Here is a 243,793-nt window from a genome sequence, read left to right as displayed (position 1 = left end):
ATTGAAAGTTGGAGGCCAGCCTGGGCAAGTTTGTGAGACCCAGCTCAACCTAAAATAAAAAGGGATGGATATGTAGATCAGTTTTAGTGTGCTCATGGGTTAATTCTCCACTAATAATGGGGGAAAAAGAATAAGGAGGAGGAAAAATGGAAGTGACTCCCATTGCATCAACTGTAACTGGGTAAAGTGTGGCAGATGTGTACATGCAAGGCCATTCCATAAAAAGAGAAGAAATTGCGAGTTCAAAGCCAGCCTCAGTAATTTAGCAAAGTGCTAAGCAACATAGTGAGACCTGTCTCTAATAAAATACAAAATAGGGCTAGGGGTGTGGCTCAGTGGTCAAGTGCCCCTGAGTTCAATACCCAATACCCCCACCCTCCCACCCCCGCCCCCAAAGCTCTTAAAAACAGCTACTGAAACTACAGAAAGTCTGAAAAATACTCTGAGGTCCCACTCTGGGAAGTATCCTGTGCATGCTCAGAACTGAAAACCATACAGGGGCATGTTTGCAGTAGGAGCACAATAAATGTTTTCAGCACAGAGTGGAAGGATTATGCACCAGTCCCTGTACTTTATATACAGAGTTATGAAAAATTGTGTTGTATATGGGTAATAATGAGTGTAATGCATTGCACTATTGTCATGTATGTAAAAAATAAATAAATAAATAAACAAATAAGGAACTAAAAGGTTGGGCTTAAGTGCACTGGGTGAAAGAGGGGAGTTTCTCTGTTGGGAAAACTGGTGCCCCACGGAGACAAGTTGGAGAGAGGGAGGGGATAGGGGGATCCCATGGACCATTGAGTGAGGGACACAGCCTTTCCATGACAGAGAAATGCTTTGGAGGAACAAAAGGGTATATGGAGCTTCATGTGGCGCTTTTGATTATTAGGTTAAAAGATGAGAGGGTTTCTATTGGAGAGGCCAGAAAAGTTTAGGGACAACAATGAGGTGAGAGGGAAAGTCAATCATGTGGATTCCATAGTGAGTGGGGGATGGTCAGGAGGCTGCAGATGAAATTCTGAAAGATTCTGGTTGGAGAGGTCCTCAGGGAGCCGGAGACAAGAATCTCTTCTGCTATGTGTCTGGACTTCCTGACATGTCAAGGCCTCTTCCAGGACACACTCCACAGAGAAACATCTTCACAGCTGTGTTGTGATTGTGTCAGTGTGGGGCTCACAGTGTCTGCAGAGGCACAGAGTATGAGAACTTCAGGAGACAGGACCCTGAGGACCCCACCTGGCTCTCCAGGATGCACCCAGCTGGCCTAGGCTCCAGAAGCCAATGGAAAAGCCCAGTCCTGCTTCTCATATGGGGCCAGTCACCTCCTTGGGACAGAAATAGATGTGTATGCGTGTAGATTGAAATGTTAATAATGGATGACATTTAATCTCCAGGTGGCTCAGGGATATGGAACTTTGGTTTTGTTTGTAGCCTGGGTGGGTTAGATGTAAGTGTTTGGCCTGAAAGTTTGTGTGCTGCAAATTCATACATTGAAAGCCAGTCTCCATGGGCTGGGGATAGAGCTCAGTTGGTAGAGTGCTTGCCTGGCACGCTCTAAACTCTATTGCATTCAGTTCTAATGCACTAGCTCTATCCCCAACACACACACACACACACACACACACACACACACACACACAACATGTATAACTAATAAAATCCGTCTACTAACTGAAATTTGCTTGAAAAAGCAAGCAAGCAAGCAAGCCAGTCTGAAAGTGATGAATCATTGGGAGTGGACTGGGTATAGGAACTGTGAAATAGGCCCAAGAGAACTTGTTCTCCCCTTCTGCCAAGTGAGGACATAGTGGGAAGGTGCCATTTAGAAACAAAGCAAGACCTCCCCAGACAACAAAACTGCTAGCACTTGATTCTGGACTTGTCACCTCCAACACAGAAGACAACACATTTGCATTGCTTATGAGCTACCCAGTTTATTGTGTTTATTTGTTTATATCTTGTTGGTAGCACTGTGATCAAACCCAGGACCTTGTATATGCTTGGCAAGTACTCTACCACTGAGTTATTCTCCCAGGACATATATTTTGAGCTCAGGTCTCCCCTAGTGGCCAGACTGGACAGAGTATGTAATTCTTTTCCTTCAGCCTCTTGAGTGGCTTGGATTATGGGCATGTGCCACCGTGCCTCACTATATTGTTATTGGAGTTGTTGTTGCTGTTGCTATTGTTGTTCAGGAGCCTGATGGAGTAAAACACTGGGGCTTCTGGTGTACAGGTTCTCTACAGAGGTCCCACTGGTATGAGAACATGGATACTTGCTGAGAGGTGGGCAAGGGGTTCAGAAAAGTACCAGCTCTGCTTCCTCAAACTTCTCTGTCAGCATGGGAGGGTGTGGCAACTGGGAGGAGGAGTTAGAAGGGATTGTAGGGAAGGAGAGGGGAAGAAGAGAGGGAGGGACTCAGGTATAGTGGGGGTGAGGAGGAAGGTGGGCATGCATTGGGAATTACTGAGTGTGTCTAACAACAGAGGACCCGTGGAGGAGTGTATGGATGAATAGCTATGTGAATGAGTGAGTCAACCCTGGTTCTTGGGTGGGTATGTGTGGGCACCACAGGAAGATCCCATCACACCTAGCACACCCCTCTCTTCCTGACAAGGAAGCTAGAGCTCTGTGTGCTTGTCCTCAGCCCCCTGTATCTCCTGGATCTTCTGAGGCAGGGTCTTGGTCCAGAACTGCAGCCTGTGTGCCTTCAGGGCCTGGCCCACAGCAGGCTGGATGTCCAGCTGCAGGTACTGCTGGTCCTGGTTGAACAGTGGCCAGTGGGGTAGGCCCTCTCCGTTGGGGTTTCTGTGCACATGCCCTCCCAGCAGGGAAGGGTAAGGGTCAGTCTGAGCTCTGTTGAACTAAAATCTGACCTTCTACCCTAATTATGAACAGGGCATCCAGCCAGGCAAACAGGGGTGTTGAGAATGGGGAGAGGTATCCTGATGTAGGAAAGCAATGACCTCTCACTTGTTTCATTCCACACAGGGCAGAGCAACCTGGCCTGTGTTGCCCTTCCCTGTGAGAGGCTGGCTTTCATGGTAGCCCAGCACTATGGCTCACCCTCTGGACCACTGTACCCACAGAGACCAGTGACCTGTATCCAAAAAGTACCCTCTTTTAGTGTGGATCTACCAGTTGAGGAGGGAGCTAGGATGTGATTAAGGACACACATTGGGGCTAGGATTTGATTAAGGACACACATTTGCTAATGGGGTCACCTCAGAGAAAGGGAGCAGTGGAGGGCCCGTGCCCCCTCGGAGGCTGAGATGTGCAGGTGTCCTCACCCATTTCGAGCAAAGTTGGCCCAGTATTTCATCATCCTCCTGTTCAGCAGCTCCTCCTCCTCAGTGAGCTCCACTGTGGGAGAAGGAAGGCAAGGGTCCAGGTCCTGGCCAATCCCATCCAGCTGTCCACTCCTGTGCCACACTCACCACCCCAGCCCCCCAGGCTTGTGTCCCTTCCCTATCACAACAGTCCCAGGGCCAGGCCCTCTGCTTGCCCAACCTGCCTTTACTCCTCCCAGCCTTTAACTGAATCAACACTGGGCTCCTCCTTGGCCTAGAAGTTTCCTTCTTTTAGACACTGTGAAGTCATTTAAGAAATGATTATGCCTTTAACCACCCCTTCTTCTCCTATGCTAGACACCATAGTTGGGTTGGGAACAGGTTGAAGGAGCATAGATTTGAGTGGGAAAGGTCTAACCCTGGAATAACCTGTTTTGTTGTAATATGGTAGACTCTGAATTCCATGCTCTCTCTTAGCCCCAGTTTCTCATTGTACCATGAGAGTGATTGCCACCATGTACGCAGGAGAATGCTCCTGTGGAACAAGGAGAATTCACCTCTGATGCCGTTGATGTAGGATCCAAACACAAAGATGATTTCATCACCATGGTCAGCCTTCACATGTGGTGGCTTGATGTTCTTGAAGACGCTGGGACGATGCTGGAACTCATAGAAGTAGACAGGAGCATGGGAACCTGGAGGGTGGACAGGATGTGTCACTCTTGGTAGCAAGATTGCTAGGTCCAAAGCTGGCTTGAATGTTCACAGTGGCTTGGAAGCCCAGAATGAATCAGGGGCAGTAGGAAGACTCTTTGTTAATTCATATCTTGGATTTTCTGTCTGTGTGGTCATGGGCAAGTCTTTGATTGCCACTACCTTAGTCCCCTCCTCTGTAAAATGAGTGTGATGTCTATGTCTTACTCTAGCCATAAGTATGTATGGAGATGAGGTCCTTCAGGTGCCTGGGACCAGGGTCTGGATAAAGACATGTGTTTGACACCAGACCTCACCTGGGACCCATAGCTCTGAGCTGTCTCTTAGGAAGCCAGAATTCAGCTATAGATACACTCACTCTGATCATGTGCTACTTGGAGTGCAGGCACCACAAAAAAGAAGTCTGCCATCATCTCCTGGAACTGGAGTCGGAGGGTGTGGGAGTCCTCGTTGTCTCCCATGTACTCCTCCATTAATAGGTCAGCACATTCGGCAGGCAACTTCATCTAGTCCAGGTGATGAGGGAGAGTCATGTTAAGCAGTCTCTGGGGCAGGGAGATAGCTACTTGATTTGTGGATGGGGTCTGAGATGTGTCAGGGAATAGGGCAAAGCTGTCAAGCTGTGGGGCGACCCCACTCACAAATGCACATAGATCAATCTTTGTTCCTAGGGATTATTGAAAAGGAAGAGTGTCTGGCTGCACTCTTGCTTGGCAGAACCCCAGGGGCCTCACCATTTGTGCTGATGTTCTCTGTAGAACAGCTCGCATGGTCTCTCTGTCTATGTCTTTGTGGATTTCAGGGGGGCTCACAACCTGTGTGGTGAAGGGATAGTCTACAGTTGGGGGTGGGATAACCAGGAGCTATGACGTCTAAAGCCACTCCCACCTGACACTATCGTGGGGTTTTGAGAGGGGACTCACCATGGTAATGACCCAACCATACTCATCATTGTTGACACCAATGATGCTTGGAACAGGGTGAAAATCAGCAGAGGCCAGAAGTTCCTGGGGGTGCCTTGGTAGGAAGGCCCCATCCACCACAGCAGGAATGACACTGAAAGTCTAAGTGGGCATTCAAGGTACATGATGACAGGAAGGAAAGTCTCTGTTCTAATGACACCTAAGTTACCTCCAACCCATCCCAACTCAACTAATGATGCTCCCACCAACATTCAGGGATTCTACACCTGGTGTAGCATATTTTCATCTCAATTTCCCATCCAGGGCTATGAGGATACAAGAAGACCAAGCCTTGGAAATGAGATCCTTGTTCCACAGTAGAAATCACTGTATTTTCCTTCCACCATAACCCCTGTCTCCTCACTAAAGTCCATTCATCCCTACCTTGGTAATAGCCAGCATTTCCTGTTCACTCTTGCCCCGCAGGCAGCTCACCAGGGCCTCTGACTCTACTTGCCCACAGGCAGACAGGTTGGCTACCATCTGTAAAGGCATGAAAAAAGAGTGGATCATTTCTCAAGGCAGGGAGGGAGGTGTTGCCTAAGGTCTCAGTGGTGTTTGGTTTACCCATAATTCTCAAAGTGTACCCTCTGTCTATTGCTGCAGGTGTGAAATTCTTCCACATTTCCTGAAGCTCATGTGTCAGCCAAAGGAGCCATCACACCTGCTTACATGGGTCTTCTGAAGATGAGGCCCCCAGGTTGCAGCTTTGCAGAACATAGAGCAAAATCAACCACTTGAGTCAGAGGTGTGTGGATTCTGACCTTTGAGTTCCTCAGAATCCCTGGGGTTTGGCCAGTTCCAGAGACACCTGCATGGTTTTTGTTCCCATAAAACAGACAGAGTGGCAGAGGCTCTAAACTTGAAGGGCGAGGCACCAGATTTGGCTGTGGGTAGTAAAGAATACTCACTTTGGAGACATCTTTAGATGAGCTGGTGATAAGGCCAGGCAGTAGGGCCACCCCACTCTCCATGATGGCACCATGGAAGAGTCCTTGGGACATTGGAGACACCACATGTGAGGACACACTAGTGCCACCTGCAGACTCGCCAAAAATGGTGACCTGATCAGGGTTGCCTCCAAAGTGTGCGATATTCTGCTGGACCCAGCGTAGGGCGGCCACTTGGTCCAGGTAGCCCCAGTTTCCAGTGGCATGCTTGTCTCCAGTGCTGAGAAATGCAAGGATGATGATCATGGATGGTCCTCTGTCTACTCAGCCCCCATTGACCATCCCTGTCTCAGGCTCACCTGAAAAAGCCCAGAACTCCCAGGCGGTACTGGACAGTGACCACCAGGACATTTTCAATGGCTGTCAGAATAGAACCATCATACATGGAAGCTGAGCCCACCACCAAGGCACCACCATGGATCCAGACCATCACCTGGGAAATCAGGAGATATACCATGTGGTAGCTACCTTCCCCAAACACCTCCTGGCTGACCCCTACTCTGAAACCACTTTGGCCTGTGTAACTACCCACACAGTACTCTAGTAGGACCTCATGAACTGGGACACTGGTAAGGGACACAAGTTTAATTTGGAAGATAAAGTCTCCCATACTTTGGGTCTACCCATGAATCAAAACCTGGATCTATTATTCTCAGAACTACTCTAAAGAGAAAAGTGATGTTTCTGTGATTATCCTACCCGAACATTAATTTAAATTGTCATCTAATCTCTGGTCCAAAAAATAATCCATGGTCATTGAATTCAATGATCTCAAAGTGCAGCTTTGAGCACCTGAATGGATCTCCTGGGTACAAGCTGTGAATGGATCAGTGAATCCCAACATTTGGCCTCTGAGAGCATCCAGGGCTCTTTTACTCCATGCCTAGGTCAGCTACCTGCTGGCATAAGAGGCCTTCTTGAGGCTGATAGTGAGAAACTTTTCATGTTGGTTTACACCACAGTGGTAGCCAGCTAACCTATGTCTTCCAGTATTGTTGTTGATATTATGTAGCACTTGGAGTCAATCCCAGGGCCTCACAACACTGTGCAAGCTATCATTGAATCATGTCACAAGCTTCCTTCTAATTATCTTTCAAAACAAATGTTCTCCCACCCTTCTACTGACCATGGCTTAACACTCACCGTGAGGTTAGAGCCCTCACGGGCATGTGCAGGCGCGTAGATGCTGAGGTACAGGCAGTCCTCTGACATGGGGATGAGAGACAAGTTTTTATTCCCTAGGTTCAGAGCCTCTGTATTCATTGCATCTGCATTTTGTAGACACCTGGTGACAATGGAATACAATTACTCCAGGGGCTGAGCAGTGGTCAGTTCAGACCTCAGGTCCTGACTCTATCTAGACAATCTCACTCCCTGCCTTAACTGATGCCTTGCCTCACATGATCCTTCTTTCAAGTCATTCCCCCTGACTGTTCCGAGCCACAGTCTCAGGGTAAGCTGGGATGGAGCCCAGACCTCCAGGGAGGCCTCAAGGTTGTTGAGCATTTGCGTCCTACTCCTCATGAGGCCGGGCAATCCTGACTCTAGGGCCCTGTCTGGGAAACACTGGCTGTCTGTGTTGTCACCACTTATCCCTGTCCGCATTCAGGCCTGGAAAAGCATAAGTGTCTCCACACAGCTGGTGCCTGAGTAGATGGAGGTTAGTTCTCATAGAAGGGTATTGGGGCATCCCATAACCCAACTTGAGACTCTCAGAAAACCTTCCCCTGCAGAGAGTCTCGAGCTGTAAGCACATGCACCTTCCCTTGGCCCTGTGGGTTGGGTCCCCAAGGAGCCATCACTGTTCCCTCCTCAGGAATCTTCAGCATCAACTGCTGGAGTCAAGGTCTTTTATAGGTTTAGAGAGCCAAGCCGACCTTCTCCCAGACTCATCTCCCCTGGTGGGAGAGAACACCTGGAGTAAGCCAAATCTAGGGACATGTGTTTCTTCTCTTGTGTTCAACAACTGGAGCTAATGACTTTGGATTTCTAAGCCCTGAGTCAGGGGCCTGGCAGTTACTCTTGCATTGGAAAAACAAATGTGAGAATTGCCCCAATGCCGAGGGATATATTTTTATATATTTGTTCATTTAGGGCCTGGGTTTCAAAGACGGTCCATTAGATGATTGCTAAAAACACATTAGTACTGGTCTACAGCCCCAGGCCTTGTAGTGCAGTTTAGATGAAGGAGCCACTGCAGCTTGGCCCAGGGCTCGGAGTACCCACCCCCACCCCAGCCCTGAGGTTTCCCAGACCCCAGGAGAACTTACATGGCCGGGTGGGAGGTCCCATCCCTCACACCACTCCAAGGTTCAGGGGGCTCAGGGGCTGCAAAGCGCAGTGGTCCTAGAGGTGGCTTGGCAAAGGGAATTCCCAAAAAGGTGTGGATCCCAGCATCCGTGCCCTTCACATGGACAAGGCTGCCCCGCACCTGCCCGGTGTGAGTCCTCCGGATGGGGCTGACTGACTCCTGGCCTGTGGGCAGAGAGATGCACTTCAGGCTCAGGTCTGCCCAATAAGCTGCTGACCTACAGCACTGTAGCCTGGTTGGCCCTCCTCAGCTCCACCTTGTGGAGGAACCCTGATCTGTCAACATTCGCTTCTGAAACTTCTGCCCAACCCTAGTCCCTATCCCCAACACCACTATCAATCGACCGGGTCACAGCCTATCCCTCCAGGCTCACCAGGCTCCTGTGACTTGCCACCATCCTTCAGCCCTATCAACTGCCAGCAGAATGTCTCTTGGGCTGATGGATCAAGAGTGTCCATTGCACTCACTGTGCCAGGTCATGTCACGCACTAGGAGGACTGTGGGAATGGAACTAAAGTTTCTCATCCTCAAGGATCTCATGCTTGAGAAGACAAGAAATGACATAAAGAAGCATCATTCATATAATGAGAGATGGACTTGGGAGGAGAGTTATGAGTTCAAACATAAAACTCCTGTCCTGCCTGGGGTTGGGGATCAGGGCAAGAAAGCAATGCAAAGTCAAGCTAGGTATACCTGGCTTGTCCAAGTCATGATATTTGTTAAATGTTGATGTTGTGCACTTTGGGTTTAACTCTTCTCTCTACCCCAGAATGGTTTTAATCTTGGGTGCTGTCCCAGTCCTCTCTGTGCTTCAGGGTGCAGAGAGTTGGGCAGTCAGGTCGACAGTTCTCCTGCTATTGTTGTCATCACCACAGCTCCCATGTCACTGGGTCCTTCTCTCCCCCAGGCTCAAGATCTCACTCTAGAATGTGGTAGATTTGAGCTGGTTTCCATAAGAAAAATTAAAAACTCCAAACCTCCTCCTCTCTCTCACCAGGTCCTCTAGGATCTGCCTGTTTGCTGTGACCTGGTACAGGTCAGGCCAGGGTAGCAGCCACTCACAGGACCAGAGAAGGAAATTGGCCAGCATCCCTCCAAGTCCAAAGACACACTCCTGTCCCTACCAACATGCTGTCTACACACAGTGCCTTGCCAGATGGGATCTTGGTCCAAGTAACTCACATGGCCACTGGACACTAATGCCTGATATTTGTCACTACAAAGGACAAAGCCTGCTAAATATTCCTGCTCGCAGTCTGGTGACATTACGTAGCTGCTTCCTTGAGGAGAAGCCCTGCATGAAATAGCAGGAGGAATCTCACCCATGTATATATGTAGGGGTGTGAAGTGTCCTCGTGTCCAGATGTGGAAAAGGTCACACCAGCAAAGATGGGTTTGTGACCATTTAGGTGAGAGACAAAGATGAGTAGTGTGTAAGACCTGGACCCTATTTAAGACCTAGATGGGCCTGTGGAGGAGCCAGGACTGGGTGGGTAGAAGACTGTGGGACACAAATATATACCCTTTCATGACTCAGTTTTTTTTTTTATCCTTTGGATGTGAGTTCAAGAAAAAAGACTGTTGAAAATAGAATCTTTCAGTGAATCAAGAAAAATCTTCCTGCTGAGAAAGTTCTGGTTCCCTAAGACCCCAGGTAAGGGAGGAAGCCTGTCAGTGTTGGTCTAAGGGGGACAGGTTAGCATGGATTTCTCTGTGCAGATTAGATTGGGAAAGCTGTGTCTATGTCCAACACCCACACTTGGAGCCTTTGGGGTGGGAGGGATCCAGGGCTGCTGACACTCCGTGGGCATGGTACTCTCCCACCAACACCTTCTGTTAAGGGCCTAGAGACTTCTAGAAAGTATAGAGCACTTCACCTTTGCTCTAGAACACAATCCAAGGCATGTCAGCTCAGGTTCGCCATTGACAGGAACCCAGCAGTCATTCAGATCAGCGTTGAGAAGTGGTACCACGGGCTACTGTAACCCCCCAAGGCCAGTAACCTTGTCTGTGGACCCGATGGAAGGTGCCAGCACTTCTCTGGCCAAGGGGTCAACACACTCAGAGTCAAATGTAACCAGCAAGCTCTTCTTATTGTTCTTGTTATTATCCAAGTGTGAGAAGTAGCTATAGCCCACAGACTCACATAGGAGGAAACAGTCCCCTATCCCTGTTCCTTTGCCAGGAGGCTTCTCACTTGCCCATACTGTGCTCCTCAGAATTCCCTCACACTAGCTCACTCCTCCATGAGGGTGTCCTTAGGCAGCTCTGACCCTCTCTGGCTCACCCTCCTGCCCCTCATCCCCTTCATCTATCTCCTCTACCAACTCCCCCGCCCTGGTGCCTTCCCTCCAGGCTCAGGCTCTGTCTCTGTGCACTTTGGCAGATCCAACCTGGTCTCTACCACCCTCCCCATTGCAGCCTCACCCTGGCCCTGGATGAGGAGCATCAGGAGCCCATAGGCCACAATGATGAGCCAGGCAGGAAGTCGATGCAGGCACATGGTCGGCTCCCAGGACTGCTTCTGTATTCCCTGGGCTTCACCTGGAAATGCAGAGCAGCATTCTACCAGGTGGAATTTGAACCTGACAGTGAGGAGGCGGAGAAATGGGTGGTGCCCTGCAAGATGCGTGCTGCAGGAGAGTCACTCTGAACTCTCAGAGGTCATGGAGCCAGTGTGCAGCGGGCAGGGCCCTACCCTTCTTCTTCCCTTGGGTACCTCCCAAGGTGTTGCACAGCCTCTGCAGCCCCTCTGAGATCCCAGGACCCCTCTCCTCACTCCTGGAGTCACTAATTCCCTGTCCTTGCTGTTACAGGCCCATGAGGGTGTTGGGGAGGAGAGCAGGGAGCAGAGAGCTGCATGTAACTGGAGGAACCTGGGGGGCTTCTCTGGGGGGTGCAGAATGAAGATTTCCAGAGATGGAGAAATACAGATGACCTTGCTGGAGTGAGGGGAACTGCTTGCACTGTGGCAGGGACATGTGACTCTGCTTGCTGTTCCAGGGAACTCCCAGAGCTTAGGTGCTTCTGGGAGATTCTGAAAGATCCTGAGCCCTGCATGGGCCAGGAATGGAAGCCAGTCTGGATTAAGAGTATCTGCTAAACCTGAATTTCCTGATGAAGGAGTGTGGGACTCAAGTTCCTGAGCCCTGCATTGGTGAATGGAAGCCAGTGTGGGTTAGGAGGACCTGCTCAACCTGACTTCCCTGATGAAGGGGTGTGGGGCTCAACTTCAGGCAGCCTACAGGTTCCCCTGCAAACTTTCCTACTCCCACCCCCCATAAGCTCTCACAGCCCAGTGTTATGTCCTTCTCAGTCCCTTTGGGGAGCAATCAGCTTTATCCAGATGTGAGTAGCCAGCATTCTGAGAGCACTGCTTCTCTTTGACCCCCACCCAATCAACAAGGCTGCTGTGGGTTCAATTCTTCTTGCAGTGCACTCTGCTTCAAGCCATCACCCCAGCCCCTCCTGGTCAGATGCTTACTCTGCCCTGAGTCTCCTGATCTAATTCATATTTGGGCTTGGGCCTCCTCCCAGCGCTCAGTCCTATTATAAGCTCCTTTGTGACGACTGGACAACAAGTGCTTCTTCCTAATCTGGAGTCTGCTAGGGTGAAGGTCCCCATGGGCTCTGCCATTTATGGCACCATCTTACACAGGCCTTGGCTTTGACAATGACCAAGATAATAGTAATAATGTGAAATGAAGAAGAGTTTCATGAGTGTATCTGTGTATGTGTTTGTATGTATCATAACTTATACATATATAGAGATGTGTGTGTGTGTGTGTGTGTGTGTGTGTGTGTGAGAGAGAGAGAGAGAGAGAGAGAGAGAGAGAGAGAGAGAGAGAGAGAGAATGGAAGACGGAAGCAGAGTTTAAAAGTCAAAACAAATATATGCAATGAGATTTCCCAACAAGTCCTTTAAATATAATTTAATCTAAGACCATCAGACCAAGAGTTGAAGAGGATATGGAGCAACTGATACCCTCATAAATGGCTGGTAGGGATGCAAAGTGACAGAGTCATTTTGGAGAATAGTTTTTTTATTTCCCTTAAATGTTCCACATACACTTGCCATATGACTCAGCAATTCTCCTCTCAGGTTTTTCCTCAAGAGAAATGACAGCATGGGTCCATATAAATAATTTCTGAAAATGTCTCTAAGAGCTTCATTAGAATTGGTCAAAAATGGAAGACACTCAGGTGTATATCAACTGGTCAATGGATAAAGTATTCTACAAGGAATGCCACTCCCCAGGAAAAGGAATCTGAGATCTGCTTGCATCTCAAAAATAGTATGAGAAGTGACAGAGCCATTCCTAAAAGTGTCCGTTTGCATCATATTTGGGGCAAGGCCAACTAGAGGAACAAGCAATTAGGTGACTGCCTTAGAGCAGGATTCAGGGCAAGAAAGGACTACAAGGGGGCATGAGGAAGTTTAGGAAGTGAAAGAAACTGGTAAAACTTGTGGTGGTGGTGTTTGCTTATCTTACATATTACCTCAGAGTGAGTAAATTGTATACTCAAGAGATTAATTTAATTGCATATAAGTTATTCCACACTGGGCTGTGAATTGTATGTAGCTCAGTGCTATAGTGCTTGCCTAGCAGGCCAAGGAGGTACGTGTGGTCCCTAGCACTGTACACACACACACACACACACACACGCACACACGCACACACACACACACACACACACTCCACACTAAAGCAATTTAAAAAGCTATTAAAAATATACAAAATATAATGGAGCCCCTTTGGATAATACAGTGTGCTTCTGCAGAACTGAAACATAGAGGCATGCTTGCTGGAACTCAGTAAATGCTATAAGGATGCACCCATCAGTCTTCACCAAAAGGAAAGTCTTTCGTGTGCTGGGTCCTTGCAGGCTTAATGTTAACCTTGTCTGTCCCCTGGTGGCTCAAATGGCAAAATAGAATTGTCATCTTTTGCCCAAAATTCATAAAGGTCTTTATTTGGGCTTAAATGTAGTCAATGGAAACAAGGGGGTCATCTCCCCTGGGAAAACTGGTGCCCCAGGAGGGCATGTCAGTCAGAGGTTGGGGAGTGAGGGACTCCCAAGGTCTTTGTGATGAGAAATCCAGCCTCTGAATGTCTGAGAGAAAAAGATTTGAGGGAACCCAGAGACACATTGAGCATTATTTGCTACCTTTGTACAATGAGAAAAGATGAGAGAGGTTTTATAGGAGGGGCCAGAGAAGCTTAGGGAGAGCAATGAGGGGAGAAGGAAAATCAATGATGTGGATGCCATAGTGAGTGGGGGATGGTCAGGAGGCTGCAGGGGGAATTCTGCAAGGCAGTGGGACACCTTACTAGATAGAGAGGTTCTCAGGGAACCAGGGACAAGAATCTCTTCTCTGGACCTTCTGAGTCTCCAAGGCCTCTTCCAGGACACACCATACAGAGAAACATCTTCTCAGATGTGGTATAATCTTGTCAGTGTGGGGCTCACAGTGTCTGCAGATTCACAGAGAATAAGAGCCAACTTCAGGAGACAGGACCTCGAGGACATACCTCAGGCTCTCCTGGACATACTCAGTTGGTCCAGGCTTTAGGGTCAATGGAAAAACCCAGTCATGCTTCCCACAAGTGTGGGGATGGAAATAGATGGGTGAGTGGGTTGTTTTAAATTGGCAGAGAAATTTTCTAGTAGTTTGCATTCTTGGTGGCCGAGATCTTGGGATATAGGTACTACAGTCTGAGAACTTGTGTCCACCCAATTCATACATTGAAACCTAATCTCCAATATGATGGTATTAAGATTTAGGGTCCTAGCTGGGCATGGTGGTGCATGCCTGTAATCCCAGTGGCTCTGGAGGCTCAGACAGGAGGATAGAGGAGGGGGAATTCAAAGCCAGCAATGTTGAGGTGCTAAGCAACTCAGAGAGACTCTATCTCTAAAAAATACAAAATAGGACTGGGGATGTAGCTCAGTGGTCGAGTGCCCCTGAGTTCAATCCCAGGTACCAGAAGAATTAGGGTCCTTAGGGAATGAATAGGAAACCACCGGTTATTGTGGTGGTTCTTCTTCCTCCAATGTTTAAGTCTGAACATTAGAGAAGTGCCAAGGCAAGCTTATAAAGGAGGTTTTATTCAAAAAGTAGTAATATAGATTTCTCCTGGGAGAAAGAAGGGGGCCATAGCTGGTGGTATCCTGGTATCCCAAGAAGTGAGAGCATCCTGCACCTTTTAGACATTTTAGACTTTCTTTGTTTTCCTGCTCTCTTCCCCCTTATATCTTCATTCCTGATGAGGTCCAGGAGATGCTGGTGGAATGGCCAAAAGGTGAGATGGGCTGGAAGGGCCAAGGTGGAGTGATGGGGCAGGAAGGGAGCTGCATCCCAGGGGACCTTAATTAGCAGCTCCCTGTCTGTTCAGGGGTGCTTCATGAACCACCTTCTAGGAGGGGCAGTAAAGGCAGGGAATCCTGGTAGACAAAGTGCTCAGGAGGCATTACCATTCCAGTCTCCCAGGGGTGGTCTCCAACTTCCTGGACTCCAACTGGCCTCCATATTCTCCATCAACCCTATTACCTATCTACATTGACTGCCTGTCCTTAATTCTTGCTTCAAAAGGGTCATGGGAGGCATTTTTTGTCCCTTATACCATGTAATGACTCAGTGAGAAGGTGCCGTCCATGAGTGAAAAAGCCAAAAGCAAGCTCTCCACAGACTCCCAATCTGCTGGCATCCTACTTTCTTTCTTTTTCTTTCCATACTGAGGATTGAACCCAGGGAAACTTTATTACTGAACTACATCCCTGGTCCTATTCATTTTTAATTTTGAGACAGGATCTTGCTAAGTTGGTGATGTTGGTATCCTACTTGTGATCCTCCTTCCTCAGTCTCCTGAGTTGCTGAGTTTACAGGTGTGTGCTACCATGCCAGGCTGGCATTTGACCTTGGAAAAAACCTCACAAACTCTGAATAATTTTCTGTTGTTTATAAGCTACCCACTTTGTGATGATATTTGTTACAGCAGTCTGAATGTACCAAGATTAGGGGTTTATGTAAACAGATTTTCTGGTCTAGTCTGTCTAGTGGTCAATGTCAGAGATGAGAATACATGAGACTTGCTGAGAAGTAGATGTGGGATTTTGACACTCAGGTGTGGGCAACATTTTGAAAGCATAGCCCTCCTTTGAAGAGTGTCTAGGTGCTTGGAGGAGAGGAGACAGAAAGTACTGAGAGGGGAGGGGAAAATGGAGGAATATACTTAGGCCCAGTGGGGAGTATATTCAGGCCCATTGGAGGAAGGTGGGCATCCATAGCTTCCTGGGGGGATTTACTGAGTGTATCTAACAAGAGAGAACCCACTGAACATCATGAGGTGAGTTCTTTATCAGTGTTAGCTGAATGGATAGATAAAAGTGTATGAATGGCTCTGTGAATGAGAGGGTCAACCCTGGATTCTGGAGGGCAAGAGAGGACAACACAGGCAGACCCCACTTGCACGTAGCCCATCTATCTCTTCCTGACAAGGGAGCGAGAGTTCTGTGTGCTTATCCTCAGCCCCTGTAGCTCCTGGATCTTCTTAGGCAGATTTTGGTCCAGAACTGCAGCCTTTGTGCCTTCAGGGCCTGGCCCACAGGAGGCTGGATGTCCAGATAGAGGTACTGCTGGTCCTGGTGGAACAATAGCCAGTGGGTTAGGCCCTCTCCTTTGGGGTTCTATCTAAGCTCCTGGTGAATGAGGAAGACTTACCTTCACTGTCCTTTAGGGATCAAAAGACAAAGATGATCTCATCATCACAGTCAGCCTTCATATGGGGCAGTTTGATGTCCTTGAAGATGTTGGGCCAATGCTAGAACTCGTAGATGTAGACAGGGGCATGGGAACCTGGGTGAGTAGACAGGCTGTGATGGGATAGCCCCCTCACCTGGAGCTCCTCTGCTTTACCCATGTTTCAAGATATCTAGGTCCAAAGTTGGATACAATCTGGACAGTGCAAAGGGGAGCCCCAAGCTGGCCCAGGGGCAGTAGAAAAGGTTCTTGGTAAATCATAAACTTGGACTTCCTTGCTGTGTTCTCATGGGGAAATCACTAAGTGCCATTAAATCGGCTTCTTCATTTGTCAAGTAGAGGTGATGTCTGTCTCTTACAGTAACCATGAGGATTTTCTATATGAGGGCTACCAAGTATATTGCTTCCAGAGTTTGATAAAGACATATGTGGAAACCAGGACACCAGAGACCTCACCTGGGACCCACACTTGTGAGCTGCATTCCTTTGCATCCAGAATTCAGCAAAGATATGGCCACGCTGATAATGTGCTGCTTGGAGTGTAGGAATCACAAACATTAAGTCCACCATCATTTTGTGGAGCTAGAGTCTGAAGGTGTGGGTGTCCTCGTTGTCTCCCATGTATTCCTCCATTAACAGGTCACCAAAGTTAGCAGGCAACATCTAGCACAGGGGATCATTGAAAGTCCTTTAAGCAAGCTCTGGGGAAGGAAGGCAAAGGTCTGTGAGTAGGTGGATGAACAAGGAATGGATGAAAGGACCCAGTTGTGGGGGGACCTCATATATTATTAAACACACAGGTCAGTCTTTTTTTGCCGGGGTTTGTTGCATGAGCAGGATATCTGGTATGCCCTCTATTTCTTTTTTCTTTTGTCAATACTGGGAATTGAACCCAGGGGCACTCTATTACTGAGCTATATCCCCAGCCCTTTTGAGACAGGGCCTTGCTAAATTGCAGAGGACAGTGTTGAATTTGTGATCCTCTTGCCTCAGTCTGCTGAGTCACTGGGATTATAGGTATATACCACTGAGCCTGGTGTCCTCTTGATTTTTTTCAGGACCCCAGGAACCTCACCAACTGTGCCGACATGCTTTGAAGAATAGACTGCACAATCGCTCTGTCCATTTCCTTCTGGGTGTCAGCAGTGTCTGAGCCCTGGGTGGCAGAAAGTCTTGATTTAGAGATGGAGGAACCTGGAGCAACAAATGTGTAAAAATCTCCCCAGGGCTTCCCAGACACAAGGGGTAGGAGGATGGACCTCACTGTGGCAAGAAGCCAACTCAATTCTTCATTGTTGACACCAATGATGCTGGGGACATGTTGAAAACCAGCCAAAGCCAGAAGTTCCTCAAGCCTGGGCAGGAAGGTCCCATCTACCACATGAGAGATGGTCTTGAGGGCCTGAGGCGACACTCGATGACAGGAAGCAAGGTCAAGGTTTGGAAGATTCCTGATATCCTCTGAGTGCTTTCCACCTTTGCTGGCTCACTCCTAAATGTCCACCCTAAAATGTACCATGAGTAGTTCCTCAAGGCCTGTTCCACCAATTCAAAGGCAGACATTAGTATGGAAATGAGGTAACTGTCCCAAGAGTTTAAAGGGCACTTGAGCATTCTGCTCCACTTAGTCTCCATTCCATTCCTCAATACCCATGACCATTCAGCCTGATCTTGGTAATAGCCAGCATTTCCTCTTTGCTCTTGCCCCACTAGGCAGCTCCCCACAGGCAGCTCACCAAGGCCCCTGACTCCACCTTCCTACAGGCAGATAGGTTGGCCACCATCTGTAAAGGGACCAGGCAGGGTCTGGATCATCCCTCCAGGCTGGAGGCGAGTGTTGTCTAAAGTCCCAGATGAGTGCAGGTGACACCTAATTCTCAAAGGGTGTTGTGTGTGGATTGCTGCAGGTATGAAATTGTTCTATCCTCCCTGAAGCTCAGGTGTCAGCCAGAGGAGCCATCAAACCTGTTTAGATAGTTCTTCTTAGGATGAAGCTCCCAGGGTGCAGCTTTGCAACCATAGAGCAAAATCAACCACTGTCAGGTATATTTGTGTGGAAGGTGACCCTTGAACCCCTGAGCAATCTTTGGAGCAACATTAATTTTGAAGATACCCCAACTGTTGTTGTCCCCACTGAACAGACAGAGTAGAAGTGGCTATGATGGTGAGGGGCGAGGCTGTGGATCTTGGCTTTGGTGGTTGAGGACACTCACCATGGAAACCACCTCAGATGAGATGTAAGTGATTTTGGGTAAGAGTGCCACCCCACTCTCCATGATGGCACTATGGAAGAGTCCTTGGGACATTGGAGACACCCATTGAGGACACACTAGTGCCACCTGCAGACTCTCCAAAAATGGTGACCCGATCAGGTTGCCTCCAAAGTGGGCCAGAGTAGGGCAGCCACTTGGTCCAGGTAGTCCCAGTGGCATGCTGGTCTTCAGTGCTGAAAAGTGGCAGGGACAGGGATCACTGGACCATCATCTGTCTCTTCTGTCCCCATTGACTATCCCTGTCCCAGGCTCACCTGAAGAAGCCCAAAACACCCAGGCACTACTGGATAGTGACCACCACCACATTTTCAATGGCTGTCAGAATAGAATCATCATCATATGGAAGCCATGCCCACCACCAAGACACCACCATGGATCCATACTATTATCTTGGAAATAAAGACAGACGTCACGTAGCCCCCACCCAGCTCAAATCCCCCCTGGGCTTCTCTCTAGACTATCCACTACTTTTTGATAGTCTTTGAGTAGTTACCCACATGGGCAGCACCCCAGCAGGTGACATGATATTTCTTATGGGCAAGTGACTCTGGTTCATTCAGAAATCCAAGACCACTTATGCCTTTGAGTCTTCCCATGTATCAAAGTCTGTCTGTATTATTACCAGAAGTCCTTTGAGATGGAAATAAAAGGGGTGTCTCCCTGAAAGTCTCACATAAACATTAACCAGTGTTCCCCATTTTTATTAGCTCAATAGATAATCAATGTTTAGGAATTTGGGTGACGTCAAAGTTCAGTCCTTGAGCTCCTGATTGTCTCTCCCTGGTATGAATGGGTTGTCTGTGTATTGGATCTACCCTAGGGCCACAGCCTAAGACCTCTGAGGACATCCAGGTCTCTATAATCCCATGCCCAGGACTCAGTTACTCACCCCAAGTAAGAAGGTTTTCTTGAACCTATTAGTAAGAGTCTTTTTATCAGGGTCCACACTGCAGTGGGGCTCAGGCTACTCTCATCTTTAAAAAATCTTCTTGCAAAACAGGTGTCCTCCCACTCAGCAGCTGACCAAGGTTTGACACTCACAGGCAGGTTAGAGCCCTCATGGGCATGGGCAGGTGAGTAGATGCTGAGGTACAGGCAGTCCTCTGACATGGGATGAGGGGGAGGGTCAGATTCAAGAGGTTCACAACCAGTGTATTCCTAGCCACATCCTGCAGACACCTGGTGATAATAGCACTTATTCCAGGAGCTGTGCCGTGGGCAAAACCAGACTGTGGGTCCAGAGTGAGTCTGGGTGCTGTCAGTCACCCTCAGTCCCCACTCCCCCTCAACCCTGCTCACACTTGATCCTTCTCCAGAGACTCTTCCCACCAAGTTCTAGGCCACAGGCTCCGGGGAAGCTGGAATGGAGCCCAGACCTCCAGGAGGTCTCAAGGTTGTTGAGCACTTGCGTCCCACTCCCCCTGAGGCTGGGCAATCATGACTCTAGGGGCCTGTCTGGGAAACACTGGCTGCATGTGTTGACCAAATAATCCCTGTCATAGGTGGTACATGAATGGGTAGAGGAGACTCTCAGGGAATCACATCCCTCCCACAGAGTCTCCAGCTATAAGCACCTGCACCTGTTCCTCTGAGGTTTCCCAGACCCCTGGAGAGCTTACATGGCCGGGTGGGAGGTCCCATCCCTCACACCACTCCAAGATTCAGGGGGCTCAGGGGCTGCAAAGCGCAGTGGTCCTAGAGGTGGCTTGGCAAAGGGAATTCCCAGGAAGTTGTGGACCCCCGCATCGAAACCCTTCACATGGACGAGGCTGCCCTGCACCTGCCCTGCCTGGTGTGGGTGGTCTGGATGGGGCTGACTGCCCGATGTGTGTGGTCTGGATGGGGCTGACTGAGTCCTGGCCTGTAGGCAAAGAGATGCGCTTTAGGCTCAGGTCTGCCCATCAGCTGTTGGCCTGCAGCACTGTGGCCTGGTGGGCCCTCCTCAGCTCAGCCCTATGGAGGGACCCTGATCTGTCAACATTCACTTGAAACTTTCTGCCCATCCCACTGTGACTCTCCTCAACTGCCTCCTGATTCTATTCTGATGACACAGGCCAGAATTAGTCCATACATAGACACAGAGAGCAGACTAGAGGGTATGTATGGTCGGGTTAGGTTTACATGGAGGAAAAGAGGTGAATTTTGTGTGTAAACTAAAAAAGAAATGGGTGGAATATAATTATTTTTCAAAGTTGGTATTATGATCTAGTAATTGCAAATTATGAACCTATTTGAATCTGGATTTTTAGTAAAGACTGTATCAGTATCATTGTATAACAAATTAGAACATTTAAGTAGATATTTCATTATAGTGAAAACACAGAGTATTGCAGAAATACCTTTATCGGTCTACTTATGTGTATATCCATATCAATATCTATATCAATCTTCCTCTTATTTTTTTTTCAGTAGGAACTCATGAAAAATTTACCCATGATGTGAAAGCTGGGGTTGCTTTCAAACAATGGTGCAAAGTACAAGGTGCATTTCAGATAATCTAGGTTGTGACAGTCCTGATACTTGTTGAAAGTGGCTGATGGGCACATTGGGTTCATTACCTTTCCTCTCTGGCTCATATGAGGCTCATCCTCTGTGCTGTGCAGCTCTTGGGCAACCACATCTTGCTCTGTGCCTTAGGGTGCAGGGAGGTGTTCAGTGAGGCACTGTCTCCCTGATATTGTTGCCACCTGCAGCGGCTCCCACTTCTTGCAACTTCCCATCACAGTCTCACGTTCTGCCTCTGCAGAAATTGGCAGATCTTAGCCAGGTTCCATTATAAAAAACAAAAGACAAGGACAACCTCAGGGATCTCCTGCTGCCCTGCCCAGGGTGGATCCTAATGTATCAATATGTGTCAACTGCTGTGGTTGAGGCTAGGCGTGGCAGCCAGGTAAAGGCTCCAGAGAGGACAATCTAGTATCATCTTTCTGCCATGGTTTGGATGTGGTTTGTTCACCAGTGATTCATGTGCTGGAAGTTTAGTTCCCAGTGTGGCAGCATTGAGGAGGTGGGAGTATAAAGGGGTGGGGTGTAATGGAAGGTGATTAGATCATGATTAGGGTTAGATCTCACAGGAGAGCATTAATTCTCTGGAAAGTGAGAATGGGTTGTTCTAACAGAGCAGCCTGGCCACTCTCGTCCCTTGCTTTGCTTCTGCCATATGATCTATCTCATAAACACTCCTGCTACATCATGTCTGTGCCATTTTATGACATAGCTACAAGGCCCTCTCCAGAGGTAGACCAGAGCCAGGCAAAGTGATGCACTCCAGTAATACCAGAGGCTTGGGAGGTTGAGGCAGGAGTTTTGCGTGTTTGAGACCAGGCTCAGTAACTTGGCATGAGCCTGTGTCAAAGTGAAAAGCAAAAGGGCTATGGATGTTGCTCAGTGGCAGATCATCCTTGGGTCCATCCCCAGTAGTGTCAACCACAACAACAGACCAAAAACAAAAACAGAGGCAGACCAGAGAGGGCCACCTGATCTTGATTTTTAGTATCTAAAACTGTGTGCAAAATAACTATATTTTATTTATAATTACCTTGTGTTGGCTATTTTGTTATAGCAACACAAAGCAGTCTGAGACAGAAAATTACTACCAAGAGTGGGGTTGTTACTAAAACAATACCTGAAACTATGGAAGTGGCTTTGGAACTAGTTAACAGCCAGAGGTTGGAGGAGTTTGGAGGAGCAGTCAAGAAAAGTTTTGTGTTGCTGGGTGCAATAGTGCACAGTTGTAATATCAGCAGTTCAGGAGGCTGTGGCAGGAGAATTGCAAGTTCAAAGCCAGCTTCAGAACCAGCAACTTAGTGAAGCCCTAAACAACTTAGTGAGATGCTATATCAAAATAAAAAATAAAAAGGGCTAGGGATATGGCTCAGTGGTTAAGTGCCCCTGGGGTTATACCCTTGACAAAAAAGAAGAAGGAGAAGAGGAAAAAGGAGGAAGAGGAGGAGGAGGAGAAAGAGAAGTCTTATACTGCTGTAAATGGAGAATTATCTGTAATCCTGGTGAAAGTTCAGATAACGAAGAGACTAGGAAGGAGCTAGAACCTCATAGAGATTGGTTAAGTGGTCATATTCAGAATGCTGATAGCAATGTGCTTAGTAAAGGCCATCCTAAGGAGGTTTCAGAAGGAAGTGGGAGCCATCTGTGGAAATTAGAAGAAAGGATCCCTTTGATCATTGTAAACACTTGGCTACATTGTATTCATGCATAAAGTTGTTACAGAAGGGCAAATATAACATTGATGACCTAGAAGATTCAGAGAACAACAATTATGAGCAAAATATAGAAGAAGCTGTGTGGTTATTTTTGGTCATTTTAAGTGAGATTTGCAATGATAGTTGGCAAATGAAAGCATACCTTAAATTATTGGAAATTTCATATCTGCCCACCTAAAGAGCAAAATGGGAGATTGGGTGAGAATACAGAGGATGCAAAAGAGATAACTATGGGTGGGAAGAAGCCAGACTCTCTGCTTCAAAACCATGGGAGAGAAGGCCTGAGGCCTACACATAATCTTCCAGGGTGTCCTTGCATCAAGAGCCCCGAAGACCATGGAAGAAGCCCTAGCATGGTCTCAGGATTCTGCTCCTTGTGTTCTAGCAAAATGCTCTGGGTCTGTCCAACCATGGTTCACGAAAGCCAAGGCATGACTCCTGATGCTGCTCCAAAGGGAGCAAGCAACAGACTTTGGTGATGCCCAAGTGGAGCTATTTTGCAGGTGCAGAGAATCCAAGGGCTCTGCTGTCACAACAGCTTCCCCTGGGGTTTCAAAGGAAAGTTCTGGAGGCCCTTCTGTTGGAGTGGAGTCACTGCAAAGATTCTTCACCAGAATGCCTAGTGAGGCCATGAGAGTGGGACCATTGCTTTTGAGACCCCAGATGTGTAGAGTCACTGGCAGTGTCAATGCCAGCCTAGGAAAGTCACAGGCCATGGCAAGCAGCCCAGGAGAGCAGCCATGTGGACTGCAACCAGCATTACCCCAGGGGTGAGGCTGCCAAGGCCCTGGGGACCAATACACTGCCCTGTGTCTAGGAGGCTGGGCTTGGAGTTTGGGGATCTAGTGTCTTCTTTGGTTGTTTTCAGACTTGCTGGGGGTCTGGGAGCCCTTTCTACTTGCTATTCTTCCTTTTTGGAACAGGACTATCTGCCCTGTGCCTGTTTCAAGGCTGTTTCCTGAAACCATGTAACCTGTTGGAAGACATTTGCCTTGAGTCCCAGATGGGAGTTGGGACTTTGCACTTTGGAGTCATGCTGGCAAGGCTTCAGCCTTTGAGGACTATAGGCATGGAATGACTGCATTTTTATATTAAAAGAAGAATGTGAACCTTGGGGGGTGGGGGCAGAATGGTATGGTTTGGATATGGTTTGACCCCCAAAGGTTCCTATCGTGGATGACTCTCCCCAGTGAGGAGATACCTTTCAGAAGTAGGACCTAGTGTTTGGCTCAGGACTGCCCTGTGAAGGGATTAATGTTAGTCTTTCAGAGTGGATTATTAGATCTCACAGGAGTGGATTAATTCCCTTGAGGTGAGTATAAGTTTTTATAACAGAGCAAGTCGGCCTCTTCCCTGTCTTAATACTTCCTCTCTCGCCATGTGATCTCTCTCCTACAAAGTCCTACTATGTCATGCCATTGACACACTATGACATAGCTGAAAGTCCCTCACGAAGATCTACTAGAGAAGGTCACCTGAGCAGAGATTTTCAGGCTTTAAAGCTGTGAGCTAAATAAATCTATTTCCTTTATACATCATCCAGTGTCAGGTCAGTTATACTATTTTAGCACCCCAAATCGAACTTAAGATATGTTCCAAGTCAAAAGGCACACTCCATACGCACTGCATGTCTATAATCCCAGCAACTCAGGAGGCTGAGGCCAACCACAGAAAATTAACAAAGCCCTAAGCAACTTAGTGAGATGCTGTATCAAAATATAATGAAAAGGGCTGGGGGACATGGCTCAGTGGTAAAGCAACCCTGGGTTTCACTCAGTACCCAAAAGGGGCATGGATGGTACGTACCTCTTCCCAATAACATGCTGCCTACACAGAATTCCTTACTGGGTGAAATTTCTTTTCATGTAATGTACACAGACAGCATCCCAGATTCCTCAGGTTTGTGTTGAGACAGCAATGGACAGAGTCTGCTAAAATATCCCTGATCAGAGACTTGTTAAGTCAACAGCACATCATCCTTTCCGCTCGATAGTGGAGGAAGCTGCACCATGTAAGAGTGTGAGGTGACTCCTGTGTTAGGCAGTGGGAAAGCATGGTGCCCCAGAGGGTGAGTTGTGGTCATGTAGATGGAAACCAGGTATGAGAAAAAAAATCTCTCTCTCTCTCTCTCTCTCTCTCACACACACACACACACACACACACACACACACTCACATAAAGTCCTGGGCATTGTATGTAAGACCCAGAGGCCTTGATGGCCCTGTGAAGGAATCATGATTGGTGGGGACAGAAGAGGGTGGAACCCAAATCTGTGCTCTCCTGTGATTTGTTAATGAATATTTCTGAATGGGTGAAGCCAAGACACTATTTATAATGGCAGCCATCAGTGAAATTGGGCAGCTCTCCTTGTCTAGAAAGTCCTAGTGACTTTTGAGAGGAGCCTGGTCAACAGCAGGGAAGTGGGAAAGACCCTCTGTGGGTGTGTCATGGGGGAGAGGAGAGTGTGGACTCCTCCTGGCAAAGTGGGGAGGAATAGCAGGAGATAAGGGTGGCTGCACATTAGAAGGCTTTTATGGAGAAGATCAAGCCAAGGACAGCCCAGGCATCCTGCCAACCTTACCTAACATCTGATGAGGGCCTGGATGCTACCTGTAGGCTCAGAGCCCCATCACCTTTGCCCTAGTGGCCAAACCATTCCCTTTTTCTAGGTCAGGTGTGTAAGGTGAGAGGAATCCAGTGACATCCCAGATCCCCTTTAGGACACAGTGCCTGGGACCTTCTGTATTTCCCCTAAGATAAGTAACCTGGCCTTGAACCCCTTTGAGATGGGCAGGTCACCCCTCTGGCCAAAGGCATGACCTATAGCCAAATGGCAGCAGGTAAGTGTTACTAAGTTGATGTTGTTTTTTCCCATTGGCAGCTGGAGATCCAGCACAGCCAGCACTCAGTGTCCTGAATGCCCGTCCAGAGACAGGGAAGTTGGCCCTGCTCTTGGGGTTCCTAGTCTCCCCTCATACCCTGCCTTATCCTTGGTGTTGGTGACAGAATTCTGACCCTGTCATCACTTCAGGGGAGTCACTCTGGGCATTAGGTGGAGCTCAGGGTGGCTGCACATTCCTTTCTGTCCTGTCCTCTATCATTTCCACCAGCCTACCTTCCTGCAGCCTCAGTCTCTTCTTCTACACCATTTGGCTGATGGGAACACAGAGTCTGACACCCCAATCCCGATGTGAGCCTTACCCTGGCCTTGGAGGAGGAGCAGCAGGAGCCCACAGGCCACGATGCCCAGCTTCCCTTGAACTCTGTGCAGCCACACGGTCATTTCCCAGGGATGTTTCTGTGCTGCTGTGGTTGCTGTGCTTCAGAGGTCAGCACAGAGAAGGTCCTGGGCCCAGGTGGAGTTTGGACCCTGCAGGGAGGAGGCAGAGCAATGAGTGGTATCCTGCAAGCTGGGCACTGTGGGAGAGCCACTCTGAACCTGCAGAGGTCACAGAGGAATTGGTTACCAGGAAGGACATGGCTGCACTCCTTTGTCAGCTCTCAAGGTGCTGCATGGCCACTATAACTGCTCTGAGATCCCAGGAACCCACTCCTCACCCCTGGAGTTACTAATTTATTGTCCTAGCAGCCACTGGCTCTTTTAGTCTACTTTATTTTTCTTCTGTGCCCAAAAGACCTGACAAGAATAACATAGAGAAGGAAAAATTCATTTGAGGCTCATGGTTTCAAAGTTCTCAGTCCATAGAGAGCTGGATCCATTGCTTAGGTCTTAAGGAGAAGCTGAATTTCATGGAGGAAGGGTGTAGTGGAGGAGAGTTGCTCAAGACATCATACCAGGAAGCAGAGAGAGAGCAAGCTTCATTCAAAAAAGACAAAATACATACCCCCCAGGCCTGCCCCAGTTACCCACCTCCTCCAGCTCCACCCTCCATGGCTACAGTTACCATCCAGTGAACCCTCATCAGGAGATTAATCAATGATTGGGTTAAGGCTCTCATAACCCAATCATGTCACCTCTAAACTTTCTGGTATTGTCTCACACATGAGCTTTGGGGGACACCCTCTCTCTAAACCATAACACTGGCCCATGAGGGTGTTGGGGTGGAGAAGAGGGAGCAATGGGCTGTAATTGGAGGAGCCAGGAGGGCTTCTCTGAGGGGACACAAAATGAAGATCCCCACAGGTGAGAATGATGACCTTGGGGGATGACGGGGACTGCCTGAGCAAACTGGGCAGTGTGACTGTGCCCGTGGTACTGGGAAGTCCTTCTTCCTCTCAGCATTCATAGTTTCCTGAGTTCCCTCCAAGGTCCTTGTAGTCCTGGTCTGAGGGTCTGTGTAAACCTGACCCTGTTTGTCCTGGTTGCTCTGTTGAAAATACACTGGTGACTGCAACTGTGACACTTCTTAAGAACCCACCCCCCTCCACTGTCCCTCCTCCTACCCTGTGGCTTCCCCTGAGGACAGCTCCCTCTGAGGTTGAGTTTACTGTTATTTATGCACCTGACAAACATTCTGCGGACTTTCTGGTTCTAGCACTGTGGACCTGTAGGGCTCTCTTGGGCATCTGGGGCCGCTGGGGAGACAGGCCCATAACCAGGAGTTGTCAAATCTTCTAGAATCCTGCAAGGACATAGGGAGTACAGCAGGAGACAGGAGTGCCTGCTCTGCCTGACTTCCTGGAGGAAGGGGTGTGGGCTCCACCTCAGATGACCTTCAGTACCTTCTCCTAACAGGCCTTGGCTTCTTCATTCTAGCTTGGGTTCATTCCTACATACCAGGATAGCAAGTGTCTTTACTGGTGTCTTTCTAGGAGTGATAATATGCCCAGATGGCTGTGTCCTGGGCTTCTCCTTGCCTTGATTCAAATTTTCCATCCAATACACTGTGGTACAAGCCACTGTCCCAGCTCCTGTCCAGGCAGATGCTGTCTCTGTCTGTATTCTCTTGACCTAATTTATAGCTGTGGCTGTGGAGGTTGAGATATTCTAGTTCCTCCTGGTTCATAGTCATGTTATAAGCTCCTTTATGTCAACTGGACAACACAGTGCTCCTTCCTAACCTGGACTTTGCTGTCTACCTCTTGGTGAAGGTCCCCAAGCTAACAGTAAAACCCTGGAATGAAGAGTCTTAGAGTATTAGGGCTTGTGGAGGATGGAGTGGGGTGGAAAACTTATATATATATATATATATATATATATATATATATATATATATATATCGAGAGAGAGAGAGAGAGAAAGAGAGAGAGAGAGAGAGAGAGAGAGAGAGAGAGAGAGAGATACAGAAAACAAGATCTAAGTAGAAGGTAAAAATCCAGGAAAATATCTGTAATGATAGATCGCTGCTACAGGCTTAAGGTTTAAGATCCCATAAAAGCAAGTTTTGGTGAGAATATGGAGCATCTGTCACCATCATATTTGTTTGATGGGATGAAATATGATATAGTCATTTTGGAAGATAGCTAGATATTTTCCTTAAATGTTCAACCCAGAGTTGGGAGCCGTGGCACATGCCTATAATCCCAGCAACTTGGTTTCTAAGGTGAGCCTTACTTAGAAACTTAGTAAGTCCTTCGGCATCTTAGGGAGACTCAGTCTCAAAATAAAAAATAAATACATTCAAAATGGATTGGATCTGTAGTCAGTAATGAAGCACCCAGGATAAATCCTCAGTTACCCCCTGCCCCCCTAAAAAAACAAAAACAAGTTGCACACAATCTCAGTGTTTTGGCCCAGAGGATCCTAATCTCAGGGCTTTACTGAAAAAAAAAAAAAAAAAAAAAAGAGAAGAGCACATAAGAGCACATGTCCACAAAGTGATTTCAGAAAATGTCCACACAAGGTTTATGTAAAGTAGCCTAAGCCAGGCTTGATGGTACACTTATTGCAATTCAGCTGCTCAGGAGGTCAAAGGATGAGGTTTGGAAGTTGGAGGCCAACCTGGGCAAGTTAGTGAGACCCAACTCAAAATAAAATAAAAAGAGATGGAGAAGTTCCTCAGTTTTAGAGTGCCCATGGGTTAAGTCTCCTCTAACAAGGAAGAAAAAAAAAAGGAGGAGGAGGAGGACAACTGGAAGTCACTCAGATGTGCATCAACTGGTAACTGAATAAAGTGTGGCAGATGTGTACATGCAATAAAAGGGAAGAAATGCCACTTGAATCTCAAAATCATTATGCAAGTGACACAGTAATCACAAACGACTCCTGTGCTATGATATTCTAGAAATGGCAATCTTTGGCAATGGAAAGAAATTAGGCACTTGTCAGGGAGCAGAGGTCAGGGTGATGACGGAGTGTAAATGGGCACATGAGAATGTTTTGAAACTATTCTAAACCTGACGTGATGTTGGTCACACGTCTCCTACATTTACTCAAATTTACCAAATTTGCAGCTCAAATGGGTGAATTGAAATCATGTAAATGATCCACAATAAAGCTCTTAAAGCTGGACATGGTGGTGCATGCCTATAATCCCAGTGGCTCCGGAGGTCAAGGCAGAAGGATCTTGAGTTCAAAACCAGCCTCAGTGATTTAGCAAGGAAAACATCTTAGTGAGACCTGTCTCTAATAAAATACAAAATAGGACTAGGGATGTGGCTCAGTGGTCAAGTGCTCCTGAGTTCAATCCCCAGTACCTCCCACCCCCCAAAAAAAAAGCTCTTAAAAAGAGCTACTGAAACTACTTAAAGTCTGAAAAACACTCTGAGGACCCACTCTGGGAAGCATCCTGTGCATGCTCAGAACTGAAAATCATACAGAGGCATGTTTGCAGCAGGAGCACAATGAATGTTTGCAGCGCAGAGTGGAAGGATTATGCATCAGTCCCTATACACTAAAAGGAACTAAAAGGTCTTTTCACCTCTGCAGAGATCCAGTCAGCCCAGGCTTACCGCTATCCTCGTCTGCCCCCTGGTGTCCAGGATGGGAAACACGGCAGTCTTGAGCCCTAAAGGGCATGGTGCCCTGTGGTTGGGCTTAAATGCACTGGGTGAAAGAGGGAACTTTCTTTCCTGGGAAAACTGGTGCCACAAAGAGGCAAGTTGGTGAGAGGGAGGGTATAGGGTCCATGGACTCCAGGGTCCATGGAGTGAGGGACACAGCCTTTCCACGACAGAGAGAAAATGCTTTGGAGGAACAAAAGGGCATATTGAGCTTCATTTGGCACTTTTGGTTACTGAGAAAAAAGATGAGACATTTTCTATAGGAGGGGGGTCAAAAAAGTTTAGGGACATCAATGAGGTGAGAGGGAAAGTTAATCACTTGGATACCATAATGAGTGGGGGATGATCAGGAGGCTACAGATGAAATTCTGAAAGATTCTGGTTGGGGAGGTCCTCAGGGAGCCTGAGACAAGAATCCCTTCTGCTAGGTGTCTGGACCTCCTGACATGTCAAGGCCTCTTCCAGGACACACCCCACAGAGAAACATCTTCACAGCTGTGTTGTGATTGTGTCAGTGTGGGGCTCACAGTGTCTGCAGAGGCACAGAGAATGAGAACTTCAGGAGACAGGACCCTGAGGACCCCACCTGGCTCTCCAGGATGCACCCAGCTGGCCCAGGCTCCAGAAGCCAATGGAAAAGCCCAGTCCTGCTTCTCATAAGTATGGGGCCTGTCACCTCCTTGGGACAGAAATAGATGAGTATGTCCATAGATTGAAATGTTAATAATGGATGACATTTAATCTCCAGGTGGGCTCAGGGATATGGAACTTTGGTTTTGTTTGTAGCCTGGGTGGGTTAGATGTGGGAACTGTAAGTATTTGGCCTGAAAGTTTGTGTGTTGCAAATTCATTCATTGAAAGCCAGTCTCCATGGGCTGGGGATAGAGCTCAGTTGGTAGAGTGCTTGCCTGGCCTGCTCTAAACTCTAGTGCATTCAGTTCTAATGCACTAGCTCAGTCCCCAACACACACACACATACACACACACACACACACAAAATGCATCACTAATAAAATCCGTCTACTATCTGAGATTTGATTGAAAAAGCAAGCAAGCAAACAAGCAAGCCAGTCTGAAAGTGATGAATCTTTGGGAGTGGACTGGGTGTGGGAATTGTGAAATAGGCCCAAGACAACTTGTTCTCCCCTTCTGCCAAGTGAGGACATAGTGGGAAGGTGCCGATAGAAATCAAAGCAAGACCTCCCCAAACAACAAAACTGCTAGCACTTGATTCTGGACTTGTCACCTCCAACACAGAAGACAACACATTTGCATTGTTTATAAGCTGCTACCCAGTTTATTGGGCTTATTTATTTATATCTTGTTGGTAGCACTGTGATCAAACCCAGGACCTTGTATATGCTTGGCAAGTACTCTACCACTGAGCTACCCTCCCAGGACTTATTATTTTATTTTGAGCTCAGGTTTCCCCGAGTGGCCAGACTGGACAGAGTATGTAATTCTTTTCCCTCAGCCTCCTGAGTGGCTTGGATTATGGGCATGTGCCACCGTGCCTCACTATATTATTATTGAAGTTGTTGTTGTTGCTGTTGCTGTTGTTGTTACAGGAGCCGGATGGAGTAAAACACTGGGGCTTCTGGTGTACAGGTTTTCTACAGAGGTCCCATCAATATGTGAACATGGGGTACTTGCTGATGGGTGGGCAAGGGGTTCAGAAAGTAGCAGCTCCACATCTTGAAACTTCTCTGTCAGCATGGGAGGGTGGCAACTGGGAGGAGGGGTTAGAAGGGGTTGTAGGGAAGGAGAGGGGAGGCAGGGAGGGAGGGACTCAGGTATAATGGGGTGAGGAGGAAGGTGGACATGCATTGGGAATTATGAGTGTGTCTAACAGGAGAGGACCCATGGTGGAGTGTATGGATGAATAGCTATGTGAATGAGTGGGTCAACCCATGTTCTTGGGTGGGCATGTGTGGGCACCACAGGAAGACCCCATCACCTAGCACACCCCTCTCTTCCTGATAAGGAAGCTAGAGCTCTGTGTGCTTGTCCTCATCTCCCTTTAGCTCCTGGATCTTCTGAGGCAGGGTCTTGGTCCAGAACTGCAGTCTGTGTGCCTTCAGGGCCTGGCCCACAGCAGGCTGGATGTCCAGCTGCAGGTACTGTTGGTCCTGGTTGAACAGTGGCCAGTGGGGTAGGCCCTCTCCGTTGGGGTTCCTGTGCACATGCCCTCCCAGCAGGGAAGGGTGAGGGTCAGTCTGAGCTCTGTTGAACTAAAATCTGACCTTCCACCCTATGGACAGGGCATCCAGCCAGGCGGGCAGGGGTGTTGAGAATGGGGAGAGGTGTCCTGATGTAGGAAAGCAATGACCTCTCACTTGTGTCATTCCACATAGGGCAGAGCAACCTGGCCTGTGTTGCCCTTCCCTGTGAGAGGCTGGCTTTCATGGTAGCCCAGCACTATGGCTCACCCTCTGGACCACTGTACCCAAAGAGACCAGTGACCTGTACCCAAAAAGCACCCTCTTTCAGTGTGGGTCATCCTGTTGGGTAGGGGGCTAGGATGTGATGAAGGACACACAATAGCTAATGGGGTCACCTCAGATAAAGGGAGCAGTGGAGGGCCTGTGTCCCCTGGGAGTTTGCAGTGTGCAGGTGTCCTCACCCATTTCGAGCAAAGTTGGCCCAGTACTTCATCATCCTCCTGTTCAGCAGCTTCTCCTCCTCAGTGAGCTCAACTGTGGGAGGAGGAAGGCAAGGGTCCAGGTCCTGGCCAACCCCATCCAGCTGACCACTCCTGTGCCACACTCACCACCCCAGCCCCAGGCTTGTGTCCCTTCCCTATCACAATAGTCCTGGGGCCAGGCCCCCTGCTTGCCCAACCTGCCTTTACTACTCCCAGCCTTTAACTGAATCAACACTGGGCTCATCCTTGGCCTAGCAGTTTCCTTCGTTGGACATTGTGAAGTCATTTAAGAAATAATTATTCCTTTAACCACCGCCCTCTTCTCCTATGGTAGACACCATGGTTGGGTTGGGAACAGTTTGAAGGAGTATAGATTTGAGTGGGAAAGGTCTAATCCTGGAATGACCTGTTGAGTTGTAATATGATAGACACTGAATCCCATGCTCTCTCTTAGCCCCAGTTGCTCATTGTACCATGAGAGTGATTGCCACCATGTACGCAGGAGAATGCTCCTGTGGAATAAGGAGAATTCACCTCTGATACCATTGATGTGGGATCCAAACACAAAGATGATTTCATCACCATGGTCAGCCTTCACATGTGGTGGCTTGATGTTCTTATAGATGCTGGGACGATGCTGGAACTCATAGAAGTAGACAGGAGCATGGGAACCTGGAGGGTGGACAGGATGTGTCACTCTTGGTGGCAAGATTGCTAGGTCCAATGCTGGCTTGAATCTTCACAGTGGCTTGGAAGCCCTGAATGCATCAGAGGCAGTTGGAAGACTCTTTGTTAATTCATATCTTGGACTTCCTGTCTGTGTGGTCATGGGCAAAGTCCTTGATTGCCACTGCCTTAGTCCTCTCCTCTGTAAAATGAGTGTGATATCTATGTCTTATTCTAGCCATAAGTATGTATGGAGATGAGGGCCTTCAGGTGCCTGGCACCAGGGGTTGGATAAAGACATGTGTCAGGACCTGACACCAGACCTCACCTGGGACCCATAGCTCTGAGCTGTCTCCTAGGAAGCCAGGATTCAGCTACAGATTCACTCACTCTGATCATGTGCTACTTGGAGTGCAGGCATCACAAAAAAGAAGTCTGCCATCATCTCCTGGAACTGGAGTTGGAGGGTGTGGGGGTCCTTGTTGTCTCTCATGTACTCCTCCATCAATAGGTCAGCACATTCGGCAGGCAACTTCATCTAGTCCAGGGGATCAGGGAGAGTCATGTTAAGCAGTCTCTGGGGCAGGGAGGTAGCCACTTGATGTTGTGGATGGGGTCTGGGATGTGTCAGGGAACAGGGCAAAGTTGTGAAGCTGTGGGTTGATCCCATTCACAAATGAACATAGATCAATCTTCATTCCTAGACATCATTGAAAAGGAAGATGTCTGGCTGTAGTCTTGCTTGGCACAGATCCCCAGGAGCCTCACCATCTCTGCTGATGTTCTCTGTAGAAAAGCTCGCTTGGTCTCTCTGTCTATTTCTTTGTGGATTTCAGGGGGGCTCACACCCTGTGTGGTGAAGGGATAGTCTAGAGTTGGGAGTGGGAAGACCAGGATCTATGACTTCTAAAGCCGCTCCCACCTGACACTATCGTGGGGTTTTGAGAGGGGACTCACCATGGTAATGACCCAACCATACTCATCATTGTTGACACCAATGATGCTTGGAACAGGTTCAAAATCAGCAGAGGCCAGAAGCTCCTGGGGGTGCCTGGGTAGGAAGGCCCCATCCACCACAGCAGGAATGACACTGAAAGTCTAAGTGGGCATTCAAGATACATGATGACAGGAAGGAAAGTCTCTGTTCTAATGACACTGAGTTACCTCCAACCCATCCCAACTCAACTAATGATGCTCACACCAACATTCAGGGATTCTACACCTGGTGTAGCATATTTTCATCTCAATTTCCCATCCAGGGCTATGAGGATACAAGAAGACCAAGCCTTGGAAATGAGATCCTTGTTCCACAGTAGAAATCACTGTATTTTCCTTCCACCATAACCCCTGTCTCCTCACTAAAGTCCATTCAGCCCTACCTTGGTAATAGCCAGCATTTCCTGTTCACTCTTGCCCCGCAGGCAGCTCACCAGAGCCTCTGACTCTACTTGCCCACAGGCAGACAGGTTGGCTACCAACTGTAAAGGCATGAAAAAAGAGTGGATCATTTCTCAAGGCAGGGAGGGAGGTGTTGCCTAAGGTCTCAGTGGTGTTTGGTTTACCCATAATTCTCAAAGTGTACCCTGTGTCTATTGCTGCAGGTGTGAAATTCTTCCACATTTCCTGAAGCTCATGTGTCAGCCAGAGGAGCCATCACACCTGCTTACATGGGTCTTCTGAGGACAAGGCCCCCAGGTTGCAGCTTTGCAGAACATAGAGTAAAATCAACCACTTGAGGCAGATGTGTGTGGATTCTGACCTTTGAGTTCTTCAGAAACCCTGGGGTGGTAGCCAGTTCTGGAGATACCTGCATGGTTTTTATTCCCATAAAATAGACAGAGTGGCAGAGGCTCTAAAGTTGAAGGGCGAGGCACCAGATTTGGCCTTGGGTAGTAAAGGATACTCACTGTGGAGACATCTTTAGATGAGCTGGTGATAAGGCCAGGCAGCAGGGCCACCCCACTCTGCATGATGGCACCATGGAAGAGTCCTTGGGACATTGGAGACACCACAAGTGAGGACACACTAGTGCCACCTGCAGACTGGCCAAAAATGGTGACCTGATCAGGGTTGCCTCCAAAGTGTGCGATATTCTGCTGGACCCAGCGTAGGGCGGCCACTTGGTCCAGGTAGCCCCAGTTTCCAGTGGCATGCTGGTCTCCAGTGCTGAGAAATGCAAGGATGATGATCGATGGATGGTCCTCTGTCTACTCAGTCCCCATTGACCATCCCTGTCCCAGGCTCACCTGAAGAATCCCAGAACTCCCAGGCGGTACTGGATAGTGACCACCAGTACATTTTCAATGGCTGCCAGAATAGAACCATCACACATGGAAGCTGAGCCCATCACCAAGGCACCACCATGGATCGAGACCATCACCTGCGAAATCAGGAGATATACCATGTGGTGGCCACCCTGCCCAACTGCATCCTGAACACCACTTTGACTTGTGTAGCTACCCACACAGAACGCTAGTAGGACCTCATGACCTAGGGTACTGGTGACAGAGTAAGTTCAATTTGGAAGATCAGGGCTCCCAAACTTTGGGGTCTAACCAGGAAATGGAACGTGGATCTATTCCTCTCAGAACTACTCTGAAAGGAAAAGAAAACTGATGTTTCTGTGATTATCCCACTTGAACATTAATTTAAAGTGTCATCTAATCTCTGGCCCAAAAAATAATCGATGGTCATGGAATTTAATGATCTCAAAGTGCACCCTTTGGGCACCTGAATGGATCTCCTGAGTACAAGCTGGTGAATTGATCAGTGGGTCAGAACATTTGGCCTCTGAGAGCATCCAGGGCTCTTTGACTCCATGCCTAGGTCAGCTTCCTGCCTGCATAAGAGGCCTTCTTGGAGCTAATAGTGAGAAACTTTTCATGGTAATTCACTCCACAGTGGTGGCCAGCTGAACCTGTGTCTTCCAGTGTTGTCAATATTGTTATGTAGTACTTGGGGTCAATCCCAGGCCTTTACAGCATTGAGCTAGCTCTCTACCTTCAACCATGTCCCAAGCCTGCTTCTAATGTTCTCCCTAAAATATTCTCCCACCCTTCACCTGACCATGACTTAACACTCACAGGCAGGTTAGAGCCCTCACGGGCATGTGCAGGCGCGTAGATGCTGAGGTACAGGCAGTCCTCTGACATGGGGATGGGAGGCAAGTTTATAATCCCTAGGTTCAGAGCCTCTATATTCATTGCATCTGCATTTTGCAGACACCTGGTGACAATGGAATACAGTTATTTCAGGGGCTGAGCAGTGGTCAATTGTTGAGGGCTGAAATCATGTCAAGATGGCGCCTGGCAGTTTGCCAGGAGGAGTGGTTTGTGAAGCAATGCCACAGAGCCATTAAGATGGTGGAGATTCCTTATTGGCTGATTGCTGTATCTGGATGATGCTAATTGAGTCAAGCTGTGTGTAATTGGTTAGGTATATATACCCCTGCTGCCCTGCAATAAAGCAGTTCCGGTTTGAACCTTCAAGTTGCTTGTCACCTCCCGGTTATTTGCCCAGCTGGACTGCAGCAGTCAATTCAGACCTCAGGTCCTGACTCGATCCCAGACAACCTCCCTCCTTGCTTAAACTGATGCCTTGCCTCACATGATCCTTCTTTCAAGACATTTCCTACTGGTTTCCAGGTCACAGGCTCTGGGTAAGCAGGGATGACCCCAGACCTCCAGGGAGACCTCAAAATGTTGAGTACTTGCGTCCAACTCTTTCTGCGGCTGGGCAATCCTAGCTCTAGGGCCCTGTCTGGGAAACACTGGCTGCCTGTGTTGACATTCACCACTTATCCCTGTCCCAATTCAGGCCTGGAACAGCATACATGTCCCCACACTGCTGGTGCCTGAGTGGATGGAGGTTAGTTTTTCACAGAAGGGTAATGGGGCATCCCACAGCCCAACTTGAGGCTCTCAGAAAACCTCACCCCTCCACTGAGTCTCGAGCTATAAGCACACGCCCCTTTCCCTTGGCCCTGTGGGTAGGGTCCGCAAGGAGCCACCACTGTTGCCCTCCTCAGGGATCTGCAGCATCAACTGCTGGAGTCAAGGTCTTTTATAGGTTCAGAGAGCCAAGCCGACCCTCTCCCAGACACATCTCCCTTGGTTGGAGAGAACACCTGGAGTAAGCCAAATCCAGGGACATGTGTTTCTGCCCTTGTGTTCAGCACCTTGAGCTAATGCCTGTTGGGTTCCAATCGCTGAGGCAGGGGCCTGGCAAAGTTACTCCTGCATTGGAAAAATGAATGTGGGAATTGCCCCAATGCAGAGATATATATTTCTATATATTTGTTTACTTAGGGCCTGGGTTTCAAAGATGGTGCATTAGGTTGCTAAAAACACATTACCACTGACTTACAGCCCCAGGCCTTGCAGTGCAGTTTAGATGAAGAAGCCACTGCAGCCTGGCTCAGGGATTGTAGTACCCATCCTCATCCCAGCCCTGAGGTTTCCCAGGAGAACTTACATGGCAGGGTGGGAGGTCCCATCCCTCACACCACTCCAAGGTTCAGGGGGCTCAGGGGCTGCAAAGCGCAGTGGTCCTAGAGGTGGCTTGGCAAAGGGAATTCCCAGAAAGGTGTGGACCCCAGCATCGGTGCCCTTCACATGGATGAGACTGCCCCGCACCTGCCCGGTGTGAGTCGTCCGGATGGGGCTGACTGAGTCCTGGCCTGTGGGCAGAGAGATGCACTTCAGGCTCAGGTCTCATCAATCAGCTGCTGACCTGCAGCACTGTGGCCTGGTTGGCCCTCCTCAGCTCAGCCTTGTGGAGGGACCCTGATCTGTCAACATTCACTTCAGAATCTATCTGCCCATCCCTGTCCCTATCCCCACCACCACTATCACTCGATCGGGTCACAGCCTATCCCTCCAGGCTCACCAGGCCCCTGTGACTTGCCACCATCCTTGAGTCATATTGGCAAGGTTTCAGCCTTTGAGGACTATAGGCATGGAATGACTGCATTGTGCATTGAAAGAAGGATGTGATCCTTGTAGGGCAGGGGCAGAATGGTATGGTTTGGGTATGGTTTGCCCCCCGCAAAGGATCCTATCATAGGTGACAGGTCCCCAGTGAGGTGGTACCTTTCATAAGTAGGCCCTAGTGATTAGCTCAGGACTGCCCTGTGAAGGGATTAATATTAGTCTTTCAGAGTGGATTAGCTCTCACAGGAGTGGGTTAATTCATTTCAGGTGAGTGAGTTTTTCTACAAGAGCAAGTCTGGGGCTGGGGTTGTGGCTCAGTGGTAGAGTGCTTGCCTAGTGTTTATGAGGCACTGGGTTTGATTCTCAGCACCACATATAAGCAAACAAACAAATAAAAGTCCATCAATAACTAATAAATTTTTTTTTAAAAGCAAGTCTTCCTCTACAATGTCTATTTAGGCTTCCTCTTTCACCATGTGATCTCTTTCCGACAAAGTCCTATGATTTCAAGCCATTACCATGTTGTTACATAGCTGAACATCATTAACCAAGACCGAACCAGAGAGGGTCACCTGAGAAGGGCTAAATAAATCTATTTCCTTTATACATCATCCAGTGTTGGGTCAGTTATTCTGTTTTAGCACCCCAAATTGAACTAAGATATGTTCCAAGTCAAAAGGCACACGCATGTCTGTTATCCCAGCGACTCAGGAGGCTGAGGCCAACCACAGAAAATTAGCAAAGTCCTAAGCAACTTAGTGAGATGCTGTATCAAAATACAATGAAAAGGGCTGGGGGACATGGCTCAGTAGTAAAGCAACCCTGGGTTTCATTCAGTACCAAAAAGGGGGCATGGGTGGTACGCACCTCTTCCCAGTAACAGGCTGCCTACACAGAATTCCTTACTGGGTGAAATTTCTTTTCATGTCATGTACACAGACAGCAGTCCCAGATTCCTCAGGTTGGTGTTGTGACAGCAATGGACAAAGTCTTCTAAAATGTCCCTGATCAGAGACTTGTTGAGTCAGCAGCACATCATCCTTTCCACTCGATGTTGGAGGAAGCTGCACCATGTAAGAGTGTGAGGTGACTCAAGTGTTAGGAAGGGGAAAGCATGGTGCCCCAGAGGGTGAGCTCTGGTCATGTAGATGGAAACCAGGCATGAGAAAAAAAATCTCTCTCTCTCTCTCTCTCTCTCTCTCACACACACACACACACACACACACACACCCAAAGTCCTGGGCATTGTGTGTAAGACCCTGAGGCCTTGATGGTTCCTGTGAAGGAGCCAGGACTGGTGGGGGACAGAAGAGGGTGGAACCCAAATCTGTGCTCTCCTGTGACTTGTTATTGAATATTTCTGATGGGTGAAGCCAAGACAATATTTATAATGGCAGCCAACAGTGAGATTGGGCAGTTCTCCTTGTCTAGAAAGTCCTAGTGACTTTTGAGAGGAACCTGGTCAACAGCAGGGAAGTGGGAAATACCCTCTGTGGGTGTGCCATGAGGGAGAGGTGAGTGTGGACTCCTCCTGGGCAGAGTGGGGAGGATTAGCAGGAGATAAGGGGGACCACACATTAGAAGCCTATTAGGGAGAGGATCAAGGGCCAAGGACAGCCCAGGCATCCTGCCAACCTTGCCTAACTTCTGATTAGGGCCTGGATGCTGCCAGTAGGCTCAGAGTCCTTTCACTTTTGCCCTAATGCCATGCCATACCCTTTTTTAGTTCAGGTGCATAAAGTGACAGGAATCCAGTGACTTCCTAGATCCCTTTGAGGACACAGTGCCTGGGGCTTTCTGTATTTCTCCCAAACACAAGTAACCTTGCCTGGAGCCCCTTTGAGAGGGCCAGGTCACCCCTCTGGCCATAGGCATGACCTAGAGCCAAATGGCAGCAGGAAGGTGTTCCTAAGTGGCTGTTTTTCCCATTGGCAGCTGGAGCTCCAGCACAGCCAGCACTCAGTGTCCTGAATGCCCGTCCAGAGACAGGGAAGTTGGCCCTGCTCTTTGGGGTTCCTCAGTCTCCCCTCATCCCCTGCCTTCTCCTTGGTGTTGGTGACATCAGGAATTCTGCTCCTGTGTGCATTTTAGGGGAATCAACCTGGGCATTTGGAGGAGCCTGGGGTGGCTGCACATTCCCGTCTGTCCTCTATCATTTCCACCAGCCTCCTCCTCCCTGGCACCTCCCTCCTGCAACCTCAGTCTCTTCCTCTGCACCCTTTGGCTGATGGGACTCCAGACTGGCTTCTGCCAAACCCAAACTGGAGCCTCATCTGGCTGTGGAGGAGGAGCAGCAGGACCCCACAGGACATGGTGCCCAGCTATGCATGAAGTCTGTGCAGCCACATGGTCAGTTCCCAGGGCTGTTTCTGTGCTGTTAGGGTTGCTGTGCTTCAGAGGTCAGCACAGAGAAGTACCTGGGCCCAGATGGAGTTTGGACCCTACAGGGAGGAGGCAGAGTAATGAGTGGTGTCCTGCAAAATGGGCACTGTGGGAGAGCCACTCTGAACCCACAGAGACTGTAGAGCCAGTAGGTACCTGGCAGGACAGGGCCCCTCTGATCTGCTCTGAGATCTCAGGAACCCACTCGTCACTCCTGGAGTTACTAATTTACTGTCCTAGCAGCCACGGACTATTTTATTCTACTTTTTTTTTTTTTTTGCTGCTGTGTTCAAAAGACTAGACAAGAACAACATAAAAGAGGAAAAGTTCATTTTGGGCTTATGGTTTTAGAGTTCTCAGTCCATAGAGAGCTGGGTCCATTGCTTAGGTCTCAAGGAAAAGCTGAATATCATGGTGGAAGGGTGTAGTGGAGGAGAGCTGCACAAGACATCATACCAGGAAGCAGAGAGAGAGCGAGCTCCACTCAACAAAGACAAAATACATACCCCAGAGTCACGCCCCATACTCCCAGGAGGTGGAGTGACCCACCTCCTCCAGCTCCACCCTCCATGGCTACAGTTACCATCCAGTGAACCCTCATCAGGGGATTAATCAATGATTGGGTTAAGGCTCTCATAACCCAATCATGTCACCTCTAAACTTTCTGGTATTGTCTCACACATGAGCTTTGGGGGACACCTCCTCTCTAAACCATAACACTGGCCCATGAGGGTGTTGGGGTGGAGAAGAGGGAGCAGTGGGCTGTAATGGAGGAGCCAGGAGGGCTTCTCTGAGGGGACACAAAATGAAGATCCCCACAGGTAAGAATGATGACCTTGGGGGATGACGGGGACTGCCTGAGCAAACTGGGCAGTGTGACTGTGCCCATGGTACTGGGAAGTCCTTCTTCCTCTCAGCATTCATAGTTTCCTGAGTTCCCTCCAAGGTCCTTGTAGTCCTGGTCTGAGGGTCTGTGTAAACCTGTCCCTATTCTGTCCTGGCTGCTCTGTTGAAAATACACTGGTGACTGCAAATGTGACACTTCTTAAGAACCCACCCCCCTCCACTGTCCCTCCTCCTACCCTGTGGCTTCCCCTGAGGACAGCTCCCTCTGAGGTTGAGTTTACTGTTATTTATGCACCTGACAAACATTCTGAGGTCTTTCTGGTTCTAGCACTGTGGACCTGGAAGGGCTCTCTTGGGTGTCTGGTGCTGCTGGGGAGACAGGCCCATAACCTATCTCCCAAAACTTCTAGAATCCTGCAAGTACATAGCGAATATAGCAGGAGACACGAGTGCCTGTTCTGCCTGTGGGGCTCCACCTCAGATGACCTTCAGTACCTTCTCCTAACAGGCCTTGGCTTCTTAATGCTAGCCTGGGTTCATTCCTATACACCAGGATAGCAAGTGTCCTTTATTGGTGTCTTTCTAGGAGTGCTAATGTTCCTAGGTGGCTGTGTCCTGGGCTTCTCCTTGACTTCTACCTAAAGAGCAAGGTCTGTTGTTAATTCAAACTTTTCCGTCCACTGCACTGTGGTCCAAGCCACTGTCCCAGCTCCTGTCCAGGCAGATGCTCTCTCTGTATTCTCCTGACCTAGTTCATAGCTGGGGTTGTGTAGGCTGAGATATTCTAGCTCCTCCCGGTTCATAGTCATAGTATAAGCTCCTTTATGTCAACTGAAAAACACAGTGCTCCTTCTTAACCTGGAAGTTGCTGTCTACCTCTTGGCGAAGGTCTCCAAACTAACAGTAAACTATGGAATGAAGAACAGTCTTCAGAGCATTAGGGCATGTGCGGGGTGAGGTGGGGTGAAAAACTTACGTATATGTAATGATCTAGAGAAAGTCTGAGAGAAGAGAAGAGGAGAGAGAGAGAGAGAGAGAGAGAGAGAGAGAGAGAGAGAGAGAGAGAGAGAGAGAGAGAGAGAGAGAAACAGAGAAGATTGAAGCAAAAGCTAAAAATCCAGGAAAATATCTGCAATGATAAATCGCTGCTACAGGCCCATCTCATCTCAACAGGTTTAAGACCCCCTAAAAGCAAGTGTTGGTGAGAATATGGAGCATTTGTCACACTAAGATTTGGTTGATGAGATAAAAAATGATATTGTGATTTTGGGAGATAGCTAGACATTGTCCTTAAAAGTTCAAACCAGAGCTGGGAGCAGTGGCACATGCTTATAATCTCAGCAACTTGCGGGGCAGACACAAGAGGATTCTGAGTTCAAGGTGAGCTTTAGAAACTTAGTTAGTCCCTCAGCATCTTAGGGAGACCCAGTCTCAAAATAAAAAATAAATAAATAGAAAATGGATTTGGGCTGTAATCAGTAGTGAAGCACCCCTGAGTTAAATCCCCAGTACCCTCTCCACCAAAAAATAAAAAGGAAGAAAGAAAGATAGAAAAAAACCCAAGTTTCACTCAATCTCAGTGTTTACCCAGAGGATTCTAATCTCAGGGCTTTTCCCAAAAACAAAACAAACAAGCAAACAAACAAACAAAAATGCAGAGCACATGTCCACAAAGTGATTTCTGAAAATGTCCACCACAAGTTTTATGTATAATAGCCTAAGCCAGGTGTGATGGTATACTAATTGCAATTCAGGTACTCAGGGGGTGAAAAGACGAGGATTGGAAGTTGGAGGACAGCCTGGCCAAGTTAATGACACCCAACTCAAACTAAAATAAACAGGGATGGATATGTAGATCAGTTTTAGAGTGCCCATGAGTTAAGTCTCCACTAATAAGTGGGGAAAAAAGGAGGAGGAGGAGGAGGAGGAGGAGGAGGAGGAGGAGGAGGAGGAGGAGGAGGAGGAGAAAGAGGAGGACAAATGGAAGTCATTCAGATGTGCATCAACTGGTAACTGGATAAAGTGTGGCAGATGTGTACATGCAAGGCCACTCCCCAAAAGAAAAAGAAATTGCAAGTTCAAAGCCAGCCTTAGCAATTTAGCAAAGCAAAAAGCAACTCAGAGCCAGTTACCTTTCCTGTGGAACCTAAAGAAGGTGCCAGCACTTCTCTGTCCAAGGAGTCAAAACACTCAGAGCCAAATGTAACCATCAAGCTCTTATATTGCTGTTGTTATTATCCAAGGGTGAGTAGTAGCTACAGCCACAGCCACACACAGGAGGAGAAGGTCCTCTATCCCTGTTCCTTTGCAAGGAGACTTCTGATTTGCCCATACTGTGCTCTTCAGAATCCCCTCACACTAGCTCACTCCTCCATGGGGGAGTCCTCAGGCAGCTCTGACCCTCTCTGGCTCACCCTCCTGCCCCTTATCCCCTTCATCTGTCTCCTCCACCAACTCCCCCGCCCTGGTGCCTTCTCCCTAGGCTCAGGCTCTGTCTCTGTGCACTTTGGCAGATCCAACCTGGTCTCTACCACCCTCCCTATGGCAGCCTCACCCTGGCCCTGGATGAGGAGCATCAGGAGCCCATAGGCCACGAGGATGAGCCAGGCAGGAAGTCCATGCAGGCACATGGTCGGCTCCCAGGGCTGCTTCTGTATTCTCTGGGCTTCACCTGGAAATGCAGAGCAGCATTCTGCCAGGTGGAGTTTGGACCTGACAGTGAGGAGGCGGGGAAATGGGTGGTGCCCTGCAAGGGGTGTGCTGCAGGAGAGTCACTCTGAACTCTCAGAGGTCATGGAGCCAGTGTGCAGCGGGCAGGGCCCTACCCCTCTTCTTCCCTTGGGCACCTCCCAAGGTGCCGCACAGCCTCTGCAGCCACTCTGAGATCCCAGGACCCCTCTCCTCACACCTGGAGTCACTAATTCCCTGTCCTTGCTGTTACAGGCCCATGAGGGTGTTGGGGAGGAGAGAAGGGAGCAGAGAACTGGATGTAACTGGAGGAACCTGGGGGGCTTCTCTGGGGGGGGGGGCAGAATGAAGATTTCCACAGATGGAGAAATACAGATGACCTTGCTGGAGTGAGGGGAACTGCTTGCACAGTGGCAGGGAGGTGTGACTGTGACCTTCCTAGCTGACTGGGTGCCCTTCAATAGTTCCTAATTTCTTATAGACCATGTTCTGAGAGCCTCTGAGGGCCCCTCCCTTATCAGTCTGATTCTTCTTTGTGAAGGCATTTCTGTAGATACCTCTTAAATATGACGTAGGTCCAGTTTACAGTCACTTATCCACTAGAAAGATGTGAAATGAGTGTCTGCCGGTCCAGGGAACTCCCAGGGATTAGGTGTCTCTAGAAGGTTCTGAAACATCCTGAGCCCTGCATGGGTGAATGGAAGCCAGTGTGGGTTAGGAGGACCTGCTCAACCTGACATCCCTGATGAAGGTGTGTGGAGCTCAACTTCAGGCAGCCTAGAGGTTCCCCTCAAACCGTCCTTTGCTAGCTTCCCCCTAGCCCCCATAGGCTCTCACAGCCCAGTGTTGTGTCCTTCTCAACCACTTTGGGGAGCAATCAGCTTTATCCATATATGAGTAGCTAGCATGCTGAGAGCACTACTTCTCCTTGACCTCCACCCAATCAGCAAGGCTGTTGTGGATTCAGTTCTCCTTCCAGGGCACTGTGCCATTGCCCTAGCTCCTGCCTGGGCAGCTGCTTACTCTGCCTTGAGTTTCCTGATCTAATTCATAGATGGGCTTGGACCTCCTCCCAGCTCAGTCCTATTATAAACTGCTTTTTGTCGACTGGACAACATAGTGCTTCTTCCTGATCTGGAGTCTGCTAGGGTGGAGGTCCCCATGGGCTCTGCCATTTATGGCACCATCTTACAGAGGCCTTGGCTTTGACAATGACCAAGATAATAGTAATAATGTGAAATGTAGAAGAGTCTCAGCAGCCTATCTGTGTATGTGTTTGTATGTATTATACCTTATACATATATAAAGATGAGAGAGAGAGAGAGAGAGAGAGAGAGAGAGAGAGAGAGAGAGAGATATTGAATGAAAGATGGAGGCAGAGTCTAAAAGTCAAAACAACATCTGCAATGAGATCCCCCAACATGTCCTTTAAATATAATTTAATCTAAGATCCATAAGACCAGTGTTGAAGAGGATATGGAGCAACTGATACCCTCATAAATAGCTAGTAGGGATGCAGATGAACAGAGTCATTTTGGAGAAGAGTTTGGTATTTCCCTTAAAAGTTCCACACACACTTGCTATGTGACTGAGCAATTCTACTCTCAGGTCTTTCCTCAACAGAAATAACAGCATGGGTCCATATAAATAATTTCTGAAAATGTCTCTAAGAGCTTCATTAGAATTGGTCAAATAATGGAAGACACTCAGATGTATATCAACTGGTCAATGAATAAAGTGTGGTGTGTGCCTACCAGGAATGCCACTCCCCAGGAAAAGGAATCTGAGATCTGCTTGCATCTCAAAAGTAGTATGTGAAGTGACAGAGCCATTCCTAAAAGTGTCCATTTGCATTATATTTGGAGCAAGGCAAGTAGAGGAACCCAAGCAATTAGGTGACTGCCTTAGAGCAGGATTCAGGGCAAGGAAGGACTACAAAGGGGCATGAGGAAGTTTAGGAAGTGAAAGAAACTGGTAAAACTTGTGGTGGTGGTGTTTGCTTATTTTACATGTTACCTCAGAGTGAGTAAATTGTACACTCAAGGGATTAATCCTTCAGGGTAGAGTAAGGAATTCCAATGCCTAACCGAATCATAAGATCTCACTGTCCATGATCCTATCTAACTGTCTCCTACCCTAGGAAGGCAGGGGAGTCTAGGAGCAGCATTAGGGAACAGCAGTTTTACCAGGCTCCTTCCAACCTAAGTCAGGCCTTACACTGAAATGTAAATGGAAGAAGCTGCAGTAGGAGAATGATCTGAGGCCCTAGGAAGAAAAAAAAGTAAGAAGTGTCTTTTACCTGAACTCATACTATACTATGGCACTTTATTAATACTATGGTACTTTATTAATTACAAGCCGGTCATTTTTTCTAGGACTCTGTTTTTTTTTCTCTTAAATTCCATATTTTTTGAGTTCATGTTTTGATCCTACACACACAGGTTAATGTTTCTCTGCTCAGTCCTATTTTTATTCAACTTTTCAAACATCTGTAACATTGCAATGAAGATTTGCCTACAAAAAGCTACAAGGCCTTTGTTATTGTGTTATGTGTGCACGTTTGTGTTATGTGTTGTATGTGTATATGTGTGTATATCTATATATCATGTACATGATATCCAAATTGGCATATATATAATGAGTGCTCATAAATTAATAGAAATGGATCCTTTAATTCACTTGAGTTAAGAAGGTTCAATCTACATTGATAAATAGATAAAAATAAAGATGTTTTTAGAATTATTTACCTCACACGTCTCTCCAGGTGGTCAAAGAACTCATAAAATATTGATGTCCATAAAATATCTAATATCCATTGTTTCTAGGACTTTTCTTCAACAAGGGAGAAATGGCTAATACTGTTCAATATGCTTGTCTGATATCTTGGTAAAATAAGTAAGTTAGATTTGACATGGGATTACTAATAAATGTGTTTATTAGACATCTGATTTATTTACAAGGTTAAAATGTTAACTATTAAATATAACATAAAGTACTCTTAAGTCCTTAAATTTCATTATGTCACCTTATTGTTGTTTTCATAAACTGATAAATTAAAAAAAGGGTTTAAAATTGCTTTGTTACCTCTGAAAACAAGGTTATTAAAAATTTAAAGTCCCAACAGATATAATTCTATATACTTGAACATTGTATTTTCATGAAATGGTAAACAAATGTGATTCTCTATTCAAAGAGGTCCAAAAATTTTAACTGTGTTTCAATTAAAGTACTTTAAATAACAAAGTATTTCTTCTCATTAAAATGGAATAATTTGTCTAAATTCAGAAATTTAGAAGGGTTGTTTCAAAAAGTGAATATAACAGGGGTTAACAGATGGGAAAGAGAAATTGGAAGGTTCTAGGCATGGAACCATATTTAATAGAAGGAAAAGAAAATGTTTCTGGATAAGAAAGTCTTTATGTGATGAAGTAAATAAGAGGGTTTAAATAAGAGAGAGAGAGAGAGAGAGAGAGAGAGAGAGAGAGAGGAGAGAGAGAGAGAATATCAGTCAAAGCTAATGAAGGTTTTTTTCCTAAGGCCAAATATTAATGTACTGATATAAACCAAAGTTTAATCTATGTGTTAAAATGACAAGGATTTCTTAAAACATTAATTTACCTATAACATTGTGTTTATCATGGTTTACTCTTTAGAACAAATAATCTTGAAGGAATTTAGGTTAATACAACTGTTAAACAACAACTGTTACAAAGTCGAAGTTTTCTTTAAAAGCTAAACTTGGTTCATATAAAAACATCAATGGAATTATGATGCTATTCCTTTTCTTTGTATATGAAATGTGTTCATATCTTCCAGGTATGCAAGTTTTTAAGGTAGAAGGTTTAAAAGAATATTATATCAAGCTGGTGTTCACCAAACTAAATTTTTATGGTAATTTTAGAATTATAAGGATAACAAATTTTATTGGGGATTTACTTATATCATTTAATGTTCTACAACTGATCCTGTTATCAATAAGATATATAAGTTTTATGTTACTTTTTACAGTGGGATACAATTTAAATATATTTTTAAATTAATGAGAGACTAATCTATTTAAAGGTTAATATTGTAAAACACAAAAGCATTTTGCTACTTTTCCATGAAAAAGTTAAAATCTCTTAGCCTTTTTTTAAATCCATGTTTTAATTGTAATGCTATACTGTGTTAGCTAACATTCATATGTGTTAGGTCTGATACCTCTCTCAGACTTACGATCTTACCTGGCATGACTTCTATGTCATTGTCTCCTCTACCTTTACGCCAGATGAGTGAGCCCGCATCCAGCAGGCTGCACAAGATCATGCTGATCAAATTCATCTAACAGATATGACTGTCTCCACAGGTAAAGCAGCTGCTGCCCTAACTGAAACCAACTGGTACTATCAAGATGGCCAACAAGGTCGCACTCACTGCACTCCCATGGTCCAATATCTTATAGCAGGCATGCAGGTGGTTTCTAATAAGGTGGATAACTTTGAAAAGTTGAGAGAAATCGCCCAGGATCCAGATGACAATCCAGCCTTATTTCTCAACCACCTTACAGAGGCCCTCACCAAATATACTAAGCTGGATCCTGAGTCTCCCTCCGGGGCTACAGTGTTAGCAACCCATTTCGTTACTCAATCAGCCCATGATACTAGAAAAGAGCTCAAAGGAGCTGAGGAGGGCCCTCAGACTTCTATCTGAGATCTGGTGAAAATGGCCTCTGAAATCTGTAATGCCCAGGAAGAGTTGGCTGAAGTAGCCAGGCAGGCTCAAATGCAGAAAAGGTAACAATCCAAACCCAGACCTTGGTGGTGGCCCTGAGGCCTATGGCTCCAGTGAGAGCTTCACAGGGGAACCAGGATTCCTCTCCACCAGAGCCTTGCTTCAAATGTGGATGCAATGATCCCTGGGCTTGCCAATGCCCAAACCCACGGCGCCCTACTCCAGACCTGCCCCCCCCCCCCCCAGTAAGCAGACAGGACACTGGAAAAGCAACTGCCCCATGGCTGGCACTTCTTTGGCGACTCCAGGCATGGGTATGACCAGCCAGGCTGCCCCTTTTCTTGAACTATTGGTGTTTGTAGAAGACTGAAGAAACCCAGACTCGAGGACCCCCATCACCCTCCCTGAGCCCAGGGTAACACTGCAGATAGTGGTTAAGTCCATAAACTTCATTGTGGACACAGGACTACCTATTCTGTCTTGCCTGCCCACACTGGGTCTCTGTTTCCTTCCCAGGTCTCGGTTATGGGGATTGACGACATACCCTAATTCCCAAATAGAACTGCTAAGCTGACCTGTGCCCTGGAGGGACACCCTTTCACACACTCTTCTCTGGTCACTCCAGCCTGTCCAGGTTCTCTCCTAGACAGAGATGTTCTCCAACTTCTAGGAGCCACCCTCCAACTACACTCCTAGAGTACTACCACCCATCTTCTTCTGCCTTTAATCCTTACTCTAATAACCCAACATTACCTACTGTGCCATTTCCCACTGACCTAGTGGATCCCCAGGTCTGGGTCACCTCCATGCCAGTCATAGCCTCCCACCACAAGCCAGTCCTTATCTAGCTGAAACCCCAAACTAAATTTCCTTTATGTCCCCAAATTCCCATCTCCAAAACCCACATGAAACCCATTATAGACTGGTGACTTGCCCAGGGACTCCTCATCCCTTTTGACTCCCCCTGCAACACTCCCATATTGCCAGTAAGCAGATCCTCAGGAGCCTATCACTTAGTCCAGGACCTCTGCCTGGACTAATTAATGAGGCATTTATTCCCATTCACCTGGTGGTTCCCAACCCTCACACTCTTCTTTCGCATATTCCCTCTTTGACCACTCACTATATTGTCCTGGATCTTAAAGATGCCTTCTTTACAGTGCCTCTCCATCTTTACTCTTATTACCTCTTTGACTTCATATGGGAAAACCCAACATCCTTTAGGTCTCAATAGCTGACATGGACAATCCTACCTCAAGGCTTCAGGGACAGTCCTCACTTCTTTGTGAAAGGCTTGGCACAGGATCTAACTGCTTGTGACTTGGGGAATAGCACTCTCTTATGGTTGGATAGAAGCCTTCCCTACCTCCAGGGAAACTGCTGACACCATCTCCTCCATCCTCATTGAGCAGATCAATCCCAGGTTCAGACTTCCCGCCTCCATCCAGTCAGACAACAGTCCAGCCTTCACTTCTCAGGTGGTTCAACTAGTCTCCAAAGGCCTCAACATCACTTGGAGGCTCCACATCTTTTATGGACCCCAATCCTTGGGTAAGGTTGAGAGGGCTAAAGGGATTCTCAAAGATCATCTCACTAAACTTGCTATTGAACTCAGGCTGTTTTGGCCCAATCTCCTGCCATTGGCCCTCACCCAAATTCGGGTAGCCCTAGAGCCCCCTCAGGTCTGAGCCCCTTTGAGCTACACTGTGGGTGCCCTTTCTTAATCAACCAAAGCTTTCCACTTATTCCTTCTCCCCTTGTGTCCTTCCTGCCCTGTTTCATACTTCTACACAAACTCCTAAGGGAACACACAGACTGTTGCCTTCCTGGGCCATCCATTGCCTCAATCCCAATACAGCCACAAACTGAATCAAACCCTCTTCTACAGGATGACACACAGTCTTACTTTGGTAACTGCATCCTCAATAGTTGGAACTTCGCTGGACGGAACCCCATACAGTCGTACTTACTACCCCAGTGGTTGCCAAGGTTTTTAGTCACTCCCCCTGGTACCACGTCTCCTGCCTTAAAAAAAGTGCCTGTTCCAATTGTTCACTCCTGGACTTCCAGCATGCTGGGGCCCACCAAACTCAAGATTTCTTGCCAACCCTCTTTTTCTTTTAGTAATCGTTACTCCTCTCAAGCTTCTATAACCCAACCCAAAGATGGTTCTTCTACATCCAAGAGACATGGCACCAGGATGGCACCACCTGATCTCAGTTTATGGGTCAAGGTGATTATCCTTCCATTGGCTGTAATAGGGCAGTCACCCTTAACATTACTGAATATAACTGAGCCCCCTTGTCCCACCTATGTGCAGCAATGCTATGCTTTATATCAGACCAAACTGAAGAATCTGGTAAGTGTTGACCTAACACATATGGCGGGTGTCTTTATAATTCATGCAAGAAACATTTCCTAGATCAGCCTTGCTATGAGAAACAAGCATACACCAAATTAACTCTTTGGGAACCATGGGACCCAAATTGGGCTTCTAGTGTTGATAGTAAATTTTATTCTTGGGGTTTTCCAAACACCCCTCAGCCTCTATCAGAATATGCAGAACTTATATACAAGTGTTTCTTCAAATTCACAAAAACATCCAGGAGCAAGGGAAGGAACTCCAGCACCAGCTGGATCAGTTGCCCATCCTAAAGCTGACCCTTTCTCAGGGATGGCCCTAATATGTCAGGGCCTTCAGCTTCTCAATTTATCCAAAGTTAATAACATTTCAGACTGTTTCCTCTGCACAGGTTTGCATCGTATTCCATTAATTGTGATCCCCATTCATCTTCCTCTCAATACCTCAACCATACCCCAAGGGCCCCCTCTTCAGCCTTTGAGGAAGTCCCTCTTTTTCATAACTCATCAGGGAATTTCCCCAACTGCTACACTGCCTCTGGTTCAGCACCCTGTGACCAGATCATTCGAATCTCTTTTTCAATATTTGCTCTGATGGGATTCTTTTTCTGGTGCAATGATACCCTAACAAAAAAATCTAATCTTCAACATGCCATTTGCTTTTTAATGTTCTTTCCATCTTGGTCCCTCAATTAACTCTGTACAGTGAGGCTGAATTAATAAGACTTGTTACTATCTCCCTTTCCAGGACAAGACGGGCTGTCTTTCTAACAGTAATTGTTGGACTCTCTCTGGCCTCCTCACTCACTGCCTCCAGACTGGGGGCAGGAGGACTTCATTATGCAGTAACCACTACTCAGAAGCTTGAACAACAACTTTGGGAGGTAGTAGAGGTATCGTTCGCCTCACTTGCTTCCCTACAAAGGCAAATCACATCTATTGCTCAAGTTTCATTACAGAATCTTTGAGCCCTAGATCTCCTGATGGCAGACAAAGGAGAAACCTGTCTATTCCTCAAAGCAGAATGCTTATATGATATTAGTGAAACTGGATTGATCAAAAAGAATGTCGACACCCTCCTTTCGTTTGGGTGAAAGGCTTAGCAGCAACAATCAAACGACCCTTGTCTAGGCTGGCTAAACTCAACCCTCATTATGTGGATGACTCCTATTCTCACTCCTATATTAGTAATAGGACTTCTATTAATGATTGCTCCCTTCCTCCTCAGGTTTGCCCCAAAGCACATGGGTGAAATTGCCAGAGTGACCTACAACCTGATGCCCCTATACCGCTATAGTAGCCTCTTTACTGAACCAACACCTGAACCACCCCCTTCCCCCCAGTGACCCTAATCAGCAGTAAGTAGCTAGTTGGACGTTGACGCCCTATATTATCAAAAAGGCTAGGATGTTAGGTCAGTTTGAGGTGATTAAGCAACCCTCATGCACCAAAGAACCACCAATCAGGCACTGACAGAACCACCTGTCAATAAGCAGGGTTTCCAGACCAATCCTGGATCTTTGCAAGCTCCCTCAGCCAACCCCAGCAGGACAAGAGATTCTAAAAAAACCCCTTTTCTGTCCCAAGTCCTCTCTTCCTGCCCTAAGCCCAATAAAAATTTCAGTCTGGTCCAGCCCCGCTCACTTCTCCTTGGACCTGTGCAGTTGATCTGAGGGTCTTGCCCAGGAGCAAAATCTCAAAAAAATCCTCCTTCAGCAGCCTTTTAAATTTACCTCCTATTGGTCGCTGCTGTCTGACCTTACAAAATGGACTTTAAAAAGAGACAATATATGCTGACTTTGTAAAATGATATTTAAGAAAGAGGCAGAGATCAGCTTAAGAGCTAGAACACTTCACCTAAGATATACACATCTGTTAGCCCCCAAGAACTTATAAGACTGCAGGCTGAAAAAGAGAGATGATTAGCAAGAATACCCAATAAAAATCTAGAGAAACTTCCAAAGCCCGAAGTTTTTAGTTTTAAGGCCTACAGATATTCCTAATCTAATCATGTAGGCTTGAAATTCACTAGTATGATTATCCAGCCCTAAGGAACAAAAATAGATATTTTACAGAATCAGATGACATTAAATAGCTTAACTACATCTTGAGAGGATGGACATCTGTAATATTAAAGTTAAATGTTGGGTTGGGGCTGGGGCTCAGTGGTAGAGAGCTTGCCTAGCATGTGCGATGATCTGAGTTCGATTCTCAGCATCACATAAAAAATATATATATGAATAAAATAAAGGTATTGTGCATAATTACAACTAAAAAAGTTTTTTTAAAAATTTAAATGTTGTGTTTACATTTCTGATAACTCTGGTTATGTTAAAGATTTATATTCCCAAATAAAAGCCTTTTCCTCTCCAACCTTGTTATGGGGACAACTTCTCAGCCCTCACACTTCCTGGAGAGAGATTTTTGGCTTCTCTCATTTAATATCAGGTCTTCTAGGCCCAAAGAGCTCCTTGGTAAGTCTATACTCATATGAGCCCTTGACACAAATGGGCTATTCCATTTGTTTCCCTACAAGCCAGCCTGGGGTTAGAGCAGGCCTAGCCACAGGAAGGGCAGGAATAACCACATCCATTTCCCACTTTCATCAGCTCTCCAATCAGCTGATATGGGATATTCAAAAGGTAGCTGAGTCTATAGTAACTCTTCAGAATCAACTGGACTCCTTAGCCTCTGTGGTTTTACAAAACCGCTGTGGACTAGACATATTAAGTGCAGAGAAAGGAGGCCTCTGCCTATACCTACAGGAGCAGTGCTGTTCTATGTCCACCAGTCAGGGGTAGGACGAACAAGCGAAAAACAACTACAAGAGCAGCTAGAAAAGAGGAAACAGCAAGTAGGCCAACAGTCCCCTTGGGGAATGTGCAGTCTAGTGTGGCCTTGGCTTCTCTACCCCGAAGAACCACTATTAGTCCCCTTTATGTTCCTTTCTGACCATGTCTGTTAAGTTGCCTACAGAAGTTCCTGCAAGATCAGATCCACAAATTCACCAACAGTTGGTCAATCAACATCTTCTCCTTCAAGACTATCAGCCCCTGACTCCCAAGACAGGGCCCTATGACTCATGGTCAATTGCTCCAACTACAGAGACTCTGGTCCCACCTAAAACCCTCCCTGACCCCCTTCATAGGAATGATATTCTGTGCCCTTAACCAGCAGGAAGAAACTACAGAAGAAACCCCATTGTGTCCCCCCACAACCCCACATCTATGAAAATAACAATGGAAGAATATTGGCATGATATATTGACACCAAATCTGCCATTTTAGATCAGGAGTCATTTTAAATAGTCATTTTATTTAAAATCCCAAGTTTTGATTTAGGAGCCATTTTATCTAAGTACTCCCAGGCTTTGATTCTGAGTGTGCCTGCTCAAAGCTAACCCCACCCCAGCCCAGACACAACCCCTAAACATGCTTGCTGCTGCTATCCCAGGAAGGACAGCCTTGTCAGTTTGCTCCATACTATGACAATAAATCTCTCATGTGGGATTCCGATGTGTGGTGTTGTCCTTAGATGTTGCAAGTGTCCTTTCAGAGAGGGTCTCACTTCGTTGCTGAAGCTGCCCTTGTACTCCTGATCCTTCTGCCTCAGACTCCTGAGTTGCTGGGATTGCAGATGTGTGCAACCATGCCAGGCTTGGCATCTTAAGTTGGAAATAACTTTGCAAACTCTGAATAATTTTCTGTGGTTTATAAGCTACCCACTTTGTGATGTTATTTGTTACAGCAATCTGAATGTACGAAGATACTAGGGCTTTAGGTAAACAGATTTTCCAGTCTAGTCTGTCTAGTGGTCAATGTCAGAGATGAGAATACCTGAGACTTGCTGAGAAGTAGATGTGGGATTTTGACACTCAGGTGTGGGCAACATTCTCACAGCATAGCCCTCCTTTGAAGAGTGTCTAGGTGATTGGAGGAGAGGAGACAGAAAGTACTGGGGAGGTGAGGTGAGGTGAGGAAGGGAGGATTATACTCAGGCCCAGTTGGGAGTATATTCAGGCCCAGTGGAGGAGGGGATTGACTGAGTGTTTCTAATGAGAGAGGACCCATGGCAGCCTGGGCAATGACCATCATGAGGTGAGTTCTTCATCATTGTTGGCGGAATGGACAAATGAAGTGTAGATTAATGGTTCTGGGAACGAGAGGGCCAACCCTGGCTCCTGGGTGAGAAACAGAGGACCACACAGGCAGACCCCACCTGCACGTAGCCCATCCCTTCCTACCTGAATAGGGAGCTAGAGCTCTGTGTGCTTGTCCTCATCCCCCTTTAGCTCCTGGATCTTCTGTGGCAGGGTCTTCGTCCAGAACTGCAATCTCTAGGCCTTCAGGGCCAGGCCCACAGCAGGCTGGATGGCCAGCTGCAGATACAGCTGGTCAGTGGCCAGTGGGGCAGGCCTTCACCATTGAGGTTCCTATGCACACACCTTTTCAGCAGTGTGCGACGAGGGTCACTCTGAACCCTGCTAAGCTTAGACTTACCATCACCCTTACCCTAACCTACCCATTTGGTTAGGCCAGGTGGCCAGGCTGGCAGGAGCATTGAGCATCAGTAAAATTTCCTGATTAGGAAAGCAATGTGTGACTCTACTTTGTATATAATCAGAGATAGGAAATATTGTGCTCTATATGTGTCATATGAATTGCAATGCATTCTGTGGTCAACATAACAAACATATTATTTTTAGAAAAAGTATAAATAAATAAAAAAATAAAATAAACATTAAAAGGATTGGGGATATGGCTCAGTGTTTCAGTTCCCTGGGGTTAAATCCTCTGTACAACAACAACAAAAGAATTTGGAGAATGAAAAAGAAGGAAAAGTCTTGTTCTGCTGTACATGGAGAATTGTCAGAAATCCTGGTGAGAGTTCAGACGACAAAGAGACTAGGAAGGAGCCAGAACCTCCTAGGGATTGGTTGAGTGGTCATATTCAGAATGCTCATAGCAATGTGCTTAGTAAAGGCTATCCTAAGGAGGCTTTAGAAGAAAGTGGGAGCCATCTGTGGAAATTAGAAGAAAGGCTCCCTTTGATCATTGTAAACTCTTGGCTACACTGTATTCATGCCTAAAGATGTCAGGGAAGGCCAAATGTAAGATTGACGACCTAGAGGATTCGGAGAACATTTCTAAGCAAAATATGAAAGGAGTTGTGTGGTTATTTTTAGTCATTTTCAGTGAGATTTACAATGATACTTGACAAAGGAAAGCATACCCTAAAACACTGGGAATGCACAGTCTGCCCACCTAAAGAGCAAAATGGGAGATTGGGTGAGAATATAGGGGATGGGAAAGAGATTACTATGGGTGGGAAGGAGCCAGGCCCTCTGCTTCAAAACCATGGGAGAGAAGGCCTGAGGCCTACACATAATCTTCCAGGGTGCCCTTCCATCAGGAGCCCCGAAGGCCATGGAAAGGGCCTCAGCATTGTCTCAGGATTCTGCTCCTTGTGTTCTAGAAAAATGCTCTGGGTCTGTCCAGGCATGGTTCACAAAAGCCCAGCCATGACTCCTGATGCTGCTCCAAAGGGAGCAAGCCACAGACCTTGGTGATGGCCAAGTGGAGCTATTTTGCAGGTGCAGAGAATCCAAGGGCTCTGCTGTCACAACAGCTTCTCCTGGAGTTTCAAAGGAAAGTTCTGGAGGCCCTGCTGTTGGAGTGGAGTATCTGCAAAGATTCTTCACCAGAATGCCTAGTGAGGCCATGAGAGTGGGACCACTGCTCCTGAGACCCCAGAAGTACAGAAGCACTGGTATTGTCAATGCCAGCCTAGGAAAGCCACAGGCCATGGCATGCAGCCTGAGAGAGAAGCCATGTGGGCTGCAACCAGCATCACCACAGGGGCAGGGCTGCCCAAGGCCGTGGGGAGTACTCTGCCCTGTGTCTAAGAGGCTGGACTTGGAGTTTGGAGATCTAGAGTCTTCTTTGGTTGTTTTCATACTTGCTGGGGGGGGTCTGGGAGCCCTTTCTACTTGCTATTCCTTCTTTTTGGAACAGGAATATTTGCCCTGTGCCTGTTTCAAGGCTGTATCCTGAAACCATATAACTTGTTGGAAGTCATTTGCCTTGAGTTTCAGATCGGACTTGGGACTTTGCACTTTGGAGTCATGCTTGCAAGGTTTCAGACTTTGAGGACTAAAGGCATGGAATGACTGTATTTTGCATTGAAAGAAGGTCCTGATCCTTCTGAGGTGGGCCAGAAAGGTACGTTTTGGGTATGGTTTGCCCTCCAACGGTTCCTATCATGAAATACTGGTCCCTAGTGAGGTGGTACCTTTCAGAAGTAGGATCTAGTGATTGGCTCAGGACTGCCCTATGAAGAGATAATGTTAATCTTTCGAGTGGATTAATTCCTTTGAGGTGAGTGTGTATTTTCTAAAAGAGCAATTCTGGGGCTGGGGTTGTGGCTCAGTGGTAGAGTGCTTGCCTAGTGTGTTTGAGGCATTGGGTTTGATTCTCAGCACCATATATAAACAAACAAACAAATAAGAGTCCATCAATAACTAATATATTTTTTTTTAAAAAACAAGTCTTCCTCTTCACTTTCTATTTATTCCTCTCTCATCATGAGAACTATCTTCCACAAAGTCCCATGATGTCATGCCATTACCAAGTTATGACAGAGCCAAAAGTCATTAACTAAGACCGAACCAGAGAGGGTCACCTGGGCAGAGGTAAATAAATCTATTTTCTTTATACATCAGCCAGTGTCAGGTCAGTTCTATTGTTTTAGCACCCCAAATTGAACTGATATGTTCCAAGTCAAAAGGCACACACACAGAAGGAAGATGGCGGCGAGGGGAGTGCATTGCCCCCGTGTGCTGCTTCACTGTGTGGGAGTATGACAAGTCAGGACGGCTAAAGGATATCTTGTTAGGAATTTCCAGCAATAGTGGGGTGCTCCGGAACCTGGAGGAAGGATTTCCATCGCACGAGGATCGGCTACGGGGACTCAAACGCGAGAGGTTTGTCGCACGGAGGGTAACACTGCTTATTCAGCAAATCGCCCTGCGGCTAGAGTCTGCAGCGCGCGCTGGGAAACGAGGAGATAGCGATGCAGGGATACAGCGCTGCAGTTTCTGCCAGCCGTGCAAGCACCGTACTCAGGGCTGAATTCTGGGTTCGAGATGGGGGAAGGAAGCGGTCCATCTCGGTTCTCCACACCGGTCAGACCACAGAGGAGGCCAGCAGCCACCATGTTGGAAAGCTGACGTCACCATCCCTGTTTTCGACTGACCGCAGCTCATTCAGCCATAGAACAGGTAATTTCAGGCTGCAATTCGCCTGCGGCTTGCAGACAGATTGCTAGGGTTCAGTGCCTGGGTGCTTCTTAGAACCTGATCTTATCTGAGCAAACACCGAGCTCTGGGCGGCCGAGTTCCGGCTCCCGGAACCGTCCGGGAACCGCCCTGGCCCAGGGCTGTGGAGCCTGCGGAGGCTGCTTCCTGGACCCTGCTCCTATCAGAGCATACACCAAGCACTAAGCGGCCGAATTCCGGCTCCCGGAACTGAGCCTGCGGGGACTGCTTCTTGGAGCCTACACTTAAAGGAGCTTACACCGAGCACAGAGCGGCCGAGTTCCGGCTCCCGGAACTTCCCTGGCCCGGGGCTAGGAGCCCGCGGAAACTGCTTCTCGGTCCGGGTCCTGCTGAGGGCCGGTCAGGACTCACCCGTTGCTTTGGTTGCCTGGCAAGGGGAACAAAATGCTGCCATTCGCATAGGATACCAACATGGCAGAGATCTGATGTCATCAGAAAGCGGCGGAGGAGAGAACTTCATCAATACCAGCGGCGACATAAACAGTTAGTCTTCTGGTAGGGGGGGTGAGGCACAGACACCCGAGTCTCCTCAATTTGTCGTGGAGCCAGAGGGGAGGAGCCGGGCCGCCACCAGCGCCCGGAGCAGGCCCAGCGGCTCGCCAGCATGGTGACCGCGTGACCCCAATTGGAGAGGGGGCGGAGCGGAGCCGCCACCCACACCCGCAAGGTGGGCAGACCCGTGACCCAGTGGTACATGGGCATGGTAGGGGGGGCAGGGCAGAGCCGCCGTTCGCGCTTGCAAGGTAAACAGACCTGTGACAGCCTGGCGGGTCAGGCCCAGTGGCCTGCCAGTGTGGTACACATGTCACCCCAACTGGAGTAGGGGCAGAGCAGACCCTTCTCCCACGCCCGGATCAGGCCCTGCCGGTGTGGTGGTCACGTGACCCCAATTGGAGTGGGGGCGGAGCGGAACCGCCACCCGTGCCCGCAGGGTGAGCAGACCTGTGACCAACCTGCAGATCAGGCCCAGGGGTCCGCAGGCGTGGTAGGAGGGGCAGGGCAGATCCGCCGCCTGCGCCTCCAAGGTAGGCAGACCTGCAACAGACCGGCGGATCAGGCCCAGGAGCCTGCCGGCGTGGTACACACACCACCCTAATTGGAGTAGGGGCAGAGCAGAGTCGCCACCCGTGCCAGGAACAGGCCCAGCGTCCTGCAGGCAGGGTAGTCACGACACCCCAATTGGAGTAGGGGCAGAGCAGAGCCTCCACCCATGCCCGAAAGGTGGGCAGATCTGCGACCGACCAGCGGGACAGGCCCAGTGGCCTGCCAGTACGACAGACACGTCACCCCATTTGGAGTAGGGGCAGAGTAGAGCCGCCGCCCGCGTCTGCAGGGTAGGAAAACCTGCAACCGACCGGCGGATCAGGCCCGGTGGCCTGCCGGCGTGGTACACTCGTCACCCCAATTGGAGTAGGGGCAGAACAGAGCCACTGCCAGTGCCCAGAACAGGCCCAGTGACCTGCCGGCGTGGTAGCCACGACACCCCAATTGGAATAAGGAGAGAGCAGAGCCGCCGACTGCGCCTTCAGGAAAGATACGCAAGCAGTATGAAAAGACAAGGAAAGAAAGGACCACAAGCAATGCAGGTCAACGCAACTTTAGAAGAGGTAACAGCTGCAGCAGATGGAATGTCAGATAAAGAATTCAGGATATACATGCTTCAGATGATCTGGAGTATCAAGGAAGACATTAGACAGCAAAATCAGACAATGAAAGATCACTTCGACAATGAATTACGCAAACAAATCCAGGAAGCAAAGGATCAACTATACAGGGAGATAGAGGTTATAAAAAACAAACAAACAGAAATCCTAGAAATGCAGGAAGCAATAAACCAACTTAAAAACTCAATGGAGATTACTACCAGCAGAGTAGAACACTTAGAAGATAGAACATCAGACAATGAAGACAAAGTATTTCAACTGGAAAAGAACATAGACAGCTCAGCAAGACTGTTAAGAAACCATGAGCAGAACATCCAAGAAATATGGGATAACATTAAGAGACCAAACTTAAGAGTCATTGGGATACAGGAAGGTACAGAGCTCCAAACCAAAGGAATGAGCAGTCTATTCAATGAAATAATAAGAGAAAACTTCCCAGACTTGAAGAATGAGACAGAATCCCAAATCCTAGAAGCCTACAGGACGCCGAATGTGCAAAATCATAAGAGATCCACACCTAGACACATTATAATGAAGATGCCCAACATACAGAATAAGGAGAGAATTTTAAAAGCTACAAGAGAAAGGAAGCAGATTACATTTAGGGGTAAGCCAATCAGGATAACAGCTGATCTTTCAACACAGACTCTGAAAGCTAGAAGATCCTGGAATAACATATTTCAAACACTGAAAGAAAATGGGTTCCAACCAAGAATTGTGTATCCAGCGAAATTAAGCTTCAGGATGGAAGATGAAATTAAAACCTTCCACGATAAACAAAAGTTTAAAGAATTTGCAGCTAGAAAACCATCTCTTCAAAACATCCTCGCCAAAGCATTACAGGAAGAGGAAATGGAAAATAACAATGAAAACCAACAGTGGGAGGTAGGACAGTAAAGGGAGGGGGAAATAATCAAAGAGGAAAACAAACCATGTTTAGTAACAGAAATAAACAAATATGGCTGGAAGAACAACCCATATCTCAATAATAACCCTAAATGTTAATGGCTTAAACTCACCAATTAAGAGACACAGGCCAGTAGAATGGATCACAAAACAAGACCCAACAATATGCTGCCTACAGGAGACGCATTTGATAGGAAAAGACATACATAGGCTGAAGGTGAAAGGTTGGGAAAAATCATATCACTCATATGGACTTCGGAAACAAGCAGGAGTGTCCATACTCATATCAAATAAAATAGATTTCAAGCCAAAGTTAATCAAAAGGGATAAAGAGGGACACTATATACTGCTTAAGGGAACCATACACCAACAAGTCATAACAATCATAAATATTTATGCCCCAAACAATGGTGCAGCTATGTTCATCAAACAAACTCTTCTCAAGTTCAAGAGTCTAATAGACCACCATACCATAATCATGGGAGACTTCAACACACCTCTCTCGCCACTGGACAGATCTTCCAAACAAAAGTTGAATGAGGAAACTATAGAACTCAATAACACTATTAATAACCTAGACCTAATTGACATATATAGAGTATACCACCCAACATCAAGCAGTTACACTTTTTTCTCAGCAGCACATGGATCCTTCTCAAAAATAGATCATATATTATGTCACAGGGCAACTCTTAGACAATATAAAGGAGTAGAAATAATACCATGCATCTTATCTGATCATAATGGAATGAAACTGAAAATCAACGATAAAAGAAGGAAGGAAAAAGCATACATCACTTGGAGAATGAACAATAGGTTACTGAATGATCAATGGGTTATAGAAGACATCAAGGAGGAAATTAAAAAATCCTTAGAGATAAATGAAAACACTGACACAACATATCGGAATCTATGGGACACATTGAAAGCAGTTCTAAGAGGAAAATTCATTGCTTGGAGTTCATTCCTTAAAAAAAGAAAAAACCAACAAATAAATGATCTCATACTTCATCTCAAAATCCTTGAAAAAGAAGAGCAAAACAACAGCAAAAGAAGTAGAAGGCAAGAAATAATTAAAATCAGAGCTGAAATTAATGAAATCGAAACAAAAGAAACAATTGAAAAAATTGACAAAACTAAAAGTTGGTTCTTTGAAAAAATAAACAAAATCGACAGACCCTTAGCGATGCTAGTGAAGAGAAGAAGAGAGAGAACTCAAATTACTAGCATACGGGATGAAAAAGGCAATATCACAACAGACACTTCAGAAATACAGAAGATAATCAAAAACTATTTTGAATCCTTATACTCCAATAAATTAGAAGATAGTGAAGGCATAGATAAATTTCTTAAGTCATATGATCTGCCCAGATTGAGTCAGGAGGATATAGAAAACCTAAACAGACCAATATCAATTGAGGAAATAGAAGAAACCATAAAAAGACTACCAACTAAGAAAAGCCCAGGACCGGATGGGTATACAACAGAATTTTACAAAACCTTTAAAGAAGAACTAATACCAATACTTTTCAAGCTACTTCAGGAAATAGAAAAAGAGGGAGAACTTCCAAATTCATTCTATGAGGCCAACATCACCCTGATACCTAAACCAGACAAAGACACTTCAAAGAAAGAAAACTACAGACCAATATCTCTAATGAACCTAGATGCAAAAATCCTCAATAAAATTCTGGCGAATCGGATACAAAAACATATCAAAAAAATTGTGCACCATGATCAAGTAGGATTCATCCCTGGGATGCAAGGCTGGTTCAATATACGGAAATCAATAAATGTTATTCACCACATCAATAGGCTTAAAAATAAGAACCATATGATCATCTCGATAGATGTGGAAAAAGCATTTGACAAAGTACAGCATCCCTTTATGTTCAAAACTCTAGAAAAACTAGGGATAACAGGAACATACCTCAATATTGTAAAAGCAATCTATGCTAAGCCTCAGGCTAGCATCATTCTGAATGGAGAAAAACTGAAGGCATTCCCTCTAAAATCTGGAACAAGACAGGGATGCCCTCTCTCTCCACTTCTGTTCAACATAGTTCTCGAAACACTGGCCAGAGCAATTAGACAGACGAAAGAAATTAAAGGCATAAAAATAGGAAAAGAAAAACTTAAATTATCATTATTTGCAGATGATATGATTCTATACCTAGCAGACCCAAAAGGGTCTACAAAGAAACTATTAGAGCTAATAAATGAATTCAGCAAAGTGGCAGGATATAAAATCAACACGCATAAATCAAAGGCATTCCTGTATATCAGCGACAAATCCTCTGAAATGGAAATGAGAACAACCACTCCATTCACAATATCTTCAAAAAAAATAAAATACTTGGGAATCAACCTAACAAAAGAGGTGAAAGACTTATACAATGAAAACTACAGAACCCTAAAGAGAGAAATAGAAGAAGATCTTAGAAGATGGAAAAATATACCCTGTTCATGGATAGGCAGAACTAACATCATCAAAATGGCGATATTACCAAAAGTTCTCTATAGGTTTAATGCAATGCCAATCAAAATCCCAACGGCATTTCTTGTAGAAATAGAGAAAGCAATCATGAAATTCATATGGAAAAATAAACGACCCAGAATAGCAAAAACAATGCTAAGCAGGAAGTGTGAATCAGGCGGTATAGCGATACCAGACTTCAAAGTATACTACAGAGCAATAGTAACAAAAACAGCATGGTACTGGTACCAAAACAGGCGGGTGGACCAATGGTACAGAATAGAGGACACAGAAACCAATCCACAAAACTACAACTATCTTATATTTGATAAAGGGGCTAAAAGCATGCAATGGAGGAAGGATAGCATCTTCAACAAATGGTGCTGGGAAAACTGGAAATCCATATGCAACAAAATGAAACTGAATCCCTTTCTCTCGCCATGCACAAAAGTGAATTCAAAATGGATCAACGAGCTTGATATCAAATCAGAGACGCGCCGTCTGATAGAAGAAAAAGTTGGCTACGATCTACAGTCAGTGGGGTCGGGCTCCAAATTCCTCAATAGGACACCCATAGCACAAAAGTTAATAACTAGAATCAACAAATGGGACTTACTCAAACTAAAAAGTTTTTTTCTCAGCAAAAGAAACAATAAGAGAGGTAAATAGGGAGCCTACACCCTGGGAACAAATCTTTACTCCTCACACTTCAGATAGAGCCCTAATATCCAGAGTATACAAAGAACTCAAAAAATTAGACAATAAGAGAACAAACAACCCAATCAACAAATGGGCCAAGGACCTGAACAGACACTTCTCAGAGGAGGACATACAGTCAATCAACAAGTACATGAAAAAATGCTCAACATCTCTAGCTGTCAGAGAAATGCAAATCAACACCACCCTAAGATACCATCTCACTCCAGTAAGATTGGCAGCCATTATGAAGTCAAACAACAACAAGTGCTGGCGAGGATGTGGGGAAAAGGGTACACTTGTACATTGCTGGTGGGACTGCAGATTGGTGCAGCCAATTTGGAAAGCAGTATGGAGATTTCTTGGAAAGCTGGGAATGGAGCCACCATTTGACCCAGCTATTCCCTTTCTTGGTCTAGTCCCTAAAGACCTAAAAAGAGCATGCTACAGGGACACTGCTACATCGATGTTCATAGCAGCACAGTTCACAATAGCAAGACTGTGGAACCAACCTAGATGCCCTTCAATAGACGAATGGATAAAAAAAATGTGGCATTTATACACAATGGAGTATTACTCTGCATTAAAAAATGACAAAATCATAGAATTTACAGGGAAATGGATGGCATTAGAGCAGATTATGCTAAGTGAAGCTAGCCAATCCCTAAAAAACAAATGCCAAATGTCTTCTTTGATATAAGGAGAGTAACTAAGATCAGAGTAGGGACGAAGAGCAGGAGAAGAAGATTAACATTTAGAAGGGATGAGAGGTGGGAGGGAAAGGGAGAGAGAAGGGAAATTGCATGGTAATGGAAGGAGACCCTCAGGGTTATACAGTGGAGGGGGTAGAGAGAGAGGAGGGAAGGGGAGGGGAGAGGTGGGGAGGGGGGAGGGTGGAGGATGGGAAAGGCAGCGGAGCACAACAGACAATAGTATGGCAATATGTAAATCAATGGATGTGTAACTGATGTGATTCTGCAATCTGTGTATGGGGTGAAGGTGGGAGTTAATAACCCACTTGAATCAAAGTGTGGAATATGATATGTCAAGAAATTTGTAATGTTTTGAACAACCCACAATAAAAAATTAAAAATAAAAAAAAGGCACACACACACACAGACAGACAGACACAGACACACACATACTCCACACTAAAGCAATTTTAAAAGCTATTAAAAATATACAACATATTGTGGGAGCCCCTTTGGATAATACAGTGTGCTTCTGCAGAAATGAAACATAGAGGCATGTTCGCTGGAACTCAGTAAATGCTATAAGGATACACCCATCAGTCTTCACCAAAAGGAAAGTCTTTCGTGTGCTGGGTCCTTGCAGGCTTAATGTTAACCTTGTCTGTGCCCTGGTGATCCAAATGTCAAAATGGAATTGTCATCTTTTGCCCAAAATTCATAAAGGTCTTTGTTTGGGGTTAAATGTAGTCAATGGAAACAAGGGGGTCATCTCCCCTGGGAAAACTGGTGCCCCAGGAGGGCATGTCAGTCAGAGGTTGGGGAGTGGGGGGCTCCCAAGGTCTTTGTGATGAGAAATCCAGCCTCTGAATGTCTGAGAGAAAAAGATTTGAGGGAACCCAGAGACACATTGAGTATTATTTGCTACCTTTGTACAATGAGAAAAGATGAGAGGGGTTTTATAGGAGGGGCCAGAGAAGCTTAGGAAGAGCAATGAGGGGAGAAGGAAAATCAATGCTATGGATGCCATAGTGAGTGGGGGATGGTCAGGAGGTTGCAGGGGAATTCTGCAAGGCAGAGGGACACCTTAATTGATGGAGAGGTTCTCAGGGAACCAGGGACTAGGATCTCTTCTCTGGACCTCCTGAGTCTCCAAGGCCTCTTCCAGGACACACCATACAGAGAAGCATCTTCTCAGATGTGTTATAATCTTGTCAGTGTGGGGCTCACAGTGTCTGCATATTCACAGAAAATAAGAGCCAACTTCAGGAGACAGAACCCTGAGGACATACCTCAAGCTCTCCTGGACATACTCAGTTGGTCAAGGCTTTAGGGTCAATGGAAAAACCCAGTCATGCTTCCCACAAGTGGGGGATGGAAATAGATGGGTGAGTGGGTTGTTTTAAATTGGCAGAGAAATTTTCTAGTAGTTTGCATTCTTGGTGGCCGAGATCTTGGGCTATAGGTACTACAGTCTGAGAACTTGTGTCCACCCAATTCACACATTGAAACCTAATCTCCAATATGATGGTATTAAGATTTAGGGTCTTAGCTGGGCATGGTGGTGCATGCCTGTAATCCCAGTGGCTCTGGAGGCTCAGACAGGAGGATAGAGGAGGGGGAATTCAAAGCCAGCAATGTTGAGGTGCTAAGCAACTCAGAGAGACTCTGTCTCTAAAAAATACAAAATAGGACTGGGGATGTAGCTCAGTGGTCGAGTGCCCCTGAGTTCAATCCCAGGTACCAGAAGAGTTAGGGTCCTTAGGGAATGAATAGGAAACCACCGGTTATTGTGATGCGTTCTTCTTCTACCAATGTTTAAGTCTGAACACTAGAGAAGTGCCAAGGCAAGCCTATAATGTTGGTTTTATTCAAAAAGTAGTAATACAGACTTCTCCTGGGAGGAAGAAGGGGGCCATAGCTGGTGGTATCCTGGTATCCCAAGAAGTGAGAGCATCCTGCACCTTTTAGACATTTTAGACTTTCTTTGTTTTCCTGCTCTCTTCCCCCTTATCTCTTCCTTCCTGACTAGGCACAGGAAATACTGGTGGAATGGTCAAAAGGTGAGAAGCAGGAGGGCTGGAAGGGCCAAGGTGGAGTGATGGGGAAAGAAGGGAGCTGCATCCCAGGAGACCTTAATTAGCAGCTCCCTGTCTGTTCAGGGGGTGCTTCATGAACCACCTTCTAGGAGGGGCAGTATAGGCAGGGAATCCTGGTATTCAAAGTGCTCAGGAGGCATTACCATTCCAGTCTCCTAGGGTGGTCTCCAACTTCATGAACTCCACCTGGCCTCCATTTTCTCCATGGACCATATTACTATCTACATTGACTGCCTGTCTTTAATTCTTGCTTCAAAAGGGTCATGGGAGGTATTATTTGTCCCTTATACCATGTAATGACTCAGTGAGAAGGTGCCGTCCATGAGTGAAAAAGCCGAAAGCAAGCTCTTGACAGACTCCCAATCTGCTGGCATCCTACTTTCTTTCTTTTTCTTTCAGTACTGAGTGAGGATTGAACCCTGGGAAACTTTGTGACTGAACTACCTCCCTGGTCCTATTCATTTTTAATTTTGAGACAGGATCTTGCTAAGTAGGTGATGTTGGTATCTTACTTGTGATCCTCCTTCCTCAGTCTCCTGAGTTGCTGAGATTACAGGTGTGTGCCACCATGCCAGGCTGGCATTTGACCTTGGAAAAAACCTCACAAACTCTGAATAATTTTCGGTTGATTATAAGCTACCCACTTTGTGATGATATTTGTTACAGCAGTCTGAATGTACCAAGATTAGGGGTTTAGGTAAACAGATTTTCTGGTCTAGTCTGTCTAGTGGTCAATGTCAGAGATGAGAATACATGAGACTTGCTGAGAAGTAGATGTGGGATTTTGACACTCAGGTGTGGGCAACATTTTGAAAGCATAGCCCTCCTTTGAAGAGTGTCTAGGTGCTTGGAGGAGAGGAGACAGAAAGTACTGAAGGGGGAGGGGAAAATGGAGGAATATACTTAGGCCTAGTGGGGAGTATATTCAGGCCCATTGGAGGAAGGTGGGCATCCACAGCTTCCTGGGGGGATTTCCTGAGTGTATCTAACAAGAGAGAACCCACTGAACATCATGAGGTGAGTTCTTTATCAGTGTTAGCTGAATGGATAGATAAAGAGTGTATGAATGGCTCTGTGAATGAGAGGGTCAACCCTGGCTTCTGGAGAGCAAGAGAGGACAACACAGGCAGACCCCACTTGCCCGCAGCCCATCCATCTCTTCCTGACAAGGGAGCGAGATTTCTGTGTGCTTATCCTCAGCCCCTGTAGCTCCTGGATCTTCTGAGGCAGGATCTTGGTCCAGAACTGCAGCCTGTGTGCCTTCAGGGCCTGGCCCACAGCAGGCTGGATGTCCAGATGCGGGTACTGCTGGTCCTGGTGGAACAATAGCCAGTAGGTTAGGCCCTCTCCTTTGGGGTTCCTGTGTATATGCCCTCCCAGGAGGGCAGGGTGAGCTTCAATCTGAACTCTGCTAAGCTCAGACTTACTCTTACCCTTACCAACCCATTTTGGCGGGCCAGGTGGTCAGGCTGGCAGGAGCATTGAGAATGGTAAAAGTTTCCTGATATAGGAGAGCAATGACCTCTCACTAGTGTCATTCCCCACAGGGCATGGAAGCCTGGCCTGTGTTGCCCTTCCTTGTGAGATGCTGGCTCTCATGGTAGCCCAGCACTATGGCTCAACCTCTAGACCACTGTGAGAAGAGACCAGTGACCTGCTCCCACAAAGCACCCTCTTGCAGTGTGTGTCTTCAAGTTGGGGAGGGTGCTAGGATGTGATTAAGGACACATATGTGCTGATGAGGTCACCTCAGAAAAGGGGAGCAATTAAAGGCCCATGCCCCCCGGAGGCTGAGTTGTCCAGGTGTCCTCACCCATTTCGAGCAAAGTTGGCCCAGTATTTTATCATCCTACAGCTCAGCACTCTCCTCCTCAGTGAGCCCAACTGTAGGGGAGGAGGACAAGGGTCCAGGTCCTGGCCAACCTCTTCCAGCTGTCCACTCCTGTGCCACACTCACCACCCCAGCTGTAGCCTGTCCCTGGGTCCCAAGGCTGAGTCCCTTTCCTACACTAACCATCCTGGGTCTGGGCCCTGTGCTTACCTAACCTTCCCTTACTCATCCCAGTCTCTAGTTGAAGCCACTCTTGGCTCACCCCTGGCCCAGTAGGTCCTTTCTACCTTTGGACCTTGGGGTGTCATTTTACAAATGATTATGCCTCTAACCAACCTTGTCTCCTCCTATGCTAGATACCATGATTAAGGTGGGGACAGGTAGATGGATCCCAGATTGGAGTGGAAAGGACTTACATTCTAATCCTAAAGCAGCTTTATGAACTGTAATATGGTGGATCCCTCATCCTATTCTCTCTCTGAGCTACAGTTTCCTCATCTTTACAGCGACATCCCTTGGGGACCCAGCTAGGGCTCTATCTAAGCTCCTGGTGAATGAGGAAGACTTACCTTCACTGTCCTTTAGGGATCAAAAGACAAAAGTGATCTCATCATCACGGTCAGCCTTCACATGGGGCATTTTGATGTCCTTGAAGATGTTGGGCCAATGCTGGAACTCGTAGATGTAGACAGGGGCATGGGAACCTGGGTGCATAAACAGGCTGTGATGTGATGGCCCCCTCACCTGGAGCTCTCCTGCTTTACCCATGTTTCAAAGTTGGATACAATCTGGACAGTGGAAAGGGGAGCCCCAAGCTGGCGCAGGGGTAGTAGAAAAGATTCTTGGTAAATCATAAACTTGGACTTCCTTGCTGTGTTCTCATGGGGAAATCACTAAAAGCCATTAAATTGGCCTCTTCATTTGTCAAATAGAGGTGATGTCTGTCTCTTACACTAACCATGAGGATTTTCTATATGAGGGCTACCAAGTATATTGCTTCCAGAGTTTGATAAAGACACATGTGGAAACCAGGACACCAGAGACCTCACCTGGGACCCACACTTGTGAGCTGCATTCCTATGCATCCAGAATTCAGCAAAGATATGGCCACGCTGATAAGGGCTGCTTGGAGTGCAGGAATCAGAAACATTAAGTCCAGCAACACTTTGTGAGGTAGAGTCTGAAGGTGTGGGGGTCCTCATTGTCTCCCATGTACTCCTCCATTAACAGGTCACCAAAGTTAGCAGGCAACATCTAGCACAGGGGATCATTGAAAGTCCTTTAAGCAAGCTCTGGGGAAGGAAGGCAAAGGCCTGTGGGTAGGCGGATGAACAGGGAATGGATGAAAGGACCAAGTTGTGGGGGGACCTCATATATTATCAAACACACAGGTCAGTCTTTTTTGCTGGGGTTTGTTGAGTGAACAGGATATCTAGTGTGCCCTGTATTTTTTTTCATTTTTTCAGTACTGGGTATTAAACCAAGGGGCACTCTCTATCTAGCATATCCCCAGCCCTTTTGAGATAGGGCCTTGCTAAATTGCAGAGGACAGCGTTGAACTTGTGATCCTCTTGCCTCAGTCTGCTGAGTCACTGGGATTACAGGTGTGTACCACTGAGCCTGGTGTCCTCTAGATTTTTTTCAGGACCCCAGGAACCTCACCGACTGTGCCAACATGCTTTGAAGAATAGACTGCACAATCGCTCTGTCCATTTCCTTTTGGGTGTCAGCAGTGTCTGAGCCCTGGGTGGCAGAAAGTCTTGATTTAGAGATGGAGGAACCTGGAGCAACAAATGTGTAAAAATCTCCCCAGGGCTTCCCAGACACAAGGGGTAGGAGGATGGACCTCACTGTGGCAAGAAGCCAACTCAATTCTTCATTGTTGACACCAATGATGCTGGGGACATGTTGAAAACCAGCCAAAGCCAGAAGTTCCTCAAGCCTGGGCAGGAAGGTCCCATCTACCACATGAGAGATGGTCTTGAGGGCCTGAGGCGACACTCGATGACAGGAAGCAAGGTCAAGGTTTGGAAGATTCCTGATATCCTCTGAGTGCTTTCCACCTTTGCTGGCTCACTCCTAAATGTCCACCCTAAAATGTACCATGAGTGGTTCCTCAAGGCCTGTTCCACCAATTCAAAGGCAGACATTAGTATGGAAATGAGGTAACTGTCCCAAGAGTTTAAAGGGCACTTGAGCATTCTGCTCCACTTAGTCTCCATTCCATTCCTCAGTACCCATGACCATTCAGCCTGATCTTGGTAATAGCCAGCATTTCCTCTTTGCTCTTGCCCCACTAGGCAGCTCCCCACAGGCAGCTCACCAAGGCCCCTGACTCCACCTTCCCACAGGCAGATAGGTTGGCCACCATCTGTAAAGGGACCAGGCAGGGTCTGGATCATCCCTCCAGGCTGGAGGCGAGTGTTGTCTAAAGTCCCAGATGAGTGCAGGTGACACCTAATTCTCAAAGGGTGTTGTGTGTGGATTGCTGCAGGTATGAAATTGTTCTACCCTCCCTGAAGCTCAGGTGTCAGCTAGAGGAGCCATCAAACCTGTTTAGATAGTTCTTCTTAGGATGAAGCTCCCAGGGTGCAGCTTTGCAACCATAGAGCAAAATCAACCACTGTCAGGTATATTTGTGTGGAAGGTGACCCTTGAACCCCTGAGCAATCTTTGGAGCAACATTAATTTCGAAGATACCCCAACTGTTGTTGTCCCCACTGAACAGACAGAGTAGAAGTGGCTATGATGGTGAGGGGCAAGGCTGTGGATCTTGGCTTTGGTGGTTGAGGACACTCACCATGGAAACCACCTCACATGAGATGAGGTGGCACCATGGAAGAGTTCTTGGGACATTGGAGACACCACATGTGAGGACACACTAGTGCCACCTGCAGACTCGCCAAAAATGGTGACCTGATCAGGGTTGCCTCCAAAGTGGGCGATATTCTGCTGGGCCCAGAGTAGGGCGGCCACTTGGTCCAGGTAGTCCCAGTGGCATGCTGGTCTTCAGTGCTGAAAAGTGGCAGGGACAATGATCATTGGACTATCATCTGTCTCTTCTGTCCCCATTGACTATCCCTGTCCCAGGCTCACCTGAAGAAGCCCAAAACACCCAGGCAGTACTGGATAGTGACCACCACCATATTTTCAATGGCTGCCAGAATAGAACCATCATATACGGAAGCCATGCTCACCACCAAGGCACCACCATGGATCCATACTATTACCTTGGACATCAAGACAGATGCCATGTAGCCCTCACCCAGCCCAAATCCCCCCTAGGCTTATCTCTATTCTATCCACCACTTTTTGATAGTCTTTGAGTAGTTACCCACATGGACAGCACCCCAGCAGGTGACAAGATATTTCTTATGGGCAAGTGACTCTGGTTCATTCAGAAATCCAAAATTGCTTATGCCTTTGAGTCTTCCCATATATCAAAGTCTGTCTGTATTATTACCAGAAGTCCTTTGAGATGGAAATAAAAGGGTGTCTCCCTGAAAGTCCCACATAAACATTAACCAGTGTTCCCCATTTTATTAGCTCAATAGATAATCAGTGTTTAGGAATTTGGGTGACGTCAAAGTTCAGTCCTTGAGCTCCTGATTGTCTCTCCCTGGTATGAATGGGTTGTCTGTGTATTGGATCTACCCTAGGGCCACAGCCTAAGACCTCTGACGACATCCAGGTCTCTATAATCCCATGCCCAGGACTCAGTTACTCACCCCAAGTAAGAAGGTTTTCTTGAACCTATTAGTAAGAGTCTTTTTATCAGGGTCCACACTGCAGCGGGACTCAGGCTACTCTCATCTTTAAAAAATCTTCTTGCAAAACAGGTGTCCTCCCACTCAGCAGCTGACCAAGGTTTGGCACTCACAGGCAGGTTAGAGCCCTCATGGGCATGGGCAGGTGAGTAGATGCTGAGGTACAGGCAGTCCTCTGACATGGGATGAGGGGGAGGGTCAGATTCAAGAGGTTCACAACCAGTGTATTCCTAGCCACATCCTGCAGACACCTGGTGAGAATAGCAGTTATTCCAGGAGCTGTGCCGTGGGCAAAACCAGACTTTGGGTCCAGAGTGAGTCTGGGTGCTGTCAGTCACCCCCGGTCCCCACTCCCCCTCAACCCTGCTCACACTTGATCCTTCTCCAGAGACTCTTCCCACCAAGTTCCAAGCCACAGGCTCGGGGGAAGCTGGGATGGAGCCCAGACCTCCAGGAGGTCTCAAGGTTGTTGAGCACTTGCGTCCCACTCCCCCTGAGGCTGGACAATCATGACTCTAGGGGCCTGTCTGGGAAACATTGGCTGCATGTGTTGACCAAATAATTCCTGTCATAGGTGTCCCCACACAGGTGGTACATGAATGGGTAGAGGAGACTCTCAGGGAATCACATCCCTCCCACAGAGTCTCCAGCTATAAGCACCTGCACCTGTTCCTTGGTCTCTGGCCCCTGGCCCTGTGGGCTTGCATAGTGAATGTAGAGGGGACATCCCAAAGGAGTCACTATTGCTCCCTCCTCAGGAATCTAGAGTATGTACTGCTGGGTCTTTTATAGGTTCTTTTCTTTTTAAAGGTTTATTTATTTTTTCTATCAAAGAACAGAATTATGACAGTGTAATTTAACAATCCTAATTGGCTTCATTTTTAATTTTAAAATCAGGTAACACTTCATTCCATAAAACAGAATCAGTTTTCCTATGAGCCAAGCACTCATCAAAAATAATTTGATGAGTTAACATCAGATTATTTATTTTGCTTACAGAAAATAAGGACAAGGGAACTTCAGTATTTTGCCAGTTGAGAATGGCTGTTTTCCCTCCAAACCAGATTTCTCTTGGAGGACCAGATGTGTCAGCTTGGTTTGATTGACTCCATGTTGTTGTTTTTTTTTTCCCCCTGGAATATTGTCTCTGTTAAAAAACTGGCTTCACAAAGAAGGTGGCAGCGGGAAAATTTCAGAATCCAAAGCTTAAAAATAAGTCTTGGGCAGTGTGGGGTTATTTTCTGTCTTTGGGAGGGATCATCCAGTGTCTGAGGCCAGGAGATAGAGGCTAAGTCCCCAGCCGCCCATCTAGGAGATGTCACTCTCAGTAGCATCTAGTGTCCTGACCTTTGCTCGCCCAGGATGACAGTGTGTAAGGAGCAGCAGGTCACAGGTGCCCCCTGACCCTCTGGGAGACAGAGCTCTCCCTGGGCAGACCCCGGGGCTGAGGGTCAATGGCCAGGGGAGAATCATATCAAGCACTCCCTGCCTGTGGTCCCTGAGGTCCTGGGTCAGGGATATAGGAGGCAGCTAGTGTCATAAGACGTCCCCATCCCCAGCCAGGCTGGGCGCCTGGCTAAGCGAGGAGAAAGACGGTGGCCTGGCCCCTGCGCCTGGTCTCACTTCCTCCCCGGCACCGCCTGGAAGGGGAGGAAGTGACACCCAGGGGAAGGCAACCGTCACATTCAAGTTCAGGGTGCGACAGCTCAGTCTGCCCCCCAACAGGCCCCATACTCAGCTCCCCTTCATGGGCCACGTCCCTTCTGAGAGTCACGCCCTGCCCTTTATAGGCACAAGGACCCAGAAGTTCCAGGACACGTCCATGTTTAGGCCCTCGGAATCGGAAGTGCCTCAAGCGTCCATGTTTAGGTCCCCGGTCCGGATCCAGAAGTTTCAAAGGTGCACGTCCATGTTTAGGTGCCCAGATCTGGAAGTTCCTTGAGCGCACATCCATGTTTAGGCCATAGCATCCAGAAGTGCCTCAGGTGCACATCCATATTTAGGCTCTAGGATCCTGAAGTTCCTCAGGTGTCCATGTTTAGGCCTCCGGATCCAGAAGTTCCTCAGGCGTTCATACTGAGGCCCACGGATCCAGAGGTTCCTCAGGTGCACGTCCATGTTTAAGCCCCTGGGTCTGGAAGTTCCTCAGCATCCATGTTTAGGCTCTAGGATCCGGAAGTGCCTCGGCGTCCATGTTTAGGCCTCAGGATCTGGAATGCCTCAGGCATCCATGTTTAGGCCCCCCGGATCCAGAAGTTCCTCAGCCCTTTTATAGGTTCTTAAAGCCAAACTCACACTCTCCCAGACACACATCCGCTGGCTGCAGAGAACTTCTGTCAAAACGTGAGCTGGGACAAATATGTCTTTGCAACTAATGCTCTCTGGGTGCCAAGGCCTGAGATGGGAGCCTGCGGAAGTTAGCAGCTGCTACACTCTGATCCTCTCTCATTGGAAACACGCATATGAGAATCTTCTCAATGCAGAGGAAAACTGCCTGAGCAGTTTAGATGAAGGAACCACAGAAGTACCTTTCCCTACCCTAGCCTTAAGGTTTCCTGGACCCCAGGAGAACTTACATGGCCAGGTGGGAGGTCCCATCCCTCACACCACTCCAAGATTCAGGGGGCTCAGGGGCTGCAAAGCACAGTGGTCCTACAGGTGGCTTGGCAAAGGGAATTCACAGGAAGGTGTGGACCCCCACATTGGTGCTCTTCACGTGGACAAGGCTGCCCCGTACCTGCCCGGTGTGAGTGGTCTGGATGGGGCTGACTGAGTCCTGGCCTGTGGGCAGAAAGATGCACTTCAGGCTCAGGCCTGCCCATCAGCTGCTGGCCTACAGCACTGTGGCCTGGTGGGCCCTCCTCAGCTCCGCCTGTGGAAAGACCCTGATCTGTCAACATTTGCTTCAGAAACTTTCTGCCTATCCCACTGTGACTCTCCACAACTGCCTCCTGATTGTATTCTGATGACACAGGCCAGAATTAGTCCATACATAGACACAGAGAGCAGACTGGAGGGTATGTATGGTGGGGTTAGGTTTACATGGAGGAAAAGAGGTGAATTTTGTGTGTAAACTAAAAAAGAAATGGGTGGAATATAATTATTTTTCAAAGTTGGTATTATGATCTACTATTTGCAAATTATGAACCTTATTTGAATCTGGGTTTTTTAGTAAAGACTATTATCAGTATCATTGTATAATAAATTAGAACATTTGAGTAGATATTTCATTATAATGAAAACACACAGTATTGCAGAAATACCTTTATTGATCTACTTATGTGTATATCCATAGTAATATCTATATCAATCTTCCTCTTCTTTTTTTTCAGTAGGAACTCATGAAAAATTTACCCATGATGTGATAGCTGGGGTTGCTTTCGAACAATGGTGCAAAGGACAGGGTGCATTTCAGATAATCTAGGTTGTGACAGTCCAGATACTTGTTGAAAGTGGCTGATAGGCACATTGGGTTCATTAACTTTCCTCTCTGGCTCATATGAGGCTCATCCCTCTGTGCTGTGCAGCTCTTAGGCAATTACATCTCGCTCTGTGCAGGGAGGTGTTCAGTAAGGCCACTGTCCTCCTGATGTTTTTGCCACCTGTAGTGGCTTCCACCTCTTGTACCTTCCCTTCACAGTCTCAAGTTCTGCCTCTGCAGAAATTGGCAGATCTTAGCCAGGTTCCATTAGAAAAAACAAAAGACAAGGACAACCTCAGGGATCTCCTTCTGCCCTGCCCAGGGTGGATCCTAATGTATCAATATGTGTCAACTGCTGTGGTTGAGGCTAGGCGTGGCAGCCAGGTAAAGGCTCCAGAGAAGACAATCTAGTATCATCTTTCTGCCATGGTTTGGATGTGGTTTGTTCACCAGTGATTCATGTGCGGGAAGTTTAGTTCCCAGTGTGGCAGCATTGAGGAGGTGGGACTATAAAGGGGTGGGGTGTAACGGAAGGTGATTGGACCATGACTAAGGTTTTTGGAGTGGATTAGATCTCATAGGAGTATATTAATATCCTGGAAAGCGAGAATGTTCTAACAGGGCAGCCTGGCCACTCTCCAGTCTCTTGCTTTGCTCCTGCCGTATGATCTATCTCATAAACTCCTGCTATATCATTTCTTTGCCACTTTATGACATAGCTACAAGGCCCTCTCCAGAGGTAGACCAGAGCCAGGCAAAGTGATGCACTCCAGTAATATCAGAGGCTTGGGAGGTTGAGGCAGGAGTTTTGTGCATTTGAGACCAGGCTCAGTAACTTGGCATGAGCCTATGTCAAAGTGAAAAACAAAAAGGTTTAGGGATGTTGCTCAGTGGCAGATCATCCTTGGGTCCATCCCTAGTAGTGTCAACCACAACAACAGACCAAAAACAAAAACAGAGGCAGATCAGAGAGGGCCATCTGATCTTGATTTTCAATATCTAAAACTGTGTGCAAAATAATTACTTTATTTATAGTTACCCTGTGTTGGCTATTTTGTTACAGAAACACAAAGCAAACTGAGACAGAAAATTGGTACTAAGTGTGGTGTTGTTTCTCAAACAATACCTGAAACTGTGGAAGTGGCTTTGGAACTAGTTAACAACCAGAGGTTGGAGGAGTTTGAGGGAGTAGTTAAGAAAAGTCTTGGGTTTTTGGGCTTGAAAGTGCATGTCTGTAATTCTAGTACTTCAGAATTCCAAGGCAGTAGGATTGCAAATTCAAAGCCAGCCTCAGTATCAGCAACTTAATGAAGCCCTACAAACTTTACAAGATGCTATCTCAAAAAAAAAAAAAAAAATTGGGGATATGGCTCAGTGGTTAAGTCCCCTGGGGTTAAATCCCCTGAACACAACAACAAAAGAAGTTGAAGAATGAAAAAGAAAGAAAAGTATTGTACTGCTGTAAATGGAGAATTATCAGTATTCCTGGTGAGAGTTCAGACGATAAAGAGAATAGAAGGAGCTAGAACATCATAGAGATTGGTTAAGTGGTATTATTCAGAATGCTGATAGCAATGTGCTTAGTAAAGGCCATCCTAAGGAGGCTTCAGAAGGAAGTGGGAGCCATCTGTGGAAATTAGAAGAAAGGCTGCCTTTGATCACTGCAAACAGTTGACTACACTTTATTCAAGCTTAAAGACGTCATGGAAGGCCATATATAAGATTGAAGACCTAGAGGATTCAGGGAACAACATTTCTAAGCAAAATGTAGAAGGAGTTGTGGGGTTATTTTTGGTCATTTTCAGTGAGATTTACAATGATACTTTGCAAAGGCAAGCACACCCTAAAACACTGGGAATGTCACAGTCTGCCCACCTAAAGAGCAAAATGGGAGATTGGGTGAGAATATAGAGGATGGGAAAGAGATTACTACGGTTGGGAAGAAGCCAGGCTCTCTGCTTCAAAACCATGGGAGAGAAGGCCTGAGGCCTACACATAATCTTCCAGGTGCCCTTCCATCAAGAGCCCCGAAGACCATGGAAGGGGCCTCAGCATTGTCTCAGGATTCTGCTCCTTGTGTTCTAGCAAAATGCTCTGGGTCTGTCCAACCATGGTTCACGAAAGCCCAGGCATGACTCCTGATGCTGCTCCAAAGGGAGCAAGCAACAGACCTTGGTGATGCCCAAGTGGAGCTATTTTGTAGGTCCAAGGGCTCTGCTGTCACAACAGCTTCCCCTGGGTTTCAAAGGAAAGTTCTGGAGGCCCTGCTGTTGGAGTGCAGTCACTGCAAAGATTCTTCACCAGAATGCCTAGTGAGGCCATGAGAGTGGGGCCACTGCTCTTGAGACCCCAGAATGTAGAGCCACTGGCAGTGTCAATGCCAGCCTAGGAAAGCCACAGGCCATGGCATGCAGCCCAAGAGAACAGCCATCTGGGCTATAAGCAGCATCACCCCAGGGGTGGGGCTGCCCAAGGCCCTGGGACCAGTACCCTGCCCTGTGTCTAGGAGGCTGGACTTGGAGTTTGGGGATCTAGTGTCTTCTTTGGTTATTTTCAGACTTGCTAGAGGTCTGGGAGTCCTTTCTACTGGTTATTCTTCCTTTTTGAAACAGGACTATCTGCCCTGTGCCTGTTTCAAGGCTGTATCCTGAAACCATGTAACTTGTTGGAAGTCATTTGCCTTGAGTTTCAGATGGTACTTGGGACTTTGCTCTTTGGAGCCATGCTGGCAAGGTTTCAGGCTTTGAGGACTATAGGCATGGAATGACTGCATTTTGTATTGAAAGAAGGACATGAACTTAGGGGCGCGGGGGGCAGAATGGTATGGTTTGGATGGGTTTGCCCCCCAAAGAATCCTATCATGGATGACAGGTCCCCAGTGAGGTGGTACCTTTCATAAGTAGGACCTAGTGATTGGCTCAGGACTGCCCCGTGTGAAAGGATTAATGCTAGTCTTTCAGAGTGGATTAGCTCTCATAGGAGTGGGTTAATTCCTTTGAGGTGAGTGTGAGTTTTTATAAATAGAGCAAGTCGGCCTCTTCCCTGTCTATTGCTTCCATTCTTACTAAGTGATCTCTCTCCCACAAAATCCTAGGATGTCATGCCATTATCATGTTATGACATAGTTGAAAGTCCCTCACCAAGACCGAACCAGAAACCGTCAGCTGATCAGAGATTTTCAGGCTCTAAAACTGTGAGCTAAATAAATCTATTTCCTTTACAAATCATCCAGTGTCAGGTCAGTCATACTGGTTTAGCACCCCAAATCGAACTAAGATATGTTCCAAGTCAAAAGGCACACTCCATACGCACTGCATGTCTATAATCCCAGCGACTCAGGAGGCTGAGGCTAGCCTCAGCAAATTAGCAAAGCCCTAAACAATTTAGTGATATTCTGCATCAAAATACAATGGAAAGGGCTGGGGGACATGGCTCAGTGGTAAAGCAACGCTGTTATCCAGGGTTGTACCAAAAAGTACACTCAGTACCAAAAAGGGGGCATGGGTGGTACGTACCTCTTCCCAGTAACATGTTGCCTACAGAATTCTTTACTGGGTGAAATTTCTTTTCATTTAATGTACACAGACAGCAGTCCCAGATGCCTCAGGTTTGTATTGTGACAGTCATGGACAAAGTTTGCTAAAATGTCCCTGAACTTGTTAAGTCAACAGTACATCATCCTTTCCACTCCATGGTGGAGGAAGCTGCAACATGTAAGAGTATGAGGTGACTCCAGAGGGTGAGTTGTGGTCATGTAGATGGAAACCAGGAAAGAAAGAAAGAAAGCCAGTCTGAAAGTGATGAATCATTGGGAGGGGACTGTGTTTAGGAACTGCCAAAGAGGCCCAAGAGAACTTGTTTGCCCCTTCTTCCAAGTGAGGACATAGTGGGAAGGTGCCATCTAGAAACCAAAGCAAGACCTCCCCAGACAACAAATCTGCTAACCCTTGATTCTGGACTTGTTACCTCCTCCACAGAAGTCAACACGTTCGCATATTTCATCAGCTACACAGTTTATTGTGTTTATTTGTTTATATTTTGTTGGTAACACTGTGATCAAACCCAGGACACTGTGTCTGCTTGGCAAGTACTCCACCACTGAGCTACTCTCCCAGGATTTGTTGTTTTATTTTGAGCTCAGGTCTCTACAAGTGGCCAGCCTGGGATGCATATGTAATTCTTCTCCCTCACCCTCTTGAGTTACTTGGATTATAGGCATGTGCCACTGTGCTTCACTAGATTATTGTAGTTGTTGTTGCTGTTGCTGTTGTTGTTACAGCAGCCTGATGGAGTAAAACCTTGGGGCTTCTGGTGTACAGCTTTTCTATAGAGGTCCCACTGGTATGAGAACATGGGGTACTTGCTGAGAGGTGGGCAAGGGGTTCAGAAAAGTACCAGCTCTGCTTCCTAAAACTTCTCTGCCAGCATGGAAGGGTGTGGCAACTAGGAGGAGGGGGAAGGGATTGTAGGGAAGGAGAGGGGAGGAAGGGAGGGAGGGACTCAGGCACAGTGGGGTGAGGAGGAAGGTGGCATGAACTGGCTTACCCATCCACAGCCTCCTTGGGAATTACTGAGTGTGTCTAACAAAAGAGGACCCATGGCAAAGTGTATGGACGAAGAGCTATGTGAATGAGTGGGTCAACCATGGTTCTTGGGTGGGCATGTGTGGGCACCACAGGAAGACCCTATCACACCTAGCACACCCCTGTCTTCCTGACAAGGAATCTAGAACTCTGTGTGCTTGTCCTCAGCCCTCTTTAGCTCCTGGATCTTCTGAGGCAGGGTCTTGGTCCAGAACTGCAGCCTGTGTGACTTCAGGGCCTGGCCCACAGCAGGCTGGATGTCCAGCTGCAGGTACTGCTGGTCCTGGTCGAACAGTGGCCAGTGGGGTAGGCCCTCTCCGTTGGGGTTCCTGTGCACATGCCCTCCCAGCAGGGCAGGGCGAGGGTCAGTCTGAGTTCTGTTGAAGTGAGATCTGACTACCCACCCCAATTTTGGACAGGGAAGCCAGTCAGGCAGATGGGGGTGTTGAGAATGGGGAGAGGTGTCCTGATATAGGAAAACAATAACCTCTCACTAGTGTCATTCCACAAATGGTAGAGCAACCTGGCCTGTGTTGTCCTTCCCTGTGAGAGGCTGGCTCTCATGGTAGCCCAGCACTATGGCTCACCCTCTGGACCACTGTGAGAAGAGACCAGTGATCTGCACCCACAAAGCACCCTTTTTTAGTGTGGGTCTTCCCATTGGGGAGGGGGCTAGGATGTGATTAAGGACACACATTTGCTAATGGGGTCACCTCAGACAAGGGGAGCACTGGAGGGCCCGTGTGCCATGGGAGGCTGAGAGGTGCAGGTGTCCTCACCCATTTCGAGCAAAGTTGGCCCAGTACTTCATCATCTTCCTTTTCAGCAGCTCCTCCTCCTCAGTGAGCTTCACTGTGGGGGAGGAAAGCAAGGGTCCAGGTCCTGGCCAACCCCATCCAGCTGTCCACTCCTGGGCCACATCACCACCCCAGCCCCAGGCTTATGACCCTTCCCTATCACAACAGTCTTGGGGCCAGGCCCTCAGCTTGCCCAACCTGCCTTTACTACTCCCAGCCTTTAACTGAATCAACACTGGGCTCCTCCTTGGCCTACCAGTCTCCTTCTTTTGGATACTGTGAAATCATTTAAGAAATGATTTGGCTTTAAACCAACCTCGTCTTCTCCCATGCTAGACACCATGTTTAGGGTGGGAACAGGGGTAAGGAGCATAGATTGGACTGGAAAGGTTTAACCCTGGAATGACCTGTTGAGTTGTAAGATGGTAGACACTGGATCCCATGTTCTCTCTTAGCCCCAGTTTCTCATTGTACAATGAGAGCAATTGTCACCCTGTAGTCATGAGAATTCTCCTGTGGAACAAGGAGTGCCCACCTCTTATGCCATTGATGAAGGATCCAAAGACAAAGAGGATCTCGTCAGCATGGTCAGCCTTCACATGTGGTGGCCTCATGTCCTTAAACATACTGGGTGGATGCTGGAACTCATAGAAGTAGACAGGAGCATGGGAACCTGGAGGGTGGACAGGATGTGTCACTCTTGGTGACACGATTGCTGGGTCCAAGCTGGCTTGAATCTTCACAGTGGCTTGGAAGCCCAGAATGGATCAGAGGCAGTTGCAAGGCTCTTTGTTAAGTCATGTCTTGGACTTCTTGGCTGTGTGGTCACGGGCAAGTCCTTTGAGTGCCACTACCTTAGTTCCCTCCTCTGTAAAATGTGTATGATGTCTATGTCTTACTCTACCTATAAAGATTTACTGAGATGAGGGCCTTCAGGTGCCTGGGACAAGGGTCTGGATAAAGACATGTGTCAGGACCTGACACCAGACCTCACCTGGGACCCACAGCTCTGAGCTATCTCCTAGGAAGCCAGGATTCAGGTTCAGACACACTCACTCTGATAATGTGCTACTTGGAGTGCAGGCATCACAAACATGAAGTCTGCCATCATCTCCTGGAACTGTAGCCGGAGGGTGTGGGGGTCCTCATTGTCTCCCATGTACTCCTTCATCAATAGGTCAGCACATTCGGCAGGTAACATCATCTAGTCCAGGTGACCAGGGAGAGTCATGTTAAGCAGTCTCTGGGGCAGGGAGGCAGGAGCTTGAGGGTAGGGATTGGGGTTTGGGATGTGTCAGGGAAGAGGGCAATGCTTTCAAGCTGTGTGGTGACCCCACTCACAAATGCACATAGATCAATCTTTGCTCCTGGGGATTACTGAAAAGGAAGAGTGTCTGGCTGCACTCTTGCCTGGTGCAGGACCCAAGGAGTCTCACCGTCTGTGCTGATATTCTCTGCAGAACAGCTCGCATGGTCTCTCTGTCTAGGTCTTTCTGGATTTCAGGGGGGCCCATGAGCTGTGTGGTGAAAAAATAATCTAGAGTTGGGGGTGAGATGACCAGGACCTTTGAAGTCTGAAGCTACTCCCACCTGACACTATCAAGGAGATTTGGAGATGGGATTTACCATGGGAATGATCCAGCCATACTCATCATTGTTGACACCAATGATGCTTGGAACAGGTTCAAAATCAGCAGAGGCCAGAAGCTCCTGGGGGTGCCTGGGTAGGAAGGCCCCATCCACCACAGCAGGAATGATCTTGAAGGCCTAAGGGGGCATTCAAAGTCCATGATTATGGGAAGCAAAGTCTCTTTTCTAATGATACCTGAGTTAACTCCAACCCATGATAACTAATCCCTTGAGTTTCAGACCAACATTCAGAGATTCTATACCTGGTTCAGCATATTGTTGTCTCAATTCCCATCCAAGGCTATGAGGATACAAGAAAATCAGGCCTTGGAAATGAGATCATTTTTCCACAGTGGAAAGCACTGTGTTTTTCTTATACCATAGCCCCTGTCTCCTCACTAATGTCCATTCATCCTTACCTTGGTAATAGCTAGCATTTCCTGTTCACTCTTGCCCCGCAGGCAGCTCACCAGGGCCTCTGACTCTACTTGCCCACAGGCAGACAGGTTGGCCACCATCTGTAAAGAAAGGGCAGTGTTGCCAAAATCTCACCTGTGTGCAGGTTGCCCTTAATTATCAAATTGTATCCTGTGTATAATGCTGCAAGTGTGAAATCCTTCCACATTTCCTGAAGCTCAGGTATCAGCCAGAGGAGCCATCACACCTTCTTCCATGGGTCTTCTGAGGATAAGGCCCCCAGGGTGCAACTTTGCAGATCATAGAGAAAAATCAACACTTGAGGCAGAGGTGTGTGGATTCAGACCTTTGAGCTCCTCTGAAACCCTGGGATGGTGGCCAGTTCTGGAGACACCTGGATGGTCTTTATTCCCATGGAACAGACAGAGTGGTAGAGACTCGGAAGTTGAAGTGTGAGGCAGCAGATTTGGCTGTGGGTAGTAAAGGATACTCACTGTGGAGACAACTTTAGATGAGCTGGTGATGAGGTCAGGCAGCAGGGCCACCCCACTCTCCATGATGGCACCATGGAAGAGTCCTTGGGACATTGGAGACACCACAAGTGAGGACACACTAGTGCCACCTGCAGACTCGCCAAATATGGTGACCTGATCAGGGTTGCCTCCAAAGTGGGCGATATTCTGCTGGACCCAGCGTAGGGCAGCCACTTGGTCTAGGTAGCCCCAGTTGCCAGTGGCATGTTGGTCTCCAGTGCTAAGAAATGCAAGGATGATGATCAATGGATGGTCCTCTGTCTACTCAGCCCTCATTGACCATCCCTGTCCCAGGCTTACCTGAAGAAGCCCAGAACTCCCAGGCGGTACTGGACAGTGACCACCAGTACATTTTCAATGGCTGCCAGAATAGAACCATCATACATGGAAGCTGAGCCCACCACCAAGCCACCACCATGGATCCAGACCATCACCTGGGAAATCAGGAGATATACCATGTGGTAGCCACAGTGCCCAACTCCATCCAGGCTGAACCTCTCATCTGAAAACCACTTTGGCTTGTGTAGCTACCCACACAGAATGCTAGTAGGACCCCATGACCTAGGATACTGGTGACAGAGTAAGTTCAATTTGGAAGATCAGGCCTCCCATACTTTGGAGTCAAACCCGGAAGCAGAACATGGATCTATTCCTCTCAGAACTACTCGGAAAGGAAAAGAAAACTGATGTTTCTGTGATTATCCCACTTGAACATTAATTTAAAGTGTCATCTAATCTCTGGCCCCCAAAATAATCGATGATCATGGAATTTAGTGATCTCAAAGTGCACCTTTGGGCACCTGAATGGATCTCGTACAAGCTGGTGAGTTGATCAGTGGGTCAGAACATTTGGCCTCTGAGAGCATCCAGGGCTCTTTGACTCCATGCCTAGGTCAGCTACCTGCCTGCATAAGAGGCCTTCTTGGAGCTGATAGTGAGAAATTTTTCATGGTAATTCATTCCACAGTGGTGGCCAGCTGAACCTGTGTCTTCCAGTGTCATTGGTATTGTTATGTAGTACTTGGGGTCAATCCCAGGCCTTCACAGCATTGTGCTAGCTCTCTACCTTGAACCATGTCCCAAGCCCACTTTAATGCTCTCCCCAAAAAAGTTCTCCCACCCTTCAACTGACCATGACTTAACACTCACAGGCAGGTTAGAGCCCTCACGGGCATGTGCAGGCGCGTAGATGCTGAGGTACAGGCAGTCCTCTGACATGGGGATGGGAGGCAAGTTTGTACTCCCTAGGTTCAGAGCCTCTAGATTCATTGCATCTGCATTTTGCAGACACCTGGTGACAATGCAATACAGTTACTCCAGGGGCTGAGCAGTGGTCAATCCAGACCTCAGGTCCTGACTCCATCCCAGACAACCTCACTCCCTGCCTTAACTAATGCCTGGCCTCTCATGATCCTTCTTTCAAGTCATTTCCTACTGGTTTCCAGGCCACAGGCTTGGGGAAGCAGAGATGGATTCCAGACCCCCAGGGAGGCCTCAAAATTGTTGAACACTTGATTCCAACTCCTTCTGCGGCTGGGCAATCCTGACTCTAGGGCACTGTCTGGGAAACACTGGCTGCCTCTGTTGACATTCACCACTTATCCCTGTCCCCATTCAGGCCTGGAACAGCATAGGTGTCCCCACACAGCTGGTGCCTGAGTGGATGGAGGTTAGTTTCTCACAGAAGGGTAATGGGGCATCCCACAGCCCAACTCGAGATTCTCAGAAAACCTCACCCCTGCACAGAGTTTCAAGGAGGGGCACATGCCCCTTTCCCTTGGCCCTGTGGGTGGGGTCCCCAAGGAGCCACCACTTGCTCTCCTCAGGGATCTGCAGCATTGATTTCTGGAGTCAAGGTCTTTTATAGATTCAGAGAGCCTAGCCGCCCTCTCCCAGACATATCTCCCCTGCTGGGAGAGAACCCCTGGAATAAGCCAAATCCAGGGACATTATTTTCTGCTCTGTGTTCAGTACTTGGAGCTAATAATGCCTCCACTCTCTGAGGCAGGGGCCTGGCAAAGTTACTCCTGCATTGGAAAAATGAATGTGGGAATTGTCCCAATGCAGAGAGATATATTTCTCTATATTTGTTCATTTAGGGCCTGGGTTTCAAAGCCGGTGCATCAGGTTGCTAAAAACACATTACCACTGACCTACAGCCCCAGGCCTTGCAGTGCAGTTTAGTTAGATGAAGGAGCCACTGCAGCCTGGCTCAGGGATTGTAGTACCCAACCCCACCCCAGCCCTGAGGTTTCCCGGGAGAACTTACATGGCCGGGTGGGAGGTCCCATCCCTCACACCACTCCAAGGTTCTGGGGGCTCAGGGGCTCCAAAGCGCAGTGGTCCTAGAGGTGGCTTGGCAAAGGGAATTCCCAGGAAGGTGTGGACCCCTGCATCGAAGCCCTTCACATGGAGAAGGCTGCCCCGCACCTGCCCGGTGTGAGTCGTCCGGATGGGGCTGACTGAGTCCTGGCCTGTGGGCAGAGAGATGCACTTCAGGCTCAGGTCTCATCAATCAGCTGCTGACCTACATCACTGTGGCCTGGTTGGCCCTCCTCAGCTCAGCCTTGTGGAGGGACCCTGATCTGTCAACATTCACTTCAGAATCTATCTGCCCATCCCTGTCCCTATCCCCACCAGCACTATCACTCGACTGGGTCACAGCCTATCCTTCCAAGCTCACCAGGCCCCTGTGACTTGCCACCATCCTTCAGCCCTAGCAACTTCTAGCAGAATGTCTCTTGGGCTGATGGGTAAAGAATGTCCGTTGCACTGACTGTGCCAGTTCATGTCAGACACTTAGAATTGTGGGAATAGAACTAAAATTTCCCATTCTCAAGGATCTCATGGTTGAGAAGACAAGAAATGACATAAAGAAGCATCATTCATGTATTCAGAAAGAGACATTAGGAGGGGAGCGATGAGTTCAGACCATACAAATCTTGTCCTGCCTGAGGTTGGGGATCACGGCAAGGAGGCAGTGGAAAGTCAAGCTAGATATACCTGGTTTGTCCAAGTCATGATATTTGCTAAAAGTTGATGTTGGGCATATTGGGTTTAACTCATCTCTCTACCCCTAGAATGGGCCTGATCAGGGTGTTATGCAGCTCTCTGGCTGTCTCAGTCCTCTCTGTGCTTCAGGGTGCAGAAAGTTGGTAGTCAGGTCCACAGTTCTCCTGCTATTGTTGACATCTCCACAGCTCCCACATCACTGGAGCCTTCCCTCCCCCAGGCTCAAGTTCTCACTCTAGAATGTGGTAGATCTGAACTGGTTTCCATAAGAAAAATTAAAAACTCCAAACTGCCTCCTCTCTCCCACAAAGTACACTAGCATCTGATGTTTGAAGCTACCTGGTACAGGACAGGCCAGGGCAGCATGCACTCACAGGATCAGAGAAGGAAATTGGCCAGCATCTCTCCAAATCTAAAGACACACTGTTGTCCCTACCAACATGCTGTCTCCACACAATGCCTTGCCAGATGGGTTCTTGGTTCATGTAATTCACGTGGCCACTCGCCACTAATGCCTGATATTCGTTACTACAAAGGACAAAGCCTGCTAAATATTCCTGCTTGGAGTCTGTTGACATTATGTAGCTGCTCCCTTTAAGAGAAGCCCTGCAAGAAACAGCAGGAGGAATCTCTACCATGTATGTAGTTGTGTGAAGTTTCCTCGTTTCAAGATGTGGAAAAGGTCACACCAGAAAATATGTGACCATTTAGATGAGAGACAAAGAAGAGTAGTGTGTAAGACCTGGACCCTATTTAAGACCTACATGGGCCTGTGGAGGAGCCAGGACTTGGTGGTCAGAAGACTGTGGGACTCAATTCTATACCCTCTCATACTCAGTTTTTTTTTTTTTTTTTGGACGTGATTTCAAGAAAAAAAAAGACTCTTCTAAATAGAATCTTTCAGTGAAGCTAGAAAAATCTTCCTGCTGAGATAATTCTGGTTCTCCAAGACCCCGGGTAAGGGAGGAAGCCTATCAGTGGTGGTCTAAGTGGGACAAGTGAGCATGGATTCCTCTGTGCAGATTAGAGTGGGAAAATTGGGTCTATGTCCAATGCTCACACTAGAAGCCTTTGCCTTGGGAGGGATCCAGAGCTGCTGACACTCCCTGGGCATGGTACTCTCCTGCCAACACTTTATGATAGGGGCCTCGAGAATTCTAGAAGGTACAGAGCACTTCACCTTTGTTCTAGAACACAATCCAAGCCATGCCAGCTTGGGTTCGCAAGGAAAGGGAACTTACCAGTCATTCTGATCAGCTTTGAGAAGTGGTACTTCTGTAACCCCCAGCACTGATTACCTTTCCTTTGGCTCCTACAGAAGGTGCCAGCACTTCTCTGGCCAAGGGGTCAAAACACTCAGAGCCAAATGTAACCAACAAGCTCTTATATTGCTGTTGTTATTATCCAAGGGTGAGTAGTAGCTACAGCCACAACCACACACAGGAGAGGAAGGACCTCTATCCCTGTTCCTTTGCCAAGAGGCTTCTCACTTGCCCATACTGTGCTCCTCACAATCCCCTCACACTAGCTCACTCCTCCATGGGGGTGTCCTCAGGCAGCTCTGACCCTCTCTGGCTCACCCTCTTGCCCCTCATCCCCTTCATCTGTCTTCTCTACCAACTCCCCCGCCCTGGTGCCTTCCCTCCAGGCTCAGGCTCTGTCTCTGTGCACTTTGGCAGATCCAACCTGGTCTCTATCACCCTCCCCATGGCAGCCTCACCCTGGCCCTGGATGAGGAGCATCAGGAGCCCATAGGCCACAATGATGAGCCAGGCAGGAAGTCGATGCAGGCACATGGTCGGCTCCCAGGGCTGCTTCTGTATTCCTGGGCTTCACCTGGAAATGCAGAGCAGCATTCTGCCAGGTGGAGTTTGGACCTGACAGTGAGGAGGCGGGGAAATGGGTGGTGCCCTGCAAGGGGTGTGCTGCAGGAGAGTCACTCTGAACTCTCAGAGGTCATGGAGCCAGTGTGCAGCGGGCAGGGCCCTACCCCTCTTCTTCCCTTGGGCACCTCCCAAGGTGCCGCACAGCCTCTGCAGCCCCTCTGAGATCCCAGGACCCCTCTCCTCACACCTGGAGTCACTAATTCCCTGTCCTTGCTGACCCAGGCCCATGAGGGTGTTGTGGAGGAGAGGAGGGAACAGAGAGCTCGAAGTAACTGGAGGAACCTGGAGGGCTTCTCTGGGGGGTGCAGAATGAAGATTTCCAGAGATGGAGAAATACATATGACCTTGCTGGAGTGAGGGGAATTGCTTGCACCGTGGCAGGGACATGTGACTGTGACCTTCATAGCTGACTTGGTGCCCTTCAATCATTCCTAATCTCTTATAGAGGATGTTCTAAGAACCTCTGAGGGCCCCTTCCTTATCCGTCTGATTCTTCTTTGTGAAGGCATTTCTGTAGTTACCTCTCAGCATTTGACCTAGGTCCAGTTTACAGTAACTTATCCACTGGAAAGATGTGAAATGAGTGTCTGTTGGTCCAGGGAACTCCCAGGGATTAGGTGCCTCTGGGAGATTCTGAAACATTCTGAGCCCTGCATGGGTGAATAGAAGCCAGTCTGGGTTAGGAGGATCTCCTCAACCTGACTTCCCTGATGAAGGGGTGTGGGGGTCAACTTCAGGCAGCCTAGAGGTTCCCCTGCAAACTGACTTTTGCTAGCTTCCCCCTAGCCCCCATAGGCTCTCACAGCCCAGTGTTGTGTCCTTTTCATGCACTTTGGGGAGCAATCAGCTTTATCCAGATATGAGTAGCCAGCATTCTGAGAGCACTGCTTCTCCTTAACCTCCACCCAATCAGCAAGGCTGTTGTGGATTCAGTTCCCCTTCCAGTGCACTCTGCTCCAAGCCATCGCCCCAGCTCCAGCCTGGGCAGATCCTTTCTCTGCCCTGAATCTCCTGATCTAATTCATAGATGGTCTTGGGCCTCCTCCCAGCTCAGTCCTATTATAAGCTCCTTTGTGATGACTGGACAACAAGTGCTTTTTCCTGATCTGGAGTCTGCTAGGGTGAAGGTCCCCATGGGCTCTGCCATTTATGGCACCATCTTACAGAGGCCTTGGTTTTGACAATGACCAAGATAATAGTAATAATGAGAAATGATGAAGAGTTTCAGGAGCGTACCTGTGTATGCGTTTGTATATATTTTACTTTATACATCTGTAGAGATGAGAGAGAGAGAGAGAGAGAGAGAGAGAGAGAGAGAGAGAATGAAAGATGGAGGCAGAGTCTAAAAGTCAAAACAAACATGAGATTTCCCAACACGTCCTTAGATTAAATATAATTTAATCTAAGACCCATAAGACCAAGTGTTGAAGAGGATATGGAGCAAATGATACCCTCATAAATGGCTGGTAGGGATGCAGAGTGACAGAGTCATTTTGGAGAACAGTTTGTTATTTCCCTTAAAAGTTCCACACACACTTGCCATGTGACTCAGCAATTCTATTCTCAGGTCTTTTCTCAACAGAAATGACAGCATGGGTCCATATAAATAATTTCTGACAATGTCCCTAAGAGCTTCATTAGAATTGGTCAAAAAATGGAAGTCACTCAGATGTATATCAATTGGTCAGTGGATAAAGTGTGGTGTGTGCCTACAAGGAATGCCACTCCCCAGGAAAAGGAATCTGAGATCTGCTTTCGTCTCAAAAATAGGATGTGAAGTGACAGAGCCATTCCTAAAAGTGTCCATTTGCATCATATTTGGGGCAAGGACAACTAGAGGAACAAGCAATTAGGTGACTGCCTTAGAGCAGGATTCAGGGCAAGGAAGGACTACAAAGGGGCATGAGGAAGTTTAGGAAGTGAAAGAAACTGGTAAAACTTGTGGTGGTGGTGTTTGCTTATCTTACATATTACCTCAGAGTGAGTAAATTGTACACCCAAGAGATTAATTTAATTGTATATAAGTTATTCCACACTGGGCTGTGAATGGATGTAGCTCAGTGGTATAGTGCTTGCCTAGCAGGCCAAAGTGGTAGGTGTGGTCCCTAGCACTGTACACACTCACACACACACACACACACACACAAACACACACACATTCACACGCACACACTTAGAGTCAACAATAAGGCTATTTAAAAATCTATTAAAAATCTACAGCATATTGTGGGAGCCCCTTTGGATAATACAGTGTGCTTCTGCAGAACTGAAACAAAGAGGCATGCTTGCAGGAACTCAGTAAATGCTATAAGGATGCACACATCAGTCTTCACCAAAAGGAAAGTCTTTCCTGCGCTGGGTCCCAACAGGCTTAATGTTAACCTTGTCTGTGCCCTGGTGGCCCAAATGGCAAAATGGAATTGTCATCTTTTGCCCAAAATTCATAAAGGTCTTTGTTTGGGGGCTTAAATGTAGTGAATGGAAAAAGGCATATCTCCCCTGGAAAACTGGTGCCCCAGGAGGTCATGTCAGTCAGAGGTTGGGGAGAGGGGGCTCCCAAGGTCTTTGTAATGAGAAATCCAGCCTCTTAATGTCTGAGAGAAAAAGATTTGAGGTAACCCAGAGGCAATTGAGTATTATTTGTTACCTTTGTACAATGAGAAAAATGAGAGGGTTTTATAGGAGGGGCCAGAGAAGCTTAGGGAGAGCAATGAGGGGAGAAGGAAAATCAATGATGTGGATGCCATAGTGGGTGGGGGATGGTCAGGAGGCTGCAGGGGGAATTCTGCAAGGCAGAAGGACACCTTACTGGATGGAGAGATTCTCAGGGAATCAGGGACAAGAATCTCTTCTCTGGACCTCCTGAGCTTTCCGAGGCCTCTTGCAGGACACACCACACAGAGAAACATCTTCTCAGATGTGTTATAATCATGTCACTGTGGGGCTCACATGTCTGCAGATTCACAGAGAATAAGAGTCAACTTCAAGATATAGGACCCTGAGGACCCCACCTGGCTCTCCTGGACATAATCAGCTGGCCCAGGCTCGAGAGTCAATGGAAAAAACCCAGTTCTGCTTCTCACATGTGTGAGGCCTGTCACCTCTCTGGGATGGAAATAGATGGGTGAATGGGTTGCTTTAAATAGGCAGACACATTTTCCAGTAGTTTGCAATCTTGGTTGCTGAGATCTTGGGCTATAAGTGCTAGGGTGTGAAAACTTGTGTCCACCCAATTCACACATTGAATCCTAATCTCCAGCATGATGGTATTATGATTTACGGTCCTTGCTGGGCCTGGTGGCGCATGCCTGTAATCCCAGTGGCTCTTGAGTCTGAGATAGGAGGATGGGGAATTCAAAGCCAGTCTCAGCAATGTTGAGGGACTAAGAGACTCTGTCTCTAAATTAAAAAAGAAAATAGGACTGGGAAGGTGGCTCCATGGTCAAGTGCCCGTGAGTTCAATCCCAGGTACCAAAAGAAAAAGAGTTAGGATCCTTAGGGGATGAATATGAAACCACCAGTTATTGTGATGAGTTCTTCTTCCTCAAATGTTTAAGTCTGAACATTAGGGAAGTACCAAGGCAAGCATATAAAGGAGGTTTTATTCAAAAAGTAGTAATACAGACTTCTCCTGAAAGTAGAAGGGGGCCATAGCTGGTGGTATCCTGGTATCCCAAGAAGTGAGAGCATCCTGCACCTTTTAGACCTTTTAGACTTTCTTTGTTTTCCTTCTCTTTTTCCCCTTATCTCTTCCTTCCTGACGAAGCCCAGGAAATGCTGGTGGAATGGCCAAAAGGTGAGAAGCAGGTGGGCTGGAAGGGCCAAGGTGGAGTGATGGGGCAGGAAGGAAGCTGCAGCCCAGGGGACCTTAATTAGCAGCTCCCTGTCTGTTCAGGGGGTGCTTCATGAACCACCTTTTAGGAGGGGCAGTATAGGCAGAGAATCCTGGTATTCAAAGTGCTCAGGAGGCATTACCATTCCAGTCTCCCAGGGGTGGTCTCCAACTTCCTGGACTCCAACTGGCCTCCATTTTCTCCATCAACCCTATTACCTATCTACATTGACTGCCTGTCTTTAATTCTTGCTTCAATATGGTCATGGGAGGCATTATTTGTCACTTATACCATGTAATGACTCAGTGAGAAGGTGCCGTCCATGAGTGAAAAAGCCAAAGCAAGCTCTCCACAGACTCCCAATCTGCTGGCATCTTAATTTTTTTTTCTTTTTTCAGGACTGAGGTTTGAACCCAGTAGAATTTTACTACTGAACTACATCTCTAGTTCTATTCATTTTTAGTTTTGAAACAGTATTGGCATGAGATCAGTATTGACATCATGTCTGTCATTTTAGGCCAGGAGCCATTTTATCTAGGGACCTCCAGGCTTTGATTCTGAATGTGCCTGCTAAAAGTTTCTCCCCACCCCAGTCCATGACGCAACCCCTAAGCATGCTTGATGCTGCTCTCCTAGGAAAGACAGCATTGCCAGTTTGCTCTATGCTACTGACAATAAATCTCTACCGTGAGATTCCGGTGTGTGGGGTGGTCCTTGGACTTTGCATGGACTTATGAGTGTCCTTTCACTGGTGCTGGGACCTGGGTTGGCTCTTGACCTTGCTCTCCCTTTGGAGACCTGCTTTGGGATCCTATCCTGAATCCTAGGCCACCCTCAATGCGAACTCATGTTCCATTTCACTAAGCACTTGACTTCTCATCCACCACCAGCTGATTCGGGTAAGTTCACCTGCCTTTAGTGAATTCAAACAACCTGTTGGTCCCAAGAGTGACCGTGGAACATCTGGCATTCCCAGGGGTCCCATTTGTCAGGGGCACCGCCAACCATGGCTTTGAAAGCTACAGTTGGTCCCTACCATCAACTGAATCCATAAGGTCAGAAGGTCTCACCTCTAGCAGAAGATCTCTCTCTGGGTCTTGCTTACTCTTTGGGCTCAAAGCCCTGGTGCCAGGCACTGAGAACCCCTATGGGCCTTAGCCCCAGCTGCCATCCTGAGGTTATCTCTTGCTCATTCAGTATGAGAAGACACAGAGGGACGCCTCTGTTCCTCCCTAGGAACTCTCTCTCTCTTGCCATGGGGGCAACTACCTCTGCCATCCCCTGGATACCCCTTGGTTGCCTTTTAGCAAGTTTAGACTCACTCCACCTTACCCCTGACTTAAAGGAACAGAAACTAATTTGTCTCTGGAACCAAATTTAGCCCCTTTATACCTTAGACAATGATTCCCAATGGCCACTTAACAGCTCTCTAGATCCCAACATTTTTTAGGGAACTTTTTAAATTTTGTGAGCACTTGAAGAAATGCAAAGAGATCCCCTATGCTCAGGCCTTCCCTTTTCTTTCTTGCAAACCATCACTCTCCTCTTCCTGTTCTCTAGCCCAGGTTCTGCTGGCTTTTAAACCCTCTTTTCTTGACCTCAAGACTCTCCCGAAAACCCAGACTTTGACCCATTGATAGACCTTCTCCCTACCATTCTCCACTTTCTGCTCTGACTCCTCTGGGACCTTGCTCACCTACTTTAAGACCACCTGTTACTCGTTCTTGCTCGGCCCCCTCTACCCAGCCCGCACCTTTGCTTCTCTCTTGTGAAGTAGCAGGGTCAGAGGGAGTTGTCCAGGTACATGTCCCTTTCTCCCTTAGTGACCTCTCCTAAATGGAGAGGAGGCTAGGGTCCTTTACCTCCAATCCTTCAAGGTACAGTAATGAATTTCAATACCTAACCTAATCATAGGATCTATCTGTCCATGATCCTATCCAACTGTCTCATATCCTAGGAAGGCAGGGGATTTTGGGAGCAGGGTTAAGGAATAGCAGTTTTACCCAGCTCCTTCCAGACCTAAGTCAGGAAGGACTTACACTGAAATGTAAATGGAAGAAGCCGCAGTAGGAGAATGATCTGAGGCCCTAGGGGGAAAAAAAAAGTAAAAGTGTCTTTTACCTGAACTCATACTATACTAAACCAAAAAGTTAATTGTATGATACTTTATTAATTACCAGCTGATCATTTTTTCTAGGACTCTTTGTTTTTTTTCCTTAAATTCCATATTTTTCAAGCTCATGTTTTGATCCTACATACCCAGGTTAATGTTTCTCTGCTCAGTCCTATTTTTATTCAACTTTTTAAACATCTGTAACATTGCAATGAAGATTCGCCTACAAAAAGATACAAGGCCTTTGTTATTGTGTTCTGTGTACACACTTGTGTTATGTGTTGTATGTCTATATGTGTGTATGTCCATATATCATGTACATGATATCCAAATTGGCATACATATAATGAGCGCTCATAAATTAATAGAAATGGATCTTTTAATTCACTTGATTTAAGAAGTTCAATCTAAATTGGTAAACAGATGAAAGTAAAGATGTCTTTAGAATTATTTACCTCACACTTCTCTCCAGGTGGTCAAAGAATAAAATACTGATGTCGATAAAATGTCTAATTGTTTCTAGGACTTTTCTTCAACAAGGAAGAAATGGCTAATACTGTTCAATACACTTGTCTGATATCTTGGTAAAAATAAGTAAGTTAGGTTTGACATGGGATTCCTCATAAATGTGTTTATTAGACATCTGATTAATCTACAAAGTTAAAATGTTAACTGTTAAATATAACATAAAGTACTCTTAAGTCCTTAAATTCCGTTAGGTAACCTTATTGTTGTTTTCATAAACTGATAAAATTAAAAAAGAGTTTAAAATTGCTTTGTCACCACTGAAAACAAGGTTACTAAAAATTTAAAGTCCCAACAGGTATAATTCTATATACTTGAACATTGTATTTTCATGAAATGTTAAACAAATGTGATTCTCTATTCAAAGAGGTCCAAAAATTTTAACTGTGTTTCAATTAAAGTACTTTAAATAACAAAGTGTTTCTTCTCATTAAAATGGAATAATTTGTCTAAATTCAGAAATTGAGAAGGGTTGTTTCAAAAAGTGAATATAAAAGGGGTTAACAGATGGGAAAGAGAAATTAGAAGGTTTTAGGATGGAACCATATTTAATAGAAGGAAAAGAAAATATTTCTGGATAAGAAAGTCTTTATGTGTTGAAGTAAATAAGAGGGTTTAAATAAGTGATAAAGAGGTCTGTATAAGTTGGATGTGTGTGTGTGTGTGTGTGTGAGAGAGAGAGAGACAGAGAGAGAGAGAGAGAGAGAGAGAGAGAGAGAGAAAGAGAGAGAGAGAGAGAGAGAGAGAGAGAGAGAGAGAGAGAGAGAGAGAATCAGTCAAAGCTAATGAAGGTTTTTTCCCTAAGGCCAAATATTAATGTACTGATATAAATCAAAGTTTAATCTATGTGTTAAAATGACAATGATTTCTTAAAACATTAATTTACCTATAACATTGTGTTTATTATGTTTTACTTTTTAGAACAATAATCTTGAAGGAATTTAGGTTAATACAACTGTTAAACAACAACTGTTACAAAGTCTAAGTCTTCTTTAAAAGCTAAACATGGTCAATATAAAAACATCAATGGAATTATGGTGCTATTCCTCTTCTTTGTATATGAAATGTGTTCATATTTTCCAGGTATGCAAGTCTTTAAGGTAGAAGGTTTTAAAGAATATTATATCAAGCTGGTGTTCACCAAACTAAATTTTTATGGTAATTTTAGAATCATAGGGATAACAAATTTTATTGGGGATTTATTTATATCATTTAATGTTGTACAACTGAACCTGTTATCAGTAAGATATAAAGTTTTATTTTACTTTTGACAGTGGGAAACAATTTAAATGTATTTTTAAGTTAAGGAGAGCCTAATCTATTTAAAGATTAATATTGTAAAACACAAAAGCATTTTGCTACTTTTCCACAAAAAAGTTAAAATCTCTCAGCCTTTTTTTAAATCCATGTTTTAATTGTAATATTATATTGTGTTAGCTAACCTTCATATGTGTTAGGTCTGATACCTCTCTAAGACTTATGATCTTACCTGGCATGACTTCTATGTAGTTGTCTCCTCCACCCTTACCCCAGATGGGCGAGCCCACATTCAGCAGGCTGCACGAGATCATGCTAATCAAATTTGTTTAACAGATATGACTCTCCCCCGAGGTAAAGCAGCTACTCCCCTAACTGAACCAACTGGGACTATCAAGATGGCCAATGAGGTCGCCCTCACTGCACTTGCATGGTCCAATATCTTATAGCAGGCATGCAGGTGGTTTCTAATAAGGTGGATAACTTTAATAAGCTGAGAGAAATCGCCCAGGATCCAGATGACAATCCAGCCTTATTTCTTAAGGGCCTTACAGAGGCCCTCACCAAATATACTAAGCTGGATCCTGAGTCTGCCTCCAGGGCTACAGTGTTAGCAACCCATTTCATTACTCAATCAGCTCATGATACTAGAAAAGGCTCAAAGGAGCTGAGGAGGGCCCTCAGACCCTTATCTGAGATCTGGTGAAATGGCCTTTAAAGACTATAATGCCCAGGAGGAGTTGGATGAACTATCCAGGCAGGCTCAATAGCAGAAAAAGGGAACACTCCAAACCCAGGCCTTGATGGTGACCCTGAGGCCTATGGCTCCAATGAGAGCTTCACAGGGGAACCAGGATTCCTCTCCGCCAGAGCCTTCAAATGTGGATGCAATGGTTCCTAGGTTTGCCAATGCCCAAACCCACGGCCCCACTCCAAGCCGTGTGCCACCTGTAAGCAGACAGGACATTGAAAGAGCAACTGCCCCATGGCTGGCCCTTCTTTGGCACCTCCATGCATGGGTATGACCAGCCAAGCAGTCCTTCTCTTGAACTATTGGGGTTCGCAGAAGACTGAAGAAGCCTGGACTCAAGGACACCCATCAACCTTGCTGAGCCCAGGGTAAGGCTCCAGGTAGTGGTTAAGTCCATAACCTTCATTGTGGACATGGGGGCTACCTATTCTGTCTTACCTGCCCAGTCTGGGCCTCTGTTTCCTTCCCAGGTCTCAGTTATGGAGACTGACAGCAAACCCTTCTTCCCAAACTGAACTGCTAAGCTGACCTGTGCCCTGGAGGGACACAGTATCACACACTCTCTTCTGGTCATTCCAGCCTGTCCGGTTCCTCTCCTAGCAGAGATGTTCTCCAACTACTAGGAGCCACCCTCCAACTATACCCCAAGAATACTACTACCCATCTTCTTCTGCCTCTAATCCTTACCCTCTCTAATAACCCGACAGTACCTATGGTGCCATTTCCCCCTGACCTAGTTGATCCCCAGGTCTGGGACACTTCCAAAGCAGTCACAGCCTCCCACCACAAGCCAGTCTGTATCCAGCTGAAACTCCAAAGTAAATTTCCTTTGCGTCCCCAACTTTCCATCTCCAAAACCCATAGGGAGGGACTTAAACCCATCATAGACTGGTTACTTGCCCAGGGACTCCTCATCCCTACTGACTCCCCCTGCAACACTCCCGTATTGCTGGTACCCAAACCCTCAGGAGCCTATCGCTTAGTTCAGGACCTCTGCCTAATTAATGAGGCATTTATTCCCATCCACCCACTGGTTTCCAAACCTCACATTTTTCTTTTGCATATTCCCCCTTCTACTCCCTTCGACCACTCACTCTATTGTCTTGGATCTTAAAGATGCCTTCTTTACAGTGCCTCTCCATCTTTACTCTTATTACCTCTTTGCCTTTCTATGCGAAGACCCTACACCCTTTAGGTCTCAACATCTGACATGGAGAATCCTACCCCAAGGTTTCAGGGACAGTCTCCACTTCTTTGGGCAAGCCTTGGCACAGGATCTAACTGCTTGTGACTTGGGGGATAGCACTCTCTTACACTTGCATAGAAACCTTCCCTACCTCCAGGGAAACTGCTGACACCATCTCCTCCATCCTCATCATGTAGATCATTCCCAGGTTCCAACTTCCTGCCTCCATCCAGTCAGATAACCATCTGGCCTTCACTTTTCAGGTTGTTCAACTAGTCTCCAAAGACCTCAACATCATGTGGAGGCTCCACATCCCTTTCCGACCCAAATCTTTGGGTAAGGTTGAGAGGGCTAACAGCATTCTCAAGGATCATCTCACTAAACTTGCTATTGAACTCAGGCTGTCTTGGCCCAATCTCCTGCCGTTGACCCTCACCCAAATTCAGGCAGCCCTAGAGCCCCATCAGGCTGAGCCCCTTTGAGCTACTCTATGGGAGCCCTGTCTTAACCAAAGCTTTCCACTCATTCCTTCTCCCCTTGTGTCCTACCTGCCCTATCTCATAGTCTATACAAACTCCCAAGGGAACATGCAGACGGTTGCCTTCCTGGGCCATACATTGGCTCAATCCCAGTACAGCCACAAACTGAATCAAACCCTCTTCTATAAGGTGACACAGACTTACTTCAGGAACTGCATCCTCTATCATTGGAACCTTGCTGGACAGGACCCCAAAAAGTCATATTTATTACCCCATTGGTGGCAAGCTTTTGGGCCAAACCCCTGATACCATGTCTCCCACCTTAAAAAAAGGGCCTATTCCAAATGTTCACTCCTGGACTTCCAGCACACTGGGGCCCACCAAACTCAAGATTTCTTGCCAACCCTCTTTTAGTAATCATTACTCCTCTCAAGCTTCTAACCCAACCCACAGATGGTTCTTCTACATCCAAGAGACATGGCACCAGGATGGCACCACCTGCTCTCAGTTTATGGGTCAAGGTGATTGTCCTTCCATTGGCTGTAATAGGGCAGTCACCCTTAACATTACTGGATTCAACTGAGCCACCCATCCCACATATGTGCAGCAATGCTATGCTTCATATCAGACCAAACTGTGGAATCTGGTAAGCGCTGGCCTGACACCTATGGCAGGTGCCCATATATTTCATGCAAGAAATACTTCCTAGATCAGCCTTGCTATGAGAAATGAGCAAACACCAAATTAACTATTTGGGAACCATGGGACCTGAAATGGTCTTCTGGTGTTGATGGTAAATTTTATTCTTGGGGTTTTCTAAGCACCCCTTAGCCTCTATCATAATCTGGAGAACTTATATACAAGTGTTCCCTCAAATTCACATAACCCTCCAGGAGCAAGAGAAGGAAATCCAACACCAGCTGGATGCAGTTGCCCATCCTAAAGCTGACCCTTTCTCAGGGATGGCCTTAATATGTTCAGGGCCTTCAGCTTCTCAATTTATCCAAAGTTAATGATGTTTCAGACTGTTTCCTCTGGCAGGTTTAGATCATACTCCGTTAACTGCGATCCCCATTCATCTTCCTCTCAATACCTCAATCAGACTCCAATGGCTCTCTCTCCAGCTTTTAAGGAGGTCCCTCTTTTTCATAACTCATCAGGGAATTTCCCCTGCTGCTCAACTTCCTCAGGTTCAGCACCCTGTGACCAAATCATTTGAATTTCTTTCCCAAACTTTGCTCCACTGGGTTTCTTTTTATAGTGCAATGGTACCCTAACAAAAAATCTAAGCCTTAACATGCCCTTTGCTTTTTATGTTCCTTCCACCTTGGTCCCTCAATTAACTTTGTACAGTGAGGCTGAATGAATATGACTTGTTACCACCTCCCTTTCCAGGACAAGATGGGCCGTCTTTCTTTTTCCAGTAGTTGGACTCTCTTAGGCCTCCTCACTCACTGCCTCCAGACTGGGGGCAGGAGGACTTCTTTATGCAGTAACCACTACTCAGAAGCTTGAACAACAACTTTGGGAATCGGTAGAGGCATTGGCCTCTTCTCTTGGCTGCCTCTCTCGCTTCCCTACAAAGGCAAATCACATCTATTGCTCAAGTTTCATTACAGAACCTTCAAGCCCTAGATCTCCTGATGGCAGACAAAGGAGAAACCTGTCTATTCCTGAAAGAAGAATGTTGCTACTGTATCAATGAAACTGGATTGATCGAAAAGAATGTTGACACCCTCCATCGTTTGGGTGAAAGGCTTAAACAGCAACAATCAAATTACCCTTGTCCAGGCTGGCTAAACTCAACCCTCATTACATGGCTGACTCCCATTCTCACTCCTATATTAGTAATAGGACTTCTATTAATGATTGCTCCCTGCCTCCTCAGGTTTGCCCAAAAGCACATGGGTGAAATTGCCAGAGTGACCTACAACGTGATGCCCCTACACACCTACGGTTGCCTCTCTACCGAGCCAATACCTGAACCGTCCCCTACTCCCCAGTGCCCCTAGGCAGCAGTAAGTAGCCAGATGGATGTCGCCACCATATATCATCAAAAAGGCCAGGACGTTAGGTCAGTTTGAGGTGATTAAGCAATCTGAGTGCACCAAAGAACCATGAATCAGGCATTGACAGAACCACCTGTCAATAAGCGGGGTTTCGAGACCAATCCTGGATCTTAGCAAGCTCCCCCAGCAAACCTCAGTAGGACAAGAGACTTTAAAAAAACCCTTGTCCTGTCCCAAGCCCTCCCTTCCTGCCCTAAGCCCAATAAAAATTTCAGTCTGGTCCAGACCCGCTTACTTCTCCTCGGACCTGCCCAGTTGATCTGAGGGTCTTGCCCAGGAGCAAAATCTCAAAAAAATCCTCCTTCAGCATCCTTTTAAATCTGCTTCCTATTGGTCGCTGCTGTCTGACCTTACAAAATGGACTTTAAAAAGAGACAATATTTGCTGATTTTGTAAAATGATATTTAAGAAAGAGGCACAGATCAGATCAGCTTAAGAGCTAGAACACTTCACCTAAGATATACACGTCTGTTCGCCCCAAGAACATATAAGACTGCAGGCTGAAAAAGAGAGATGATTAGGCCAGAATGTCTGATAAAAATCTAGAGAAACTGCCAAAGCCAGAAGTTTTTAGTTTTAAGGCCTACAGATATTCCTAACCTAAACACGTAGGCTTGAAATTCACTAGTATGAGTATCCAGCCCTAAGGAACAAAAATAGATATTTTACAGAATCAGATGACATTAAATAGCTTAACTATATCTTGAGAAGATGGACATCTGTGACATTAAAATTAATGTTGGGCTGGGGCTGGGGCTGAGCGGTAGAGCACTTGCCTAGCATGTGTGCGGACCTGGGTTAGATCCTCAACACCACATAAAATAAATGGATAAAATAAAAGTATTGTGTCCAACTACAAGTAAAAAAAATATTTAAAAAATTGAATGCTGTGTTTACATTCCTGATAACTCTGGCTATGTTAAAGATTTATATTCCCAAATAAAGTCCTTGTCCTTTCCACCCTTGTTATGGGGACAACTTCTCAGCCCTCATACTTCCTGGAGAGAGATTTTTGGCTTCTCTCATTTAATAGTAGGTCTTCTAGGCCTAAAGAGCTCCTTGGAAAGTCTGTGCTCATATGAGCCCTTGACACAAATGGGCTATTCCATTTGTCTCCCTACAAGCCAGCCTGGGGTTAGAGCAGGCCTAGCCACAGGAAGGGCAGGAATAACCACATCCATCTCCCACTTTCATCAGCTCTCCAATCAGCTGATAGGGGATATCCAAAAGGTAGCTGAGTCTATAGTAACTATCCAGAATCAACTGGACTCCTTAGCCTCTGTGGTCCTATAAAACTGCTGTGGACTGGACGTATTAAGAGCAGAGAAAGGAGGCCTCTGCCTATACCTACAGGAGCAGTGCTGTTCTATGTCCACCAGTCAGGGGTAGGAAGAACAAGAGAAAAACTACTACAAGAGCAGCTAGAAAAGAGGAAACAGCAAGTAGGCCAACAGTCCCCTTGGGGAATGTGTAGTCTAATGTGGCCTTGGCTTCTCTACCCCGAAGAACCACTATTAGTCCCCTTTATGTTCCTTTCTGACCATGTCTGTTAAGTTGCCTACAGAAGTTCCTGCAAGATCAGATACACAAATTCACCAACAAGTGGTCAATCAACATCTTCTCCTTCAAGACTACCAGCCCCTGACTCCCAAGACGGAGCCCTATGACTCATGGTCAATTGCTCCAACTCCAGAAACTCTGGCTCCACCTAAAACCCTCCCTGACCCCCTTCATAGGAATAAGATTCTGTGCCCTTAACTAGCTGAAGAAACTACAGAAGAAACACCACTGTGTCCCCCCCACAACCCCACATCTATGAAAATAACAATGGAAGAATAATTGGTATGAGATATTGACACCAAATCTGCCATTTTAGATCAGGAGTCATTTTTATATTGGGACTCCCAAGTTTTGATTTAGGAGACATTTTATCTAGGGACTCCCAGGCTTCGATTCTGAATGTGCCTGATAAAAGGTTCACCCCACCCCAGCCCATGACGCAACCCCTAAGCATGCTTGCTGCTGCTATCCCAGGAAGGACAGCCTTGTCAGTTTGCTCCATGCTACTGACAATAAATCTCTCACGTGAGATTCCGGTGTGTGGTGTTGTCCTTGGACTTTTCGAGTGTCCTTTTAGAGAGGGTCTCGGTAAATTTCTAAGGCTGGCCTTGTACTTGTGATCCTCCTTCCTCAGACTCCTGACTTATTGGGATTACAGGTGTGTGCCACCATGCCAGGCTGGGAATCTTGACTTGGAAATAACCTTGCAAACTCTGAATAATTTTCTGTGGTTTATAAGCCACCCACTTTGTGATGCTATTTGTTACAGCAGTCTGAATGTACCAAGATACTAGGGCTTTAGGTAAACAGATTTTCTAGTCTAGTCTGTCTAGTGGTCAATGTCAGAGATGAGAATACCTGAGACTTACTGAGAAGTAGATGTGGGATTTTGACACTCAGGTGTGGGCAACATTCTCACAGCATAGCCCTCCTTTGAAGAGTGTCTAGGTGGTTGGAGGAGAGGAGACAGAAAGTACTGGGGAGGTGAGGTGAGGTGAGGAAGGGAGGAGTATACTCAGGCCCAGTTGGGAGTATATTCAGACTCACTGGAGGAAGGTGGGCATCCACTGGGCTTACCCATCCAAAGCTTCCTGGGGGGATTGACTGAGTGTGTCTAATGAGAGAGGACCCATGGCAGCCTGGGCAATGACCATCATGAGGTGAGTTCTTCATCAGTGTTGCTTGAAGGACAAATGAAGAGTGGATGAATGGCTCTGTGAATGAGAGGGCCAACCCTGGCTCCAGGGTGAGCAACAGAGGACAACACAGGCAGACTCCACCTGCATGTAGCCCTTCCCTCCCTCCCTGAAGAGGGAGTTAGAGCTCTTTGGGCTTGTCCTCAGCCCCCTTTAGCTCCTGGATCTTCTGCATCAGGGTCTTGGTCCAGAACTGCAATCTCTAGGCCTTTAGGGCCAGGCCCACAGCAGGCTGGATGTCCAGGTGCAGATACAGCTGGCCAGTGGCCAGTGGGACAGGCCCTCACCATTGGGTTCGAGTGCACATACCCTTCCAGCAGTGTTGGGCGAGGGTCACTCTGAACTCTGCTAAGCTCAGACTTACCCTTACCTTTACCTTTACCTACCCATTTCAGCAGGACAGGTGACCAGCCTGGCAGGGGCATTAAGCATGGGTAAAATTTCCTGATATAGGAAAGCAATGTGTGACTCTACTCTTTTTACACCAGAGATATGAAATATTGTGCTCTATATGCGTCATATGAATTGTAATGCACTCTGCTGTCATATGGCACAGTGGTTTAGTTCCCTCGGGTTAAATCCTGTACAACAACAACAAAGGAAGTTGTAGAATGAAAAAGAAATAAAAGTCTTGTATTGCTATTTTCAGAAATCCTGGTGAGAGTTCAGTCAACAAAGAGACTAGGAAGGAGCTAGAACCTCCTAGGGATTGGTTAAGTGGTCATTTTCAGAATGCTGATAGCAATGTGCTTAGTAAAGGCCATCCTAAGGAGGCTTCAGAAGGAAGTGGGAGCCATCTGTGGAAATTAGAAGAAAGGCTCCCTTTGATCACTACAAACACTTGGCTACACTGTATTCATGCTTAAAGATGTCATGGAAGGTCAAATATAAGATTGAAGACCTAGAGGATTCAGGGAACATTTCTAAGCAAACTATGGAAGGAGTTGTGTGGTTATTTTTGTCATTTTCAGTGAGATTTACAATGATACTTGGCAAAGGCAAGCATACCCTAAAACACTGGAAAATTCACAGCCTGCCCACCTAAAGAGCAAAATGGGAGATTGGGTGAGAATATAGAGGTTGTGAAAGAGATTACTGTGGGTGGGAAGGAGCCAGGCTCTCTGCTTCAAAACCATGGGAGAGAAGGCCTGAGGCCTACACATAATCTTCCCGGTGCCCTTGCATCAAGAGGCCTGAAAACCATGGAAGGGACCCCAACATTGTCTCAGGATTCTGCTCCTTGTTTTCTAGCAAAATGCTCTGGGTCTGTCCAACCATGGTTCAAGTAAGCCCAGGCATGACTCCTGATGCTGCTCCAAAGGGATCAAGCAACAGACCTTGGTAATGCCCACATGGTGCTATTTTGCAGGTGCAGAGAATCCAAGGGCTCTGCTGTCACAACAGCCTCCCTTTGGGTTTCAAAGGACAGTTCTGGAGGCCCTGCTGTTGGAGTGGAGTCACGGCAAAGATTCTTCACCAGAATACCTAGTGAGGCCATGAGAGGGGGACCACTGATCTTGAGACCCCAGAAGTGTAGAGTCACTGGCAGTGTCAATGCCAGCCTAGGAAAGCCATAGGCCATGGCATGCAGTCCAGGAGAGCAGCCATGTGGGCTGTAAGCAGCATCACCCCAGGGGCGGGGCTGCCCAAGGCCCTGGGGACCAGTAACCTGCCCTGTGTCTGGGAGGCTGGACTTGGAGTTTGGAGATCTATTGTCTTCTTTGGTTGTTTTCAGACTTGCTGGGGGTCTGGGAGCCCTTTCTACTTGCTATTCCTCATTTTTGGAACAGGACTATTTGCCCTGTGCGTGTTTCAAGCCTGTATCCTGAAACCATGTAACTTGTTGGAAGTCATTTGCCTTGAGTTTCAGATGGGACTTGGGACTTTGCACTTTGGAGTCATGCTGGCAAGGCTTCAGCCTTTGAGGACTATAGGCATGGAATGACTGAATTTTGCATTGAAAGAAGGAAGTGAACCTTGGGGGGCGGGGGCAGAATGGTATGGTTTGGATATTGTTTGCCCTGCAAAGGATCCTATCATGGATTACAGGTCTCCAGTGAGATGGTACCTTTCAGAAGTAGGACCTAATGATTGGCTCAGGACTGCCCTGTAAAGTGATTAATGTTAGTCTTCCAATGTGAATTAGCTCTCACAGGAGTGGGTTAATTTCTTTCAGGTGAGTGAGTTTTTCCAAAAGAAGAAGTCTGGGGCTGGTGTTGTGGCTCAGTGGTAGAGCGCTTGATCAGCATTTGTGAGGCACTGGGTTCGATTCTCAGCACCACATATAAACAAAGAAATAAACAAAGGTCCATCAATAACTAATAAAAGCATTTTTTTTAAAAAAGCAAGTCTGCCTCTTCCCTGTCTATTTAGTCTTCTTCTCTCACCATGTGATCTTTCTCCCACAAAGTCCTATGATGTCATGCCATTACCATGTTATGACATAGCTGAATGTCGTTAACTAAGACCAAACCAGAGAGGGTCACCTGAGCAGAGCTAAATAAATCTATTTCCTTTTTACACCATCCAGTGTTGGGTCAGTAATACTGTTTTATCACCCCAAATTGAACTAAGATATGTTCCAAGTCAAAAGGCACATGCATGTCTGTAATCCCAGTGACTCAGGAGGCTGAGGCCAGCTTCAGAAAATTAGCAAGGTCCTAAGCGACTTAGTGAGATGCTGTATCAAAATACAAAGAAAAGGGCTGGGGGACATGGCTCAATGGTAAAGCAACCCTGGGTTTCACTTTGTACCAAAAAGGGGGCATGGGTGGTACGCACCTCTTCCCAGTAACAGGCTGCCTACACAGAATTCCTTACTGGGTGAAATTTCTTTTCATGTAATTTGCCACACACAGCATCACAGGTGCCTCAGGTTTGTGTTGTGACAGCAATGGACAAAGTCTGCTAAAATGTCCCTGATCAGAGACTTGTTAAGTCAACAGCTCATCATCCTTTCCACTCGATGGTGGAGGAAGCTGCACCATGTAAGTGTGTGAGGTGACTCCTGTGTTAGGAAGGGGAAAGCATGGTGCCCCAGAGGGTGAGTTGTGGTCACGTAGATGGAAACCAAGCATGAGAAAAAAAAATCTCTCTCTCTCTCTCTCTCTCTCTCTCTCTCTCTCTCTCTCTCTCTCTCTCTCTCTCTCTCTCTCTCTCTCTCTCTCTCTCTCTCTCTCTCTCACACACACACACACACACACACACACAATGTCCTGGGCATTGAGTGTAAGACCCTGAGGCCTTGATGGTTCCTGTGAAGGAGTCAGGACTGGTGGGGGACAGAAGAGGATGGAACCCAAATCTGTGCTCTCCTGTGACTTGTTAATGATTATTTCTGATGGGTGAAGCAAGACACTATTTATAATGGCAGCCATCAGTGAAATTGGGCAGCTCTCGTTGTCTAGAAATTCCTAGTGACTTTTGAGAGGAGCCTGGTCAACAGCAGGGAAGTGGGAAAGACCCTCTGTGGATGTGCCATGGGGAGAGGAGAGTGTGGACTCCTCCTGGGCACAGTGGGGAGGAGTAGCAGGAGATAAGGGGCCCCACAGTAGAAGCCTATAAGGGAGAGGATCAAGGGCCAAGGACAGCCCAGGCATCCTGCCAACCTTGCCTAACTTCTGATTAGGGCCTGGATGCTGCCTGTAGGCTCAGAGCCCCATCACCTTTGCCCTAATGGCCAAGCCAAACCCTTTTTTAGTTCAGGTGCCTAAAGTGACAGGAACCCAGTGACATCCCAGATCCCCTTTAGGACCCAGTGCCTGGGGCCTTCTGTATTTCCCCTAAAGACAGATAACCTTGCCTGGAGTCCCTTTGAGAGGGCCAGGTCACCCCTCTGGCCAAAGGCATGACCTAGAGCCAAATGGCAGCAGGAAGGTGTTCCTAAGTGGCTGTTTTTCCCATTGGCAGCTGGAGCTCCAGCACAGCCAGCACTCAGTGTCCTGAATGCCCGTCCAGAGACAGGGATGTTGGCCCTGCTCTTCTGGGTTCCTCAGTCTCCCCTCGTACCCTGCCTTATCCTTGGTGGTGGTGACATCAGAAATTCTCACCCTGTCTGCCATTCAGGGGAGTCACTTTGGGCATTTGGGGGAGCCTTGGGTGGCTGCACATTCCCCTCTGTCCTCTATTATTTCTACCAGCCTCCTCCTCCCTGGCGCCTCCCTCCTGCAGCCTCTGTCTCTTCCTCTGCACCCTTTGGCTGATGGGACTCAGACTGGGTCCCGCCAAACACAAACTGGAGCCTCACCCTGGCCATGGAGGAGGAGCAGCAGGACCCCACAGGCCATGATGCCCAGCTATCCATCAAGTCTGTGCAGCCACATGGTCGGCTCCCAGGGCTGGTTCTGTGCTGCTGTGGTTGATCTGCTTCACAGGTCAGCACATAGAAGGACCTGGGTCCAGGGAGGAGGCAGAGCAATGAATGGTGTCCTCCAGGATAGGCACTGTGGGAGAGCCACTCTTAACCCACAGAGACCCCAGAGCCAGTGGGTACTGGCAGGACAGGGCTGTGCCCCTCTGATCTGCTCTGAGATCTCAGAAGCCCACTCATCACCCCTGGAGTTACTAATTTACTATCCTAGCAGCCACTGGCTATTTAATCAACTTTTTTTTTTTTGCTGCTGTGCCCAAAAGACCTGACAAGAACAACATAGAAAAGGAAAAGTTCATTTGGGGCTCATGGTTTCAGAGTTCTCAGTCCATAGACAGCAGGTCCATTGCTTAGGTCTCAAGGAGAAGCTGAATATCATGGTGGAAGGGTGTAGTGGAGGAGAGCTGCTCAAGACATCATACCAGGAAGCAGAGGGAGAGCGAGCTCCACTCAACAAAGACAAAATACATACCCCCAGGCCTGCCCCAGTGACCCACCTCCTCCAGCTCCACCCTCCATGGCTACAGTTACCATCCAGTGAACCCTCATCAGGGGATTAATTCAATGATTGGGTTAAGGCTCTCATAACCCAATCATGTCACCTCTAAACTTTCTGGTATTGTCTCACACATGAGCTTTGGGGGACACCCTCTCTCTAAACCATAACACTGGCCCATGAGGGTTTTGGGGTGGAGAGGAAGGAGCAGTGGGCTGTAATTGGAGGAGCCAGGAGGGCTCCTCTGAGGGGACACAAAATCAAGATCCCCACAGGTGAGAATGATGACCTTGGGGGATGACGGGGACTGCCTGAGCAAACTGGGCAGTGTGACTGTGCCCGTGGTACTGGGAAGTCCTTCTTCCTCTCAGCATTCATAGTTTCCTGAGTTCCCTCCAAGGTCCTTGTAGTCCTGGTCTGAGGGTCTGTGTAAACCTGTCCCTATTCTGTCCTGGCTGCTCTGTTGAAAATACACTGGTGACTGCAAATGTGACACTTCTTAAGAACCCACTTTCCTCCACTGTCCCTCCTCCTACCCTGTGGCTTCCCCTGAGGACAGCTCCCTCTGAGGTTGAGTTTACTGTTATTTATGCACCTGACAAACATTCTGCGGACTTTCTGGTTCTAGCACTGTGGACCTGGAGGGCTCTCTTGGGCCTCTGGGGCCTCTGGGGAGACAGGCCCATAACCAGGAGATGTCAAATCTTCTAGAATCCTGCAAGGATATAGGGAGTACAGCAGGAGACAGGAGTGCCTGCTCTGCCTGACTTCCTGGAGGAAGGGGTGTGGGCTCCACCTCAGATGACCTTCAGTACCTTCTCCTAACAGGCCTTGGCTTCTTCATTCTAGCCTGGGTTCATTCCTACACACCAGGATAGCAAGTCTCCTTTATTGGTGTCTTTCTAGGAGTGATAATATTCCCAGGTGGCTGTGTCCTGGGCTTCTCCTTGACTTCTACCTAAATAGCAAGGTCTGTTGTTGATTCAAAGTTTTCCATCCAATGCTCTGTGGTCCAATCCACTGTCCCAGCTCCTGTCCAGGCAGATGCTCTCTCTATATTCTCTGGACCTAGTTCACAGCTGGTGCTGTGGAGGTTGAGATATTCTCAGCTCCTCCTGGTTTATAGTTATGTTATTAGCTTCTTTATGTCAACTGAAAAACACAGTGCTCCTTCCTAACCTGGAAGTTGCTGTCTACCTCTTGGTGAAGGTCCCCAAGCTAACAGTAAAACTGTGGAATGAAGAAGAGTCTTCAGAGCATTAGGGCATGTGGGGGGTGGGGTGGGTTAGAAAACTGACATATATGTAATGATCTAGAGAAAGTCTGAGAGAAGAGAAGAGGAGAGAGAGAGGGAGAGGGAGAGAGAGAGAGAGAGAGAGAGAGAGAGAGAGAGAGAGAGAGAGAGAGAGAGAAACAGAGAAAATTGAAGCAAAAGCTAAAAATCCAGGAAAATATCTGCAATGACATATTCCTGTACAGGCCCATTCCATCTCATCAAGTTTAAGACCCTCTACCCTAAAAGCAAGTTTTGGTTAGAATATGGAGCATCTGTCACACTCAGATTTGGTTGATGAGATAAAAAAATGATGTCATGATTTTGGGAGATAGCTAGACATTGTCCTTAAAAGTTTAAACCAGAGCTGGGCAGTGTCACATGCCTATAATCTCAGCAACTTGGGGGGAAGACACAGGAGGATTCTGAGTTAAAGGTGAGCTTTAGAAACTTAGTAAATCCCTCAGCATCTTCGGAAGACCCAGTCTCAAAATAAAAAATAAATAAATAGAAAATGGATTGGGGCTGTAGTCAGTAGTGAAGCACCCCTGGGTTAAACCCACAGTACCCTCCCCATCAAAAAATAGAAAGAAAGAAAGAAAGAAAGAAAGAAGAAAAAAAACAAGTTTCACTCAATCTCAGTGTTTTGACCCAGAGGATTCTAATCTCAGGGCTTTACTGAAAAACAAACAAAAAAATTAAGATCACATGTCCACAAAGTGATTTCTGAAAATGTCCACCACAAGTTTTATGTAAAATAGCCTAAGCCAGGTGTGATGGTACACTAATTGCAATTCAGGTACTCAGGAGATCAAAGTACGAGGATTGGAAGATGGAGGCCAGCTTGGGCAAGTTAGTGACACCCAATTCAAACTAAAATAAACAGGGATGGATATGTAGATCAGTTTTAGAGTGCCCATGGATTAAGTCTCTACTAATAAGGGGGGGGGGGAAGAAGACGGAAGAGGAGGAGGAGGAGGACAAATGGAAGTCACTCAGATGTGCATCAACTGGTAACTGGATTAAGAGTGGTAGATGTGTACATGCAAGGCTACTCCCCAAAAAGAGAAGAAATTGCAGGTTCAAAGCCAGCCTCAGCAATTTAGCGAGACGCTAAGCAACTCAGTAAGACCTGTCTCTAATAAAATACAAAATAGGGCTAGGGATGTGGCTCAGTGGTCAAGTGCCCCTGAGTTCAATCCCCAGTACCCCCCTCCCCCCAAAAAAAAGCTCTTCAAAAGAGCTACTGAAACTACTGAAAGTCTGAAAAACACTCTGAGGACCCACTCTGGGAAGCATCCTGTGCATGCTCAGAACTGAAAACCATACAGGGGCATGTTTGCAGCAGGAGCACAAGGAATGTTTTCAGCACAGAGTGGAAGGATTATGCACCAGTCCCAGTACACTAAAAGGAACTTTTAAAAGGTCTTTTCACCTCTGCAGAGATCCAGTCAGCCCAGGCTTACCGCTATCCTCGTCTGCCCCCTGGTGTCCAGGATGGGAAACACAGCAATCTTCATCTTCAGCCCTAAAGGCCTTGGTGCCCTGTGGTGGGGCTTAAAAGCACTGGGTGAAAGAGGGGAGTTTTTTTCCTGGGAAAACTGGTGCCCCATGGAGGCAAGTTGGTGAGAGGGAGGGTATAGGGGGAGTCCCAGAGTTCATGGAGTGAGGGACACAGCCTTTCCATGACAGAGAGAAAATGCTTTGAAGGAACAAAAGGGCATATTGAGCTTCATTTGGCACTTTTGATTACTGAGATAAAAGATGAGAGGGTTTCTATTGGAGGGGCCAGAAAAGTTTAGGGACAACAATGAGGTGAGAGGGAAAGTCAATCATGTGGATGCCATAGTCAGTGGGGGATGGTCAGGAGGCTGAGGAGGGAATTCTGAAAGATTTTGTATCGAGAGATGCTCAGGGAGCAAGGACAAGAATCCCTTCTGCTATGTGTCTGGACCTCCTGACATGACATGTCAAGGCCTCTTCCAGGACACACCCCACAGAGAAACATCTTCACAGCTGTGTTGTGATTGTGTCAACGTGGGACTCACAATGTCTGCAGATCCACAGAGAATAAGAGGCAACTTCAGGAGACAGGACCCTGAGGACCCCACCTGGCTCTCCAGGATGCACCCAGCTGGCCCAGGCTCCAGAAGCCAATGGAAAAGCCCAGTCCTGCTTCTCATAAGTATGGGGCCTGTCACCTCCTTGGGACAGAAAGAGATGCGGGTGTGTGTGTGTGTGTGTGTGTGTGTGTGTAGATTTAAATGTTAATGAAGGATGACATTTAATCTCCAGGTGGGCTCAGGGATATGGAACTTTGGTTTTGTTTGTAGCTTGGGTGGGTTAGATGTGGGAATCTAAGTGTTTGGCCTGAAAGTTTGTGTGCTGCAAATTCATACATTGAAAGCCAGTCTCCATGGGCTGGGGATAGAGCTCAGTTGGTAGGGTGCTTGCTGGCATGCTCTAAACTCTAGTGCATTCAGTTCTAATGCACTAAGCTCAATCCTCAACACACACACACACACACACACACACACACACACACAAACAAACACAACCACATACAAAATACATCACTAATAAAATCAGTCTACTACCTGAGCTTTGATTGAAAAAGAAAGAAAGCCAGTCTGAAAGTGACGAATCATTTTGAAGGGACTGTGTTTAGGAACTGTAAAATAAGCCCCAAAGTACTTGTTTGCCCCTCTGCCAAGTGAGGACATAGTGGGAAGGTGCCATCTAGAAACCAAAGCAAGACCTCCCCACACAACAAATCGGCTAACATCTTGATTCTTGGCTTGTCACCTCCAACACAGAAGACAACACAACAACACATTTGCATTGTTTATAAGCTACCCAGTTTATTGTGTTTATTTGTTGATATTTTGGTGGTAGCACTGTGATCAAACCCAGGACTTTGTGCATGATTCTCAAGTACTCTACCACTAGGCTACTCTCCTGGAACTAGTTATTTTATTTTGAGCTCGGGTCTCCCCAAGTGGCCAGCCTGTGCAGAGTATGTAGTTCTTCTCCCTAAGCTTCCTGAGTGGCTTGGATTATGGGCATGTGCCTTCATGCCTCACTACGTTATTATTGTTGCTGTAGTTGCTGTTGCTGTTGTTGTTACAGGAGCCTGATGGAGTGAAACACTGGGGCTTCTGGTGTACAGGTTCTCTACAGAGGTCCCACCAGTATGAGAACATGGGTGCTTGCTGAGAGGTGGGCAAGGGATTTGGAAAAGTACCAGCTCTGCTTCCTGAAACTTCTCGGTCAGCATGGGAGGGTGTGGCAACTGGGAGGAGGGGATAGGAGGGGTTGTAAGGAAGAGAGGGGAGGAAGGGAGGGAAGGACTCAGGCACAGTGGGGTGAGGAGGAAGGTGGCATGAACTGGCTTACCCATCCACAGCCTCCTTGGGAATTATGAGTGTGTCTAACAGGAGAGGATCCATGGTGGAGTGTATAGACAAATAGCTACGTGAATAAGTGGGTGAACCCTGGTTCTTGGGTGGGCACCACAGGAAGACCCCATAACACCTAGTACACCACTCTCTTCCTGACAAGGAAGCTAGAGCTCTGTGTGCTTGTCCTCAGCCCCCTTTAGCTCCTGAATCTTCTGAGGCAGGGTCTTGGTCCAGAACTGCAGCCTGTGTGCCTTCAGGGCCTGGCCCACAGCAGGCTGGATGTCCAGCTGCAGGTACTGCTGGTCCTGGTCGAACAGTGGCCAGTGGGGTAGGCCCTCTCCGTTGGGGTTCCTGTGCACATGCCCTCCCATCAGGGCAGGGCAAGGGTCAGTCTGAGCTCTGTTGAACTCAGACCTGACCACATACCCCAATTTTGGACAGGATAGGGATCCAGACAGACAGGGTTGTTGAGAATGGGGGGAGGTGTCCTGATGTAGGAAAGCAATGACTTCTCACTTGTGTCATTCCACACAGGGCAGGGAAACCTGGCCTGTGTTGCCCTTCCCTGTGAGAGGCTGGCTCTCATGGTAGCCCACCACTATGGCTTACCCTCTAGACCACTAAGAGAAAAGTCCAATGACCTGCACCCACAAAGCACCCTTTTTTAGTGTGGGTCTTCTGGTTGTGGAGGGGCTAGGATGTGATGAAGGACACACAATAGCTAATGGGGTCACTTCAGACAAGGGGAGCAGTGGAGGACCCGTGCCCCCTGGCAGGTGTCCTCACCCATTTCGAGCAAAGTTGGCCCAGTACTTCATCATTCTTCTGTTCAGCAGCTCCTCCTCCTCAGTGAGCTCAACTGTGGGAGGAGGAAGGCAAGGGTCCGGGTCCTGGCCAACCCCATCCAGCTGTCCACTCCTGTGCCAAGTCACCACCCCAGCCCCAGGCTTGTGTCCCTTCCCTATCACAACAGTCCCAGGGCCAGGTCCTCTGCTTGCCCAACCTGCCTTTATTACTCCCAGCCTTTAACTGAATCAACACTGGGCTCCTCCTTGGCCTAGCAGTTTCCTTCTTTTGGATACCTTGAAGTCATTTAAAAAATGATTAGGCTTTTACCCAGCCCTCTCTTCTCCTATGCAACACACCATTTTTGGGGTGGGAACACATAGAAGGTGCATAGATTAGAGTGGGAAAGGTCTAACCCTGGAATGACCCATTGAGTTGTAAGATGGTAGACACTGGATCCCATGTTCTCTCTAAGCCACAGTTTCTCATTGACAATGAGAGCAATTGCCACCCTGTAGTCATGAGAATGCTCCTGTGGAACAAGGAGTGCTCACTTCTAATGCCATTGAAGTAGGATCCAAACACAAAGATGATTTCATCACCATGGTCAGCCTTCACATGTGGTGGCTTGATATTCTTATAGATGCTGGGCCTATGCTGGAACTCATAGAAGTAGACAGGAGCATGGGAACCTGGAGGGTGGACAGGATGTGTCACTTTTGGTGGCAAGATTGCTAGGTCCAAAGCTGGCTTGAATGTTCACAGTGGCTTGGAAGCCCAGAATGGTACAGAGGCAGTTGGAAGGCTCTTTGTTAAGTCATGTCTTAAAGTTCCTGGCGGTGTGGTCACGGGAAGTCCTTGAGTGCCACTACCTTAGTTTTCTGCTCTGTTAAATGAATGTGAGGTCTATCTTTTACTCTACTCATAAGGATTTACTGAGATAACAGCCTTCAGGTGCCTGGGACCAAGGTCTGGATAAAGACATGCGTCAGGACCTGACATCAGACCTCACTGGGACCCATAGCTCTGAGCGGTCTCCTAGGAAGCCAGGATTCAGGTTCAGATACACTCACTCTGATAATGTGCTACTTGGAGTGCAGGCATCACAAACATGAAGTCTGCCATCATCTCCTGGTACTGGAGTCGGAGGGTGTGGGGGTCCTCGTTGTCTCCCATGTACTCCTCCATCAATAGGTCAGCACATTCAGCAGGCAACTTCATCTAGTCCAGGGGATCAGGGAGAGTCAGGTTAGGCAATCTCTGGGGCAGGGAGGCAGGAGCTAGAGGGTAGGTATTGGGGTTTGTAATGTCAGGGAATAGGGCAATGGTGTCAAGCTGTGCGGTAACCCCACCCACAAATGCACATAGATCAATCTTTGTTCCTGGGGATTACTGAAAAGGAAGAGTGTCTGACTGCACTCTACCTGGTGCAGGACCCCAGAAGTCTTACCATCTGTGTTGACATTTTCCGCAGAACAGCTCGCGTGGACTCTCTATCTAGATCTTTCTGGATTTCAGGGGGGCCCAAGAGCTGTGTGGTGAAGGAATAGTCTAGAATTAGGAGTGGGATGACCAGGATATACGAGGTCTAAAGCTGCTCACACTTGACACTATTGTAGGGGTTTTGAGAGGGGACTCACCATGGGAAGGAGCCAGCCATACTCATCATTGTTGACACCAATGATGCTCCGAACAGGTTGAAAATCAGCAGAGGCCAGAAGCTCCTGAGGGTGCCTGGGTAGGAAGGCCCCATCCACCACAGCAGGAATGACACTGAAAGCCTAAGGGGGCATTCAAGGTACATGATCACAGGAAGGAAAGTTTGTTTTCTAATGACACTGGAGTTACCTCCAACCCATCCTAACTCAACCAATGATGCTCACACCAACATTCAGAGATTCTAACCTGGTTTAAAATATTTTTGTCTCAAATCCCAATCAAGGCTATGAGGATACAAGGAGACCAAGCCTTGGAAATGAGATCTTTGTTCCACAGTGGAAAGCACTTTATTTCCCATATACCATGACCCCTGTCGCCTCACTAACCTCCATTCAGCCTACCTTGGTAACAGCCAGCATTTCCTGTTCACTCTTGCCCCGCAGACAGCTCACCAGGGCCTCTGACTCTACTTGCCCACAGGCAGACAGGTGGGCCACCATCTGTAAAGAAAGGGCGGTATTGCCTATATCTCAGCTTTGTGCGTGTTGCCCTTTATTCTCAAAGTGTACCCTATTATACTGCTGCAGATGTGAAATTCTTCCATCTTCCCTGAAGCTCAGGTATCATCCAGAGGAGACATCACATCTGCTTCCATGTGTCTTCTGAGGATGAGGACCCCTGGATGCAGCTTTGCACACCATAGAGCAAAATCAACCACTTGAGGCAGGGGTGTGTGGATTCTGACCTTTGAGCTCCTCAAAACACCCAGGGGTGGTGGGCAGTTTGGGCAGTTCCAGAGAGCACCTGCATAGTCTTTGTTCCCATGGAACAGACAGAGTGGCAAAGGCTCTGAAGTTGAAGGGTGAGGCACCAGATTTGGCCTTGGGCAGTAAAGGATACTCACTGTGGAGACATCTTTAAATGAGCTGGTGATGACATCAGGCAGCAGAGCCACCCCACTCTCCATGATGGCACCATGGAAGAGTCCTTGGGACATTGGAGACACCACATGTGAGGACACACTAGTGCCACCTGCAGACTCGCCAAAAATGGTGACCTGATCAGGGTTGCCTCCAAAGTGTGCGATATTCTGCTGGACCCAGCGTAGGGCGGCCACTTGGTCCAGGAAACCCCAGTTGCCAGTGGCATGCTGGTCTCCAGTGCTGAGAAATGCAAGGATGATGATCATGGATGGTCCTCTGTCTACTCAGTGCCCATTGACCATCCCTGTCCCAGGCTCACCTGAAGAAGCCCAGAACTCCCAGGCGGTACTGGATAGTGACCACCAGGACATTTTCAATGGCTGCCAGAATAGAACCATCATACATGGAAGCTGAGCCCATCACCAAGGCACCACCATGGATCCAGACCATCACCTGGGAAATCAGGAGATATACCGTGTGGTGGCCACCCTGCCCAACTGCATCCTGGCTGAAACCCTAATTTGAACACCACTTTGGCTTGTGTAGCTACCCACACAGAACACTAATAGGACCTCATGACCTAGGGCACTGGTGACAGAGTAAGTTCAATTTGGAAGAACAGGCCTCCCATACTTTGGAGTCTAACCAGGAAGCAGAATGTGGATCTATTCCTCTCAGAACTACTCTGAAAGGAAAAGAAAATTGATGTTTCTATGATTACCCCACTTGAACATTAATTTAAAGTGTCATCTAATCTCTGGCCCAAAAAAATAAACCATGGTCATGGAATTTAGTGATCTCAAGGTGCACCTTTGGGCACCTGCATGGATCTCCTGGGTACAAGCTGGTGAGTTGGTTGGTGGGTTAGAACATTTGGCCTCTGAGAGCATCCAGGGCTCTTTGACTCCATGCCTAGGTCAGCTTTCTTCCTGCATAAGAGGCCTTCTTGGAGCTGATAGTGAGAAACTTTTCATGGTAGTTCACACCACAGTGATGGCCAGCTGAACCTGTGTCTTCCAGTGTCATTGGTATTGTTATGTAGTACTTGGTGTCAGTCCAGGCCTTCACAACATTGTGCTAGCTCTCTACCTTGAACCATGTCCCAAGCCCACTTCTAATGTTCTCCCAAAAATGTTCTCCCACCCTTCAACTGACCATGACTTAACACTCACAGGCAGGTTAGAGCCCTCACGGGCATGTGCAGGCGCGTAGATGCTGAGGTACAGGCAGTCCTCTGACATGGGGATGGGAGGCAAGTTTGTACTCCCTAGGTCCAGAGCCTCTATATTCAATGCATCTGCATTTTGCAGACACCTGGTGACAATGGAATACAGTTACTCCAGGAGCTGAGCAGTGGTCAATCCAGACCTCAGGTCCTGACTCGATCCCAGACAACCTCACTCCCTGACTTAACTGATGCCTTGCCTCACATGATCCTTCTTTCAAGTCATTTCCTACTGGTTTCCAGGCCACAGGCTCGGGGAAGCAGGGATGGATTCCCGACCCCCAGGGAGGCCTCAAGATTGTTGAGCACTTGATTCCAACTCCTTCTGAGGCTGGGCAATCCTGATTCTAGGGCCCTGTCTGGGAAACCCTGGCACCCCTGTTGACAGTCACTATGTATTACTATCCCCACTCAGGCCTGGAACAGCATAGGTGTCCCCACACAGGTGGTGCCTGAGTGGATGGAGGTTAGTTCTCACAGAAGGGTAATGGGGCATCCCACAGCCCAATTTGAGACTCTCAGAAAACCTCACCCCTCCACTGACTCTCGAGCTGTAAGCACATGCCCCTTTCCCTTGGCCCTGTGGATGGGGTCCCCAAGGAGCCACCACTGTTGCCTTCATCAGGGATCTGCAGCATCGACTGCTGGAGTCAAGGTCTTTTATAGGTTCAGAGAGCCACGCCGACCCTCTCCCAGAATCATCTCCCCTGGTGGGAGAGAACCCCTGAAATAAGCTAAATCCAGGGACATTATTTTCTGCTCTGTGTTCAGCACCTGGAGCTAATGCCTTTTGGGTTCCACACTCTGAGGCAGGGGCCTGGCAAAGTTACTTCTGCATTGGAAGAATGAGTGTGGGAATTACCCCAATGTAGAGGGATACGTTTTTGTATATTTGTTCATTTCGTACCTGGGTTTCAAAGATGGTGCATTAGTTTGCAAAAAACACATTAGCACTGACCTACAGCCCCAGGCCTTGCAGTATAGTGTAGATGAAGGAGCCACTGCAGCCTGGCCCAGGGCTCGGATTACCCACCCTCACCCCATTCCTGAGGTTTCCCAGACCCCAGGAGAACTTACATGGCCGGGTGGGAGGTCCCATCCCTCACACCACTCCAAGCTTCAGGGGGTTCAGGGGCTGCAAAGCGCAGTGGTCCTACAGGTGGCTTGGCAAAGGGAATTCCCAGGAAGGTGTGGACCCCCGCATCGGTGCCCTTCACATGGACGAGGCTGCCCCGCACCTGCCCGGTGTGGGTGGTACGGATGGGGCTGACTGAGTCCTGGCCTGTGGGCAGAGAGATGCACTTCAGGCTCAGGTCTGCCCACTCAGCTGCTGACCTACAGCACTGGGCTTGGTTGGCCCTCCTCAGCTCAGCCTTGTGGAGGGAGCCTGATCTGTCAACATTCGTTTCAGAATCTTTCTGCCCATCCCTAGTCCCTATCCCCACTACCACTATCACTCGACCAGCTCACAGCCTATCCCTCCAGGCTCACCAAACCCCTGTGCCTTGCCACCATCCTTCAGCCCTAGCAACTGCTAGCAGAATGTCTTTTGGGCTGATGGGGCAAGAGTGTCCACTTCACTAACTGTGTCAGGTCATGTCATGCACTAGGAGGACTGTGGGAATGGAACTAAAGTTTCCAATCCTCAAGGGTCTCATGCTAGAGGAGACAAGAAATGACATAAAGAAGCATCATTCATGTAAGGAAAAACAGACGTATGGAAACATGGACCAATGGGAGCTATGAGTTCAGACCATACAAATTTTGTCCTGCCTGGGGGAGATCAAGGCAAGGAGCCATTGAAAAGTCAAGCTAGATATATCTGGCTTGTCCAAGTCATGATATTTGGTAAAGGTTGATGTTGGGCATGCTGGGTTTAAATCTTCTCTCTATCCAAGAATGGCCTGATCTTGGGTGCTGTGCAGCTCTCTGGCTGTCCCAGTCCTCTCTGTGCTTCAGGGTGTAGGAAGTTGGCATTCAGGTCCACAGTTCTCCTGCTATTGTTGTCATCTCCACAGCTCCCACATTACTGGAGCCTTCCCTCCCCTAGGCTCAAGATTTCACTCCAGAATGTGGTAGATCTGAGCTGATTTCCATAAGAAAAAGTTAAAAACTCCAAACCTCCTCCTCTCTCCCACCAGATCCCCTAGGATCTGCATGTTTGATGCTCCCTGGTACAGGACAGGCCAGGGCAGCAGCCACTCACAGGAACAGAGAAGGAAATTGGGCAGCATCCCTCCAAGTCCAAAGACACTCCTGTCCCTACCAACATGCTGTCTCCACACAATGCCTTGCCAGAGGGATCTTGGTCCATGTAACTCTTTGTGGTGACTGGCCACTAATGCCTGATATTTGTAATTACAAAGGGCAAAGCCTGCTAATTAATCCTGATGACATAATGTCGCTGCTTCCTTGAGAAGAAGCCCTGCATGAATCTCATCCATGTATGTATGTAGGGGTGTGAAGTTTCCTTGTGTCCTGATGAGGAAATGGTCACACCAGAAAAGATGTGTTTGTGACAATTCAGGTGAGAGACAAAGATGAGTAGTGCGTAACACCTGGACCCTATTTAAGACCTAGATGGGCCTGTGGAGGAGCCAGGACTTGGTGGGTAGAAGACTGTAGGACACAAATCTATACCCTCTCAGGACTCAGGTGTTTTTTTTTTGTATGTGAGTTCAAGAAAAAGATTGTTGAAAATAGAATATTTCAGGGGAGGGGCTGGGGTTGTGGCTCAGAGGTAGAGTGCTCGCCTGACATGCCTGAGGCAATGGGTTCTATCCTCAGAACAACATAAATATAAAATAAAGACATTGTGTATGCTTATAACTAAAAAAATAAATATTAAAAAATACAATCTTTCAGTGAAGCTAGAAAAATCTTTCTGCTGAAAAAATTCTGGTTCTCTCAGCCCCAGGTAAGAGAGGAAGCCTATCAGTGGTGATCCAAAGGGAACAAGGGACCATGGATTCCTCTGTGCAGATTAGACTGGGAAAGTTGGGACTATGTACAACATCCACAATAAGAGCCTTTTGCGTGGGAGGGATCAGGGCTGCTGACACTCCCTGGGCATGGTACTCTCTTACCAGCACCTTCTGATAAGGGCCTAGAGACTTCTAGAAGGTACAGGGCACTTCGCCTTTGTTCCAGAACACAATCCAAGGCATGCCAGCTTGGGTTTGCCAGTGAAGGGAACACAGCAGGCACTCAGATCAGCATTAAGAAGTGGTACCACGGGCTACTGTAATGCCCAGGGCCAGTATCCTTGCCTGTGGAGCCTAGGGAAGGTGCCAGCACTTCTCTGGCCAAGGGATCAAAACACTCAGAGCCAAATGTAACCATCAAGCTCTTATATTGCTGTTGTTATTATCCAAGGGTGAGTAGTAGCTACAGCCACAGACACACACAGGAGGGGAAGGTCCTTTATCCCTGTTCCTTTGCCAAGAGGCTTCTCCCTTGCCCATACTGTGCTCCTCAGAACCCCTCACACTAGCTCACTCCTCCATGGGGGTGTCCTCAGGCAGCTCTGACCCTCTCTGGCTCACCCTCCAGCCCCTCATCCCCTTCATCTGTCTTCTCTACCAACTCCCCCGCCCTGGTGCCTTCCCTCCAGGCTCAGGCTCTGTCTCTGTGCACTTTGGCAGATCCAACCTGGTCTCTACCACCCTCCCCATGGCAGCCTCACCTTGGCCCTGGATGAGGAGCATCAGGAGCCCATAGGCCACGAGGATGAGCCAGGCAGGAAGTCGATGCAGGCACATGGTCGGCTCCCAGGGCTGCTTCTGTATTCCTGGGCTTCACTTGGAAATGCAGAGCAGCATTCTGCCAGGTGGAATTTGGATCTGACAATGAGGAGGCGGGGAAATGGGTGGTGCCCTGCAAGGGGTGTGCTGCAGGAGAGTCACTCTGAAATCTCAGAGGTTATGGAGCCAGTGTGCTGTGGGCAGGGCCCTACCCCTCTTCTTCCCTTGGCCACCTCCGAAGGTACTGCACAGCCTCTGCAGCCTTCTGAGATCCCAGGACCCCTCTCCTCACACCTGGAGTCACTAATTCCCTGTCTTTGCTGTCACAGGCCCATGAGGGTGTTGGGGAGGAGAGGAGGGAGCAGAGAGCTGGATGTAACTAGAGGAACCTGGAGGGCTTCTCTGGGGGGTGCAGAATGAAGATTTCCAGAGATGGAGAAATATAGATGACCTTGCTGGAGTGTGGGGAACTGCTTACACAGTGGCAGGGAGATGTGACTGTGACCTTCATAGTTGATTGGGTGCCCTTCAATAGTTCCTAATCTCTTATAGACCATGTTCTGAGATCCTAGGAGGGCTCCACCCTTCTTAGTCTGACCGTTCTTGTGAAGGCATTTCTGTAGATACCCCATCAACACAAAACCAAGGTCCAATTTACAGTCATTATCCACTGGAAAGGTGCGAAATAAGTGCCTGCCTGTCCAGGGAACTCCCAGGGATTAGGTGCCTCTGGGAGATTCTGAAAGATCCTGAGCCCTGCATGGGTGAATGGAAGCCCGTCTGGTTAGGAGGATCTGCTCAACCTGACTTCCCTGATGAAGGGGTGTGGGGCTCAACTTCAGACAGCCTAGAGATTCCCCTGCAAACCATCCTTGGCTAGCCTACCCCCACCCCATCATAGGCTCTCACACCTCAATATTGTTTCCTTCTCAGCCACATTGGGGAATAATCAGCTTTATCCACAAGTGAGTAGCCAGCATTCTGAGAGCACTGCTTCTCCTTGACCTCCACCCAATCAGCAAGGCTGCTGTGGATTCAGTTATCCTTCCAGTGCACTCTGCTCCAAGCCATCGCCCAGCTCCAGCCTGGGCAGATGCTTTCTCTGCTCTGATTCTCCTCACCTAGTTTTCAGCTGGGTTCTGGGCTCCTCCCAGCTCAGTCCTATTATGAGCTCCTTTGTGTCAACTGGACAACAAGTGCTTCTTCCTAATCTGGAGTCTGCTAGGGTGAAGGTCCCCAGGGGCTCTGCCATTTATGGAACCATCTTACACAGGCCTTGGCTTTGACAATGACCAAGGTAATAGTAATAATGAGAAATGATGAAGAGTGTCAGGAGCGTATCTGTGTATGTGTTTGTATATATTATACCTTATACATATATAGAGATGAGAGAGAGAGAGAGAGAGAGAGAGAGAGAGAGAGAGAGAGAGAGAGAGGAGGCAGAGTCTAAAAGTCAAAACAAACATCTGCAGTGAGATCCCCCAACACATGGTTTAAATACAATTTGATCTAAGACCATCAGACCAAGTGTTGCAGAGGATGGAGCAACTGATACCCTTGTAAATGGCTGGTAGGGATGCAAAGTGACAGAGTCTTTGTGGAGTAAATTTGGTATTTCCCTTAAACATTCCACACACACTTGCCATGTGATTCAGCAATTCTCCTCTCCTGTCTTTCCTCAAGAGAAATGACAGCTTGGGTCCATATAAATAATTTATGACAATGTTCCTAAGAGCTTTATTAGAATTGGTCAAAAAATGGAAGACACTCAGGTGTATATTAATTGGTCAGTGGATAAAGTGTGGTGTGTCCCTACAAGGAATGCCACTCCCCAGGAAAAGGAATCTGAGATCCGCTTGCATCTCAAAAGTAGTATGTGAAATGACAGAGCCATTCCTAAAAGTGTCCATGTGCATCATATTTGGGGCAAGGCCAACTAGAGGAACCCAAGCAATTAGGTGACTGCCTTAGAGCAGGATTCAGGGCAAAGAAGGACTACAAAGGGGCATGAGGAAGTTTAGGAAGTGAAAGAAACTGGTAAAGCTTGTGGTGGTGGTGTTTGCTTATCTTACATATTACCTCAGAGTGAGTAAATTGTACACTCAAGAGATTAATTTAATTGCATATAAGTTATTCCACACTGGGTTGTGAATGGATGTAGCTTAGTGGTATAGTGCTTGCCTAGCAGGCCAAGGAGGTAGGTGTGGTCCCTAACACTGTACGCGCGCACACACACACACACACACACACACACATGCTCCACACTGAAGAATTTTAAAAATCTATTAAGTATCTAAAAAATATTGTGGGAAACACTTTGGGTAATACAGTGTGCTTCTGCAGAATTGAAAGATGGAAGCTTCCTAGCAGGAACTCAGTAAATGCTATAAGGTTGCACCTATCATTCTTCACCAAAAGGAAAGTCCTTTATGTGCTGGGTCCCTTCTGGCTTAATGTTAACCTTGTCTGTGCACTGGTGGCCCAAATGGCCAAATGGAATTGTCATTTTTGCCCCAAATTCATGAAGTCTTTGATTGGGCTTAAATATAATGAATGGAAATGAGGGGGTCATCTCCCCTTGGGTAACTTGTACCCAAGGAGGGCATGTCAGTCAGAGGTTTGGAATTGGGGGACTCCCAAGGTCTTTGGGATGAGAAATCAGCCTCTTAATGTCTAATAGAAAAAGATTTGAGGGGACCCAGAGGCACAATGATCATTATTTGCTAACTTTGTACAATGAGAAAAGATGAGAGGGTTTTCATATGAGGGGCCAGAGAAATTTAGGGACAGCAATGAAGGGAGAAGAAAAATCACTGATGTGGATGTTATAGTGAGTGGGGGATGGTCAGGAGACTGTAGGGGGAATTCTGCAAGGCAGAAGGACACCTTACTAGATAGAGAGGTTCTCAGGGATGAGGGACAAGAATCTCTTCTCTGGACCTCCTGAGCCTCCAAGGCCTCTTCCAGGACACACCACACAGAGAAACATCTTCTCAGATGTGTTATAATCATGTCAGTGTGGGGATCACAGTGTCTGCAGATTCACAGAGAATAAGAGCCACCTTCAGGAGACAGGATCCTGAGGACCCCACCTGGCTCTCCTGGACATACCCAGCTGGCCCAGGCTTTAGAATCAATGGAGAAAGCCAGTCCTGCTCCTCACAAGTGTGGGGATGGAAATAGATTGGTGAGTGGGTTGTTTTAAATAAGCAGAGACATTTTCTAGTAGTTTGCAGTCTTGGTGGCTGAGATTTGGGTGGTAGGTTTAGGGTCTGAGAACTTGTGTCCACCGAATTCACACACTGAAACCTAGTCTCCAGTGTGATGATATTAAGGGTTAAGGTCCTAGCTGGGAGTGGTGGTGCATGCCTGTAATCCCAGGGACTCTGGGGGCTGAGACAGGAGAATGGAGAATGAGGAATTCAAAGCCATCCTTAGCAATTTTGAGGTGCTAAGCAACTCAGGGAGACGCTGTATCTAAAATACATACATACATACATACAAAATAGGACTGTGGATGTGGCTCAGTGGTTGAGTGTTCCTGATTTGAACCCCAGGTACCAAAAGAAAAAGAGTTATGGTCCTAAGGGTATGAATAGGATATCACTGGGTTGTCTTGATGAGTTCTTCTTCCTCACTTGTTCAACTCTGAACATTATAGAAGTGCCAAGGCAAGAATTTAAAAGAGTTTTTTTAATAAAGGCTTTTCCTGGAGAAAGAAAGGGGCCATAGCTGTGTAAAGGTTAAATTTAAGTTTTGCTCTCCTGTTAAGTTTAAGTTTTGCTTTTCTGTAAGTTTAAGTTCTGTTTTCCTGGAACCCGAAACTTATGTTAAAAACAGTTACTTATGTCAAAATGTACCCTGACCCAACACCCCCTGACAAAAGGCATGATTATTCTGTAATGGTTATTTTATAACAATCCCACCCTCGCACCCTAACTGCCATATGAACTTCCCTGTTTAAACACTGCATTAAAAACTCTGCTTAAGCTGTGCTCAGGGCTCCAGCTTCTCTCAGGAGAACTCTGAGCCCCAGCATGCTGGTCCAATAAACCCCTTTGCTTTTGCATGAGACAGTCTCTTGGTGGTCCTTTCCTCCGACGTTTGCCAGACCCTAACATTTGGGGGCTCGTCCGGGATTCGTCAGTGGCGGACGAAAGACCCCAACAGACATTTCTCGGGGTAAGTAAGGCGCCTCCTTTTTGTTTTCTTCGTTGTGATCGCTCAGGACTTTTAATTTTAGGGCTTGGCAAGGTGGCTGTTGGCGGAGAGCGTAAGTTCTCCCCGACGGTGGTGGACAGACGTGTCCAGAAGCCACAGGCTACGTCCCCAGGGGACGCCTTGGTGGACTCGGGAAATCGAGGGTCGGAAGTGCCCCCGATGCGAGGGACAGAAGAGCCCTCAGCTCAGGTGTATTTTGCCAATGATTCAGACTCAGTGACTCTGTTGCCAGCCCGTCAGTTTCTGCCAGCTACTCAGTTTTGGTTTCTATTTCAAACTTGTGGTGGACGTCTATTGTTTGTCTTTGTTGTCTGTGTCATTACTTTCACTGTTTGCATATCCCTCATTATGGGACAAGGTACCTCAACTCCCCTGTCTTTGACCCTTGATCATTGGACTAAAGTCCACTCAAGGGCCCAGAATCTCTCTTTTTCAGTGAAACGCCAGACCTGGCAGACTCTCTGTACATCAGAATGGCCCACTCTTGGAGTCGGATGGCCCCCAGAAGGATCCTTCCACCTCCCTCTAATCCGAAAAGTCAGAAATATTGTTTTCCAGCCGGGGCCACATGGTCATCCAGATCAACAGCCATATATTCTCACTTGGCAGAACCTCTGTGAATCTCCCCCTTCATGGGTGAAACCTTTTCTTGTACCTGCCTCCACCTCTACCCCCACCATTCTGTCCCTCAAACCCTCCACTCCTTCTCCTCTTCCTCCCCCTCTTCCCTCCATCCTCCCTGAATTACTAGATTCCCCTCCTCCACCCCCATATCCCTTGCCCCTCAGCTCCCAACGTCCTATAGACAATTCCCCTGAAGCAGATCCGATCCCTTCGGTAGAGGAAACTGCTCCAGATGACTCCCTTGCGGTAAGCCCAACTCCTCCTCCATTGGAGGAAATTGGGCCAGCAGGGGGAACCCGCCGACAGCGAATAATTAAGAATCTTGATGCTCCAGTAATGCTCCCCCTCCGCCCCTATGGGCCAATGATTGATGATGGACAAGAGGGAGAAATACAAGTTTACCAATATTGGCCCTTCTCCTCTTCTGATCTATATAACTGGAAAAATATGAATCCCCTTTTTTCTAAAGATCCCACCCGACTCACAGGTTTAATAGAGTCACTGATGTTTTCACACCAGCCTACTTGGGATGATTGCCAACAGCTTCTAGGGACCCTCTTCACAACTGAGGAAAGAGAGAGGATCCTCCTGGAAGCCAGGAAAAATATTCTTGGACCAGATGGACGACCAACCCAACTTCCCAATCTAATTGAAGCTGCCTTTCCCCTGAACAGACCCAACTGGGATCCCAACACCCTCGAAGGTAGGGAGCATCTGTCCACTTATCGCCAGACTCTAATAGCGGGTCTCCGAGCGGCCGCCAGACGGCCAACTAATCTGGCCAAGGTAAGAGAGATTATCCAAGGGCCTAATGAGTCACCCTCAATGTTTCTAGAGAAAATTATGGAAGCATATAGGAGATATACTCCTTTCGATCCTCAGGCAGAGGACCAAAAGGCATCTGTTGCAATGGCCTTCATCGGGCAAGCTGCCCTAGATATTAAAAAAAAAGCTACAATGTTTAGATGGACTACAAGATATGACTTTAAGAGATTTAGTCAGAGAGGCTGAGAAAGTGTATTATAAAAGGGAGACAGAGGAAGAAAAAGAACAAAGAAGGGAGAAAGAAAGGGAAAAGAAGGAAGATGAAAGGAATAAAAGACAGACTAAGATGTTGGCAAAGGTCCTGGTCACAGCAGCAGACAGACTAGAAGTTAAAAAGCAAGGAGACAGAAAAGGGTACCTGGGCCCACGCCAAAAATCGCCCTTGGCTTCAGACCAATGTGCTTACTGTAAGGAAAAGGGACACTAGACCAGAGAATGCCCTCACGCCAGCCAGCCATCCTAACCCTGGAAGATGATTAGGGGAGTCAGGGCTCAGACCCCCTCCCCGAGCTCAGGGTAACTTTTGAAGTGGAGGGGACCCCAGTAAACTTCGAACTGGACACAGGAGCAATATACTCAGCCCTTAAAACTCCATTGGGCCCCTTATCAAACAAGAGGTCACTAGTTCAAGGGGCTAATGGCAGTAAATATCGGGCTTAGACAACTAAGAGGACTATGGACTTGGGGAAGGGTAAAATTCATCACTCTTTCTTGGTAATCCCAGAATGTCCGACCCCATTGATGGGCAGAGATGTTCTCACCAAACTCCGGGCCAAAATAACCTTTAACCCTGATGGTCCCCAAGTGGAGTTTCTGAACCCTTCAGTAAAGACTCCCATAGTCACAGCTTTAACTTTGTCAGTAGATGATGAACATCAACTCTTCATGCCCTCTAAGACTGATAAAACGGGCAAGCTACCCCCAAAATGGATAATAAATTACCCCGATGCCTGGGCAGAAACTGCTGGACTAGGTTTAGCAGTCAAACAGCCTCCGATAGTAGTGAAATTAAAAACCTCTGCCTCCCCAATCAATATTAAACAATATCCTCTAAACAAAAAAGCTAAAAATGGAATAAGGCCTCATATTCAAAAATACTTGGCTCTAGGGGTCCTAAGGCCCTGCCAATTGGCCTGGAACACTCCCCTACTGCCAGTAAAGAAACCTAGAGGAGACTATCATCCTGTGCAGGACTTAAGGGAAGTCAACAACAGAGTACAGGACATTCACCCCACAGTACCTAATCCATATAATCTGCTTAGTACTCTAAATTCTGAACGAAAATGGTATACTGTCCTGGACTTAAAAGATGCCTTCTTTTGTTTGCCTTTACATAAAGATAGCCAGCTACTGTTGGCTTTCGAGTGGGTGGATCCAGAAACAGGAACATCTGGCCAACTAACCTGGACTAGACTCCCACAGGGGTTCAAAAACTCCCCCACTCTCTTTGATGAAGCCCTCCACAGGGACCTCAATAACTTTAGGACTACACACCCAGGAGTCACCCTGCTTCAATATGTGGATGACCTGCTGCTGGCAGCTGACACCAAGGAAAACTGTGAGTCTGAAACACGAGCACTATTATCCGAGCTTGCTCGGCCTGGATATAGAGCTTCTGCCAAAAAGGCTAAAATCTGCCAGCAAGAAGTTATTTTCCTGGGCTATTCCCTTAGAGATGGCAAAAGATGGCTCACAGGGCCCAGAAAACGGACTGTTGTGCAGATACCGCCCCCATCTAATAGGAGGCAACTTAGAGAGTCTCTCAGGACTGCTGGCTTTTGTAGATTATGGATTCCTGGGTTTGCATCCCTAGCCGCTCCTTTGTACCCACTGTTGAAGGCAAACACCCAATTCCAATGGACCCCCAAACATCAGCAAGCTTTTAATGATATTAAAAAGGCACTGCTATCTGCTCCAGCTCTAGCACTTCCAGATGTAGAAAAGCCCTTTACTCTTTACATTGAAAAAAAAAAAAAAAAGAAATAGCCCAAGGAGTGCTCACTCAGACTTTAGGGCCCTGGAAGAGACCTGTAGCCTACCTGTCCAAAAGGCTAGATCCAGTGGCTAGCGGGTGGCCCCATTGCCTAAAAGCTATAGCAGCAGCGGCCCTTCTAATAAAAGATGCTGATAAATTAACGCTGGGACAGAAGCTAACCATTATAGCCCTTCATGCCCTGGAGAACATCATTCGTCAGCCTCCAGACAGATGGCTATCAAACTCTAGAATAACTCACTATCAGAGCCTGTTGCTTGACAAAGACAGAATAACACTGGGACCCCCAGCCCCACTTAACCCAGCCACACTCCTACCTGAAGAATCATCAGAGCCTGTCATCCATGACTGTCAACATATACTGGCAGAAGAGACCAATATACGACAGGATCTAAAGGATCGGCCACTGTCCCATCCTGAAGTCGTGTGGTTTACGGATGGCAGCAGCTTCCTCCAGGACGGTAAGCGGCGAGCTGGGGCAGCAGTAGTTAGCAGGACAAAAGTCATCTGGTCCTCTAGTCTCCCGGAAGGGACATCTGCACAAAAGGCAGAGCTGATCGCTCTTACGAAGGCATTAGAACTAGCAGCAGGCAAAAAGGCCACCATATATACTGATAGCCGATATGCGTTTGCTACCGCCCATATACATGGGGCTACTTATCAGCAAAGGGGGCTATTAACCTCGGCCAAAAAAGAAATAAAAAACAAAGATGAGATTCTCCGCCTTCTCTCAGCAGTGCAAAACCCCAAAGAACTAGCTATAGTGCACTGCCCAGGGCACCAAAAGGGAAATGATCCCATGGTGGTCGGAAACAGAAGGGCAGATGAGGAAGCTAAGTTGGCAGCTCTGACCGGAGTAACCATGTTAACACTTTCCTCACCGGGGGAACAACAGTCAGGAGATTTAACTGCGTCAGAGTACCCAGGTAATTTAACACCTGAGGAGACTGAAACTGAACTCCTTGACTCCACCGGGCCTAGCCTGCAATTTCAAAAAGCCCTACACTATGTTAAAGATGTGCATCAACTCACTCACCTTGGTTCAAAAAAACTACAGGCATTCCTGAAGGACCAAGAGCAGAAATTTCCGCTGACCAGCACACAACGAAAAGAAATAGCCAAACGGGTAATAAGAGCCTGCCGGGTCTGTCAATTGGTTAATGCTTACCCTTCCAAGCTTCCTACAGGGAAGCGCCTACGAGGGACCAGACCAGGACAATTCTGGGAAATAGACTTTACTGAAATTAAACCAGCAAGGTATGGACTTAAATATCTTCTAGTTTTTTGTAGATACTTTTTCAGGGTGGGTTGAAGCCTTCCCCATGAAAAAAGAAACAGCTCAAGTGGTAATCAAAAAGATCCTGGAGGACATCTTCCCGAGATTTGGCCTGCCTAAGGTAATAGGGTCCGATAATGGACTGGCGTTCGTGGCCCAGGTAAGTCAGGGATTGGCCAGGACCGTGGGGATTAATTGGAAGTTACATTGTGCTTATAGACCCCAGAGCTCAGGACAGGTAGAAAGGATGAATAGGACTATTAAAGAGACCTTAACAAAATTGAGCTTAGAGACCGGCATAAAAGATTGGACTATGCTCCTACCTTATACACTGTTTCGTGCAAGAAATACTCCCTCAGTCTCTTTATGTAATCTTACCCCCTATGAAGTTCTCTATGGTACCCCTCCTCCAATAAGAGACCTAACCCCAACTTTGAGACTTAATGATTCCTTCCATACTCCCTTGCTTGACAGACTTAAAGCTCTTGAAAAAACCCAGCAGTACCTGTGGAAACAGCTGGCTGCTTCCTGCCAACCTGGAGATGAAGGGACCCCACACCAATACCAAGTGGGAGACTTCGTCTATATAAGACGACATCAGGTGTCATCCCTGGAGCCTCGCTGGAAAGGAACCTGGTGGGCATGTGACTCAGGGTTAACTCCTTGCATTTCAGCCCAGATATTTAACAACTCTGTAAATTATTGTGTAATGGTACAAATATTTCCCAGAGTGCTCTATCATGACGCAAATACATTTGAAGATCAAATAAGGGGATATACCACCTGATTCCGCCGGGAACCTGTGTCCCTCACTTTAGCCATATTATTAGAAATAGGAGTTGCTACAGGAGTGGGTACAGGAACCGCTGCCCTGGTCCATGGGTCTCAACAAATGGCCCAATTACAAGCAGCAATAGATCAGGACTTAAAAACATTAGAAACCTCCATCACAGCCTTACAAGAGTCCCTAACCTCTCTCTCTAAAGTTGTTTCACAAAATAGACGAGGGTTAGACCTCCTCTTCATGAGGGAAGGGGGACTCTGTGCTGCCCTAAGGGAGAAATGTTGCTTCTATGCTGACCATAGTGGGGTAGTCAAAGAATCAATGACTAAATTAAGAAAACGCCTTGAGGAGCGACAACGAGAGAGAGAGGCTCAAAAAGGATGGTTTGAGTCTTGGTTCACACAATCCCCCTGGCTAACTACACTCTTATCAGCCCTAGCTGGTCCTTTAATAATCCTCATGTTATTGTTAACTGTGAGACCTTGTTTACTCAACCGTGTGGTCTCCTTTCTCCAAGCTCAAATTGGACAAGTTAAACTTATGGTAATAAGACAACAGTATGTCCCTTTAGCAGACACAGAGTGTGATACCCCTCAATAATCTGTCACTTCTAAGATTAGAAGTACTCAGAAAAAGAAGTGGGGAATGTAAAGGTTAAATTTAAGTTTTGCTCTCCTGTTAAACTTAAGTTTTGCTTTTCTGTAAGTTTAAGTTCTGTTTTCCTGGAACCCGAAACTTATGTTAAAAACAGTTACTTATGTCAAAATGTACCCTGACCCAACACCCCCTGACAAAACGCATGATTATTCTGTAATGGTTATTTTGTAACAATCCCACCCTCGCACCCTAACTGCCATATGAACTTCCCTGTTTAAACACTGCATAAAAACTCTGCTTAAGCTGTGCTCAGGGCTCCAGCTTCTCTCAGGAGAACTCTGAGCCCCAGCATGCTGGTCCTATAAACCCCTTTGCTTTTGCATGAGACAGTCTCTTGGTGGTCCTTTCCTCCAACATTTGCCCGACCCTAACAGCTGGTGGTATCCTGGTATCCCAAGAAGTGAGAGCATCCTGCACCTTTTAGACATTTGAGACTTTCTTTGTTTTCCTGATCTCTTCCCCTTTATCTCTTCCTTCCTGATGAGGCCCAGGAGATGCTGGTGGAATGACCAAAAGGTGAGAAGCAGGTGGGCTGGAAAGGCCAAGGTGGAGTGTTGGGGCCGGAAGGGAGCTGCATCCCAGGAGACCTTAATTAGCAGCTCCCTGTCTGTTCAGGGGGTGCTTCATGAACCACCTTCTAGGAGGGGCAGTATATGTAGGGAATCCTGGTGGTCAAAGTGCTCAGGAGGCATTACCATTCTAGTCTCCCAGGGGTGGTCTCCAACTTCCTGGACTCCAACTGGCCTCCATTTTCTCCATCGACCCTATTACCTATCTACATTGACTGCCTGTCTTTAATTCTGGCTTCAATATGGTCATGGGAGGCATTATTTGCCCCTTATACCATGTAATGACTCAGTGAGAAGGTGCCGTCCATGAGTGAAAAAGCCGAAAGCAAGGTCTCCAAAGACTCCCAATCTGCTGGCATCTTACTTACTTACTTTCTTCTTCTTCTTTTTTTTAAATTTTTTTTTTCAGACTGAGATTTGAACCCAGGAGAACTTTACTAGTGAACTACATCTCTAGTTCTATTCATTTTTACTTTTGAGAAGTATTGGCATGAGATCACTATTGGCATCAGATCTGCCATTTTAGGTCGGGAGCCATTTTATTCAGGGCCTCCCAGGCTTCGATTTAGGAGCCATTTTATCTAGGGACTCCAGGCTTCCATTCCGAATGTGCCTGCTAGAAGATTCACCCCACCCGAGCCCAGGACACAACCCCTAAGCATGCTTGTTGCTGCTGTCCCAGGAAGGACAGCCTTGTCAGTTTGCTCCATGCTACTGCCAACAAATCTCTTGTGAGGGATTCAGAACCCTCCTCAAACCCCAGACTTTGACCCCCTTGATGACCCCCTTCCCACCGTTCTCTACCTTCTGCTCTGACCCCTCTGGGACCTCCCTCACCTACTTTCTGTCCACCTGCTACTCCTTCTTGCTTGGCGCCCTCTACCCAGCCTGCACCCTTGCTTCCCTTTTGAGAAGTAGCAGGGTCAGAGGGAGTTGTCCAGGTACATTTCCCTTTCTCCCTTAGTGACCTCTCCCCAATGGAAAGGAGGCTAGGGTCCTTCCCCTCCAATCCCTCAGGGTACAGTAAGGAATTCCAATACCTAACCCAATCATAAGATCCAACATTCCATGATCCTATCCAACTGTCTCCTACCTGAGGAATGCAGGAGAGTTTGGGAGCAGGGTTAGGGAATAGCAGTTTTACCCAGCTTCTTCCTGTTTTATGTCAAGACTTACATTGAACTGTAAATGGAAGAGGCCTGCAGACTCAATAGGAGACTGATCTGAGGCCCTAGGAAAAAGAAAACAAATGTAAAAGTGTCTTTTGCCTGAACTCCTACAATACTAAACCCCAAAGCATATTTTATGGCACCTTACTAATTACCAGGTAGTCATGATTTCTAGGACCCTTTGGGTTTTTTCCTTAAGTTCCATATTTTGGGAGCTCATGATTTTGATCCTACACACCCAGGTTAATGTTTTTCTGATCAGTCCTATTTTTGTTCAACTTTTTAAACCTCTGTAACATTGGAATGAAGATTTGCCTACAAAAAGCTACAAGGCCTTTGCTATTGTGTTCTGTGTGCACACTTGTGTTATGTGTTATATGTCTGTGTGTGTGTACGTCCGTATATCATGTACATGATATCCAAATTGGCAGATGTACAATGAGTGCTCATAAATTAATAGAAATGGATCCTTTAATTCACATGATTTAAGAAGTTTCAATCTCAGCTGGGTAAACAGATGAAAGTAAAGATGTCTTTAGGATTATTTACCTCACAAGTATCTCCAGGTGGTCAAAGAACTATTAACTATTGATGTCTATAGAATGTCTAATACCCATTTTTCTAGGACTTTTCTTCAACAAAGGAGAAATGGCTAATACTGTTCAATATGCTTGTCTGATAACTTGGTAAAAATGAGTAAGTTAGATTTTACATGGGATTACTCATAAATGTGTTTATTAGACATCTGATTAATTTGTAAGGTTAAAATGCTAACTGTTAAACATAACATAAAGTACTCTTAAGTCCTTAAATTCCACTAGGTAAAATTATTGTTGTTTTAATAAAAAAAAGAGGTTAAGATTGCTTTGTTATCATTGAACACAAGGTTACTAAAAATTTAAAGTTCCAACATGTATAATTCTATATACTTGAGCATTATATTTTCATGAAATGGTAAACAAATGTGATTCTCTATACAAGAGGTCCAAAAGTTTTAACTGTGTTTCAATTAGAGTACTTTAAATTACATAGACTATTTCTTCTCATTAAAATGGAGTAATCTGACTAAATTTAGAAACTCACAAGGATTGTTTCAAAGTGAATAAAAAAGGGGATAACAGATGGGAAAGGACAATTAGAAGGTTCCAGGCATGGAACCATATTTAATAGAAGGAAAAGAAAATGATTATGGATAAAAAAGACTTTATTTGATGAAGTAAATAAGAGGGTTAAAATAAGTGATAAAGAGATCTGTATAGGTTAAAGGTATATATATATATATATATATATATATATATATATATATATATATGAAAGAATCAGTGAAAGCTATTGAAGGTTTTACTAAGGTCAAAAATTAATGTTCTGATATAAACCAAAATTTAATCTACATATTAAAATAACAAGCATTTCTTAAAACGTTAATTTACTGATAACATTGTGTTTATTATGTTTTACTTTTTAGAGCAAATAATCTTGAAGGAATTTTGGTTTATACAACTGTTAAACAGTTCTTGTTTTTCTTTAAAAGTGAAACTTGGTTAATATAAAAACATCAATGGAATTATGGTGCTATTTCTCTTCTTTATATATTAAATGTGTTTATATCTTCCAGGTATACAAATCTTTAAGATAGAGGGTTTAAAAGAACATTATATCAAGCTGATATTCTCCAAACTAAAGTTGTATGGTAATTTTAGATTCTTAAGGATAACAAATTTAATTGGGGATTTATTTATATCATTTAATGCTTGACAACTGGACCTGTTATCAATAAGATATGTAAAGTATTTTGTTCCTTTTTACAGTGGGATACAATTTAAATGTATTTTTAAGTTAATGATTGCCTAATCTATTTAGAGTTTATTATTGTAAAACACAAATGCATTTTTCTACTTTTCCACAAAAAAGCTAAATTCTCTCAGCCTTTCTGTAACTCATGTTTTAAATGTAATATCATATTGTATTAGCTAACATTCATATGGATTAGTGGGTTTGATGTGATTAATCAACCTGCGTCTGTGTAAGAACCACCAATCAGGTGCCCATCAGTGAGGTCTCCTCACCAATCTAGGATCTTAGCAAGCTTCCCTGACCAACCCAATGGACTCCAAAAACCCTTTTTCTGTCCCAAGTCCACCCTTCCTGCCCTAAGCCCAATAAAAATTTCAGGCTGATCCAGCCCCACTTGCTTCTCCTCCACCTGCCATGTTGGTCTGAGGGTCTCACTTGGGAGCAAAATCTTTAAAAAGCCTCGTTCAGCAGCCTTTTCAATCTTCCTCCTTTTGTCCCTGCTATCTGATCTTACATCTGGTGCCGAAATCCTGGAGGGATTTTCTGGCCTCTCCCTTAAGGGATTGAGATCCACTCTCCCCACTTCAAAGGAACCAGGAAATTCCTAAGCTGCTCCTTTCCCTCTCCCTTCATCCAGGCCGACAGGATTGGGGTAAGTTCCCTTGTTTCCCATGACCTACCAACCCCTTTGTATCTGGGGTAGGAGGCTATTGGTAATTCCCGCACATACCATAGACCTCCACCGATTCCATTCAAGGCCCCAGGAACTGTGGAGATGTCACAGTCCTTGTGTGACCCCTTCCGATTCCTTTGGGCCCCCAGTGGGTTGCAGGAATGCCTCAACCTTATCTGTTCCTTGGGTGAGTGCGATCAGAATTTGGGACACCTTTTTATGCTTCCACCCACCCCCGAGGGATTCAGAAGGTCATGGGAAACACCGAGTCCTCCTTAGACCCCAAATCTCCTTTGGGTTGTCTTTGGCCAAATTTGGACTCACTCAAGACCTATGCCAAAAACCCCTCGTCTTACTCCACTGTGGCCTGGCCCCAGTGTGACTTAGACAGTGGGTCATAATGACCCCCAGAAGGAACTTTTGCTTTTAAATCCCCACTGAATTGGACAATTTCTGTCACTGGACAGGAAAGTGGGCAGAAGTCCCTTACATCTGGAGGCACATTCAGGCTCTTTGAGACTCTCTCCTGTGCCCCCTTCTGCTCTGCCTGCTCTACTGCTCAAGCTTTCCTTGCTAGAGAAAATCCCAAATGCCTATCTCATTGTTCTACATCTCCTTCCTCATTCTCAGATCCACAGGAGCTGCTCTCAGCCCCACCTTCCTGTCTTCCCCCTCCCTTCCCACACCTGTACCCCTCCCCCTTCTGCTGCTACCACAGTTCCTCCTCCCCCACTCCAGGACCTCCCCCTCCATCCCTCTCCCCCTCCTGACCCTCTTCCTCTCCTGCAGCCATGGATCCTCCACCCAACTCTTCTACTGATACAACCCTCCCTTCTCTTCCCACTCACTCCTCTCTTCTCCTGTTAGTACTCACAGCTGGTCTCAACAGGCCCTCTCACCAGCTAACCCAAAGCTCCTTTGTCCTCTCAGGGAAGTGGCAGGTGCCAAAGTACATGTCCCATTATCACTTCAAGATCATTCCCAGATTCAAAAGTGCCTTGGGTCCTTATTCACTGACTCATTTACTTATATTAAGAAACTTTGATAACTCTCTCAGACTTATGATTTTACCTGGCATGACTTTATGTCATTCTTTCCTCCACTCTACCTGATGAGTGAGCCAGCATCCAGAAGGACACATGAGATCATGTCTATCAAATTCGCATAACAGATATGACTCTCCCCACAGGTAAAGTGCCACTCCCCTAACTGAAAGCAACTGGGACTATCAAGATGGCCAACAAGGTCACCATTACTGCACTCACATGGTCCAATATCTTATACAGGCATACCTGCAGTTTCAATAAGGTGGTTAACTTTGATAAGCTGACACAAATCACCCAGGAACCAGAAGAGAATCTAGCCTTATTTCTCAAGCGCCTTACAGAGGCCTTCACCAAATATACTAAGCTGGATCCTGAGTCTCTCTCCAGGGCTACAGTGTTAGCAACCCATTTCATTACTCAATCAGACAATGATACTAAAAAAAGGCTCAAAGGAGCTGAGGAGGGCCCTCAGACTTCTATCTGAGATCTGGTGAAAATGGCCTCTAAAATCTGTAATGCCCAGGAAGAGTTGGCTGAAGTAGCCAGGCAGGCTCAATTGCAGAAAAGGTAACAATCCAAACCTAGATCTTGGTGGTGGCCCTGAGGCCTATGGCTCCAGTGAGAGCTTCACAGGGGAACCAGGATTCCTCTCCACCACAGCCTTTCTTCAAATGTGGATCAATGGTCTCTGGGCTTGCCAATGCCCAAACCCATGGCCCCCCACTCCAGACCTGGCCCCCCGGTAAGCAGACAGGATGCTGGAAGAGCAAGTACCCCATGGCTAGCACTTCCTTGGCACCTCCACGCATGGGTATGACCAGCCAGGCTGCCCCTTTTCTTGAACAATTGGTGTTCGCAGAAGACTGAAGAAGCCTGGACTCGAGGACCCCCATCACCGTCCCTGAGCCCAGGGTAACACTGCAGATAGTGGGTAAGTCCATAACCTTCATTGTAAACACGGGAACTACCTATTCTGTCTTGCCTGCCCACACTGGGTCTCTGTTTCCTTCCCAGGTCTCGGTTATGGGGATTGACGGCAAACCCTAATTCCCAAACAGAACTGCTAAGCTGATCTGTGCCCTGGAGGGACACCCTTTCATACACTCTTCTCTGGTCACTCCAGCCTGTCCAGGTCCTCTCCTAGACAGAGATGTTCTACAACTTCTAGGAGCCACCCTCCAACTATACTCCTAGAGTACTACCACACATCTTCTTCTGCCTATAATCCTTACCCTCTCTAATAACCCAACATTACCTACTGTGCCATTTCCCACTGACCTAGTGGATCCCCAGGTCTGGGTCACCTCCAAGCCAGTCATAGCCTCCCACCACAAGCCAGTCCGTATCTAGCTGAAACCCCAAATTAAATTTCCTTTGCTTCCCCAAATTCCCATCTCCAAAACCCACAGGAAAGGACTTAAACCCATCATAGACTGGTGACTTGCCCAGGGACTCCTCATCCCTTCTGACTCCCCCTGCAACACTCCCATATTGCCGGTACGTAAACCCTCAGGAGCCTATCACTTAGTCCAGGACCTCCGCCTAATTATTGAGGCAGTTATTCCCATTCACCTGGTGGTTCCCATCCCTCACACTCTTCTTTCGCATATTCCCCCTTCAACCACTCACTATATTGTCCTGGATCTTAAAGATGCCTTCTTTACAGTGCCTCTCCATCCTGACTCTTATTACCTCTTTGACTTCATATGGGAAGACCCTACATCCTTTAGGTCTCAACAGATGACATGGACAATCCTACTTCAAGGCTTCAGGGACAGTCCTCACTTCTTTGGGAAAGTCTTGGCACAGGATCTAACTGCTTGTGACTTGGGGGATAGCACTCTCTTACAGTTGGATAGAAGCCTTCCCTACCTCCAGGGAAACTGCTGACACCATCTCCTCCATCCTCATTGAGCAGATCAATCCCAGGTTCAGACTTCCCGCATCCATCCAGTCAGATAACAGTCTTCACTTCTCAGGTGGTTCAACTAGTCTCCAAAGGCCTCAACATCACTTGGAGGCTCCACATCTCTTATGGACCCCAATGCTTGGGTAAGGTTGAGAGGGCTAAAGGCATTCTCAAAGATCATCTCACTAAACTTGCTATTGAACTCAGGCTGTTTTGGCCCAATCTCCTGCCATTGGCCCTCACCCAAATTCGGGTAGCCCTAGAGCCCCCTCAGGTCTGAGCCCCTTTGAGCTACACTGTGGGTGCCCTTTCTTAATCAACCAAAGCTTTCCACTCATTCCTTCTCCCCTTGTGTCCTTCCTGCCCTGTTTCATACTTCTACACAAACTCCTAAGGGAACACACAGACTGTTGCCTTCCTGGGCCATCCATTGCCTCAATCCCAATACAGCCACAAACTGAATCAAACCCTCTTCTACAGGATGACACACACTCTTACTTTGGTAACTGCGTCCTCAATCATTGGAACTTCTCTGGATGGGACCCCATACAGTCATACTTACTACCCCAGTGGTTGCCAAGGTTTTGAGTCACTCCCCCTGGTACCACGTCTCCTGCCTTAAAAAAAGTGCCTGTTCCAATTGTTCACTCCTAGACTTCCAGCACGTTGGGGCCCACCAAACTCAAGATTTCTTGCCAACAATCTTTTTCTTTTAGTAATCGTTACTCCTCTCAAGCTTCTATAACCCACAGATGGTTCTTCTACATCCAAGAGACATGGCACCAGGATGGCACCACCTGATCTCAGTTTATGGGTCAAGGTGATTGTTCTTCCATTGGCTGTAATAGGTGGTCACCCTTAACATTACTGGATTCAACTGAGCCACCTTATCCCACCTATGTGCAGCAATGCTATGCTTCATATCAGACCAAACTGAGGAATCTGGTAAGTGTTGACCTAACACATATGGCGGGTGTCTTTATAATTCATGCAAGAAACATATCCTAGATCAGCCTTGCTATGAGAAACAATCATACACCAAATTAACTCTTTGGGAACCATGGGACCCAAATTGGGCTTTCAGTGTTGATGGTAAATTTTATTCTTGGGGCTTTCCAAGCACCCCTCAGCCTCTATCAAAATCTGGAGAACTTATATACAAGTGTTTCCTCCAATTCACAAAAATATCCAGGAGCAAGAGAAGAAACTCCAGCACCAGCTGGATCAGTTGCCCATCCTAAAGCTGACCCTTTCTCAGGGATGGCCCTAATATGTCAGGGCCTTCAGCTTCTCAATTTATCCAAAGTTAATAACATTTCAGACTGTTTCCTCTGCTCAGGTTTGCATCGTATTCCATTAATTGTGATCCCCATTCATCTTCCTCTCAATACCTCAACCATACCCCAAGGGCCCCCTCTTCAGCCGTTGAGGAAGTCCCTCTTTTTCATAACTCATCAGGGAATTTCCCCAACTGCTACACTGCCTCTGGTTCAGCACCCTGTGACCAGATCATTCGAATCCCTTTTTCAATATTTGCTCTGATGGGATTCTTTTTCTGGTGCAATGATACCCTAACAAAAAAATCTAATCTTCAACATGCTCTTTGCTTTTTAATGTTCTTTCCATCTTGGTCCCTCAATTAACTCTGTACCGTGAGGCTGAATTAAAACGACTTGTTACTATCTCCCTTTCCAGGACAAGATGGGCTGTCTTTCTAACAGTAATTGTTGGACTCTCTCTGGCCTCCTCACTCACTGCCTCCAGACTGGGGGCAGGAGGACTTGGTTATGCAGTAACCACTACTCAGAAGCTTGAACAACAACTTTGGGAAGTGGTAGAGGTGTCGTTCGCCTCTCTCGCTTCCCTATAAAGGCAAATCACATCTATTGCTCAAGTTTCATTACAGAACCTTCACGCCCTAGATCTCTTGATGGCAGACAAAGGAGAAACCTGTCTATTCCTGAAAGAAGAATGCTCGTATGATATTAGTGAAACTGGATTGATCAAAAAGAATGTCGACACCCTCCTTTCGTTTGGGTGAAAGGCTTAGCAGCAACAATCAAACGACCCTTGTCCAGGCTGGCTAAACTCAACCCTCATTATGTGGCTGACTCCTATTTTCACTCCTATATTAGTAATAGGACTTCTATTAATGATTGCTCCCTGCCTTCTCAGGTTTTCCCCAAAGTGCATCGGTGAAATTGCCAGAGTGACCTACAACCTGATGCCCCTATACCGCTATAGTAGCCTCTTTACTGAACCAACACCTGAACCACCCCCTTACCCCAAGTGCCCCTAATTAGCAGTAGGTAGCTAGTTGGATGCTGATGCCCTATATCATCAAAAAGGCTAGGATGTTAGGTCAGTTTGAGGTGATTAAGCAACCCGCATGCACCAAAGAACCACCAATCAGGCACTGACAGAACTGTCAATAAGCGGGGTTTCCAGACCAATTCTAGATCTTAGCAAGCTCCCTCAGCCAACCCCAGCAGGACAAGAGACTCTAAAAACCCCCTTTTTCTGTCCCAAGTCCTCCCTTCCTGCCCTAAGCCCAATAAAAATTTCAGTCTGGTCCAGCCCTGCTCACTTCTCCTTGGACCTGTGCAGTTGATCTGAGGGTCTTGCCCAGGAGCAAAATCTCAAAAAAAAATCCTCCTTCAGCAGCCTTTTAAATTTACCTCCTATTGGTCACTGCTTTCTGACCTTACAAAATGGACTTTAAAAAGAGACAATATATGCTGACTTTGTAAAATGATATTTAAGAAAGAGGCAAAGATCAGCTTAAGAGCTAGAACACTTCACCTAAGATATACACATCTGTTAGCCCCCAAGAACTTATAAGACTGCAGGCTGAAAAAGAGAGATGATTAGCAAGAATGCCCAATAAAAATCTAGAGAAACTTCCAAAGCCCGAAGTTTTTAGTTTTAAGGCCTACAGATATTCTTAACCTAAACATGTAGGCTTGAAGTTCACTAGTATGAGTATCCAGCCCTAAGTAACAAAAATAGATATTTTACAGAATAAGATGACATTAAATAACTTAACTACATATTGAGAGGATGGACATCCATGACATTAAAGTTAAATGTTGGGTTGGGGCTGGGGCTCAGTGGTAGAGAGCTTGCCTAGCATGTGCGATGATCTGAGTTCGATTCTCAGCATCACATAAAAAATATATATATGAATAAAATAAAGGTATTGTGCATAATTACAACTAAAAAAAGTTTTTTTTAAAAAATATTTAAATGTTGTGTTTACATTTCTGATAACTCTGGCTATGTTAAAGATTTATATTCCCAAATAAAGGCCTTGTCCTCTCCAACCTTGTTATGGGGACAACTTCTCAGCCCTCATACTTCCTGGAGAGAGATTTTTGGCTTCTCTCATTTAATATCAGGTCTTCTAGGACAAAAGAGCTCCTTGGCATCTTCAACAAATGGTGCTGGGAAAACTGGAAACAATAAGTGCTGGCGAGGATGTGGGGAAAAGGGTACACTTGTACATTGCTGGTGGGACTGAAAATTGGTGAGGCCAGTTTGGAAAGCAGTAAGGAGATTCCTTGGAAATCTGGGAATGGAACCACCATTTGACCCAGCTATCGCCCTTTTTGGACTATTCCCTGAGGATCTTAAAAGAGCGTACTATAGGGATACTGCCACATCAATGATCATAGCAGCACAATTCACAATAACTAGACTGTGGAACCAACCTAGATGCCCTTCAATAGATGAGTGGATAAAAAAAATGTGGCATTTATACACAATGGAGTATTATGCAGCACTAAAAAATGACAAAATCATGCAATTTGCAGGGAAATGGATGGAATTAGAGCAGATTATGCTAAGCGAAGCTAGCCAATCCTTAAAAAACAAATGCCAAATGTCTTCTTTGATATAAGGAGAGCAACTAAGAACAGAACAGGGAGGAAGAGCATGAGGAAAAGATTAACATTAAACAGAGATGAGTGGGTGGAGGGAAAGGGAGAGAGAAGGGAAATCATATGGAAATGGAAGGAGACCCTCAAGGTTACACAAAATTACATATAAGAGGTTGTGAGGGGAAAGGGGGGGAACAAGGGAGAGAACTGAACAACAACAGATGAGGTAGAGAGGGAAGATGGGAGGGGAGGCTAGTGGGGATAGTAAAGGTAGCAGAATACAACAGTCACTAATATGGCATTATGTAAAAATGTGAATGTGTAACCGATGTGATTCTGCAATTTGTATTTGGGGTAAAAATGGGAGTTCATAACCCACTTGAGTCAAATGTATGAAAGATGATATGTCATGAGCTTTGTAATGTTTTGAACAACCAATAAAAAAAATAAGAAGAAATAAAGAGCTCCTTGGTAAGTCTGTACTCATATGAGCCCTTGACACAAATGGGCTATTCCATTTGTTTCCCTACAAGCCAGCCTGGGGTTATAGCAGGCCTGGCCACAGGAAGGGCAGGAATAACCACATCCATCTCCCACTTTCATCAGCTCTCCAATCAGCTGATAGGGGATAACCAGCAGGTAGCTGAATGTATAGTAACTCTCCAGAATCAACTGGACTCCTTAGCCTCTGTGGTCCTATAAAACTGCTGTGGACTGGACGTATTAAGAGCAGAGAAAGGAGGCCTCTGCCTATACCTACAGGAGCAGTGCTGTTCTATGTCCACCAGTCAGGGGTAGGAAGAACAAGCGAAAAACAACTACAAGAGCAGCTAGAAAAGAGGAAACAGCAAATAGGCCAACAGTCCCCTTGGGGAATGTGCAGTCTAGTGTGGCCTTGGCTTCTCTACCCCGCAGAACCACTATTAGTCCCCTTTATGTTCCTTTCTGACCATGACTGTTAAGTTGCCTACAGAAGTTCCTGCAAGATCAGATACACAAATTCACCAACAAGTGGTCAATCAACGTCTTCTCCTTCAAGACTACCAGCCCCTGACTCCCAAGACGGAGCCCTATGACTCATGGTCAATTGCTCCAACTCCAGAAACTCTGGCTCCACCTAAAACCCTCCCTGACCCCCTTCATAGGAATGAGATTCTGTGCCCTTAACTAGCTGAAGAAACTACAGAAGAAACACCACTGTGTCCCCCCCACAACCCCACATCTATGAAAATAACAATGGAAGAATAATTGGTATGAGATATTGACACCAAATCTGCCATTTTAGATCATGAGTCATTTTTATATAGGGACTCCAAGTTTTGATTTAGGAGACATTTTATCTAGGGACTCCCAGGCTTCGATTCTGAATGTGCCTGCTCAAAAGCTTAACCCCACCCCAGCCCAGACACAACCCCTAAGCATGCTTGCTGCTGCTATCCCAGGAAGGACAGCCTTGTCAGTTTGCTCCATACTATGACAATAAATCTCTCATGTGGGATTCCGATGTGTGGTGTTGTCCTTAGATGTTGCAAGTGTCCTTTCAGAGAGGGTCTCACTTCGTTGCTGAAGCTGCCCTTGTACTCCTGATCCTTCTGCCTCAGACTCCTGAGTTGCTGGGATTGCAGATGTGTGCAACCATGCCAGGCTTGGCATCTTAAGTTGGAAATAACTTTGCAAACTCTGAATAATTTTCTGTGGTTTATAAGCTACCCACTTTGTGATGTTATTTGTTACAGCAATCTGAATGTACGAAGATATAGGGCTTTAGGTAAACAGATTTTCCAGTCTAGTCTGTCTAGTGGTCAATGTCAGAGATGAGAATACCTGAGACTTGCTGAGAAGTAGATGTGGGATTTTGACACTCAGGTGTGGGCAACATTCTCACAGCATAGCCCTCCTTTGAAGAGTGTCTAGGTGGTTGGAGGAGAGGAGACAGAAAGTACTGGGGAGGTGGGGTGAGGTGAGGAAGGGAGGATTATACTCAGGCCCAGTTGGGAGTATATTCAGGCCCAGTGGAGGAAGGTGGGCATCCACTGGGCTTACTCATCCACAGCTTCCTGGGGGGATTGACTGAGTGTGTCTAATGAGAGAGGACCCAAGGCAGCCTGGGCAATGACCATCATGAGGTGAGTTCTTCATCAGTGTTGGCTGAATGGACAAATGAAGCGTATATGAATGGCTCTGGGAACGAGAGGGCCAACCCTGGCTCCTGGGTGAGAAACAGAGGACAACACAGGCAGACCCCACCTGCACGTAGCCCATCACTTCCTCCCTGAACAGGGAGCTAGAGCTCTGTGGGCTTGTCCTCAGCTCCCTTTAGCTCCTGGATATTCTGTGGCAGGGTCTTCGTCCAGAACTGCAATCTCTAGGCCTTCAGGGCCAGGCCCACAGCAGGCTGGATGACCAGCTGCAGATACAGCTGGTCAGTGGCCAGTGGGGCAGGCCTTCACCATTGAGGTTCTTATGCACACACCTTTCCAGCAGTGTGGGGCGAGGGTCACTCTGAACCCTGCTAAGCTCAGACTTACCATCACCCTTACCCTAACCTACCCATTTGGCTAGGCCCAGTGGCCAGGCTGGCAGGAGCATTGAGCATCAGGAAAATTTTCTGATTTAGGAAAGCAAAGTGTGACTCTACTTTGTATATAACCAGAGATACAAAACATTGTGCTCGATATGTGTCATATGAATTGCAATGCATTCTGTGGTCATATATAACAAACATATTATTTTTAGAAAAAGTATAAATAAATAAAAAAATAAAATAAACATAAAAAGGATTGGGGATATGACTCAGTGGTTCAGTGCCCTGGGGTTAAATCCTCTGTACAACAACAACAAAAGAAGTTGGAGAATGAAAAAGAAAGAAAAGTCTTGTTCTGCTGTACATGGAGAATTGTCAGAAATCCTGGTGAGAGTTCAGACGACAAAGAGACTAGGAAGGAGCTAGAACATCCTAGAGATTGGGTAAGTGGTCATGTTCCGAATGCTCATGGCAATGTGCTTTGTAAAGGCCATCCTAAGGAGGCTTCAGAAGGAAGTGGGAGCCATCTGTGGAAATTAGAAGAAAGGCTCTCTTTGATCACTACAAACACTTGGCTACTCTGTATTCATGCCTAAAGATGTCATGGAAGGTCAAATATAAGACTGACAACCTAGAGGATTTAGAGAACATTTCTAAGCAAACTATGGAAGGAGTTGTGTGGTTATTTTTGGTCATTTTCAGTGAGATTTACAATGATACTTGACAAAGGCAAGCACACCCTAAAACACTGGGAATGCACAGTCTGCCCACCTAAAGAGCAAAATGGGAGATTGGGTGAGAATATAGAGGATGGGAAAGAGATTACTGTGGGTGGGAAGGAGCCAGGCCCTCTGCTTCAAAACCATGGGAGAGAAGGCCTGAGGCCTACACATAATCTTCCAGGTGCCCTTGCATCAAGAGCCCCGAAGACCATGGAAGGGGCCCCAGCATTGTCTCAGGATTCTTCTCCTTGTGTTCTAGCAAAATGCTCTGGGTCTGTCCAACCATGGTTCACGAAAGCCCAGGCATGACTCCTGATGCTGCTCCAAAGGGAGCAAGCAACAGACTTTGGTGACGCCCACATGGTGCTATTTTGCAGGTACAGAGAATCCAAGGGCTCTGCTGTCACAACAGCGTCTCCTGGAGTTTCAAAGGAAAGTTCTGGAGGCCCTTCTGTTGGGGTGAAGTCACTGCAAAGATTCTTCACCAGAATGCCTAGTGAGGCCATGAGAGTTGGACCACTGCTCTTGAGACCCCAGAATGCAGAGCCACTGACAGTGTGCAATGCCAGCCTAGGAAAGCCACAGGCCATGGCAAGCAGCCCATGAGAGCAGCCATGTGGGCTGCAACCAGCATCACCACAGGGGTGGGGCTGCCCAAGGCCCTGGGGAATACCCTGCCCTGTGTCTAGGAGGCTGGACTTGGAGTTTGGAGATCTAGTGTCTTCTTTGGTTGTTTTCAGACTTGCTATGGATATGGGAGCCCTTTCTACTTGTTATTCCTCCTTTTAGCCACAGGACTATCTGCCCTGTGCCTGTTTCAAGGCTGTATCCTGAAACCATGTAACTTGTTGGAAGTCATTTGCCTTGAGTTTCAGATGGGACTTGGGACTTTGCACTTTGGAGTCATGCTGGCAAGGCTTCAGCCTTTGAGGACTATAGGCATGGATTGACTGCATTTTGTATTGAAAGAAGAACGTGAACCTTGGGGGTGGGGGCAGAATGGTATTGTTTGGGTATGGTTTTCCCGCCAAAGGTTCCTATCATGAAATACTGGTCCCCAGTGAGGTGGTACCTTTCAGAAGTAGGACCTAGTGATTGGCTCAGGACTGCCCTGTGAACAGACAATGCTAGTCTTTCGAGTAGATTAATTCCTTTGAGGTGAGTGTGTATTTTCTAAAGGAGCAAGTCTGGGGCTGGGGTTGTGGATCAGTGGTAGAGTCCTTGCCTAGTGCATTTGAGGCACTGGGTTCGATTCTCACCACAACATAAGCAAACAAATAAGAGTCCATCAATAACTAATAATGTTTTTTTAAAAAAGCAAGTCTTCCTCTTCAATTTCTATTGCTGCCTCTCTCACCATGTGATCTGTCTTCCACAGAGTCCTACAATGTCATGCCATTACCAAGTTATGACAGAGCCAAAATTCGTTAACAAGACCGAACCAGAGAGGGTCACCTGGGCAGAGGTAAATAAATCTATTTTCTTTATACATCATCCAATGTCAGGTCAGTTCTATTGTTTTAGCACCCCAAAATGAACTGTGATATGTTCCAAGTCAAAAGGCACACTCATGTCTGTAATCCCAGGGACTCAGGAGGCTGAGGCCAGCTTCAGAAAATTAGCAAGTCCCTAAGCAACTTAGTGAGATGCTGTATCAAAATGCAATGAAAAGGGCTGGGGGACATGGCTCAGTGGTAAAGCAACCTGGGGTTTCACTCAGTACTCAAAAGGAGGCATGGGTGGTATGCACCTCTTCCCTGTAACAGGCTGCCTACACAGAATTCCTTACTGGGTGAATCTTCTTTTCATGTAATGTACACAGACAGCATCCCAGATGCCTCAGGTGTGTGTTGTGACAGCAATGGACAAAGTCTTCTAAAATGTCCCTGATCAGAGACTTGTTAAGTCAACAGCACATCATCCTTTCCACTCGATGGTGGAGGAAGCTGCAACATGTAAGAGTGTGAGGTGACTCCTGTGTTAGGAAGGGGAAAGCATGGTGCCCCAGAGGGTGAGTTGTGGTCATGTAGATGGAAACCAGTCATGAGAAAAAAAAAATCTCTCTCTCTCTCTCTCTCTCTCTCTCTTACACACACACACACACACACACACATCACACACACATGTAAATTCCTGGGCATTGTGTGTAAGTCCCTGAGATCTTGATGGTTCCTCCTCTTGAAGGCGCCAGGAGTGGTGGGGACAGAAGAAGGTGGAACCCAAATCATGCTCTGTTGTTACTTATTAATACATTTTTCTGAATGGGGGAAGCCAAGACAATATTTATAATGGCAGCCATCATTGACGCTGGGCAGCTTTCATTGTCTAGAAAGTCCTAGTGACTTTTGAGAGGAGCCTGGTCAACAGCAGGGAAGTGGGAAAGACCCTTTGAGGGTGTGCCATGGGGGAGAGGTGAGTGTGTACTCCTCCTGGGCATAAAGGGGAGGAGTAGCAGGAGATAAGGGGGGCCCCATGGTAGAAGGCTTTTATGGAGGGTATCAAGGGCAAGGACAGCCCAGGCATCCTGCCAACCTTGCCTAACTTCTGATGAGGGCCTGGATGCTGCCTGTTGGCTCAGCACCCTTTCACATTTGCCCTAATGGCCATGCCATACCGTTTTTTAGTTCAGGTGCATAAAGTGACAGGAATCCAGTGACATCCCAGATCCCCTTTAGGACACAGTGCCTTGGGCCTTCTGTATATCTCCCAAAGACAAGTAACCTTGCCTGGAGCCCCTTCGAGAGGGCCAGGTCACCCCTCTGGCCAAAGGCATGACCTAGAGCCAAATGGCAGCAGGAAGGTGTTCCTAAGTGGCTGTTTTTCCCATTGGCAGCTGGAGCTCCAGCACAGCCAGCACTCAGTGTCCTGAATGCCCGTCCAGAGACAGGGAAGGTGGCCCTGCTCTTCTGGGTTCCTCAGTCTCCCCTCATACCCTGCCTTCTCCTTGGTGGTGTTGACATCAGGCTGACTGACCCTGTCTGCACTTCAGGGGAGACACCCTGGGCATTTGGGGGAGCCCGGGGTGGCTGCACATTCCCCTCTGTCCTCTATCATTTCCACCATCCTCCCCCTCCCTGACACCTACCCTCCTGCAGCCTCAGTCTCTTCCTCTGCACCCTTTGGTTGATGGGACTCCAGACCAGTTCCCTCCAAACCCAAACTGGAGCCTCACCGTGGCCTTGGAGGAGGAGCAGCAGGACCCCACAGGCCACGATGCCCAGCTACCCATGAAGTCTGTAGAGCCACATGGTCGGCTCCCAGGGCTATTTCTGTGCTGTTGTCGTGGCTCTGCTTCAGATGTCCACACAGAAAAGGACCTGGGCCCAGGTAAAGTTTAGACCCCCAGGGAGGAAGCAGAGCAATGAGTGATATCCTGCAAGCTGGGCACTGTGGGAGAGCCACTCTTAACATGCAGAGGTCCCAGAGCCAGTTGGGTACTGGGCAGGACAAGGCGACCTCAGGAACCCACTCCTCATCCCTAGAGTCACTAATTTACTGTCCTAGCAGCCACTGGCTCTTTTATTCTCCCTCCCTCCCTCCCTCCCTCCCTCCCTCTCTCTCTCTCTCTCTCTCTCTCTCTCTCTCTCTCTCTCTCTTTTTTTGCTGTGTGACCAAAGACCTGACAAGAACAACATAGAAAAGGAAAAGTTCATTTGGGGCTCATGGTTTCAGAGGGCTCAGACCATAGACAGCAGGTCCATTGCTTAGGTCTCAAGGAGAAGCTGAATATCATGGTGGAAGGGTGTAGTGGAGGAGAGCTGCCCAAGACATCATACCAGGAAGCAGAGGGAGAGCAAGCTCCACTCAACAAAGACAAAATACATACCCCAGAGTCACGCCCCAGTGATCCACCTCCTCCAACTCCACCCTCCATGGCTACAGTTACCATCCATTGAAGCCTCATCAGGGGATTAATTCAATGATTGGGTTAAGGTCGCATAATCCAATCATGTCACCCCTAAACTTTGGAGTATTGTCTCACATGAGCTTTGGGGGACACCCCCTCTCTAAACCATAACACTGGCCCATGAGGGGGTTGGGGTTGGAGAGGAGGGAGCAGTGGGCTGTAATTGGAGGAGCCAGGAGGGCTTCTCTGAGGGGACACAAAATGAAGATCCCCCAAAGGTGAAAATGGTGACCTTGGGGCATGAAGGGGACTGCCTGAGCAAACTGGGCAGTGTGACTGTGCCCGTAGTACTGGGAAGTCCTTCTTCCTCTCAGCATTCATAGTTTCCTGAGTTCCCTCCAAGGTCCTTGTAGTCCTGGTCTGAGGGTCTGTGTAAACCTGTCCCTATTCGGTCCTGGTTGCTCTGTTGAAATACACTGGTGACTGCAACTGTGACACTTCTTAAGAACCCACCCCCTTCACTTGGTCTCCCCCTACCCTGTGGCTTCCCCTGAGGACAGGTCCCTCTGAGGTTGAGTTTACTGTCATTTATGCACCTGATAAACTTTCTGAGGTCTTTCTGGTTCTAGCACTGTGGATCTGGAGGGCTCTCTTGGGCATCTGGTGCCACTGGGGAGACAGGCCCATAAGCAGGAGATGTCAAATCTTCTCGAATCCTGCAAGGACATAGGGAGTACAGCAGGAGACAGGAGTGCCTGCTCTGCCTGACTTCCTGGAGGAAGGGGTGTGGGCTCCACCTCAGATGACCTTCAGTACCTTCTCCTAACAGGCCTTGGCTTCTTCATTCTAGCTTGGGTTCATTCCTACACACCAGGATAGCAAGTGTCCTTTATTGGTGTCTTTCTAGGAGTGACAATATTTTCAGGTGGCTGTGTCCTGGGCTTCTCCTTGAATTCTACCTAAATAGCAAGGTCTGTTGTTGATTCAAAGTTTTCCATCCAATGCACTGTGGTCCAAGCCACTGTCCCAGCTCCCATCCAGGCAGATGCTCTCTCTGTATTTCCCTGACCTAGTTCTTAGCTGGGGCTGTGAAGGTTGAGATATTCTAGCTCCTCCCAGTTCATAGCCATGTTATAAGCTTCTTTATGTCAACTGGAAAACACAGTGCTCCTTCCTAACCTGGAAGTTGCTGTCTACCTCTTGGTGAAGGTCCCCAAACTGATAGTAAAAATGTGGAATGAAGAAGGATCCTCAGAGCATTAAGGCATGGGGGGGTGGAGTGGAAAACTGTGTTGTGATTGTGTCAGTGTGGGGCTCTCAGTGTCTGCAGATCCACAGAGAATAAGAGGCAACTTCAGGAGACAGGACCCTGAGGACTCCACCTGGTTCTCCAGGATGCACCCAGCTGGCTCAGGCTCCAGAAGCCAATGGAAAAGCCCAGTCCTGCTTCTCATAAGTATTGGGCCTGTCACCTCCTTGGGACAGAAAGAGATGTGTGTGTGTGTAGATTTAAATGTTAATGACGGATGACATTTAATCCCCAAGTGGCTCAGGGATATGGAACTTTGGTTTTGTTTGTAGCTTGGGTGGGTTAGATGTGGGAACTCTAAGTGTTTGGCCTGAAAGTTTGTGTGCTGCAAATGCATACAGTGAAAGCAAGTCTCCATGGGCTGGGGATAGAGCTCAATTGGTAGAGTGCTTGCCTGGCACACACTAGTGCATTAAGTTCTAATGCACTAAGCTCATCCCCCAACAACATACACACACACACAAAATGTATAACTAATAAAATCAGTCCACTACCTGGGCTTTGATTGAGAAAGAAAGAAAGAAAGAAAGAAAGAAAGAAAGAAAGAAAGAAAGAAAGAAAGAAAGAAAGAAAGAAAACCAGCCAATCTGAAAGTGATGAATCATTGGAAGGGGACTCTGTTTAGGAACTGTCAAATAGGCCCAAAAGAACTTGTTTGGCCCTTCTGCTAAGTGAGGACATAGTGGGAATGTGCCATCTAGAAACCAAAGTAAGACATCCCCTGACAACATATCTGCTAACACTTGATTCTGGACTTGTCACCTCCTCCACAGAAGACAACACATTTGCATTGTTTATGAGCTACCCAGTTTATTGTGTTTATTTGTTGATATTTAGGTGGTAGCACTATGATCAAACCCAGGACCTTCTGCATGCTTGGAAAGTACTCCGCCACTGAGCTACTCTCCCAGGACTTGTAAGTTTATTTTACCCTCAGGTCTCCACTGGTGACCAGCCTGGGCTGCATATGTGATTCTTTTCCCTCAGCCTCCTGAGTGGCTTGGGTTATGGGCATGTGCCATCATACTGAGATAGGGTATTATTGGAGTTGTTGCTGTTGCTGTTGTTGTCACAGCAGCCTGATGGAGTAAAACCCTGGGGCTTGTGGTGTACAGCTTTTCTGTAGAAGTCCCACTGGTATGAGAACATGGATACTTGCTGAGAGATGGGCAAGAGGTTCAGAAAAGTACAAGCACCACTTCCTAAAACTTCTCCGTCAGCATGGGAGGTTGTGGCAACTGGGAAGAGGGCATAGATGGGGTTGTAGAGAAGGAGAGAGAGAAGATAGGGAGGGACTCAGGCACAGGGGGCTGAGGAGGAAGGTGGGCATGCATTGGGAATTACTGAGTGTGTCTAACAAGAGAGGACCCATGGTGGAATGTATGGACAAATAGCTATGTGAATGAGTGGGTTATCCCTGGTTCTTGGGTGGGTATGTGTGGGCACCACAGGAAGATACCATCACACCTATCACACCCCTCTCTTCCTGACAAGGAAACTAGTGTTCTGTGTGCTTGTCCTCCACCTCCTTTAGCTCCTGGATCTTCTGAGGCAGGGTCTTGGTCCAGAACTGAAACCTGTGTGCCTTCAGGGCCTGGCCCACAGCAGGCTGGATGTCCAGCTGCAGGTACTGTTGGTCCTGGTCGAACAGTGGCCAGTGGGATAGGCCCTCTCTGTTGGGGTTCCTGTGCACATGCCCTCCCATCAGGGCAGGGCGAGGGTCAGTCTGAGATCCTTTGAACTCAGACCTGACCTTCCACCCCAATTATAAATAGGGCATCCAGCCAGGCACACAGGGGTGTTGAGAATGTGGAAAGGAGTCCCGATGTAGAAAAGCAATGACCTCTCACTACTGTCATTTCACACAGGGCAGAGAAACCTGGCCTGTGTTGCCGTTCCCTGTGAGAAGCTGGCTCCCATGGTAGTCCAGCACTATGGCTCACCCTCTGGACCACTGTGAGAAGAGACAGTGACCTGCACCCAAAAAGCACCCTCTTTCAGTGTGAATCATCCTGTTGGGTAGGGGGCTAGGATATGATGAAGGACACACAATAGCTAATGGGGTCACCTCAGACAAGGGGAGCAGTGGAGGGCTCTTGCCCCCTGGGAGGCTGTAGTGTTCAGGTTTTCTCACCCATTTCGAGCAAAGTTGGCCCAGTACTTCATCATCCTCCTGCTAAGCAGCTCCTCCTCCTCAGTGAGCACAACTGTGGGAAAAGGAAGGCAAGGGTCCAGGTCCTGGCCAACCCCATCCAGCTGACCACTCTGTGCCACAGTCACCACCCCAGCCCCAGGCTTGTGTCCCTTCCCTATCACAACAGTCCCAGGGCCAGGCCCTCTGCTTGCCCAACCTGCCTTTACTACTCCCAGCCTTTAACTGAATTAACACTGGGCTCCTCCTTGGCCTAGAAGTTTCCTTATTTGGACACTGTGAAGTCATTTAAGAAATAATTAGGCTTTTACCCAACCCCTTCTTCTCCTATGCTAGACACCATGTTTGGGGTGGGAATAGGTAGAAAGGAGTGTAGATTAGAGTGGGAAAGGTCTAACCCTGGAATGACCCATTGAGTTGTAAGATGATAGACACTGGATCCCATGTTCTCTCTTAGCCCCAGTTTCTCATTGTACCATGAGAGTGATTGTCACCCTGTAGTCATGAGAATACTTCTGTGGAACAAGGAGAACTCACCTCTGAAGCCATTAATGAAGGATCCAAAGACAAAGATGAACTCGTCACCATGGTCAGCCTTCACATGTGGAGGCCTCATGTCCTTAATGATGCTGGGCGGATGCTGGAATTCATAGAAGTAGACAGGAGCATGGGAGCCTGGAGGGTGGACGGGATGTGTCACTCTTGGTGACAAGATTGCTAGGTCCAGCACTGTTTGAATCTTCACAGTGGCTTGGAAGCTCAAAATGGATCAGGGTGTAGTTGGAAGGCTCTTTGTTAAGTCATATCTTGGACTTCCTGGCTGTGTGGTCACAAGCAAGCCCTTGAGTGCCACTAACTTAGTTCCCTCCTCTGTAAAATGAATGTGATGTCTATCTCTTACTCTAGCCATAAGGATTTACTGAGAAAAGGGCCTTCAGGTGCCTGGGAATAGGGTCTAGATAAAGACATGTGTCAGGACCTGACACCAGACCTCTCCTGGGACCCACAGCTCTGAGCTGTCTCCTGGGAAACCAGGATTCAGGTTCAGATACACTCACTCTGATCATGTGCTACTTGGAGTGCTGGCATCACAAACATGAAGTCTGCCATCATCTCCTGGAACTGGAGTCGGAGGGTGTGGGGGTCCTCGTTGTCTCCCATGTACTCCTCCATCAATAGGTCAGCACATTCAGCAGGCAACTTCATCTAGTCCAGGGGATCAGGGAGAGTCAGGTAAGGCAATCTCTGGGGCAGGGAGGCAGGATTTAAAGGGTAGGGATTGGGGTTTGGGATGTGTCTGGGAATAGGGCAAAGGTGTCAAGCTGTGCTGCCCCACCACAAATGCACATAGATCTATCTTGTTCCTGGGGATTACTGAAAAGGAAGAGTGTCTGGCTGCACTCTGCCTGGTGCAGGACCCTAGAAGTCTCACCATCTGTGCTGATATTCTCTGCAGAACAGCTCGCATGGTCTCTCTGTCTACGTCTTTCTGGATTTCAGGTGGGCCCAAGAACTGTGTGGTGAAATGATAGTCTAGAGTTGGGGATGGGATATCCAGGAGGTACGAAGTCTAAAGCCACTCCCCCCTGACACTATCATGAGGGTTTGTAGAGGGGTCTCACCATGGGAAGGAGCCAGCCATACTCATCATTGTTGACACCAATGATGCTTGGAACACGTTGAAAATCAGCAGAGGCCAGAAGCTCCTGGGGGTGCCTGGGTAGGAAGGCCCCATCCACCACAGCAGGAATCATCTTGAAGGGCTAAGGGGGCATTCAAAGTCCATGATTATGGGAAGAAAAGTCTCTTTTCTAATGACACCAAAGTTACCTCCAACCCATCCTAACTAACCCATGATGCATTCATAGATTCTACACCTGGTTCAGCATATTTTTATCTCAATTCCCATCCAGAACTCTGAGGATATAAGAAGACCAAGCCCTGGAAATGAGATCCTTGTTCCACAGTAGAAAGCACTGTATTTTCCTTAGACCATAACCCCTGTCTCCTCACTAACATCCATTCAGCCTTACCTTGGTAATAGCCAGCATTTCCTGTTCACTCTTGCCCCGCAGGCAGCTCACCAGGGCCTCTGACTCTACTTGCTCACAGGCAGACAGGTTGGCCACCATCTGTAAAGAAAGGGCAGTATTGCCTAAATCTCAGCTCTGTGCATGTTGCCCTTAATTCTCAAAGTGTACCCTGTTATACTGCTGCAGGTGTGAAATTCTTCCACCTTCCCTGAAGCTCAGGTGTCAGCCAGAGGAGCCATCACACCGGCTTATATGGGTCTTCTGAGGATAAGGACCCCTGGGTGCAGTTTTGCAGAACATAGAGCAAAATCAAACACTTGAGGCAGAGGTGTGTAGATTCTGACCTTTGAGCTCCTCTAAAACCCTGGGGTTGTGGCCAGTCTCAAAGACACCTGCATGGTCTTTGTTACCATGGAACAGACAGAGTGGCAGAGGCTCTGAAGTTGAAGGGTGAGGCATCAGATTTGGCTGTGGGCAGTAAAAGATACTCACTGTGGAGACATCTTTAGATGAGCTGGTGATGAGGCCAGGCAGCAGGGCCACCCCACTCTCCATGATGGCACCATGGAAGAGTCCTTGGGACATTGGAGACACCACATGTGCGGACACACTAGTGCCACCTGCAGATCCACCAAAAATGGTGACTTGATTAGGGTTGCCTCCAAAGTGGGCGATATTCTGCTGGACCCAGTGTAGGGCGGCCACTTGGTCCAGGTAGCCCCAGTTGCCAGTGGCATGCTGGTCTCCAGTGCTGAGAGATGGAAAGGATGATGATCAGTAGATCGTCCTCTGTCTACTCAGCCCCCATTGACCATCCCTGTCCCAGGCTCACCTGAAAAAGCCCAGAACTCCCAGGCGGTACTGAATACTGACCACCAGTACATTTTCAATGACTGCCAGAATAGAACCATCAAACATGGAAGTTGAGCCCATCACCAAGCCACCACCATGGATCCAGACCATCACCTGGGAAATCAGGAGATATACCATGTGGTGGCCACCCTGCCCACTCCATCCTAGCTGAAGCCCTACTCTGAACACCACTTTGTCTTCTTTAGCTACCCACACAGAACGCTAGTAGGACCTCATGACCTAGGGCACTGGTGACAGAGTAAGTTCAATTTGGAAGATCAGTCCTCTCATATTTTTGGAGTCTAACCAGGAGTCAGAATGTGGATCTCTTCCTCTCAGAACTAGTATAAAAGGAAAAGAAAATTGATGTCTGTGATTATCCCACTTGAACATTAATTTAAAGTGTCATCTAATATCTGGTCCCAAAAATAATCCATGGTCATGGAATTTAGTGATCTCAAAGTGCAGCATTTGTGCACGTGAATGGATCTCCTGAGTACAAGCTGGTGAGTTGATCATTGGCTTAGAACACCTGGCCTCTGAGAGCATCCAGGGCTCTTTGACTCCATGCCTAGGTCAGCTTCCTGCCTGCATAAGAGGCCTTCTTGGAGCTGATAGTGAGAAACGTTTCATGGTAATTCATTCCACAGTGGTGGCCAGCTGAACCTGTGTCTTCCAGTGTCATTGATATTGTTATGTATTATTTGGGGTCAATCCCAGGGCTTCACAGCATTGTGCTAGTTCTCTACCTTGAACCATGTCCCAAGCCCACTTCTAATGTTCTCCCAAAAAATGTTCTCCCACCCTTCAACTGACCATGACTTAACACTCACAGGCAGGTTAGAGCCCTCTCGGGCATGTGCAGGCGCGTAGATGCTGAGGTACAGGCAGTCCTCTGACATGGGGATGGGAGGCAAGTTTGTACTCCCTAGGTTCAGAGCCTCTATATTCATCGCATCTGCATTTTGCAGACACCTGGTGACAATGGAATACAGTTACTCCAGGGGCTGAGCAGTGGTCAATTCAGACCTCAGGTCCTGACTCCATCCCAGACAACCTCACTCCCTGCCTTAACTGATGCCTTGCCTCACATGATCCTTCTTTCCAGTCATTTCCCACTGAGTTCCAGGCCACAGGTTCAGGGAAGCAGGGATGGAGCCCAGACCTCCAGGAAGGCCTCAAGATTGTTGAGAGCTTGTGTCCACTCCCCCTGAGGCTGGGCAATCCTGACTCTAGGGCCCTGTGTGGGAAACACTGGCTGCCTTGTTGACAATCACCACTTATCCCTGTCCCCATTCAGGCCTGGAACAGCATAGGTGTCCCCACACAGCTGGTGCCTGAGTGGATGGAAGTTAGTTTCTCATAGAAGGGTAACAGGGCATCCCACAGCCCAACTCGAGACTCTCAGAAAACCTCACCCCTCCACTGAGTCTCGAGCTATAAGCACATGCCCCTTTCCCTTGGCCCTGTGGGTGTGGTCCCCAGGGAGCCACCACTATTGCCCTCCTCAGGGATCTGCAGCATCGACTGCTGGAGTCAAGGTCTTTTATAGGTTCAGAGAGCCAAGCTGCCTCTCTCGCAGGCACATCTCCCCTGGTGGGAGAGAACACCTGGAGTAAGCCAAATCCAGGGACATGTGTTTCTGCTGTTGTGTTCAGCACCTGGAGCTAATGCCTGTTGGGTTCCACGCCCTGAGGCAGGGGCCTGGCAAAGTTACTCCTGCATTAGAAAAATGAATGTGGGAATTGCCCCAATGCAGAGGAATATATTTTTATATATTTGTTTATTTAGTGCCTGGGTTTCAAAGCCCATGCATTAGATTGCTAAAAACACATTAGCACTGACCTACAGCCCCAGGCCTTTCAGTGCAGTTTAGATAAAAGAGCCACTGCAGCCTTGCCCAGGGCTTGGAATATCCACCCCCACCACAACCCTGAGGTTACCCAGATCCCTGGTAAGCTTACATGGCCAGGTGGGAGGTCCCATCCCTCACACCACTCCAAGCTTCAGGTGGCTCAGGGGCTACAAATCGCAGTGGTCCTACAGGTGGCTTGGCAAAGGGAATTCCCAGGAAGGTGTGGACCCCCACATCAGTTTCCTTCACGTGACCGAGGCTGCCCCGCACCTGCCCAGTGTGAGTCATCCGGATGGGGCTGACTGAGTCCTGGCCTGTGGGCAGAGAGATGTACTTCAGGATCAGGTCTCATCAATCAGCTGCTGACCTGCAGCACTGGGCCTGGTTGGCCCTCCTCAGCTCAGCCTTGTTGGAGGGAGCCTGATCTGTCAACATCCACTTCAGAATCTTTCTGCCATCCCTTATCCCTATCCCCACCACCACTATCACTCGACCAGCTCACAGCCTATCCTTCCAGGCTCACCAGGCTCTTGTGACTTGCCACCATCTTCTCAGCCCTACCATCTTCCAGAAGCATGTCTTTTGGGCTGATGGGGCAAGAGTGTCCACTGCACTCACTGTGCCAGGTCATGTCATGCACTGGGAGGACTGTGGGAATAGGACTAAAGTTTCCCATCCTCAAGGATCTCATGCTAGAGAAGACAAGAAATGACATAAAAAAACATCATTCAGGAAAGGAGAATCAGGTGTTAGGAGGGGAGCTATGAGTTCAGACCCTACAAATCTCGTCTTACCTGGAGTTGGGGATCAAGGCAAGGAGCCAGTGGAAAGTCAACCTAGATATACCTTGCTTGTCCAAGTCGTGATATTTGTTAAAGGTTTATATTGGGCATGCTGCATTTAAATCTTCTCTCTACCCTAGAATGGGCCCGCTCTTGGGTGCTATGCAGCTCTCTGGCTGTCCCAGTTCACTCTGTGCTTCAGGGTGCAGGTAGGTGGCAGTCAGTTCCACAGTTCTCCTGCTATTGTTGTCATCTCCACAGCTCCCAGAACACAGGAGCTTTCCCTCCCGCAGGCTCAAGATCTCACTCTAGAATGTGGTAGATCTGAGCTGGTTTCCATAAGAAAAGGTTAAAAACTCCAAACCTCCTCCTCTCTCCCACCAGATTCCCCTAGGATCTGCATGTTTGATGCTCCGTGGTACAGGACAGGCCAAGGCAGCAGCCACTCACAGGACCAGAGAAGGAAATTGGGCAGCATCCCTCCAAGTCCAAAGACACACTCCTGTCCCTACCAACATGCTGTCTCCACACAATGCCTTGCCAGAGGGATCGTGGTCCATGTAACTCATGTGGTGACTGGCCACTAGTGCCTGATTTTGTAATTACAAAGGACAAAGTCTGCTAAGTATTCCTGCTCACAGTCTGATGACATAATGTAGCTGCTTCTTTGAGGATAAGCCCTACATAAAACAGCAGGAGGAATCTCACAGTTGTATGCATGTAGTGAAGTGAAGTTTCCTCGTGTCCAGATGAGGAAAATGTCACACTAGAAAAGATGGATTTGTGACCATTTAGGTGAGAGACAAAGATGAGTAGTGCGTAACACCTGGACCCTATTTAAGACCTAGATGGGCCTGTGGAGGAGCCAGGACTGGGTGGGCAGAAAACAGTGGGATGCAAATCTATACCCTCTCGGGACTCAGGTATTTTTTTTTCTTTTTTTGGAAGTGAGTTACAGAAAAAAGACTGTTGAAAATAGAATCCTTTGGGGGTGGAAGTGGGGCTGGGGTTGTGGCTCAGAGGTAGAGCGCTCCTCTGACGTGCGTGAGGCAATGGGTGTGATCCTCAGCACCACATAAATATAAAATAAAATATTGTGTCTACCTATAACTAAAAAAATAAATATTAAAAAGAAAATAGAATCTTTCAGTAAAGCCAGAAAAATCTTTCTACTGAGAAAGTTCTGGTTCTCTAAGGCCCCAGGTAAGGGAGGAAGCCTATCAGTGGTGGTCCAAGGGGGACAAGGGAACATGGATTCCTCGGTGCAGATTAGGCTGGGAAAGTTGGGGCTAAGACCAACACCCACAATAGGAGCCTTTGTAGTGGGAGGGATCCAGGGCTAGTGACACTCCCTGGGTATGGTACTCTCATGCCAGTGCCTTCTGATAAGGGGCTAGAGACTTGTAGCAGGTACAGAGCACTTCATCTTTGCTGTAGAATACAATCCAAGGCATGCCAACTTTGGTTTTCCAAAGAAGGGAACCCAGCAGTCATTCAGATCAGCATTGAGAAGTGGTACCACGGGCTACTGTAAACCCCAGGGCCAGTTACCTTGCCTGTGGACCCTGTGGAAGGTGCCAGCACTTCTCTGGCCAAGGGGTCAAAACATTCAGAGTCAAATGTAACCAGCAAGCTCTTCTTATTACTGATGTTATTATCCAAGGGTGAGTAGTAGTACAGCCACAGCTACACATGGGAGGAGAAGTCCTCTATCTATGTTACTTTGCAAGGAGGCTTCTCACTTGCCCATAATGTGCTCCTCAGAATCCCCTCACACTAGCTCACTCCCCCATGAGGGTGTCCTCAGGCAGCTCTGACCCTCTCTGGCTCACTCTCCAACCCCTCATTCCCTTCATCTGTCTCCTCTACCAACTCCCCCGCCCTGGTGCCTTCCCCCTAGGCTCAGGCCTCTGTCTCTGTGCACTTTGGCAGATCAAACCTGGTCTCTACCACCCTCCCCATGGCAGCCTCACCCTGGCCCTGGATGGGGAGCATCAGGAGCCCATAGGCCACAATGATGAGCCAGGCAGGAAGTTGATGCAGGCACATAGTCAGTTCCCAGGGCTGCTTCTGTATTCCCTGGGCTTCACCTAGAAACGCAGAGCAGCATTCTGCCAGGTGGAATTTGGACCTGACAGTGAGGAGGCTGGGAAATGGGTGGTGCCTTGGAAGGGGTGTGCTGCAGGAGAGTCACTCTGAAATCTCAGAGTTCATGGAGCCGCAGTGGGCAGAGCCCTACCCCTCTTCTTCCCTTGGCCACCTCCCAAGATACTGCACAGCCTCTGAAGCCCCTTTGAGATCCCAGGACCCCTCTCCTCACACCTGGAGTCACTAATTCCCTGTCTTTGCTCTCCCGGGCCCATGAAGGTGTTGGGAAGGAGAGGAGGGCGCACAGAGATGTATGTAACTGGAGGCACTTGGAGGGCTTCTCTGAGGGGGCAGAATGAAGATTTCCAGAGATGGAGAAATACAGATGACCTTGTTGGAGTGAAGGGAACTGCCTGCACAGTGGCAGGGACCTGTGACTGTGACCTTCATAGCTGATGGGGTGCCCTTCAATAGTTCCTGATCTCTTATAGACCACGTTCTGAGATCCTCTGAGGGCCCCTCCCTTCTCAGTCTGACCCTTCTTTGTGAAGGCATTTCTGTAGATACCCCATCCACATAAAACCAAGGTCCAGTTTACAGTCACTTATCCACTGGAAAGATGTGAAATGAATGCCTGCCAGTCCAGGGAACTCCCAGGGATTAGGTGCCTCTGGGAGATTCTGAAACATCCTGAGCCCTGCGTGGGTGAATGGAAGCCAGTGTGGGTTAGGAGATCCTCCTCAACCTGACTTCCCTGATGAAGGGGTGTGGGGCTCAACTTCAGGCAGCCTAGAGGATCCCCTGCAAACCGTCCTTGGCAGGCCTACCCCCACCCCACCATAGGCTCTCACAACTCAGTGTTGTGTCCTTCTCAGCCACATTGGGGAGTAATCAGCTTTATCCACAAGTGCGTAGCCAGCATGCTAAGAACACTGCTTCTCCTTGACCTCCATCAAATTAACAAGGCTGTTGTGGATTCAGTTCTCCTTCCAGTGCACTCTGCTCCAAGCCATCACCCAGCTCCATCCTGGGCAGATGCTTTCTGTGCTCTGATTCTCCTCACCTAGTTCTCAGCTGGGCTCTGGGCTCCTCCCAGTTGAGTCCTATTATAAGCTCCTTTGTGTCAACTGGACAACAAGTGCTTCTTCCTAATCTGGAGACTGCTAGGTTGAAGGCCCCCATGGCATTTATGGCACCATCTTACACAGGACTTGGGTTTGAAAATCACCAAGATAATAGTAATAATGTGAAACAATGAAGAGTTTCAGGAGTATATCTGTGTGTGTGTTTGTATATATTATAACTTATACATCTATAGAGATGAGAGAGGGCAAGAGAGAAAGAGAGAGAGAATGGAAGATGGAAGCAGAGACTAAAAGTCAAAACAAACATCTGCAATGAGATCCCCAACACGTGGTTTAAATACAATTTGATCTAAGACCATCAGACCAAGTGTTGAAGAGGATATGGAGCAACTGGTACCCTCATAAATGGCTGGTAGGGATGCAAAGTGACAGAGTCTTTTTGGAGAAGAGTTTGTTATTTCCCTTAAAGGTTCCACACACACTTGCCATATGACTCAGCAATTCTCTCAGGTCTTTCCTCAACAGAAATGACAGCATGGGTCCATATAAATAATTTCTGATGATGTTCCTAAGAGATTCATTAGAATTGGTCAAAAAATGGAAGTCATTCAGAGGTATAGTAACTGGTCAGTGGATAAAGTATGGTGTGTGCCTACAAGCAATGCCACTCCCCAGGAAAAGGAATTTGAGATCTTCGTGCATCTCAAAAATAGTATGAGAAGTGACAGAGCCATTCCTGAAAGTGTCCATTTGCATCATATTTTGGGCAAGACCAACTAGAGGAACCCAAGCAATTAGGTGACTGCCTTAGAGCAGGATTCAGGGCAAGGAAGGACTACAAAGGGGCATGAGGAAGTTTAGGAAGTGAAAGAAACTGGTAAAACTTGTGGTGGTGGTGTTTGCCTATCTTACATATTACCTCAGAGTGAGTAAATTGTCCACTCAAGAGATGAATTTAACTGCATATAAGTCATTCCACACTGGGCTGTGAATGTATGTAGCTCAGTGGTATAGTGCTTGCCTAGCAGGCCAAGGAGGTAGGTATGGTCCCTAGTACTGTACACACTCACACTCTCTCTCTCTCTCTCTCTCTCACACACACACACACACACACACACACACATGCGCGCACTCACATGCTCCACACTAAAGCAATTTAAAATCTATTTAAGATCTAAAAAATATTGTGGGAGCCCCTTTGGGTAATACAGTGTGCTTCTTCAGAATTGAAACATGGAAGCTTGCTCGCAGGAACTCAGTAAATGCTATAAGGATGCACCTATCAGTCTTCACCAAAAGGAAAGTCCTGCATGTGCTGCGTCCTCTCAGGCTTAATGTTAACCTTGTCTGTCCACTGGTGTTCCAAATGGCCAAATGGAATGGTCATCTTTTGCCCGGAATACATGAAGGTCTTTGATAGGGCTTAAATATCATGAATGGAAACAAGGGGTCATCTCCCCTGGGAAAACTGGTGCCTCAGGAGGGCATGTAAGTCAGAGGTTTGGGACTGGGGGACTCCTAAGGTCTTTGGGATGAGAAATCCAGCCTCTTAATGTCTGAGAGAAAAAGATTTGAGGGAACCCAGAAGCACACTGAGCATTATTTGCAGGAATCCTGGTGGTCAAAGTGCTCAGGAGGCATTACCATTCCAGTCTCCCAGGGGTGGTCTCCAACTTCCTGGACTCCAACTGGCCTCCATTTTCTCCATCGACCCTATAACCTATCTACATTGACTGCCTGTCTTTAATTCTGGCTTCAATAAGGTCATGGGAGGCATTATTTGCACCTTATACCATGTAATGACTCAGTGAGAAGGTTCTCTCCATCAGTAAAAAAGCTGAAAGCAAGCTCTCCACAGACTCCCAATCTGCTGGCATCTTACTTTCTCTCTTATTTGTTTTAAAATTTTTTTTCAGACTGAAGTTTGAACCCAGGAGAACTTTACTAGTGACCTACATCTCTAGTTCTATTCATTTTTAATTTTGAGACAGTATTGTCATGAGATCATTATTGTCATCAGATCTGCCATTTTATGTTGGGAGCCAGTATATTCAGAGCCTCCCAGGCTTCGATTTAGGAGCCATTTTATCTAGGGACTCCAGGCTTCCATTCTGAATGTGCCTGCTAGAAGGTTCACCCCACCCCAGCCCAGGACACAACCCCTAAGCATGCTTGTTGCTGCTGTCCCAGGAAGGACAGCCTTGTCAGTTTGCTCCATGCTACTGACAACAAATCTCTTGTGAGGGATTCAGGACCCTCCCCAAACCCCAGACTTTGACCCCCTTGATGGACCCCCTTCCTACTGTTCTCCACCTTCTGCTCTGACCCCTCTGGGACCTCCCTCACCTACTTTCTGTCCACCTGCTACTCCTTCTTGCTTGGCGCCCTCTACCCAGCCTGCACCCTTGCTTCCCTTTTGAGAAGTAGCAGGGTCAGAGGGAGTTGTCCAGGTACATGTCCCTTTCTCCCTTAGTGACCTCTCCCCAGTGGAAAGGAGGCTAGGGTCCTTCCCCTCCAATCCCTCAGGGTACAGTAAGGAATTCCAATACCTAACTCAATCATAGGATCCAACTTTCCATGATTCTATCCAACTGACTTTTACCTGAGGAAGGCAGGAGAGTTTGGGAGGAGGGTTAGGAAACAGCAGTTTTACCCAGCTTCTTCCAGATTTATGTCAAGACTTACATTGAAATGTAAATGGAAGAGGCCTGCAGACTCAGTAGGAGACTGATCTGAGGCCCTAGGAAAAAGAAAACAAATGTAAAAGTGTGTTTTACCTGAATTCTTAGTATACTAAACCCAAAAGCAAATTGTAAGGCACCTTACTAATTACCAGGTAGTCATGATTTCTAGGACCCTTTGGTTTTTTTTTTTCCTTAGGTTCCATATTTTGGGAGCTCATGATTTGGATCCTATACACCCAGGTTAATGTTTTTCTGATCAGTCCTATTTTTATTCAACTTTTTAAACTTCTGTAACATTGCAATGAAGATTTACCTACAGCAAGCTACAAGGCCTTTGCAATTGTGTCCTGTGTGCACACCTGTGTTATATGTTGTATGTCTATATGTGTGCACATCAATATATCATGTACATGATATCCAAATTGGCAGATATACAATGAGCGCTCATAAATTAATAGAAATGGATCGTTTAATTTCACATGATTTAAGAAGGTTCAATCTCAATTGTGTAAACAGATGAAAGTAAAGATGTCTTTAGGATTATTTACCTCACAAGTCTCTCCAGGTGGTCAAAGAACTATTAACTCTTGATGTCTATAGAATGTCTAATATCCATTGTTTCTAGGACTTTTCTTCAACAAGGGAGAAATGGCTAATACTGTTCAATACGCTTGTCTGATATCTTCATAAAAATAAGTGTATTAGATTTGACATGGGATTACTCATAAATGTGGTTATTAGACATCTGATTAATTTATAAGGTTAAGATGCTAACTGTTAAATATAACATAAAGTGCTCTTAAGTCCTTAAATTCCACTAGGTAAAATTTTTGTTGTTTTCTTCCATTGATAAATAAAAAAAAGGGGGTAAGATTGCTTTGTTATCACTGAAAACAAGTTTACCGAAAATGTAAAGTCCCAACAGGTATAATACTTGAACATTATAATTTCATGAAATGGTAAACAAATGTGATTCTCTATACAAAGAGTTCCAAAAGTTTTAACTGTGTTTCAATTAGAGTACTTTAAATTATGTAGAGTATTTCTTCTCATTAAAATGGAATAATCTGTCTAAATTTAGAAATTAACAAGGATTGTTTCAAACAGTGAATAAAAAAGAGGATAACAGATGGGAAAGGGAAATTAGAAGGTTTTAGGCATGGAACCATATTTAATAGAAGGAAAAGAAAATGATTCTGGATAAAAAAGACTTTGTTTGATGAAATAAATAAGAGGATCAAAATAAGTGATAAAAAAGTCTGTATAGATTGGAGATATATATATATATGAAAGAATCAGTGAAAGGTGTCAGATCAGGCTGGGCAGGCAGCAACCAAAGTTGGCAGATTTAAAAGGGCCACTGAACAGGCTTTATTGAGATATCACTCCCAGGCGGAACTCAATCAGACCCACAGAGGGGACAGGGGAAGGGTCTGAGGAGAATCCAAGTGAAAGCTCCACCGGACTGGACTTTTATGGGACTTATAGCAGGAAGGGAAGGGCTTGGGACAGGAAAAGGTGTCTCTAGGGTCCCTTGCCACCTTGGAGTTGGTCAGGGGAGTTGGCTGAACTCCAGGATTGGCCAGGGGGTCCTGTTGATTGACAGGCGTTAGTCAGGAGATCTGGCTGATTGACAGGCGTTTCCGCTGGCATCTGATTGATGTTCAAAGCAGCGCAGGCTGCTTTGTTCTAAGTTGCCACTAAGTCGCCACCAAGTCGCTGCCACGGACCTAACATAAGGTATTGAAGGTTTTTCCTAAGGTCAAATATTAATGTAATGATATAAAAGAAAGTTTAATCTACTTGTTAAAATGACAATGATTTCTTAAATTGTTAATTTACCAATAACATTGTTTTTATTAAGTTTTACTTTTTAGAACAAATAATCGTGAGGGAATTTAGGATTATACAACTGTTAAACAACAACTGTTCCAAGGTTTAAATTTTGTTTAAAAGCTAAACTTGGTTAATATAAAAACATCAATGGAATTATGGTGCTATTTCTCTTCTTTGTATATTAAGTGTGTACATATCTTCCAGCTATACAAGTCTTTAAGATAGAGGGTATAAAAGAACATTATATCAAACTGGTGTTCTCCAAACTAAAGTTGTATGGTAATTTTAGATTCATAAGGATAAAAAACTTGAATTGGGTATTTATTTATATCATTTAATTCTTTACAACTGGACCTGTTATCAGTAAGATATGTAAAGCATTTTGTTCCTTTTCACAGTGGGATACAATTTAAATGTATTTTTAAGTTAATGAGTGCCTAATCTATTTAGAGGTCATTATTGTAAAACACAAAAGCATTTTGCTACTTTTCTGCAAAAAAAGCTAAAACCTCTCACCTTTCTTCTCATGTTTTAAATGTAATATTTTGTGTTAGCTAACTTTCATATGGGTTAGGTGGGTTTGAGGTGATTAAGAATCTGTGTGCATGTAAGAACCACCAATCAGGCACCAACAGAACCACCTGTCTGTCAGCGGGGTCTCCTCACCAATCCTGGTTCTTAGCAAGCTTCCCTGACCAACCCCAGGAGGACAATGGACCCCCAAACCCCCTTTTCCTGTCCCAAGCCTTCCCTTCCTGCCCTAAGCCCCATAAAAATTTCAGACAGGTCCAGCCCCACTCACTTCTCCTCTACCCGGCTTTTGGTCTGGGGGTCTCACTTGGGAGCAAAATCTCAATAAAGCCTCCTTCAGCAGCCTTTTCAATCTGCCTCCTTTGGTCACTGCTGTCTGAACTTACATCTGGTGCCGAAATCCAGGAGGGATTTTCTGGCCTCTCCCTTAAGGGATTGAGATCCACTCTCCCTACTTCAAAGGAACCAGGAAATTCCTAAGCTGCTCCTTTCCCTCTCCCTTCATCCAGGCCTACAGGATTGGGGTAAGTTCCCATGTTTCCCCTGACCTACCAGTCCCTTTGTCTCGGGGTAGTGCGGGGGGGGGGGGGTCTATCAGTAAGCCCTGTATGTGCCATAGACCTCCACCCATTCCATTCAAGGCCCGGGAACTGTGGAGACTTCCCAGTCCTTGCGTGACCTCTTCGAATTCTTTTGGGCCCCTGGTGGGTTGCAGGGTCACCTCAACCTTATCTGTTCCTTGGATGAGTGCAATCAGAATTTGGGACACCTTCTTCTGTTCCTACACACCCCAGGGTTTCAGAAGGTCATGGGAAACAGCGAGTCCTCCTTAGACCCCAAATCTCATTTGGGTTGCTTTTACCAAATTTGGACTCACTCAAGACCTAAGCCAAAAACCCCTCGTCTTTACTCCACTGTGGCCTGGCCCCAGTGTGACTTAGACAGTGGGTCACAATGGCCCCCAGAAGGAACTTTTGCTTTTAAATACTCACTAAACTGGACAATTTCCATCACTGGACAGGAAAGTGGGCAGAAGCACCTTACATCTGGAGGCACATTCAGGCATTTTGAGGCTCACTCCTGTCCCCCCTTCTGCTCTGCCTGTTCTACTGCTCAAGCTTTCCTTGCTAGGGAAAATCCCAAACCCCTTTCCCATAGTTCTACATCCCCTTCCTCATTCTCAGATCCACAGGAGCTGCTCTCAGCCCCACCTTCCTGTCTTCCCCCTCCCCTCCCACACCTGCACCCCTCCACCTCCTGCTGCTACCACAGTTCCTCCTCCCCGACTCCAGGACCTCTCCCTTCATCCCTCTCCCCCTCCTGTCCCTCCTACTCTCCTGCAGCCATGGCTCCTCCACCCAATTCTACTACTCATACAACCCTTCCTTCTCTTCCCACTCACTCCTCTCTTCTTCTGCCAGTACCAATACCTAGTCTCAACAGGCCCTCTCAACAGATAACCCAAAGCTCCTTTGCCCTCTCAGGGAAGTGGCAGGTGCAAAGGGATTGTCCGAGTACATGTCCCATTCTCACTTCAAGATCTTTCCCAGATTCAAAAGCGCCTTGGGTCCTTTTTTGCTGACTCTTCTAATTATATTAATGGACTCTGATAACTCTCTCAGACTTATGATTTTACGTGCATGACTTTATGTCACTCTTTCCTCCACCCTGGATGACCCTGGATGACCGAGCCAGCATCCAGAAGGCCAAATGAGATCATGCTGATCAAATTCATCTAAAAGATATGACCCTCCCCACAGGTAAAGCAGCCACTCCCCTAACTGAAACCAACTGGGACTATCAAGATGACAAACGAGGTCACCGTTACTGCACTCATATGGTTCAATATCCTATACAGGCATGCATATAGTTTCAATACGTTGGTTAACTTTGATAAGCTGAGACAAATCACCCAAGATTCAGATGAGAATCCAGCCTTATTTCTCAAGTGCCTTACAGAGGCCCTCACCAAATATACTAAGCTGGATTCTGAGTCTCCCTCCGGGGCTACAGTTTTAGCAACCCATTTCATTACTCAATCAGACAATGATACTAAAAATAGGCTCAAAGGAGCTGAGGAGGGCCCTCAGACCCCTACCTGAGATCTGGTGAAATGGCCTCTAAAGTCTATAATGCCCAGGAAGAGTTGGCTGAAGTAGCCAAGAAGGATCAATTGCAAAAAAAGGGAACACTCCAAACCCAGGTCTTGGTGGTGGCCCTGAAGCCTATGGCTCCAGCGAGAGCTTCACAGGGGAACCAGGATTCCTCTCCACCAGAGCCTTGCTTCAAATGTGGATGCAATGGTCCCTGGGCTTGCCAATTCCCAAACCCATGGCCCCCCACTTCAGGCTGTGTCCCACCAGTAAGCACACAGGAGATTGGAAGAGCAACTGCCCCAGGGCTGGCCTTTCCTTGGCACCTCCATGTGTAAGTATGACTAGTCAGGCTGTCCCTTCTCTTGAACTATTGGGGTTCACAGAAGACTGAAGAAGCCTGGACTCGAAGATCCCCATCACCCTCCCCAAGCCCAGGGTAACACTGCAGGTAGTGTGTAAGTCCACAACCTTTGTTGTGGACAAGGGAGCAACCTATTCTGTCTTGCCTGCCCACACTGGGCCTCTGTTTCCTTCCCAGGTCTTGGTGATGGGGATTGACGGCCAACCCTCCTTCCCAAACAGAACTGCTAAACTGACCTGTGCCCTGGAGCGACACCCTTTCACATACTCTTCTCTGGTCATTCCAGCCTGTCCGGTTCCTCTCCAGAAAGAGATATTCTCCAACTACTAGGAGCCACACTCCAACTACATCCCTAGAGTACTACCACCCATCTTCTTGTACCTTTAATCCTCAACCTCTCTAATAACCCAACAGTACCTACTGTGCCATTTCCCTCTGAACTAGTGGATCCCCAGGTCTGGGTCACCTCCAAGCCAGTCGTAGCCTCCCACCACAAGCCAGTCTGTATCTAGCTGAAACTTCAAACTAAATTTCCTTTGCATCCCCAACTTTCCATCTCCAAAACCCACAGGAAAGGACTTAAACCCATCATAGACTGATTACTTGCCCAGGGACTCCCCATCCCTTCTCACTCCCCCTCCCATATTGCCCGTACGCAAACCCTCCGGAGCCTATCACTTAGTCCAGGACCTCTGCCTAATTAATGAGGCAGTTATTCCCATCCTTCCATTGGTTCCCAACCCTCACACTCTTCTTTTGCATATTCCCCCTTTGACCACTCACTATATTGTCCTGGATCTTAAAGGTGCCTTCTTTACAGTGCCTCTCCATCCTGACTCTTATTACCCCTTTGCCTTCATATGGGAAGAAGCTACATCCTTTTGGCCTCAGTAGCTGACATGAACAGTCCTACCCCAAGGCCTCAGGGACAGTCCCCACCTCTTTGGGTAAGTCTTGGCACAGGATCTAACTGCTTGTGACTTGGGGGAGAGCACTCTCTTACAGTTGGATAGAAGCCTTCCCTACTTCCAGGGAAACTGCTGACACCATCTCCTCCATCCTCATCATGCAGATCATTCCCAGGTTCAGACTTCCTGCCTCCTTCTGGTCAGAAAACCATCCGACCTTCATTTCTCAGGTGGTTCAACTAGTCTCCAAAGACCTCAACATAAGTTGGAGGCTCCACATCCCTTACTGACCCCAATCCTTGGGTAAGGTTGAGAGGGCTAACGGCATTCTCAAGGACGATCTCACCAGACTTGCTATTGAACTCAGGCTGTCTTGGCCCAATCTCCTGCTTTCCAATCATTCCTTGTCCCCTTGTGTCCTTCCTGTCCTATCTCATACTTCTACACAAAATTCTAAAGGAACACACAGACTGTTGCCTTCCTGGGCCATCCATTGACTCAATCCCAGTACAGCCACAAACTGAATCAGACCCCCTTCTACAGGGCAACACTTCTTACTTCAGGAATTGCATCCTCAATCATTGGAACCTCGATGGATGGGAACCCGAAAAGACATACTTACAACCCCAACGGCGGACAAGCTTTTGGGCCTCTCCCCCTGATACTGTGTCTCCTGCCTTAAAAAAATTTCCTCTTCCAAATGTTCACTCCTGGACTTCCAGCACTCTGGGGTCCACCAAACTCAAGATTTCTTGCCGACCCTCTTTTTCTTTTAGTAATCATTACTCTCCTCAAGCTTCTATCCCAACCCACAGATGGTTCTTCTACATCCAAGAGACATGGCACCCGGATGGCACCACCTGCTCTCAGTTTATGGGTCAGGGTGATTGTCCTTCCATTGGCTGTAATAGGGCAGTCACCCTTAACATTACTGGATTCAACTGAGCCCCCTTGTCCCACCTATGTGCAGCAATGCTATGCTTCATATCAGACCAAACTGAGGAATCTGGTAAGGGCTGACCTGACACCTATGGTGGGTGCCCTTATAATTCATGCAAGAAATGCTTCCTAGATCAGCCTTGGTATGAGAAACAAGCATACACCAAATTAATTCTTTGGAAACCATGGGACCCAAAATGGGCTTCTGGTGTTTTGGTAAATTTTATTCTTGGGGTTCTCCAAGCACCACTCAGCTTCTATCAGAATATGCAGAACTTATATACAAGTGTTCCCTCAAATTCACAAAACCATCCAGGATCAAGAGAAGGAACTCCAACACCAGCTGGATGCAGTTGCTCATCCTAAAGCTGACCCTTTCTCAGGGATGGCCCTAATATGTCAGGGCCTTCAGCTTCTCAATTTATCCAAAGTTAATGACATTTCAGACTGTTTCCTCTGTACAGGTTTGCATCGTACTCCGTTAACTGGGATCTCCATTGATCTTCCTCTCAATACCTCAACCATACCCTAAGAGCCCCCTCTCCAGCCTTTGAGGAAGTCACTCTTTTTGATAACTCATCAGGGAATTTCCCCTGCTGCTACATTGCCTCTGGTTCAGCACCCTGTGACCAAATCATTCAAATCACTTTCCCAACATTTGTTCTGCTGGGGTTCTTTTTCTGTGGCAATGTTACCCTCACAAAAATTCTAAGCCTAACATGCCCTTTGCTTTTTATATTCCTTCCATCTTGGGCACTCAATAAACTCTGTACAGTGAGGCTGAATTAATATGACTTGTTACTATCTCTCTTTCCAGGACAGATGGACTGTCTTTCTAACAGTAGTAGTTGGACTCTCTCTGGCCTCCTCACTCACTGCCTCTGGACTGGGGACAGGAGGACTTGGTTATGCAGTAACCACTACTCAGAAGCTTGAACAACAACTTCGGGAAGTGGTAGAGGCATTGGCCAACCCTAACTTCCCTACAAAGGCAAATCACATCTATTGTTCAAGTTTCATTACAGAATCTTCGAGCCCTAGGTCTTCTGATGGCAGACAAAGGAGAAACTTGTCTATTCCTGAAAGCAGAATGCTGCTATTATATCAGTGAAACTGGATTGATCAAAAAGAATGTCAACACCCTCCTTTCATTTGGGTGAAAGGCTTAAACAGCAACAATCAAATGACCCTTGACCCTTGTCCAGGCTGGCTAAACTCAACCCTCATTACTTGGCTGACTCCCATTCTCGCTCCTATATTAGTAATAGGACTTCTATTAATGATTGCTCCCTGCCTCCTCAGGTTTGCCCAAAAGCACATGGGTGAAATTGCCAGAGTGACCTACAACGTGATGCCCCTACACCCCTATGGTCGCCTCTCTACCGAGCCAACACCTGAACCGTCCCCTTCCCCCACCGCCCCTAGCCAGCAGGAAGTATCCAGATGTATGTCACCGCCATATATCATCAAAAAGGCCAGGATGTTAGGTCGGTTTGAGGTCATTAAGAAACCCGAATGCACGAAAGAACCACCAATCAAACACTGACAGAACCACCTGCCAATAAGCGGGGTTTCCAGACCAACCCTGGATGTTAGCAAGCTCCCCCAGCCAACCCCACCAGGACAAGAGACCCCAGTAGGACAAGAGACCCCATTTTCTATCCCAAGCCCTCCCTTCCTGCCCTAAGCCCAGTAAGAATTTCAGTCTGGTCCGGCCCCCCTCACTTCTCCTCGGACCTGCCCAGTTGATCTGAGGGTCTTGCCCAGGAGCAAAATCTCAATAAAGCCTCATTCAGCAGCCTTTTAAATCTGCTTCCTATTGGTCACTGCTTTCTGACCTTACAAAATGGACTTCAAAAAGAGACAATATATTATGACTTTGTAAAATGATATTTAAGAAAGAGGCAAAGATCAGCTTAAGAGCTAGAACACTTCACCTAAGATATACACGTCTTTTCTCCCCAAGAACACATAAGACTGCAGGCTAAAAAAGAGAGATGATTAGTAAAGAATGCCCAATAATAATCTAGAAAACTACCAAAGCCCGAAGTTTTTAGTTTTAAGGCCTACAGATATTCCTAACCTAAACATGTAGGCTTGATGTTCACTAGTATGACTATCCAGCTCTAAGTAACAAAAATAGATGTTTTACAGAATCAGATGACTTTAAATAGCTTAACTACACCTTGAGAAGATGGACATCTGTGACATTAAAGTTAAATGTTGGGCTGGGGCTGGGGCTCAACTGTAGAGCACTCACCTAGCATGTGAGATGATCTGAGTTCCATCCTCAGCATCACATTAAAAAAAAATAAATGAATAAAATAAAAGTATTGTGTCTAATTACAACTAAATTTTTTTTTAAAAGTTAAATATTGTGTTTATATTCCTGATAACTCTGGCTATGTTAAAGATTTATATTCCCAAATAAAGGCCTTGTCCTCTCCACCCTTGTTATGGGGACAACTTCTCAGCCCTCACACATCCTGGAAAGAGATTTTTGGCTTCTCTCATTTAATAGCAGGTTTTCTAGGCCTAAAGAGCTCCTTGGTAAGTCTGTGCTCATATGAGCCCTTGACACAAATGGGCTATTCCATTGGTTTCCCAGCGAGCCTGAGGTTACAGCAGGCCTAGCCACAGGAAGCACAGGAATAACTTTCATCAGCTCTCTAATCAGCTGATAGGGGATAAACCAGCAGGTAGCCAAGTCTATACTAACCCTGCAGAATCAACTGGACTCCTTAGCCTCTGTGATCCTACAAAACCACTGTGGATTGGACCTATTAACAGCAGAGAAAGGAGGCCTCTGCCTATACCGACAGGAGCAGTGCTGTTTTATGTCAACCAGTCAGGGGTAGGAAGAACAAGAAAAAAAAAACAACTACAAGAGCAGCTAGAAAAGAGGAAGCAGCAATTGGCCACCTTGGGGAGTGTGCAATCTAGTATGGCCTTGGATTCTCTTCCCAGCAGGACCCTTATTAGTCCTCTTTATTAGACCCTTATTAGTCCATCTATTTTTTTACTAGGACCATGTCTGTTAAGTTGCCTACAGAAGTTCATGCAAGATCAGATACACAAATTCACCAACAGTTGGTCACTCAACATCTTCTCCTTCAAGACTACCAGCCCCTGACTCCCAAGACGGAGCCCTATGACTCATGGTCAATTGCTCCAACTCCAGAGATTCTGGCCCCACCTAATATCCTCCCTGACCCCCTTTATAGGAACGAGATTCTGTGCCCCTAAGCAGCAGAAAGAAACAACTGAAGAAAGACTCGTGCTCCCCCACAACCCCACATCTATGAAAATTACAATGGAGGAATATTGGCATGAGATATTGGCACCAAATCTGCCATTTTAGGTCCGGAGCCATTTGTATATAGAGACTCCCAGGTTTAGATTTAAGAGCCATTTTATCTAGGGAATCCAGGCTTTGATTCTGAATGTGCCTGCTAGAAAGTTCACCCCACCCCAGCCCATGATGAAACCCCTAAGCACACTTGTTGCTGCTGTCCCAGGAAGGACAGCCTTGCCAGTTTGCTACATGCTACTGACAACAAATCTCTTACATGGGATTCCAGTGGACTTTTGAGTGTCCTTTCAGAGAGGGTCTCGCTAAGTTGCTGAGGCTGGCCTTGTACTCGTGATCCTCCTTCCTCAGACTCCTGAGTTGCTGGATTTACAGGTGTGTACCACCATGCCAGGCTGGGCATCTTGACTTGGAAGTAACCTTGCAAACTCTGAATAATTTTCTGTGGTTTATAAGCTACCCACTTTGTGATGATATTTGTCACAGCAGTCTGAATGTACCAAGATACTAGGACTTTAGGTAAACAGATTTTCTAGTCTAGTCTGTCTGGTGGTCAATGTCAGAGATGAGAATACATGCTGAGAAGTAGATGTGGGATTTTGACACTCAGGTGTGGGCAACATTCTCACAGCATAGCCCTCCTTTGAAGAGTGTCTAGGTGGTTGGAGGAGAGGAGACAGAAAGTACTGGAGAGGGGAGAGGAGGAAGGAAGGAATATACTCAGGCCCAGTGGGGACTATAGTCAGACTCAGTGGAGGAAGGTGGCTATCCACTGGGCTTACCCACCCACAGCTTCCTGGGGGGATTTACTGAGTGTGTCTAATGAGAGAGGACCCATGGCAGCCTGGGCAATGACCATCATGATGTGAGTTCTTCATCAGTGTTGCCTGAAGGACAATTGAAGAGTGAATGAATGGCTCTGTGAATGAGAGGGCCAACCCTGGCTCCAGGGTGAGCAACAGAGGACAACACAGGCAGACTCCACCTGCATGTAGCCCTTCCCTCCCTCCCTGAACAGGGAGCTAGAGCTTTGTGGATTTGTCCTCAGCCCCTTTTAGCTCCTGGATCTTATGAGACAGGGCTTTGGTCCATAACTGCAATCTGTAGGCCTTCAGGGTCAGGCCCACAGCAGGCTGGATGTCCAGGTGCAGATACAGCTGGACAGTGGCCAGTGGGGCAGGCCCTCACCATTGGGATACCTGTGCACATGCCCTTCCAGCAGTGTGGGGTGAGGGTCACTCTGAATTCTGCTAAGTTCAAACTTACCCTTACTCTTACCCTTACCTACCCCATTTGGGCAGGCCAGGTGGCCAGGTGGGCAGGGGCATCAAGAATGGGTAAAATTTCCTGATATAGGAAAGCAATGTGTGACTGTACTTTGTGTAGAACCCGAGATATGAAATATTGTGCTCTATATGTGTCCTATGAATTGTAATGCCACTCTGCTGCCATATGTAACAAATTAGAAAAAAGTAAATAAATTTTTAAAAAATAAAATAAAAATAAAAAGGATTGGGGATATGGCTCAGTGGTTCAGTGCCCTGGGGTTAAATCCCCTGTACAACAAGTACAAAAGAAGTTGAAGAATGAAAAAGAAAGGAAAGTGTTGTACTGTTGTGAATGGAGAATTGTCAGTAATCCTGGTGAGAGTTTAGACAACAAAGAGACTAGGAAGGAGCTAGAACCTCCTAGGGATTGGTTAAGTGGTCATATTCAGAACGCTGATAGCAATGTGCTTAGTAAAGGCCATCCTAAGGAGGCTTCAGAAGGAAGTGGGAGTCATCTGTGGAAATTAGAAAAAGGCTGCCTTTGATGATTGCAAACACTTGGCTACATTGTATTTATGCCTAAAGACATCATGGAGGGTCAAATATAAGATCCAAGACCTAGAGGATTCAGAGAACAACATTTCTAAGCAAAATATAGAAAGAGTTGTGTGGTTATTTTTGGTCATTTTCAGTGAGATTTACAATGATACTTGACAAAGGAAAGCATACCCTAAAACACTGGGAATATCACAGTCTGCCCACCTAAAGAGCAAAATGGGAGATTGGGTGAGAATATAGAGGATGGGAAAGAGATTACTGTGGGTGGGAAGGAGCCAGGCTCTCTGCTTCAAAACCATGGGAGAGAAGGCCTGAGGCCTACACATAATCTTCCAGGGTGCCCTTCCATCAGGAGCACCAAAGGCCATGGAAGGGGCCCCAGCATTGTCTCAGGATTCTGCTCCTTGTGTTCTAGCAAAATGCTCTGGGTCTGTCCAGGCATGGTTCACGAAAGCCCAGGCATGACTCCTGATGCTTCAAAGGGAGCAAGCAACACACTTCGGTGATGCCCAGTTGGTGCTCTTTTGCAGGTACAGAGAATCCAAGGGCTCTGCTGTTACAACAGCTTCCCCTGGGGTTTCAAAGGACAGTTCTGAAGGCCCTGCTGTTGGAGTGCAGTCACTGCCATAGATTCTTCACCAGAATGCCTAGTGAGGCCATGAGAGTGGGACCAGTGCTCTTGAGACCCCAGAATGCAGAGCCACTGACAGTGTCAATGCCAGCCTAGGAAAGCCACAGGCCATGGCATGCAACCCAGGAAAGCAGCCATGTGGGCTGCAAGCAGCATCACCCCAGGAGTGGGGCTGCCCAAGGCCCTGGGGACCAGTACCCTGCCCTGTGTCTAGGAGACTGGACTTGGAGTTTGGGGATCAAGTGTCCTCTTTGGTTGTTTTCAGACTTGCTTGGAGTCCGGGAACCCTTTCTACTCACTATTCTTCCTTTTTGGAACAGAACTATCTGCCCTGTGCCTGTTTCAAGGCTGTATCCTGAAACCATGTAACTTGTTGGAAGTCATTTGCCTTGAGTTTCAGATGGGACTTGAGACTTTGCACTTTGGAGTCATGCTGGCAAGGTTTCAGCCTTTGACGACTATAGGCATGGAATGACTGAATGTTGCATTGAAAGAAGGACGTGAACCTTGAGGGGGGCAGGATGGTATGGTTTGGATATGGTTTGCTCCCCAAAGGTTCCTATCATGGATAATAGATCCCCAGTGAGGTGGTACCTTTCAGAAGTAGTACCTAGTGATTGGCTCAGGAATTGCCCTGTGAAGGGATTAATATTAGTCTTTTGGAGTGGATTAGATCTCACAGAAGTGGGTTAATTCCTTTGAGGGGAGTGTAAGTTTTTCAAAAAGAGCCAGTCTGGGAATGGGGTTGTAACTCAGTGGTAGAGCGCTTGACCAGCATGTGTGAGGCACTGGGTTTGACTCTCAGCACCACATATGAACAAACAAATAAATAAAGGTCCATCAATAACTAACAAAAGCATTTTAAACAAAACAAAACAAACAAACAAACAAAAAAAACGAGTTTGCCTCTTCCCTGACTATTGCTTCCTCTCTCACCCTTTGATCTCTCTCCCAAAAAGGCCTGCAATGTTATGCCATTGCTATGTTACAACAGAGCTGAAAGTCCCTCATCAAGACTGAACCAGAGACAATCACCTGAGCTGAGCTAAATATATCTATTTCCTTTATACCTCATCCAGTGTCAGGTCAGTTATACTGGTTTAGCACCCCAAATCAAACTAAGATATGTTCCAAGTCAAAAGGCACACTCCCGTCGCACTGCATGACTGTAATCCCAGTGACTCAGGAGGCTGAGGCCAGCCTCACCAAATTAGCAAACCCTAAGCAACTTAGTGAGATGCTGTATCAAAATACAATGAAAAGGGCTGGGCAACATGGCTCAGTGGTAAAGCAACCCTGGGTTTCACTCAGTACCAAAAAGAGGACATGGGTGGTACGTACCTCTTCCCAGTAACAGGCTGCCTACACAGAATTCCTTACTGGGTGAAATTTCTTTTCATGTAATGTACACAGACAGCATCCCAGATGCCTCAGGTGTGTGATGTGACAGCAATGGACAAAGTCTGTTAAAATGTCCCTGATCAGAGACTTGCTAAGTCAACAGCACATCATCCTTTCCACTCGATGGTGGAGGAAGCTGCACCATGTAAGAGTGTGAGGTGACTCCTGTGTTAGGAAGAGGAAAGCATGGTGCCCCAGAGGGTGAGTTGTGGTCATGTAGATGGAAACCAGGCATGAGAAAGATCTCTCTCTCTTCTCTCTCTCTCTCTCTCTCTCTCTCTCTCTAACACACACACACACACACACACACACACACACACACACATAACATCCTGGGCATTGTGTGTAAGACCCTGAGTCCTTGATGGTTCCTGTGAAGGAGCCAGGACTGGTGGGGGACAGAAGACGGTGGAACCCAAATCTGTGCTCTCCTGTGACTTGTTAATGAATTTTTCTGATGGGTGAAGCCAAGACAATATTTATAATGGAAGCCATCAGTGATGTTGGGCAGTTCTCCTTATCTAGAAAGTCCTATTGACTTTTGAGAGGACCCTGGTCAACAGCAGGGAAGAGGGAAAGTCCCTCTGTGGGTGTGCCATGGGGGAGAAGTGAGTGTGACTCCTCCTGGGCACAGTGGGGAGGAGTAGCAGGAGATAAGGGGGCCCCACAGTAGAAGCCTATAAGGGAGAGGATCAAGGGCCAAGGACAGCCCAGGCATCCTGCCAATTTTGCCTAACATCTGATGAGGGCCTGGATGCTGCCTGTAGGCTCAGAGCCCCATCACCTTTGCCCCAGTGGCCAAGCCATACCCTTCTTTAGTTCAGGTGCATAAGGTGAGAGGAACCCAGTAACATACCAGATCCCCTTTAGGACCCAGTGCCTGGGGCCTTCTGTATTTCCCCCAAAGGCAGGTAAACTTGCCTGGAGTCCCTTTGAAAAGGTCAGGTCACCCCTCTGGCCAAAGGCATGACCTAGAGCCAAATGGTAGCAGGTAGGTGTTCCTAAGTGGCTGTTTTTTCCCATTGGCAGCTGGAGCTCCAGCACAGCCAGCACTCAGTGTCCTGAATGCCCGTCCAGAGACAGGGAAGTTGGCCCTGCTCTTCTGGGTTCCTCAGTCTCCACTCATACCCTGCCTTCTCCTTAGTGTTGGTGACATCAGGCTGACTGACCCTGTCTGCACTTAAGGGGATCCACCCTGGGAATTAGGTGGGGACAAGTGTGGCTGCACATTCTTCTCTGTCCTCTATCATTTCCACCAACCTCCCCCCTCCCTGGTGCCTACCCTCCTGCAGCCTTGGTCTCTTCCTCTTCACCCTTTGGCTGATGGGCCTCCAGACTCGGCCCTCCCCAAACCCAAACTGGAGCCTCACCCTGGCCTTGGAGGAGGAGTAGCAGGAACCCACAGGCCATGATGTCCAGGTACCCATAAAGTCTGTGCAGCCACATGGTCAGCTCCCAGGGCTGTTTCTGTGCTGCTGGGGTTGCTCTGCTTCAGAGGTCAGCACAGAGAAGGATCTGGGCCCAGGTGGATTTTGGACCCTGCAGGGAGGAGGCAGAGCAATAAGTGGGGTCCTGTAAGCTGGGCACTGTGGGGGAGCCACTCTGAACCCACAAAGGTCACAGAGCCAGTAGGTACTGAGCAGGACAGGACTTTGTGCCTCTGAGCTGCTCTGAGATCCCAGAAACCCACTCCTGACCCCTGGAGTCACTAATTTACTGTCTTAGCAGCCACTGGCTCTTTTATTCTATTTTTTTTTCTGCTGCTGTGACCAAAAGACCTGACAAGAAAAACAAGAAATGGAAAATTTCATTTGGGGCTCATGGTTTCAGAGGGCTCAGTCCATAGACAGCAGGTCCATTGCTTAGGTCTCGAGGAGAGGCTGAATATCATGGTGGAAGGGTGTAGTGGAGGAGAGCTGCACAAGACATCATACCAGGAAGCAGAGAGAGAGCGAGCTCCACTCAACAGAGACAAAATACTTATACCAGAGGCCCTCCCCAGTGACCCACCTCCACTAGCTCCACCCTCCATGGCTACAGTTACCATCCAGTGAACCCTCATCAGAGAATTAATTCAATGATTGGAATAAGGCTCTCATAACCCAATCATGTCACCCCTAAACTTTCTGGTATTGTCTCACACATGAGCTTTGGAGGACACCCTCTCTCTAAACCGTAACACTGGCCCATGAGGGTGTTGGGGTGGAGAGGAGGGAGCAGTGGGCTGTAATTAGAGGTGCCAGGAGGGCTTCTCTGAGGGGACACAAAATGAAGATCCCCACAGATGAGAATGATGACCTTGGGGGATGACGGGGACTGCCTGAGCAAACTGGGCAGTGTGACTGTGCCCGTGGTACTGGGAAGTCCTTCTTCCTCTCAGCATTCATAGTTTCCTGAGTTCCCTCCAAGGTCCTTGTAGTCCTGGTCTGAGGGTCTGTGTAATCCTGTCCCTATTCAGTCCTGGCTGCTCTGTTGAAATACACTGGTGACTGCAACTGTGACACTTCTTAAGAACCCACCCCCCTCCACTGTCTCTCCCCCTACCCTGTGGCTTCCCCTGAGGACAGCTCCCTCTGAGGTTGAGTTTACTGTTATTTATGCACCTAATAAATGCTCTGAGAACTTTCTAGTTCTAGCACTGTGGACCTGGAAGGGCTCTCTTGGGCATCTGGTGCCACTGGGGAGACAGGCCCATAACCAGGAGTTGTCAAATCTTCTCGAATCCTGCAAGGACATAGGGAGTACAGCAGGAGACAGGAGTGCCTGCTCTGCCTGACTTCCTGGAGGAAGGGGTGTGGGCTCCACCTCAGATGACCTTCAATACCTTCTCCTAACAGGCCTTGGCTTCTTTATTCTAGCCTGGGTTCATTCCTAAATGCCAGGATAGCAAGTGTCTTTATTGGTGTCTTTCTAGGAGTGACAATATTCCCAGCTGGCTGTGCCCTGGGCTTCTCCTTGACTTCTACCTAAAGAGCAAGGTCTGTTGTTAATTCAAAGTTTTCCATCCAATGCACTATGGTCCACGCCACTGTCCCAGCTCCTGTCCAGGCAGATGCTCTCTCTGTCTGTGTTCTCTTGACAAAATTTATAGCTGGCGCTGTGGAGGTTGAGATATTCCAGTTCCTCCCAGTTCATAGCCGTGTTATAAGCTCCTTTATGTCAACTGAAAAACACAATGCTCCTTCCTAACCTGGAAGTTGTTGTGTAACTCCTGGTGAGGGTCCCCTAACTGGTAAACTGTGGAATGAAGAAGAGTCTTCAGAGAATTAGGGCATGTGGGGGGTGGGGTGAAGTGGAAGACTTACATATATGGAGAGAGAGAGAGAGAGAGAGAGAGAGAGAGAGAGAGAGAGAAACACAGAGAAGAAGATTGAAGCAGAAGCTAAAAATCCAGGAAACTATCTGCAGTGACAAATTCCTGTACAGGCCCATTCCATATCATCAGGTTTAAGACCCCCTAAAAGCAAGTTTTGGTGAGAATATGGAGCATCTGTTACCCTCATATTTGGTTGATGATATAAAAAATGATGTAGTCATTTTGGGTGATACCTAGGCATTGTCCTTAAAAGTTTCACCCAGAACTGGGAGAAGTGGCACATGCCTATAATCTCAGCAACTTGCGGGGCAGACACAGGAGGATTCTGAGTTCAAGGTAAGCTTTACAAACATAGCAAGTCCCACAGTATTTTAGGGACACCCAGTCTCAAAAGATAAATAAATACAAAATGGATTGGAGCTATAGTCAGTAGTGAAACAACCCTGGGTTAAATTCCTAGTACCCTCCTCATCAAAAAGAAAAAAAAATGAAAGAAAAAACAAGTTTCACTCAATCTCAGTGATTTGACACAGAGGATTCTAATCTCAGGGCTTTACCTAAAAAAAAAAAAAAAGAAGAAGAAGAAGAAGAAGAAGAAGAGCACATGTCAACAGTGATTTCTGAAAATATACATCTCAAGTTTTATGTAAAATAACCTAAATCAGGCGTGACTGTACCCTTATTGCAATTCAGGTACTCAGAAGGTCAAAGGAGGAGGATTGGAAGTTGGAGGCCAGCCTGGGCAAGTTAGTGAGACCCAACTCAAAATAAAATAAAAGGTATGGATAAGAAGATCAGTTTTACAGTGCCCATGGGTTAAGTCTCCACTAATAAGAAAAAAAAAAAAGAATAAGAGGGAGGAGGACAAATGGAAGTCAATCAGGTGTGCATCAAGTGGTAACTGGATAAAGTGTGGCAGATGCGTACATGCAAGGCCACTCCTGAAAAAGAGAAGAAATTGCAAGTTCAAAGCCAGCCTCAGCATTTTAACGAGGCGCTAAGAAACTCAGTGAGATCTGTCTCTAGTAAAATAAAAAAGAGGGCTAGGGGTGTGGCTCAGTGGTCGAGTGCCCCTGAGTTCAATCCCTAGTACCCCCAACCACCAAAAGAAGCTCTTCAAAAGAGCTACTGAAACTACTGAAAGTCTGAAAAATACTCTGAGGTCCCACTCTGGGAAGCATCCTGTGCATTCTCAGAACTGAAAAAAACCATACAGGGGCATGTTTGCAGCAGGAGCACAAGGAATGTTTTCAGCACAGAGTGGAAGGATTATGCATCAGTCCCTGTACACTAAAAGGAACTAAAAGGTCTTTTCACCTCTGCAGAGATCCAGTCAGCCCAGGTTTACCGCTATCCTCGTCTGTCCCCTGGTGTCCAGGATGGGAAACACAGCAATCTTCATCTTCCACCCTAAAGGCCTTGGTGCCCTGTGGTGGGGCTTAAATGCATTGGGTGAATGAGGGGACTTTCTCTGTGGTGCCCCATGGAGGCAAGTTGGTGAAAGGGAGGGTATAAGGGGAGTCCCAGGGTCCATGGAGTAAGGGACACAGCCTTTCCATGACAGAGAGAAAATGCTTTGGAGGAACAAAAGGGAATATTGAGCTTCATTTGGCACTTTTGGTTACTGAGATAAAATATGAGAGGGTTTCTATTGGAGGGGCCAGAAAAGTTTAGGGAAAACAATGAGGTGAGAGGAAAGGTCAATCATGTGGATGCCATAGGGAGTCAGGGATGGTCAGGAGGCTGTAGAGGGAATTCTGAAAGATTCTGGATGGAGAGGTCCTCAGGGAGCCAGGGACAAGAATCTCTTCTGCTATGTGTCTGGTCCTCCTGACATGTCAAGGCCTCTTCCTGGACACACCCACAGAGAAACATCTTCACAGCTGTGTTGTGATTGTGTCAGTGTGGGGCTCACAGTGTCTGCAGATCCACAGAGAATAAGAGGCAACTTCAGGAGACAGGACCCTGAGGACCCCACCTGGCTCTCCAGGATGCACCCAGCTGGCCCAGGCTCCAGAAGTCAATGGAAAAGGCCAGTCCTGCTTCTCATAAGGATGGGTCCAGTCACCTTCTTGGGACAGAAATAGACGAGTATGTCCATAGATTGAAATGTTAATAATGGATGACATTTAATCTCCAGGTGGGCTCAGGGATATGGAACTTTGGTTTTGTTTGTATCCTGGGTGTGTTAGATGTTGGAACTCTAAGTGTTTGGCCTGAAAGTTTGTGTGCTGCAAATTCATACAGTAAAAGCCAGTCTCCATGGGCTGGGGATAGAACTCAATTGGTAGAGTGCTTGCCTAGCCTGCACTAGTGCATTAAGTTCTAATGCACTAAGTACACTAAGTTCTAATGCACTAAGCTCATCCCCAACAGCACACACACACACACACACACACACACACACAAATGCATAACTAATAAAATCAGTCTACTACCTGGGCTTTGATTGAAAAAAAAAAGAAGAAGAAAGCAAGCCAGTCTAAAAGTGAAAATCTAAAAAAAAAATAAAAGTGAAAATCTTTGGGAGGAGACTGGGTTTAGGAAATATCAATAGTTTTTGATATTTAGTTCCAAGAGAACTGTTTACCCCTTCTTCCAAGTAAGGACATAATGGGAAGGTGCCATCTAGAAACCAAAGCAAGACCTCCCCAGACAACAAAACTGCTAACACCTAGATTCTGGACTTGTCACCTCCTACACAGAAGACAACACATTTGCAAAACAAAGCCATCCAGTTTATTGTGTTTATTTGTTTATATTTTGATAGTAGCTTTGTGATCAAATACAGGACCTTGTACATGCTTGGCAAGTACTCCACCACTGAGCTACTCTCCCAGGACTTGTTGTTTTACTTTGAGCTTGTGTCTCCTGGAGTGGACAACCTGGGCTGCATATGGAATTCTTCTCCCTCAGCCTCCTGAGTGGCTTGGATTATGGGCATGTGCCACCGTGCCTCACTACATTATTATTGTAGTTGTTGTTGCTGTTGCTGTTGTTGTTACAGGAGCCTGATGGGGTAAAACACTGGGGCTTCTGGTGTACAGGTTTTCTACAGAGGTCCCACTGGTATGAGAACATGGGGTACTTGCTGAGAGGTGGGCAAGGGGTTCAGAAAAGCACCAGCTCCACTTCCTAAAACTTCTCTGTCAGCATGGGAGGGTGTGGCAACTGGGAGGAGGGGATAGGAGGGGTTGTAGGGAAGGAGAGGGGAGGAAGGGAGGGAGGGATCAGGCACACTGGGGTGAGGAGGAAGGTGGCATGAACTGGCTTACCCATCCACAGCCTCCTTGGGAATTACTGAGTGTGTCTAACAGGAGAGGACCCATGGCGGAGTGGATGGACGAATAGCTATGTGAATGAGTGGGTCAACCCTGGTTCATGGGTGGGCATGTGTGGGCACCACAGGAAGACCCCATAACACCTAGTACACCCCTCTCTTCCTGACAAGGAAGCTAGAGCTCTGTGTGCTTGTCCTTAGCTCCCTTTAGCTCCTGGATCTTCTGAGGCAGGGTCTTGGTCCAGAACTGCAGCCTGTGGGCCTTCAGGGCCTTGCCCACAGCAGGCTGGATGTCCAGCTGCAGGTACTTCTGGTCCTTGTCGAACAGTGGCCAGTGGGGTAGGCCCTCTCCGTTGGGGTTCCTGTGCACATGCCCTCCCAGCAAGGCAGGGCGAGGGTCAGTCTGAGCTCTGTTGAACTCAGACCTGACCTTCCACCCCAACTATGGACAGGGCAGCTAGCCAGGCAGAGAAAGGATTTGAGAATGGGGAGAGGTGTCCTGATGTAGGAAAGTAATGACCTCTCACTAGTGTCATTCCACACATGGCAGAGCAACCTGGCCTGTGTTGCCCTTCCTGTGAGAAGCTGGCTCCCATGGTAGCCCAGCACTATGGCTCACCCTCTGGACCACTGTGAAAAGAGACCAGTGACCTATACCCAAAAAGAACCCTCTTTTAGTGTGGGTCTTTCTATTGGGTACAGGGCTAGAATGTAATGAAGCACACACAATTGCTAATGGGGTCACATCTGACAAGAGGAACAGTGGAGGGCCCGTGTCCCCTGGGAGGATGAAAGGCTTAGGTGTCCTCACCCATTTCGAGCAAAGTTGGCCCAGTACTTCATCATCCTCCTTTTCAGCAGCTCCTCCTCCTCAGTGAGTTCAACTGTGGGAGGAGGAAGGAAAAGGTCCAGGTCAAGGCCAACCCCTTCCAGATGTTCACTCCTGTGCCACACTCACCACCCCAGCCCCAGGCTTGTGTCCCTTTCCTATCACAGAGTCCTGGGGCCAGGCAGACCCTCTGCTTGCCCAACCTGCCTTTACTCCTCCCAGCCTTTAACTGAATCAACACTGGGCTCCTCCTTGGCCTAGATGTTTCCTTCTTTTGGACACTGTGAAGTCATTTAAGAAATGATTTGGCTTTTACCCAACCCCTTCTCCTCCTATAATAGACACCAAGTTGGGGTGGGAACAGGTGGAAGGAGCATAGATTGGAGTCAGAAAGTTCTAACCCTGGAATGACCTGTTGAGTTGTAAGATGGTAGACACTGATTCCCTTGCTCTCTCTAAGCCCCAGTTTCTCATTTTACAATGAGAGCAATTGTCACCCTGTAGTCATGAGAATGCTCCTGTGGAACAAGGAGTGCTCACCGCTCATGCCACTGATGAAGGATCCAAAGACAAAGAGAAGCTCGTCACCATGGTCAGCCTTCACATGTGGTGGCTTCATGTCCGTGAATATGCTGGGCCGATGCTGGAACTCATAGAAGTAGACAGGAGCATGGGAACCTGGAGGGTGGACAGGATGTGTCCCTCTTGGTGACAAGATTGCTAGGTCCAAAGCTGGCTTGAATCTTCACAGTGGCTTGGAAGCTCAGAATGGATCAGGGGCAGTTGGAAGGCTCTTTGTTAAGTCATATCTTGGACTTCCTGGCTGTGTGGTCACAGGCAAGTCCTTGAGTGCCGCTACCTTAGTCCCCTACTCTGTTAAATGAGTGTGATGTCTATCTCTTACCCTAGCCATAAGGATTTACTGAGATGATGGCCTTCAGTGCTTGGGACCAGGGTCTGGATAAAGACATGTGTCAGGACCTGACACCAGACCTCACCTGGGACCCACAGCTCTGAGCTGTCTCCTAGGAAGCCAGGATTCAGGTTCAGATACACTCACTCTGATAATGTGCTACTTGGAGTGCAGGCATCACAAACATGGAGTCTGCCATCATCTCGTGGAACTGGAGTCGGAGGGTGTGGGGGTCCTCGTTGTCTCCCATGTACTCATCCATCAATAGGTCAGCACATTCGGCAGGCAACTTCATCTAGTCCAGGGAATCAGGGAGAGTCAGGCTAGGCAATCTCTGGGACAGGGAGACAGGAGTTGAGGGTAGGGATTGGGGTTTGCAATGTGTTAGGGAATAGGACATTGGTGTCAAGCTGTGCGGTGGCCCCACCCACAAATGCACATATCTCAATCTTTGTTCCTGGGCATTACTGAAGAGGAAGAGTGTCTGGCTGACCTCTTGCCTGGCACAGGACCCCAGGAGTCTCACCGTCTGTACTGATATTCTCTGCAGAACAGATCGCATGGTCTCTCTGTCTACGTCTTTCTGGATTTCAGGGGGGCCCAAGATCTGTGTGGTGAAGGGATAGTCTAGAGTTGAGGGTGGGATGTCCAGGAGGTATGAAGTCTAAACCTGCTCCCACCTGACACTATGATGGGGATTTGGAGAGGGTTCTCACCATGGGAATGCCCCAGCCATACTCATCATTGGTGACACCAATGATGCTTGGAACACGTTGAAAATCAGCAGAGGCCAGAAGCTCCTGGGGGTGCCTGGGTAGGAAGGCCCCATCCACCACAGCAGGAATGATCTTGAAGGGCTAAGGGGACATCCAAAGTCCATGATTATGGGAAGCAAAGTCTCTTTTCTAATGACACCTGAGTTACCTCCAACCCATCCTAATTCATCTTATGATTCTCAGACCAACATTCAGAGATTCTACACCTGGTTAAGCATATTTTTGTCTCAATTCCCATCCAGAACTATGAGGATACAGAAGACCAAGCCCTGGAAATGACATCATTGTTCCACAGTAGAAGTCACTGTACTTTCCTTACACCATGAACCCTGTCTCCTCACTAACGTCCATTCAGCCTACCTTGGTAATAGCCAGCATTTCCTGTTCACTCTTGCCCCGCAGGCAGCTCACCAGGGCCTCTGACTCTACTTGCCCACAGGCAGACAGGTTGGCCACCATCTGTAAAGGCACCAAATAGAAGCTGAAACATCCCTCCAGACAGGGAGGGGGTTGCTGCCTAAGGTCTCAGCTGTGTGAGGTTACCCATAATTCTCAAAGTGTGTCGCGTGTGTATTGCTACAGGTGTGAAATCCTTTCACTTTCCCTGAAGCTCAGATGTCAGCCAGAAGAGCCATCACACCTGCTTACATGGGTCTTCTGAGGATGAGGCCCCCAGGGTGCAGCTTTGAAGAACACAGAGCAAAATCAACCACTTGAGTCAGAGGTGTGTGGATTCTGACCTTTGAGCTCCTCAGAATCCCTGTTGTGGTGGCCAGATCTGGAGACACCTGCATGGTCTTTGTTCCCATGGAACAGACAGAATGGCAGAGGCTCTGAAGTTGAAGTGTGAGACAGCAGATTTGGCCTCGGGTAGTAAAGGATACTCACTGTGGAGACATCTTTAGATGAGCTGGTGATGAGATCAGGCAGCAGAGCCACCCCACTCTCCATGATGGCACCATGGAAGAGTCCTTGGGACACTGGAGACACCACATGTGAGGACACACTTGTGCCACCTGCAGACGCGCCAAAAATGGTGACCTGATCAGGGTTGCCTCCAAAGTGGGCGATATTCTGCTGGACCCAGCGTAGGGCGGCCACTTGGTCCAGATAGCCCCAGTTGCCAGTGGCATGCTGGTCTCCAGTGCTGAGAAATTCAAGGATGATGATCAATGGATGGTCCTCTGTCTACTCAGTCCCCATTGACCATTCCTGTCCCAGGCTCACCTGAAGAAGCCCAGAACTCCCAGGCGGTACTGGATAGTGACCACCAGTACATTTTCAATGGCTGACAGAATAGAACCATCAAACATGGAAGCCGAGCCCATCACCAAGGCACCACCATGGATCCAGACCATCACCTGGGAAATCAGAAGATATACCATGTGGTAGGCACCTTGCCCAATCCCGTCCTGGCTGAACCCCTAGTCTGTACACCACTTTGGTTGTGTAGCTACCCACACAGAGCTCTAGTAGTACTTCATGACCTGGGGCACTGGTGACTGAGTAAGTTCAGCTTGGATGATCAGGCCTCCCATACTTTGGATTCTATCCATGAATCAGAACCTGGAACGATTCCCCTCAGAACTATTCTGGAGGGAAGGAAAGTGATGTTTCTGTGATTACCCCACTTGAACATTAATTTAAAGTGTCATCCAATTTCTGGTCCCCAAATTAATCTACGATCATTGAATGTAGTGATCTCAAAGTGCAGCTTTGGGCACCTGCATGGATCTGCTGGGTACAAGCTAGTAAGTTGATCAGTGGGACAGAACATTTGGCCTTGAGAGCATCCAGGGCTCTCTGACTCCATTCCTAGGTTAGCTACCTGCCTGCCTAAGAGACCTTCTTGGACATGATGAGAAACTTTTCATGGTAGTTCATACCACAGTAGTGGCCAGCTGAACCTGTGTCTTCCAGTGTCATTGGTATTCTTATGTAATACTTGGGGTCAATCCCAGGCCTTCATAGCATTGTGCCAGCTCTCTACCTTGAACCATGTCCCAAGCCTGCTTCTAAACATCTTCCAAAAGAAATGTTCTCCCACCCTTCAACTGACCATGCCTTAACACTCACAGGCAGGTTAGTGCCCTCACGGGCATGTGCAGGCGCGTAGATGCTGAGGTACAGGCAGTCCTCTGACATGGGGCTGGGAGGCCAGTTTATACCTTGTAGGTTCAGATCCTCTATGTTCATTATATCTGCATTTTGCAGACACCTGGTGACAATGGAATACAGTTACTCCAGGGGCTGAGCAGTGGTCAATTCAGACCTCAGGTCCTGACTGGATCCCAGACAACCTCACTCCCTGCCTTAACTGATGCCTTGCCTCACATGATCCTTTTTTCCAGTCATTTCCCACTGAGTTCCAGGCCACAGGCTCAGGGGAAACTGGGATGGAGCCCAGACCTCCAGGAAGGCCTCAAGGTTGTTGAGAGCTTGTGTCCCACTCCCCCTGAGGCTGGGCAATCCTGACTCTAGGGCCCTGTGTGGGAAACACTGGCTGCCTTGTTGACAATCACCACTTATCCCTGTCCCCATTCAGGCCTGGAACAGCATAGGTGTCCCCACACAGCTGGTGCCTGAGTGGATGGAAGTTAGTTTCTCATAGAAGGGTAACAGGGCATCCCACAGCCCAACTCGAGACTCTCAGAAAACCTCACCCCTCCACTGAGTCTCAAGCTGTAAGCACATGCACCTGTCCCTTGGCCCTGTGAGTGGGGTCCCCAGGGAGCCACCACTGTTGCCTTCCTCAGGGATCTGCACTATCAATTGCTGGAGTCAAGGTCTTATATAAGTTCAGAGAGCCAAGCCGAACCATTCCCAGACACATCTCCCCTAGTGGGAGAGAACACCTGGAGTAAGCCAAATCCAGGGACATGTGTTCTGCCCTTGGGTTCAGCACCTGGAGTTAATGCCTGTTGGGTTCCACACCCTGAGGCAGGGGCTTGGCAAAGTTACTCCTGCATTGGAAAAATGAATGTGGGAATTGCCCCAATGCAGAGGGATATATTTTTATGTATCTGTTTATTTAGGGCCTGGGTTTCAAAGCCCGTGCATTAGGTTGCAAAAAATACAGTATGACTGGTCTATAGCCCTAGGTCTTGCAGTGCAGTGTAGATGAAGGAGCCAATGCAGCCTGGCCCAGAGATTGGAGTACCCACCCTCACCACAGCCCTAGGTTTCCCAGACCCCAGGAGAACTTACATGGCCGGGTGGGAGGTCCCATCCCTCACACCACTCCAAGGTTCAGGGGGCTCAGGGGCTGCAAAGCGCAGTGGTCCTAGAGGTGGCTTGGCAAAGGGAATTCCCAGGAAGGTGTGGACCCCCACATCGGTTTCCTTCACATGGACGAGGCTGCCCCGCACCTGCCCAGTGTGGGTGGTTCGAATAGGGCTGACTGAGTCCTGGCCTGTGGGAAGAGAGATGCACTTCAGGCTCAGGTCTTCCCACTCAGCTGCTGACCTACAGCACTAGGCCTGGTTGGCCCTCCTCAGCTCAGCCTTGTGGAGGGAGCCTGATCTTTCAACATTCACTTCTGAATTTTTCTGCCCATACTGTGCCTATCCCCACCACCAATATCACTCGACCAGGTCACAGCCTATCCCTCCAGGCTCACCAGGATCCTGTGACTTGCCACCATCCTTCAGCACTAGCAATTGCCAGCAGAATGTCTTTTGGGCTGATGGCGCAGGAGTGTCCATTGCACTAACTGTGCCAGGTCATGTCAGGCACTAGGAGGACTGTGGGAATGGAACTAAAGTTTCCCATCCTCAAGCATCTCATGCTTGAGAAGACAAGAAATGATATAAAGAATCACCATTCATGAAAGGAGAAACGGACGTATGGAGGGGAGCTATGAGTTCAGACCATACAAATCTTGTCCTGCCTGGGCTTGGGGATCAAGGCAAGGAGCCAATGGAAAGTCAAGCTAGATATATGTGGCTTGTCCAAGTCATGATATTTATTAAAAGTTGATGTTGGGCATATTGGGTTTAACTCTTCTCTCTACCCCAGAATGGGCCCACTCTTGGGTGCTGTGCAGCCCCCAGGCTGTCCCAGTCGTCTCTGTGCTTCAGGGTGCAGAGAGTTGGCAGTCGGGTCCACAGTTCTCCTGCTATTGTTGTCATCTCCACATCTCCCACATCACTGGGGCCTTCCCTACACCAGGCTCAAGTTCTCACTCTAGAGTTTGGCAGATCTGAGCTGGTTTCCATAAGAAAAAGTTAAAAACTCCAAACCTCCTCCTCTCTCCCACAAGATCTGATATTTGAAGCTACCTGGTACAGGTCAGGCCAGGGCAGCAGCCACTCACAGGACCAGAGAAGGAAATTGGCCAGTATCCCTCCGAGTCCAAAGGCACACTCTTGTCCCTACCAACATGCTGTCCCCACACAATGCCTTGCCAGATGGGATCTTGGTCCATGTAATTCACATGGCCACTGGCCACTAATGCCTGATATTTGTCACTATAAAGGACAAAGCCTGCTAAATATTCCTGCTTGGAGTCTGTTGACATTATGGAGCTGCTCCCTTTAGGAGAAGCCCTGCATGAAACAGCAGGAGGAATCTCTACCATGTATGTAGTAGTGTGAAGTTTCCTCATGTCAAGATGTGGAAAAGGTCACACCAGAAAAGATGGGTTTGTGACCATTTAGGTGAGAGACAAAGATGAGTAGTGTGTAAGACCTGGATCCTATTTAAGACCTAGATGGGCCTGTGGAGGAGCCAGGCTGGGTGGGCAGAAGACTGTGGGACTCAATTCTATACCCTCTCATACTCAGTTTTTTTTTTTTTTGGATGTGAGTTCAAGAAAAAAGACTGTTGAAAATAGAATTTTTCAGTGAAGATAGAGAAATCTTCCTGCTGAAATAATTCTGGTTCTCTAAGACCGCATTAAGGGAGGAAGCCTGTCAGTGGTGGTCTAAGTGGGACAGGTAACATGGATTCCTCTGTGCAGATTAGAGTGGGAAAATTGGGTCTATGTCCAACACCCCACACTAGGAGCCTTTGCCCTGGGAGGGATCAGGGCTGCTGACACTCCCTGGGCATGGTACTCTCCTGCTGCCAACACTTTATGATAGGGACCTAGAGAATTCTAGAAGGTACAGAGCACTTCGCTTTTGTTCTAGAACACAATCCAAGCCATGCCAGCTTGAGTTCACAAGTAAAGGGAACATACCAGTCATTCTGATAAGCTTTGAGAAGTGGAACCATGGGCTACTCTAACCCCCAGCGCCATTTACCTTTCCTGTGGATCCTACAAAAGCTGCCAGCACTTCTCTGGCCAAGGAGTCAAAACACTCAGAGCCAAATGTAACCAGCAAGCTCTTATTGCTGTTATTATCCAAGGGTGAGTAATAGCTACAGCCACAGCCACAAACAGGAGGGGAAGGACCCCTATCCCTGTTCCTTTGCAAGGAGGCTTCTCACTTGCCCATACTGTGCTCCTCAGAATCCCCTCACACTAGCTCACTCCTCCATGGGGGTGTCCTCAGGCAGCTCTGACCCTCTCTGGCTCACCCTCCTGCCTCTTATCCCCTTCATCTGTCTCCTCCACCAACTCCCCCGCCCTGGTGCCTTCCCTCCAGGCTCAGGCTCTGTCTCTGTGCACTTTGGCAGATCCAACCTGGTCTCTACCACCCTCCCCATGGCAGCCTCACCCTGGCCCTGGATGAGGAGCATCAGGAGCCCATAGGCCACGAGGATGAGCCAGGCAGGAAGTCGATGCAGGCACATGGTCGGCTCCCAGGGCTGCTTCTGTATTACTGGGCTTCACCTGGAAATGCAGAGCAGCATTCTGCCAGGTGGAATTTGTACCTGACAGTGAGGAGGCTGGGAAATGGGTGGTGCTCTGCAAGGGGTATGCTGCAGGAGAGTCACTCTGAACTCTCAGAGGTCATGGAGCCAGTGTGCAGCAGGCAGGGCCCTACCCTTCTTCTTCCCTTGGGCACCTCCCAAGGTGTCACACAGTCTCTGCAGCCTTCTGAGATCCCAGGACCCATCTCCTCACACATGGAGTCACTAATTCCCTGTCCTTGCAGTCACAGGCCCATGAGGGTGTCGGCAAGGAGAGGAGGGAGCAGAGAACTGGATGTAACTGGAGGAACCTGGGGGGCTTCTCTGGGGGGGGGGCAGAATGAAGATTTCTAGAGATGGAGAAATACAGATGACCTTGCTGGAATGAGGGGAACTGCTTGCACAGTGGCAGGGACCTGTGACTGTGACCTTCATAGCTGATGGGGTGCCCTTCAATAGTTCCTGATCTCTTATAGACCATGATCTGAGATCCTCTGAGGGCCCCTCCCTTCTCAGCCCTTCTTTGTGAAGGCATTTCTGTAGATACCCCATCCACACAAAACCAAGGTCCAGTTTACAGTCACGTATCCACTGGAAAGATGTGAAATGAGTGCCTGCAGGTCCAGGGAACTCCCAGGGGTTAGATGCCTCTGGGAGATTCTGAAACATCCTGAGCCCTGCATGGGTGAATGGAAGCCAGTGTGGGTTAGGAGAACCTGCTCAACCTGACTTCCCTGATGAAGGGGTGTGGGGCTCAACTTCAGGCAGCCTAGAGGATCCCCTGCAAACCATCCTTGGCTAGCCTACCCCACCCCCCAAAGGCTCTCACAGCCCAGTGTGGTGTCCTTATCAGCCCCTTTGGGGAGCAATTGGCTTTATCCAGATGAGTAGCCATCATGCTGAGAGCACTGCTTCTCCTTGACCTCCACCCAATCAGCAAGGATACTGTGGATTCAGTTCCCCTTCCAGTGTACTCTGCTCCAAGCCATTGCCCCAGCTCCAGCCTGGGCAGATGCTTTCTCTGCCCTGAGTCTCCTGATCTAATTCATAGATGAGCTTGGGCCTCCTCCCAGCTCAGTCCTATTATAAGCTCCTTTGTGACGACTGGACAACAAGTGCTTCTTCCTGATCTGGAGTCTGCTAGGGTGAAGGTCCCCATGGGCTCTGCCATTTATGGCACCATCTTACAGAGGCCTTGGCTTTGACAATGACCAAGATAATAGTAATAATGTGAAATGATGAAGAGTTTCAGGAGTATCTGTGTATGTGTTTGTATATATTATACCTTATACATATATAGAGATGAGAGAGACAGAGAGACAGAAAGACAGAGAGACAGAATGGAAGATGGAAGCAGAGTCTAAAAGTCAAAACAAATATATGCAATGAGATTTCCCAACACGCCCTTTAAATATAATTTAATCTAAGACCCATCAGACCAGTGTTGAAGAGGATATGGAGCAACTGCTACCCTCATAAATGGCTGGTAGGGATGCAAAGTGACAAAGTCTTTTTGGAGAAGAGTTTGTTATTTCCCTTAAAGGTTCCAACTACACTTGCCATATGACTCAGCAATTCTACTCTCAGGTCTTTCCTCAACAGAAATGACAGCATTGGTCTATATACATAATTTATGACAATGTTCCTAAGAGCTTCATTAGAATTGGTCCAAAAATGGAAGTCACTCAGATGTATATCAACTGGTCAATGGATAAAGTGTGGTGTGTGCCTATAAGGAATGCCACTCCCCAGGAAAAGGAATTTGAGATCTGCTGCATCTCAAAAATTGGATGTGAAGTGACAGAGCCATTCCTAAAAGTGTCCATTTGCATCATATTTGGAGCAAGGCAAACTAGAGGAACCCAAGCAATTAGGTAACTGCCTTAGAGCAGGATTCAGGGCAAGGAAGGACTACAAAGGGGCATGAGGAAGTTTAGGAAGAAAAAGAAACTGGTAAAACTTGTGGTGGTGGTGTTTGCTTATCTTACATATTACCTCAGAGTGAGTAAATTGTATACTCATGAGATTTATTTAATTGTATATAAGTTATTCCACACTGGGCTGTGAATGGATATAGCTCAGTGGTATAGTGCTTGCCTAGCAGGCCAAGGAGGTAGGTGTGGTCCCTAGCACTGTACACACTCACACACACACACACACACACACACACACACACACACACACATATTCTACACTAAAGCAATTTAAAAAGCTATTAAAAATCTACAAAATATCACGGAAACACTTTGTATAATACGGTGTGCTTCTGCAGAAATGAAACAGAGAGGCATGTTCACAAGAACTCTGTAAATGCTATAAGGTTGCACCCATCAGTCTTCACCAAAAGGAAAGTCTTTCCTGTGCTGAGTCCCACAGGCTTAATGTTAACCTTGTCTGTGCCCTGGTGGCCCAGTTGACAAAATGGAATTTTCATCTTTTGCCCGAAATTCATGAAGGTCTTTGGGCTTAAATGTAGTGAATGAAAACGAGGGGTATCTCCCTCTGGGAAAACTGGTGCCCTAGGAGGGCATGTCAGTTAGAGGTTGTGGAGTGGGAGGCTCCCAAGGTCTTTGTAATGAGAAATCCAGCATCTTAATATCTGAGAGAAAAATATTTGAGGGAACTAAGAGGCACATTGAGTATTATTTGCTACCTTTGTACAATGAGAAAAGATGAGAGGGTTTTTATAGGAGGAGTCAGAAGAGTTTAGAGACAGCAAAGAAGGGAGAAGGAAAATCAGTGATGTGGATGCCATAGTGAGTGAGGGATGGTCAGGAGGCTGCAGGGGGAATTCTGCAAGACATTAAGCCTAAGGACACCTTACTGGATAGAGTTGTTCTCAGGGAACCAGGGACAAGAATCTCTTCTCTGGGCCTCCTGAGCCTCCAAGGCCTCTTCCAGGACACACCACACAGAGAAACATCTTCTCAGGTGTGTTATAATCATGTCAGTGTGAGGCTCACAGTGTCTACAGATTCACAGAGAATAAGAGTCAACTTAGGGCTGGGGATGTGGCTCAAGCGGTAGCGTGCTCGCCTGGCATGCGTGCGGCCCTGGTTCGATCCTCAGCACCACATACAAACAAAGATGTTGTGTCCGCCGAAAACTAAAAAAAATAAATATTAAAAAAAATTCTCTCTCTCTCTCTCTCTCTCTCTCTCTCTCTCTCTCTCTCTCTCTCTCTCTCATCTCTCTCCCTCTCTCTTTAAAAAAAAAAAAAGTGTCAACTTAAAGAGACAGGACCCTGAGGACCCCACCTGGCTCTCCTGGACATACTCAGCTGATCCAGGCTTTAGAATCAATGGAGAAACCCAGTCCTGCTCCTCACAAGTGTGGGGATGGAAATAGATTGGTGAATGGGTTGTTTTAAATAAGCAGAGACATTTTCTAGTAGTGTGCAGTCTTGATTGCTGAGATCTTAGGTGGTAGGTGCTAGGGTCTGAGAACTTGTGTCCACCCAATTCACACATTGAAACCTAATCTCCAGTGGGATGATATTGAGGGTTAGGGTCCTAGCTGGGCATGGTGGTGCATGTCTGTAATCCTTGTGGCTCTGGAGGCTGAGATAGGAGGATGAGAATGGGGAATTCAAAGCTATCCTCAGCAATTTGGAGGTGGTAAGCTACTCAGGGAGACTCTGTCTCTAAAATACATACATACATACATACAAAATAAGACTGGGGATGTGGCTCAGTGTTGAGTGCTGCTGAGTTCAATCCCAGGTACCAAAAGAAAAAAGAGTTATGATCCTTAGGGCATGAATAGGATATCACCAGGTTATCTTGATGAGTTCTTCTTCCTCAAATGTTCAAGTCTGAACATTAGAGAAGTGCCAAGGCAAGAATATAAAGGACGATTATTAATAAAGACTTCTCCTGGGAGAAGGAATGGGGCCATAGGTGGTGGTATCCTGGTATCCCAAGAAGTGAGAGCATCCTGCATCTTTTAGACATTTTAGACTTTCTTTGTTTTCCTGCTCTCTTCCCCCTTATCTCTTCCTTCCTGACTAGGCCCAGGAGATGCTGGTGAAATGGCCAAAAGGTGAGAAGCAGGTGGGCTGGAAGGGCCAAGGTAGAATGATGGGGAAGGAAGGAAGCTGCATCCCAGGGGACCTTAATTAGCAGCTCTCTGTCTGTTCAGGGAGTGCTTCATGAACCACCTTCTAGGAGTGGCAGTATAGGCAGGGAATCCTGGTAGTCAAAGTGCTCAGGAGGCATTAACATTCCAGTCTCCCAGGGGTGGTCTCCAACTTCCTGGACTCCAACTGGCCTCCATTTTCTCCATCAACCCTATTACCTATCTACATTGACTGCCTGTCTTTAATTCTGGCTTCAATACGGTCATGGGAGGCATTATTTGTCCCTTATACCATGTAATGACTCAGTGAGAAGGTGCCGTCCATGAGTGAAAAAGGCAAAAGCAAGCTCTCCAAGACCCCCAATCTGGTGACATCTTTCTTTCCTTCCTTCCTTCCTTCCTTCCTTCCTTCTTTCTTTCTTTCTTTCAATTTTTTCTGGACTGAGGTTTGAACCCAGGAGAACTTTACTAGTGAATTGCATCTCTAGTTCTATTCATTTTTAATTTTGAGACAGTATTGGCATGAGATCACTATTGGCATCAGATCTGCCATTTTAGGTCTGGAGCCATTTTATTCAGGGCCTCCCAGGCCTCGATTTAGGAGCCATTTTATCTAGGGACTCCAGGCTTCCATTCTGAATGTGCCTGCTAGAAGGTTCACCCCAACCCAGCCCATAACACAACCCCTAAGCATGCTTGTTGCTGCTGTCCCAGGAAGGACAGCCTTGTCAGTTTGCTCCATGCTACTGACAACAAATCTCTTGTGAGGGATTCAGGACCCTCCCCAAACCCCAGACTTTGACCCCCTTGATGGACCCCCTTCCCACCATTCTCCACCTTCTGCTCTGACCCCACTGGGACCTCCCTCACCTACTTTCTGTCCACCTGCTACTCCTTCTTGCTCGGCGTCCTCTACCCAGCCTGCACCTTTGCTTCCCTTTTGAGAAGTAGCAGGGTCAGAGGGAGTTGTCCAGGTACATGTCCCTTTCTCCCTTAGTGACCTCTCCCCAATGGAAAGGAGTCTAGGGTCCTTTAACTCCAATCCTTGAGGGTACATTAAGGAATTGTAATACCTAACCCAATCATAAGATCCAACATTCCATGATCCTATCCAACTGTCTCCTACCTGTCTTTTACCTGAACTCATACTATAATGAACACAAAAGCAAATTATATGGTACCTTAATAATCACCAGGCAGTCATGTTTTCTAGGACCCTTTGGTTTTTTTTTTTTTCTTAAGTTCCATATTTCGGGAGCTCATGATTTTGATCCTACACACCCAGGTTAATGTTTTTCTGATCAGTCCTATTTTTATTAAACTTCTCTAACATTGCAATGAAAATTTGCCTACAACAAGCTACAAGACCTTTGCTATTGTGTTCTGTGTGCACACTTGCGTTATGTGTTGTATGTCTATACGTGTGTACGTCCGTATATCATGTACATGATATCCAAATTGGCAGATATACAATGAGCACTCATAAATTAATAGAAATGGATCCTTTAATTCATATGATTTAAGAAGGTTCAATCTCAATTGCGTAAACAGATGAAAGTAAAGATGTCTTTAGGATTATTTACCTCACAAGTCTCTCTAGGTGGTCAAAGAACTATTAACTCTTGATGTCTATAGAATGTCTAATATCCATTGTTTCTAGGACTTTTCTTCAACAAGGGAGAAATGGCTAAGACTGTTCAATACGCTTGTCTGATACCTTGGTAAAAATAAGTGTATTAGATTTGACATGGGATTACTCATAAATGTGTTTATTAGACAACTGATTAGTTTATAAGGTTATAACGCTAACTATTAAATATAACATTGTACTCTTAAGTCCTTAAATTCCACTAGGTGAAATTATTATGGTTTTCATCAATTGATAAATTAAAAAAAAAGAGACTAAGATTGCTTTGTTATCACTGAAAACAAGGTTACTAAAAATTTAAAGTCCCAACAGGTATAATTCTATATACTTGAACATTATAATTTCATGAAGTGGTAAACAAATGTGATTCTCTATACAAAGAGTTCCAAAAGTTTTAACTGTGTTTCAATGAGATTACTTTAAATTATATAGAGTATTTCTTCTCATTAAAATGGAATAATCTGTCTAAATTTAGAAATTTACAAGGATTGTTTCAAACAGTGAATAAAAAGAGGGATAACAGATGGGAAAGATATATATGAAAGAATCAGTGAAAGATATTGAAGGTTTTTCCTAAGGTCAAATATTAATGTAATGAAAGTTTAATCTATGTGTTAAAATGACAAGGATTTATAAATTGTTAAATTACCAATAACATTGTGTTTATTAAGTTTTACTTTTTAGAACAAATAATCGTGAGGGAATTTAGGATTATACAACTGTTAAACAACAAGTGTTCCAATGTCTAAATTTTGTTTATTTATTTCAGATAGACCTCTCCAGATTTTCAGGGGAAAACAAGGGAACTCACCCCAAACCTGTTGGCCTGGATGAAGGGAGAGGAAAAGGAGCAGCTTAGGAATTTTTTATATTAACCAAGCTAAACTTGGTTAATATAAAAAATCAATGGAATTATGGTGCTATTTCTCTTCTTTGTATATTAAATGTGTTCATATCTTCCAGATATAAGTCTTTAAGGTAGAGGGTGTAAAAGAACATTATATCAAGCTGGTGTTCTCCAAACTAATTGTTTGTATGGTAATTTTAGATTCATAAGAATAACAAGTTGAATTAGGTATTTGTTTATATCATTTAATGCTTTACAATTGGACCTGTTATCAGTAAGATATGTAAAGTATTTTGTTCCTTTTTACAGTGGATACAATTTAAATGTATTTTTAAGTTAATGAGTGCCTAATCTATTTAGAGGTCATTATTGTAAAACACAAAAGCATTTTGCTACTTTTCCACAAAAAAAGCTAAAATCTCTCAGCCTTTCTTTAACTCATGTTTTAAATGTAATATCATTTTGTGTTAGCTAACATTCATATGGGTTAGGTGGGTTTGAGGTGATTAAGAACCTGTGGGCATGTAGGAATCAACAATCAGGCACCAACAGAACCACCCGTCTATCAGCGGGGTCTCCTCACCAATCCTGGTTCTTAGCAAGCTTCCCTGACCAACCCCAGGAGGACAATGGACCCCAAAACCCCCTTTTCCTGTCCCGAGCCTTGTCTTACTGCCCTAAGCCCCATAAAAATTTCAGGCTGGTCCAGCCCCACTTGATTCTTCTTGACCTACCCTGTTGGTCTGAGGGTCTCACTTGGAAGCAAAATCTCAATAAAGCCTCCTCGTTCAGCAGCCTTTTCAATCTGCCTCCTTTGGTAGCTGCTGTCTGAACTTATATTTGGTGCTGAAATCCAGGAGGGATTTTCTGGCCTCTCCCTTAAGGGATTGAGGTCCACTCTCCCCACTTCAAAGGAACCAGGAAATTCCTAAGCTGCTCCTTTCCCTCTCCCTTCATCCAGGCCGACAGGATTTGGTAAGTTCCCTTGTTTTCCCCTGATCTTCCAGCCCCTTTCTATCTGGAGAGGTCTATCCGAAAGTCACGGGCAGGCCATAGACCTCCACCCATTCCATTCAAGGCCCCAGGAACTGTGGAGACTTCCTAGTTTTGTAAGGCCTTCCGAGTCATTTGGGCCCCCGGTGGGTTGCAGGGACACCTCAAACTTATCTGTTCTTTGGGTGAGTGTGATCACTATTTGGGACACCTTTTTCTGTTCCCACCCACCCCCGAGGGTTTCAGAAGGTCAAGGGAAACACCGAGTCCTCCTTAGACCCCAAATCTCCTTTGGGTTGTCTGTGCCAAATTTGGACTCACTCAAGACCTAAGCCAAAAAAACCTCATCTTTACTCCACTGTGGCCTGGCCCCAGGGTGACTTAGACAGTGGGTCACAATGGCCCCCAGAAGGTATTTTTGCTTTTAAATTGTCACTGAATTGGAAAATTTCTGTCACTGGACAAGAAAGTGGACAGAAGCCCCTGACATCTGGAGGCACATTCAGGCTTTCTGAGACTCGCTCCTGTCCTCCCTTCTGCTCTGCCTGCTCTACTGCTCAAGCTTTCCTTGCTAGAGAAAATCCCAAACGCCGTTCCCATTGTTCTACATCTCCTTCCTCAATCTCAGATCCACAGGAGCTGCTCTCAGCCCCACCTTCCTGTCTTCCCCCTCCCTATCCAGGCCAAACATCTGCCTCCTCCCCTCCCACACCTGCACCTTTCCCCCTCCTGCTGCTACCACTGTTCCTCCTCCCCCACTCCAGGTCCTCCCCTTCCATCCCTCTCCCCCTCCTGACCCTCCTCCTCTCCTGCAGCCATGGCTCCTCCACCCAACTCTTCTACTGATACAACCCTTCCTTCTCTTCCCACTCACTCCTCTCTTCTCCTGTCAGTACCCACACCTGGTCTCAACAGGCCCTCTCACCAGATAACCCAAAGCTCCTTTGTCCTCTAAGGGAAGTGGCAGGTACCAAATGGATTGTCCGAATACATGTCCCATTCTCACTTCAAGATCTTTCCCAGATTCAAAAGCACCTTGGGTCCTTTTTTGCTGGCTCTTCTACTTATATTAAGGAACTCTGATAACACTCTCAGACTTATGATTTTACCTGGCATGACTTTATGTCACTCTTTCCTCCACCCTTACCCTGGATGACCGAGCCAGCATCCAGAAGGACACATGAGATCATGCTGATCAAATTCACCTAACAGACATGACTCTCCCCACGGGTAAAGCTGCCACTCCCCTAACTGAAACCAAGATGACCAACGAGGTCACCGTTACTGCACTCACATGGTCCAATATCTTATACAGGCATACATGCAGTTTCAATAAGGTGGTTAACTTTGATAAGCTGAGAGAAATCATCCAGGATTCAGATGAGAATCCAGCCTTATTTCTCAACCACCTTACAGAGGCCCTCACCAAATATACTTAGCTGGATCCTGAGTCTCCCTCTGGGGCTACAGTGTTAGCAACCCATTTCATTACTCAATCAGCCCATGATACTAGAAAGAAGCTCAAAGGAGCTGAGGAGGGCCCTCAGACCCCTACCTGAGATCTGGTGAAAATGGCCTCTAAAGTCTACAATGCCCGGGAAGAGTTGGCTGAAGTAGCCAGGCAGGCTCAATTACAAACAAAAAAAAAAGGAACACTCCAAATCCAAGGCCTTGATGGTGGCCCTGAAGCCTATGGCTCCAGCGAGAGCTTCACAGGGGAACCAGGATTCCTCTCCACCAGAGCCTTGCTTCAAATGTGGATGCAATGGTTCTTGGGCTTGCCAATGCCCAAACACACGGCCCCACAATCCAGGCCGTACCCCACCAGTAAGAGACACAACATTGGAAGAGCAACTGCCCCATGGCTGTCCCTTCTCTTGAACTATTGGGGTTCACAGAAGACTGAAGAAGCCCATACTCGAGGAACCCCAGCACCCTTCCTGAGCCCAGAGTAACGCTGCAGGTAGTGGGTAATTCCATAACTTTGTTGTGGACACAGGAGCTACCTATTCTGTCTTGCCTGCCCACACTGGGCCTCTGTTTCCTTCCCCAGTCTTGGTTATGGGGATTGACGGCAAACCCTCCTTCCCAAACCAAACTGCTAAGCTAACCTGTGCCCTGGAGGGACACCCTTTCACACGCTCTTCTCTGGTCATTACAGCCTGTCTGGTTCCTCTCCTAGACAGAGATGTTCCCCAACTACTAGGAGCCACCCTCCAACCACACCCCTAGAGTACTACCACGCATCTTCTTCTAACATTAATTCTTACCCTCTGTAATAACCAAACAGTACCTACTGTGCCATTTGCCCCTGACCTATGGATCCCCATGTCTGGGACACCTCCAAGCCAGTCATAGCCTCCCACCACAATCCAGTCCATATCTAGCTGAAACCCCAAACTAAATTTCCTTTGCGTCCCCAACTTTCCATCTCCAAAACCACAGGAAATAACTTAAACCCATCATACACTGGTTACTTGCCCAGGGACTCCTCATCCCTTGTCACTCCCCCCTGCAACACTCCCATATTGCCGTTATGCAGACCCTCAGGAGCCTATTGCTTAGTCCAGGATGTCCACCTTATTAATAAGGCAGTTATTCCCATCCACCTGGTGGTTCCCAACCCTCACACTCTTCTTTCACACATTCCCCCTTTGACCACTCACTATATTGTCCTGGATCTTAAAGAAGCTTTCTTTACAGTGCCTCTCCATCCTGACTCTTATTACCTCTTTGCCTTCATATGGGAAGACTCTATATCTATTAGGTCTCAACAGCTGACATGGATAGTCCTACCACAAGGCTTCAGGGACAGTTACCACCTCTTTGGGCAAGCCTTGGCACAGGATCTAACTGCTTGTGACTTGGGGGACAGCACTCTCTTGCAGTTGGATAGAAGCCTTCCCTACCTCCAAGGAAACTGCTGACACCATCTCCTCCATCCTCATCATGCAGATCATTTCCAGGTTCAGATTTCCCACCTCCATCCAGTCAGACAACAGTCTGGTCTTCACTTCTCAGGTGGTTCAACTAGTCTCCAAAGGCCTCCAACATAAGTTGGAAGCTCCACATCCCTTACCAACCCGAATTCTTGGGTAAGGTCGAGAGGGCTAACAGCATTCTCAAGGATCATCTCACTAAACTTACCATTGAACTCAGGCTGTCTTTGCCCAATCTCCTGCAGTTGGCCCTCACCCAAATTCAGGCAGCCCTAGAGCCCCCTCAGGCCTGAGCCCTTTTGAGCTACTCTATGGGCTCCATTTCTTAATCAACCAAAGCTTTCCACTCATTCCTTGTCCCCTTGTGTCCTTCTTGCCCTAAATCATACTTCTACACAAAGTCCTAAAGGAACATACAGACTGTTGCCTTCTTGGGCCACCCATTGCCTCAATCCCAGTACAGCCACAAACTGAATCGGACCCTCTTCTACAGGATGACACAGTCTTACTTTGGGAACTGCATCCTCTATCGCTGGAACCTCGCTGGATGGGATCCAGTGCAGTTATACTTACTATCCCCATGGCAGCCAACGTTTGGGGCCACTCCCCCTGGTACCATGTCTCCTGCCTTAAAAAAAAAAAAAGGGAGAAGGAAGATGGCGGCGAGGGGAGTGCATTGCCCCCGTGTGCTGCTTCACTGTGTGGGAGTATGACAAGTCAGGACGGCTAAAGGATATCTTGTTAGGAATTTCCAGCAATAGTGGGGTGCTCCGGAACCTGGAGGAAGGATTTCCATCGCACGAGGATCGGCTACGGGGACTCAAACGCGAGAGGTTTGTCGCACGGAGGGTAACACTGCTTATTCAGCAAATCGCCCCGCGGCTAGAGTCTGCAGCGCACGCTGGGAAACGAGGAGATAGCGACGCAGGGATACAGCGCTGCAGTTTCTGCCAGCCGTGCAAGCACCGTACTCAGGGCTGAATTCTGGGTTCGAGACGGGGGAAGGAAGCGGTCCATCTCGGTTCTCCACACCGGTCAGACCACAGAGGAGGCCAGCAGCCACCATGTTGGAAAGCTGACGCCACCATCCCTGTTTTCGACTGAGCACAGCTCATTCAGCCATAGAACAGGTAATTTCAGGCTGCAATTCGCCTGCGGCTTGCAGACAGATTGCTAGGGTTCAGTGCCTGGGTGCTTCTTAGAACCTGATCTTATCGGAGCGAACACCGAGCGCGGGGCGGCCAAGTTCCGGCTCCTGGAACCGTCCCGGAACCGCCCTGGCCCAGGGCTGCGGAGCCTGCGGAGGCTGCTTCTTGGACCCTGCTCCTATCAGAGCATACACCACGCACTAAGCGGCCGAATTCCGGCTCGCGGAACTGAGCCCGCAGGGACTGCTTCTTGGAGCCTACACTTATAGGAGCTTACACCGAGCACGGAGCGGCCGAGTTCCGGCTCCCGGAACTGCCATGGCCCGGGGCTAGGAGCCCGCGGAAACTGCTTCTCGGTCCGGGTCCTGCTGAGGGCCGGTCAGGACTCACCCGTTGCTTTGGTTGCCCGGGAAGGGGAACGAAATGCTGCCATTCGCATAGGATACCAACATGGCAGAGATCTGATGTCATCAAAAAGCGGCGGAGGAGAGAACTTCATCAATACCAGCGGCGACATAAACAGTTGGTCTCCTGGTAGGGGGGGTGAGGCACAGACACCCGAGTCTCCTCAATTTGTCGTCGAGCCAGAGGGGAGGAGCCGGGCCGCCGCCAGCGCCCGGAGCAGGCCCAGCGGCTCGCCAGCGTGGTGACCGCGTGACCCCAATTGGAGAGGGGGCGGAGCGGAGCCGCCACCCGTACCCGCAAGGTGGGCAGACCCGCGACCCAGTGGTACATGGGCGTGGTGGGGGGGCAGGGCAGAGCCGCCGTTCGCGCTTGCAAGGTAAACAGACCTGTGACAGCCTGGCGGGTCAGGCCCAGTAGCCTGCCAGTGTGGTAGACACGTCACCCCAACTGGAGTAGGGGCAGAGCAGATCCTTCTCCCACGCCCAGATCAGGCCCTGCCGGTGTGGTGGTCACGTGACCACCAATTGGAGTGGGGGCGGAGGGGAACCACCACCCGTGCCCGCAGGGTGAGCAGACCTGTGACCAACCTGCAGATCAGGCCCAGGGGTCCGCAGGCGTGGTAGGAGGGGCAGGGCAGATCCTCCGCCTGCGCCTCCAAGGTAGGCAGACCTGCAACAGACCGGCTGATCAGGCCCAGGAGCCTGCCGGCGTGGTACAAACACCACCCTAATTGGAGTAGGGGCAGAGCAGAGTCGCCGCCCGTGCCAGGAATAGGCCCAGCGTCCTGCAGGCGGGGTAGTCACGACACCCCAATTGGAGTAGGGGCAGAGCAGAGCCTCCACCCGTGCCCGAAAAGTGGGCAGATCTGCGACCGACCAGCGGGACAGGCCCAGTGGCCTGCCGGTACGACAGACACGTCACCCCATTTGGAGTAGGGGCAGAGTAGAGCCACCGCCCGCGCCTGCAGGGTAGGCAAACCTGCAACCGACCAGCGGATCAGGCCCGGTGGCCTGCCGGCGTGGTACACTCGTCACCCCAATTGGAGTAGGGGCAGAACAGAGCCGCCGCCAGCGCTCAGAACAGGCCCAGTGACCTGCCGGGGTGGTAGCCATGACACCCCAATTGGAATAAGGAGAGAGCAGAGCCGCCGCCCGTGCCTGCAGGAAAGATACGCAAGCAGTATGAAAAGACAAGGAAAGAAAGGACCACAAGCAATGCAGGTCAACGCAACTTTAGAAGAGGTAACAGCTGCAGCAGATGGAATGTCAGATAAAGAATTCAGGATATACATGCTTCAGATGATCTGGAGTATCAAGGAAGACATTAAACAGCAAAATCAGACAATGAAAGATCACTTCGACAATGAATTACGCAAACAAATCCAGGAAGCAAAGGATCAACTATACAGGGAGATAGAGGTTATAAAAAACAAACAAACAGAAATCCTAGAAATGCAGGAAGCAATAAACCAACTTAAAAACTCAATGGAGAATACTACCAGCAGAGTAGAACACTTAGAAGATAGAACATCAGACAATGAAGACAAAGTATTTCAACTGGAAAAGAACATAGACAGCTCAGCAAGACTGTTAAGAAACCATGAGCAGAACATCCAAGAAATATGGGATAACATTAAGAGACCAAACTTAAGAGTCATTGGGATACAGGAAGGTACAGAGCTCCAAACCAAAGGAATGAGCAGTCTATTCAATGAAATAATACGAGAAAACTTCCCAGACTTGAAGAATGAGACAGAATCCCAAATCCTAGAAGCCTACAGGACGCCAAATGTGCACAATCATAAGAGATCCACACCTAGACACATTATAATGAAGATGCCCAACATACAGAATAAGGAGAGAATTTTAAAAGCTACAAGAGAAAGGAAGCAGATTACATTTAGGGGTAAGCCAATCAGGATAACAGCTGATCTTTCAACACAGACTCTGAAAGCTAGAAGATCCTGGAATAACATATTTCAAACACTGAAAGAAAATGGGTTCCAACCAAGAATTGTGTATCCAGCGAAATTAAGCTTCAGGATGGAAGATTAAATTAAAACCTTCCACGATAAACAACAGTTTAAAGAATTTGCAGCTAGAAAACCATCTCTTCAAAACATCCTCGGCAAAACATTACAGGAAGAGGAAATGGAAAATAACAATGAAAACCAACAGTGGGAGTTAGGACAGTAAAGGGGGGGAAAATAATCAAAGAGGAAAACAAACCATGTTTAGTAATAGAAATAAACAAATATGGCTGGAAGAACAACCCATATCTCAATAATAACCCTAAATGTTAATGGCTTAAACTCACCAATTAAGAGACACAGGCTAGTAGAATGGATCACAAAACAAGACCCAACAATATGCTGCCTACAGGAGACGCATTTGATAGGAAAAGACATGCATAGGCTGAAGGTGAAAGGTTGGGAAAAATCATATCACTCATATGGACTTCAGAAACAAGCAGGAGTGTCCATACTCATATCAAATAAAATAGATTTCAAGCCAAAGTTAATCAAAAGGGATAAAGAGAGACACTATATACTGCTTAAGGGAACCATACACCAACAAGACATAACAATCATAAATATTTATGCCCCAAACAATGGTGCAGCTATGTTCATCAAACAAACTCTTCTCAAGTTCAAGAGTCTAATAGACCACCATACAATAATCATGGGAGACTTCAACACACCTCTCTCGCCACTGGACAGATCTTCCAAACAAAAGTTGAATAAGGAAACTATAGAACTCAATAACACTATTAATAACCTAGACCTAATTGACATATATAGAGTATACCACCCGACATCAAGCAGTTACACTTTTTTCTCAGCAGCACATGGATCCTTCTCAAAAATAGATCATATATTATGTCACAGGGCAACTCTTAGACAATATAAAGGAGTAGAGATAATACCATGCATCTTATCTGATCATAATGGAATGAAACTGAAAATCAACGATAAAAGAAGGAAGGAAAAAGCATACATCACTTGGAGAATGAACAATAGGTTACTGAATGATCAATGGGTTATAGAAGACATCAAGGAGGAAATTAAAAAATCCTTAGAGATAAATGAAAACACTGACACAACATATCGGAATCTATGGGACACATTGAAAGCAGTTCTAAGAGGAAAATTCATTGCTTGGAGTTCATTCCTTAAAAAAAGAAAAAACCAACAAATAAATGATCTCATACTTCATCTCAAAATCCTAGAAAAAGAAGAGCAAAACAACAGCAAAAGAAGTAGAAGGCAAGAAATAATGAAAATCAGAGCTGAAATTAATGAAATCGAAACAAAAGAAACAATTGAAAAAATTGACAAAACTAAAAGTTGGTTCTTTGAAAAAATAAACAAAATCGACAGACCCTTAGCCATGCTAGCGAAGAGAAGAAGAGAGAGAACTCAAATTACTACCATACGGGATGAAAAAGGCAATGTCACAACAGACACTTCAGAAATACAGAAGATAATCAAAAACTATTTTGAATCCTTATACTCCAATAAATTAGAAGATAGTGAAGGCATAGATAAATTTCTTAAGTCATATGATCTGCCCAGATTGAGTCAGGAGGATATAGAAAACCTAAACAGACCAATATCAATTGAGGAAATAGAAGAAACCATAAAAAGACTACCAACTAAGAAAAGCCCAGGACCGGATGGGTATACAGCAGAATTTTACAAAACCTTTAAAGAAGAACTAATACCAATACTTTTCAAGCTACTTCAGGAAATAGAAAAGGAGGGAGAACTTCCAAATTCATTCTATGAGGCCAACATCACCCTGATACCTAAACCAGACAAAGACACTTCAAAGAAAGAAAACTACAGACCAATATCTCTAATGAACCTAGATGCAAAAATCCTCAATAAAATTCTGGCGAATCGGATACAAAAATATATCAAAAAAATTGTACACCATGATCAAGTAGGATTCATCCCTGGGATGCAAGGCTGGTTCAATATACGGAAATCAATAAATGTTATTCACCACATCAATAGACTTAAAAATAAGAACCATATGATCATCTCGATAGATGTGGAAAAAGCATTCGACAAAGTACAGCATCCCTTTATGTTCAAAACTCTAGAAAAACTAGGGATAACAGGAACATACCTCAATATTGTAAAAGCAATCTATGCTAAGCCTCAGGCTAGCATCATTCTGAATGGAGAAAAACTGAAGGCATTCCCTCTAAAATCTGGAACAAGACAGGGATGTCCTCTCTCTCCACTTCTGTTCAACATAGTTCTCGAAACACTGGCCAGAGCAATTAGACAGACGAAAGAAATTAAAGGCATAAAAATAGGAAAAGAAGAACTTAAATTATCACTATTTGCAGATGATATGATTCTATACCTAGCAGACCCAAAAGGGTCTACAAAGAAACTATTAGAGCTAATAAATGAATTCAGCAAAGTGGCAGGATATAAAATCAACACGCATAAATCAAAGGCATTCCTGTATATCAGCGACAAATCCTCTGAAATGGAAATGAGGACAACCACTCCATTCAAAATATCTTCAAAAAAAATAAAATACTTGGGAATCAACCTAACAAAAGAGGTGAAAGACTTATACAATGAAAACTACAGAACCCTAAAGAGAGAAATAGAAGAAGATCTTAGAAGATGGAAAAATATACCCTGTTCATGGATAGGCAGAACTAACATCATCAAAATGGCGATATTACCAAAAGTTCTCTATAGGTTTAATGCAATGCCAATCAAAATCCCAACGGCATTTCTTGTAGAAATAGAGAAAGCAATCATGAAATTCATATGGAAAAATAAAAGACCCAGAATAGCAAAAACAATGCTAAGCAGGAAGTGTGAATCAGGTGGTATAGCGATACCAGACTTCAAACTATACTACAGAGCAATAGTAACAAAAACAGCATGGTACTGGTACCAAAACAGGCAGGTGGACCAATGGTACAGAATAGAGGACACAGAAACCAATCCACAAAACTACAACTATCTTATATTTGATAAAGGGGCTAAAAGCATGCAATGGAGGAAGGATAGCATCTTCAACAAATGGTGCTGGGAAAACTGGAAATCCATATGCAACAAAATGAAACTGAATCCCTTTCTCTCGCCATGCACAAAAGTGAATTCAAAATGGATCAAGGAGCTTGATATCAACCACCCTAAGATACCATCTCACTCCAGTAAGATTGGCAGCCATTATGAAGTCAAACAACAACAAGTGCTGGCGAGGATGTGGGGAAAAGGGTACACTTGTACATTGCTGGTGGGACTGCACATTGGTGCAGCCAATTTGGAAAGCAGTATGGAGATTTCTTGGAAAACTGGGAATGGAGCCACCATTTGACCCAGCTATTCCCCTTCTCGGTCTATTCCCTAAAGACCTAAAAAGAGCATGCTACAGGGACACTGCTACATCGATGTTCATAGCAGCACAGTTCACAATAGCAAGACTGTGGAACCAACCTAGATGCCCTTCAATAGACGAATGGATAAAAAAAATGTGGCATTTATACACAATGGAGTATTACTCTGCATTAAAAAATGACAAAATCATAGAATTTACAGGGAAATGGGTGGCATTAGAGCAGATTATGCTAAGTGAAGCTAGCCAATCCCTAAAAAACAAATGCCAAATGTCTTCTTTGATATAAGGAGAGTAACTAAGATCAGAGTAGGGATGAAGAGCACGAGAAGAAGATTAACATTTAGCAGGGATGAGAGGTGGGAGGGAAAGGGAGAGAGAAGGGAAATTGCATGGTAATGGAAAGAGACCCTCAGGGTTATACAGTGGAGGGGGTAGAGAGAGAGGAGGGGAGGGGAGGGGAGAGGTGGGGAGGGGGGAGGGGGGAGGATGGGAAAGGCAGCGGAGCACAACAGACACTAGTATGGCAATATGTAAATCAATGGATGTGTAACTGATGTGATTCTGCAATCTGTATATGGGGTGAAGGTGGGAGTTCATAACCCACTTGAATCAAAGTGTGGAATATGATATGTCAAGAAATTTGTAATGTTTTGAACAACCCACAATAAAAAATTAAAAATAAAAAAAGATATTTCAATGTTTCAATCTTATTATAATACGAAGCTTTCCAATTGTCTGTGGTGCTAAGATTTCAAAAAAAAAAAAAAAAAAACGCCTGTTCCAAATATTCACTCCTGGACTTCCAGCACACGGGGGCCCACCAAAATCAAGATTTCTTGCTAACCCTCTTTTTCTTTTAGTAATCATTACTCCTCTCAAACTTCTATTCCAACCCACAGATGGTTCGTCTATATCCAAGAGACATGGCACCAGGATGGCACCACCTGCTCTCAGTTTATGGGTCAAGATGATTGTCCTTCCATTGGCTGCAATAGGGCAGACACCCTTAACATTACTGGATTCAACTGAGCCACCTTGTCCCACCTATGTGCAGCAATGCTATGCTTCATATCAGACCAAACTGAGGAATCTGGTTATGTCTGAACTAACACCTATGTCTGGTGCACTTATAATCCATGCAAGAAACACCAAATTAACTCTTTGAGAACCATGGGACCCAAATTGGGCTTCCAGTGTTGATGGTAAATTTTATTCTTGGGGTTTCCCAAGCACCCCTCAGCCTTTATCAGAATATGCAGAACTTATATACAAGTGTTTCCTCAAATTCACAAAACCATCCAGGAACAAGAGAAAGAACTCCAACACCAGCTGGATGTAGATGCCCATCCTAAAGCTGACCCTTTCTCATGGATGGCCCTAATACATCAGGGCCTTCATCTTCTCAATTTATCCAAAGTTAATGACGTTTCAGACTGTTTCCTCTGTGCAGGTTTGCATCGGACTCCGTTAACTGGGGTCCTCAACCATACCCCAAGGGCCCCCTCTCCAGCCTTTGAGGAAGTCCCTCTTTTTCATAACTCATGAGGGAATTTCCCTTGCTATTACACTGCCTCTGGTTCAGCACCTTGTGACCAGATCATTTGAATATCTTTCCCAAACTTTGCTCCGCTGGGTTTCTTTTTCTGGTGCAATGGTACCCTAACAAAAAAATCTAAGCTCAACATACCCTTTGCTTTTTATGTTCCTCCCATCTTGGTCCCTCAATTAACTCTGTACAGTGAAGCTGAATTAATATGACTTGATACTATCTCCCTTTCCAGGACAAGATGGGCTGTCTTTCTAACAGTAATTGTTGGACTCTCTCTGGCCTCCTCACTCACTGCCTCCAGACTGGGGGCAGGAGGACTTGATTATGCAGTAACCACTACTCAGAAGCTTGAACAACAACTTTGGGAAGTAGTAGAGGCATCGGCCACCTCTCTCACTTCCCTATAAAGGCAAATCACATCTTTTGCTCAAATTTCATTACAGAACCTTCAAGCCCTAGATCTCCTAATGGCAGACAAAGGAGAAACATGGCTATTCCTGAAAGAAGAATGCTGCTACTATTTCAGAGAAACTGGATTGATCAAAAAGAATGTCAACACCCTCCTTTCATTTGGGTGAAAGGCTTAAACAGCAACAATCAAATGATCCTTTACCCTTGGCCAGGTGGTTAAACTCAACCCTCATTACGTGGCTGACTCCCATTCTCACTCCTAAATTAGTAATAGGACTTCTATTAATGATTGCTCCCTGCCTCCTCAGGTTTGCCTGAAAGCACATGGGTGAAATTGCCAGAGTGACCTACAACCTGATGCCCCTACACCCCTACAGTCACCTCCCTACCAAACCAACACCTGAACCATCCCTTTTCCCCCAGCGCCCCTAGCCAGCAGGAAGTAGCCAGATTTAGGTTGCCGCCATATATCATCAAAAAGGCCACAACATTAGGTCTGTCTGAGGTGATTAAACAACCTGAATGCATGAAAGAACTACCAATCAAGTACTGACAGAACCACCTGTCAATAAGCGGGGTTTCCAGACCAACCCTGGATCTTAGCAAGCTCCCCCTGCCAACCCCACCAGGACAAGAGACCCCAGTAGGACAAGAGAGCCCTTTTCCTGTCCCAAGCCCTCCCTTCCTGCCCTAAGCCTAATAAAATTTCAGTCTGGTCCAGACCCGCTCACTTCTCCTCGGACCTGCCCAGTTGATCTGAGGGTCTTGCCCAGGAGCAAAATCTCAGTAAAGCCTCCTTCAGCAGCCTTTTGAATCTGCCTCCTATTGGTTGCTGCTTTCTGACCTTACAAAATGGACTTCAAAAAGAGACAATATATGCTGACTTTGTAAAATGATATTTAAGAAAGAGGCAAAGATCAGCTTAAGAGCTAGAACACTTCACCTAAGATATATACGTCTGTTAGCCCCAAGAACATATAAGACTGCAGGCTACAAAAGAGAGATGATTAGGAAAGAATGCCCAATAAAAATCGAGAGAAACTAACAAAGCTAGAAGTTTTAGTTTTAAGGCCTACAAATATTCCTAACCGAAACATGTAGGCTTGATGTTTGCTAGTATGATTATCCAGTCCTAATTAACAAAAATAGATGTTTTACAGAGTCAGATGACATTAAATAGCTTAATTACATCTTGAGAGGATGGACATCTGTGACATTAAAATTAAATATTGGGCTGGGACAGGGGCTCAGCAGTAGAGCACTTGCCTAGCATGTGCAATGGTGTGAGTTCGATCCTCAGCACCACATAAAAAAATTAATGAATAAAATAAAGGTATTGTGTTCAATTACAACTAAAAAATTTTTTAAAAAGAGTTAAATTTGTGTTTATAGTCCTGCTAACTCTGGTTATGTTAAAGATTTATATTCCCAAATAAAGGCCTTGTCCTCTCCAACCTTGTTATGGTGACAACTTCTCAGTCCTCACATTTCCTAGAGAGAGATTTTTGGCTTCTCTCATTTAATAGCAGGTCTTCAGGTCCTAAAGAGCTCCTTGGTAAGTCTGTGCTCATATGAGCCCTTGACACAAATAGGCTATTCCATTTGTTTCCCTACCAGCCAGCCTGGAGTTACAGCAGGCCAAGCCACAGGAAGGGCAGGAATAACCACATCCATCTCCCACTTTCATCAGCTCTCCAATCAGCTGATAGGGGATAACCAGCAGGTAGCCGAGTCTATAATAACTCTTCAGTATCAACTGGACTCCTTAGCCTCTGTGATCCTACAAAACCACTGTGGATTGGACCTATTAACAGCAGAGAAAGGAGGCCTCTGCCTATACCGACAGGAGCAGTGTTGTTTTATGTCGACCAGTCAAGGGTAGGAAGAACAAGAAAAAAAACTACTATAAGAGCAGCTAGAAAAGAGGAAAAAGCAAGTAGGCCAATAGTGCCCTTGGGGAATATGCAATCTAGTGTGGCCTTGGCTTCTCTCCCCCTTGCAGGACCCCTATTAGTCCTCTTTATGTTTCTCCTACTAGGACCATGTCTGTTAAGTTGCCTACAGAAGTTCCTGCAAGATCAGATACACAAATTCACCAACAGTTGGTCAATCAACATCTTCTCCTTTAAGACTACCAGCCCCTGACTCCAAGACAGAGCTCTATGACTCATGGTCAATTGCTCCAACTCCAGAGACTCTGACCCCACCTAACATCCTCCCTGACCCCCTTTATAAGAATGAGATTCTGTGCCCCTAAGCAGCAGAAAGAAACAACTGAAAAAAGACCATCGTGTTCCCCCACAACCCCACATCTATAAAAATTACAATGGAGGAATATTGGCATGAGATATTGGCACCAAATCTGCCATTTTAGGTCCGGAGCCATTTGTATATAGAGACTCCCAGGTTTAGATTTAAGAGCCATTTTATCTAGGGAATCCAGGCTTTGATTCTGAATGTGCCTGCTAGAAAGTTCACCCCACCCCAGCCCATGATGAAACCCCTAAGCACACTTGTTGCTGCTGTCCCAGGAAGGACAGCCTTGCCAGTTTGCTACATGCTACTGACAACAAATCTCTTACATGGGATTCCAGTGGACTTTTGAGTGTCCTTTCAGAGAGGGTCTCGCTAAGTTGCTGAGGCTGGCCTTGTACTCGTGATCCTCCTTCCTCAGACTCCTGAGTTGCTGGATTTACAGGTGTGTACCACCATGCCAGGCTGGGCATCTTGACTTGGAAGTAACCTTGCAAACTCTGAATAATTTTCTGTGGTTTATAAGCTACCCACTTTATGATGATATTTGTCACAGCAGTCTGAATGTACCAAGATACTAGGACTTTAGGTAAACAGATTTTCTAGTCTAGTCTGTCTGGTGGTCAATGTCAGAGATGAGAATACATGGGACTTGCTGAGAAGTAGATGTGGGATTTTGACACTCAGGTGTGGGCAACATTCTCACAGCATAGCCCTCCTTTGAAGAGTATCTAAGTGCTTGGAGGAGAGGAGAGACAAAGTACTTGAGAGGGAAGGGGAGGAAGGAAAGAATATACTCAGGCCCAGTGGGGACTATAGTCAGACTCAGTGAAGGAAGGTGGCCATCCACTGGGCTTACCCATCCACGGCTTCCTGGGGGGATTTACTGAGTGTGTCTAATGAGAGAGGACACATGTCAGCCTGGGCAATGAACTCCATGCGGTGAGTTCTTCATCAGTGTTGGCTGAATGGACAAATGAAGTGTAGATTAATGGCTCTGTGAATGAGAGGGCCAACCCTGGATCCTGGGTGAGAAACAGAGAACAACACTGGCAGTCCCCAAATGCATGTAGCCCATCCTTCCTCCCTGAACAGGGAGCTAGAGCTCTGTGGGTTTGTCCTCATCTCCTTTTAGCTCCTGGATCTTCTGAGGCAGGATTTTGGTCCAGAACTGCAATCTGTAGGCCTTCAGGCCAGGCCCACAGCAGGCTGGATGTCCAGCTGCAGATACAACTGGTCAGGGGCCAGTGGGGCAGGCCCTCACCTTTGGGATTCCTGTGCACATGCCCTTCCAGTAGTGTGGGGTGAGGGTCACTCTGAATCCTGCTAAGCTCAGACTTACCCTAACCCTTAACTTTACCTACCCCATTTGGGCAGGCCTGGTGGCCAGGTGGGCAGGGGCTTTGAGAATGGTAAAATTTCCTGATATAGGAAAGCAATGTGTGACTCTACTTGGTATAGAACCAGAGATATGAAAGACTGTGCTCTATATGTGTCATATGAATTGTAATGCATTCTGCTGCCATATGTAACAAATTAGGAAAATACATAAATAAATAAATAAATTTTTAAAATAAAATAAAAATAAAAAGGATTGGGGATATGGCTCAGTGGTTCAGTGCCCTGGGGTTAAATCCCCTATCCAACAACTACAAAAGAAGTTGAAGAATGTTGTACTGTTGAAAATGGAGAATTGTCAGAAATCCTGGTGAGAGTTCAGACACCAAAGAGACTAGGAAGAAGCTAGAACATCCTAGAGATTGGATAAGTGGTCATGTTCAGAATGCTGATAGCAATGTGCTTAGTAAAGGCCATCCTAAGGAAGTGGGAGCCATCTGTGGAAATTAGAAGAAAGGCTGCCTTTGATGATTGCAAACACTTGGTTACATTGTATTTATGCCTAAAGAGTTATGGAAGGCCAAATACAAGATCGAAGACCTAAAGGATTCAGAGAACAACATTTCTAAGCAAAATATAGAAGGAGTTGTATGGTTATTTTTGGTCATTTTCAGTGAGATTTACAATGATACTTGACAAAGGCAAGCATACCCTAAAACACTGGGAATGTCACAGTCTGCCCACCTAAAGAGCAAAATGGGAGATTGAGTGAGAATATAGAGGATGGGAAAGAAGGAGCCAGGCTCTCTGCTTCAAAACCATGGGAGAGAAGGCCTGAGGCCTACACATAATCTTCCAGGTGCCCTTCCATCAGGAGCCCCGAAGGCCATGGAAGGGGCCCCAGCATTGTCTCAGGATTCTGCTCCTTGTGTTCTAGCAAAATGCTCTGGGTCTGTCCAGGCATGGTTCACGAAAGCCAAGGCATGACTCCTGATGCTGCTTCAAAGGGAGCAAGCAACAGACCTTGGTGATGCCCAAGTGGTGCTATTTTGCAGGTACAGAGAATCCAAGGGCTCTGCTGTCACAACAGCTTCCCCTGGGGTTTCAAAGGAATGTTCTGAAGGCCAAGCTGTTGGTGTGGAGCCACGGGAAAGATTTTTCACCAGAATGCCTAGTGAGGCCGTGACACTGGGACCAGTGCTCTTGAGACCCCAGAATGCAGAGCCACTGGCAGTGTCAATGCCAGCCTAGGAAAGCCACAGACCATGGCATGCAGCCCAAGAGAGCAGCCATGTGGGCTGCAACCAGCATCACGCCAGGGGCGGGGCTGCCCAAGGCCCTGGGGACCAGTACCCCGCCCTGTGTCTAGGAGGCTGGACTTGGAGTTTGGGGATCTAGTGTCTTCTTTGCTTATTTTCAGACTTGCTGGGGGTCTGGGAGCCCTTTCTACTGGCTTTTCCTCCTTTTTGCCACAGGACTATCTATCTGCCCTGTGCCTGTTTCAAGGCTGTATCCTGAAATCATGTAACTTGTTGGAAGTCATTTGCCTTGAGTTTCAGATGGTACTTGGGACTTTGCACTTTGGAGTCTTGCTGGCAAGGTTTCAGGCTTTGAGGACTATAGGCATGGAATGACTGCATTGTGCATTGAAAGCAGGATGTGAACCTTGGGGAAGCAAGGGCAGAATGATATGGTTTGGATGTGGTTTGCCCCCCAAAGGTTCCTATCATGGATGACAGGTCCTCAGTGAGGTGGTACCTTTCAGAAGTAGGGCGTAGTGATTGGCTCATGAATTGCCCTGTGAAGGGATTAATATTAGTCTTTTGGAGTGGATTAGATCTCACAGGAGTGGATTAATTCCTTTGAGTGGAGTGTAAGTTTTTCAAAAAGAGCAAGTCTAGGGATGGGCTTGGGGCTCAGAGGTAGAGGGCTTGACCAGCATGTGTGAGGCACTGGGTTCAATTCTGAGCACCACATATGAACAAACAAATAAAGGCATCAATAACTAAAAAATTTTAAACAAAATTTTTAAATTTTAAAATTTTAAAAATTTTAAACAAAACAAAACAAAAAAACAAGTCTGCATCTTCCCTGTCTATTGCTTCCTCTCTCACCCTTTGATCTCTCTCCCAAAAAGGCCTACAATGTTATGCCATTGCTATGTTACAACAGAGCTGAAAGTCCCTCATCAAGACTGAAACGAGAAGGTCACCTGAGCTGAGCTAAATATATCTATTTCCTTTATACCTCATCCAGTGTCGGGTCAGTTATACTATTTTAGCACCCCAAATCAAACTAAGATATGTTCCAAGTCAAAAGGCACACTCCTCACGCACCGCATGTCTGTAATCCCAGCAACTCAGGAGGCTGAGGCCAACCTCAGAAAATTAGCAAAACCCTAAGCAACTTAGTGAGATGCTGTATCAAAATGCAATGAAAAGGGCTGGGGGACATGGCTCAGTAGTAAAGCAACCTGGGGTTTCACTCAGTACCAAAAAGGGGGCATGGGTGGTATGCATCTCTTCCCAGTAACAAGCTGCCTACACACCCTGTAATAATAATTTCCTTATTGTGTGAAATTTCTTTTCTTTTTTTTTAAGAGAGACAGAGAGAATATTAATATTTATTTTTTAGTTTTTCGGCGGACACAACATCTTTGTTTGTATGTGGTGCTGAGGATCGAATCCGGGCCTCACGCATGCCAGGCGAGCGCGCTACTGCTTCAGCCACATCCCTAGCCCGAAATTTCTTTTCATGTAATGTACACAGACAGCATCCCAGGTGCCTCAGGTGTGTGTTGTGACAGCAATGGACAAAGTCTGCTAAAATGTCCCTGATCAGAGACTTGTAGAGTCAACAGCACATCATCCTTTCCACTCGATGGTGGAGGAAGCTGCACCATGTAAGAGTGTGAGGTGACTCCTGTGTTAGGAAGGGGAAAGCATGGTGCCCCAGAGGGTGAGTTGTGGTCATGTAGATGAAAACCAGGCATGAGAAAGATCTCTCTCTCTCTCTCTCTCTCTCTCTCTCTCTCTCTTTCTCTCTCTCTCAAACACACACACACACACACACACACACACACACACACACACACACACAGAAAGTCCTGGGCATTGAGTGCAAGACCCTGAGGCCTTGATGGTTCCTGTGAAGGAGCCAGGACGGGTGGGGACAGAAGAGGGTGGAACCCAAATCTGTGCTCTCCTGTGACTTGATAATTAATTGTTCTGATGGGAGAAGCCAAGACAATATTTATAATGGCAGCCAACAGTGAAATTGGGCAGCACTCCTTGTCTAGAAAGTCCTAGTGACTTTTGAGAGGAGCCTGGTCAACCGCAGGGAGATGGGAAAGACCCTCTGTGGGTGTGCCATGGGAAGAGGTGAGTGTGGACTCCTCCTGGGCAGAGTGGGGAGGAGTAGCAGGAGATAAGTGGGGCCCACAGTAGAAGCCTATTAGGGAGAGGATCAAGGGCCAAGGACAGCCCAGGCATCCTGCCAACCTTGCCTAACTTCTGATGAGGGCCTGGATGCTGCCTGTAGGCTCAGAGCCCCATCACCTTTGCCCTAATGGCCAAGCCATACCCTTTTTTAGTTCAGGTGCATAAAGTGACAGGAGTCCAGTGACATCCCACATCCCCTTTAGGACACAGTGCCTGGGGACTTCTGTAGTTCCCCCAAAGACAAGTAACCTTGCCTGGAGCCCCTTTGAGAGGGCCAGGTCACCCCTCTGGCCAAAGGCATGACCTAGAGCCAAATGGCAGCAGGAAGGTGTTCCTAAGTGGCTGTTTTTCCCATTGGCAGCTGGAGCTCCAGCACAGCCAGCACTCAGTGTCCTGAATGCCCGTCCAGAGACAGGGAAGCTGGCCCTGCTCTTCGGGGTTCCCCAGTCTCCCCTCATACCCTGCCTTCTCCTTGGTGTTGGTGACATCAGGCTGACTGACCCTGTCTGCACTTCAGAGGAGTCACCCTGGGCATTAGGTGGACCCTGGGTGGCTACACATTCCCCTCTGTCCTCTATCATTTCCACCATCCTCCCACTCCCTGTCACCTACCCTCCTGCAGCCTTGGTCTCTTCCTCTGCACCCTTTGGCTGATGGTACTCCAGAGTTTGTCACCCCAAACCCAAACTGAGCCTCAATCTGGCTTTGGAGGAGGAGCAGCAGGACCCCACAGGCCATGATGCCCAGCTATCCATAAAGTCTGTGCAACCACATGGTCATTTCCCAGGGCTGTTTCCGTTGCTGTGCTTCAGAGGTCAGCACAGAGAAGGACCTGGGCCCAGGTGGAGTTTGGACCCTGCAGGGAGGAGGCAGAGCAATGAGTGGTGTCCTGAAAGCTGGGCACTGTGGGAGAGCCACTCTGAACCCTCAGAGGTTACAGAGCCAGTGGGTACTGAGCAGGACAGGACTCCCCGCCTCTTAGCTGCTCTGAGATCCCAGGAACCCATTCCTCACCCCTGGAGTCAATAACTTACTATCCTAGCAGTCACTGGCTCTTTTATTCTACTTTTTTTGCTGCTGTGACCAAAAGACCTGACAAGAACAATGTAGAGAAGGAAAAGTTCATTTGGGGCTCATTGTGTTCAGAGGGATCAGTCCATAGAGAGTGGGTCCATTCCTTAGGTCTCCAGGAGAGGCTGAATATCATGGTGGAAGGGTGTAGTGGAGGAGAGCTGCACAAGACATCATATCAGGAGGCAGAGAGAGAGCCAGCTCCACTCAACAAATATTAAATACATACCCAAGAGGCACGCCCCAGTGACCCACCTCCTCCAGCTCCACCCTCCATGGCTAAGTTACCATCCAGTGAACCCTCATCAGGGGATTAATCAATGATTGGGTTAAGGCTCTCATAACCCAATCATGTCACCCCTAAACTTTCTGGTATTGTCTCACACATGAGCTTTGGGGTCACCTCCTCTCTAAACCATAACACTGGCCCATGAGGGTGTTGGGGTGGAGAGGAGGGAGCAGTGGGCTGTAATAGGAGGAGCCAGGAGGGCTTCTCTGAGGGGACACAAAATGAAGATCCCCACAGGTGAGAATGGTGACCTTGGGGGATGAAGGGGACTGCCTGAGCAAACTGGGCAGTGTGACTGTGCCCGTGGTACTGGGAAGTCCTTCTTCCTCTCAGCATTCATAGTTTCCTGAGTTCCCTCCAAGGTCCTTGTAGTCCTGGTCTGAGGGTCTGTGTACACCTGTCCCTATTCTGTCCTGGCTGCTCTGTTGAAAATACACTGGTGACTGCAACTGTGACACTTCTTAAGAACCCACCCCCTTGGGCTGGGGATATAGCTCAGTGGGTAGAGTGCTTGCCTTGCATGCACAAGACCCTGGGTTCAATCCTCAGCACCACCAAAAAAAGAAAAAAGAGAAAAAAAAGAAAGAACCCACCCCCCTCCACTTGCTCTGTCCCCACCCTGTGGCTTCCCCTGAGGACAGCTCCTTCTGAGGTTGAGTTTACTGTCATTTATGCACCTGATAAACTTTCTGAGGACTTTCTGGTTCTAGCACTGTGGACCTGGAAGGGCTCTCTTGGGCATCTGGGGCCACTGGGGAGACAGGCCCATAACCAGGAGTTGTCAAATCTTCTCGAATCCTGCAAGGACATAGGGAGTACAGCAGGAGACAGGAGTGCCTGCTCTGCCTGACTTCCTGGAGGAAGGGGTGTGGGCTCCACCTCAGATGACCTTCAGTACCTTCTCCTAACAGGCCTTGGCTTCTTCATTCTAGCCTGGGTTCATTCCTACACACCAGGATAGCAAGTGTCTTTATTGGTGTCTTTCTAGGAATGACAATATTTTCAGGTGGCTGTGTCCTGGGCTTTTTCTTGACTTCTACCTAAAGAGCAAGGTCTGTTGTCAATTCAAAGTTTTCCGTCCAATGGACTGTGGTCCAAGCCACTCTCCCAGCTCCTGTCCAGGCAGATGCTCTCTCTGTATTCTCCTGACCTAGTTCATAGCTGGGGCTGTGGAGGTTGAGATATTCTAGTTCCTCCTGGTTCATAGCCATGTTATAAGCTCCTTAATGTCAACTGGACATGGACAACACAGTACTCCTTCCTAACCTGGAAGTTGCTGTCTATCTCTTGGTGAAGGTCCCCAAACTAACAGTAAAACTGTGGAATGAAGAAGAGTCTTCAGAGCATTAGGGCATGTGGGGGGTTGGGTGGGGTGGAAAACTGACATATATGTAATGATCTAGAGAAAGTCTGAGAGAAGAGAAGGTAAGAGCGGGGAGAGAGAGAGAGAGAGAGAGAGAGAGAGAGAGAATGAATCACAGAGAAGAAGATTGAAGCAGAAGATAAAATTCCAGGAAAATATCTGCAATGAAAAATAGCCTGCTACCGTCCGTTCCATCTCATCAGGTTTAAGACCCCCTAAAAACAACTTTTGGTGAGAATATGGAGCATCTGTCACCCTCATTGTTTGATGGGATAAAAAATAATAGTCATTTTGGAAGATAGCTAGACATTTTTCTTAAAAGTTCAGCCCAGAGCTGGGAGCAGAGACACATGCCTATAATCTCAGCAACTTGGGGTAGGGGCAGACACAGGAGGATTCTGAGGTAAAAGTGAGCTTTAAAAACTTAGCAAGTCCCTTAGTATTTTAGAGATACCCAGTCTCAAATGAAAAGATAAATAAATACAAAATGGATTGGAGCTGTAGTCAGTAGTGAAGCACCCCTGGGTTAAATTCCCAGTACCTTCCCCACCAAAAAAAAAAAAAAAAGAAAGAAAGAAAAAACAAGTTTCACTCAATCTCAGTGATTGGACACAGAGGATTCTAATCTCAGGGCTTTACCAAAAAACAAAACAAAACAAAAAAAAAAAAAAAAAAAAAGAAGAAGAGCACATGTCCACTAAGTGATTTCTGAAAATATACACTGCAAGTTTTACGTAAAATAGCCTAAACCAGGCATGAAGGTACCCTTATTGCAATTCAGGCACTCAGGAGGTCAAAGGAGGAGGATTGGAATTGGAGGCCAGGCTGGGAAAGTTAGTGAGACCCAACTCAAACTAAAATAAACAGGGATGGATATGTAGATCAGCTTTAGAGAGCTCATGGGTTAAGTCTTCGCTAATAAGGAAAAAAAAAAAGAATAAGTGGGAGGAGGACAAATGGAAGTCACTCAGATGTGCATCAACTGGGAACGGCTTAAAGTGTGGCAGATGTGTACATGCAAGGCCACTCCTGAAAAAGAGAAGAAATTGCAGGTTCAAAGCCAGCCTCAGCAATTTAATGAGGCGCTAAGCAACTCAGTGAGATGTGTCTCTAGTAAAATAGAAAAAAGGACTAGGGATGTGGCTCAGTGGTCAAGTGCACCTGAGTTCAATCCCCAGTACCCCCCACCACCCCCAAAAACCTCTTAAAAACAGCTACTGAAGGGGCTGGGGTGTGGCTCAGAGGTAGATCACTCGCCTAGCACAGGTGAGGCACTGGGTTCGTTCCTTAGAACCACAGAAAGAAAATAAATAAAGGTATTGTGTCCATCTACAACTTAAAAAAAAAAAAAACAGCTACTGAAAGTCTGAAAAATACTCTGAGGTCCCACTCTGGGAAGCATCCTGTGCATGCTCAGAACTGAAAACCATACAGGGGCATGTCTGGAGCAGGAGCACAAGGAAAGTTTTCAGCACAGAGTGGAAGGATTATGCACCAGTCCCTGTACACTAAAGGGAACTAAAAGGTCTTTTCTTTTTTTTTTTTTTTTTTTTTTTTTTGTTTGTTTGTTTTTAAGATTATCACATTCATTTTATTTTTTTTATTGGTTGTTCAAAACATTACAAAGCTCTTGACATATCATATTCTATACATTTGATTCAAGTGGGTTATGAACTCCCATTTTTACCCCATATACAGATTGCAGAATCACATTGGTTACACATCCACGTTTTTACATATTGCCATACTAGTGACTGTTGTATTCTGCTATCTTTCCTATCCTCTACTATCCCCCCTCCCCTCCCCTCCCATCTTCTATCTCTACCCCTTCTACTGTAATTCATTTCTCTCCCTTGATATTTTTTCCCCTTTCCCCTCACATCCTCTTATATGTAATTTTGTATAAGGTCTTTTCACCTCTGCAGAGATCCAGTCACCCCAGGCTTACCACTATCCTCGTCTGCCCCCTGGTGTCCAGGATGGGAAACACGGCAATCTTCATCTTCAGCCCTAAAGGCCTTGGTGCCCTGTGGTGGGGCTTAAAAGCACTGGGTGAAAGAGGAGAGTTTCTCTGCTGGGAAAAGTGGTGCCGCATGGGGGCAAGTTGGTGAGAGGGAGGCTATAGGGGGAGTCCCAAGGTCCATGGAGTGAGGGACACAGCCTTTCCATGACAGAGAGAAAATGCTTTGGAGGAACAAAAGGGTATATGGAGCTCATTTGGCACTTTTGAATACTGAGATAAAAGATGAGAGGATATCTACTGGAGGGTCCAGAAAACTTTAGGGACAACAATGAGGTGAGAGGGAAAGTCAACACATGGATGCCATAGTGAGTGGGGGATGGACAGGGGGCTGCAGAGGGAATTCTGAAAGATTTTGGATGGAGAGGTCCTCAGGGAGACAGGGACAAGAATCCCTTCTGCTATGTGTCTGGTCCTCCTGACATGTCAAGGCCTCTTCCTGGACACACCCCACAGAGAAACATCTTCACAGCTGTGTTGTGATTGTGTCAGTGTGGGGCTCACAGTGTCTGCAGAGCCACGGAGAATAAGAGGCAACTTCAGGAGACAGGACCCTGAGGACCACACCTGGCTCTCTAGGATGCACCCAGCTGGCCCAGGCTCCAGAAGCCAATGTAAAAGCCCAGTCCTGCTTCTCATAAGGATGGGGCCAGTCACCTCCTTGGGACAGAAATAGATGTGTATGCGTGTAGATTTCAATGTTAATGATGAATGACATTTAATCTCCAGGTGGCTCAGGAATATGAAACTTTGCTTTTGCTTGTAGTCTGGGTGGGTTAGATGTATGTGTTTGGCCTGAAAGTTTGTGTGCTGCAAATTCATACATTGAAAGCCAGTCTCCATGGGCTGGGGAGAGAGCTCAGGTGGTAGAGTGCTTGCCTAGCCCGCACTAAGTTCTAGTGAATTAAGTTCTAATGCACTAAGCTCAATCCCCAACAACACACACACACACACACACACACACACACACACAAAATGCATAACTAATAAAATCAGTCTACTACCTGGGCTTTCATTGAGAAAGAAGGAAAGAAAGAAAGAAAGAAAGAAAGCCAGTATGAAAGTGATGAATCATTGTGAGGGGACAGGGATGAGGAACTGTCAAATAACCCCAAGAGAGCTTATTTGCCCCTTCTGCCAAGTGAGGACATAGTGAGAAGGTGCCATCTAGAAACCAAAGCAAGACCTCCCCAGACAACAAATCGGCTAACACCTTGATTCTGGACTTGTCATGTCCAACACAGAAGACAACACATTTAAACTGTTTATGAGCTACCCAGTTTATTGTGTTTATTTGTTGATATTTAGGTTGTAGCACTGTGATCAATCCCAGGACCTTGTGCATGCTTAGCAAGTACTCCACTGAGCTACTCTCCCGGGACTTGTTGTTTTATTTTCAGCTTCAGTCTCCCCAAGTGGCCAGCCTGGGCTGAATATGTAATTCTTTTCCCTCAGCCTCCTGAGTGGCTTGGATTATGGGCATGTGCCACTGTGCTGAGCTAGGTTATTATTGGAGTTGTTGTCTTTGTTGCTGTTGCTGTTGTTGTTACAGGAGCCTGATGGAGTAAAACACTGGGGCTTGTGGTGTCCAGGTTTTCTACAGAGGTCCCACCAATAGGAGAACATGGGTACTTGCTGAGAGGTGGGCAAGGGGTTCAGAAAAGTACCAGCTCTGCCTCCTAAAACTTCTCTGTCAGCATGGGAGGGTGTGGCAACTGGGAGGAGGGGATAGGAGGGGTTGTAGGGAAGGAGAGGGGAGGAAGGGAGGGAGGGACTCGGGCACAATGGGGTGAGGAGGAAGGTGGCATGAACTGGCTTACCCATCCACAGCCTCCTTGGGAATTACTGAGTGTGTCTAACAAGAGAGGACCCATGGTGGAATGTATGGACAAATAGCTATGTGAATGAGTAGGTCAACCCTGGTTTGTGGGTGGGTATGTGTGGGCACCACAGGAAGACCCCATCACACCTAGCACACCCCTCTCTTCCTGACAAGGAAGCTAGAGCTCTGTGTGCTTGTCCTTAGCTCCCTTTAGCTCCTGGATCTTCTGAGGCAGGGTCTTGGTCCAGAACTGCAGCCTGTGTGCCTTCAGGGCCTGGCCCACAGCAGGCTGGATGTCCAGCTGCAGGTACTGCTGGTCCTGGTCGAACAGTGGCCAGTGGGGTAGGCCCTCTCCGTTGGGGTTCCTGTGCACATGCCCTCCAGCAGGGCAGGGCAAGGGTCAGTCTGAGCTCTGTTGAACTCAGACCTCACCTTTGACCCCAATTATGAACAGAGCAGCCAGCCAGGCACACAGAGTTGTTGAGAATGGGGAGAGGTGTCCTGATGTAGGAAAGTAATGACCTCTCACTAGTGTCATTCCACACAGGGCAGAGCAACCTGGCCTGTGTTGCCCTTCCCTGTGAGAGGCTGGCTCCCATGGTAGCCCAGCACTATGGCTCACCCTCTGGACCACTGTGAGAAGAGACCAGTGACCTATACCCAAAAATCACCCTCTTTTAGTGTGGGTCTTCCCATTGGGTAGGGGGCTAGGATGTGATGAAGGACACACAATTGCTAATGGGGTCAACTCAGACAAGGGGAGCAGTGGAGGGCTCGTGCCCCTGGGTGGGCATGTGTAGGCACGGGAGGCTGTAGTATTCAGGTTTTCTCACCCATTTCGAGCAAAGTTGGCCCAGTACTTCATCATCCTCCTTTGCAGCAGCTCCTCCTCCTCAGTGAGCTCAACTGTGGGAGGAGGAAGGCAAGGGTCCAGGTCCTGGCCAACCCCATCCAGTTGTCCACTCCTGTGCCACACTCACCAACCCAGCCCCAGGCTTGTGTCCCTTCCCTATCACAACAGTCCTGGGGCCAGGCCCTCTGCTTGCCCAATCTGCCTTTACTAGTCCCAGCCTTTAACTGAATCAACACTGGGCTCCTCCTTACATAGAAATTTCCTTCTTTTGGACACTGTGAAGTCATTTAAAAAATGATTAGGCTTTTACCCAACGCCCTCTTCTCCTAGGCTAGACACCATGGTTGGGTTAGCAACAGGTGGAAGGAGCATAGATTGGACTGGGAAAGGTCTAACCCTGGAATGACCCATTGAGTTGTACATTGGTAGACACTGGATCCCATGTTCTCTCTTACCCCAGTTTCTCGTTGTACCATGAGAGTGATTTCCACCCTGTACCCATGAGAATACTCGTGTGGAACAAGGAGAACTCACCTCTGTTGCCATTGATGTAGGATCCAAAGACAAAGACTACCTCATCACCATGATCAGCCTTCACATGTGGAGGCCTCATGTCCTTAATGAAGCTGGGCGGATGCTGGAACTCATAGAAGTAGACAGGAGCATGGAAACCTGGAGGGTGAAGAGAATGTGTCACTCTTGGTGACAAGATTGGTAGTTCCAGCACTGTTTGAATCTTCACAGTGGCTTGGAAGCTCAAAATGGATCAGGGTGTAGTTGGAAGGCTCTTTGTTAAGTCATATCTTGGACTTGTTGGCTATGTGGTTACAAGCAAGTCCTTGAGTGACACTACCTTAGTTCTCTCCTCTGTAAAATGTGTGTGATGTCTATCTCTTACTCTAGTCATAAGGATTTACTGAGATTGGGCCTTCAGGTGCCTGGGACCAGGCACCTGGGACCCACAGCTCTGAGCTGTCTCCTACAAAGCCAGGATTCAGGTTCAGATACACTCACTCTGATACTGTGCTACTTGGAGTGCAGGCATCACAAACATGGAGTCTGCCATCATCTCCTGGAACTGGAGTTGGAGGGTGTGGGGGTCCTCATTGTCTCCCATGTACTCCTCCATCAATAGGTCAGCACATTCGGCAGGCAACATCATCTGGTCCAGGGGATCAAGGAGAGTCAGGTTAGGCAATCTCTGGGGCAGGGAGGCAGAGGCTTGAGGGCAGGGATTGGGGTTTGGGATGTGTCAGGAAATAGGGCAATGGCGTCAAGCTGTGTGGTGGGCCCACACACAAATTTACATAGATCAGTTTTTGTTCCTGTAGGTTACTGAAAAGGAAGAGTGTCTTGCTGCACTCTTGCCTGGCCCAGGACTTCAGGAGTCTCACCGTCTGTGTTGATATTCTCTGCAGAACAGCTCGCATGGTCTCTCTGTCTACGTCTTTCTGGATTTCAGGGGGACCCAAGATCTATGTGGTGAAAAGATAGTCTAGAGCTGGGGGTGAGATGACCAGGAGGTACGAAGTCCAAACCCACTCCCACCTGACACTATCATGGGAATTTAAAGAAGGGACTCACCATGGGAACGATCCAGCCATACTCATCATTGGTGACACCAATGATGCTCGGAACAGGTTGAAAATCAGCAGAGGCCAGAAGCTCCTGGGGGTGCCTAGGTAGGAAGGCCCCATCCACCACAGCAGGAATGATCTTGAAGGGCTAAGGGGGCATTCAAAGTCCATGATTATGGGAAGCAAAGTCTCTTTTCTAATGATACCTGTGTTACTTCCAATGCATCCTACTCATCCCATGATTCTCACACCAACATTCAGAGATTCTACACCTGGTTTAGCATATTTTTGTCTCAATTCCCATCCAGAGCTATGAGGATACAAGAAGACCAAGCCCTGGAAATGACATCATTGTTCCACAGTAGAAGTCACTGTACTTTCCTTACACCATGAACCCTGTCTCCTCACTAACGTCCATTCAGCCTACCTTGGTAATAGCCAGCATTTCCTGTTCACTCTTGCCCCGCAGGCAGCTCACCAGGGCCTCTGACTCTACGTGCCCACAGGCAGACAGGTTGGCCACCATCTGTAAAGGCACCAAAAAGAGGCTGAATTTTCCCTCCAGACAGGGAGGGGGTTGCAGCCTAAGATCTCAGCTTGTGCAGGTTACCCAAAATTCTCAAAGGGTGCCATGTGTGTATTCCTGGACGTACGAAATCCTTCCACCTTCCCTGAAGCTCAGGTGTCAGCCAGAGGAGCCATCACACCTGCTTTACAGGGGTCTTCTGAGGATGAGGCCCCCAGGGTGTGTACCTTTGCAGACCCTAGAGCAATATCAACAACTTGATGCAGAAGTGTGTGGATTCTGACCTTTGAGCTTCTCAGAATCCCTGTTGTGGTGGCCAGATCTGGAGACACCTGCATGGTCTTTGTTTTCATGGAATAGACAGAGTGGCAGAGGTTCTGAAGTTGAAGGGTGAGGCAGCAGATTTGGCCTTGAGTAGTAAAGGATACTCACTGTGGAGACATCTTTAGATGAGCTGGTGATAAGGTCAGGCAGCAGGGCCACCCCACTCTGCATGATGGCACCATGGAAGAGTCCTTGGGACATTGGTGACACCACAAGCGAGGACACACTAGTGCCACCTGCAGACACGCCAAAAATGGTGACCCGATCAGGGTTGCCTCCAAAGTAGGCGATATTCTGCTGGACCCAGCGTAAGGCGGCCACTTGGTCCAGATAGCCCCAGTTGCCAGTGGCATGCTGGTCTCCAGTGCTGAGAAATGGAAAGGATGATGATCAATGGATGGTCCTCTGTCTACTCAGCCTCCGTTGACCATCCCTGTCCCAGGCTCACCTGAAGAAGCCCAGAACTCCCAGGCGGTACTGGATAGTGACCACCAGTACATTTTCAATGGCTGACAGAATAGAACCATCAAACACGGAAGCCGAGCCCATCACCAAGGCACCACCATGGATCCAGACCATCACCTGGGAAATCAGGAGATATACCATGTGGTAGCCACCGTGCCCAATCCTGTCCTGGCTGTACCCCTAGTCTGAACACCACTTTGGTTGTGTAGCTACCCACACAGAACTCTAGTAGGACTTCATGACCTAGTGCACTGGTGACAGTAAGTTCAACTTGGATGATCAGGCCTCCCATACTTTGGGTTCTACCCATGAATCAGAACCTGGATCTATTCCCCTCGGAACTACTCTGAAGGGAAAAGAAAAGTGATGTTTCTGTCATTACCCCACTTGAACATTAATTTAAAGTGTCATCCAATCTCTGGCCCCCAAATTAATCCATGGTCATTGAATATAGTGATCTCAAAGTGCAGCTTTGGGCACTTGCATGGATCTCCTGGATACAAGCTGGGGAGTTGATCAGTGGGTTAGAACATTTGGCCTCTGAGAGCATCCAGGGCTCTTTGACTCCATTTCTAAGTTAGCTACCTGCCTACCTAAGAGACCTTTTGGAGAAATGAGAAATTTTCATGGTAGTTCACTCCACAGTGGTGGCCATCTGAACCTGTGACTTCCAGTGTCATTGGTATTATTATGTAGTACTTGGGGTCAATCCCATGCCTTCACAGCATTATGCTAACTCTCTACCTTGAACCATGTCCCAATCCACCTTCGAAACACATTACAAAGGAAATGTTCTCCCACCCTTCCAGTGACCATGACTTAACACTCACAGGCAGGTTAGAGCCCTCATGGGCATGTGCAGGCGCGTAGATGCTGAGGTACAGGCAGTCCTCTGACATGGGGATGGGAGGCAATATTGTACTCCCTAGGTTCAGAACCTCTAGATTCAATGCATCTGCATTTTGCAGACACCTGGTGACAATGGAATACAGTTACTCCAGGGGCTGAGCAGTGGTCAATTCAGACCTCAGGTCCTGACTGGATCCCAGACAACCTCACTCCCTGCCTTAACTGATGCCTTGCCTCACATGATCCTTCTTTCAAGTCATTTCCCACTGAGTTCCAGGCAGGGGCTCGGGGGAAGCAGGGATGGATTCCAGACCCCCAGAGAGGCCTCAAGATTGTTGAGCACTTGATTCCACCTCCTTCTGAGGCTGGGCAATCCTAGCTCTAGGGCCCTTTCTGGGAAACACTGGCTGCTCCTGTTGATAGTCACTATTTATTACTATCCCCACTCAGGCCTGGAACAGCATAGGTGTCCTCACACAGGTGGTGCCTGAGTGGATGGAGGTTAGTTTCTCACTGAAGGGTAATGGGGCATCCCACAACCCAACTCGAGACTTTCAGAAAACCTCACCCCTCCACTAAGTCTTGAGCTATAAGTATATGCCCCTTTCCCTTGGCCCTGTGGGTGGGGTCCCCAAGGAGCCACCACTGTTACCCTCCTCAGAGATCTGCACCATCAACTGCTGGAGTCAAGATCTTTTATAGGTTCAGAGAGCCAACCCAACCCTCTACCAGACACATGTCCCCTGGTGGGAGAGAACAACTGGAGTAAGTCAAATCCAGGGACATGTGTTTCTGCATTAGCACCTGGAGCTAATGCTTTTTTGGCTCCAACCTTGAGGCAGGGGCCTAGCAAAGTTACTTCTGCACTGGAAAAATGAGTGTGGAATTGCCCCAATACACAGGGATATATTTCTATATATTTGTTTATTTAGGTCCTAGGTTTCAAAGCTGGTGCATTAGGTTGCTAAAAACACATTACCCCTGGTCTACAGCCCAGGCCTGGCAGTGCAGTGTAGATGAAGGAGCCACTGCAGCCTGGTCCAGGGCTCGGAGTACCCACCCCCACCCCAGCCCTGAGGTTTCCCAGGAGAGCTTACATGGCCGGGTGGGAGGTCCCATCCCTCACACCACTCCAAGGTTCAGGGGGCTCAGGGGCTGCAAAGCGCAGTGGTCCTACAGGTGGCTTGGCAAAGGGAATTCCCAGGAAGGTGTGGACCCCAGCATCGGTGCCCTTCACATGGACGAGGCTGCCCCGCACCTGCCCAGTGTGGGTGATCCGGATGGGGCTGACTGAGTCCTGGCCTGTGGGCAGAGAGATGCATTTCAGGCTCAGGTCTGTCCACTCAGCTGCTGGCCCACAGCACTATAGCCTGCTTGGTCCTCCTCAGCTCCACCCTGTGGAAGGAGCCTGATCTGTCAACATTCACTTCAGAATCTTTCTGCCCATCCCTGTTCCTATCCCCACCACCACTATCACTCAACCCGGTCACAGCCTATCCCTCCAGGCTCACCAGGCCCCTGTGACTTGCCACCATCCTTCAGCCCTAGCATCTGCCAGCAGAATGTCTTTTGGGCTGATGGGGCAAGAATGTCCATTGCACTCCCTGTGCCAGGTCATGTCACACAATAAATAGGAGGACTGTGGGATTGGAACTAAAGATTTCTATCCTTAAGGATCTCATACTTGATGGGACAAGAAATGACATAAAGAAGTATCATTCATGTAAGGAGAAACAGAATGTGGGAGGAGAGCTATGAGTTCAGGCCATGAAAGTCTTGTCCCTACTGGTGTTGGGGATCAGGGCAAGGAGGCAAAGGAGAGTCAAGCTAGATATATCTGGTTTGTCCAAGTCATGATATTTGTTAAAAGTTTATGTTGGGCATGTTGGGTTTAACTCTTCCCTCTACCCCAGAATGGGCCCACTCTTGGGTGCTATGCAGCCCTCAGGCTGTCCCAGTCCTCTCTGTGCTCCAGAGTGCAGAAAGTTGGCAGTCAGGTCCACAGTTCTCCTGCTATTGTTGACATCTCCACAGCTCCCACATCACTGGGGCCTTCCCTCCTCCAGGCTCCAGTTCTCACTGTAGAGTTTGGCAGATCTGAGGTGGTTTCCATAAGAAAACGTTAAGAACTTCAAACCTCCTCCTCTCTCCCACGAGATGCCCTAGGATCTGATGTTTGAAGTTACCTGGTACAGGACAGGACAGGGCAGCAGCCACTCACAGGACCAGAGAAGGAAATTGGCCAGCATCCCTCCAAGTCCAAAGGCACACTCCTGTCCCTACCAACAAGCTGTCTACACACAGTGCCTTGCCGGAAGGGATCTTGGTCCATGTAACTCATATGACCACTGGCCACTAATGCCTGATATTAGTTACTACAAAGGACAAAGCCTGCGAAATACTCCTGCTCACAGTCTGGTGACATTATGTAGCTGCTTTCTTGAGGACAAGCACTGCATGAAACAGCAGGAGGAATCTCACCCATGTATATATGTAGTGGTGTGAAGTGTCACTATGTCCAGATGTGGAAAAGCTCACATCAGAAGTGATGGGTTTGTGACGATTTAGGTGAGAGCCAAAGATGAGTAGTGTGTAAGACCTGGACTCTATTCAAGACCTAGATGGGCCTGTGGAGGAGCCAGGACTTGGTGGGCAGAAGATTGTGGGACTAAATTCTATACTCTCTCATGACTCAGTTTTTCTTTTTTTAATTTTTGGACGTGAGTTAAAGAAAAAAAGACTGTTGAAAATAGAATCTGTCAGTGAAGCTAGAAAACTTTTCCTAGTTCTCTAAGATGCCAGGTAAGGGAGGAAGCCTGTCAGTGATGATCCAAGGGGGACAGGTGAGCATGGATTCTTCTGTGCAGATTAGACTGGGAAAGTTGGGTCTATGTCCAACGCCCACAATAGGAGCCTTTGGGTTGGGAGGGATCCAGGGCTGCTGACACTCCCTGGGCATGGTACTCTCCTGCCAACACCTTCTGATAAGGGCCTAGAGACTTCTAGCAGGTACAAAGCACATCACTTTTGTCCTAGAACAATCCAAGCCATGCCAGTTCAGGTTCACAAGTGAAGAGAATTTACCAGTCATTCAGATCAGCTTTGAGAAATGGTTCCCGGGGCTTCTGTAACCCCCAGGGCCAGTAATCTTGACTGTGGCCCCTTTGGAAGATTCCAGCACTTCCCTGTCCAAGGGGTCAAAATATTCAGAGCCAAATGTAACTAGCAAGGTCTATATTGCTGTTGTTATTATCCAAGGATGAGGAGTAGCTACAGCCACAGCCACACACAGGAAGGAAAGGTCCCTAGCCCTGTTCGTTTTCCAAGAGGCTCCTGACTTGCCCATTCGCTGGTTTCCATTCCCACAGTCTTCTGCCCACCCAGTCCTGGCTCTTCCACAGGCCCATCTAGGTCTTAATTAGGGTCTAGGTCCTACATACTACTCTCTTTGTCTCTCACCTAAAGGCTCACAAACCCATCAGAATCCCCTCACACTAGCTCACTCCCCCATGGGGGTGTCCTCAGGCAGCTCTGACCCTCTCTGGCTCACCCTCCTGCCCCTCATCCCCTTCATCTGTCTCCTCTACCAACTCCCCTGCACTGGTGCCTTCCCTCCAGGCTCAGGCTCTGTGTCTGTGCACTTTGGCAGATCCAACCCGGTCTCTACCACCCTCCCCATGGCAGCCTCACCCTGGCCCTGGATGAGGAGCATCAGGAGCCCATAGGACACCACCATGATCCAGGCAGGAAGTCGATGCAGGCACATGGTCGGCTCCCAGGGCTGCTTCTGTATTACTGGGCTTCACCTGGAAATGAAGAGCAGCATTCTGCCAGGTGGAATTTGGACCTGACAGTGAGGAGTCTGGGAAATGGGTGGTGCCTTGGAAGGGGTGTGCTGCAGGAGAGTCACTCTGAACTCTCAGAGGTCATGGAGCCGCAGTGGGCAGCGGGCAGGGTCCTACCCTTCTTCTTCCCTTGGCCACCTCCCAAGGTGCTGCACAGCCTCTGCAGCCACTCTGACATCCCAGGACCCCTCTCCTCACACTGGAGTCACTAACTCCCTGTCCTTGCAGTCACAGGCCCATGAGGGTGTTGGGGAGGAGAGCAGGGAGCAGAGAGCTGGATGTAACTGGAGGAACCTGGAGGGCTTCTCTGAGGGGGCAGAATGAAGATTTTCAGAGATGGACAAATACAGATGACCTTGCTGGAGTGAAGGGAACTGCCTGCACAGTGGCAGGGAGGTGTGACTGTGACCTTCCTAGCTGACTGGGTGCCCTTCAATAGTTCCTAATCTTCTATACACCATTATCTGAGAACCCTTGAGGGCCCCTCCCTTCTCAGTCTGACCCTTCTTTGTGAAGGCATTTCTGTAGATACCCCATCAACACATGACCAAGGTCCAGTTTACAGTCACTTATCCACTGGAAAGATGTGAAACAAGTGCCTGCCTGTCCAGGGCACTCCCAGAGATTAGGTGCCTCTGGGAGATTCTGAAACATCCTGAGCCCTGCATGGGTGAATGGAAGCCAGTGTGGGATAGGAGGACCTGCTCAACCTGACTTCCCTGATGAAGGGGTGTGGGGCTCAACTTTAGGCAGCCTAGAGGTTCCCCTGCAAACCATTCTTGGCTAGCTTCCCCCCACCCCCCATAGGCTCTTACAGCTCAGTTTTCTGTCCTTCTCAGCCACTTTGGAGAGCAATCAGCTTTATCCAGATGTCAGGAGACAGCATGCTGAGAGCACTGCTTCTCCTTGACCTCCACCCAATCCACAAGGCTGCTGTGGATTCAGTTCCTCTGCAGTATTCTCTGCTCCAAGCCATCACCCCAGCCCCTTCCTGGGCAGATGCTTACTCTGCCCTGAGTCTCCTGATCTAATTCATAGCTGGGCTTTGGGCCCCTCCCAGTTGAGTCCTATTATAAGCTCCTTTGTGTCAACTGGACAACAAGTGCTTCTTCCTAATCTGGACACTGCTAGGGTGAAGGTTCCCATGGGCTCTGCCATTTATGGCACCATCTTACACAGGCCTTGGCTTTGACAATGACCAAGATAATAGTAATAATGTGAAATGAAGAAGAGTTTCATGAGTGTATCTGTGTATGTGTTTGTATGTATCATACCTTATACATATATAGAGATGAGAGAGAGAGAGAGAGAGAGAGAGAGAGAGAGAGAGAGAGAGAGAATGGAAGATGGAAGCAGAGTCTAGAAGTCAAAATAAACATCTGCAGTGAGATCCCCCAACACATGGTTTAAATACAATTTGATCTAAGACCATCAGAAAAGTGTTGAAGAGGATATGGAGCAACTGGTACCCTCATAAATGGCTGGTAGGGATGCAAAGTGACAGAGTCTTTGTGGAGCAGAGTTTGGTATTTCCCTTAAAGGTTCCACACACACTTGCCATATGACTCAACAGTTCTCCTCTCAGGTCTTTCCTCAACAGAAATGTCAGCATGGGTCCTTATAAATAATTTCTGATAATGTCCCTAAGAACTTCATTAGAATTAGTTAAAAAAAATGGAAGTCACTCAGATGTATATCAACTGATCAGTGCATAAAGTGTGTTGTGTGCCTACGAGGAAACGGAATCTGAGATCTGCTTGCATCTCAAAAATAGGATGTGAAGTGACAGAGTCATTCCTAAAAGTGTCCATTTGTATCATATTTGGGGCAAGGCCAACTAGAGGAACAAGCAATTAGGTGACTGCCTTAGAGCAGGATTCAGGGCAAGGAAGGACTACAAAGGGGCATGAGGAAGTTTAGGAAGCGAAAGAAACTGGTAAAACTTGTGGTGGTGGTGTTTGCTTATCTTACATATTACCTCAGAGTGAGTAAATTGTACACTCAAGAGATTAATTTAATTGTATATAAGTTATTCCACACTGGGCTGTGAATGGATGTAGCTCAGTGTTATAGTGCTTGCCTAGCAGGCCAAGGTGGTAGGTGTGGTCCCTAGTACTGTACACACTCTCTCTCTCACACACACACACACACACACACACACACACACACACACACACATATTGTACACTAAAGCAATTTAAAAAGCTATTAAAAATCTACCAAATATCATGGAAACCCTTTGTATAATACAGTGTGCTTGTGCAGAAATGAAACATAGAGGCATGTTCACAAGAACTCAGTAAATGCTATATGGTTGCACCCATCAGTCTTCACCAAAAGGAAAGTCTTTCCTGTGCTGGGTCCCTCAGGCTTAATGTTAACCTTGTCTGTGCCCTGGTGGCCCAGTTGACAAAATGGAATTTTCATCTTTTGCCTGAAATTCATGAAGGTCCTTTGTTTTAAATGTAGTGAATGGAAACAAGGGAGCCATCTCCCCTGGGAAAATTCGTGCCCTAGGAGGGCATGTCGGTCAGAGGTTGGGGAGTGGGGGACTCCCAAGGTCTTTGTGATGAGAAATCCAGCCTCTGAATGTCTGATAGAAAAAGATTTGAGGGAACCCAGAGACACATTGAGTATTATTTGCTACCTTTGTACAATGAGAAAAGATGAGAGGGGTTTTATAGGAGGGGCCAGAGAAGCTTAGGAAGAGCAATGAGGGGAGAAGGAAAATCAATGATGTGGATGCATAGTGAGTGGGGGATGGTCAGGAGGCTGCAGGGGGAATTCTGCAAGGCAGAGGGACACCTTACTAGATGGAGAGGTTCTCAGGGAACCAGGGACAAGAACCTCTTGTCTGGAACTCTTGAGACTCCAAGGCCTCTTCCAGGACACACCACACAGAGAAGCATCTTCTCAGATGTGGTATAATCTTGTCAGTGTGGGGCTCACAGTGTCTGCAGATTCACAGAGAATAATAGCCAACTTCAGGAGACAGGACTCTGAGGATGCCACTTGGCTCTCCTGGACATAGTCAGCTGACCCAGGCTCTAGAGTCAATGGAAGAACCCAGTCCTGCTTGCCACAAGTGTGGGGATGGAAATAGATGGGAAAGTGGTTGCTTTAAATAGGCAGACATTTTCCAGTAGTTTGCAAACTTGGTTGCTGAGATCTTGGGCTGTAGGTGCCAGGGTCTCAAAACTTGTGTCCACCCAATTCACACATTGAAACCTAATCTCCAATATGATGGCTTTAAGAGTTAAGTTCATAGCTGGGTGTGGCGGGCCATGACTATAATCCCAGTGGCTCTGGAGGCTCAGACAGGAGGATAGGGAATTCAAAGCCAGCCTCAGCAATGTTGAGGTGCTAGGCAACTCAGTGAGACTCTGTCTCGAAATAAAAATAAATAAATAAATAAAAATACAAAATAGGACTGGGGATGTGGCTCAGTGGTCGAGTGCCCCTGAGTTCGATCCCAGGTACCAAGAGAAAAAGCGTTAGGGTAAAAACCACCGGTTATTGCGGAGAGTTCTTCTTCCTCCAACGTTTAAGTCTGAACACTAGAGAAGTGCCAAGGCGAGCCAATAAAGGAGGTTGTATTCAAAAAGTAGTAATACAGACTTCTCCTGGGAGAAAGAAGGGGTCATCCTGGTATCCTGGTATCCCAAGAAGTGAGAGCATCCTGCACCTTTTAGGCATTTTAGACTTTCTTTGTTTTCCTGCTCTCTTCCCCCTTATCTCCTCCTTCCTGACGAGGCCCAGGAATAGCAAAAAGGTGAGAAGCAGGTGCGCTGGGAGGGCCAAGGTGGAGTGATGGGGCATGAAGGGAGCTGCAGCCAGGGGACCTTAATTAGCAGCTCCCTGTCTGTTCAGGGGGTGCTTCATGAACCACCTTCTAGGAGGGGCAGTATAGGCAGGAATCCTGGTAGCCAAAGTGCTCAGGAGGCATTACCATTCCAGTCTCCCAGGGGTGGTCTCCAAGTCATGGCACCACTGAAAGGACACTCATGAGGTTCACACAAAGTCCAAGGACCACACCACACACTAGCCTCCATTTTATCCATTGACCCTATTACCTATCTACATTGACTGCCTGTCTTTAATTCTGGCTGCAATATGGTCATGGGAGGCATTATTTGCCCCTTATACCATGTAATGACTCAATGAGAAGGTGCCATCCATGAGTGAAAAAGCCAAAAGCATGCTCTCCACAGACTCCCAATCTAGTGGCAACTTACTTTGGACTTTGCAAGTGTCCTTTCAGAGAGGTTTCTTGCTTTGTTCTTGTGATCCTCCTTCCTCAGACTCCTGAGTTGCTGGGATTACAGGTGTGTGCCACCATGCCAGGCTGGGCATCTTGACTTGGAAATAACCTTGCAAACTCTGAATAATTTTCTGTGGTTTGTAACCTACCCACTTTGTGTTGCTATTTGTTACAGCAGTCTGAATGTACCAAGATATTAGGGCTTTAGTAAACAGATTTCTAGTCTAGTCTGTCTAGTAGTCAATGTCAAAGATGAGAATACATTGGACTTGCTGAGAAGTAGATGTGGGATTTTGACACTCAGGTGTGGACAACATTCTCAAAGCATAGCCCTCTTTTGAAGAGTGGCTAGGTGGTTGGAGGAGAGAGGACAGAAGTCCTGGGAGGCGAGGTGAGAAAGGGAGGAATATACTCAGGCCCGGTTGGGAGTATATTCAGGCCCAATGGAGGACAGAGGGCATCCGCTGGGTATACCCATCCACAGCTTCCTGGGGGGATTTACTGAGTGTGTCTAATAAGAAAGAATCCATGGCAGCCTGGGCAATGACCATGATGAGGTGAGTTCTTCATTAGTGTTGGCTGAATGGACAAATGAAAAGTGGACGAATAGCTATGTGAATGAGAGGGCCAACCCTGGCTCCAGGGTGGGTAAGAGAGGACAACACAGACAGACCCCACCTGCACGTAGCCCTTCCCTTCCTCCCTAAACAGGGAGCTAGAGCTCTGTGTGCTTGTCCTCAACCCCCTTTAGCTCTTGGATCTTCTGAGTAAGGGTCTTGGTCCAGAACTGTAATCTGTAGGCCTTCAGTGCCTGGCCCACAGCAGGCTGGATGTCCAGCTGCAGATACAATTGGTCAGGGGCCAGTGGGGCAGGCCCTCACCTTTGGGATTCCTGTGCACATGCCCTTCCAGCAGTGTGGGGTAAGGGTCACTCTGAATCCTGCTAAGCTCAGACTTACCCTAACCCTTAACTTTACCTACCCCATTTGGGCAGGCCTGGTGGCCAGGTGGGCAGGGGCTTTGAGAATGGTAACATTTCCTGATATAGGAAAGCAATGTGTGACTCTACTTGGTGTAGAACCAGAGATATGAAAGACTGTGCTCTATATGTGTCATATGAATTGTAATGCATTCTGCTGCCATATGTAACAAATTAGGAAAATACATAAATAAATAAATAAATTTTTAAAATAAAATAAAAATAAAAAGGAGTGGGGATATGGCTCAGTGGTTCAGTGCCCTTGGTTTAAATCCCCTGTAAAACAACTACAAAAAAGTTGAAGAATGAAAAAGAAAGGAAAGTGTTGTACTATTGTAAATGGAGAATTGTTAGTAATCCTGGTGAGAGTTCCGACGATAAATAGAGTAGGAAGGAGCTAGAACAATTTAAGACATTGGTTAAGTGGTCATATTCAGAATGTTGATACTAACGTGCTTAGTAAATGCAATCCTAAGGAGGCTTCAGAAGGAAGTGGGAGCCATCTGTGGAAATTAGAAGAAAGGCTCCCTTTGATCACTGCAAACACTTGGCTACACTGTATTCATGCCTAAAGATATCACGGAAGGTAAGACTGACGACCTAGAGGATTCAGAGAACAACATTTCAAAGCAAAATACAGAAGGAGTTGTGTGGCTATTTTTGGTCATTTTCATTGAGATTTACGATCATACTTGACAAAGGAAAGCATACCCTAAAACATTGGGAATGTCACAGTCTGCCCACCTAAAGAGCAAAATGGGAGTTTTGGTGAGAATATAGAGGATGGGAAAGAGATTACTATGGGTGAGAAGGAGCCAGGCTCTCTGCTTCAAAACCATGGGAGAGAAGGCCTGAGGCCTACACATAATCTTCCAGGTGCCCTTCCATCAAGAGCCCAGAAGACCATGGAAGGAGCCCCAGCATCGTCTCAGGATTCTGCTCCTTGTGTTCTAGCAAAATGTTCTGGGTCTGTCCAACCATGGTTCACGAAAGCCCAGGCATGACTCCTGATGCTGCTCCAAAGCAACAGACCTTGGTGATGCCCAAGTGATGCTATTTTGCAGGTACAGAGAATCCAAGGTCTCTGCTGGCACAACAGCTTCCCCTGGGGTTTCAAAGGAAAGTTCTGGAGGCCAAGCTGTGGTGTGGAGCCACAGGAAAGTTTCTTCACCAGAATGCCTGGTGAGGCCCTGAGAATGGGACCAATGCTCTTGAGACCCCAGAAATGTAGAGCCACTGGCAGTGTGCAATGCCAGCCTAGGAAAGCCACAGGCCATGGCAAGAGGCCCAAGAGAGCTGCCATGTGGGCTGTAAGCAGCATCACCCCAGGAGCAAGGCTGCCCAAGGCCCTGGGGACCAGTACCCTGCCCTGTGTCTAGGAGGCTGGACTTGGAGTTTGGGGATCTAGTGTCTTATTTGGTTGTTTTCAGACTTGCTGGGGGTCTGGGAGCCCTTTCTACTTGCTATTCCTCATTTTTGCCACAGAACTATCTGCCCTGTGCCTGTTTCAAGGCTGTATCCTGAAACCATGTAACTTGTTGGAAGTCATTTGCCTTGAGTTTCAGATGGGACTTGGGACTTTGCACTTTGGAGTCATGCTGGAGAGGCTTCAGGCTTGAGGACTATAGGCATGGAATGACTGCATTGTGCATTGAAAGAAGGACTTGAACCTTGAGGGGCGGGGGCAGAATAGTATGTTTGGATGTGGTTTGCCCCTCATAGATCCCTATCATGGATGACCCAGTTTGGTTTTACTTTTCAGAAGTAGGACCTAGTGATCGGCTCAGGACTGCCCTGTGAAGGGATTAATGCTAGTCTTTCAGAGTAGATTAGCTCTCACAGGAGTGGATTAATTCCTTTGAGGTGAGTGTGAGTTTTTCTAAAAGAGCAAGTCTAGGGATGGGCTTGGGGCTCAGAGGTAGAGGGCTTGACCAGCATGTGTGAGGCACTGGGTTCAATTCTCAGCACCACATATGAACAAACAAATAAATAAAGGTCCATCAATATTCAATAAAAACATTGTTACAAAAGCAACTCTGCCTCTTCTCTGTCTGTTGCTTCCTCTTTCGCCATGTGATCTCTTTCCCACAAAGTCATATGATGTCATGCCATTACCATATTATGACATAGCTGAATGACGTTAACCAAGACCAAACCAGAGATGGTCACCTGGGCAGACGTAAATAAATCTATTTTCTTTATACATCACCCAGTGTCAGGTCAGTTTTATTGTCTTAGCACCCCAAATTGAAATAAGATATGTTCCAAGTCAAAAGGCACACTCATGTCTGTAATCCCAGGGACTCAGGAGGCTGAGGTCAGCCTCAGCAAATTAGCAAGGCCTTAAGCAACTTAGTGAGATGCTGTATCAAAATGCAATGAAAAGGGCTGGGGGACATGGCTCAGTGGTAAAGTAACCTGGGGTTTCACTCAGTACCAATAAGGTGCGGGGGACAGTACAGTATGCTCCACATCACAGTAAACAAGCTGCCTACACAGAATTCCTTATTGGGTGAAACTTCTTTTCATGTAATGTACACAGACAGCATCCCAGATGCCTCAGGTGTGTGTTGTGACAGCAATGGACACAGTCTGCTAAAATGTCCCTGATCAGAGACTTGTTAAGTCAACAGCTCATCATCCTTTCCACTCGATGGTGGAGGAAGCTGTACCATGTAAGAGTGTGAGGTGACTCCTGTGTTAGGAAGGGGAAAGCATGGTGCCCCAGAGGGTGAGCTGTGGTCATGTAGATGGAAACCAGGCATGAGAAAAAAAATCTCTCTCTCTCTCTCTCTCTCTCTCTCTCTCTCTCTCTCTCACACACACACACACACACACACACACACACACACACACACACAAAAGAAAAAAAAAATGTCCTGGGCATTGTGTGTAAGACCCTGAGGCCTTAATGGTTTCAGTGAAGGAGCCAGGACTGGTGGGGACAGAAGAGGATGGAACCCAAATCTGTGCTTGTGACTTGTTAATGATTATTTCTGTATGGGTGAAGCCAAGACAATATTTATAATGGCAGCCAATAGTGACGTTGGGCAGATCTCCTTGTCTAGAAATTCCTAGTTGTAAGACTGGAAGACGCTGCACCACACGACACAGATTACCAAAGAGGTTTCCACTTTATTACAAAAGGCTGTGTGTTAATATAGGTCTAAGAAGAGGTCGCAGGGCTGAGGCAGATAACAGATCACCCGTTTGTTGGCAAGCTCTTCCATATGTCAGTTCCGGAGCCCAAGAAGTTAATTCTAATTGGGGCTAAAGCTTCCCACCAGCAGGGTTTGAACATTGGCACCGGCGGGAACATTTCGCGCCAGTGAAAGAAACAAAGAGGAGAAAGAGGGTCATTAGATGCCATGTTGGGTTTTTTTCTGGGGTGCTGCGCCGTTATATGTTTTCCCAACACTAGTGACTTTTGAGAAGAGCATGGTCAACAGCAGGGAGGTGAGAAAGTCCCTCTGTGGGTGTGCCATGGGGACAAGTGAGTGTGGACTCCTCCTGGGCAGAGTGGGGAGGAGTAGCAGGAGATAAGTGGGGCCCACAGTAGAAGCCTATTAGGGAGAGGATCAAGGGCCAAGGACAGCCCAGGCATCCTGCCAACCTTGCCTAACTTCTGATTAGGGCCTGGATGCTGACTGTAGGCTCAGAGCCCTTTCACCTTTGCCCTAATGGCCAAGCCATATCCTTCTTTAGTTCAGGTGCATAAAGTGACAGGAGCCCAGTGACATCCCATATCCCCTTTAGGACACAGTGCCTGGGGCCTTCTGTATTTCCCCCAGACAGGTAACCTTGCCTGGAGCCCCTTTGAG

General features: G+C 47.1%; 7 protein-coding genes and 2 pseudogenes across 11 annotated transcripts; all 9 read right to left on the bottom strand.

Annotated features, from left to right (window-relative positions):
* Nucleotides 1-2,624: 2,624 nt before the first annotated feature.
* LOC114083347 (cocaine esterase-like) lies at nucleotides 2,625-129,266 on the bottom strand. Its single transcript, XM_071604683.1, has 13 exons — nucleotides 129,183-129,266; nucleotides 10,658-10,774; nucleotides 8,190-8,394; nucleotides 7,063-7,204; nucleotides 6,219-6,352; nucleotides 5,881-6,139; nucleotides 5,354-5,452; nucleotides 4,931-5,071; nucleotides 4,742-4,822; nucleotides 4,366-4,513; nucleotides 3,851-3,988; nucleotides 3,294-3,366; nucleotides 2,625-2,811 (listed from the first exon to the last, which is right to left on the bottom strand). Exons 1-13 carry the CDS (start codon nucleotides 129,205-129,207, stop codon nucleotides 2,625-2,627), a joined length of 1,749 nt encoding a protein of 582 aa, XP_071460784.1. The 5' UTR covers nucleotides 129,208-129,266.
* LOC139702755 (cocaine esterase-like) lies at nucleotides 15,649-25,768 on the bottom strand (annotated as a pseudogene).
* Nucleotides 31,377-43,487, bottom strand: LOC114106807 (cocaine esterase-like). 2 transcript variants are annotated; one of them, XM_071604131.1, is made up of 12 exons: nucleotides 43,412-43,487; nucleotides 37,172-37,376; nucleotides 35,782-35,923; nucleotides 34,945-35,078; nucleotides 34,606-34,864; nucleotides 34,078-34,176; nucleotides 33,628-33,796; nucleotides 33,467-33,519; nucleotides 33,089-33,236; nucleotides 32,567-32,704; nucleotides 32,012-32,084; nucleotides 31,377-31,563 (listed from the first exon to the last, which is right to left on the bottom strand). In XM_071604131.1, exons 1-12 carry the CDS (start codon nucleotides 43,485-43,487, stop codon nucleotides 31,377-31,379), a joined length of 1,683 nt encoding a protein of 560 aa, XP_071460232.1. The 2 variants fall into 2 exon arrangements, with proteins under 2 accessions (XP_071460232.1, XP_071460231.1); XM_071604130.1 differs by having other exon boundaries at nucleotides 33,467-33,547; nucleotides 33,656-33,796.
* On the bottom strand, nucleotides 54,872-75,074 carry LOC139702754 (cocaine esterase-like; annotated as a pseudogene).
* Nucleotides 80,227-129,270, bottom strand: LOC114106805 (cocaine esterase-like). Its single transcript, XM_027953953.3, has 13 exons — nucleotides 129,183-129,270; nucleotides 88,193-88,308; nucleotides 85,730-85,934; nucleotides 84,610-84,751; nucleotides 83,761-83,894; nucleotides 83,422-83,680; nucleotides 82,930-83,028; nucleotides 82,508-82,648; nucleotides 82,318-82,398; nucleotides 81,938-82,085; nucleotides 81,417-81,554; nucleotides 80,864-80,936; nucleotides 80,227-80,413 (listed from the first exon to the last, which is right to left on the bottom strand). The coding sequence occupies exons 2-13, from the start codon at nucleotides 88,266-88,268 to the stop codon at nucleotides 80,227-80,229; spliced, it is 1,683 nt and encodes a 560-aa protein (XP_027809754.2). The 5' UTR covers nucleotides 88,269-88,308; nucleotides 129,183-129,270.
* Nucleotides 112,301-130,737, bottom strand: LOC114082525 (cocaine esterase-like). 3 transcript variants are annotated; one of them, XM_071604682.1, is made up of 13 exons: nucleotides 130,647-130,737; nucleotides 121,145-121,281; nucleotides 118,537-118,741; nucleotides 117,407-117,548; nucleotides 116,554-116,687; nucleotides 116,216-116,474; nucleotides 115,713-115,811; nucleotides 115,293-115,433; nucleotides 115,103-115,183; nucleotides 114,726-114,873; nucleotides 114,207-114,344; nucleotides 113,653-113,725; nucleotides 112,301-113,217 (listed from the first exon to the last, which is right to left on the bottom strand). In XM_071604682.1, the coding sequence occupies exons 2-13, from the start codon at nucleotides 121,218-121,220 to the stop codon at nucleotides 113,031-113,033; spliced, it is 1,683 nt and encodes a 560-aa protein (XP_071460783.1). In that variant the 5' UTR covers nucleotides 121,221-121,281; nucleotides 130,647-130,737; the 3' UTR covers nucleotides 112,301-113,030. The 3 variants fall into 3 exon arrangements, with proteins under 3 accessions (XP_071460783.1, XP_071460782.1, XP_071460781.1); XM_071604681.1 differs by having other exon boundaries at nucleotides 121,145-121,301; nucleotides 130,647-130,734; XM_071604680.1 differs by lacking the exon at nucleotides 130,647-130,737 and adding an exon at nucleotides 129,183-129,272.
* A 21,783-nt stretch (nucleotides 130,738-152,520) lies between these two features.
* Nucleotides 152,521-160,745, bottom strand: LOC114106804 (cocaine esterase-like). Its single transcript, XM_071604200.1, has 12 exons — nucleotides 160,670-160,745; nucleotides 158,024-158,228; nucleotides 156,893-157,034; nucleotides 156,040-156,173; nucleotides 155,700-155,958; nucleotides 155,208-155,306; nucleotides 154,797-154,937; nucleotides 154,607-154,687; nucleotides 154,233-154,380; nucleotides 153,712-153,849; nucleotides 153,157-153,229; nucleotides 152,521-152,707 (listed from the first exon to the last, which is right to left on the bottom strand). The coding sequence occupies exons 1-12, from the start codon at nucleotides 160,743-160,745 to the stop codon at nucleotides 152,521-152,523; spliced, it is 1,683 nt and encodes a 560-aa protein (XP_071460301.1).
* Nucleotides 160,746-185,111: 24,366 nt separating this feature from the next.
* On the bottom strand, nucleotides 185,112-193,245 carry LOC114106803 (cocaine esterase-like). The gene is made up of 12 exons (XM_071604684.1): nucleotides 193,170-193,245; nucleotides 190,714-190,918; nucleotides 189,583-189,724; nucleotides 188,734-188,867; nucleotides 188,395-188,653; nucleotides 187,867-187,965; nucleotides 187,447-187,587; nucleotides 187,257-187,337; nucleotides 186,878-187,025; nucleotides 186,358-186,495; nucleotides 185,800-185,872; nucleotides 185,112-185,350 (listed from the first exon to the last, which is right to left on the bottom strand). Exons 1-12 carry the CDS (start codon nucleotides 193,243-193,245, stop codon nucleotides 185,164-185,166), a joined length of 1,683 nt encoding a protein of 560 aa, XP_071460785.1. The 3' UTR covers nucleotides 185,112-185,163.
* A 33,170-nt stretch (nucleotides 193,246-226,415) lies between these two features.
* LOC139702632 (cocaine esterase-like) lies at nucleotides 226,416-234,653 on the bottom strand. Of its 2 annotated transcripts, none has more exons than XM_071604090.1 (12): nucleotides 234,578-234,653; nucleotides 231,985-232,189; nucleotides 230,869-231,010; nucleotides 230,022-230,155; nucleotides 229,682-229,940; nucleotides 229,151-229,249; nucleotides 228,731-228,871; nucleotides 228,541-228,621; nucleotides 228,161-228,308; nucleotides 227,681-227,818; nucleotides 227,127-227,199; nucleotides 226,416-226,658 (listed from the first exon to the last, which is right to left on the bottom strand). In XM_071604090.1, exons 1-12 carry the CDS (start codon nucleotides 234,651-234,653, stop codon nucleotides 226,472-226,474), a joined length of 1,683 nt encoding a protein of 560 aa, XP_071460191.1. In that variant the 3' UTR covers nucleotides 226,416-226,471. The 2 variants fall into 2 exon arrangements, with proteins under 2 accessions (XP_071460191.1, XP_071460192.1); XM_071604091.1 differs by having other exon boundaries at nucleotides 227,729-227,818.
* Between the last annotated feature and the right edge of the window lie 9,140 nt (nucleotides 234,654-243,793).

The sequence above is a fragment of the Marmota flaviventris genome, chromosome 18 (assembly GCF_047511675.1).
Source record: "Marmota flaviventris isolate mMarFla1 chromosome 18, mMarFla1.hap1, whole genome shotgun sequence".
In the NCBI taxonomy this organism is placed as follows: Eukaryota; Metazoa; Chordata; class Mammalia; order Rodentia; family Sciuridae; genus Marmota; species Marmota flaviventris.
Note: the sequence above shows the minus strand (reverse complement) of the source record. Positions and strands in the feature narration are given on the sequence as shown.

Excerpts from the sequence above, each read along its gene's own strand:
- LOC139702632 (XM_071604090.1), bottom strand. The coding sequence starts at position 234,653 with ATGTGCCTGCATCGACTTCCTGCCTGGATCATGGTGGTGTCCTATGGG. Across the intron at positions 230,156-230,868 it reads ATGAGGGCTCTAACCTGCCT|GTGATGGTCTGGATCCATGG; the intron begins GTGAGTGTTAAG and ends CTGATTTCCCAG. Across the intron at positions 227,819-228,160 it reads CCAAGTAGCACAGTATCAGA|GTTTCCATGCTCCTGTCTAC; the intron begins GTGAGTGTATCT and ends TTCACCCTCCAG.
- LOC114083347 (XM_071604683.1), bottom strand. The coding sequence starts at position 129,207 with ATGACAGGCTCTGATGATTCTTCAG. Across the intron at positions 6,353-7,062 it reads GTGAGGGCTCTAACCTCACG|GTGATGGTCTGGATCCATGG; the intron begins GTGAGTGTTAAG and ends CTGATTTCCCAG. Across the intron at positions 4,823-4,930 it reads ATGGTTGGGTCATTACCATG|GTTGTGAGCCCCCCTGAAAT; the intron begins GTGAGTCCCCTC and ends TTCACCACACAG.
- LOC114106804 (XM_071604200.1), bottom strand. The coding sequence starts at position 160,745 with ATGTGCCTGCATCAACTTCCTGCCTGGCTCATCATTGTGGCCTATGGG. Across the intron at positions 153,850-154,232 it reads CCAAGTAGCACATGATCAGA|GCTCCCATGCTCCTGTCTAC; the intron begins GTGAGTGTATCT and ends TCCACCCTCCAG. Across the intron at positions 152,708-153,156 it reads GCCAACTTTGCTCGAAATGG|GAACCCCAACAGAGAGGGCC; the intron begins GTGAGAAAACCT and ends GCATGTGCACAG.
- LOC114106807 (XM_071604131.1), bottom strand. The coding sequence starts at position 43,487 with ATGTGCCTGCATGGACTTCCTGCCTGGCTCATCCTCGTGGCCTATGGG. Across the intron at positions 33,797-34,077 it reads AAATGCTGGCTATTACCAAG|ACTTTCAGTGTCATTCCTGC; the intron begins GTAGGGCTGAAT and ends ATGCCCACTTAG. Across the intron at positions 32,085-32,566 it reads CCACATCAATGGTATCAGAG|TTGAGCTCACTGAGGAGGAG; the intron begins GTGAATTCTCCT and ends CTCCTCCCACAG.
- LOC114106805 (XM_027953953.3), bottom strand. The coding sequence starts at position 88,268 with ATGTGCCTGCATCGACTTCCTGCCTGGCTCATCATTGTGGCCTATGGG. Across the intron at positions 83,029-83,421 it reads CATCTAAAGTTGTCTCCACA|ATGGTGGCCAACCTGTCTGC; the intron begins GTGAGTATCCTT and ends CTTTCTTTACAG. Across the intron at positions 81,555-81,937 it reads CCAAGTAGCACATTATCAGA|GTTCCCATGCTCCTGTCTAC; the intron begins GTGAGTGTGTCT and ends TCCACCCTCCAG.
- LOC114082525 (XM_071604682.1), bottom strand. The coding sequence starts at position 121,220 with ATGTGCCTGCATCGACTTCCTGCCTGGCTCATCCTCGTGGCCTATGGG. Across the intron at positions 116,688-117,406 it reads GTGAGGGCTCTAACCTGCCT|GTGATGGTCTGGATCCATGG; the intron begins GTGAGTGTTAAG and ends CTGATTTCCCAG. Across the intron at positions 114,874-115,102 it reads GGAAAATGTCAACACAGATG|ATGAAGTTGCCTGCTGAATG; the intron begins GTAAGACTTCTG and ends CCCCTGGACTAG.
- LOC114106803 (XM_071604684.1), bottom strand. The coding sequence starts at position 193,245 with ATGTGCCTGCATCGACTTCCTGCCTGGCTCATCCTCGTGGCCTATGGG. Across the intron at positions 190,919-193,169 it reads GCTCCTCATCCAGGGCCAGG|GCCAGGACTCAGTCAGCCCT; the intron begins GTGAGGCTGCCA and ends CTCTTCCCACAG. Across the intron at positions 188,868-189,582 it reads GTGAGGGCACTAACCTGCCT|GTGATGGTCTGGATCCATGG; the intron begins GTGAGTGTTAAG and ends CTGATTTCCCAG.